The following is a 288,358-nucleotide window of genomic DNA, read 5'->3' on the forward strand; positions in this document are numbered from 1 at the left end:
GTCAGCCTTATTCTTCCTCTGAGGTGGAGAAGGAGTGCCAATAAGGCAAGATTCTAAACATCCATGGGGTCCTGGCCATATATTGATACTACTACTACAAGATCTCCTTTCAGCTAAGTTTGGCCACATGACTTCAAGCCCCAGAAATTCGTAACTGAATATATCCAAATGAATGTGAGTAACATCTTAATACATGTAGTTTGTTAGAATCAATGAATATTTAAATTGATATACTATGCCAGTTATATTGATATCAATTCTCCTTTATTGATCTCAGAATAATTTAAAAGATAATGAAAAAGACTAGAAATAAGTAATAATCATGAACCAACCACACAAGACGTATATATACAACTAAATAATAAATAGTATTTTTCAAACTTAAGTAATGTACAGATTCCTGTCTAAAGGAAAATAAACTTCTCATGGACCACCTAGTGCTTACATAAATTATTTTTATTATAATGTTTGGTAAAAATATATCAACGTAATCTTGGTATAAATGCCTTACGCTTAAGCTATAAAACCAAAACATGTTTACAAATTCAATATAAATAAAGTCAAATAAGCTTCACCTGAACATTTGATGTGACACTTGATGTCATTTTGCTGAAATTAAGATCCTACCCAAAATGTGAATATGGTATGATATAGATTCTTTGGAGTTCAGTGATCCATCTCATAACTCTTGACTGTGCATTGGGGAAGATGCCTGACCTCTGTCCATGTGGATTCCCTTAAGACTCCTATAAACTCCAAGGGTGGGGACAGAGAGTTGTGCCTGGAAACCTGACTTCCCCAAATTTGTGCTTAGAGGGGTTGAACTGAACAAGCAAGCACAATTACCCTGGGCTGGGATAATGATTACTGCATTATAAAAAAAAACTTTTTGGGGGGGTGGTGAGAACATTTAAGTTCTTCTCTTTTAGTAAATTTTAATTATAAATATGGTTTAATTTTTTTCATGAAAATGAGCATATTATTCATATTGTCATGGTGTTTCATATTAGTACTATAAATTTAGATACGTTTTCCATTGTGAAGCTGTATCATTATTTAGCCAGCCATTCTTGATATGTACTGTAAAAATAATACATCTAATCCTGCTTGTTTTCATTCCAGGTTCACAAAGTAGCCTTCTGATTATCTATAAATGTGGCTTCATGCACACACCAGCTACAAGAAGAGAAATTAATAGCCAGAGAATGAAAACTCTTGTCTTGTTGAAATAATTAACAAAAGGGCATTTTTGTTAGAACATTACATAGAAGTTTGGATAATGAGTGTTTTCTTTACTCCCTGATCACCTTTGGGGGTCCTAAAACTCTAATCAGTTTTGTGTTTGCCCCAGAATAGGAAATAAGGTGACTTCACCTACATACCACCTGGAGAGATATCTTTACGTTAACCAGACCAGCCTTCCTTAGGGGATGCTTCCTTCTTGCATTGCATTTCAAGTTTTAACACTACCTTCATTGTCAGAGTTGGTGAGTTTCTGCAGCAAGAGTCTGGGACATGATCTGGAAAGTCTTAATCAAAGGAATAGAGATTTGAATTGGGCCTTAAAAGACAGATATGATTTAGATGGGTGACCCAGATGGGGCATGGTGATTAATAAATGAGGGTCGCATCACACAAGCAAATTCAGCTGTCAACTTCTGAATGACAGTATATAAGGTGATTGGCATGGACTGAAAACAAACATGGTGGGAAAATACATGTGGTGGGGAAAAAACACATGAGGAAGGGAATCTTCAGTATCATCATTCTCTTCAAAACATAATGAGATAAGAAAAGGGATAAAAGGAGTATATATTGAAAAGGAAGTAAGACAAATATTATTATTTGCAGATTATATGGTTGTTCTCCACCCAAAAAAAGGAAAAGGAATCCAAGAGAATCAACAAGAGAGTTTTGTAAGATAACAAGTCAAAAGCTATATATATGTATATATATGTGTGTGTGTGTATATATATATATATATATATGCATACACATACACACGTATACATATATAATATAGCACTGTCCTATACAGCACTTATAAACAATTGGAAAATATAATTTAAAAAGCCTTATTCTCAATAGTAGAAAAACCTATGGACTACCTAGATATAAACCTAATAAGTAATGTGAAAGAGTTATAAGAAGAAAACCATGAAATTTTACTGAAACATAAAGGAAGACTTGAGAAAATGGAGAGATATGTTCCTGGTTGAGAAGAATAAATATTAGAAAATGTTCATTTCTAAATTAGTCTATAAATGTAATGCATTATATCAAAATCTCAATGGGATTTTGTTTGTAAAGTTTACAGATGGTTTTGATTCCCTGTTCCTGTCGTAGGGCCCATCTCCAAATACCGTCACATTGGGGGACACATACGAGTTTGAGGGGTGCACAATTTAGTCCATAGCACTGGGTTATTGGAAGTGTTGGGAAATGGGCTCTTCTTCCATTTTTATCTCTGCAGGAATAAAAACAGAGCCATAATTTCAGAGTAAAATACAATAATCTACATACAAACCATCATCTGAAGGGATCAAGGAAGTACCTATATGCTAGGAGTTAGACCACTTTTCAGCAAAGACACCACACTTTCTTTTGCAGAAGTCAAGTGGGAGCCCCCGACCTCTGTCTCTTAGCAAGACTAAAGTGACATTCTTTCAACTCTCATAGCTCTAGGACCTCCAGCACTGATTACCCCTATCCTTTGCTCAACCAGTGGATGCCATGGTGTGCTGCCAACATCTTCCCCACTCCCCATTAGAACTGAAGAACTCATTTTCCCCAGCTGCTGGGAATGTTGGACGTTGACAGCGGTGAGTTGAGTTCCCCTCCAGAGTTTGCCCTTGGCTGAAGGAAGCCACCTCGTTCAAGCTCCTGCCCGCTTCCCCAGGCCACCCAGTATCTACATCCAATGACTGATTGATGTAGGGGTATAAAAGCCTGGCCTCCCTGCCTCAATTCAGGGCAACTCTGAAAGGCTTTCCCAGTTCTAGAGCTACCCATCCTACCAGTAGAGGCCTTTGTTGTGACAGCAACACAGTCCAACTTCTCCTTCTCCCCAGCCCTGCTTCCTTTACTTCCCTTAGGTATTAAACCTCTTGCACACAAATCTCCATCTCAGAGTCTATTTCCTGAAGACTCCAATAAGGAACAATCTCTTGTTCCTATTTGGCTTTGCCCATGGCCTTTATGTATCCTTCCTTCACCCCTCTGCATTCTTTGAAATTCTTTCTGAGTGCCTTCTGGAATTCCTGATCAATCAGCAAAAATCTTTATACGAAGGTTTGAAACAGACAATTTTCTTTCAGTCCCTTGGATGTTAGAAGAGTTATATCTAGTTTACTCTTTTGGGGAGGGGTCTGTAATAGGCACCCAACCTTGATAGTTCCTGGGCTTTGTCTCCTGCCCCACCTTGCCCTTCAAGGCCATGAAAACCTAAGTTCATATTTGCCCAGTGTGACAAATACTGTGCTGCTGGAAATGAAAATTCCAAAACTCACCTTTGTAATTATGCTCTGTACCCCCACCCTGATTAAGTACAGTACTCTCTGCAAGCAAAGTTTTACAAGAGGAACTGGGGGTGGAAGCATGCTGCCTGCTTCCACCTGGTGACAGAACTGTATATTTAACGAAGACAGGCAGCGAGTCTGAAGACTTGGGTCCTTTGAGAAATATTCATCAACTAGGAAAAATCACTTGCAATCTTTATGACTCTGTTTGCTCCTTTAAAAAAAAGGACTATTACCATATTACTTAAATTATAATGTTGTTGATACAAGCAATTAGAACTTTTGAAGACAAGTAGTATAAAATAGCAAGTATTCTTATAGCACAGCAAATGTTCTGCCATTTAGTAGTGAGGGCCAAAATTATTTTTCCAGGGTTATTCTTTTTTTCTCTTGATTACGATTGTGAACATGTGGTAGCTGATCAGAAATTGGAAACATGGTCAATGAAAGAGGTCTCTGCCATCCTCCATTTCATCTATTCCATTTTCCCAAATCTCTAGGGTTAGGCTATCTCTTTGGATCAGGACAGGCTATTGGGAAGGTGTCAGATGGCTGTGGCTTTTGCAAAAGATAGATCTCACCAGTAGCTAGAGAATCTGGTTATCTACATGGTGAGAATTGAAAGGTTCTATAAAGGTCTGCTTTCTTCTCAATATCTTCTCCAGCACTCTGAAGTGTGGGTGGAGTAGGGGTGTCCTAGCTGAGTTGATCTGGTGCCACTTCCCTGTTAAAAAAGAAATGGCAGGCCCAAAATGGAGTCACCTGTGCTAAAAGGAAGACTTAATACCTGACCTTACTGCAGTTACAACCTTCTCCAAGAATGTAATCCTAACTGGTCAGTGTGGAACTTTCCGGTCAGCACCAATGAGGTAATCCTTTCCATCCTCCAAAAGGAAGATGAGGTAATCCTTTCCATCCTCCAAAAGGAAGATGAGGTAATCCTTTCCATCCTCCAAAAGGAAGATGAGGTAATCCTTTCCATCCTCCAAAAGGAAGATGAGGTAACCTGGCACATAGATCCCCTTCATCCCATATAGATAGATTATCTAAGCCTGAAATAATCTTTATGTTTTGTTTTGTTTTTGACTTCCTTGTCTTACCTTTAAAAACCTCTCCCTTTCTATAGCCTTTCAGAGCTCCCCTCTACTTGCTAAGTGGGATGCTGCCCAATTCATGAATCGTTCAATAAAGCTAATTAGTCTTTAATATTTACTCAGAGTTTTGTTATTTAACATCCCTTAGATTCTCTTTCATCTCTGTGTTGGTTTCATTATCAAGCCTGGTAGCAAGAAGGCTCCAACAGTTTCAGGCCTCACAAGAAATTCAGAAGATAAGTAAACTGCTTCAGTCCTAGTATTCCAAGCAATTCACCCTGATTAAACTATCCAATGCTTAGACTAGGACTTTGGCTTGGGGAATGGGACTTACTATTTAAATGAAGACAATCCTTGGAGATGGAAGTGAAGTCAGCTTCTTTCGAGACATATAGAATGAAGGGGTCTAAATGGATATAAATAATCATATGAATAAAATCCTGGTTGTGTTCTATTAAGAAGGTGAGAGGGGAAATGGATGCTGAGTAGGCAATCAACAACATTCACTTAGTATCAGGGATTGACTTAGCACAATACAACACACAGGTGATAATGTTCAAATGAAATTCAACTAGTGTCAGGGAATTGATAATGAATAGTGGTGATCACGGCAAACAGGAATAAAAGAACAACCCAATTCTAGGCAATGTGGCCATGCAAGAATATAAACCCAGTGTTACTAGATCTTCAACATTTTCAAGAGAAGTTGGTAATCTGGATTTTTATGTAAAATATCTTATTTTAAATGTTGGCAACGAAGTCAGTTTTTGTTTTTAACCATAAAAGGCAGCCGATACCGTCCAAGATAAACAAAGCATACCTGTTGGCCACATACAGCCTGTGAACCTCAAGTTTACAAACGTTGGGCTAGAATCATTGCTTGCCATTCAGTGGCTCTGTGGATGCAAGGCTTGCCGAGAGCAGAGCCGAGTAGCCAAAGGAGGGAAGTCAGAGAGTGTCATTATTTCATACAATGCTTTTCCGTGGTGGGTCCCCAAACACGGTTCTCAGGCTTCTGCTTCACCTAACAAAACGTGAAGTCCATTTGGAGCCAGTTACTTCTTTCTAGGTTAGGCAAAGTGTGATAGTACCAGGAACAGTGAACACTTGTATCCCACTGTTCACGTTCTGACGTTATTAGGTAGTTTTTCATAGCTCTGCGAGGCATACAGCTTTTTATCGATACATTACATTGATTACCTTATCATTAAAACACAGACATTTAGTTTAATTGAGCGGGAAATAGCAGTTTGTTATTAACTATAAAAATCAATGCTTAATTAGCTTAAAATAGGCTAGTGTTGAGATCAGAAACTACTTATTGATTTACGTTTATCTTTTCCCTGCTCAATTTCTGCTTCAAAAGAAGCACAAAAGCAATTGTCAATCCCGTTTGCACATTAGAATCTCGTGCGGGTGCGGGAGGGTTGGGGAAATGCTTTTTTAAATAGTGTGGATGCTCAGGCCCTACCCTAGAGGGAAGAGAACTACCCGAGTGACTCTAATGTGTAGACAGAGCTTTTACACATTTCCCTGTAAGAAAAGTCTACAAGCTCCGAAACCTACCTAATCTCTTGGGTTTTCTCCAGAACCCTTCATTTCAGCAAGAAGGGGCTAGAAGTAATACTTTCCCCAAGTGTCTGAAAACTAGTTCTTTCCCCTGGAGATTGACGGGGCCATCAGCCAATCGGCAGTCTAAGGAGAACCAATTGAGTCTCGGTAGAACCTATAATAGGCAACAAAAAAACAGGCACTTTAAATAAACAGGCACTTCGTCTCAGTAGAAAAAGCAGGTCGCAGTAGCAATGGCCAACAAGAGGGAAAAAGCAGAGGCACCCCCTCCGGCGTCAGCGAGGCCTCGGGACACCCAGAGATCTGAGCTGCCGCCGGATCCCCAAGCGTTGCTAGAGAGACGGCGCTTACTTCTGTGCCGGGGCGCCCTGGAAGCGCGTCACTTCCGCCCGGTTGGGTCTTGTGGCCCACTGCGCCAGGTTGAAGCGACTTCCTCTTTTCTTTCCCTTCTTCCTCTCCCTGGCCCCGCCTCCCGGAAGCCTCGCTTGGTCTTCGCTCGCGGGTAAGGGGTGAGAGGTGGGAGTGCTACGCGGACGTTGGTGAATAACTGCCCAGAATTCCGCTCCCGGGCGGCGCAGGTTGGAAGAACTCAGGTTAGATGTCTGACAAGGGTGGGACGGGACTCTGCAGGCAACGGAATCTCCACCCTCTCCCGCTCCCAGGCCTCCCTCTCCGGGGCCTGCAGTTGGCCCATCCGGAGGCTGGGGTCCTTGGCCCCTCTCGAGTAGGATTGAGGCCCTTGTCCTGCTCCTCTCTCTCCAGGCGAGGTCCCACTCAGGTTGCTGCTACCGATACCCTTCTCCTGGAGCTTGAATTGGAAGCAGAGTAGTGTATAGTCTCGTTGATGGCAGGGCTATTTCCTAAAGTAGTAAAATGCTTTAGCATCTATTCCGCCTCCTATGAGCTCCGAAACCTTGGGAGGCAAGTAGGGCAGACAGAATATCTGTTCTCTTGAATTGTGTGTATGGAGAACTCACTCTTCCAAGGCAGCATGGCTCCCTAAAAGTTAGAACTGGGATTCACACCCAGGTCTAGCTTCCACAGGGTTGCACAAATTCGTGGGGAGAGCGTTTGGAAATAGAGAAGAAACTGCAAATATATAAAGGAAAGCCAGCATTTCTGAGTGCATACTTCATGCTAGGCATTATGCTGAGTTCTTTCTGTACTTATTTATTCCTTATAAGGAGCATAGGAAGCTTATATTGTTGTTATTTCTGGTTTAGGAACTTGAGGCTCGGAGATGATAAATGACTTGTCCAGTGTTAATAATTTAGTAGACATCTCCCAGGTCTCTTTCAGCTCTCTAATTCTCCCAACGCTATAGAATTAACTTCTTTTCTAATCAAACTGAACTTTTCAGATGTTGACATTTCAGGAAATGAGATTCCTGAAATTTTTCTTGGTCTCTTCACCCTTTGCCCATTGTCTTATTTCTTAGCAGCATCCTATTTAGAAATATGTAGTTCCGTAAATTCAGCTGTGACTCTTACTCCACAGTTTTTCTCTTTCCAAGAGGAACTTAAGGATCATGTTGCTGAGTGTGGAATTAATGGATCCAGGTTAAAGGATTGGCCAGAAAAACTGCTAGTTTGTACATCATAGGTAGACCCTCTTTACTTCTCTTTGCAAAACGTACCTAAGTTTCTGTCTTTTTTCTCTCTCCAGGAAAACAGCTATCATCTTGTGCCAAGATGTCAGGAATTGGAAATAAAAGAGCAGCTGGAGAGCCTGGCACATCTGTGCCTCCAGAGAAGAAGACAGCTGTTGAAGACTCAGGGACCACGGTGGAAACAATTAAGCTCGGGGGAGTCTCTTCAACGGTAAGTGGAAATAATGCTGTGAGAGTGTGTTTTTCTTCTGCCAGTGGCAACCTGAAAGTAATAATTTATGGAAGCCTTCTGGAGTAAGGGAAATTGATTTGAAAAGAAGAGGGAAATAAAACAGCCAGAAGTAGATGAAATGATGCATTGCTCATTTCTGAAGAAGAAATATATTGACATTTGATCTTTATTTTTAAAGGTATGTTTATATTCTCTGAAGAGTCTGGTCCCTGATACAGCATTGAGGTATTTAGCATGATAGGTATTTAGCAGTGAGGGAGCTATACACTGATTTTTCATTCACTGAAAACTTAGGTGCCAGGTACTAAGAAGCAATGTAGCAAAATCACTGAGAGAGTGTCTTCTTATTTCCTTGTCTGTAAAATGTAATTATAGTACCTAACTCACTGGGTTTTTTTTTTTTTTTTGCGGTACACGGGCCTCTCACTGTTGTGGCCTCTCCCGTTGCGGAGCACAGGCTCCGGACGCACAGGCTCAGCGGCCATGGCTCACGGGCCCAGCCGCTCCGCGGCATGTGGGATCTTCCCGGACTGGGGCATGAACCCGTGTCCCCTACATCGGCAGGCGGACTCTCAACCACTGCGCCACCAGGGAAGCCCACTCACTGGGTTTTTGAGAGGTTGAAATGAAAGAGTTCCTGTTAAGGAATATTACCTTTAACATGGTAATGTACTATTAATAGTTTTTATTGGGCTAGACATTGTGGCTATAATGGTGAATAAATAGATATTGTCCTTGCTGTTACGGAGTTGACAGTTTTATTAGACTGTTATACACCAACAGCTTATAGTAATGTTATATGTCCATTAGACATCAGAAGCTCACTATAATAGGTCAGGAGTCTGTATTTTGGAACTCAGCCATGGTGATATGGTGTAAAAATGCTTCACATTTGTATAGCCTACAAAACCACATCTACTCTTGGAATTGAGGATCAGAGAGAATAATAGGAACATTCAGAGTAAATTGTTGATCAGTATCATTTCTGAAGTCGTCTGGGGTTCATCAGCCTCCTGTTGCCAGGATTTTTGTCTTGGCACTGTCTCACGTCATGCATCCCAAGGACATTTATTCATTCAATAATAAATATTTGTTGAGAATCTGTTATTTGCCAAACACTGTGCTTTATCCTAAGGACAGCCCCTGGACTTCAGTTTGTAGGTTGGCACTGAGAAGGGAACAGACTGTCATAATAGAGTGGGAAACGTGCTCTTCACAGGGATAACCACATGTGCTAAGGGAAGCACCGAACACACGTCCCATTTTGGACTTTATCCAGAAGGCCGTGAGGAGCTACTGGAAGGTTTTAAGCAGGGGAGTAACATGCTCTGACTTAGGTTTGGAGAATAGACTCTAGGGGAGCAAGGGTTGTAAGCAGGAGTTCAGTTAGCAAAATTGTTCCCTCATTCCTTCTCCCTCTCCTCCCTCCCACTCTCCCTCTTTAAGGGTGGGGAGCTGGGGCATGTATCCACTGATCCCTGCCCCAGTTGGTTGAAGGTTGCCCTTGAAGGCAATAACTCCTCCTTTGCACTTTGAGGTTGCTGTAATAAATAAACTGAGATTTTGGAGCAAAAAAAATTGAGACTGCAAGGTATGCTTGAAGTGGGACACTGGTAGGGTGACTGGAGCTGTCCACCGGAGGTGTGCTGAAGTCTGGAAGGCTGACAGATCGTGGCATGGGGCGCAAAAGTGTCTGCTACATGTAGGAGGCTGTTGCCGTAATCTTGAGGGATCACGGTGGCTTGGGCCACTGTGGAGGTAGTGTCGACAAGATTTGCTCATGGATTGGGTGAAGTATATGAGAGGAAGGAGGCACGATGACCCCAGGATTTTGGAAGTATGCAGTTTTCACTAACTGAGCTAGGGAGGGGTATGAGAGGAGCAGATTTCTGGGTGCTTTGGGGGATAAATCATGAGTTTGAAACTGGACATATAAGTTTGAGGTATTTATTAGACCTGTGAGTGGATAGGTAGTTGGATGAGGTGATCTGAAGTCTGTGAAGAGATCTGGGCTAAAGCTGTACATTTGATAATCATTATTTTTTAGATGGTATTTAAATCCATGAGACTGTAGGCTCTCCCATAAGGAATGAGCATAGGTAAAGAAGTCTGAGAACAGGGCCCTGGAGCACTGCAACCCTTCACGTCAAGGAGATGAGAAGAGACTAATTTAAGAGGGGCCATTGAAGTAGGAGGAGAATAAGAGAGAGTGGGGTCCCAGAAGTCAAAAGAAGAAAGTGTTTCAAGAAGGAGTTGATCAGGTGCTCCTGACGGATTGAGCAAGGGGAGGACTGAGACTTAGATTTAGCCATAGAAATTTCACTGGAGACTTGACAAGAGCTGTGTTCATGGACTGGCAGCAATGGCAGCCTGACTGCAGTGAACTTAAGAGAATATGAGAGGAGGGGAATTAGGGAAAAGAGGGCAGAGATGTTGCTTTGGAGGAGTATTGATGTAAAGTAAAACAAAGAAAATGGGGCCTTAGCCAGAGGGAAATGTGAGGTTGAGGGAAGGTTTTCTTAATTTGTTTTTTAAAGTAGTAGATATTACAGCATTTTTATTTATTGATGAAATGATTTGCTAGAGAGGATAAAGTTGATGATGTAGCAGAAAAAGAAGACAGTTACTGGTGTGATGTCCTTGAATAGAAGAAAGAATGTAATATGCACAAGTGGAAGAATGGGCCTTAACTAGGAGAGGGATGTTTTATCGACAAGAAGGAAGGCAAGGGATGTGGGTTCAGACGTAAGCAGGGCAGTAGTGAGGGTTGTGGGAGATGGATGTGGACATGCTCTTCTGATTGCTTCTGTTTTTTTTCAGCGAAATCAGAAGCAGGACTCATCTGAGAGTGAGGATGGGGGAGGAAGTTTTGGAGGTGCAAAGAGACAGGAGAAGGTAGGAAGTAGTCGTCTTGAAGAGAGAATGGACTAGAGAGAGGGAGTAGGGCTGCTGGGCAGCACTGAGGACCTACCTGAGTCTGTGAGCGTGAGTTTAAAGTGAGGCCAGGACTTCCCTGGTGGCGCAGTGGTTGAGAGTCCGCCTGCCACTGCAGGGGACACGGGTTCGTGCCCCGGTCCGGGAAGATCCCATATGCCGCGGAGTGGCTAGGCCCATGAGCCATGGCTGCTGAGCCTGCGCGTTCGGAGCCTGTGCTCCACAGCGGGAGAGGCCACAACAGTGAGAAGCCTGCGTACCACAAAAAAAAAAAAACCAGAAATAAAAAAAAAAATAAAGTGAGGCCAGTCAGTATGGTGCTTTTTTTTTCCTAGTCACATTTAGCTTCATGGATGTAGGTGGAGAGTTGGATGTTACCAGGATTGGGGTTTTTAGCAGGCAAATATGAAGCAAGGGAGGACAAGCTTAGAAAATAGTGTGATTGGTCATGGAATTTAAGTTTGATAAGGAAGTGAGGAAGTGAGAGGAGTGAAAGACATAGGCACAGGACGAAGGTGTAGGACCAGTGGATCGTATAATAGATCCTGGAGGAGTTGAAGAATTGTTGGAGTTGATAAACTAGAGAGAGTGAGCTGGAAAAACAGGTGGTAATTGTAGAGAATGGGTTGTTTGAAATTGAGTTTATAGAGAACATCCAGGTACAGCTAAGACCAAGAATAGGAATAACTGGGAGTTTGGTGACTGAGGGAGGTAAAGGACAAGATCCTTGGAGGAGAGGAGGTCAGGATACAGGATCTGAGATACAGGAACGATCATCTATATGGGAATTGAAATCAGTAAGAAGTACACCATGAGTAGTATTGGAGAGAGTGATGACAAGCCAGGTGCTCCATCTTCAGGAAATGTGGGGAAGTGACCTGGGCATTTATAGGTGAGTGCAGCAAGGCAGGGTGGCAGGTGGTCCAGACCAATGGCATGAGCTGCAAAGCTAGGAGGTTTTAGGGAGCAAAGTGGATAATGGCTTAGTGGCCGTGGAGGGCAAGGAGGACACCCACCTGCCTCCAGGCACAGGGCTTCAAAGCGTGTGGGAAGAGAAACAGCCATCACTGGAGAAGCCTGCAGGGAAACTGTTCTTATCCAGGTTTCAGGTGGAGCAAATTAGGGGAAGGTGATGCTCAGAAAAGAGGTTAAAGGTATAGTTTATTAATAGTATTCATAAACTGGTACAGTTGGGAAGCTGTTGACTGTTTTGGTGTATCAAGACTGTTTAACCAAATGGAAGAGAGAAAGTAAAAGTAAAACAAGAAATTGGTGCTCTAATAAATGGTTCTTACTTTAAAATATTCATTAATTTCTCAGTAAAGTAAAAATGCAATCCTTTCAATATGCTGTTTCTTTGTCTGAGGTTCTCCCTCCCTCCCCCCCACCCCCCATCCCCCCATCCCCCCATCCCCCCATCCCCCACCAGCTTTTCTTAGAGAGAGGTTAAAGATACTGAGAGGGGTACACAATTACTGATGGAGTGACGTTTTTGCAGAAACAGAAGAGAATGGGATCCTCAGCACAAGTTGAGGTTTTAAGAATATGGGCATAAGTTGGTAAGTTGTGTGGATGGGTTTAGGAGATGGGAAATTGAACAACTTTCCATCTGATGGTTTCTGTTTTCTCTTTAAAATGGAGGCCAAGTCACCCGCTTAGTGTGATGTGAGAGGAGACAGGGTTTGGTAGTTTGACGTTGCCTCAGTGAAGAATAGGAGCTAGATCACTGGATCCAGAAAGAAACATTTCCGGACAAATGATAAGATCTGCTCAGGTTAGAATTCATTTTATTTTATTTTATTTATTTATTTTTAATTAACTTAATTTTTTTTTTTTTTGCAGTACGCAGGCCTCTCACTGTTGTGGCCTCTCCCGTTGCGGAGCACAGGCTCGGGACACGCAGGCTCAGCGGCCATGGCTCACGGGCCTAGCTGCTCTGCGGCATGTGGGATCTTCCCGCACCGGGGCACGAACCCGTGTCCCCTGCATCAGCAGGCAGACTCTTAACCACTGCGCCACCAGGGAAGCCCTAGAATTCATTTTATAAAGGCACCAGTCTCCCTGGTTTAATGACCTTATCTAGAAGTCTCAGCATACTGGGTATAGGACTGGAATAGTCTAATACGTGGATTAATTCAGATTGGGGTTTGTTCGCAGAGGTAGAATAAAAAGATTAAAGGCAGAGAACTTGAGGAGCCTGATAGGCAGGAGTTTGAAGGAATGTATTATAGGGTATAGTCAAGGTATGGAAGATAGTGGAGACAGAGGAGAAAGGAGAAAATTCAAAATTTTGGAGATCCAGATGAAGACTGGTATATTGAGATAAGAGCATGAGCTATCTGGAAAGATGGATTTATTCAGAGAATGGAAAGTTGGAATTTAAGATTTCAGATGTGACACAGTTCCACATAATGACAAAAGTCTAGGATGTGGCTTTTGAAATGTCTGGCTGAAGAACAGTGAAGGAAGTAATCATTGGAGTTAAGGAATTCAAAATGCCGACAGCGTAGATGCTAGAGGATTTGATGGTTTGTCCACACATGTACATGTCCACATGTATATTGAAGTCACCAGATGTGTTGACGGGGACTGGGATACAGAAGGACCTGGTTGTCAAAGTCTTGAATAAATGACGGGCAGTGGTCAGGAAATAGCTGGTTGATTGGGGTAGAGGGTGATCTAGCTGGATGGTGGAGCCTCACAGTAGCAGTATTTTGTGGATGTACGTGTGACTAGAACAGTGAGCTGGGTGAAGTCTAGGTTCTAGTGTATTTGTGTGTGTCATTCTTTCCTCCCATCATCACAGACCTTTACCTTTATTTATTTCCTCTGCTTCTACTTCTTATCCCATTATTTGCTGTAAGATTTTGTTAATAAATAGCTTTTTTCATAGGAACTAAGTAATGCACATATTAGCCCCTGTTGAGTTTAACCACCAATTTGTCTAATTTCTTTATGGAGATTAATAAGACTGGTTTCCTGGGGCAGGAGGAGTTAGACATTCGAACACTGCAAGCCAAAAATCGCAAACTGGCAGAAATGCTGGATCAACGGCAAGCCATTGAAGATGAACTCCGTGAGCACATTGAAAAACTGGAACGAAGACAGGCCACCGATGATGCCTCACTATTGATCGTCAACCGGTACTGGAGTCAGGTAGCTAGCTTGTTAATGTACTCAGGTTTTTATCTGAGCATTGTAGTTCTCCTTAGCAGACTCTTTATTTCCAAAGTTGTTTCCTTTTGTATTTTCGTAACTGTACCTTCCCTCCTCCAGTTTGATGAAAACATCCGTATCATCCTTAAACGTTATGATCTGGAGCAGGGTTTGGGAGACCTACTCACAGAAAGAAAAGCCCTTGTGGTGCCTGAGCCAGAACCAGACTCTGATAGCAATCAGGAACGGAAAGATGACCGAGAGAGAGGTGAGTGTTGGTGGCGGATTTGCCACTTCACGCTTTCTGGGTGTTTGAAGTAGAGCTTTGCTTTGAGGCTCTCCATTTGAGGGGAAAAAATAGATTTTGATATTTCCAGTTTTATAATTTTAGGGGCTTCTTTTTTCCCCTTGTGTCCTCAGGGGAAGGGCAAGAGCCAGCTTTCTCTTTCCTTGCTACTTTGGCCAGCAGTTCCAGTGAAGAGATGGAATCTCAGCTGCAGGAGCGCGTGGAGTCTTCCCGCCGAGCTGTGTCCCAGATCGTGACTGTCTATGATAAACTGCAAGAAAAAGTGGAGCTCTTATCACGGAAGCTGAACAGTGGAGGTGAGGCAAAAACCAGCAGACTGGAAGCAGAGGGGGAGAAATAGGAACTCACCTTTGAATGCTAGTTTGTAGTTTTCAGACTTACATATTTATTTTTAATTAAATTTCTTGGAGTCAATTTTAATATGTCCTTGTTTTTTGTTTTTCTGTTATCTCTAATATTTTCAAAAAAAGTTGACTCAGGCTTTAGAATTGTTAGATTTCAGTGTTTAAAAAGATAAAACAAAATATTATAGGGATGGAAAAGTGTCTATTTGAAATAAAAGTATTATTTTATGTTACTAATTAGATTTAATGCAAAAACTTACATTTGTTCAGTGTAGTTAAGTATTTGTGTAGTTAGGTTGCATCTTCTTTTTTTTTTTTTTTTTGAATTTATTTATTTTTGGCTGTGTTGGGTCTTCGTTGCTGCACGCGCGCTTTCTCTGGTTGCGGCGAGCGGGGGCTACTCTTCATTGTGGTACGCGGGCTTCTCGTTGCGGTGGCTTCTCTTGTTGCGGAGCACAAGCTCTGGATGCGCGGGCTTTAGTAGTTGTGGCACGCAGGCTCAGTAGTTGTGACGCATGGGCTCTAGAGTGCAGGCTCAGTTGTTGTGGTGCACGGGCTTAGTTGCTCCGCGGCATGTGGGATTTTCCCGGACCAGGGCTCAAACCCACGTCCCCTGCATTGACAGGCAGATTCTTAACCACTGCGCCACCAGGGAAGTCCAGGTTGCATCTTCTTAAGTGCCTTGATTTCATGCTTTAAATAATAATCCTGGTCTAGTTGTAATATATTAATTTCTCTGATTGTCATTAAGATGTATAACCTTTCATTTCTGAAAGAAATATGTCAAATGCAATGGAGGTTGAACCATTGGCTGTAAAAATAAGAATTTTCTTACTCTGTAATTTTGTTTTTTAAGATACTTGGGCTAAATTATCAATAGAATTAAAAGAAGAGGCATATTAAAGACCTGGGAATATTTTGTGGGCAGAGGTTTCCTTTGCTTTTCCAATAGGGTGTTTGTGTATTTCTGTATTTTATTATTTGGATAACAGATACTTGTTTTAAGATACACAAATCAGAAATCACATAAAGTACACTACACAAGTCCTTCCATCTTACTTTCCAAAGACAGCCATTGTAAACAATATTATTTGTGTCCTCCCAGACTTTTGTGTTCATATATTACATCTACTTGTGTGTTCCCAGCTAAGCTATGTCTCTTGGCGCAGTGCCTTGCCTCACTCTTCTTTGTTTCTCCATTTTCTAGCACTGTTTCTGGTGTCTAGTGGGTGCTTACATAATGGTGAATGAATGGCTATAAATCTTCCCTGTCACCTAATGTAAACCGAGCTGTATGTTACTTCTTTCTCCCTTGGCTCCACTTGAATAGTTAGAAGGTATTATTAAACATTAGTAATATGCCACATGGATACACCATATGCATTATGGTTTATACCATATGCATTATGGTTTATACAATATGCATGGTATACCAGATAATATGCTATATGCAGAGGCTATGTCATTATGAAACTTGATTTCATAAATGAATATCAAGTAAAGGAATTGCTGTATTTAAAAAGTAACTAAAATGAGTAGCGCATTAAACAGTACTTTAAAATTATTCTTTTTGATGGCATGCGTTTTAAGGTAGGATTTAAGTTAAAAAATAAAAACATTCATTACAAGTTACGAACTGCTAAGCTATTATTTATAACATAAAAGGCAATTGCCACTGATAAGCTGAACGTTCTAAGAGATAAAGGTGTATAAAGTATGAATTGTAGCATCAACTGTAACTTTTGACGGTTCATTTCTTTCCTCATGTTTATTTGGTCCTTGATTCAAAAGAGTTACATTTATCAGCTTGTTTATTAATTCACTAAATACTTATTGAGCTCTTATTGTATTCTGGGCCTATTCTCAATGTTTCAAGATATTAAGAGGACTAAAATTCAGCCCTTAGTTCTTAGCTTGGGTTATGAATCAGAATCACTTTGAGAGTTTTCGGAGCACACTCTTTTTTGGCCCTGCCCATGTTTATTCTTATTTAGTAGGTATAGGATGGGTCCTAGGTATCTAATGTTAGAGGTTCCACAAGTGATTCTGATGGGTAATCTTGGTTGAAAACCATGAAAGCCACCGCATGACCAACCTGTATTATGTTTCTAAGAGTGGTGCCAATTTTACTTCCTGATAACTGTCTCTAGGGGCAGTATATAACCCGAGAGTATGTGGTTTCATTTACTAACATTTGGATTTCAGCTATAGTATTTGTGACTCTGATTTTAAACATACTAATTTGGTATGGTAAGTTCTGTAGATTTACTACCTTCTTTGTAAATAATACTGCACACTTTGGTTTTTTTTTGTTTGTTTGTTTGTTTTAACATCTTTATTGGAGTATAATTGCTTTACAGTGGTGTGTTAGTTTCTGCTGTATAACAAAGTGAATCGGTTATACATATACATATGTCCCCATATCTCTTCCATCTTGCGTCTCCCTCCCTCCCACCCTCCCTGTCCCACCCCTCTAGGTGGTCACAAAGCACTGAGCTGATCTCCCTGTGCTATGCAGCTGCTTCCTACTAGCTATCTATTTTACGTTTGGTAGTGTATATATGTCCATGCCACTCTCTCACTTTGTCACAGCTTACCCTTCCCCCTCCCCATATCCTCAAGTCCATTCTCTAGTCGGTCTGTGTCTTTATTCCCGTCTTGCCCCTAGGTTCTTCATGACCATTTTTTTTTTTTTTCACACTTTGGTTTTTGAGCCTCAGGAGTGCCTCTGGCATAGTATACCAGAATATGATAAGTAATTCTATGCTCTTGTCTTTATTCTTCATGATTTTATAGGTGCTCATTTGAACAAGGAAATTACTGCTCCCTGCCCTGCCCTTCCCTTCTCTCCCAACAGAGAGATGCTTCATGTTGGTGTTAGTGAATAATAGGAATTTGTGACAGCCTTAGAAAATAGAATTTTATTGCTATTAAGTCTGACATTGATTAGAGATACTTCTGTCTTGTCTACAATTCTAAAATGCAGTTTTTTTGGGTGATTGTGCCTTATCTGAATAAAGTTATAGGACCTCTCCTTTTCTTTTCTCAAGGCATTTTAACTTTATAGAAAGGGATGGGTGTTAGGTGACCTTGCCTCTGTGTCTACCTCTACAGAAGCACAAAGTTGACTTATTTCCTTAAGCAAGTGCTTTAACGAAGGACTGAGTCCTCTAAGGAAGCCTGGGTTCTTAATCTGTCATGTGAAGATAATAAAAACCAGCCTACTTCTTGAAGTCTTCAGGAAAATAAAGTGAGATAGCACGTTAATGCTTTGGTGGGATACACAGTTGTAAAATCTGACACTATAGATGCTAAACTAAAGTACAGTTCTTCTCCCTCAGATAATCTGATAGTGGAGGAAGCAGTGCAGGAGCTGAATTCCTTCCTTGCACAAGAGGACATGAGGCTACAAGAATTGACAGACCTCCTTCAGGAGAAGCATTGCACCATGTCTCAGGAGGTACTTGACCAGAAAGGAGATGGCAGTTTCCAGTGGCCTGTGGCAGACATTGACTCAGAACACTAAGTGCTTCAAAGATGATCTTACTCTAGAAAGCCTGTTTTTATACTGAAGAGCATGCAGGGCAGGTTAAAGCAACCAGCTCTGAGAAATCAAAATCCGAGTAAAGGTTAAGGGAAGGAAATAATTGAACGTTTCTCCTTGACTCTGCCTCTGTTTAAGTGGACATTTTAGTACCTTAGTTTTTAGGAAGAATTACCATCATGGAGATTTGCAAAACAACACACCAGACCCCCAAATATTAAATTACTCCAAATATAAAAGACCATGTACAATGTTACTGAGGAATAGGTTGGTAGAAATTTATCTGAGAATGGAGCAGTAGGAAATACTGCATTTATGATGACCTATGAACTTGAGGAATGTGGGTTTTCAATCCCAACTTGGACACACGTAGTGCCACGACCAAACCATGTCAAGATTTGGGTGTTTGTTTATTGTATAAAATGATTGAGACAATGTGGTGATAAGCCTTCTGCTGAAATTTGACCTACCTTAGTTTGGCCACCCAACTCTTATGCTTATTGGTAAGTTAATAGTTAACCGTTTACTTAGTGCCTAGCACTTAAGTACTTTACGAATATTATCTCTCATGGTGAAATAACTCTCATCTTACTGCTAAGGAAACAAATTCAAAGAAATTGGTGGCTGGTCTGAGGGCACGCAGCCAGAAAGTGATTGAACTGTGATTTGGATGTAGGTCTGTTTAACTTCAAAGCCTATGTTCTTCATTATGCCCTCTTCCTAAACTCCAGTGCCAAGGTGCATGCTGGGCTGGTTGCCTGGGAATCATCTGGGAAGTTTATTAATACTTCTCATCAACCTTCAAAGGGGTTAGAGTATAGTGATGCTTATAAAGAAATTGGAGTGTAGTAAAAAAATCAGTATAACTTTCTGTCATGTTTTATGGCATAAGCTAGGTGCTACCAAGATGAAAAGGTCTTCCTTAACCAGCCCTTTCCCAAATCTCATTTAGCATTACTGAGCTGGAGAGACATATTGCTCTGCTCAGCTGAGCTGATATCCAAGATGGCTCTCATGGCTGGTTGTTTTTTTGTTTTGTTTTCTCTTGTTTTTTGGGTTTTTTTGGCCATGGCACATGGCTTGTGGGATCTCAGTTCCTTGACCAGGGATTGAACCTGGGCCACGGCAGTGAAAGCACTGAATCCTAACCACTGGGCCACTAGGGAACTCCTGACTCATGGGTGGCTGTTGATGCTGCCTGTCAGCTAGGGGCTCATCTTAGTTGTCCACTGGAGTGTTGCCTCTCCAACATGGAAGTTTCAGGGTAGTTGGACTTCTTACATGGCGGCTGACTTCTTCCAGAGATGAGTGTTTCAAGACTATCAGGCAGAACCTGCATGGCCTTTCAGACATAGCCTTGAAGTTATGTAGCATCATTTCCACTGGGTCACCAAAGTTGACCCAGATTTAAGAGGAGGGGACAGTGACCTCACCTTTTGTTGGGAGGACTGTCAAAGAATTTTGGGGCCATATTTTAAAACCAACACAAAAGATACGTGTAGATTAATGTGAACATGTAACAGTTTTATAATTAAAGTATTAAATAGCATTAGCTGTGTATATCTCCTAAATAAGCAGAGAACAACATAGATTTTTGTATCTTTATAGCATCTGATTCTAGATTGCTCTGGACTCAGCTTGAAAAAGAGAATGGAAGTTTTCCGTCCATTCTCTTTGGATTATCATTTGTTGGAATATGGGAAGGGAAAGTAGAGGGTAAAGATAAGCTGTCTTTTCTAAATAAATATTTAAATTTTTATCTCCTAAAATATTTGTCTGGTAAAATCAAGGATGTTATCTTTTGTCTCTTAACATATTTTCTGATGAGTTTTTGGTCTATATAGGGAAATGGTGCTTCTCAGAGGTAGAAAAATTATTGAATCTTAAGTAGTCTTTTCTTTGTGAGAGTTCTTATACTTGTACAGTTTTCATGATTGTGACTTACCCAGAACTGTTAAACCTGTGATTTCAGTTTTATACTCATGTGTTGAGAAGAGGGTGAAGTAGCTTTTACTTAAATCTTTTCTTTAATGACACTTAAGCAAGGGTTAATTTTGTGGGATTTGGGATATAAGGCATTCCTTTTCTAACTTGGTCTTTTTTTTGCTGTATTTTTCTGAACACCTGTGTTTGGAATGTAGTTCTCCAAGTTGCAGAGTAAAGTGGAGACAGCTGAGTCACGAGTATCTGTCCTGGAGTCCATGATTGATGACCTGCAGTGGGATATTGACAAAATTCGAAAGAGGGAACAGCGACTCAATCGACACTTAGTAGAAGTCCTAGAACGGGCAAGTGCTGTTTTATTCATAGTTTGAAGACTAGAATCATTTTAAGGAGTCTACTCAGAAAAGATGGACTTGGGTAGTAGTACTTGGAGAAAAAATGGACTTCTTTGAAAGTACTTTGGTTATCAGACTAAAATTTTAGGGCCTCTCACTAAAGAATCTTTGTCTTGTCCATAGGTGAATTCAAAAGGTTATAAAGTATACGGTGCAGGGAGCAGTCTCTATGGCGGCACAATCACTATCAATGCCCGGAAGGTAAAATCGCGACTCCCTGAGGGTGTGTTTTTTTGACCTGGTGTCAGGTATTGTGTTAGGTACTTAGGATTGTGTTCACAAGTTCACAAGTGACAATGTGGGGTTTTGCTAGAAGAGTGGATCAGTGGAGCTGGAAGTTTAGGAATGGGAATGATTTAGAAATTCCTTTTCTTTACTCTCATTTTGCTATTTCCTCCTTTTCTCCAGTTTGAGGAGATGAACGCGGAGCTTGAGGAGAACAAAGAGTTGGCTCAGAACCGTCACTGTGAGCTGGAGAAACTTCGGCAAGACTTTGAGGAGGTCACTACACAAAATGAAAAGCTGAAGGTAGGAGACACAACGCTGAGAGGCAGTAAAATGAAACTTTTTGCTGATCAACTCACATATGTGTTGTGAACCGTCATAATTTATTACGGAAAAGAAAAATGTAAGTTTTGTTGCTATATCCATTTATCTAGTTACATATATACTCAATATTGGTACCCTGCCTTTTCTGAAAAGGATTTAAAGCAACCTACAAAAATACATTGGCTGAATCAAAGTGCACTAACTTAAGAATTGTTGAGAAAACATGAGGAGTAGGGTGAACTAGGGTGAGGATCCAAAGTGGGTTTTAAAAATGGGGCTTGTTGGGCTTCCCTGGTGGTGCAGTGGTTGAGAGTCCGCCTGCCGATGCAGGGGACACGGGTTCATGCCCCGGTCCGGGAAGATCCCACATGCCGCGGAGCGGCTGAGCCTGTGAGCCATGGCTGCTGAGCCTGCGCGTCCGGAGCCTGTGCTCCGCAACAGGAGAGGCCACAACAGTGAGAGGCCCACGTACCGCAAAAAAAATAAATAAATAATAAATAAAAAATAAAAAAATAAAAATGGGGCTTGTATACAAGATACATGCAAGAAGCATGTAGCTACAGTACGTAGGCCACTCCCACGTCAGTAATTGCCAAATGTGGGCCACAGAATTTGCCTCTGCAGCTTCTATCTGCCAAAACAGAGAAAGAAACATGGTCAGTGATCCTGTTGGTTTTCAAACCTGCCCATTGGAATTTTCTCTCCCTGGTTCTTGCGGGGAAGAAAGTAGATTCTGAAAGTCTTCCCACCCCTCTTTCGGTCACAACCACCCATCTTTTATAATTTGATTTGTTTCTAGGTAAATATATGAATAAAGATGTTTGAACTGGAAAAAAAAAAAGAAAAGAACAAAAACAACTTGAGTTGAATCAGTTGAAGTGTTTGGGTAATTAAAGTAAACAGTTACTTAGGAGAAGCATAAGTATTTTTGATACAATAACAAAAATATTTTTCTCTGTGACTGTCAATAAAGAGAACAAGTTAGTGGCTAGGGTCCTCAACTATGTTCTTAAAATAAGTATCCTGACAAATTTCATAGTGCTCTTCTCTGTCCCTAGATCTGACAGATATCATAGGGCTCTTCTAGTGTCCTTGGATCTAAGTTGACACATAATGTAAGACATGTATCAATTAAAACAATCCTTGGGTGGAAGAATACAGGTACCAGGTACCACCTCTTGAAGGGTCTAATTTAAGTTAGGATAGATTTTATGTAACTAGAGGAATAGGTAGATAGATTTCATAAAGTTTGTCTCAGTTGCACAAGATGTCAGAGAGTTTAAGATTTTATTTCCAGGCTAGCATCCTAGATTCTGCTTCTGACTTTTCGTTACTTTGGGCCCTCCTAAGGTGGAATTGCGGAGTGCTGTGGAGGAAGTGGTCAAGGAGACTCCAGAATATCGCTGCATGCAGTCACAGTTCTCTGTCCTGTACAACGAGAGCCTGCAGTTGAAAGCCCACTTGGATGAGGCTCGGACCCTGCTTCATGGCACCAGGGGGACCCACCAACGCCAAGTTGAGCTCATTGAGGTAACAGCCTAGCTTTGTCTTCTGTATATAAGCTTTCTCCCTCATAAATTTTATAATTTTACTCTCTTATGCTCAATCTTTTATTCATTCAGCAAACATTTATAGAGTGGCTGTAGGTCTTTACTCTGCTAGATGGTGGGCATCCTGCCATCAGAGATCTTAGAGCCTAGTGGGGAGAACAGTATCCAGTAGAATGCAGTGTGTTGCAATAGAGCATATCCAAAAGATGCAGTGATAAAGAAGACAGAACATCTGATTTGACTGTGGAGCCGTCCTGATTCCACTTGCCAAAATGCAGTATGACTCTTAAGGATAAATACAAGTTTACTGGTAGATAAAAATAGGAGAAGGGCATTCCCAGCAGTGAGAACAGCAGATGTAAAAAAAATAGTTTAGTATGGCTGGAGTCTTATGTGCACTGGGGAGAATAGTGTCTAGAAGCTGTATCACTGCTTACAAGCCATTATATAATGGCATATGTAAATAATTTTTTTAAGGCAGAAACTTTCATTCATGTGTTTACTTCTGTATTTTCCATTGCCTTTAAGGTTATGTTAATAGTAGTTTGTCTTTTACTGTATGTCTGCCAAAGAGTTGAGTATATCTTACTTTACTGTTTATATACTGTTTTATTCTTTAGTTCTCCAACCAGATTGTAATATTCTCAGAGTTAGGAGCCATTTCCTATATTTCTTGAGTCTCCTGCTAGTTCTCAGATCAGTGTTTTGTAGCTGTCTGGTGCTCATTATGTATTGATTGAATTGGAACTTTTCAGAGTAATCCCTCTTTTCTTGATATTTTCTCTTTTTCTTCTTAGATCCTTATAGGTTAAGGATCTATATACATAGATAAGGATCTTGATCCTTATAGATCAAATTTAGGAAACAGTAATAGAATATGATGACATGTCCACATTTTGATAAGAATTTTTGATTGGTTCCTTTTTCTGTGTGTAGCGAGATGAGGTTAGTCTTCATAAGAAGCTGAGGACCGAAGTGATCCAGCTGGAAGATACACTGGCCCAGGTCCGCAAGGAGTATGAAATGCTGAGGATAGAATTTGAGCAGACCCTTGCTGCCAATGAACAAGCAGGTACAATTAACTCTGGCTCCACCCTGTAGTTTTTCTGCTGCACATGCCTTCCTTGAAAGACACAGCGTGGTCACCAGGGTTTGTTATAGAGCTCAGAAGTCCTAAAGAACCTTAATTCAAATCCTGTCATTCATTTTGGTTTACAGCCTGGGTGCTTGTTTTTTAACTCAGATTGCCCAGTTTTGTTTTCATCTTCTGAGAAGGAATCTTCCTTTTGTCAATTCTCCCTGTTTCTCAGAGGTCCCTCATGTGTTCTACACTTTCTCTCCTTGTGCCTTTGCCCTTGTCACAGTTCTTCCTGACATTGCTATTGCTGTATTTAAGGCCCCATAAACCGGGAGATGCGCCACCTCATCAGTAGCCTCCAGAATCACAATCACCAGCTGAAAGGGGAGGTCCTAAGGTATAAGCGGAAACTGAGAGAAGCCCAGTCTGACCTGAACAAGGTAACCAGGAGGAAGAGAATAAGTATTATTTTCTGTTAAGTTTGCAAAGCTGTCTTGGGGTGAGGAGAGTGATGTGGTTACCATAAGTGTGGGTGCTGCCTTCCTTTCTCTGCCCTTCCAGACACGGCTGCGCAGTGGGAGTGCCCTCCTGCAGTCTCAGTCCAGTACTGAGGACCCTAAGGACGAGCCTGCAGAGCTAAAACAAGATCCTGAGGACTTGTCTGCCCAGTCCACCGCATCGAAGGCATCTCAGGAGGAAGTCAACGAAATTAAGTCCAAACGCGATGAGGAAGAGCGAGAACGAGAAAGGAGGGAGAAAGAGAGGGAGCGAGAAAGAGAGCGGGAGAAGGAAAAGGAGAGAGAACGAGAGAAACAGAAACTAAAAGAGTCAGAAAAAGAGAGAGATTCTGCCAAGGATAAAGAGAAAGGGAAACATGATGATGGAAGGAAAAAGGAAGCAGAAATTATCAAACAATTGAAGATTGAACTCAAGTAAGAGCAATGTTTAGAGTAACTGTTTCTGACTCAAAAGCTAAGGTTAGGACATCGTGCATGAAATGTTTGAATGATGGTGTGGCTTATTCAATAATTGTAATGTATCAGGTGTAACTAAATGTACAATTAATGCGGTCTCAAGTCTTGATCAAGTGTACAACTTCAGTGGCCTGTGTGGCTATTGTATAGTCTGGTTCAGTGATCAGGTCTCAGTAAACCCCATTGTTGTAGCCTTATTTTTCATGAATCCAAATTAAGGAAAAGGATGTCATGATTGAGGTAATACTCATGAGAATTATTGGAAATAAATACTGCTGTTTACTAGATTTGGGCAAATTGTTGGCATTAATTATAATTTAAATTATAGTAGGTAGAATATGTATTGCTAAAACTTGAACAATATTGATCTCTTTGCCTGACAATTAAGTAGTCTGTGTATATATCAGATCATTTTAAGAGATTTCTGGGAGGTTTACTGCTACAGGCATTGAAACGGTAAGACCTTTAAGTCAAGAAACACTGCCATAATCTCACATATCGCTGCTTCTCATCCTGCTCAGCCGTGCCTTTTCTGATAGAACTGGTTCCTTCTTGCTCCCCATTGGTCATGGTTGAGCCTTTATTGGTGTTTGGATTTAAGGGACTACTGTGCTCAAAACATTTGAACTTCTTTGGTATATAAAAGGATAGTTAAGAGGTTCGAAAATTTAGTAAGATAAAGTTTTAGCCTTTAGCTGATGGTTAATCACTCAATTGTCAAATTGAGTGATTAGCAGTATATTTTAAACTTTGAATTTTCTCCCTTTTTTTCTCGCTTCCTCTTGCTCTCTTTAAGGCAATTTTTTTTCCTCCAAGTGTGGTATCAGAATCTTTTGGGTGACTTACTTAAAAAACATTCCTGGACTCCATCCCAGACCTACAGAGTCTCAGTTTCTAAGAGTGGTGCCCCAGAACTTTGCCTATTTAACAAGTGCCATAAGTGTTTATTTTATAACTATGTTGGAGAACTTGGTCTGACGGGAGAAATGAGTCGTTTATACAACTTACTTTTCTATACTTTCTGAGTGTATCCAGAAATCTCTTGATAGTCTGTGCAAAAGTTTTGTCTTTTAGATGTGTTATATAAAGTGTAAAATAGGACTGTTGTAAAATATTTTGCATAATTCAAAATTCCCTTGCTCTGATGCCCTTTGTTTTCTCATTACACCATTCCCCTCTACCACCCTCATCATAGGAAGGCACAGGAGAGCCAAAAGGAGATGAAACTATTGCTAGATATGTACCGCTCTGCCCCAAAGGAACAGAGAGACAAGGTTCAGCTCATGGCAGCTGAGAAGAAGTCTAAGGGAGAGGTAATCTAATCTGCCATTACCTGTTTTTCTGGTCAAAATCTTCCATTTGTGGGATTTTCCTTCACACTTCTGAAGGCTGTAGTTTCTTTAAAGTTAGCATTTAAGACTTAGCAACATTTTCTTCCCTTTCAAAGACCATCTAATATAGAGTCTTCCAGATTTTCCACTAGGTGGTAAGGTATATCAATTACGGGGAATAGGAGTAACCTTTTCAAACTTTTTGTTCCCCTTTGTGCCATATAAATCATTGTCATACTGATTTTCTGGTTACTTTTGGGAAGAATGCCTTATTCTTTTAAAATTGGGAGCCTAGGAAAAAAAAGGGTGAGAACTATTCTAAAGAAAAGTACATTTGCACTCCTCAAAAATGCCACTTGCAGAAGCGTGTGATGTTGGAATGGAGTGATGTTAAAGCAGGGTTGTGATGTGGTGCACTAGTGTATCATTTGTCTCCTTCCATAATCCTGTAAAGGTTCTTTTGGTGTTGTGGGCCCTTCATCTGTGCACAGTATTAACTTTTGAAATTGTATTATAGCTTTTTTGTTTTTCTTTTTGTGTGATTTCTTTCCTCCTATAGTTGGAAGATTTAAGGCAAAGACTCAAAGATCTGGAGGATAAGGAGAAAAAAGAGAACAAGAAGATGGCTGATGAAGATGCCCTGAGGAAGATCCGGGCAGTAGAGGAGCAGATAGAATACCTGCAGAAGAAGCTGGCCATGGCCAAGCAGGTGGGCATACTTTCTTTATTTAATGAGCTTTTTTTTTTTTTTTTTTTTTTTTTTGCGGTACGCGGGCCTCTCACTGTTGTGGCCTCTGCCGTTGCGGAGCACAGGCTCCGGACGCGCAGGCTCAGCGGCCATGGCTCACGGGCCTAGCCGCTCCGCGGCATGTGGGATCTTCCCAGACCAGGGCACGAACCCATGTCCCCTGCATCGGCAGGCGGACTCTCAACCACTGCGCCACCAGGGAAGCCCTGAGCTTTTTTTTTTTTGTTCTTTTTTTCTGCGGTACGCAGGCCTCTCACTGCTGTGGCCTCTCCCGTTGCGGAGCACAGGCTCCAGACACGCAGGCCCAGCGGCCGTGGCCCACGGGCCCAGCCGCTCCATGGCATGTGGGATCCTTCCGGACCGGGGCACGAACCTGTGTCCCCTGCATTGGCAGGCGGACTCTCAACCACTGCGCCACCAGGGAAGCCCTAATGAGCTTTTTAAGTAAATTTTACTTGATAAGTAAGTTACTGACAGTGAAATTTGCCCTGTCATTCCAGTCTTTTTTTTTGGTTAATATTTTTTTCTCCTATATGTTTGTTTTTACATTGAAGTCTCTCATCCTTCAGTTACTTTGTTTTGTGTATTTGTGAGGAAGGAAATTTACTTCTGTTTTCAAATGGATAGCCAGTTATTCAAAAACTGTTTCTTGAGGGATGTATCGTTTCTCTGCTGATCTGCAATCAGGGGATGTAATGAATATAAAATTTTATAAAAAGATATAAAATTTTATACACATTATGATTATAAATACATGAAACCAAGAAAAACATGTTCCCCAAATAGGTTACAAATAAATAACCAATATGTCAACTGTAGTGGTTTCTGTATCATAGAACTATAGAGACTTGTCCCCTTCTCATAAGGAACATATATTTCTTTATTTTTAAGTCCCAATGAATTTTATTAACTTTCGATAATAAAGATACCAAAAATGGTTGGAAAAACCATATAGGTACATAAATAAACCAAAGTACACATGGGTATTTAATATGTGCAAAAGATATAGTTTTAAATCAGCAAGAAAAAGGAAGACGATTAAATGTGGGCAAAAACAAAATAATTTTGGAAAAAAGTTGGAGATATATTTGAACACTCTACACTAAGATAATTTCCAAATGGAACATATATAATGTTAAAGAAATCCATAGAAGAACCAGAAGAAAACAGATAAATTTCTTTTTAAATTTGAAGTGGAGAAGACCTTTCTAACTATTAGTAAAAGTCTAAAAAATATGAAAGATAAGATTGATAATTTTGACTTATGAAAAAAACCACACAAAACTTCTACATGGCAGCAAAGCCAAAGGGTAAATGAGAAAGCTGGAAAAAATATTTCTAACTCTTATCATGAAAGGGCTTATCTTTCTAATATATATTTAAAAATCCCCCAAAAATGATAGGGAAGAAAACTCAAAAGCCCAATAGAAGAACAGACAAAAGATATTAATAATTCATAGAAAAACAAATGGCTCTTAAACGTATGAAAAGATGCTCAGTGTAATTTATAATAAGACAAATGTAAATTAAAACTATTTTTACATTCAGTTTTTCACCTATCAGATTGTTATGAAACAGATGTTTTCAGAGTTGAAAAGTCTGTAGATTCAAGTCAGTATTATAATTGTGGAAAAGTATGAGAAAATGTGAGGTTTTATGACAGAAATTTTCTTAACCAACTCCTGCTTGATCAGTTTGCTAGATCACGGTGTGTATAATTTTAGTCTGCTTCAGCTGACCTCAAATACGGATCAATTAATGAGCATCAGACCAACAATCAATGCCAATGGCTTCAGATTCCTAGGGCTAACCTAGTGACAAAACTAAGCTTCTTAAAACTGTGTTCTCTGTCACTAGGTTATTTCCATAACAACAGTAGGAAAGTTTAGTTTCCTGTGTGCATTCCTTTGGAGTTAGAAGATTCTATTAAAATGAAGGTTCTTCTTTCTTATTTTAGGAGGAAGAAGCTCTCCTCTCTGAGATGGACGTCACAGGCCAGGCCTTTGAAGACATGCAGGAGCAAAATATCCGTTTGATGCAGCAGTTGAGGGAGAAGGATGATGCAAATTTCAAGCTCATGTCAGAACGTATCAAGTCCAATCAGATCCATAAGCTGCTAAAAGAAGAGAAGGAGGAGCTGGCAGACCAGGTTTTGACTCTGAAGACTCAGGTAACTAGAATGAAAAAAGCTTTCCAGAATCCTGTTGAAATAGGGTGCTTTCTACACGAAGATACAAGTAAAAAAATGATTATTGTGGCATTTTTTGTAATAGGAAAAACTCCCCAAAACTAATGTACATGATTAGGGTACTGGTAAATAAATTATACATCCCTACAGAGGACTACAGTGCAGCTGTTTAAACAAAAGTGGATCTGCTAATAAGGAAAAATGTTTAAATATATCATTAAGGGATTCATCTATTTATCCCTTTTGTGTTAAAAATGTGTATGTCTTTGTGTGCACGTGCTGTGTATCTTCAAAATTTCTGGAAGGCTGCATGAGAAGCTGTAACAGTGGTTACCTGATTACGCCTGAACATTGGGATGAGAGAATTACCGTAGTCTTGCATGTAATTTGAAGGGTTCGTGGATAAAATCAGCAATAGTTGGAGTTTTCTAACAGATTCTCATTTATGGGCCTGTGGATTAACAGAGCCTAGTCAGTTTTTTGTTTTTTTCCTTCCTGTTTGTGTTAAAATGTGATTTTCTTTTTCTAAGGTTGATGCCCAGTTACAGGTAGTGAGGAAGCTGGAAGAGAAGGAGCATCTGTTACAAAGCAACATTGGCACAGGGGAGAAGGAGCTGGGTCTTAGGACCCAAGCCTTAGAGATGAATAAACGCAAGGTATGATCGATTACTCTGTGGTCTAAAGTGACAGTTAGTCTTCAGAGGAACAAATAAGTTTAACACTGATGAAATCACAGGTTCACTTTATTCCTTGGGCTTGGTAACATTTTGTCTCACTGGAAATAAGTGGTGATAAGATAACGTTGTTCATATATCCCTCATAGGCAATGGAGGCAGCCCAGCTTGCAGATGACCTCAAAGCACAGTTGGAGTTGGCTCAGAAGAAGCTACATGATTTTCAGGATGAGATTGTGGAGAACAGTGTCACCAGAGAAAAAGATATGTTCAATTTCAAACGGGCCCAGGTCAGTTGTTTTTTCTTCACTTTTTGCCTTTTAGGTATTTTCTGAGCTCTAAGATGACCTATGTTACGAAGAGTCATTGGTCTATTGTATCAATATGTCATTTCCTATTTAACTGTAAGTTCCTTGAGTGAAGAGATGGAGTCTGTTTTCTTCACTGAAAACTATCCCCAAAGCCTATCATGGTGACTGCCACCTAATGGGCATGAAATAAATACTTATTTATTTAAATGAATAGGTTAGTGAAATCATAAAGAAGTAGCAGCCAAAAAAAAAACAGTAGCGAATTTTAAAGTTCTTCTTTAAATTCTTCTACAATTTTTCTATTTTTTGCATGCCAACTGTTTCTCATGATGCCTTTCTATACTTACCTATAAATCTGTAAATTTTGATCCAATCTGTCTTCAGCCTAAAAACTAATTGCCTTAAAATAAGGTGGCCTATCAAGTTTTCATCTTCTTTTTCTTTTTTTAAAATTTAATCCCTCTAAACCTAGACTGGAGTTTCGCAGAACTGGACTGACAGTAGTTAGGTGCAACTGCACTTTGGTGATACGACTATGGGTGCCTGTTCCGAAAAAAAAGAAAACAGCTTGTCGTTTGCAATTCTCTACATTCCTAAAATATAGTTAGGCATGAAAGGACAGAAAGTCCTTTCTTTCTGCAACAGAAAGTTCAGGTTGGAGCAATTAATTTTTCTCAAAAATGACAGATCTTGGGGAGTGTGTAATGGGTATGCTGTCCCACCACAGGAGGACATCTCTAGACTTCGAAGGAAGCTGGAGACCACAAAGAAACCAGACAATGTACCCAAATGCGATGAGATTCTGATGGAGGAGATTAAGGATTACAAGGTTAGAAAAACTGCCTCAGTGATTTGTGTGTTTTTTTGTTTTGGCCTACAGTGGCCTACTAACAGATTAGTATAATAAATACTGAACCTCTTTACTTGAAGGTAACAGAGAATGCTTTATTATGTGTGTGGGTGTGTGTGTGTGGTGCTATTGCTGTCTTAGTGCTTAGTGGATTTTTTGCTTATATATAAGAGCCATGTGGGTCATAAACCTTTATGGTTGCTCTGACTATGATTTCGTTTTTTTCTAGGCACGCCTGACCTGCCCGTGTTGCAACATGCGTAAAAAGGATGCTGTACTTACCAAGTGTTTTCATGTTTTCTGCTTTGAGTGTGTGAAGACCCGCTATGACACCCGCCAGCGCAAATGTCCCAAGTGTAATGCTGCTTTTGGTGCCAATGATTTCCATCGCATCTACATTGGTTGACCTAAGCCAAGAGAAGAAGAGGGGCACGCTGGACAGGCACTTAGTCATTAACCACCAAACCTGTACGTCTTCTCTCCTTGACTGTCACCCACAGGGCAGTTTGTCCGTCAACTCCCTTTCCTTCACAGACTTTACGTCCAGGTTCTCCTCACTAATACCTAGGTGACTTCGGGAGGAAAGGACTGGTAATGCAAGTCTTGGGTTTTAGAAAGAATTAGAAAAAACTTTTATTTGTCTTCCCTACCAGCTTTGTGTATTTCCTGCTTTTAGACTTTTCAACATCTTCAGGCTTACTGTATAATCTTGGATTGTCCATTCCTCCTGAAGAAGTCAAATTGGTATTTTTGACACAGAGAAAGAAACAAGAGTAGAGACACATGACTACTTGCAGTGGGCGGTGATCTTTTAGAAATAAGCTGTCTGCAGGCATAAACAGTACTTGATTTGGGCAGTAAACTTTTTGTAAACTTGGATTATAAAATGGTATCATCCTGCTACTTATTCCTGGATAGTTTGAAGCCTTAATAAAATTTATGTCCAGGATGATTCAATCCATTTCCTATTCACTAGCTAAGTAATTTGTTAAGGTCAGCTGGCCTCCTCGTTACAGTTACTTAAGTTTTGAATGTTCTACTCATTGATGCCTTTAAGTTTCTCGAGGCCAGAATAATTTCAGATACTATAGCCCCTTTTATCTTATAATGAAATCAAGATTGGAGAGGATGGGGCACAGGACTGAGATGGTGAAGAGATCTTCTAGGTACTCTGGGATCTCGATACAGGGAGGCCTTGGTGAGTTATGAATTAGTCTCATCTGCCTCTCCACAGGGGTTGTCGTCACTCCTGTTTTCCAGGAGATTCTCTGTAACGTTTCTGTAGGACTTTATACTCCACAAGCTTCAATTAAAGCAGGATTCAGTTTGCTTTTGTGTTCATGTTTTCCTTTGAAATTTTTCTATTTGTCAGTATTAGTTGATTTTATACCTGCTGTTTTAGAATTGAATTCTCTTGAGCAGAAATAATCAGTTTTAGATTAAGGGGCTAGCTCTGTTTAACATGTTTATTTCTCTGATTAATTGAAGCACTTTTCTCCCAGTTGTTTTATTGAATCTGTTCTGGGGAGAGATTATGCCTAAAATATAATGGTTTATTTGACTATTTAGTTCTCTCTCATAGTTCGCTATGGGGGTAAGAGATGGTGATTTGTTTTCCAGAGGGTATCAGACTGCCTGGCACTTTAGTTTGAGAGTTCTTGAAGTACAAGATTTATAGTAACCAGAAAACCAGAGGTTTTCTATATCTCTGGTAAGGGGTTGTGTAAAATGGATCCCTTCTTGATCATTACCTGTCCTAGAAGATGGGTAAGGACACATTGCGTGTCCTTTTGTGGTCACTACCTGTAATTAGAAGGACTTGCGATGGGTTCTGCAGAGTCATGTGGAAATGGGTCAATAAACGAGTCTAACTGAGAAACCTTACAGTGTCAGCAAAGAGGTCACGGGCCTCTCGATCCCCCCTACCCAACACACACACACAGAGCCATAAGGGGGTCTGGCCCTGCTTCAGGATACACGGTGCCTTTGCATTCATTAATAGGGCACTTTCCCCTTACTGTTCTCTTCTTATAAGGCAAGCATGAGCATAAGTTTGTTGTGAGGGCAAACAGACTATTTGGGCAGCTAGTGGTTTGGGTTTGCATATTAATTGTTTATGACACTTGGCTAGGAAAGCCAGCTTGCCCAGCATCAGGGGACCCTGGAGCCTGTGGAATGTTGTGGAAGAAACCAGGAGTCCAATGGGAAGCTGGATTTAGGGGAAGTTCCTCTAGCTGGAGAGAGCAGGGAGCCCCTAGTCCCAACTAGCTTCAGGTCCAGGCAATACAGGAGGAGCTCTTAAAGTCATTTTTAGATAAGGACCAAAAACAATGGTGACTTGGTGCACTCCGGCTTCTCATTAGAGAAGAGGTCAATGAATGGGCTTCAGGAATACCCACAAATAGTATACGAAATTTTGTTTGTGTGTGTGTACATTAGTCATAGCTTTTTTCAGATCCTTAAAGAATCAAAATTTCTTAAAGGAATTTTGAAACTTAACAAATACCGAAAAAGTTAAGAATCACTGCCCTAGATCCATAAGAGATTTTTTTGAAGATTCCTTTCAAGTAATGCCTATAAATGCCAGTTTCAAAGATTATTGTAGAAGTACTAGAGTCTCTGTTTCTCTCTTTTTTTTTAAAACATTTCAGGTCTTGTAGAGATGGTCTCTTATTCTTTTTTCTTTAGTTCTTACCTTGGAAATTATCTTGGCAATTTGGACCAAAATCAGGGTTGGTGTGCTCTAAGGCATATATCTTAACTGCATGGCTTGGCTCTTACCTTCTTACCTACTCTACAGATCTTTTTCAAAGGTCTTTGGCTGTTTCTGCTAGTGATTGCATTCTCATATGAATTTACAGTGGGATTTCTTGGTTCTTTTTTTTTTTAAAATTAATTAATTTATTTATTTGGCTGTGTCGGGTCTTAGTTGTGGCATGAGGGTTCTTGGTTGCAGCATGCATGTGGGATCTAGTTCCCTGACCAGGAATCAAACCCGGGTCCCCTGCATTGGGAGCGTGGAGTCTTATCCACTGCACCACCAGGGAAGTCCCTAGGACTACATTTTATTCCCTTGTTTAATGAGAGTTCCCATAGCATTTTGTTCTAGCATAGAATTGAACCAAAAGGATCTTAGGTTTCTCCTTGCTCACTCAACCCGTTTATGCATTTGTGGAGTGCTTATTGAGATTCCAGGCACTATGCTAAACGTATTTCTCATGAAGTCAGACTTGGGTGAGTATGGCCCAGCTGCTTAGCAAGTTACTTCAGCTCTCTCTGTTTCAGATTCTTCATCTATAAAATAATAACTACTTTGTAGGATTGTTTTGAGGATGAAATGAGACAATATATACAAAACATTTAGCCCAGTGCTTGCACCTAGTAAATGCTCAAGACAGCATTTTGCAAATAAAGAAATTGAGAGGTCAATTTTTCTTTCTTCTACATTTTCTTTCTGTTTCTAGGAAAAACAAGACTGACATTTTCTTTGGAATCTAGGCCATGTGTGTTTATCTGTGTCTGTCTGTCTCTAAGTCCACCTGTCCCTGTTAAATGATGCCATGGCCAAGTCATTCCAGAACATCAAAAGGTTAACTTCATTTGCTCACTGCCCTACAAACAAATGCATGTGAATGACAGCCAGGTCCACCTAGTGGTGAGGATCCTGATCTTTTCACAAATCCGTTTTCAGCTTAAAGTCCTTGAATGGTTCCTGTAGTCTTTGGGATACAAATCCAATTTAGCACAGTGATCTTGCCTCTGCTTTTCTCTTTCCGGGCCTGATAGCTTGCTACCCACTGTGTGTTTTATGTTTCTGTCATATTGAACTATTTGATGTTCCTAAGTGCCTTGATTGCCATAGTTTCCCAACTCCAGAACTGCACGTGCTGTTTTGTTTTTTTTTAACCTGGGATGCCTATTACCCTCCACTCAATTTCTCCACTGCACACTGCACACACACACACACACAGGAAAAAGGGAAAAAGTGTCTTCTTTGCTCCCATAGTACCCGATGTGCATTTCTTTATCAGAGTACACGCCACATTGTTTTCCCAGTTTGTGTCTCCCCACTAGACTGAGCTCCATGGGATCAGAATCTGCTTTATGTCTTTCTATCTCCAGCAACCAGCCCAATGCCTGGCTCAGAATAAGCATCTAAAAAATGAATGACTGAATGATGCACAACAGACTTGGGTAAGTTGGTGGTTGAACTAGGTTATATAGTAGGTCTATATTTTTGTAGGATTTGATTTGGGTATATGCCAAAAGATTGTGTGGGAAGAATGCATCCATCCAGCTAGCAGATTGATGACAGCAAGTTTGCCAGCAGCTAATCGTAAAATGCCTGAGACTGCAGGACTGCTGAGTGATTTGCAGCTGTGTTTGCACCAGTTCTTGGTTGGACTAGAAAGCAAAAAGAGATGCCTGAAACAGTATTTCTGTGCTACTCAAGGGCTACAGTGTGGAGTTCAGTGGACCATGGCAGGTGCAGTTACCACGTGAGCTTTCTGTGGAGCTGGGGACCAGGCTGAGGCATGGGCAGGAGGCAGTATGGCAGAAAGACTAGAGGGGGAGGGTTAGAGGAAGAAGGGGAAGTTGTAAGGAAATAATCAGTATGCTGACAACATAGTATGGTTGTTCTGGAATTGCACTGCTTGCGTATGAATCTCTGCCACTACTCATATTAGCTGTGGGACTGTGGGCAGCTCACATAATTCCCCGACCCTTAGTCTTTCCATCTATAAACTAGAGGTCCAGCTTGTCTACTCTAGACTAGGTCTAGAGTATCAATCTCACGGAATTTTAATGGAGATTAAATGAGATCACAGTTACTAAAACAGGTGCTCAGTAAATGTCAGCTATTATATATAGTATTATCAGTTTACAGGTTGTGAGAAGGACAGATGAGAAGGTCCCTGAGGTTAAAGACCATGCCCATCTTATGATGGTCTCCAGCACTTGGCACATAAATATAAATTCTTTAACAAATGTTTGTTGAATTGCTAAATGAGGGTGGTTGGAGCAGAGTTTTTCAGAGATCTCTTAATAGTGTGGCTTTTCCTAGAATGTCTCAGACGAAGCTATTTCAGTTTAACTGCATGATGCCAGGGCTCTGAGTTTGCTCAGCATGTTTTGTGTCGCTTTGGACTATACCAAAGAAATAAGCATAAGTCACAGCATCACTGGGTCTCCTGTTAGGAAGGGGCTGGTATCATGTCAACATTTGAGTCCCCAAAGACAATGCCAGCAGTACATCTGGAAGTGAAGTTTTTATCTCAACATTTATTCCACAGTCATAGAAACTGAAAATGGAAAAGGCCTGAGGACATCTAGTCCATCCACGTGGTTGTACAAGAAAAGTGGCTGGAGCAAAACAGCCTGTTCACCTCATGCTCACAAGACAGCATTTCAGTTCTTCCTGGAAGGGAGCGATTGCAAACACATTAAAGTGAAGACACAACGCAAACACTCTTTACAAACCTTAAGAAAATACTTATAGGTACATTATTTTCATAAAACGATTAGGAACTAAACTTAAGAATGAGGGAATCCTGGATTAGATGGGTGTGGGTGGGTGAAGAAAGGAATAAGTAAACAGTGCAGAGTGAAGTGGTTTTGATGACTAGAAAGCAGTTCCTTCTGAAGACTGGGTGGATTTTCTGGTTTGCCCATCAAATCTATGAGTTGGGAGGAAGAGAGGCTAGTAGTTTCTTTCCCCTTAAGTCTTTATCCATACCGAGGAAGTGGTCACTAGCTCCGAGGCTCTAACAGACCCAGCACCATCACTGAGAAGTCTGTTGCCCAGATGACATAGCTCTGTCCTGCTCAGCAGCTGCTCCACTTACTGCATATCTGGTTGGCACAGAAGCAGCAGCTCCCATATAAGGTTTGTGCAACAGCAAGATCCGTGGATAATGGAGAGTTACCTCCAGGCACCTTAAAGACCTCGAATGATTGGGTCCCTGTGGCTGCCTCACTTGTCTGTCGCACTCATTCTTCCAACTTGTCTTCAATTGTTGGAAGGATCCCCCTGCTCCTCCACCGTGGGCATCCACACTCTGGGGCCCTTATTTTCACTATTTACATGAACCAATAGCCTTATCTGTTCCAACTTGCCCAGTCCTACTTTATTATATGCTTCCTGTGCCAGGAATTCCCCCTTGGAAAACAGGGTTGGGGGGTGTGATAGTGGACTTGTCGTGCACATGATTTCCTAGCATCAGAGCTTGGAAAAAAATGGAGGTCTTGGGCTTCCCTGGTGTCTCAGTGGTTAAGAGTCCGCCTGCCAATGCAGGGGACATGGGTTCGAGCCCTGGTCCGGGAAGATCCCACATGCCACGGAGCAACTAAGCCCGTGTGCCACAACTACTGAGCCTGCTCTCCAGAGCCCGTGAGCCACAAATACTGAGCCCATGAGCCACAGCTACTGAGGTCTGTGTGCCTAGAGCCCATGCTCCACAACAAGAGAAGCCACCACAATGACAAACTGGTGCACCGAAACGAAGAGTAGCCCCTGCTCACCTCAACTAGAGAAAGCCCATGCACAGCAAGGAAGACCCAACACAGCCAAAAATTAAAATGAAAAAAAAAAAAGGAGGTCTTCCTGATCTCATGGAAGAGAAGCCCACAATAGGAGGCAAGGTAGCATCCCTTATCTCCTTCTTTACCAGAAAACCACCCTCCACCTGAAGACTTCTGATCCTTGTGTTTCTTGAGCCTGAGGGGAGTTGAGAGAACAGAGGTGGAGCAGAACAGGAAGGAAGGTTTTCAAAGGACCCACCATTTCATGAAATCTTATTACAAAACACAACACACTGTTTCACAAATTGCAAAACACTGTTCAATTACCATTCCTACTTAACATGAAGACTGCATCATTTCAACACAAGCGATTATGCTCTGTTTTTCTTTGTCCAGAACATGGAGGCATTTCAAGCAATGCTGACGGCAGTAAGCCTGCTTTCAGCTCCTGCTGCTTCTGGCCACATCCTGGCCGCAGTTTTGGCCAAGTAGTTCCTCAGAAGATATTCGAGGAGCCATGCCCTGGTCATCTACGTTTTTGTGGTTAGGCAGGGTGATCTGGAATATTATCACCACTGCTCAGAATGCCTCAGTAGAGAAGCTTAAGGTAAACCTGATATACAAAAATCCAAACTTACAAAACAAATACATTAAGGGATAATTAATTGCATTAAAAAAGGATTCTTTACAAAAGAATTCACCTCTGGGTTCCTTTAAATATCCCACTTCTCAAGTACAGTCAGAATCTGAGCTGAGTTATAAAAAATGTCCAGGTACACCTTTAGGAGCATGGCTGTTACGTGAGTTGAGGTACACCTATATACATCAGCCTTCCAGGCTGCGCAGAGGTTAGGGCTGCAGAGCATGATGGCAGAGTCTCTAGAGCATCCTTAGCTGTTGCAGATGGGCGGGGATGGCTAAGGGGCATAATCTTCCAAAGGCAGTTGCAAACCTCCTTTTGTGTCTGGGGTGAGAACATGGGAGGATGGGCATTTCAAAGCAGAGCTGTCCTTTCTGTTTCCAGGGATCACTGTTCCCTCATTGTTGAACTGTTTCATCTGTGAGGTTGATGAAGTCTAACTTTAGAACCCGTCCACCTCCCTCATCAGAATCTCTAAGCCTATATCCACCCCCAGGGTTTTCTCAGACAGCTAATTGCTAGAGTCTTATCTAATTGCAGCTTAAAGTGTTATCTTTCCTTGGGGGACTGGGCAGCTCTTGGTGGAAATGCAGGGGCTGCATCCAAAAGTAGGGGAAGAAATTTTGTGATTGAGGAGCCTTCCCAATGATCTGCAGCTTACAGAGCACGGTGCTTGGCACAGTGCTGAGAACTCTTTGTAGGTCTTCAAACTGATTGGGGCGGAGCAAAGATGATAAGCAACTGAGAAGATAAAGCAATTAATTGATAGACAAGGAAGTCTAGTCCTACGTGGTGTCCTGGGGTGGGCGTGGCTGTGTGGACAGTGAATCATCAGGTGTGTGATGAAGCCTTTTGAGAAACTCTCAAAAAGGCTCTTCTCAATTCTCCCCATGCCTGGAGCAGCCAAATTTCTAGAGCAATGTTTCTTGAAGAGTAATTTTTAGACCACATGTCAGTCACCTGGGAGTGTTGGTAACAGGTTTCTGAGCCCACATTCACGCCTTTCCCATGTCATCCTTTGGGAGAAGAGCCCTAGCAGTCAGCATCCTAATGAGTTCCTAGGTGACTGAGAACTGAAGTTCTATAGTTCACGTATTCCTTTCCCTTTCTGTGTGTCCAAGCCTTTGCACACTGGAAAAGGGATGCCTAGGCAGAGGGGAAACAGCTTACTCATATCAATCTCTTGGGGGCATTAGATGGGGTTTGGGGGAGAATCAGAGGGACCAGTGCCTGTTCACAGTTTCTCACAGATGAGGGGGTGTGAGGCTGCAAGACTGACTTGCTAGTGATCCATATAGATATGAAAAGCACAGGGCACATTCCTGAATGTTTAAGCTTGTGGTGTTCACAGGCTTGAAGTTCACTTCTGGGATTCCTATAGCTAAGACCCAGGTGACTGCTGATCTGGAAATAGCCAAATATATGGCTTGCAGAACATCTTCCCTTAACTCACAGTGCCAGCTCACATGTCCTGTGCAGGCAATTAGCAGGAATATTCCAGTTTCATCCTAAGGCCACATCCTTGCCTTGCCTTTCTCACTTTCCTTTCTGAAAGGCACACACTATAGTGGAGATGCTTAATTAGATTAGAAGTATGGGCTTATTCATTCCTTAGCCAAATTGCTTTTCTGGCCCAGAGCTTTTGTTTGAAGAACATGGTATACATTTTAATGCCTCTTCTGCCTGTGCTCTTTCCGCTCACTATATCCCTGTTCCCTTTCATAGTGGCATGTAAACATGTTCCTACTAAATGTTAGGATGATGTTGGAGATCCAGGACCCTTTCAAAAACATGGTTCTTGCCTGATCCAATTAATCCTTGGCCTGCTATGATGTGAATGAATTCAGTTAATTTTTCTAAGTACCCACCTTCCTGTCTTAAGTTTCTCTAGCTCTTCCCTGGCTCCCCATTCAGACTGTAGGAACAAATCTACACTGGGGAGTTATAGCAAAAGTCACAACCCTGAATAATCCCGCTCTATACTAAGATTAAAACCAACAACCCAGTAAGACACAGGTATGAGTAACAATTTTCTCTCGTTGATAGTGCAGAGAAAGGGCTAAAAACCAGAAATGTTACTGTGGCACCAGGTGAAAAGATTAACAGGAGCTGGAGTTGTCTGGTTATTCACAGATCCCTCACAGGGTGTTTACTTCTGACTAATGTAAGATTCCTGCTCTGAAAAATCCTCCTACCCTGGAGACCTAGGAATGAGCTTGAGGAGCCTGCTGCTTTGCAGGCTAGGGAGAGCAGACTTGACCTCTAAGAAGACCCAGACCTCAACTTCCCCCCACCTTGGTCAGTAATTACAAAAGAGCATTACAAAGTGTCTTAAGGGCTCAGAAGAAGGCCAGGAACTGAGAAAAGAGAGCAGCGTGGCCACTTAGGGCTCACAAATCCGATTTGTCCTTTGGTACTCTTCCAGCTCCGTTTTCCTGCTCACAGCCAGCTGCAGCTCTTGCTGGATCACCTGAATCTGCTTCTCCAGCTCTGAGAGCTCCTGCATCACTGAGTTCCGAGCCCCATTTAGGGAGTCTGCTTTCCCATTGGTGGTCAGTGAGGCAGGAAGCTCTCTTCTTCTTGGTGGGAGAGGGATGTCTTGGTGGGTCCGGAGGCTCAGCTGGTTTTTTCCCCCCTCATCACTGAAGATGTATTTTCGTCGATTGTCATGACTCCGATTGGACGTATTCCACACAGTGAGCTGACAGGGTCCCACATTGGACCTAGGAAACCAAGAGACACTTTAGATTGACTTTCTACTCTGCAGCTCTCCCCATCTTTTAGCACTTCCTTGTGAGTAATATGGAACTGGGTACGCAGATAGAGATGGAGTCACAAAACCATGGACAGACTGCCTGCTGGAGTGTCAGGGGAATAAAAGGAGCCAATGCAGTTATTTTCAACTGAAGTTCAATGTTTCATCAAGTCTCATGCTGTCCTGAAACTGGAATGGGTGTTTCACCTGGAGGGCTGATGGACCAAGGTATGGCACATTCTTTTATGAAGAACCTTAGATGCTTTTCTATTCTCTTCCTGCCAGTGAGGCTCAGAAAGCCGCACTGACTTGAAACAGTCTATGGCTATGAAGATGATGCTTTGGTAGAAATGAGATTCTGTTTATTCAGCTGTTGGACTCTAAGCATGGTCCTGCTGGTAGATACTCTAATATGACTCATTCTTGGCCCTGCAGGACAACCCTGATGTTTAATAGTTGAGTTTGAGGAGAATAAAAGCATTCAAGCTGCAGGTTTCAGCCCAAAGTGTCCCATTATAAGGATGACTTTGTGAGTTGAGAATGACAGCTGAGGTCTGAAGCTTAAAAAAAAAAAGACCCAAGAAAGCCTCAAGTTCTTGCTGGAATAATGAAAGTCAAATTGAAATAGATTCATAATCCTCTTTCAGGCTCATGTCAAGCCACCTACCACCATCCTTGAGATGGCTGTAGACAGCAAAAGAGTTATTGCTGACCAGGCACAGGAAGAGGGGGTCTGGTTTCTGACATACACTTTGACAGATGCAATGAGAAGAGCTTCTTGCTATAAGAACAGATTAGAGCCCTGAGCACGTGGCTGCTAATTTCTTCTAGCCTTGTTGAAGGAGAAGGAGGAAGAGGAGGCGGAGGAGGATTATGACCACTTTTGCAATCTACCACAGGGCAAAACAAAATAGAAACACTCTATTAAGTCCTTGTGTCTTTGTTCCCATCCATGTAACTGAATCAAGACTTTATTCCTGGACTCTTACTAACCAGGAGGAGAAGGGAAGGACCTGCAGGCGAGGGGAAAAGGGAGAGATAATTAAGTGTTGATTCAGTTACATGGATAAGAACAAAAACACAAGGACTTAACTAAGGTGATCTTGTTTCATTTTGCCCTGTGGTAGATTGCAAAAGTGATCATAATCCTTCGTTCTTCCTTTCATCCATATCCCTCTGCAGTGTGACTTAGCAACTCACCCTTATCAAGGGGGATTCCAGGGGAAAGTCTTCTTTCCCTCCCCCTTGAATTTGGCCTGGTCACGTGACTTGTTCTGGCCAATAGAAAGTGGCAAAAGTGGCAGGTGGTGGTTCCAAGTCTTGCACACTTCCACTGCCTCTCTCAGAACCCTGCTGCTACAGTGGAACCAGTCCAGACTAGTCTATTGGTTGATAACAGACCATTGGAGAGAGTCCCCAGTCTTCCCAGTTGACCAGCTGAGGCCATCCTAGACCAACCAGCCCTCTGCTTCTCCCTCCTTTCCCCAAGCTGGCTGTAGACACAGGAGCAAATGTGACCACGATCAGCCAAATTTGGCCCAAATCAGTAGCCTGCACAGCTGACACATAGATTCATAAGCAACTCGCTGTTGTTTAAAACATTATGAACTGAGATGATTTCTCACACAGCGAAAACTGATTGATACGTGCTCCGAGCCATTAAAACACACAAACACATTCCAAACCACTCTGCAGTTCTTTAACATTTCTCATGATTTAAATCCCATATAAATGAGCAGGGAGCACCACAGCCCAGCTTTCCTGTGTTCTGGGCTGGGTAAAAGTTCTATAAGGAGCTCACTTACAGCTCCATTGTCTTTACACTGGGTCAAAGGTGTGGTTATAATTTTCCTTCTAGCCTTACAGTTCCCTTTAATTCTTCCTTCAAATCTTTTACTATTGAGTTTGAATAATTTCAAAACAATCTTGTTTGTGGCATGTGTTATTTGTATATATATGGTTTACAAGTTTTGTAAATCTTGAGGTGAGAGGAAAGAGAAAAGAGGAGGTGTATTGGAAACCCGGTGGAGTGAAGGACAGACGAAAATTTACATGAAATCTCATGTTGAATAAACTAAGGACTATATATATAGTCTTTTGCAATATATACTTTTTTCCTCTGCTTTAAATAGAAAAAGAGCAAAATGTTTTCATACCATGGCCCATAATTTCCTCAGGCCTTTCCTCAAACCCGTATGTTAGTAATTCACTCACTTATCTATTATTTTATTCACTCAATAAATATGAAACATAGGGGAGGGATGTCAAGTTGCAGTGGATAAAGGTATTTGCATAGATATTCTTCCAAAGAAAAAAGAGGGAGAGAGCTTTTGAGCCAACGGACCTAACTCTAGGATCATGGAATGATTCATAGTGGGGGAAATCCCGGGAGTTAGGCATCAACACATTTTCCTGGAATGTCCAGGCAGCCTCAGAAATCAGGCCAATAGAGCCAATCTGGTTTTTTCCAGAGCTTTGTACATATATCTGGGAGTATAATGTAGAAGAATAAGCAAACGCTGGCTTCCATGACATACTCTAGGTGGTAGCATCACAAGTGCTCTGACGATTGACAGGCGGCTCTGAGCCACCTATGAATGCAAGGTAATAGGTGCTGAATGCCAGATATGGTGTCTAACTGGAAGAAATGAACGTGTTATATTGTTGGCCTCTACAGTGTTTTGATTGTGGTTTGCAAGCTTCCTCAGCCTTAGAGTGTAAGGCGACCAGTGAGTTAACTGAATTTGACACTAAAAAGCTTTCACCGGACGATTTTGTAATGCTGAGGTTCAATACTCCACTAGACCATTCAGAAGAGATGTGACAGCTGTGAGCCCTCAAACACTCACTGCGTTTGAAAGGTTATAGGTGGGTGTCGGGTTGTAGGCAGGTACCACAGGAAACATGGGCCCAATAAGCCATGAGGATGTATTGCCTTAGCTCCTTCTCAAAATAAGGGATTTCAGAAGGGAATCTGTCAACAAAAATGGATAAGCTGAGTGAAAGATGCATTTGGTTCTGAATTTAGGTGAGAGAAATGCAAATAGGAGTCATCTCACAGTTGGAAATGGGATCACTGGCAGCTCCCTGTTTCTATTATGGCTGGAAAACAAATGCTTTGTTATCATGAGATGGTGTCTTTGCTGCTATGTCTTCTTGTGTTCCTCTCTCGTTAAAAATTTATGTTAAAAATAATTATAGAAAAAAGAATGTGTAACACGACATAGAACAGCTGTGACCTGATTAGCCTGCAGCTTGTTGCTGAGGGGGCCGCAGTGTGATACAGGAACACCACAGACCCTGAGGGAGAGGGGTGTGTGCTCGCTGCCTGGAAAGAGAGGCTTTAAGAGATAACGGAAATGATTCTGACAAGCTCGATGCAAACTGCAGAGAAGGGGACTGCAGCAGTCCCCAAGGAGGTAAAAACAATGAAAAAGAATCATGTTTTCCACCCCCTTTTCCTTGTCCTCTATTGTGAATAAGAAGTGTGCGTGTCAGGTTTTAAAATTACCCAGAAAGCCAAGCTTGGAGCTGAGGATCTGACATAGATGACAGAGTTGCTTGGAGGAAATGCTGTAAACCGAGGCCTCTGGACATAAGAAAGAACCAGGACGCTGTCTTAGGCAGCATGAAACAGAGGCCAGCCAGGTACTAGACCCAGATACTTCTAACATCTTTAGCCACCATGAATGAGGCAACAGTCTTCCACAGGCTGGATGTGGGGAAGATGCAGAGTTTCAATTTTCAAATGTCAACTATGCATTTAATGCTTGTTACTTCCTATTAATGACATGCTCTTTTCTGGGGAGTTTGTAGTAACAGTGCCGGAAAATAGGTTAAACAGAACACGTCTGTTGCATATTTCAAATATTCCTAGGAGTGCTGGAAAGGAGTGGGGAGTGGAAACATGCCAAAAGGGCAATATTGCATGAAATTGCCTGTGGTACTTATGAATTAAGTCTAACTTGTATTTTGTACACAATAATAGCTAAAATAGCTTTGTTTTCAGGGCTTTAGATGTGTTTTATCATTGAATTCTTATAGCATCTCTAGAAAGTAGGTACTCTATTTATCTAATTTTCACGAGTGAGGAAATTGGGGCATAGAGAGGTTAAATAAAGGACTTGCCCAAGACCACACATATTGTAAATGTCAGTCAGTATTTGGATCCAGATGCTTGACCTTAGAGATCACACCAGCACTTAAACCACAACATATATTGCCTCTACTGCATTTCAGTGTCCATCTATGTACAGATATGTTTTTAATTTTGTCTGTTCTACTTCTATTTGAGACCACGTATTTTTACTGATGGTGTTTATCAACAACTTGGTCCTGATTTGATTCATTATACATAATTTCCCTTTTGAGCATGAAGTCTCAGTTACATCTCTAAACTTCTAACAAACATAAATGACACCTGGAACCGGCCTCTTACCTCTTTTCCACACGCTTAGTCTTGAAACGCTGCCGCTTCTCCTCTACGAATGAGGTGTTTAGTGCTCTATGTAATCTCTGGCAGAAAGAACAGATTCACACACAGAGACTGTTAGAAACACACAACCAGGGGACAAAGTACCCCCTGAGATTTAATCTCTTCACTACAAACCTAGGCCTCTTTAAACAACTTAACAACGATGCCGGAAAAAAGATCAATATTCAGTCCCAAATCTCAAGAGAGCAAAAATTCTAATTATAAGTTATTATTCTACCTGGAGGAAAGAAAAGTAATTTGATGGGAAGCTCAGAAATACTCTGAGTCGTAAAAAGGTAAGCGATATAAAGAAGAGTTATAACCAACACGTGGCAAAGGGCCTGGTACAATCGCTAAAGGTGAGTCAAAAACTTAAGCCTGACTTCTTAACAGCCAAAACAAAGAAGGTAAGAACTCCTGATTAATTAAATTAATCATGCTAGCATACAACGGAGAGGATCAGTTGTCTGCAGCGTCCTCCTTAGGAGACCAAATAGGTCCTAGGATGAAAGTAGGAACAACAGGGTTCACAGGTAACCAAACCAATGATAGTGACCTATTTGGAAAAATGTATTGCGTTAACAAAGCAGCGAGTCAGCATAACAATGCAGGGGCAAAGGTGGCAGAACTGGCAGCCTCACTACTGAGAGGCTGCGATGATAGTGCACTGGGAAGTAGGAGGGAGTCCGTCGGGAGGTCAGGATGGCTCCTCCGGCCTCGCTCGACACCGCGCTCAGGGGGGAACTGCTGCCTTTGCTAGAGCTCCTTCATCAGTAAGAAGCCTTCGGAGTACATTTTGGCTCTCAGTGCCAGTTTCCATCAGGGTGAGATGTGCAAAGGGATACGCTTGCATGGTGGTCTGCCTGACATTTTCAGTTCTCTCTGTAAGTGAGTGTGTAGGTGTCTGGATTACATGAAGGAACTTTGATCCTGTGAGCTCGGCCTTGGCACCAGTGGACTTCAAAGCTCTGGACCATTGAAATGCAGTGAGAACAGGGGCTGGTAGGTTCATCTAAAGGGAAATGGACTTCAAGCTCATGTAATGGGTTTCAATTTTTTTTTTTTTTTTTTTGCGATACGCGGGCCTCTCACTGTTGTGGCCTCTCCCGTTGCGGAGCACAGGCTCCGGACGCGCAGGCTCAGCGGCCATGGCTCACAGGCCCAGCTGCTCCACGGCATGTGGGATCCTCCCGGACCGGGGGCACGAACCCGTGTCCCCTGCATCGGCAGGCGGACTCTCAACCACTGAGCCACCAGGGAAGCCCTAATGTGTTTCAATTTTGGCAAGAAAAGAGTCTATAGGAAACAAATCTTTCACACCATCTCTTCAGACTGTCACTAAGAGAAGCCAGGTTAAAAGCGATGCTATTGCTTCCGCTGTGAGCAACAGTGGAGGGTTATATGTAAAGGCACGAGCATTATGGGATAGCTTAATTTAAGGGGCAAGTGAATTAATGGGATAGAGGGAACTCCATCTTGTACATTGAGAGTGTCTACACAGCCCTGGTTCTCTTGGTAACCTGTCATTTGTCAGTCTGACTTGGGGTCCTGGATTCTCCCATTACTGGGAATTCTGACGTTTAGGAAAATTGGAGGAAGATGCCTGTGGCACTCACCTGACTGGTGTGGAGCCAGTATTGCAGCCTAGATTTGTTCTTGATGCGTGGGAGCAGCAGCCTGTACACTATGTGCTCACCAATGGTGGTCAAGATGGAGAGACCAAATCCAATGCACAGCAGCACGAAGAGTCCAGAGAAGTGTTTGATGCCCATTTGCAAAGTCTGTGGCAGAACAGGAAAGGAAAGGCAATGAATGTGATGCTCCATCTGGTCCCACGATTGTTCACTCTTAGATGCAGATTCTTTTTTGCTGGACCCAAGGAAAGCTGGAGACTGTTCCTCTGCATGCTCCGCAGACATCACTAAACTACACTGTGAAGGGACTCCATCCAGGACTGAGGGTTGCTGCAGGGCACAATTCCTGGGGTGCTACTCACATACAGTCCTACTGTATGAATGGTTTCTGGAGTTGTGCAGAGGCCCTGCATCTGGACTACCCTATGGTCTCAAGAGAGACACAGAGAGATAGACATCGAGAGAGACTGAAAATTGAAACAATTTAATATATCAAAACATTAGTTATCAAGGAAAGAACCTCTCTCAGGGACGGAGAATGAGTAGATTTAAGGGGAAAAAATGATGAGTTCAATAATTTTGACATTTAGATCTGCCAGGGAACATGGAGATCATCTAGTTAAATGTCCTCATTTTAAAGATGAGGAACCTGGGCCAGAGAAGTGAAGGAAATTGAGCCAGGTCACAAAATTAGACAGCCACAGAGGAGAAAGAGAAGGGACCTATTTGTTGATTGCTTACTTTTTTTTTTTTGCACCGAGATAGGTATGATAACTGCAATTTATAGTTGAGGAAACTGAAGTTCCTGCAGCATTTAAGTGACAAAGCTGGTCTATAAGTCAATGTTTGTTTAGCTCCAAAGCCTGGGCTCTTTCTACTCTACAACAAAAGAGCAACAACAGCCATAAATATAATAACTTTAACACTTGTGACAGGCACTTTGCTAAATGATTTACACGAAGTCCTTATGAAATACGTATCATCCAGTCACCGACATCGATGACCAGTCAGTCCTTCAAAAAGAAAGACATTTGATACCTTGAGTGCCTACTATGTACCAGGCACTCTCCCAAGTACTGGGGGGTGAAGATAGGAGGGTTATGTCCCTGCCTTCAATCAGCTTGAATCTAGGGAGGAAGCAAACATTTATACCCCATGGTAAATTGATCCATGCCTCCTGGGTTTTGCAGAGAAGCTGGCTTATGAGATAAGACTTAAAGTAAGGGAGATAGAATGTGGAGGCTGGGGTGGGAAAGTAGCACGCTAAGCTGAGGGAAGCAGAAACAAAGAATGTAACAAAGACATGAACTTCCAGCACAGTGATCTGGGGGCTTGTGAAATAGAGAGCTGTGTTCAGGGGTAGGGTGCAGAAGGTCTGTGTCCTGAGGGAGAAACAGGCCCGCACTAGGCAAGCCTAGATTAAGCACCTCACCCAAGATCATACAAACCAATGCTAAGGAACCTAGGTGTCATTCCTTTGCTGGAGGCTTTTGGTCACCATCATCATCGACAATTATTTAGCACTTAATATGTGGAAGACACAGTTCTGAGCTCTTTATCAATGTAGCAACTTGCTTAATCTTCCTAAGCACCTATGAGAGAGGTACTGTTACTACCTCCATTTTACAGGTGAGGAAACTTAGGAACAAAAGAATTAAGTGACTTGTCCAAGGTCACATAACTAGTAAAGGTCAGAGCTGGAGTTCACACCCAGGTAGTCTGGCTCCAGAGCCTACACTCTTAACCACATAATTTGACTGACATGAGTGATCCTCCCGTCCTCTTGATGGGTCTTCCTTTCTTTCATTCTCTCCACCTCTACCTCCAGTCCTGGAGAAGCAGCCATTCGGGATGGCTCAGACATGGCTAGACCTCCGTGGTATGCCAGGAAGTCTATCTGGGGACCCAGACTCAGAGGCAGAGTTTGGAGATTTCAGTCTTTGAGGGAGCCTGGGTCATGGAATCTCTTTTCCTCCATGACACTACTTCTGGCAGTGGCTCTGGACCAAAGATGGGTGCTAGGATCCCTGAAGAAGAAAAGACGAGGTGAGCAGGGGCATAGAGTGTGCACCAGGTTTAGGAGACTGGGACACAGGCAGGAAAACTAGCACACACCTGAGAATGAAGGAGGAAGCCCAGCCTTAGGGAACAAGAAATGCTGGTCTAGGAAATGTGAGAGGTGTATCAGACCCTGAAGGCTACTCGGGTACGAGGGCTTTTCCTGGGACATCTCTGTACAAGTGGTGACCAACCTGACCTCCAGAAAGTATACACAAATGTGTTTGAAAACCTCCCTTGGCCTGGGCCTGTTGTAATGTGTAAAGGATACGGCTATTACAGAAGGATTCAATTACTACTGCTGTGGATGAAGAACGCCCTGGGGGAATTAATTTTGGACTTTAACACTAACAGCATCAAACACTCAGCAAAACGCTAAACAGACTGGTGTTGCTTTCTTATAAGGTGCTGCCAAGATGAAGAAGAAAAATGTAACTTACAGTGAATCATCCTGCTTTTAAAAGCATGATGTTCCCTCTGTTTTTTTCTGCATAACAGTAATTAGTCTCATTTTCCTCTTATTATCCCAATAACAAAGAGGCTGTATTCAGTTTATTTTATACATTTCTTTCTTTAAATTTCTGTTGTTTACATCCACATGCTAATAGACTAATAGAAGTAGTTGCTGTGTTTTTTTTTAATTGGACATCTGTGTGCCAGACACCATATATGCATATTATGATCTTATAATAACATTGTAAGTTAAGTATTATTATCCCTATTTTACATTTGAGGAAACTGAGGCTCATTAAATACCATACCCAAGATCATATAAGCTAATAAATGGGGAAGCCAGGCTATGGATCCAGGATTGTCTGATGCCAAAGCCCGCACTGCCTTCGAGCGAACACCATTCACAGCTACCCCTTGCTATCTGAACTCTTACTATTCCCTGCTACAACTTGCAAAAAATTTTATTCAGAACTCACCATCTGAATAGAAAATCCACTATAATCTGCCTTTGGGCACCAATGAAAATGTTTATACTGTGTCTGGGTCTCAGTGATAAGATGTACCGCTGCAGTTGTAATTCAGCTGTCCTTCCCCTAGGACCACCCTACTTCAATGTGCTATGCATTACATATGTGCATCGGCCCCACATTATCAAGTGAAAACTTTTTGTCTGATAGAGTGGAACTTGCTCAACTTGACATTTATCACTGGTCAGAGGAAGAAGAAGAGGAGCAATGAATATTCAATGTCAATCTTGAAAATAAATTTAAGTGATGCAGACAAAATAATGACTGCAGGTGCAAGTGACAGGAGTAGAAACATCACATTCAGAAATGCAATCACAGCCCAGTCTCATGTTGTCAAGAGCTGTCTTAATGAAAGCAAAGAAATGCAAACAGACATAAGTTTTTTATTTTCTTCATCCCATTACTTTATCCCATTTGATAGCTCACAGCCACACACTTCTGGAGTCTCAAGAGCCAAGGAGAGAAGACTGTCCCAGAATTTAGCCACAGGCAAATCTCAGTTATTTATGGCTCACTTAGTCCTTCACAGGCTTACTCTAGCCCATCCAATCTCACTCCGTTAACTCTTTAATCAATACGTAACCACCCAAAAAATTGTCTTGCTTGCATATCAGCCTATAGGTAACCATGCTGAAACTGGCACAACAAAGCCATGGAATACCTTACCATTAGATCTACACAGTTTAAAAGAAAAGGAAAGGTTTAGAGGCTAAAATATTTGATGACTGAATTATTAGCCTGACTGAATTAACTAGATCTTAAAGAAGCATGGAAGGGTGGAAAGAATTTAGAATAGTATAATAGGGGCGGGGCGGCGGCTGTTAGCGCGAGACCGAGATGGTTAGCGCGAGACCGAGATGGTTAGCGCGAGACCGAGATGGTTAGCGCGAGACCGAGATGGTTAGCGCGAGACCTCGAGACCTCGAGACCTCGAGACCTCGAGACCAGTAGTTTTTGGCGGCTAGAGGCCTCGCTCTGCAGACAGTCAAGCGGGCTGTGGTCCCCATGGTAGAGAGTGCGGTGAGAGGCGGATCGCGGTCTTCTCTCAGGGGCCCTCCCTTCCAGGCCCTCTGGCCTCGGGCTGGTGGTTGAGCCGGGTTGGGGGCGGGGGGGGGGCCGCACACAGGCTGAGGGCTGTGTCCTGCAGAGCTCCAGAGCCCTCGCCATGGCCCCCTACTGGCCGAGCCCAGGCCTTGAGGCAGCAGCGAACCTCTGCCCCATCCCCACCTCCGCCACCTAGTGGCGGCGGCAGTCACCGTGGGTCACCGTCCGTGGGACCCGGCCCTCGTCTGGGGGGTCTGAGGAGCCTGAGGGCCGGCTGGGTCCTGGGCGCCTGGCTCCCTCAGTGATGACGGCTGCGCAGGATCTGGGGACCTAGCCCTGAGGGTGCTGCCAGCTGAGCTCTGCCTCTTCAGTCGGGCTGGGCACTGGCAGGAGGACCCAGACTGAGTGCTGGACTAACGCTTCCGGGCAGGGTAACCGGCCCCCAGCAGGGACCCCTTCCTCTTAGCCAGGGCCTGGGCCTCAGAGGGCGAAAGTCGAGCCTTGGGACCTTGAACAAGTAAAATGAGGGGTAATGATGTCGCTTTGCTTACAGAATTTGTTAAGTGTTAAAAGCCGCAAGGAGGCATGGAGACAGAACTAAATGCCTCCCCTTCCCTTTCTTGTCAGAACAAAGAATAACATTTGTTTTGGTGAGGTTTACAGGAACATCATGACCTCAAGAACAAAGGATCTGACGCCAAGAAGTCTGCATCAACTAACCACGCCCCTCCCTCACCTTTCCTATAAAAGGGCTTTGCTGAAAGCTTTCTGGGAGTTCGGCGTTTTCAAGGTATGAGCCACCCGTCTCCTTGCATGGCCCTGTAATCAACCTTTCTCTATTCCAAACTCCGATGTTTTGGGATTGTTTGGCCTCACTGCGCATGGGGCACACGGACTTGCATTCTGTAACAATAGGGCGATCAAATCTTAAACTGTCTACTTAATAGCAGTAAACAACTTGGAGAATTTGCTTAATGTCAGTTTTCCCCATCTGTAAAATGGGGCTAATAATATATTTTTAACAGTTGTATGAGGATTAAAGCTGTTACTAGCCAATATGATAAATCATTATTATTGTTATTATTACTAATTTTATTACTATTTACCCTGCTGGTGGAGATGAAGGCTTAAAGAAAGAATACTTGGCAGCCTGGGCACTTAAGTGTATGTGCATTCATTTAATGAACACTCCTTGTGTACCGTGTACAATATGCCAATCGCTGCTCTAAGCCCTTTGCCAGCATTAACTTCAGCTCCTCCAGAGCACTGTTCTTTGGGGGCTGATGGCAGATTTTCCATCGCAGGCTTGAGGAATGCAGTGACGGACCTCACTCGTACTCTTATGGAGTCCTCATGGTTTTCTCCTGAGTAATGCCTTGATGGTTGTCCTTTAGGAAGGAGTCATCAGTGTGGAAACTCTTAAGTAAGTGTCTTCCTCTATACGGTGTGTTATTAGGAGGTAGCGAGGGGCAGTGGTGAGAGCATAGGAATTAAATAGACCAGGTTCCAGTCCCTGCTGTGCCCCATGAGCTGTGAGCTCTTAGAGGAGCTGTTACTGTCCCAGCCTCGGTGTTCTCATCTGTAAAGTGGTGATAATAATCACTTGCTTTATATATTCTAAGAGTGAGATGAGGGATTGCATATAGAAATATTATGTAGAAGGAGAAGTATCATCCCAAGCGTTAACTAATTTAATGGTGAAACAGACATTACCAGGAAGATGGTACCACTTCTTTGAAATAAAACGGTGCACAATCAGAATTGCTTTACTCCTGCCTTGTAGAGGAGGTAATGTGATGCTGGATCTGAAATTTTAGTCAATGTGAAGTCGAGTTCCCCATTGTTCCACATATTATAAACTTTGTAGTTCAGCATTATTATGGGACTCAATGCCACTGTTTCAGTTTTCTCCAGCCATTATTCTTAGTCATTTCCATGGAAAACACTATTTGTCACTCTTTCCATTTATCACTGTGGGGGGATTTGGATTGCTGGACATTCACTGCAGGAAGCACATTAAAAGGACTGGCTGATTGTTTTGGAAGAAATCAGGATCCTGACACCACTTCCATTTCAGTAAGCCATTTTTTTTTCCTCAAGAGTTTTCAGGAAAAGGACTGTGAGGGGTTACATAAATACAACTGACACTGGAAAATAAAATAGAAACAGAAGTAATGAGAATTGAGGCTCATATAAAGCTTCATCTTCCAAGTTATTCAGCAGAACAAGTTTCTGAGTAATTCACACAGTCACTCTGGGAGCTTTACAGTTGGAAGCCCTCACCTTTCTGTGATTTTGCTGGGCACCATCTTTAACATCTATTTGTATTGAGGTAGCCACTGTGTAGACTGTGGGACCACATCGCCGTGAGTTTAAAAGCATTCATGAGCATCAGAGTTCTCAACTGCAACTCAGAAATACTATAATGGTGTCATATAATGTTATTACAGGTTTAAGTGGGAAAACATCTAAAAATTAAAAAAAAAAAAACAACACAACACAACTAAAAGAGCACACCAGCGCACATTAGGGGCTCAAGAAATTTTATACCTTGTCTCCTTACTTTTCCCTTTCCTACTCCTTTATTTGCTTTCTCCAAAGCAGAAATTTGACTCTGGCTCTGTGTTTTATCTTTCTTGGATGTGACAAACCTTGTTTGAAGTTTAAATCCATTTAGCAAATATTTCAACAACATGGATGGACCTAGAGGGTATTATGCTAAGCAAAATAAGTCAGAGCGAGAAAGACAAATACAGTTTTCACTTATATATGGAATCTAAAAAATAAAACGAATGAATATTATAATACAGAAACCAACTCACAGATACAGAGAACAAACTAGTTGGCTCCCATTGAGGAGAGGGGTGGGGGGAGGGTCAAGGGAAGATAAGGGGATTTAGAGGTACTACTAGGTATAAAATGACTAAGATTTAAGTATGTAATGTACAGCACAGGGAAAATATGGGCAATATTTTATAATATCTTTTTACGGAGTATGATCCATAAAAATAGTGAATCCCTATATTGTACACCTGAAACTAATATTGTAAGTCAACTCTACTTCAATAATAAAACAATCCATTTAACACATATATATTGAGCACCTACTATGTGCCAGGCCCTGTGCCAGGTAATGGAATTTTCTGTGGTGAATAAGACACAGTCCCTTGAGAAATCTACAGTTTAGTAAGAGGTATGGCTTTAAGGATGTATCACTATTTGCTCAGTCTTTTATGTTTATCATGTATATTCAAAAGGATCAAGAGTAATATGCTTGATTTTCTTTTGTAATTCTGGGATGGTGTTTAATATGAGCTTTGGAATATATGGTTTTTCAATCATAGTTTTGCTATTTAACAACTCTGTGATCTTGGGCAGAGTTACTTATCTGAGCCACTGTTTGCTCATGTGTAAAACAAGGATACAATTGCTAACTTATAGCATCATTTTCAGAATTAAATGAGATAAAATGCATAGAGTATTAGACTCAGTGCCTAGCACATAGCAGGTACAAATATGGTAGATATTACAATTATTGCCTACTGGAGACTTGTCTAGAAAATTCTAATTCTAGTAGATTGTTTGTATATATACACATGCAAATATACTCAAGTACTCATTTGTTTTCTACACAAATATCTATTGAGCATCTGCAATATGAGAGGCATATGGTAGTGACCTAAGGCAGATACTTTCCCAGCTGTCTCTGTCCTCATGGAGTTTACCGTTTGTAGGGAAGATGCACATAAACCAAATTATCATGCCCATAAATGTACAGGGGCACCTGTGGTGAGTGTCACAGATGAGAAGTAACATAATAGGAATTTAATCATAATCTAGTCAGAAAGATTAACAGAACTTTAATTGGGGAAGTGATGGTTGAGCTGAAATCTCAGGGAGAAGTTAACTGGATGTTTAGGCAGGGATGTGTGTTCCAGGAAGAAGGACTTCCATGTACAGAGGCACTGGGGCAGTAAGAGCATATCAAGTAGGACAAACTTAAAGGCCAGTGTGGCCAGAACAGGGAGGTCAAGGGAGAGCATGGTATTAGATGAAGTGAAGAGATGATCTGACCATGCCTTAGACACTGAAGAAAGGGCAGCATTTATTCAATCATTCCTTTACAGGGCATCATTTATCCAATTATGTTTTGACATATAAAGCATTGAGGGCATTCAGAGATGGTCCCTACTCAGAAAGCTTACCTACTGCTGAGTGAACTGAGGCATTAGAGATTGTGATTAATTACAGCACAAGATGGAAAAAGAAAGATGTCATCAGAGAGGTAAGGGCAAAGAGCTATAAGAATTCAGAGAACTGAGAAATTGTTGAGAACTTCCTAGAATTCTTGCTGGGGACAAGTGGAGGAGGATTTTTCCCCCGAATACAAACAATACAAAGAAGTATTGTTTGATCCTGATGAAGACAAGGGTGACAAATACCATAATCATAGAAGTAGGAAAGGGAGTAGGCATAGATACCAGCAACTAGTTTAATGCGGCTGAAATACTTGAGCAAAATATGAGAAGGTTAGCTGGAAGGAAACAGATCAAGGGGAGTTTTGAATGTTTGGCTGAAGACACTTGGTTTCCATATGACAGGGAAAGCACAGATGAGTGACCAAATCAGAACTTTATTCTAAAAAGATAAATCTGGCATTGTTAAGGGTGAGCTGAACAGGGGGAGTGCCTGACAGTTGGGAGAGCGCCTGACAGTTGGGAGAGCGGCCAGCAAACAATGACAACTATGCATGTTTGTCTGGAATATGAGAGCCTGAGCTAGGATGAAAGAGGCACTAGAGGTGAAAGGTGAGGTGTATTCATTTGCTAGGGCTGCCATGACAAGTACCAGAAACTGGATGGTGCTTTCAACAGAAATTTATTGTCTCCCAGTTCTGGAAACTAGAAATTTGAAATCAGGATGTTGGCAGGGCCATGTTCCCTCTGAAACCTTTAGAGGAATCCTTCCTTGCTTATTCCTAGTTTCTGATAGTTTGCCAGCAATCTTTGGTATTCCTTGGCTTGAAGCTGCATAAATCCACCCTCTGCCTTTGTGGTCACATGGTGTTCCCCCTGTGTGTCTGTCTTTGCATGCTAGTTGTCTTCCTATAGGGACACCAGTCATGTTAGATTAGAGACTCTCTCTACTACAGTGTGACTGTTTAATCTCATCTTTGATGACCCTATTTTCAAACCAGGCCCTATTCTGAGGTACCAAGGGGTTAGCTCCTTAGAACTTAAACCTATCTTTTTGGGGGGTACAATTAGACCCATAACACTAGGCCAGTGTCTTACTGGACAGAAGGACGGAGGGAGGAAGCAAAGGTGAGACTCCAAATGTGACTGCACTGGCTTCCCTGGCTGACCAGCCCTGTGCTTGGATGTTGCAGGAAGCCACCTCTGCTGTGTGATGAAGGGCTCACACGGTGTGTGTAAGGGCTCCAGGGCTCCCTGCCCCGCACCCCCTGACGATACTGGCTTCTTATCCAACTCCCACAGCCACATGGGAGGAAGTGTCTTCAGAGGAAATGTCGGGGCAATTTCTTACATTCTTAGATGGTTAATACCATCTGTGAGATATAAAAAAGATGGTTTTCTGATATTTTGTGACACTTCACATTATAGCCACTAGGTGATGATCTTCACACATTTCCTTCCCCCTTTTTTTTTTTCAAGCTGGAATCTTCAGAGCCTGGAGAGTTAACTGTTTAGCACTGGGAATAATTAGGGAGGAGTCCTGTTTCATGTGATTCCCCCACAGATTTCAGTGTATGGAAATCTAACGTGGAAGGAAGACTGTCTCTCACAATAGTCCTAATCAGTCTGAGCACTGTTCACACCTTTTAGTTGCATAGTAAATAACATTTCGTAAATATTCACGAGTTCATTGAATTCAACCAGGGGAAAAACAAGGACTATTAACAGTATGCGATCATGGGTATAATGGATGCTCAAGCATCTCTGGTGTATAAAAGAGGAGACCCTTATTCCATGTTATCTGTTTAATTGCTCATTAGCATGGGTAAAGCGGGACACTTGCTGGAATTAGTTTTCACTGTATCAGAATTAAAACTTCTGTCATTTATAGTAACCAGAGAGCAACAGAGAAGCAGCCCTAGCTTTGTGATGATATGGGGTGACGAGAAAACAAGACTAGAGAATTGTAGGTTTCCAGCTTGTGCACCCAGCAACCGGACTTTGAAATACCATTGACCACATTTAAAGAAAGTAGTTACTGTTGTTTCTTTAAATATCTGTTTTAAGTTCAGGCTAATGGTTTGTATAAGCCACCTTCATGTTTTCCCACTCAACCTAGAAGCTGAGTTGGACAAAAGGAATAACATGATACTGTAAATGCTGGTTTATCCAGCACATTGCAAAACAGAAAATTCCAGAATCATGTATTTCACAAGTCCTCCCCCCAAAAGTCTTCAGTTCTAGAACATGTAAGTAATATAATATAAAAGAACATTTATGTTGGAATTATAAGGTGCTTCTGCTTTTTTGGAGATGGGTCCAGGAGTAATTTTTTGCATGTGTTTATTATTTATCAAATATTTTTTCTTCTATATGCATAGCTCTATACTCAGGGAAGGAGGGGGGAACATTTGCTAAGCTAGGTGTTCTCCATAAACCGTCTCATTAAATACATTATATTACTTACAAGCAGACTCTATTATTATTCCCAGTTTTGGGGTGAGGATGTGAAGTTTTAGAAGTTTCACGGCTTGCACAGACACAATGATGGAGCCAGGAGTCAAACCCTAGGATGTCCACTTCCAGAACTGAAATTCTTTCCATTATTCCAGACGGCCTTCAATACTAGAGAGGATGTCCCCTGCCCTCGTGGAGATAATGGTGGGCTCCAAGGCAGAACACAGGAAAAGTCAAAGACCTATAATTTATTCCTGGGTCTAGCTGTGGCTGCATAACAAGTGGGCCAGGGAAGGTGGCCACCTGTAATTTTAGAATCCCTGAGGAGGGCACCACTAAAAGGATGTGGAGTCCTGTGCATCCAGCGTGGTTTGGTGCGGTGTCTCTGGAGGGTGGGGCCAAATTGCATTGCTTTTAATTTCGTGCCTTGGTGTCTTGCTCACGCTCTGACCAGAGGGCTCTTCACTCTACAGGGGCTTCCCTCCTCCAGAAAGCCTTCTCTGATTCCTTCTTGCTCTTCTGTGAGTGAACCATGGGCTTGCCTGTGTCACTGTTCCACCTTGCATCTTCTTCTACTGCTGCCCCTGTGGGGTGTGGTCTAGGGCAGGGGTCCCCAACCCCTAGGCCACAGACTGGTACCGGTACCGGTCCATGGCCTGTTAGGAACCGGGGTGCACAGCAGGTGGTGAGCGGCAGGCGAGCCAGCGAAGCTTCTTCTGCTGCTCCCCATCACTTCCCACTGCTTACGTTATCGCCAGAACCATCTCCACCACCCAAGTCTGTGGAAAAACTGTCTTCCACGGAACCAGTCCCTGGTGACAAAAAGGTTGGGGACTGCTGATCCAGGGGGTTTCTTCACAAGTCTGTCTCTACCTGCCTGTGAGCTCTGTATTCATCTTTGCATCAGCTGCACCTGGCTTGGAGCTGGCACACAGGGATTCAAGACATGTTTGCTGAAAGATGAATGAATGAATGAGTGAATGAATGAATAAGTGAATTTGTCCTGGTAGCAGAGTAAGGGAAGGTGAGGCCTTTCTGAGACTGGGCTCCCTTTCTTCATGCACAATTTCACTCCACATCATAAAAGGACATAGGTACAACTTTGTGTTTCTTCAGGTTTCCAGAAAGCGCTACCTGGATAGGTTCCATCTGACCTTATGCTTGGCTTAAATACTAAACTTAATTACTTAGGCTAGTCCAAGGGAAGCACTCAGCTGTCAGGGTGGTTCTTGACTTACACATGTTTTCAATTTAAAGCAATCTGCAGTCATTAACTCTCCCTGCCTCGCCATCAGGTTGAAGAGCAGACAGAGACATTTTAAATTGAAAAAGGAAGGAGTAGGGATGAGAGAGGTGCAGGAGGCTGTTGAGATGTGACCTAGTTGTCAAGAGCAAAAAAGGACTGCATTAAGACTCCCCCTCCCCCACTCCCATACCATTCCGTTTGGGTCTTTAAAAATAAACTGCAGGGCTTCCCTGGTGGCGCAGTGGTTGAGAGTCCGCCTGCCGATGCAGGGGACACGGGTTCGTGCCCCGGTCTGGGAAGATCCCACATGCCGCAGAGCGGCTAGGCCCGTGAGCCATGGCTGCTGAGCCTGCGCATCCGGAGCCTGTGCTCTGCAAGGGGAGAGGCCACAACAGTGAGAGGCCCGCCTACCGCAAAAAAAAAAAATAAATAAATAAATAAATAAATAAACTGCAAAGAAAATTGACAGGCATTGAAGCTTCTTGATGGGACTGTGTGATCTCTTCAGATTTCAGTGTATAGTTGACTAACCCATTACTCCTCCCCACAAAAAATTAACAGAGGGAAGAATGGGTCTGCCGTGAGAAAGCTCCATTTTCTCAGTGAACAGATATTAATAGGTTTCACACTAGATGCACGTTTTGGTGGTCTGGGGCAGTGGTCGGGGATGGAGAGCCTACACTGGAGGCCAGTCAGTTCATTGTCTTCCTCTGTGTCCCAGGATCCAGATCTTCAGCTAGTTAGGTTGGGATCCCTCTAAACGCACCTGCTTGAGAACCACAGCATTCTCTTAAGCTGGACATGCTGCTCGACTCAATCTTAAGGGCCGGAAACAGGTATCAGAGAACTTAAGGTTTGCTGAAGGTGACTCAGTTGGTTCATGGCAGAGTCAGGACAAATATGGTAACTACCATTCATTCAGCACCTACCACATGTCAGACACTTTTATGTACATTATCTCTGTTCCTTACCCCAAGGCGAATCATCAAATATTATTCTCTCCATTTTGCATAGGAGGAAACTCAGAGATGTTAAGTAATTTGTGTTCATGATGTTTTGATGTACCTTTTACATGTGGATATTTTGACACCGTGGTTGTTTTTGCATTTGCACCTCTACCGTGGTCCTAAAGACAGACCATTTACACTTCAGCTTATAAAAATGACTTAATAATGAGCTTCACAAACATCTTCACTCCACCCCTGTTCCAAGGCCTCATCCCTTACTGGATGAAGTTCAGGAATGGGGGCTGCCAAGGATGCGTAAGATTAAGAATGAATTAAAGGTCAGGTTGGGGTTGGGTGCCAGGAATGGGGTGAGGGTCAAGTTGAAGGTGAGGTCATGGGTAGAATGGGGCAGAGTTTCTTAATGTGCACTTTCCTTAGTAATAAAAAAACACTGAAAAGATTAGTGATTTATTTTTAGACTATTTCAACATTTCCTTTTCCTTTTCCCTACCCTATGTAATCGAGGTCTCTGGATTCCTGAAATAGAGCTCTCTCCAGTGCAGTGTTCCACTTCTTGCTTAGTACGTATTTGTTTCCCTAAATACGCAGTGACAACACAAGGAGACCCATGGACTCAGAGGCAGAAAACCTTGTAAAAACCCAGGAAGATATGGATTCAACTGAGGCTCACAGAGATTCAGTAACTTTCCCGAGGACATAAAACTGCCTCCTCACAATAATGATGGAGCAAGGGTGACTCCCAAGACCAAGGTCATTCCAGTGGCCTGGTTGTCCTTCTCCCTTCTTCCTGATCAGTGCAAGGCATGATCTCTCTCCCTGCAGGTTGGACCTCTGCAGTTACAGAAGCTGCACATTCATAGATGGTCAGGCTGCCAGCGCTTTCCTTCAGCTGGCCCCATCCCCACCTTCATTTGCCATGAGGGGCTGTTCTGGACATTCTTTTGCCCTTCCAGATCCACTTTCCACCTCTTCCCATCCTGCTTTGTGCCCTGGGGAGGTCCTATATGGACCACATTGACAGGCTTCCTTGGCTTAAGGCAGTGGTGGAATATTGGAGGGCCAGAGGAGACTAAGGTCAGGTATTTACTTCCTGGCTCTCAGCCAGGTCACTGTGGCATGGCTATGTCCCTAACCAAAGGCTGCAGCTCCTATTAGAATGCCCTCACCTGTGCCTCTCTGGGTTCTAGGAGTGGCTCTCTCCATTTTTCCCTTTGAGCTAAGGTGCGGTAATGGCTCCTTCACTTTACCTGCCCTGAGAGATTGCACTATTTCTGTTGGTTTACTTAAACCAAACCATATCTCTGCCAAGAGTTTCTTGAAAACTCTCCTTAGACTGTTAGAGTATGCTATCCATTCCCTGCCCAAACCGTTTCCTCTTCCTTCTTGACTATTCCAAGTTGGTTAAAAGGCACATTATTCAACCCAGTATTTAAAGGAGACTTTCAAAAAGAGGTATCATCATATATCTTAATAATTCCTTGAAGAATTTTGGGAGTTTCCTAAGCTGTGATCTGCTGCCTTCCTTTTCCTGGCTTGTAAATAACAGATTTCACAAAACTGTTGCCCTGGAACTCTTAAATTCAGTCAGTGACTCAAAAAAAAAAAATACATTTTTTTGCTGAGTCAGAGGGAAATGAAGGTAATTTAAAGCCTGCTATACGTGTTCCCCTGTGGAATCGATCCACGAGTCCACTGTGGGCAGAGGCACAGCTATGCTAGGAGGATCGTGAAGAAACATCTGAGGTCAGTTTAAAATTCCTCTCTGAAAATTGCTGGAGTCTGGCCTGCAGAATTGGACCTGCAATTTCCTAGGTGACTCTGGGAGCAGATAAAGCCCTAAAATTAAAAAAAATGAGTTTATCCTCCAGAGAGATTGCAGCTAGACAGCTCTGGTGTTGCCAAGAGATGGGAGGTGAATAGATCAAGGTTCTGACAGGAGACCAAGTATTAATGTTCAACTGTGAGAAACAGGTGGAAAAAAAGCATCTTTCATGTCATGTTACTAGGTGACCATATATTATTCATTAGGCAAATGAGGATTTTTTTTCAGAGTGAAATTGTTTAATTACTTTGTGACAACATACATGGACTAGGACTGTACCTGGAAAATGGGAAGTCAGAGGAATGTCTTTCTCAAGAGCACCTGTTGGGAGAGGTACCCTCCAGAACATACCTGCTTCTGCTGTGCTGTGCTCTGCACCCCTCCCCCTGGGGAGAACGAAGGAGGAGGGATGAGTTCATTAAACTACCATTTTATTAACTCTTCACAAGAAGTTACTGAAGAGATGAAGAAGCTGAGACTGAGGTAGGTTAGTGATTTTTCCCAAGTCAAGTGGATGGTAGAGGCAGGCTTCAAATATGTCTTCTCTGATTTCAAATCCAGTCCTACTTTCTTCACACTAATAGCCCAGCAATGTATGACATTTGAGGCAAAAGGGATGGCAAGCAAAGTACTGACAAGCATGCTTCCTTCTTCTGACCTTTTCTGGGAGAAAGCTAAACCCCCCACCCAAACAGCAGGTAGAGACTCAGGAACTGAGTGATAGAAAATCCAGCAGGCACAGGGCCTTCACAGAGGAGACTAAGCTCAGCCAATGAACTGAAGATGGGTTTCATTTGATTACATTGTACCTTTAGGTTCTGTGAGGGTGACATCCTGAAATTCTGTCTTAGGTTGTTCAAGACAAACATGCCAGTCAGTGCGCAAGGATATGCACTTGGTTTAAATGCACACAGGTGAGCAACATTGCAAAGCAGATTGTTACTGCACAGACCAGAATATGCAGTAGTGCAGGCCACCATCACTGAGAAGTGCTCCATACATGTTCTTAACATTCCCTGAAGCTGGGGGTGGCACCCCCATCTCTACACACACATGGATGTTATCATAATCTTTATTTGTGTCTCTGAAGTTCCAGTTAAGGGTACACCTCTCTTCCATTCTCCTCATTCCTACCTCTCGCCCCCTTCCAAATTCAGCTGACCTGGAAAATGGGCCCAGGGTTGTCTTAACAACCATAACTTGATCCTGATATCAGCCTCTTATCCAGTTGCTTCCAGCTCACTACCTCCAGAATTTCCCTAATGCCTCTCCCCTGAATTTGTCCCGTTAAAAACCATGGTTGAAAAAATATGTGGTGTGTTTTGCACATACCATCTGAACAGTTTATGGCTTTTGCTGATTATTTGTTTTTCAAAATCTGCCTTCTTTTTTGTCCACACTTAATTTGGTTTTGTTTGAAATTACTGATAAATCCATACAGCCCTGGAACAGTTGAAACCTCATCATCCTTAAGGATATAAGTTACTTTGTGGTTATCATATTTGGGTATAGGCTCAGTATTTTATAAGCATTAATTATCTGCCTTAATTTTCACCACAATCCTATAAAGTAGACATTATCACCCCAATTTGCAGAAACTGAGGCTCAGAATGGACAAGTAACATGTCTTGTATCACACAGGTGGTGACGTTCAAACCTAGAACTGTTTCCAAAGCCCATGCTTTCAACCATTATGCTATACTGTAAATATATTAAATATTCTTATCTCAGGATGATGTAAAGGAAAGACCGTAATTGCTGTATCAAAGGTGGGAGGGCTCTTGCATATGATTAAATCCAAATACCTCATTGTAATGATGACTAGAAGTGGGTAGGATGGGAGATAGTGTAGAAGAGGTGGTTGGTTGCCTATTTAGCATTCATTCTCCTGTCTCCTCCTTCCTAAGGGAGCCCTGCTTTCGTTTCATTTCATTTAGAGAACCCCATTCTCTATGGGGCCATGTATTTCAAGGGAAGCTGCCCCTGGAGCAGCTAATAAGTCCTGGAGGATGAGTCATGACTGGCTAATCTATCATGGTGATCTCATTCCCCTCACCACTGATTGGCTTTAGACATGGACAGATGATGTAATTTTGGCCAATGAATATGAGGAAATCTACTGGAGAATTTCTGGGAAGGTTTCCTTACTTCTAAATAAAGCTGCAGAAAGATACCTGAAGATATCTGTGAACCCCAGGAAGTTCTCCTGATGGAAGGAGAGGAAGTATTAATATTTCTATTATTTACTATGCCAGGTTTTTTACTCGGTCTCTCCATAAATGATCTCTTATTCTCAGAACAATATGACAAGGCAGGTTTTGTCATATCCATTCATGGATGAAGAAATTCAGACTTAAGAGCAGTTAAGTCACTCAGTTGTTAATTGGTAGAGCCAGGATGCAAGTCCAGAAATGTATGGCTTCAAATTTATCATGCTTTGTGTTAGATATTTTCACACTAGAATCAGTAGATTTATGTTAGTGCTTGTTAGTCTCCAAAAGTATGTTCCCCTGTATGTGCCCAGGTGGAGTTAGGTTCTGAGCCTGAAGAGCCCTGCACCCTCAGAGGCTTGCCCTGGGAGTCAGTCCATCCAGCTGATGTCTTGGTCTGATGGTCCTCTGAAATGGCACAGCCTTGAGGTATGCTTGTGATCAGGGAGGTGCCAGTCATTCTATATTGCTGGCTTTGGGGGCATGACGGGGAGGCTCCCTTTGTCTTGTCTAATGTCTTGCTGTCAACTTTGAATTACTTGGAGATTTTGGCTTGAGTTAACCATGGTCACAACAAATGGTAGGACACACGAAATGATTGTTGCTTTTTTTGCACAGCTTAAGCAATTGGTTTGTTTATTTTCTTGGCTGAATTAATTCAGCTGACCAGTGTAAGCCCAATTTTATTTCTTTTAGGAAAAGCCATGCAAATACCTCCAAAGAATATAAAAATGCTTGCCTTACAGGGTTGTAGTGAGAACCAATGAGTTAATGTCCCTAATACAGTTTTTGTCATGTGATAAGAAACAGAGCATGCTAGTTCCCTAATTCCTTATTTTCCTCTTTGCTTCCTTTAAATCTTTTCTCAGTGACAATCTTCTAAATAAGATATAATATGAGATTATAAAGGGAGATATGATTCAGATTGCATCAGGGACTATGGGCAGGCTCTGAAGAAGGGAGATTTCAGCTGGGAGTTTATAATGAGAAGGCATTAGCTAGGTAAATGTTGGGGGGGTGGGGAGAGGAGGAGTATCTGGGAAGGAGGATGCAACAGCATGTGCCAAGACCTCAAGGCAGGAAAGCCACTGGTGTATCTCCATCTGGAATGACCATTGTGGTGGGGTGTAATGAACCAGGAGGAAAGTTGCATGAGATGAGGCTGAAGAAATAGGCAAGGTCAAGTCCCGCAGGGCATTGCAGGCCATGTTCAGCATTTCAGATTGTTCCCTAATTAACATGGGAAGCCATCACAGGCTTCTAAGTAGGAGAGTGATCTACCATGTGGAAAACAAATTGGAGAACGGCAGGCATGAAAACAGAGAGACCAGTTAGGAGACTTTTGCAGTGGTCCAGGTGAGGGATGATGGCTTGGACTAGAGTGTTGACAGTGGAGATGACAATAAATGGGCATATTTGAGACATATTTTATAGAGGAAAAGATATGGCTTGTTGATGGATGCAGAAGGTGAGATGTGGGAGGCATTAAGGATCCCTGCCAGTTTCTGGAATGAGATACTCGATGGACAGAGGTGCCATTATCCAAGATGTGATGCACAGGGAGAAAAGCAGATTTAGGAGAGAAGAGCAGGGTTCAGTTCTGACAAGTTAAATGTCAGATGCCTGTAAGATACTCAAGTGGAAATGTCAAATAGGAAGGTAGATGTATGGTTCTGGAGCCCAGAAGAAGAGTTGGTGTTGAAATACAAATGTGAAAGTTGTTGGCGAAGAGAGGCTATTTGGAGTCATTGTTGGCTTTAGATTTTTTTTTCAAATGTCAGGCAGACCTCATACTGCTTTATTTGGCTTCTCTTTTAAATACTGAAGCCTATGGCTCTTGTTACACCTTTTAGTCTCCTATCTTAATCATCCAATTTCTGGCTCACTTTGCAGGTTTCCTTCTAATTACATCATAAAGGCAGAGCATTGCAATAAAAAGATGTAGATTCTGACTATTTGTGTGCCTTGGGCAAATCACTTAGGATCTCTGGATATTAGTTTTCCATCACTAAAAGAAGGGAATTGGTTGTTTTCAGTTTAAAAAATCTAGGATTATCTAAGAATTACCAGTTATAAGTTCATATCTATTTCTCTAAGCAGGATTCATCACTGGACCACTGGGAAGTTAGCTCTTGAGAATATTTTGAAGTCCACATTGTGACCAGCAATTAACAGTTAAACCAAACACTGTTAATGTCAATCTCAGATACTATTGCTGTAACGCAGAACAGCATTTCTTCTGCACTTGTGGATATAACATATAGGCAAAAAATAGAAATTCAGACATTTACTCATCAAAATAGCATCACAGTTAAATCCAAGACAAACTTGTCTTACGGAAAATTCCTATTGAATAGGCATCCTTCAAGTGAAATTAGGAGTAATCTAAATACCATGGTGAGTCTTAGGAGATGTAATAGCCTGGATTATTGGCCACATATGACACCATTTCCTCATATTTTTCAAGGTAAAGCTGTACAAAGCATCAACATTATCAGCAGTTTTTCCCTTACCTCAGTGACAGCGAAACTTCTCTTGCCACAGGGAACCACCTTGTACCACTTGTCATGTAGCACATCCATAAACCCATGTGACTTGTATTGACTGATTAGCTCGGACATATTGGAGGTCAAAGGAGAGTTGGGAGGGAGACCAATGCCGTATCCTAGGAGAAAATATAATCTCAGGTGAGTGTTTCACCTGAGAGGTTCCTGAGATGTTGCCACCACGCTTGCATGATATTGCTGTCAGGCCTGGTGACAAGGGCATAGTGAGCTTTCACCATCTTTCCTTCAAAGGACTCAAAAATGTCCAAGGTATATGGGAAAGGGGAAGAGTAAGCTGGGACAAAGTGAGAGGGTGGTATGGACATATATACACTACCAAACGTAAAATAGATAGCTAGTGGGAAGCAGCCGCATAGCACAGGGAGATCAGCTCGGTGCTTTGTGACCGCCTAGAGGGGTGGGATAGGGAGGGTGGGAGGGAGACGCAAGAGGGAGGAGATATGGGGATATATGTATACGTATAGCTGATTCACTTTGTTATACAGCAGAAACTAACACACCATTGTAAAGCAATTATACTCCAATAAAGATGTTAAAAAAATGTCCAAGCTATGATTACCTTGGATCTGCTACCCCTCTGAGTAAAAGAGATGAGTCTGGAAAGGAGAGGAATGAGCTGTGTACTGTGTACTGGGGCACGTTGTATTCCAAGGCTTTCTGCCCTTCCCTTCAAGATATTCTTTAGAAGCCATCTTCGAGGTCTTTACCAGGGCTAGGATTCCCTATCTACTTCTCCCAGAACACCTCCCCTGGACCTTAAATACACAAAATTAGATGAATTACAATCCCTGGTTTATGAAATACTCTTATCATTGGTCATGCATGACCCTCTTTTACTTTTATTTTTTAATAACAGAATGAGACCATTTGAATGTACAATATAGCATAAGTACTAAAACATCAATAAAAACTTGTCAAAAAAAAGGGAGTCTGATAAAACCAAGTGTTGGTACAAATGTAGATCAATAAGATCACTTATTTGTTGCTTGTGGGAATGCAAATTGATGTACCCACTTTGGAAAACCATTTGCTATTACTTTGTATAGTTGAAGATTTATAAGCTCTAAAACAAGCAACTTTAAGTACATTCCTAAAGAACTCCTCCATAACCACACCAGGAGCTATGTACAAGAATGTTCTTAGAGGCGTTGTTCATAATAGCAAAAATTGGAAACAACCCAAATGTTGACAAGAGAATGGGTAAATAAATCGTGGAATGTTTACACAATGGAATATTGTATAGTGTGAAACATATGAACTAGAATGACATGGAATAATATGGATGACTCTTAGCAACACTGAATGAAAAAGATCAATCCCAGAAGATTATAGCCTGAATCCATTGTGTAAATGTAAAAACATTCAAAACAAAACACTGTATTTTTAAGAATTCATATGTATGTGATAAGAGTATATTCAGAAAAAAATCAAGGAATTGATAAACCAAATATCTGTGACAGTGGTTATTCAAGGCAAGAGAGGAAGGGAGAAGGATGAAGGAGGAGCGTAAAGAAGATGTAATTGTCAGAGTTTTATTAATTAGCTTGGACTCTGTATCCTCACTTAGTATGGGGCTTTACTTGTTTTCCAAACTGTTAATCTCTTTGAAGAGCCATGTGAAAGAGCTAATTACCTACATTTTGTCTGTAGCTATTGGATAGCATAGTCGAAAAAAGATGTATTGCCCTCAAGATGACTGAGGAAGACAAACTGAAACTATAGCTAGCTCCTTTTTTCACATATAAAGACCAAAAAGCTGTCAAGAATCCAAAGATACTTCATGGAAACAAATACTTGCTATAATGATTCCATCTTACAATTTATTTCCAAGGACATTAGTTTTTGTTCTTTTTTTAAATTACAGATACACAAATCCTTTTTCAAAAAATACAGGGCTTGAGATTTGTGTATAACTAATAAAAGAGAGGAAATAAGTAATACAGAAAAAAATTTATGTGTTTTAAAGAGCTATATATTTTTTCCCCCCTGGTAATTTTGTTTGTTCCTTAACAATGGCGAGTCAAGGAAATGATGACAATGTCAAGAGCATTATTAGAATTTTCCATTCAGAGAGCTATTCTGAGTGCCTATTTTGTGCCTAGTAGTTTTGGTTTGAAAGGCAAGACTGACAATAAAAGACTTTACACAGGCAGTCTGTTCTTCTGCTGATTCTACCATGAAATAACATTTATTTAAAGTAATGGGTAACTATAAGGAAGTAACCAATTTTCTTTAGAAACTTTTATTATAATGAATGCTATTGACAAATTCAGTTGCACAGATTTTCATTCAGTACCTATTTACATGTCAGGCACAATACTAGTCATGTGAATGATAATTTTCTCTGACTAATTCACACATTTATTCATTCACTCATTCATCCATTCAACAAATATTTATGAGTGAATAGGCACTGTGTTAAGTGGTTGGGATTTAGCAGTGAGCAAGGTAAATATGGTCCGTGCTGTCATGGAGTGTACAATCTCTTAGGGAGACAGATATTAAACAATGCACTACATAATGATTATTTCATTACAACTGAGACATCCCAGCTTGTACCAGCTTGAGGGAGAAGAACTGGGACTTATACAAATAGTAGAAGATCTTGGAACTATCTGGTGGGTATGGGATTATGGTCAGGATCATTAGGCCAGGTTTGCTGAATATTTTATATTTTTTCCCCTGGAGGCAATAATTTTCAACAACAACAATTTCTAATACTTATAGAGTGCTTACTATACACCAAGTACTGCTCTATAATAAACTTTTTACATGTCTTACCCCACTTTGTAGATCATGCACTAGTCTAAGATTGCATACTGGAGTGTGGCATACAGGTCAGTTAAATCACTCTGGGATTCTAATAATGAGAACTAGAACATACTGAGCCCTGCTGTGTGCCAGATACCATTCCACATGTGACTAACCCCTATGTGAACCCATGCAGAATAGAAACTTAAAGATTGAATAAATATACAGCCCAAGTTCACACAGCTCATAGATGGCAAAGCTAGCATTTGAAATTAGGTTTGTTTGAGTCTAAAACCAATGCTCCCTCCACTGTATCCATTATAGCATGTGACCAAGGCAAAGGAATACTTGACCTATTCCTCCCCTTCAAACAGGCCCTATCACTACAATCATATTGATACAATCTCCCTAAACCAGGCAATGCAGTAAAAAACTACAATCATCTAAACTGGTGGTTTGAATTCAGCAGACACAAATATATATTATTCACGGGCAAATTTTGTCATAAACTTTTCAATAAGTTGTGTAAATATAGTGTAAGTACAGCCCCAATTGGTATATGATTGTACATAAATGAGGAAATTAACTAGCAAGGACCCTCCCTGACTATATTGTTTCTCCTAAAAATCCCCTTAAAGCCAGTAATTCCAGCACAGGTTACTGTAATCATGGCAGAATTGTTTTCATTTTTCATTTGATAAGCATTTATTGCATTCATCTATTCATTAATTCCACAAATAGGGGTTGAATTCTGTTCTGTCCCAGACACTCTGCCAAGTGCTATGGAATTTACCAAGTTAAATTAGACACCAAGTCTATCCATATGAAGCTCATGGTGGCACGGGGGAGATGAGGCATACGTAAATAACTACACAGCATGGTAGGATGTTATAGGACTTTTCTTGAGAAAAAAAGAGAGGTGAGTCATAAATTCAATAAACATAAAATATAATGACATTCCTTAAAAAACTACAAATAAAACTACCATATGACCCAGCAATCCCACTACTGGGCATATACCCTGAGAAAACCATAATTCAAAAAGAGACATGTACCAAAATGTTCATAGCAGCCCTATTTACAATAGCCCGGAGATGGAAACAACCTAAGTGTCCATCATCGGATGAATGGGTAAAGAAGATGTGGCACGTATATACAATGGAATATTACTCAGCCATAAAAAGAAATGAAATTGAGCTATTTGTAATGAGGTGGATGGACCTAGAGTCTGTCATACAGAGTGAAGTAAGTCAGAAAGAGAAAGATAAATACTGTATGCTGACACATATATATGGAATTTAAGAAAAAAAAATGTCATGAAGAACATAGGGGTAAGACAGGAATAAAGACACAGACCTACTAGAGAATGGACTTGAGGATATGGGGAGGGGGAAGGGTAAGCTGTGACAAAGTGAAAGAGCAGCATGGACATATATACACTACCAAACGTAGGGTAGATAGCTAGTGGGAAGCAGCCGCATAGCACAGGGAGATCAGCTCGGTGCTTTGTGACCGCCTGGAGGGGTGGGATAGGGAGGGTGGGAGGGAGACGCAAAAGGGAGGGGATATGGGAACATATGTATATGTATAACTGATTAAATTTGTTATAAAGCAAAAAATATATATATATATAATGACAAAGATGCAACGAAGAGGATGAAGAAAACTGTTGTTAGGAGGAGAGAGATTGCTACCAGATGAAAGGATGAGAGAAGGCATCTTGGAGTGATTCTTGATAGTGGTATTTTGGATAGATGAGACCAAAATGCATGATAAGAAAGTTTAGAAATTGGAAATTAATATTTACGATAAATTTACATATTCTAAGAATAGAATTTTGGCACTACAACAAATGTATAAAAATTGCCTTAGGGAAAAAGCTATGTTGAAGTTGCAGAGACATTTATAAAAAATTGATACATAGGAGATAATAAATATTAAATCACTCCATTCCATCATGTCAAGGTTAATTTGTAATTGACCACTAAAAATAGATTCCTGTTCTTTAAAATTTTCTATGTTAATGCATATATTAAATATTGATATTTTAATAATTATTGGCATAAATTATTATTATCTAGTTAAAACAAACTATGCATATGGAACAAGGGGAGAAACAGAAAAACAAAGTTACGTGGCAATTAGAAGAGGTATGTGTTAAAAGACATAAAAATCAGTTTTATTCAGAGACAAAATAGTAAAACCATTTTTGTCCTCTTTATCAGCTGCTTTTCAAATTTGATTGTTTTCATTGGTCAAAGAATTCTTATTTTTAAATTGCTGACTCAACTTAGCAGCCTGAGTTGCTTTCATTATCATTAGAAACGTGGCTTTGCAATAAAGATGAGGTTAACTATTTTGTGGTTGATAGATGAAGCAAAATGGAATCCTTCAACCCTAGAGATGAAGGCTTCAGGCACCCTTGAAATTGGATACAGCTTAATAGCCCAAGAGAACAATTTTCAGAATAGAATTCTGATCTTTTCCCCATGGATAAATCAGCTTTACTCAGCTAAGAGTGGTGGAAATATATTTTGGCTAGCAAATGTATAGTTAGAAATTCATAGACTTCAAAAATCTTCCTGAAATGTGGTTGGAAAATAGATATTTTGAAAATAAGATCTTAGATAGGGTTAAAAAGACTTCAGGAAGAAAAATTAATTTCGTTTTACGGTCTGGCCTTGGAATACCATATTTAGCTACTGCAGGGCAATGATTGAGAACATATTGGAATAGTCCTAACCTTAAAGGAGACTTTAAAAATGGGTTTCCCTTACCCCCAGCACATCATAGTGGAGAGAGAAGTATGTGTGAGAAGCTGAGATATATTAACGCTATCTATCCTAGGATAATTTATAATGAATTGGTCTCAATCTATTAATTCAATATAATGAATAATAATAATAATGGGCACTTACTGTGTGTTTGTACGTGCTTAACATATATTATTTTACTTACTCTTCACGACAACTCTGTCATAGATGTACTATTCACAAACCCATTATGCAGATGAGGAAGCTAAAGAACAGATTAAGTGACTTGCCCAATGTAGCACAGTTAGTAACAGAAACTCTATTCTAACCCAAGTACTCAGACTCCAGAGCTAGTGCTCCAAGCACTGTATTAAATAATTAGTGGAAAGCAAGTAACAGAACAAACTCAAAAACGCGCAGTCTTCAGCAGAAAGGTCACAAATCAGTACTGTGCAGTTCCATTACTCTTCTCATTTGACCTTTACTGTCAGCTAACTCCAGTGCATAAATTTGGGACATGTATTCATTTATCTCAACACTTTCTTTTTTTCCAGAGCATACAATATGTCTTTTTGTCCCTGGTGTATGATTTTTAATATGACCAGAGACTTTCCACATGCTCTTGAATTCTTAATAGTTTTGGTTTGCTGCACTGAAGACTTACGAAAAGGTTTCAAACTCAATGTGGACTATTATCTTTCATTTGTCCCACTTGACCTTTAAGCCTTAAATAAATGCAGGATGGTGAAGTTGGGAGGGGTTTTCAGTAGTCACACCGAGTTGGTATAATGTCGTTACTACAGAGAGAGAATGTACATTCAGCATGAAGGAATCAATTGACTCTGTTTTCTTTCCTCAGTTCCCAAAGTCATTTAAGCACTTTGGAAAGTGTATGCAGACCTTCAGGGTGCTTTTGATTACCTACAATAATAAGTGAATTAGGTACTTATTTCAAATACAACCTAATGAGTTATATAATACGTAATACATCATTTATGACATAACTGTTATATGCTTTGCATTATACTAGGTCCTATGACAGGATACAGATAGACATATGAAACATTCCTGTAAGCTAAATGGGTAAAAATTATTCATAAATTGCTTTTATGATATATTTATGCCTATGAAGTCTAATTAATTAATAATAAAGTCCAGATTTTCATAAGTTCACAAATCCTAAATGTTGCTAAAGGAAAGCATATAATAGTTTAAAAATTTTTCATGAAGAGAGAAATATTCCATAAAAATCTATGAGATTAACATTTTTGTTAAAAGCATCAATCAAGACTTACTAGTATGTCTATCAAGTTGTTTTTAACTTATGTGTCCTCCCTTTGTATTTTACAAAGTTCTGCTTTTAGGTTGTGAACTTGTTCACAGAGGCAGTATTGAATTAAAATTTCTGATTTGAACCTCACCCAGAATAAACCTGCAATGGTTTTTTTAGAATAAGCCAATAATGATGAGACTGTTCTCTGTATTCAAATCTGTAGTCTCTCTGCTCTCTTGCAGAGAGAGCACTTCCTTGCTCCATTTTGTATTTATCCCCTTTGAAAACAACGTGGTATCTGGAGATGATGGGAACTGCAAGACACCAAGTCTCAGGAGCACAGATGGAAATGTAAACAGGAAACCAGTGGGGAGTTCATTGTGTGGCATCTGGCACTGGGGTCTAGCAGAGGCCAACAAGCCATCTCACCACTGCCTTTTGACAAGATAGTGTTGGCCCCTAAGACAAAGGTGGAAACTAGAGTCCTTCATTCTTTTGCCCACTACAAATAATTCATTGTTAACAGCTGCTAATGGCAAAAGGGACCTCAATTACCCAGTGCATCTAGGACAGGAAAAAAAAAAGTAACATCTCTTCCATATCCCTAGATGCCACGAAAAATGGGAATTTTCCCGTTGTTACATCAAAATGAGGTTATATAATGAATGTTCTTTGGTTTTCTAGTTTTTCTTTGGCTTTTCTTTTCTTTTTGTGCCCTGCTACATCAGAATGTCATCTTTTTTTTTTAAAACATCTTTATTGGAGTATAATTGCTTTACAATGGTGTGTTAGTTTCTGCTTTATAACAAAGTGAATCAGTTATACATATACATATGTCCCCATATCTCTTCCCTCTTGTGTCTCCCTCCCCACCACCCTCCCTATCCCACCCCTCTAGGTGGTCACAAAGCACTGAGCTGATCTCCCTGTGCTATGTGGCTGCTTCCCACTAGCTATGTATTTTACATTTGGTAGTGTGTATATGTCCATGCCACTCTCTCACTTTGTCAAAGCTTACCCTTCCCCCTCCTCATATCCTCAAGTCCATTCTCTAGTAGGTCTGTGTCTTTATTCCCGTCTTACCCCTAGGTTCTTCATGACTTTTTTTTTTTTTTTTTTTTAGATTCCATATATATATGTGTTAGCATACGGTATTTGTTTTTCTCTTTCTGACTTACTTCGCTCTGTATGACAGACTCTAGGTCCATCCACTTCACTACAAATAACTCAATTTCGTTTCTTTTTATGGCTGAGTAATATTCCATTGTAGATATGTGCCACATCTTCTCTATCCATTCATCTGTTGATAGACACTTAGGTTGCTTCCATGTCCTGGCTATTGTAAATAGAGCTGCAGTGAACATTGTGGTACATGACTCTTTTTGAATTATGGTTTTCTCAGGGTATATGCCCAGTAGTGGGATTGCTGGGTCATATGGTAATGTTTTTTTAAACATCTTTATTGGAGTATAATTGCTTTACAATGGTGTATTAGTTTCTGCTTTATAACATAGTGAATCAGCTATACATATACATATATCTCCATATCTCCTCTCTCTTGTGTCAGACTGTCATCTTAATAGAAGATCCCTACCACTAAATCTCTCTCTTCCTGAGTTCTATTCCTGGTTCAGGTGGAGGTAGCATTGCCCGGAGAGGGGATTGATTTCTCTTAGGAGAAGGCTCGAAGAAACCGCATCAGCTTTTACATTCTCATTCATCACAAAAACGAAGACTGAAGTAAAAAATTTGCTGATGTGTTTAGGGGAGACAGGGACCAACTGTGGGTGGGGAATTGGAATCTGAATAGTCTCGATATACTAATTTACATACAGGAAAGTATAGTTTTCTGGAAATAGGACTTGGGCACCCCCGTGGGACTGTTTCAAGTCAAAGTGCTTTCTGACAAGTGAGTATGGCTTGTTTTGGGAACCAGCATGTACTGTCAGAGGAAGGAAGCTGGGAACTGGGAGATGTGAAATTTGCTGGTTCAAACTACCAGCTCCGTATATCAGCTGTTGTCCAGAATGCAAGGAGCTACTGACAAAGCAATCTTTCTTTGGTCCCGAAGTTTGATTGATTGGTTGACCAAATTGAAAGCAAAAATTTGCTGCCAGTGGGAAGAAAGACAAACTCAAGGTCCCAAACAAGGTTTTGTTTAGGACTCTTAGAGGTTACTAAACCACAAAAGTTGATTTTTTTCTACTTATTTTTCAACTAGTGGAAACATTTATTTAAGGACCATGAGATTTGGATTCTAATTCCAGTATTATCATCTAATTGTGTGATTATGAGAAAGTGATAAAATGTCTCTGGGTTTTCTTGTGGATAAAACTGAGTAGACTGGATTAAATCAACACTGGGGCCCTTCCAGTTGTAATGCAATCATTCTAGTTTTAGCATCAGATTCATTACAGGATTTGGACATTAGAAAATACAGATTAAGTTAAAACTGGACTCCCTATTTATTACACTGTCACGATTCCCAGATATCTAAAGCAACATTGTTGGGATAACAATGGCGTTTTGGTTGTTGTTTTTCTAACAATTGGATAACAATATGTTTGTGGAGTAGGTAGAAAATAAATACCTAACTTCAGCCACTTAATAGCTGAGTGCTTAAGAGCTGAAAATGAAAGCAAGGGAAGATGAATAGCTCTTTGCCTCTGACATTGGCATTTGTGACTTGCTAGGTTGGCAAACTGAGCACATTCCGAGTAAAAGTGAATCAAGAATGACTGATTAATACCTTCCATGGCAAATGGCTTCCCCACAGTTAGAAGTTTGCAGTCAGCATCTACTGACACTTCATAATCCAGAAGGGCTTTGTCCATGATGAAGGCATCTAGTTTCTCTGGATCATTCCTATGTTTAAGACGAAGAGAAGAAAAGTGAAAAATGATTCATTAATAGACAGGAAACACTAAGGCTGACAGCTGGCTTTTGTTTAGGGAATGGACAATAAGGGCAGTACAAGCTGGGCAGCTGCTGGCTCTGCCTTGCTGACATCTCACTGACCTGCAGAGAATAGACCAGGGGAAACAGACACTCTTATAAGAGAGCATGACATCTTTCCAGTGGATTCATCTACCAGTTTCTTTCATTCTAAATCCAACAACAAAACCAGAGCGACTATGAATTGAATGGGAAGGTAAATAGTCAAGGTTCATTTCTCTTACAATCACTGAATGACTTCTTTGTGTAAGCATTGTATTTATTGTTTTCCATACATTTTACCCTTTATAATAACCTTGAAGGGGGTGGTAGTATCCCATTTTAACAGATGGAAAAATTCAGGCTCAAAGAGTCAAAGTAACTTAATCCAGTCTACATAGCCAGTAAATGTTGGAGCTGGGGGTCTCATTAATCAGTGTGTGAAAATTCTTAATTCTTTCTGTCATGATCACTATCATATTCTTCAGAGATCAGACATTATTTCATATTTGGGAGTACATATTAAGGAAGGGCAAATAAGAGATCCAGCACTCTTGGTGAAAAGGGAGTTCAGGTCTCTCTAAAGTCCATAGGCTGGTGTTCAATAAATGGAATGGGAAGCGTATGTAATAGATCTTTGTAATCTGATTTATTAATATATCTCCAGAGATTCATGTTTCATTCCCATCCCAGGAGGCAGTTCAGGCAAAAATCATTTAAAGGCAGTTGTTTCTGTACTATATCAGTGAGTCGGCTGTGGGCTGGGCTCAAGGTGCCAGCAGACATCCTTGTGCATCCTCCATGTGTTCTCCCCAGTCTTTGGACATAGACACAGAGATGGTCCCAAGGAAGGCAGTCAGCACTGGCTGAGCTCCACTCACAAAGGTGGCAAGGGAGGATGAGTTTCAAAGGGAAATGTTTAAGGTGTATGCAATGACTCTGTTTTCAGCTACCTCAAACTTTTTTTTGAAAGATACAGGACATATATCCATTTAATAAAGGCTTTCTGACCCTCAGTGCTGTCCAAACAGCTTGGCAAAGAGAACAGCTCTTCTCTATTCCATCTGGGTCCAGTCATTCCTCTCTTAGAGCCAAAAATGAGGCTGTTGGAATTCAATACATAGGAGTAGCTTCTAAACTCAGAGGAGAACATGGCTAGGGCCCATCAAAAATCTAAAAGAGAAAGACACCCTTAGACATCTCTAAGATTCATCATGGAGCAGCAAGTACCTTTTTGATGGCTTTGTCTGAGCCACACATGGACACACATTAAGTAGGTCAACATCCCTTCTTGGTGCCAATGACCATTGCTTCCTTTCTCTACTCTTTTAGGAGGTAAAATAGGCACTTCAAAATAAATCCCTTTTCCAGGGTTATTGAATTTAAGTTACAGTGAGGCCTATGTTTAACTTTAGCCAAAATGAAAAACATATCCCAGGTCCAGAGCTGTAGGAAGCTTCTAAAAGGGCTGGGGATAAGAATTGTCTCCTGGAAGCTGAAGATGAGGAACCTTAATGGAATCCTGGCAGTAAGATAAAAATCAAGCTGAAAGATGCTTCTCCAGTCAAATCTTGACGCTCACAGTACCAGAATGTACCTTGTGAGCTACACAGGAACAAGTTACCATTTACCAATACTCTGCAAATATTTGTGGCAGCAATAACAATACAAAAAATTAGGGCTCAGTTTTTCTAACCAGTATTTCCAGAGGTCCATCTCAGTGGTATCCCTAAATAACTCCTCATGATTTTGAATTGCAAAGTGAAGTTATCTATGGCAGGTTTCTATTGCATAGCAAGGCAAGAAGCAATTAGCTCACAGACTCCCATGGGGCCCTGAGTCACTGGTGAGGAAGTGGCAGTGTTTGATCCAGGTATAAGGACCTTACAGACTGGTTGAATCATCCTAATAGTTGGCATGGCCATGGCCTACAGTTGTTTCTCCCATTATAAAATCATGCTGTCTTTTTGAGCATTCACTTAATAACACATATACCACAAAAACCAGTCAGATATAAACATACTAAAAGTAATTAATACTTTACTGGGGATTAATTTATTGGAATACTGTCACCTCAGAAAGCAGGGCCCTAAGTGAGTAGGATGAAGCCCAGGGGAATTCTGATGGGAGAGGGGAGGGACAGGTTTAACACAGGAACCTGTCTTTATGGGCGACTCCAAGGGTTGTGCTTGCAGGTCAGCGCACTGGGATGTCAGGGGGTAACTTGAAGACTGGTTGTTTGGAGTGGTGGCTAAGAACATAGGCTTTATCTGGGCCAAAAGTAGAGAGAGAAGCCCAGAGAGAAGAAGGCAGAGGACATTGATGGTAAGCTCTGTTCCAATTTCACCTCCATCTATGAGTCACCTGGGGAGCTTTTTAAAATGCAGATTCTGGGACAGGGCCTGAGAGTTTGCATTTCTCACATGCACCCAAATGCTATCTGGTACACGGATGCTGCTGAAACATGGACTGTTTTTTGAACACCAAGGACCTACTTTCCGGTTTTGGTTTCCAGACTAGCCTGCAGCAGTGGTTGGATTCTAGAGACCTGGTTCTAGTTCTGACACTGCCACTTGCTAGCTGTATTTCCATGGACAAGTTGCTTCTTTTGGAACTCAGCTCCTTCATCTGTGCCTGTTTTCCTACCTAACAATTTCTTCTCCTCAGGCTAGAGGAGGGCCAACTCTGAGCACTTGGGCCTTCTAGATGAAGCCTCCAGAATAAATGAATACCCCGAGTGGAATGGAACTGGAGACTGCAGCAGTGGCTTATCTCACCCTTTCACACTGCCATAAGGGCCCAGTTTGTCAGCCATTACTATCTAGCGGGGAGCCATCGCTGTCTCCCTGACATCTTATTCTTTTTCTCAGCCATGCATTTCCCTAAAGGAGAGGTTAAAGAGGAGGAACTGGGAGGCAAAGGAACACTAAACTCTGTGTCAGAGAGGGACTCTAATGTTTTAATGTTCTTGAAAAATTGAAAGTGCCATTTCATAGTGCTTCAACACTATATATAACTCTGCAAATCTGAGAACACAAGGCTTCCTTTCTAGACTCTAGCTTAGTCCATAAAATTGTTTTAGGGGCTGATTACTAGAACTTGAGAAACACAGAGCCCCTATGTCCCATAAAGTTATTTATTTCCCTTTCTTAAAAAAGATTTGAGGTGCCAAGTCTTGTTGTCCTTTGGGGAGATTATTGTGTTTGACAATAGAGAAACCAGTTTCCTGGTGCTGCACAATTCTAGGGACTGGAGTTTGAATGTATGTCATTGTCCTGAGACCATCAGGCAGGAGGGAGAGGACTGCTTGCCTGCATGCTGTGGTGCTTATCAGGAGCCATTCATCCCCTTCTCCCAGGCAGACTAGATGAGCAGACCCATAACTGCACCAACCTCTTTTGCATTCAGCTTCACTGAATTACAGGCTCTGATAATCTGCCATGGTAATGTGATTGCTCTTGATTGCTTCTCATAAATGCCGATGAGAAGGATGCAGGCATGGGAATCATTGCCTTTTATCTTATTTTCTTTCTACAGGAAAGCTCTAAGATAAAGTCCACTTCCTTGTGATAAGAGGAGACAGTCCACATGCTTAGAGATTCACTGTGAAGGAAAGGGTTGCTTTGGGGCACTTTATCCTCTGGCCACGTTCCCTGAGTGTTTGATCATTTCAGCACCATTGTTTTCCCAAGTGATGTCGAACCAACATTTACTTCCCCCACCATCTGCTACACTAATGACTGCACTGGCACTTTGATCAAAGCTACGGCCAACTTGGGACTGTGCAGGAACTAGTAAACTAGGTCACATAATTAAATGCACACATTCCACATTGCCTCCTGGATCTCACATGGTGTGAGATATTACTGAACACACAATGGATATATTTAGCTATCATTTTAAAAAACCGACAAACACTACATCAATAGCAAGACTTCTTTTTCATTGAGGACTTTTTGGATGCAAGAGGTTGACACTCACTTCAGATACTCCACTCCATTGGGTGTGGCTGGTACATTGTATCTTCTCATATACTCATGCATCTCTGGGAAGCTTTGCCTCACATAATCTTCAGCACTGCTTTCCCGGACAGTTCCAAAGCGGAAACCTTGAGAGGGATGATGTAGCTATGAGGCAGAAAAAGAAGTGTCTTTAATATAAATTATTCTTAGAGTTGTTTTCAAAATGTTCTTTTCCATCATTCTTTGGAATCTAATGATGACTTAGGATTTTTCAAATGCACACAGTCATAAACAAATTTCCGTGTGCCATGTGTACATGCTCTTTCATACAAGCTTTCACATTAGTAACTGTTGTATCTTCACATAAATAATTGTTCTGTCTTAAGAAGCAAACAGATGAAAACAACAAACACAAAGTACAAAACAGCCTTCTCCTTTATATTGAGAACCTGTCAGAATTCTTTCGAAACTATAAAACGGTGTGTAGAATCAAACTTGGTATTAAAAATTGCTTGTCAGACAAAGCATAAAGTTAAGATAATAAAAGATTGTGCCTTTCCTTGGTTAGAACTACACAAAGGCTAAGTTAAAACCTTGCATCCTGAGATTGAAATATACATGACCCCAAAGAGTGAATACATCTCTTTTATGTTTATTGGTCTTTATGCTGCAGTATATTTTAAGTTTGTTGAGTTTGTTTTTGGTGTAATTACAAAATGATCTCTTTCCTTTAATAACTGTATTACCAGTCATGCTGTATATTTGCTCAAATGGAATGGTATGTAAGACAATTAGGAGCAACAGAGCAGGAGGGTAGCAGGAATAGATCCAGTAATGGCACAGTTCTCCAGAATGTAAGACCTCACAGTGAGGAGAGGCAGTGTACTGGGAGTCCTGTAGAAGCTTTCTGTCACTAAGGATGATAAGGATACAGCACATGAGGCAGTGTAGTTCATGGAAGTTGTACAGAAGTGTTAATATAGAATCTAGACTTACTTAAAATATAAGAATGAACTGGGATTGGGCTGTATTATGAAAATAGTTGAATGTACTGTAGTAAGCAGTATATTAGAGATTATACTTCTCCACAATTATGTTACAGTTCTTTAACTTTTTTGTTCTGCTTCGTGTTAACATATTTGATATCATTGGTTCTGACTGAGGCCCTGGGGATAGGAATTCACTGATGGGCTTCATGGAGTTTATACGTCTCCTGAAATTCTAGGCAACATTTTATGTAAATATGTGTTTGTAATTTTCTTCTATAAGGAAGATAGTACAGAGTTTCATATTTTTTTTAAATAATTAGGTTTTCAAGTTGTTTATAGCCCCTACAGGTTAAGAAATCACTGAATTTGGTAACAAATAACTTATATTTGAAGATTAATTAGTTTTGACACACACCAAAGGTCTAACAATATGGCAATAGTTAAATAAATTATATGCCACATCCTTATAGAATGTTATCTAATGTGTAAATCATGTTTGTGAAGCATATTTAATAAAACAAAGCTTTCATTTAAAAAAAATAAAAAATAAAACAAAGCAAATGCTCATATGACAAATTGAGAAAAAGCTTTTGTATGGTCTGATCAAAATTAAATATGTATATAATTATTTTAAATGCTATGACCCCCCCCACAGATATCATATATGTACACGTACACACACACACACACACACACACACACACACACACGTCTTGGAAAAAATATATCAAGATATTAACGATGGTTGTTCCATTGATGGTGAAACTACAGGTGTATTTATTTATTTATAGATTGTTTATAGAAACATGCCTCATGTTTGTAAGTAAAAAAACCTTTATTTTACAATCAGTGAAATAAATCTCTCGTTAATTTATTCAATATTTGGGGGGGGGAGCTTTGTATAATTTTCAAAGTTACTGGGCCCACAAAGGTAAATACCTGCAATCATTGCCACAAAGGGACTCACCACCTGGTTTGTGGTATTTCTTTGGATATCCCACTGTTGAGCAGGTGATATGGCAAACCCTTGTGTTCCATACACTGAACAAATTTTAATGTTTTATGCCAGCATAACGTTAATGAGGCATCAATAATAATAATAGCTAACATTTATTAAATATTATATGCCAAATGTGATGTTTACCTGCATTATCTTGATTAATCCTCATAAAAATTATATGAAGAGGGCTCTATTAATACTTCCTTTTTAAAGATTAATCAACTGAAGCTCAGAGAAATATAGTAAGTAATAAGTAAGAGTAAGTAATAAAAGTAATAAGATCACACAGCTATAAGTAGAAGGGACTGGATTAGAACCCATGTCTGTTTGACTTCAAAGCCCACGCTGTTACTGACTACATCACCCTGCCTTCCAGCTCATGGCAGCAAATGGAGAGAAGATGTTTATTAGAATGAACTCACTAGTCTTTTAAAATATTCTCCTTAAGCCTTAGGCCTAGGCTGCTCTCACAATAGCAAACTGCAGCTCTACGGCTTGAGCAAGGCAAATTTATCAGCATTCTGTTTGTCCAACACCTATTCATTTTTTAAGGCCTAGAACAAGACTCTCTGTATGAAGTCTTTGGCCTTATCTAGCTTCACCCTCCTATCCAGGAAGAACAAAAACAAAAATAATTTACTGCTTATTTATTTGTGCTGATACAGCACCTTGAACATACAGAATATGTAGGCTAGGTACTTATTTAGCCATCTTTCACATTTTTCATGCCTATCTCCTTTGAGCCTCCCAAGAAACTTATGAGGTATTTCTCTTATCTTCCTTTTATAGATAAAGAAACTAAAGACTAGAAAGTTTGTTATTTGCCCAAGGTCATAGTGCTAGTAAACATTGGATCTGGAATTTGAACCCAGATAGTCTGATGGAAAATAGTGAGCTCTGAACACCATGAACAGAGCTTCTGACACTATGTCATACTGACTCTGGGTCTGGTCATTACAGAACTTGCTACTTATGTGACAGGCAGTGAGCTAAGGGCTTTGCACATTTTGAATTCTCACAATAATCCTGCAAGATAGATGTTATTTTCTTATTTTACATATTAAGATGCTGAGGTTCGGGCAAATTAATAATCAAATTCTCATAGCTAGCCATTAGCAAGATTCAGCTTATTCTTTTCCCTAACATGCAGACCAGGTTTCATTCATTTGTGGACCACAGTTACCTATTCTGACACTTGGCACCTGATAAGGGCTCTATACAGGTTTGTCAAATCAATTAATTTTACCACTATTCTTCTATCCTCTCTTCACCCATTTAACTTCTATTCATCCTTCTATTCTCAGCTCAGTAATCACGTCCCTAACTTGCTGTCTAGGCCAGATGCTCCTTTCCTAAGCCCTCATAGCACGCATACCTTTCTTTTGTAGAACTTATTACAGTTGCACTTTTAAAATTTAATTGTGTAATAATGTCTAGACTTTCAGCTTCTTCACTGGACTGGAAGTCTATGTAAAACATTAACTGTTGTATTCCAATGCCTTTCACCATGTAGTTGCTCAATAATATGCTTGATGAATGACTGACAGATTCTTTGAACCACAGGGAGATAAGAGCTTTGTCATCCCACTAAGCACAAAAGGGACTAATGATATAGCTTACAACTCAAGCTTTTGAAACGAACCCTCCTTTTAAGGTAAAAGGGTCCTGGTCAGTAATTAGAATACTTTTGTCTTACACATGAAAATAATCCTTTTTAGAAGTCCATTTTCTCACATTATGCTGTGACACTATCTTTATGGCCCATGAACTATTTCTAGGCAAACTCTGGACCTCTTTTCTTTGCTGAGTGCATCAATACAGCACTCCCTCCCAAGACACTGGAGGGAGTTGTGAACCAGCAGATCAAAGCTCGGAATTCCAGAGGAGGACTAGCTAGCCCTTTGTGTTATCTCCTTTTCATGTTTTCCCGCTGCCTTTTGCCCATGGGCTCCCACATCTCCCTGACATGGCTCTCATGCCTGTGAAGGAGCAGTTTTGAGAATGGAAATTTCCTTCAACATTAACATAAATAACTAGGTTCTATGGGAGGAAGAATTTTGTTAGTCCGACAGGAACCCCACTCTAACCTGGAGATGTATTACAAACACTGCCACTTCTCCAGTCCAAGCCACCTGCACATTCCCTCTCTTCCCCTCCAATCCAGTCAGGGTAATCTTCTTAGAGCGCAAAACTGATCATGTCACTCACTTGCTTAATACCTATCAATGGCTCCCCATAGCCCTTGGGATGGAGTCGTAATTCCTCACGTGGCCTCAGCATGATCCTTCTCCTGCCTTCTTCTCTCCAGCCTCTTCTCCCCACTCTCCCCCTGGCCTCTAAGCTTTAGCCAGTTCTCTCAGTTCTTCCAACATATACTTTTTGCTTGATCAGAGCTCTTGCCCATAGCCTTCATTCTGCCTGGGATGCTCTATCTCCTCAACCCTAACTTCCCTTTGTGTAGCTAACTCTAAAATGTCACTTCCTGGAGAAGGGTAGAGGGAAGGGATAGTTAAGGAGTTTGGGATTGACATGTGCACACTGCTATACTTAATAAGGATAACCAACAAGGACCTACTGTATAGCACAGGGAACTCAGCTTAATGTTATATGGCAGCCTGGATGGGAGGGGAGTTTGGGGGAGAATGGATACATGTATATGTATAACTGAGTCACTTTGCTGTGCACCTGAAACTATCACAACATTGTTAATCGGCTATACTCCAATATAAAATAAAAAGTTAAAAAAAATAAAATGTCACTTCCTCAGAGAAGACTTCACTGACCCCTAAACTAGATTAGGCCACCTGTAGCACCCTCCCATTGTACCCTGCAATTTCGTATTGCATTAATAACATTTGGGATTATTTGTTCAATGTCTGTTTTTCCTGCTAGCTTATAAGCTTCCATGAGGGTTGGGCCTATGCCTGTCTCATTCGTGTAGTCATAAGTTCTCAACAAATGTTAGCTGCTATTACTCTCACCATCATCATCATCATTATGCAGCAAACACGGTGCTTGGTACAGAGCAGATGTTTGATAAGTATTGGTGTAATAAGTCTTCATTATTAACACAAATTCTCTTAGGTTAGATACATTACAAATTAGATACTTTTGACACACTTCATGTTGTCTTTCTTTCCTTTTAAACATTAAAAATTTTCCTTTAATTCTTATCTTAATTCTTTCAAAACAGTATGTTCTTTTTTATTTCTACGTGTGAGTTCCAATAAAAAAAAAAGCATGAGCTACTGAGCAGTCACAGAATAATAGAATCAGAAAAGGGATCTAAGAAGCTATTGATGCAATTGGATGGACTAGCATAGTCTGCCCTTTATGTCCATGTGGTGTGTAATTCAAAGAGCCAAGGATGTCAGAAAGCCTGCATCCAGGAGGGAGGATAAAAGTATACAAAGAGCTAAAGCAGTTGAGCTGCATTACAAGCATCACCAGGAAGTTCCAGAGAGAGAAAAATTTCTTTAAAGTTTCAGCTAAATATTTCACCAGCTCTTCCAATTCTGTTTATATTTGTGTCAGCCTCTTCAGGCCTTGCAGAAATATCTAAGGTTAAACCACGTATTTATATGTGAATTGTTCAGTATTAATGGAATACTGAACTCTACCCAGAGCACCTGTGTGGAGAATAATCAGACATTTTACAGAAAGCAGAGAAGTGGCTCAAAACAAGATGGAAGCAAACTCAAGAAATAATCAAACTGCTCTGTCCATGGTAGATATGATGATTTAGATTCAAAAACAATCTCAATGTTGAGTATTTTCACTTAAGCTCTACATTTGTGTTTATCTGAGATTGTTACTTAAGTATGAGTGGAATGTAGTCACTAGATCTGGTAAAATGTCCTTTGGAGGTGGGTGGAAAAGGCCATTCTTAATTTCATCAATGGAATGGGATATACTAGGTATTGGGACCATAGTTCCTCCCTGTGCCAATATAATGTCCAGTTAAAACCTATGGACTGTATAATAGAGAGTGGTCTCAGAGTTCAGAGGGGCTTTAAAAGTCATCTACTCTGTTCACTGATGCTTGAATCTTTGATAGCAAAGCTAAATATATTACTTGGAATTTCTTCAAAATGTAGATTCTGACTCATTAGGTCTAGGTTGGAGCATGAGAATCTGCATTTGTAACAAGCTCCCAGGTGATGCTGATACCTTGGTTCATGGACCAGATGTTAAGTAGCAAGGCTTTACTTATAATGTCACTATTATTTGCCTGTTAAGTCTCTGCTTGAATGTCTCCAGTGACAAGGAAATCATTTCTCTTGAAGCATATCTTCTGTATAGGAAGGATGCCTTTGTGTTCCACCCAACAAATCTATCTATTTGAATGTGTAATAATAATGATAATAATAAAAAAAACAGCTAATATCATTTTTTGTTATTGTGGGTGTTCTGTTCATAAAAGGTTAAAACAAGCTTGATGGATCGGCCAAGCTCGCTAAAACGAGCACGTTGATCCTTGAATCCCTGGGGGTCCAATACTTGTGTTCAGTACCTAGCTGTCTTGGGAGTGGCCGTAGGAGAACTGAGCCCTCCCTGCTCCTTCCTCCCCTTGCTGGCATCACCACATCTTCACCCACATCTCTGCTGCCACACTGGCCATCTTAATGCTTCTTTTTTCCACTCCGCTTGGGTTACAGGTGGGGGCTAGGGACTGAACTTGAAGAGAGGTATCAAAGTCAGGGAGGCTGTAAAAATAAGGAGTCCAGACTACAGGGAAGATGAGTAGCTGCAGGAGATGCTAGAGATCATTTAGTCCATTCATTTATATATATATCTTGCATTTATTAAGAACTTTCTATGTGTCAAGCGTTGTGCTAAAACTTTAACATGGATTGTATATTTTAAGCCTCACAGCAACCCTATGAGCTATTTATTATCATCTCCAACTTTCACATAAGAAGTAAGGTATGTGTTTAAATAACTTGCCCAAGATTGCTCAGCCAATATAGGAAGGTTCTGAACTTAGTCGGACTGTAGAGACTTTGTATGTAAAATTCCACTGTACTACTTCCTGATCTATACGATAAGGAGACTTATGCTCTGATGAAAAAGGTGAACAAGAGACTTGCTCCAGGTCACACAAATAATGCAGAGGTGAGCTTGAAAAACCTGAACTCAGGCCCAAGTAGAATCCTGTTGAATGTATAATCCCCTCCCCAAATGAGTATGGCTGATAAGAAAAATTGTTCTTTGTTTCTTCTTTATAGTAAGCTATGTTCAACAACACTTTCCCATCTACTATTTATGAAACCACAAGTTTCCAGTCTTCGTGTCCTCCTCTAAAAAATAATTTCCTGAGTTAAATTTGCTCAGCAATATCCATAAATGGCACTATGGTACTCATTTACTAGGCCTTTGGAAGTCCTTGGTATTTCTCTGTCTCATGTATAGTCATGCAAGGGTAGGGTCTATTATCATGGTCTTTGTAGTGTCTAAAAGCTAGATATTATAGGATTTCTAGAGGGGAATTATTGCTATTCTGCTACAAATGTTCAATCTTTGTCTTTGTTGACTGTTCCCTTTCTTTGATGAAATTCACTTTGTTTTGCTTCTTCTCTGACCCTGGTCTAATGTGTCATTCTATTCATCTGGAGCAGGCTCCCCTTTTCAGTTCACTGAGACCATTCCAATTTATTCAAAATCCCCTTCAAATCCCATTTTATGCTGTGTGCTCTTTTGGAGCTATGTCCATTTCTCCCTTATATGTCAGATTAATTATTTCACTATGGGTACTGTAACGCTCCTGGTGTTTCCAAATACAGAGACATAGAATAATAATAATTGCATTGGTGGTGATGATGATGATGATGTAGCTCACCCTGTGCCAGGCATTGTTTAAATACTTTGGACATATTAACTTTTATAATCCTTACAACAATCATATGAGGTTGATTCTATCATTATATCCATTTTATAGGTGAGCAGCCTGAGGCGCAGAGCAACTAACTAACTTGTCTAAGCTATGGAGCCAGTAAATGACAGAACTGGGCAGTCTGTGTGACTCCATTACTTATGCTCTTGACTACCATTATACATAGCACAAAAGTTTTTGGCTTTACCAGCTATTCTCTTAATTGCTGTGAGACTCAGTTCCCTTATATGTAAAGCGGCTAACTGAAAGAGTTCAGCCATTGTACATGTAGCCCAACAGCCAATGGGAGAGCTTAATTAGTCCCTAACAACTTCTTAATACTAGTAGCTATCTGTTGTGTTGATTACATGCATGACCCTCCATACTTATAATCTCATTTCAGCCTTCCTGTATCCCTATGAGATAGGTTCTGTTAATAGCTCTAGTTCATGGTTGTGGGCAAATTCAGAAAGTTGAAATAACTTTCCCCAGGCTCTTCAGCCCATGCTGTTGTTATACCCACTTATCAGCTGACTCTAGAACCCAGCTACAGGTAAAATTATTGTCTTAATGGGATTTTCAAAGGTAATTATGATCACAGTGCAATTACTTTAGGACCATAATTGCTCTAAAGATGTAATTCCACTGTGACAGAATTGAAGTTTGAACCAGGTCAGCTGAGGCCAGAACCGACACGTCTTACAGAAAATGGGAGGATTCCATTCAGCTCATGGCATCAGAACAGCCCTGTCTTTTTGTTTATATAATTGACTTGCTATCCAGCCAAACTTCAAGGTGAAAAATGACCTGTGGACTGTGGAACTCAAACTTCTCACTTGAGTCATTGCGCATCACCAGCAGTACTGTACCCTGCAGACTGAGCAGGCAGTAAGGTGCTTGCTGAACCTAGACTCAGCAATTCTGGGCTGATTAAATGCAAATGAATGAAAACAGCTATAAATTTACCTGCAGTCTAGTGATGTAAGCTTTTTGGCACAACTCTACCCAAATCCTTATGGCACAGGGACTTGTTTTAATGCCAGTTTTTATTATATAACAGAATAATTAAATATTAAAGTATGTCCAATTGGGCCTTCATTCAGGGTGGGCTGGATGCAAAGGTACAGTAGGAGGTTTAGCCTAAAGGTCAGTGATCCCACAGCATCGACCCCAGGAAACCAGCCTCTTAGAGATCCGCTAAAGCAAAGCATCCAACAAGCAGAAAGACTACTGAATAACAGAAAGAAGAGAAATGCTTTCCTCTTGCTTTAATTTTCCCTTAGGCTAACCCTTGGTGGTGACTTGGGCTGTATTTAATAATTTTGTTTGCCATGGCTGAAGAGTCAATCTGTCTTTGCTCTAGAGTGCTCAGGGAATCAGTGATTGAGCCATTATGATGGAGGGGCCCACAAAGATTCAAGCATCTATCCTTAATATATGCATCCAGGAGAAGATATCTCCTCACTCCCCCTCCTCCAGGGCAGCCTGCCTGTAGCCTTGCTGCCAGCTTTTCCATTTCAGACCATCTCCCATTTTATGAGTGAGCTGGTGTTTGCTTATCTTTCTCTTCTGTTCAGCACACTTGCTCCTGTTAAATGAATCACAAGAGCAGCACAACTAAAGTAGCGTTTTTGCTTTGTGAGCCAAGCACCAGCGGGTAGCAGTCAGCTGAGTTAAAGAGGCATTTTCTTTCTCCTCCTTTTGCAAATTTCAGAAAATTTTCATGCAGCAATAAAAATGACATGCAATGATTCATTTAGTTTGCAGTTGAGAAAAATGAGGATCAGCAAGATTAAGCAGTTTGACCAAGATTAGATAGCTAAGTGGAACTATGTCATATACACATTTAACAGATTGAACTTGTGTGCTGCCTCTAGAATTTAACCTGAATGCAAGTTCTAAATTCCACTATCTTGAGTATTCTCACAAACAAACTAGGAGCGTGAATTGAGGAGTTTATAATTCATATGCAGAAACTGGCTTGATGCAAACTGAAAAAGCAGGTCCAGGAACTTTTTCTAGTGTCTAGATAGTAGCAGTAAATGCTTTTAAGTGTTTGATGAATGAATATGCCCAGAGTGGAAAGAAAAAACAGTTTGCTCAGAACCAAAAATTCATGGTGTTAATTAATCTACACTGAGTTTAAAAAGATAATTTAAATGTATCTCATCAGTTTAGACGTAATTGTAAGTGGAAGCTATTTGATTGTTTTAAGATCATCTGTTAACATCAGTGTACATTAAAAAGTAGTAAAATATTTTTAACTACAAATATTGAATTATAAAATTTGGTCACTTATTGAACTCTGAATTAACTCTTCCTCTTTTCTTGGGTTCATATTCTGAAGGATAATTTTCAGATAAGTGGGATTATCTGAAAAAATAGACCATTTCTTCTGAGAACTATAGAATGTTAGACCCAAGGTGATCTTAGAACCATTTAATTCATAATCCTTAATTTGCAGATGAAGAAATAGAGTTGATCAGGGTTAAATGACTTGCCCAAGGTCAAAGACTTGATTATGGCAAAGTTGGGACAAGAACCTAGTTTCCTGAACTTCTGAGATAACATGAGTCATATTAATAAAAATAAAGCATGACTAAATAGGTAATATTTGAGGATGAAAATTGAACAGAAACAACCTTGAATATCCAGATCAATGTTTAAGTTGTTGAAATGGAAATTATGGAAAAACTTCACTAGTTTCACTTTATGAAAAAAACATTCATTTACCTAATGCCACAACAGAACATGAATCTATTCTCACTGTAAAATGCAAACAGAAGTTTTATAGCATAGAACATTATAGTAGCTCTTTTTCCTTCCTGATTCTACAGCCTCCTCCAGAAGTAGCCATTGCTAATATTTTAGTCGTCATCATGCATATTCTTGAGCTTACCTCACTCTCTAAGGCGCAGAATTTGGTATTCAGATGTCCTTTTCTGATTACAGCCTGGAAAATGTTCTAACTTGTTTGAGACTACTGTTTTAATGAACATGAAATAGGAGTTTAAGCCTAAATGTGGAGTTAGCTGGCATGCAAGCCTCAAACAGAGTGACCCCAACCTCTTAGGTTTCTATAGTAAGTCTTTTTTTGTATTTGTCTATTTTCAGCTAAAGAACTTCAAAAAAGCCTTCCATACATTTTCTCCCAACAATCCTGGGTGTCAGGAGGAAGGAATTGTTGTGTTCTCCATTATAGAATAGGAAACCAAACTCTGGAGAGATTAAGTGGGTGCAGTCTATTGATTGTATTAATGGCTCCAATTCTTCTCCCCTCTTTGATTCACTTCCTTTGCCATTTCACCATGAGTGCCCTCCCTCTTGGACTCTGGTCCCGAGCAGGTGACTGACTTTGGTCATTGGAATGTTAGCAGACATGATGTTAGAACAGTCTCAGAAAAGTGCTTGTACCTTTCTGCTTGTGCTATAACCCTCTGCTGTCACCACGAGAAGGACATGCCTGGTTTGCCTGCTGGATGATGAGACATGTGGAGTAGAGCCAGGTCACCCCAGCAAATATTAAAGCCACCCCAGATCAGTCAACAGCTACCTGCCCCCAGATACATAAGTAAGCCTGTACTAGGTCAGCCAAACCTTGCAAACTTGTGAGCTATATAAATTTTTTTGTTGTATGACACTGATGTTTATGGCTGCTTGTTATGTGGTATTACTGTAGTAATAGGAAATTGATACAGTGGTAATAACTATAAATGAGAATCCAGAAATTTAATTAAGACTCTGCCTCTAAGCCTGGTGCTCATGTCATTTGGCCCAGTTTTGCCTTTTTGCATTTACACATGCTATTACCTTTGTGTGGAATTCCTATTTCTGCTCCTCCTGTTCTTCCTTTAAAATCCAGATTAGGTACCATCTCTTTTCAGAAGCCTTCTCTGATCTTCCCAAGAAAGAGTTAACTATCCTTGTGGGTGCCACCTCTCCCTTTTGCATATTTTTATTATTTCATTAATCACATTGCAGAGCAATTAGTTGTTTATTTGCATGTATTTCTGAAGGGAATATGATTTTCTTTGAACTCTTTTAGAAATCATCATATTGTCCTCATTAATATTTTTTAGAATTATAGTAATTGGTAGAAGAACATGATAGAAGAAAGGAATAATTTCTTGCTGAATGATTTTAAGCATATTTCTGATTTGGTTTTGCCTGCTATCTAAGTTAGGATCCCTAGGTCAGGTGAAGGTTCAAGAACAAAGAACCCATTAATTCAGCACATATATAGTATATATACTGTGTACCATTACCATGAGTAACATAGGACAGGTCTGTACTCCAATGGAAAAAAACGATTAACAAAAGGCAAACTAGGTAATTACACATAGTGACACATTAAAGAAAGAAAGAAAAAAAAATGGTATGATGAGATAGAAATTCAGGTGAGGTAGTCGGGGATATTGACATCCTCACTTGGTACTTAATGGTGAACACGCCTCCTTTCCTGGTTTTACTGCAGGGTTTAATCTTAACTTGATTATACATTTTCTGAGAACAAAAATTGGGTGTAATGTTCTTTACATCTTACATAGACTCTAGGCACAGAGAATAGCTTGCTGGCTGATTTATTAAATTCATTGTGTGTGTGTGTGTGTGTGTGTATGTGTGTGTGTGTTTGTGTGGTGTCTTCCCTTCAGATTTTGAAATTTATGCTACTTGCTTGGAGGGTTATTATAAGTCTGTAAATTCTACAAATAAATTTCATATTCCTTGGTAATACTTCTGGGCTTCTTCTGAGATTTCCCATTTGGAAATGGTCATAGGCTTTATTTTGAAGATGTATGTCAGAGCATAAATCCTGAATGCCATGACTGTTGGCTGTAATTCTTCCTGGAGAAGTCAAGGATGCAGTTGTTCTTGCCCTAATGTTAGAGGTATGAGAAAAATAGAGTGAATCCTCAGCCCTTATATTAGATATAATCTGTTCTTCTTCATTCATCTGGTCATCTGGGATTATGGTCATCTACAACTCTGGAGAATTTAGATTTAACAGTTAATTACAGAGCACTGATACTGGCCAGCCACTGTGTTCAGAAATTTTATACACATTATCTCATAATTGCATAAAGACAGGGCTATGAGTAGGTATTATTTTCAGTTCTATTTCTTAGGTGAGGAATCTGAGGCTTGGAGTTTAAGTAACTTGCCCAGGATCACAAAGCCCAGTTATTTCCCAGAGACAATATTCAAATACAAGTTTTCTGACTTGAAACAGGATTTAGAGGTCTTTCATTTTTGTCAGGAAATGTTTATCAAGTACCAGGCTCTGTATACAAAAATGAGCAAAATGGCATGGGGCAATTCCCATGAGATGATTTTTTGTCACCCCATAAACCTCCGAATAAGAGAGGGAGAAGAGAAAAAGAAAGAGTGGGTTTGAGGGGTTCTGTGTAGCAGTTTGTCAATTTAGAAGAGCAATTTTTGCATTGAATTCCCTGGAGAGCCAGAAGTTCCCAATATTCTGTTCCCACTGAAGACACAGTCCCCTAGGGATGACTGACCGCCAGTGGGTTGATCAGGGATCCCAGGCAGTAAGCCTTGCATCATGCCCCGTGACTGTGGTTTACGTGCTTTTTACAACCTCCTTGGACCAGGGGACACCTGGGACAAACTGGCTTTCATATTTTCCTTCAAAGCAAACTGGTCAAGTAAACTTTTCTTTTATGAGGCTTGGTTTTCTATCAGCATTTAGTTTTTATGTATTCAGACTTTCCTCTAATATGCATAATTGCTGAAAGAAAAAGGCTGTAGAGCAGCCATGAATTATGGCTTTTAGGGGAATGAATATTGCAGTTAATGTTGCAAGACAGCTTCCATTATAATCCTGTTTTCACATCCTTATGATTTTTTAGGGGGGATTAAGGGGAGGTAGAACTTTCCTTTGAGCTAAAATTTTCCATGGTTTGACTCAGCCCAAGGTGATTTTCAAAAAATGAAACATTTGCACAAATGCCTCCATTTATTTCTTGAGTTGTTATATTTGGAAAATGCTGTTCATTTTTACTCCAAGTATTAATGCATAAAATATTACAAGTATGAATGGCTATTAAAACTTCAGTCATCACATGCCACTTGTCTCAGGAATGACATCTGAGTACAACTGTAAAAGAATTATAATTCCCAAAGGCTAGATTCTCTGTATAACCATATTATAGCATTTAGTGCAAAAATGGTTAAAATATTTCATTATTTTCAGAGTTTCACTGTAGTGCTTGGTTAGCACACAGCTTTTCACAGTGGAAATAAATATTTAGGTTACTTTTACTACTTTCAAATTTATAATGAACTCTAAAGTGACAAAATACATTTAAAAATAATTTCTATACTTTTTGAACTATATTAATCGTGGTTTTAATTCTTCAGTTTAGATCTGTTTTAAGTGTGTCTCTTGTAAATGACACAGTATTGAGACAAAAAAAATGAAACCAACTTTTGGGGATCAGAATTACTAATAATTATCATAAAACCAAAACCAATTCTTCCCATATCTGAGAATATCTATTTAGAACTTGGGGCACGTATGTAGTAAGTGTTTTGTTCTATTGGTTTGTGTCTCTAACTTGTTTTTCCCTTCCACCTATTATTGGTATAGTTTGATATTCTGAAACATAATCTTTTTTTTTTTTTTTTTTTTGGTGGTACGCGGCCCTCTCACTGTTGTGGCCTCTCCCGTTGCGGGGCACAGGCTCCGGACGCGCAGGCTCAGCGGCCATGGCTCATGGGCCTAGCCGCTCCACGGCATGTGGGATCTTCCCGGACCACGGCACGAATCCGTGTCCCCTGCATCGGCAGGCAGACTCTCTACCACTGTGCCACCAGGGAAGCCCCCATAATCTTTTTTGTGGCTATTTTTTGTTTTATGTGTATGACTTTAGATAATTGATTTATGTTTTACCTATGCTAAAATACTGCCAATGTACCTAGTCACTAAGCTGAGAAAATATTAGGTATATTGTAAAGTTTGATACAAATGAAAATTGTATTATCACTTAAAATAATAATACAATTAATTGTTTGCAATGATATTGAAATATTGTTGAGAACTGTCTTGTATGGTCAGTAGCTCTTTCTTGGCTTTTCCACTTGGTGACGATCTTTACATTCTTGTCCAAAATGAATGACATCTTCATTAGGTAAATATTTCACACTGAATAACCTCTTGGTCTCTTTTAGAATTTTGTACCTTTATTCTATTCAATACAATATTTTATGAGCTTATCATCCTGATTAGTTACCCTTTGAATATTATCTCTATAGTCTTTAAATCCTTATTCTTTTCTTTTGTGACTGGAGATCAGGCATTTTATAGAAAATGGCTAGGTGTTTTCTCATTGCAAATTCTGTTCTGATACATACACACGCACATATATGCATCCATACGCACATATATAAAATATACATATATCATAGACTGTACTATATATACTATGTTTCTCATGATATACACATATATAATATGCAAATATACACAATATATTATGACATATACGTATACAATATATAAGCATATAACATGTATTATAAATGTATATATAACAAGACATATATATCATATATTAGCATATGGAATATACATATACATAAGAAATATGTACTCACATATATATATTATATATCATTATGTTATATATGTGTATACATATTTCTTATGTATATTATATATATAATATAATATGCATATTTCTTGCTAATGTCTAGGCTACATTATTTTCTGATTCTTTCCCCCTTTTTCCTGTAGCATATCCACACAGCCGTTCTCATCATCTGGGAGGAGGTTAGCTTTCTGTGTTCTCCTTTCAAGGTCTCTTTTTTCTCTCTCACTCTCATTATCTGCTTAAGAATGAGCTTTCCTCTCCTCTTATCCTTCATAGTTCTGTTTCATCATTCAGAGTTCATTTAGCTCTATGTTTACTTCATCAAGGAGGCCTTCTCTGATTGTGTCTCCTGCTCCCCCCACCCCCAAGTTGGTAAGCTTCCTGTAATATACTGGCATAGCACTCTGTTCATCATCATAACGCTTGTCTCATAATTATGGTCATTTAATGTCTGATTCCCCTGCTAGAATGAAAGTTCTCCAAGGGGAGGCTTTGGGATTTGACTTGTCTGCTGTTGTAACCCCAGGCCTTATCTTAGTGGCAGACATAGGGTGACATACATATTTATGGAATGGATGGATGAATGAATCGCCTGTCTGCCTGCCATTCTCATTTTAAAAAATAATTTCTATATTTAAAGTCATTAGTCAGTATGACTAGGCATTTAATATAGTTTTTCCTATAATTACTATAGAGGACAGGCTAGTTATGGTACTCAATGGCTGAAAGCATTTCAACAACTTTTGCCCATGGGGAGCTATAATTTCACCTTATGATATCATAAACCACTCAAGGATTTCATGTAGTTACCAGAACCTTGGGGTAAAATTATAACCCTGAAAGCCCTTGCTGCCTATTAGTCATTTGGTACATGACACAAAGCAAAATATATTCTGCATTCTCAGACTTCAGTTTGGCTCTTAGTATATTGGCTGCTCGATTTTATATTTGACCTGCAAAATATTCAGCTCCCTGAAAGCATAATCCATCTAAAAATCTAAGGTAATTAGCAAGTACTAGGTGTACCTCAAGCGGTAATTAACTGAACATATTATGAATTTCTTATTTGTTCTGATAATTATTTTTCTCAAATTACATTCCTGAAATGCTAAGCAGAGCTTTGGGAGCTGTGAGCATTCCTACCCTTGCATGCTTAAGAAGTTTTTTTGTAAAAATTAATTAATTTTTGTCTGCGTTGGGTCTTCATTGCTGCGCGTGGGCTTCCTCTAGCTGTGGCGAGTGCGGGTTACTTTTCGTTGCGGTGCGCAGGCTTCTCACTGTGGTGGCTTCTCTTGTTGCGGAGCATGGGCTCTAGGCTCGTGAGCTTCAGTAGCTGTGGAGCACGGGCTTAGTTACTCTGTGGCATGTGGGATCTTCCCAGACCAGGGCTCGAATCTGTGTCCCCTGCACTGGCAGGCGGATTCTCAACCACTACGCCACCAGGGAAGCCCTTAAGAAGTTTTTGAACATAGCTTAATAGGAGGCAGAACGTTGTGCTGAAAATTGTGATGGATCTGAAATGAGGAAACTTTGGTTCAGGTAGCAGCTTGAACTTTCAAAAAATCACTTAACTTCTCCGAGCCTCAGTCTTCTCTGTTATTAAATGTCTTTTCTGCCTCCCAAAGACATAAGGGATAAATTGAGGTGCTGGAGTGAAAGCGTTTGGGAAGCAATGGAGAGCTTTAAAAATCATTTGTATCATTATTATTTGTCATAGTAGTGAAGCAAAATAGTCATTTTCTAAAACCATGTAAAAATGAAAAGAAAATCACTGGATCAGGCTAAAAGCTTGTATTTCCTATATGTAATACTTTCTCTTCTTTTAGCGCTCAATTGTAGATAAGAACTAGTGCAGGCCTGTGCCCATGGCAACCTTATGTGAGTACACGGGCATCTCCTTTCATTCCTCCAGGCTAGCTGGAAACAATGATTTGTCCAGTGATTTATAAGATGTGAAGAGCAGGGTGAGAAATGGGTTAATAATGGTTCAAAGAAGAAGCTGATAAGCCGGTTGCTATCTCCACAGAGGAAAGAAGAAGCGTGAAAAGGCTCACAAAGCAACACAAGGAAGAGCTTCTTGGCAGTGAGGATCAACCAGTGACAGAGGCGAGGGGTTCTTTTCCAAAACTCGTTAGAAGATGGACTTTTTGTGCTACTGGTTTGGCTGGAAGGCGCAGAAGCAGCATAGGTCAGTTTGACAGTGGGGAAGGGAGAATTCTGGGTGGACCATGAAGAACTAAACTGTTCTAGGTCCATTATCCAAGATGTCTACCAGCTGGGCTAAAATTAAGGCTGGGGCTCTGAGTCAAAGCATTGCCCCAATGCTGGGAGAGGACCAGAGCTAAACAGGATCGCAGTATGAAAGTGACTGGAGCCTTAAACTTGTTAATAGGCAAGGCACCACTTATTAAGATGGAGGTAAGGTTTAGTCCTGGAACATGTCATGATTCAAGGGTAAAGGGCCAGGAGCAAAGTGACCTGATGCTCGCTCATGTGAGAACTGACCAACAGAGATGCTTCTTCAATCTTTTTAAAGAAATTTATCTATTTATCCAATTTTTTCTTCCAGTTTTATTAAGATATAATTGACAGACAGTACTGTATAAGTTTAAGGTGTATAGCATGATGATTTGACTTACATATATCATGAAATGATTACCACAATAAGTTTAGTGAACATCCATCATCTCATGGAGGTACAACATTAAATCCTTCTCCAATTTTATTGTACAAATGAAACACCTAGGGATCTTGTTAAAAATACAGATTTTGATTTAGTAGGTATGGAGTAGGGCTGAGATTCTGCATTTCTAACAACAAGCTCCCGGAGATGCCAAAAATATTGGTACTTGGACCACACTTCTGAGGAGAAATGATTTAGATAGCACAACTTAAATTCTCCCTGAATGAAATTGGGATTAGTTCCTGAACCTGGTTGGGGGAAAGATAAGAAAGAGGGCTGTGCCTGAACGTGAGGGAGAAGTGACCTCAGCTATAAGAAGTAGAGATAGAGGGAACTGATCTTGGCAGGAAGCTATGCTGGCTGCCTTTTCCTTTGATCTGTTCCACAAACCTGATGGTTGGTGTCTTCTCCCTAAAATTCATCTAACTGTGCAGTGGTACATATGTTCCTTGCTCTATGTAAGCAGAATTATCTAGTCTATAAATTAACCCATATAAGAAACCAAGAGAAGTCTCTCCCCTCCTTCAGGGAACAGGTCTTTTCTCAAAATATATGCAGAGTATATAGGGGGGCCTTTTGGAGGAAATTTTCTTAATACAAAGAAATGGCTGATGGGAATTTCAGGACCTGTGGCAGGAAGAAAGATTTGAGGTGCCTCTGATATCATTATTTCTAGGGGTGAGCAAACCTTTTACATGAGTGCCAATTCAGTAAAACTAAAAATGTTAGTAGAATGTTTTTACTGTCTTATTTTATATACATATTTTGTATAATCTACTTTTTTTACTTGATGATATATAATATATCTAGCTCATTTTTTTGTTAACGGCATCATTATGTATCAGCCTCCTCTTAATGACTATGAATTATGTCTAGCCTTTAATAGTATAAACAATAGCTTGATGAATAGAGACTGATTTAGTCTCTTTGAACAAAATTTATGTGACCTGAGCAGTGCTGAAGGTGGAGTGGAGTACCAGTTTGAGGGATTTAACAGGGGGAAGATTAATTAGCACCAGAGTTCATAATCAGACACTACAGCTTCATTTGGAGCTTTCCAACAGCAGGCTAAGAGGAGAACTTAAGTGACCATTTCACAGGAAGCGGAGACAGGGGAGCAGGGCAGCATCTGAGACTGTGACCGTATGCCACAGTGGTGGTAGATGGAAGACACTCTGCAGATAAAAAGCTGCTTCTTCTTAGTGTATGAAGTACCCAGGAGGGCATAGTCTTGCTGCAACACTTCCCTGGGTAGGGTTGTAATGATGCTGATTGTGAGGGTGGGATGGGAGTTAATCCTTCCTGGATCTGTGTCTCTCTCACTTCGTCATCACATACTGAGTCACATACTATACTGTGTGTGCACAAATTCAAATGTCACAGCCTCAGCAGCTGTCTCTGCCCTTGAATCATCTTTGTACATGAACAGCTTTCCCAGACTAAGTCCAGGGGTGGGGAAAGGGCTGGTTGGAGTAAATCAGGTTGGGGAGGACATTCTTACTGCATGTATAAATGAAGCACTGAGTGGAAATAATTTACAGTCAGATATTGGTGGAAATGAATCCTGCCTCTACCAATTATTAGCTATATGACCTTGGATAACTTACCTAATTTCTTTTAGCCCTGTTTCCTCATTTGTATGGATGCAGTAAAGTTTAAATGAGAAAAATCCATGTAAAGCAATTAGCATAGTCCCTGGAACATAGCGGGAGTCCAATAAATATTATATTATTTATTGATGATATTTTCAGTTCCTATTCCTGATGTTATGTCTGTGGTCTTATTATGAAGCTAAGTAGTTCATATATGACCCTCAGGATGCTGATTGATCATCATTTTAAACACATAAACCACAGGAAATGCACATATTTATATACCTACTTTCACTTACATTCTTATTTGCAGTAAGATTCACTTCCATTAATTCTACGTCTTTAGATCATGCATGAGAAAAAAGCCTAGTTCAAATATAACTTAAATAAACATTGATAGGTTCTGTTTTGGTTGGCACTGTTAAAGTTTTACTGTCTTTTGGCATTTTTTAGGCAGCAGCTTTTTGATAAAATGTGATGGTAAGTGCACTTCCAAGTTTGAAAAATATGAATGGATTCTGACAAGATGTCTGTCTGAACTTCAGCTATGCATAACATCATCTATATTATATGTATATATATATATATGATATATATAGTGCAACTGAATCTATATTATATATTATATAATAATATATTATTATATAATATTACATATATAGTGCAATTGAATCTATATTATATATATATATATACACACACACACACACACAATGCAATCAAATTGGCTGGAGCAGGCTTATATGCAGTTGCAACTGGGAAAAATGAGCCCCAACTGGCTGAATATCCCAGACTGAGTTCATAATAGAAGTGAACTCACAGTTAAGCCTCCTGACTTGCCACTGGATACACTGGTGGTTAGATCACATAGCTTCTGATTTGATAAAGAACCAAAATGTCAAGTTGAGACTAAATCATAAAAATCCAACATTCACCTTAATTCACATTATTAATGGAACTAAAATACGTATTTTAGACATAAAAGGAGTCCCTTTGGGGGTTGCCACATAGATATTTATTGAGGATGAAAATGAGATTTTTCAGAGGGCAAACCATCAAACTTAGCATCAAACATCTATCTATTCAATATCAGGACTTTGCCTTTTGTATCACAGTACCTCACCCCCTACCAGGGCTCTCCATCTATCCATTCCATAACATTGAGTATGGAATGGTCTGAATGCTTTGAATGATTGTGAGACCAAGCAGTGAGGTGTGGTCAAGATGAGTCCAGTAGGATGGAGACAGAGGGTGGGAGCACCTCTTACCTGCAGTTGAAGGGTGTAGCCAGGTGATTTCCACATTATGTCCAGCAGTGACGTGGAGTAATTGTTCTTTCTAATTACAAATGTGTGTGCCCATTTAAACTGTTTTAATTTTTATATAATATAAATGTATGTGTGTGAACATACATACAGTCCATAGACATGTATACAGATAATTGTTTATAACTACAAAATATATATGTGAATATTTACAGATATCCTAGGACATATTCATTGATTTAGAAAGTATCTATGTATAAAGACAGTGCTTGCTAAGTAGATTAATAATGTAAACAAAGTTATAGGCCAATTTTCCCCTAATTTAAGGGAAGGGTTTGCAAAAATTTGACATGTTTTCTGTTTGTATTCAAATGAAGGAAGTGATGTTTGACATTCGTTAAAGAAAACCCAGCAGGGTGTCTAATTGAAAACATTTTGCTGCAGTTAGTATGAATTACTGTATCTGAAAGTAATAAAGCTGCAGTTATTTAAAAAATTCTATAAAGATGCCGTCTCAAAATTATTTTGGTAGTAGGTAAGGAAATAAACAGATTGCATGCTCATTTGTTCAGTTTTCCATTTATCAGCCTGAATTAGCAAAGTCTTATTTTTTTTTTAAAGTTCCTTCAATTAAAGAATATTCAGGAAGGGAAGAGAAATATCCATTTTTCAAAACTCCTACTAAGTGTCATGTACTGTGTATCTGATCCTTACTGGACCATTAAATATTTCTGACCGAACTCCACAATCTGCTGCCAGGGACCCAGAACCACCTAGGCTGTGGCAGCATTAATCTGTCTCATGTTCCCATTCAAGGATCGTATATCTCTGACCCCCGGCTCCACTATGGGCATCATGGTCTTAGGTTTTCTTTGCTTTGATAATCTGCTTATATCAATCTCATGGCTCAAACACTATGGGTCACTCTTGGATTTGAAACTCATTTGGGTATACTCTCCAGCTGCAAGTGAGAGGTGCTCCTGCCCTCTGCCTCTTTCCTGCTGGACACATGCTGGTCACCTCTGCTTGGGCTCTTGGCCAAGTCCATTATCTGAATGAGTGGTTGACATATGCTTAGGCTCTAGGAATACAGGTGCGTAGGATAGATCTGATTTCTACTGTCATGGAGTTTATAATCTAGTGGTGGATGGAATAAGAACTTCAGACAGATATTTTACATCCATTATCTCCTGTAATCCTCTCAAATGAGGATACAGAGGCCATGGCAAGTAACCTGCCAAACTCCACACAAACATACATCAAATTTAGATTTGCCCAACACCAGGATTTTGCTCTTTGTATCACAGTACATTGTCCCTTACTGGGGGGCTTTATTCATTCCATAGCATCTAGTATGAGAACGTTTTTGTATGGTCTTATCAAAAGCATTTGATTGATTGATTGATCGATTACAAAGTAATCCCTGCATAATGCTATAGCCCTATTCCTATGATGCTGCCATTTTTCATTCATTTATTAATTGAAGAACATTTGTAAAATATTTACTGTTTCCCCAACACTGTGAGGATCCAGTGATGAGCAAGACACAGTGGGACGGTTAACAACTAAACAAATAGATAACATGACAATTTCAGTTTGTGTTAAGTCCTATGAAGGGAATAAACTGGATGGGAATGAAAATATGCTTCCTCAAGTCTCTGTGAAAGCATAGCACCTTAAGGATGTAAACATTTTACTGTGGAAGTGCTACTCAGTGAGGAACTCATTCTACCTGGACTTGAAATGCTGCAGACAGCAGGAGTGCATGTATAGCAAATATTGCTGTTGTGACTATTGTTATGTCTGAATTATTCTCATTCTTACTTGGCTTATTATGCACTTTCTCATAACATAAATAATACATGAACATTGTAGAAAATATGAAGTGGAAATAATAAAATAAATATTTTCTGTAATTACACTGCTCAGATACCAGTGCTGTTAACATTGTGTTATATTTCCTTCTATGCATGTTATATATCCTGTACATATGCATGTTATAAAATTGGAAATATATGGTTTTGTATCCCAACTTCTCACTTAACATTATATTTTGATTTTTTGACATTTTAAAAGCGCTTCAAAATCGTCTCTAGTGGATGCATTTTTATAGCACATAGGAACATTGTAATGCATTAACTGTGCTGTTGCTGGACATTTACGTGGTTTCCAAGTTTTTGCTATTTTGAGAAAGGCTGCAGTGAATCTTTGCAATAACTTGTTATCTATCAAGTTATTTTCTTTGGACAGATTCCTAGAAGTGGAAGTCAAGGGTGAAAGGGCATGAACCCTTTTAAGGCTCTTGATATAAATGGCCAAATTGATTTATGAACATATTGTAACAACTTACAATAGCAGTGTATGCTGGTGCTAGTCTTAATGTGCTTCCATCAAGATTTAGAACTATCAATAGAAGATGCCTATTTTGATAGGTAAAAACATCATTTCATTACTGTTTCAATTAGCATTTCTTTGATTACATGTAAGATTTAATATTTTAAAAAATTATTGGTCAATTTTGTTTCTTTTCTGAATTGCTGTTAATATTCTTTATTTATTACTTTATTTTAACATTACTTATTGTATACATTCCTCTCTTCCTGGAAAGATTTAAGGCAGCTTAATGGTCACATAAAATACAAGATAGCATAAATTAAAATAGGGTGAAGTAGAAAAAGAAACTATATGAAGCCAGGAATGATGTTTAAAATGCATACCACAATGATAATAAATCTGCTATTAGTGCACAAGAATTTTGCCTCCAAGCTCTGTAGAACTGAGCTCAAAAAGAGAATCTTGCCATTTATCCAGTTCACACTGGCAATGAAAGAGAGAGAGAGAGAGAGAACTAATTGTTCAAGATAAATATAATTAATATTGGTATTAAAATCTGACAAGACTTTTAACTATTTTTATTATTATTTTGTGCCCCCTAGTTGTCAGACACTATGCAAGTTGCTTTACTTGGATTATCTTAATTTCTATGACTATTTAATGGGGGCAGGTACTTTATTAATGTCATTTATAACAGTGCTTGGCATATAGGAATGGTCAGTGAGTATTAGCTTTTTCTCTTATTATTACTAATATTTCAATATTTAGAACAAAAAATCCCTTGAATCTTCTTTTAAAATTATATATATATATGTATAAATTTTTTAGAAGATTCTGCAACAATCAAACGGACAAAAAAATCCTTTGGGATTTTGATTGGAATTGCTTTACACCTATAAACTAATCAAGGAAAAATTCGACATCTTTTTTTTTTTTTTTTTTTTGCTGTACGCGGGCCTCTCACTGTTGTGGCCTCTCCCGTTGTGGAGCACAGGCTCCAGACGGGCAGGCTCAGTGGCTATGGCTCACGGGCCCAGCCACTCTGCGGCATGTGGGATCTTCCCAGACCAGGGCACGAACCCGTGTCCCCTGCATCGGCAGGCGGACTCTCAACCACTGCGCCACCAGGGAAGCCCTGACATCTTTAAATATAATACTTAGTCTTTCAGTTTGGTAATATGGCAGTTTAGAATTTATTAAAATAGCTTTATTAAGATATAATTCACATGCCATACAATCCACCCATTTATGATTCAGTGGTTTTATTATATTCACAAGATATGTGCAACAATCAGCACATTCAATTTTTTATCCAAACCATCTTTTATGTTTTGTACATTAAAGTTGTTTTCTTTTAATGCAATTCTTATAGAGGACACTTCCCTGATCTATCATGAATTTTTGTTGCTAGAGTGATTGGGATGTTTCTCCTGTTACGTTTTCTATCTAGAAGTACATGGAGCCCATGAGAAGTGCCACTCCACTCAAACTACAGCATTTCTTACATTTTTCTTCTTTTGAGAAATTTTCTCTCTAGAATGTCTGGTAATAAAACCCTTCTAGTTTATTGCTTGACGTATTCTTGTTCCCCTTTTTTTGGCTTTCCAATCTTGTAGCACATGATGGAGGGTCACGACTACACCCTCTCCCTCCAGTCTTGGGGCTTCTGCACGGGCTACCATGTCACCCTGAGATGCTCTTATCCTGACATGCTCTAACACCCCACCCAACTCCTGTTTTCTCATTTCCCTCATTCAGGTCTTATCCTTCAGATCTCAGCCAGACTTTCTCTCCTCAGGGTGGTGGTCGGGGAGGGGCTTCTCTGATTCTCCATTCAGATCAGGTCTCCTGCGAGGCTTTCAGATTCTGATGTATTTTCCTTCACAGTAACTAACCACGGTTTAAATCATTACCTGATTTATGTGTTCCCTTGATTAATATCTTTCTTCCTCACTAAACTCCATGTTGCAAGGACAGTGTCTGTTTTGCTGACTATTAAGTTCCCAGCCACCTAGCCTGGTGCCTGGAACAAAAGTTGCTGTTATTGGATGAATTAAAGGGAGAACAAATAAATGGTATGGTGTAGTTTAGTTTTCTTCCCTCCCACCTCAAACTCCATTTTCAATGTCTTGTTTGACCTAGAGTTCTGGCACCCGTCCCTTCTTTAAGGCCAGCTTTTATTATATGAATTCATATGTTTTATTGGGCAGCCACATGCTGTTATATGAAGATCAGTGAAGGTGGTTTTTATTATTTGGGGAAATGCTTATCATTTCATACTAGGGCTGTGTGAGTGTCCTTTAATATTTCTTATTAAAGTTTCTCTTGCCTTCATAGGCAGGACTGTTTAATTTTTAATATTTACTTGAATGTTCACCAGGACTCTTTCTAAAGCAGCACCATCATTTGCCTGTACAAAAAATGACATTAGTCTCCTAATCCCTCTAAGGAGGTGACTTTTTTTTATATGTTAGAGACACGGGGCTAAAAGGAGCATTTTATATGAGAAGCTGGAAAAAAAAACAACTAGAAAGTGCATTAAAATCAGCAAATAGTTCATTTTAACTGCTCATGTATCCTTTCAACTGGGTCAATTCAACTCTATGAGGGGAGGCAGGGCTTTATTTTTCAGTGTACCTTATGATTTATGAAGTGATTTTCTTATCTCTTGTACCTCAGCAGATTGTATGTCAATGGCTAGAATGTTCTAAAAATGCCCAGGTCTACTCCTTAGACCATAGACCCAGATGAAGAGCTCACTGGATAAAAATAATGCTGTAGGTTTTATCCACCTGTCAATCATCCCAAAAGGCTAAGAGTAAATGACTCTGGATGATGAGGCAATGGGTGCTTGCTTCCATCTGTCTACATTACTCTATTTTCTGCATTGCCTATAGTGAGTAGTACTAGTTTTATGCCAGAGACATATCCATATAAGCTCTATTAAATATATTACTCACAAATTCTTGCTTTCATGGTCTGATGCTTCAAGAGCCCACCCTCTTTGAAACACGGAGCTTGCTTCCCAGAATTGTTGGTGGGAGGCTGTGAGAAGCTACATATATTACTTTTAGTGTAAAGTAAATTATTCTGGCAAAATAGTTAAGTGAGGATAGAACTATCCTCTTGAATTTCATTTGTACAGCAGGCCATTCCCTCTCCCTTGGGGTTATCTGTAGGAGCAGCCAGCAACAAGATTATTTCTTCCCTCCGACACCCTGTCAGAAAAAAAAAAGCATTCCAACTTGCCTTGGCTGCTTTAACATATAGTGAATCATAAATTGGTCTATCCTGCACAGCCTTTTGCCTTTAATTTTATTTCTGATTCAAAGTGGTTGGTTGAAGCCAGTGAATCTCAACTCTGAAAGGGTGATAAAATGTTCACACTCTTAACAGTTTTATTAATTGTGTTAAATGTATAGCCAGCATGCGAAACGATTATGTCCAAGAAGAAAAATGGAGCTATTATAGTCATCGTAAGTTATCTAATATCATGGTTACAGATGCGTTTAAGCCAGGACTCAATTTTCTGATGGGTTGGGTATAAATACAGATCATAAATCTTACTTTTTAAGTCAATAGGTTTTCATCCAAACACATTTCCCTTAGGAATATTTTATAAGTATTTTTTATAGATTCCAAGACTGATATCAAAAAACTATAGCCAAATTTTTGGGCTAGAAATAGATACTATTTACACGAAAATAAGAAAACACTATTTCTATAATTTAAAACATTTTATGTAACAGACAAGTAGTTTTAAGGAAACAGTAGATGGAACTCTTGGAAATTTCTTTTTTAGGTTGGGGCTGCTTAGATGGCCTCTAAGAGCTGAAGACATCAATTCCTAGGAGCACATTTCTTTTTTTTTTCGTTTATTAACATATTTATTGGAGTATAATTGTTTACATTGTTGTGTTAGTTTCTGCTGTATAACAAAGTGAATCAGCTATACGTATACATATATCCCCATATCTCCTCCCTCTTGTGTTTCCCTCCCACCCTCTATATCCCACCACTCCAGGTGGTCACAAAGCACTGAGCTGATCTCCCTGTGCTATGCAGCTGCTTCCCACTAGTTATTTTACATTTGGTAGTGTATGTATGTCCATGCCACTCTCTCACTTCATCCCAGCTTACCCTTCCCCCTCCCTGTGTTGTCAAGTCCATTCTCTGTGTCTGTGTCTTTATTCCTGTCCTGCCCCTAGTTTCTTCAGAACTGTTGTTGTTGTTTTTTTAGATTCCATATATATGTGTTAGCATACGGTATTTGTTTTTCTCTTTCTGACTTACTTCACTCTGTATGACAGACTCTAGGTCCATCCACGTCACTACAAATAACTCAATTTCTTTTCTTTTTATGGCTGAGTAATATTCCACTCTATATGTGTGCCACATCTTTATCCATTCATCTATTGATGGACACTTAGGTTGCTTCCATGTCCTGGCTATTGTAAATAGAGCTGCAGTGAACATTGTGGTACATGACTCTTTTTGAATTATGGTTATCTCAGGGTATATGCACAGTAGTGGGATTGCGGGTCATATGGTAGTTCTATTTTCAGTTTTTTACGGAACCTCCATATTGTTCTCCAGAGTGGCTGTATCAATTTACATTCCCACGAACAGTGCAACAGGGTTCCCTTTTCTCCACACCCTCTCCAGCATTTATTGTTTGTAGATTTTTTGGTGATGGCCATTCTGACTGGAGTGAGGTGATACCTCATTGTAGGTTTTTTTTTTTTTTTGCAGTACGCGGGCCTCTCACTGCTGTGGCCTCTCCCGTTGCAGAGCACAGGCTCCAGACGCGCAGGTCAGCGGCCATGGCTCAGGGGCCCAGCCGCTCCATGGCATGTGGGATCTTCCCAGACCGGGGCACGAACCTGTGTCCCCTGAATCAGCAGGCGGACTCTCAACCACTGCGCCACCAGGGAGGCCCCACTCATTGTAGTTTTGATGTGCATTTCTCTAATGATTACTGATGTTGAGCATTCTTTCATGTGTCTGTTGGCAATCTGTATATCTTCTTTAGAGAAATGTCTGTTTAGGTCTTCTGCCCATTTTTGGATTGGGTTGTTTGTTTTTTGGATATTGAGCTGCATGAGCTGCTTGTAAATTTTCTAGATGAATCCCTTGTCAGTTGCTTCATTTGCAAATATTTTCTCCCATTCTAAAGGTTTTTTCATCTTGTTTATGGTTTCCTTTGCTGTGCAAAAGCTTTGAAGTTTCATTAGGTCCTCTTTGTTTATTTTTTATTTTATTTCCATTTCTCTAGGAGGTGGGTCAAAAAGGATCTTGCTGTGATTTATGACACAGCATGTTCTGCCTATTTTTTCTTCTAAGAGTTTTATAGTGTCTGGCCTTGCATTTAGGTCTTTAATGCATTTTGAGTTTATTTTTGTGTGTGGTGTTAGGGAGTGTTCTAATTTCATTCTTTTACATATAGCTGTCCAGTTTTCCCAGCACCACTTATTGAAGAGGCTGCCTTTTCTCCATTGTATATTCTTGCCTCCTTTATTAAAGATAAGGTGACCATATGTGTGTGGGTTTATCTCTGGGCTTTCTATTCTGTTCCATTGATCCATATTTCTGTTTTTGTGCCGGTACCATACTGTCTTGATTACTGTAGCTTTGTAGTATAGTCTGAACTCAGGGAGCCTGATTCCTCCAGCTCCGTTTTTCTTTCTCAAGATTGCTTTCACTATTTGGGGTCTTTTGTGTTTCCATACAAATTGTGAAATTTTTTGTTCTAGTTCTGTGAAAAATGTCAGTGGTGGTTTGATAGGGATTGCATTGAATCTGTAGATTGCTTTATGTAATAGAGTCATTTTCACAATGTTGATTCTTCCAATCCAAGAACATGGTATATCTCTCCATCTGTTTGTATCGTATTTAATTTCTTTCATCAGTGTCTTATACTTTTCTGCATACAGGTCTTTTGTCTCCTTAGGTAGGTTTAATCCTAGGTATTTTATTCTTTTTGTTGCAATGGCAAATGAGATTGTTTCCTTAATTTCTCTTTCAGATTTTTCATCATTAGTGTATAGGAATGCAAGAGATTTCTAAGCATTAATTTTGTATCCTGCTACTTTACCAAATTTATTGATTAGCTCTAGTAGTTTTCTGGTAGCCTCTTTAGGATTTTCTATGTATAATATCATGTCATCTGCAAACAGTGACAGTTTTACTTCTTTTCCAATTTGGATTCCTTTTATTCCTTTTTCTTCTCTGATTGCTGTGTTAAACTTCCAAAACTATGTTGAATAATAGTGGTGAGAGTGGACAATCTTGTGTTATTCCTGATCTTAGTGGAAATGGTTTCAGTTTTTCACCACTGAGGACGATGTTGGCTGTGGGTTTGTCATATATGGCCTTTATTATGTTGAGGTAAGTTCCGTCTATGCCTACTTTCTGGAGGGTTTTTTTTTTATCATAAATGGGTGTTGGATTTTGTTGAAAGCTTTTTCTGCATCTCTTGAGATGATCATATGGTTTTTATCCTTCAGTTTGTTTATATGGTGTATCACATTGATTGATTTGCGTATATTGAAGAATCCTTGTGTTCCTGCGATAAACCCCACTTGATCATGGTGTGTGATCCTTTTAATGTGTTGTTGGATTCTGTTTGCTAGTATTTTGTTGAGGATTTTCACATCTATATTCATCAGTGATATTGGCTTGTAGTTTTCTTTTTTTGTGACATGTTTGTCTGGTTTTGGTATCAGGGTGATGGTGGCCTGGCAGAATGAGTTTGGGAGTGTTCCTCCCTCTGCTATAGTTTGGAAGAGTTTGAGAAGGATGGGTGTTAGCTCTTGTCTAAATGTTTGATAGAATTCGCCTGTGAAGCCATCTGGTCCTGGGCTTTTGTTTGTTGGAAGATTTTTAATCACAGTTTCAATTTCAGTGCTTGTGATTGGTCTGTTTATAATTTCTATTTCATCCTGGTTCAGTCTCGGAAGGTTGTGCTTTTCTAAGAATTTGTCCATTTCTTCCAGGTTGTCCATTTTATTGGCATATAGTTGCTTGTAGTAATCTCTCATGATCCTTTGTATTTCTGCAGTGTCAGTTGTTACTTCTTTTTCATTTCTAATTCTGTTGATTTGAGTTTTCTCCCTTTTTTTCTTGCTGATTCTGGCTAATGGATTATCAATTTTGTTTATCTTCTCAAAGAACCAGCTTTTAGTTTTATTGATCTTTGCTATTGTTGTCCTTTATTTCTTTTTCATTTATTTCTGATCTGGTCTTTATGATTTCTTTCCTTCTGCTAACTTTGGGGTTTTTTATTTTTTGTTCTTCTATCTCTAATTGCTTTAGATGTAAGGTTAGGTTGATTATTTGAGATTTTTCTTGTTTCCTGAGGCAGGATTGTATTGCTATAAACTTGCCTCTTAGAACTGCTTTTGCTGCATCCCATAGGTTTTGGGCCATCACATTTTTATTGTCGTTTGTTTTAGGTATTTTTTGATTTCCCCTTTGATTTCTTCAGTGATCTCTTGGTTATTTAGTTGTGTATTGTTTAGCCTCCATGTGTTTGTATTTTTTACAGATTTTTTCCTGTAATTGATATCTAGTCTCATAGCATTGTGGTCGGAAAAGGTACTTGATATGATTTCAATTTTCTTAAATTTACTGAGGCTTGATTTGTGACCCAAGATATGATCTATCCTGGAGAGTGTTCCATGAGCACTTGAGAAGGAAGTGTATTCTGTTGTTTTTGGATGGAATGTCCTATAAATATCAATTAAGTCCATCTTGTTTAATGTGTCATTTAAAGCTTGTGTTTCCTTATTTATTTTCATTTTGGGTGATCTGTCCGTTGGTGAAAGTGGGGTGTTAACGTCTCCTACTATGATTGTGTTACTGTTGATTTCCCCTTTTATGGCTGTTAGCATTTGCGTTAATTATTGAGGTGCTCCTATGTTGGGTGCATAAATATTTACCATTGTTATATCTTCTTCTTGGATTGATCATTTGATCATTATGTAGTGTCCTTCTTTGTCTCTTGTAATAGTCTTTACTTTAAAGTCTATTTTGTCTGATATGAGAATTGCTACTCCAGCTTTCTTTTGATTTCCATTTTCATGGAATATCTTTTTCCATCTCCTCACTTTCAGTCTGTGTGTTTCCCTAGGCCTGAAGTGGGTCTCCTGTAGACAGCATATATGTGCGTCTTGCTTTTGTATCCATTCAGCCAGTCTATGTCTTTTGGTTGGAGCATTTAATCCATTTACATTTAAGGTAATTATCAATATGTATGTTCCTATTACCATTTTCTTAATTTCTTTGGGTTTGTTATTGTAGGTCTTTTCCTCCCCTTGTGTTTCCTGCTTAGAGAAGTTCCTTTAGCATTTGTTGTAAAACTGGTTTGGTGTTGCTGAATTCTCTTAGCTTTTGCTTGTCTTTAAAGGTTTTAATTCCTCCATGGAATCTGAATGACATCCTTGCTGGGTAGACTAATCTTGGTATAGGTTTTTCCCTTTCATCACTTTAAATATGTCCTGCCACTCCCTCTGGCTTGCAGAGTTTCTGCTGAAAAATCAGCTGTTAACCTTATGGGAATTCTCTTGTATGTTATTTGTTGCTTTTCCCTTGCAGCTTTCAATATTTTTTTCTTTGTATTTAATTTTTGATAGTTTGATTAATATGTGTCTTGGCATGTTTCTCCTTGGATTTATCCTGTATGGGACTCGCTGTTTCCTGCACTTGATTGCCTATTTCCTTTCTCACATTAGGGAATTTTTCAACTATAATCTCTTCAAATATTTTCTCAGTCCCTTTCTTTTTCTCTTCCTCTTCTGGGACCCATATAATTCGAATGTTGGTGCGTTTAATGTTGTCCCAGAGGTCTCTGAGACTGTCCTCAATTCTTTTCATTCTTTTTTCTTTATTCTGCTCTGCAGTAGTTATTTCCAATATTTTATCTTCCAGGTCACTTATCCATTCTTCTGCCTCAGTTATTCTGTTGGTTACTTCTAGAGAATTTTTAATTTCATTTATTGTGTCGTTCATCATTGTTTGTTTGCTCTTTAGTTCTTATAGTTCCTTGTTAAACGTTTCTTGTGTTTTCTCCATTCTATTTCCAAGATTTTGGATCATCTTTACTGTCATTACTCTGAATTCTTTTTCAGGTAGACTGCCTATTTCCTCTTCATTTATTTGGTTTGGTGGTTTTTACCTTGCTCCTTCAAGTGCTCCATATTTCTCTGTCATCTCATTTTGCTTAACTTACCGTGTTTGGGGTCTCCTTTTTGCAGGCTGCAGGTTCATAGTACCTGTTGTTTTGGGTGTCTGCCCCCAATGGGTAAGGTTGGTTCAGTGGGTTGTGTAGGCATCCTGGTGGAGGGGACTGGTGCCTGTGTTCTGCTGGGTGGGGCTGGATCTTGTCTTTCTGGTGGGCAGGACCATGTCTGGTGGTGTGTTTTGGAGTGTCTGTGAACTTATGATTTTAGGCAGACTCTCTGCTAATGGGTGGGGTTGTGTTGCTGTCTTGCTAGTTGTTTCACATGGGGTGTCCAGCACTGGAGCTTGCTGGTCGTTGAGTGGAGCTGGGTCTTAGTGTTGAGATGGAGATCTCTGGGAGAGCTCTCACCATTTGATATTACATGGGCCCGGGAGGTCTCTGGTGGTCCAATATCCTGAACTTGGCTCTCCCACCTCCGAGGCTTAGGCCTGACACCCGGCAGGAGTACCAAGACCCTGTTAGCCACACGGCTCAGAAGAAAAGTGAGAAAAATAAAATAAAATGAAATAAAATAAAATAAGGTTATTAAAATAAAAAATTATTAAACTAAAAAATAAAATAAGTAATTAAAAAAAAAAGAGAGCAACATAACCAAGAAAAAAATCCACCAATGATAACAAGCCCTAAAAACTAAACTAAGAGAAACATATAAATTAGAAACTAGTCAGTCGCATACAGCAAACCCAAAGTCTACAGTTGCTCCCAAAGTCCACTGCCTCAATTTTGGGATGATTCGTTATCTATTCAGGAATTCCACAGATGCAGGGTACATCAAGTTGACTGTGGAGGTTTAATCTGCTGCTCCTGAGGCTGCATGGAGGAATTTCCCTTTCTCTTCTTTGTTCACACAGCTCCTGGAGTTCAGCTTTGGATTTGGCCCCGCCTCTGCATGTAAGTTGCCCTGTGGCGCATGTTCTTCACCAAGACAGGAGGGGGTTAAAGGAGAGGCTGATTAGGGGGATCTGGCTCACTAAGGCTGGCGGTTGGGGGAGGGAGGGTTATGGAATGTGGGGCAAGCCTGTGGCGGCAGAGTCTGGTGTGATGTTGACAACAGCCTGAGGCGTGCTGTGTGTTCTCCCGGGGAAGTTGTCCCTGGATCACGGGACCCTGGCAGTGGCGGGCTGCACAGGATCCCAGGAGGGGAGGTGTGGATAATGACCTGTGCTTGCACACAGGCTTCTTGGTGGCTGCAGCAGCAGCCTTAGCATTTTCATGCCTGTCTCTGGTGTCCACGCTGATAGCCGCGACTCGTGCCCATTTCGCGGTGTTCTGCCTTCTGTGTATAGACTAGGAAGGAATCCCCTCTCCTCATGCACCCCGAAACAATGGTCTCTTGACTCTTAGGCAGTTTCAGACTTTTTCCTGGACTCCCTCCCGGCTAGCTGTGGCACACTAGCCCCCTTCAGGCTGTGTTCATGCAGCCAACCCCAGTCCTCTTCCTGGGATCTGACCTCTGAAGCCCGAGCCTCAGCTCCCAGCCCCCACCTGCCCCAGGGGGTGAGCAGAGAAGCGTCTCAGGCTGGTGAGTGCTGGTCGGCACCGATCCTCTGTGCAGGAATCTCTCTGCTTTGCCCTCTGCACCCCTGTTGCTGCACTCTCCTCTCTGGCTCCAAAGCTGCCCCCCCACCCCCCGTCTCCACCAGTGAAGGGGCTTCCTAGTGTGTGGAAACTTTTCCTCCTTCACAGCTCCCTCCCACTGGTGCAGGTCCCGTCCCTATTCTTTTGTCTCTGTTTTTTTTGTTTTTTCTTTAGCCCTACCCAGGTACTTGGGGAGTTTCTTGCCTTTTGGGAAGTCTGAGGTCTTCTGCCAGCATTCAGTAGGTGTTCTGTAGGAGTCGTTCCACATGTAGATGTATTTTTGATGTATTTGTGGGGAGGAAGGTGATCTCCACGTCTTACTCCTCTGCCATCTTGAAGGTCCTCCAGGAGCATGTTTCTTAATAAAATTCTTCTAGGGAAGTCTGGGAGTTGTTGTTATTAAAGTTTTCAGGCACACAATTATAACAGGAAGACATGGGGAGATTATCCCAAGATAACTAAAGAAGAGTTAGAGAAGGGAAAGATGCCAGTGTTCAAGAGCATTAATGTGGAGGCACGGGGAAATTTGCCTGGGGTGAATTAAATGAGCTGTGGGAAAATGGAATGAAAATGGCAGCATAGTACAGTGGGACCTGTCTTGATACCCAGTAGGTCAGGGGGATGAAAACATATGAAAATAAATGAGACAGACTGTGAGTAAGGGGCAGAAGAATTTTCAGAGTGTGACCAACACTCCATATAAATCACCTCTCATTCAGATGTAGGAGATTTTTACCTTACATGGAAAAACAAATATCCCAAGAGATCCACAGGAGATCTGTGACTTCTATGTAAATGACACCTTTTCACTCCTCAGCTAAAATGCTATGAAAATGGAATCTTGAAAAATACCGGAAAAAAGCAAACCACATAAACCCAGTTTCATCAGACATTCAAAGACACACACACACTAATTCTCATGGTTTGGACTGGGCACTGATCAGCCTGTGTCCTATTTGATAACTGCCTTGGCAGATGGGATAATATCACTCTTCATCTCAAAAAGTTAAAATTTAATCTACAGAGAGGCATTCAAGGGCCTGCATGACTTTGCTTCAAGGTACTTTTATCTCCTCACCTTCTACACCTCATCTCTCCACAAACCCACATTCCAACTTTATGCCTGCTGCTTCTCCTCAGACAGTAATTTTTCTCCCTACTGCCTTCTCCCTTGGGGATCTTATACTCCCCCAGTGCTTTAATACACAGTGTCACCTCTCTGCCCAAGATTCCCACCAGCTTCAATGTCACTCCTGAACTCTGGCTCCATGTTTCCCAGTGCCTGGTGGATTTCACCTGGATGTCCAATACAGCTTTTAAAATGCCCAGTATGAAACTGACCTGATCATTATATTTTCTAGCTCTTAAACTGCCTTTTCTGCTTCCTTGAATGGTACCATCCCCTCAGACACTTGGGCCTGCAACTTTGAAGGTGTGACTCTATGTTGCCTCTCATATCCAATTAATTGCCAAGTCCTACTGACCTGGTCACCGCAATGTTTCTTGACTCTTTCTTCTTTTTATCAGTGACAGTAGCTATAACTTCAATCTGTCCAGTGTCTTTCTCTTCTAATCGTGTTTACATGCTGCTGCCAAAAAAAACCATCCTAAATGGATTCTGCTCCTCTGTGCTATTCCACTGTTCAAAAATGTCAGTGGATCTCTAGTGTCAAGTATTCGCTTTCCTTAGCCTGATGTCAAAGATCCTGTGATATCTCAACCGAACTTACTTTTCAGACTTGGATCTTCTCTTTCCTTTCATGCTGTGGCTAAAGTGAACTCCTCAAGATATCCTGACTGTGCCTTATACTTTCCATCTCCAAGTAGTTCATCCTGTTCTTTTGCTTGGAATGTCCATTCTTCTTTCCTTGACGCACATGTCCAAATTCCAAGTCTTCTTCAAGAATACGCACACATTTTATCTTATTAATTAAGCCTTCCCTTGAAGGTGATCACACTTTCCTTGAACTTTTACATATTTGTTTCTTAACTTTGGCATACTTATAACTTTATCTTTTGTAGTTCTACTTTTAGTTTTTTGAGGATCTCCAGACTGTTTTCATAGCGGCTGTACCAATTTTCAATCCTACCAACACTTATAACTTTCTAAGTTATTTCTCCTTGTGTTTTTATCTTTTTTATCTTTTCTCCCCTAATTGACTTATTTACTTCTGAATTTCTCCACATCAGTTAGTGTGAAAAAAGGATAGAGTCACTCAAAGAATTGAGCATTGGTAGGAGAGAAAAGAGCTCATGTGAGTGAATGGAATATACTTAAGAATGAATGTGACTGAAAGGGTATGGAAATTATTTTGATCATACCTCTCCATGGGAAGGTGAGGACATTATGTCATCTGCATAATACCATACATCTGGATGAAAACTGAACAATTCTGTCACCAACATTATTTGCCAAAAGCCCAGATGTAGAGTATTGCTTAATCAAGTAATCTGGGTGTCTTTATATGAAAAAAAAAATGAGAGACTTTAATATAGAAACAACATTAGGAAAGAGAAATACATTTTTGGGAACCTTAGTGGATCTTCATTTATTATCTAAAGTTGAAAATGTTTTAGATTTAGGCTTGTCCCACTTCTTTAAGACCTTACTAGATGTAACACAAAGTTTACATTGTCCATTTCCTCTCACTCTGTCTTGTGGGCTGGGTTAGATTATAAAAATGTCACCTTTTTATCCTGGTGGAGTTGGGGTTGGAATGATTGTTTCTTTTTGCTTAAAAAAACTTTTACTGCTGTGTATGGTTTATCTTTATGCTTTCTTTCTAATTCCTAAAATAATCATTACTTCAGGTTTGTCATGCATAACATCCATAACAATTTTGGTAATCTTTGGTTCTGATTAATGAAACTCTAGTCAGTATTGTGTTCACCTTTTTACATACGATAATGGTCTGGAATCTTCACAACAACAGGCATATATATTAGATTGTTTCTTATACTAGATTGGATTGAATGGTTTCCAAGTCGAGTTTGTAATTTAAGCATCACATTGCAAAATTCTTGCAAGAAAATTCGAGTAAGCTTCTATTAAGATGGTGAACCTTTGGGAGATTTATAGGCCTCTTGGGGCAAAGAATAAATAGAGGCCGCTAATACCAGTGCAGTGTGAATGCTGAAGCATCACCAAAATCTCTCTTCAGGGTAACACATGTATTTATACTACAGAACTTATTTATATTCACTAAACTCCAGCTGATAACCTAAAGTCCTGAGTGCACAATAAGAAGTGATGCAATTCATTGCCTAGTCAATGACCCATTGTTTGTTGAATCTTTTCATGAGGTTCACGTCTCTTACGAGGAGGTTTTCAGTGTATGGGTCAAATTTCTCATGTTCATTTGTTTGCAAAACAGACCATATCCTAATCCAAACCATTTATGAGAATTCTCCAAAGCTGCCACCAGCCTTCTGGGCCACTCCATCATTTAGCAAAGACAGTTGTAAATGTCCTATTTGTTCATGCTCCGTGTAATTAATTTTAAATGTTTGATAAAAATATGTAGTAAATGGTTCAATGCCATGAGATTTGATGTGAAAAGGGATATTTGAAAAGGCATGGTGAATGTTTCACAGTTTGAAACGCTCAGCTTAACTCAAGTTGCTTTAAACACAGTGTGTCCTGGGGATGCCCACTGAATTGCAGCTTTCTCCAGTCTCTCCTAGATGGGTCTTACACATTGGTATACACTTCTTCTCTGGATCTGCATTCTGTTCCCCATTGGGACTGTAGTACTCCCTGGAGTCCTATTCTAATTGCTTTGAGCCCTGACAACCCCCTCCTCTCTACTCCCACCAGGTTGGACCAAGTTCTCCATACTCCCAGTCACGAAAGAGGTCTTGTTTCAATCCAGAGAGAACATAGACATGGCTGTCCTTACTCAAGTATCACCACTGCTTTACCTGCTTACCTGAACTTCACCCCCCCTCCCTTCTACCCTTACAGTCAGATGTCTAGGATATCAAATGTGGCCTAGAATAGATACAATTTTCTTGAATGTTCTTGGATGTTGTAATGTGACTGCTGGCACACTCCTCCAACCCCAAGGCGATCAGTTTTCCTTACTCTATAAGGACACCCTGTTCCTAGCTAACCTTGCCACCTCAGTTAGCTCAGTACTCCTTGTCTATACCCATTGAGTTTTCTAGCATCCGACTTTGGGTGCTTATGATAAAATGTTAGTTCTTTCCATTTTACAATTTTTCATGGTGAAAAAAAGTTTCTTTACAATTTAAAATATGGACCTTACTATTTATTTCCATTAATTCCCAAGAGAAGTAATTAATCAATTTTGAAGTTTACTTTAGGTGAAAATACTTTGTAAGACTATTCCCTGGGCTTCCCTGGTGGCGCAGTGGTTGAGAGTCCGCCTGCCGATGCAGGGGATACGGGTTCATGCCCCGGTCCGGGAGGATCCCACATGCCGCGGAGCGGCTGGGCCCATGAGCCATGGCCACTGAGCCTGGGCGTCCGGAGCCTGTGCTCCGCAACGGGAGAGGCCACAGCAGATAGAGGCCCGCGTACCTCAAAAAAAGACTATTCCCTGATAGCTATTCTGCCAGATGGTTAACTAACAAAGGAGAAACTGCACAAATAGATGTTTCTACCAGAAGGACTTTCTCTGGAACAAACATCTCCTAAAAACATCCCTCGCTCTTTTTGTTTCATTTAATAAAACAATGAAATATTTAGTGCAACCAGGCAATAGGCTTTTTTGGACTAGTCTCTATGGATGGTTCAGAGAATATTCTTTTGTTAGATGAAAGAATATAGACATACTACAGCATAAAATACAATATATGGAGTTAAAATTGACAATAAGGAAATCTAGAGTTAAAAGAAGTATTACCTTAGGGTCATGTATTCCAGAAAGCTCTTCATAGATCTTCTCACCTACCATGACAGCAGCCAAATTCGCCGTGTATGTAGAAAGGCAAAACATACAGAAAATGGCCCAAAGGTTCATCAGAAACCTTCCAGTCCAGCATTTTGGGGGTTTGATGGCTGCTGTTCTACCAAACAAGAGGGCATAACACACATTCAAGGCTGAAGAGAAGGAGAAAACTTTACTTCTGTTCCGCCCCTTGGGAGTCATACCAAAGGGGCTCTTCCATTCATAGAGAGTGAGGAAGATGGCAGTGATGTGCAGAGCCACAAAAATCCCCAGCCACATTGTCCAATGGAGTGGCCACATGAAGGCTCCAATGGGAGCTGCTGTGTCTCGGGTCCTCACTAAGATGCCCAAGCTGGTGGAGAAGAAAGGACTGGTGAAATCTATCACCTGGCTTCGTGCAGTATTGATGCTGAAGGAAGTGACTGCCATGTGGGCTGACCCACTGAGAAGTTCACCCACCAGCCCAGTCCAGTGCCCATTTTTCCAGGCTCCATATTTGCCATCCCCAACAATATAGAGATCAAAGTCAAAGTTCATGTCTTCTGCTAGCTTTTCCAGCAGATCAATGCAATATCCATAGCAGCACTTCTTGAATTTGATGGGCACTGTATCATTACGGCTATGAAGGCTGCTAAAAAGGCTGTCCAATACGGAAGAATCATTAGTCATGGGGTCTAGACAGAGTTGGCCAGCAGGGCACAAGCCTTCATCATCTACCTCCCGTGTGAAGACAAATGGATGCTCGATCAAAGTAACCACTCGCAAGTGTAGCTTACTTGGGTGTTGGAAGTGGGTTTTGTGCCTCTGGGCTTGCTCTGGCCATATTCCATAGTCCATGATAATCTTCCCCTGCTGCCAGCTGCCCAAGCGTGCCCACATTGGCTTTCCCAGGGGGTCATGTTGCAGATTCCAGATGAAAAAGTTGTTTTCTGAGCTGATGATAGTGGAACCTTTTACTTTGATGGAACCACTGAGGCCTCTGAAAGTGGTGTTGGCTAGAAACCTGGCAAAGAGGAGCAAAGGCAAAAAATGAGGAAGAGAGGTGAGGCCAAAGTCTGGAAGCAGTGCTCATCTTTTCTTCTCTGTCTTAATAAGAAGAAACTCTAATTTTTTTCAAAAGGCACTGCCTGTAATTACTTTAGGAATTAATAAGCTGGACTCTTTCTAGGACAAGAGTCCTATTTCATTGAGCAAAGGCGATCTCACCCTCAGGTTCTAACACCTGGGCTGGGTGCTTGACTTGTGGTCTTACTCCAAATCTTTATTCCTAGTTAAGGAATGTCTTAATTGTTTTCTGTTGTAAATGGTTAATTATATATTCTCACAAATTTCCAAGCTATGAAGGTTCTCAGCATCTTTAACATGTCTCATTTCTACTGCTCACCACATTCAATTGCAAATAAGTCAGCTCAATAAATATATTATCTTTGGTGCAAGGAATAAGTTATAATACATATGTATATACTTTTATAATTGCTTAAAATTATATTCATAATTCTAGAAAATAGCCAAATCTTGTTATCAGTGTTTCTCCTTTTAGCATGTAAACAGTCAACATGTCTGTCCCCATGAGGCCAGTCTAAGCTGCATGTTGGATACCATCCATGGAATAAAGAAAAAGATGATAAATAGACTTGCAGTTCCCAGGACAGCCTCAGGCTAACCTCCCTCTAAGTCATTAGAGAAAAACAATTGGCTCTGGCTCTAGAGAGAGCTTCTGCCAGAAGTCAAAGAAAGGAAAATTACCAACTGAATGATATACTGTTTCCTAACCCTGGGAACCAGGGCACTGTCAGTATATGTTCTGCTATGGACAAGGCAGGGAAATGCTTGGTTAGTCTCTGTCTTTCTTGAGTTTGGGAAGATAAGACAATAAGAGGTAATATATGAGCTCGAGGTACCTCTGTACTCTTAATTATGGTCTTGTGTCAGAATAAAAGGCCACACTTTGACATCAAACACACCTGTGTTAGAATATTGGTCCACCCACCTTCTAGTATTGTCCTTGGACACACATTTACTGAACTCTAAGCTTCAGTTTTGTCATCAGCAAAACGGGGGAGGTAATTACATTTTTATTTTTAAATTATTTCTACTGCAAGGGTTAGAAATAATGCATATGAAGTATATACCACACCTTTTGACATAGAACAGATGTTCCAGATACGGTAACTAATATTTAATGTCGTTCAAATTTTTTCAATCAAGGCTGTCCCAGGTCACTTTTCCTAGTCTTTTAATAGAACTTTTCTAGTTGGAGGCACAAAGTACTGCATTATGATAAACTCATTGAGGCTACCCAAGACTTATTTCAAACTAAAAGAAATTAAACTGAAATATGGACCGTAACATAGAAGATTTTTATGAGGAGTTGGATGATACAGAATGTGTTTCTTCGTGAAACACATTCATCCATTGCTTGCCACAACATTACTCTGTAATTTATAAATGCAAATACCAGTAGTAAGAAGTGGTGCTGCCACAGAAGAAACATAGAAAAGTCAGAAAGTATGAAGAATATACTAATTTTCATTAGAGATATAAATGTAAGTCACATTTGAAGATGCTACTGTCACTAAATGCAATGAAACTGCTCATTTTGGTAGATTGTGTATAATAGTAATTATTCATGTTAGCTCTCCCCAGTGGGACTCTACCACTTAAAATGAATTCTATTTAGCAACAAGTAATGAAGTCTCAGTTATCTTAGACTTTCAAACAGTTTTCTGCTTCTTTAGGGAAGTAGGGAACCAAATCATTAAAATATACAGATTAATCAACTGATAATTACCTAGGTACTATAATAGAAGGGTAACTACAACTGTGTCTCTGATGAGCAATTTACTGTTAGATTTGTTAAGACACACACACACACACACACACACACACACTGACATAGTCTAGGGAATAAAACAGTTATTAGTAAATAGTTTAATTTTATTTGGTCAATTTAGTGATCAGGAAAGTAAAGTTAAAGTTGTAGAAAGAGAAGCCCTTCATTATTTTAAGAATAGTTGGGGCTTAATGATTATAGACTTTTAACTGGATGGACCTATGAAGGACTACCACTGAGTAAATATATACTTAAATCATCTCAGAAAAGCGGTCTTCAGGAATCTTTTAGAGATTATATAACTCCATTCCAGTAAAACCTATTCCTCATTATCGATGTTAAATAGCATTCAACATGGCCATGACTAAAGAACAATGCTCAGTTGTCTCTGAGGCACTCATCTATCACAGAAAGACATATCAATCAGGATCTAGATGTCTTTCATTTTCCCAGATTGGAAAATCCAGTGTTTGTTTCACTATGCAGTTGGCACCAAGAAATTGGGTCTCAGAGAATCCCCATTAATGATGGATTATTTCTATTTTATTTTCAGTTTTACAGAGAGGATAAATTAAAATAATCTCATTAATAGCTTTAGTTATTGTCACCTTCACTATGTATTCTTTGTAATGGAATGACAATGCATAGCCAAGTTTGAATATTCACTATGTTAGTTAAAAGATTACAGTGTTGAAATCTTGCTTTTGCTTGAAGTGATTTCTACCATGTTCCTTTTTATCTTGCCCTGGACTCTTCTTGGATGAACAAGAAAAAGGAAAATTAGGAATAATTTTATTGGCAAGATAAACTGATATGAATACCAGGCACTGTTCTTAGTATGAGGTATAGAGATGAAAGACACGCTCATTGTTCTCAAGGAGCTCAAAGTCTAGTGATGGGGAGAAAGAAAAGCGAACAGGCAATTCTAAACCAGTGTAATAAGCATCCTGATGGAGGTAGAATTGGGTGCCATTGGAACAGAAAGCAAGGGCACCCACAATCTAGGGGTGACAAGGAAAGCTTCTGAGAGGAGCAGGTGCAAGAGCTGTCTTGAAGAAGGAATTACAGTTAACCAGGAAGAGAAGCTGGGGCTTGATGCTGTCAACACAGGGAGATGCATGTGCAAAAGCCAGAGACAGAGCAAGCTACATGATGGTAAGTGGTGAGAAATAAGGCTGGAGATGAGGGTGGGAAATGAGTTACAAAAGTACTGAGGCCATGATGAAGCTAATGGAGAGCCATCGAGAGAATTTTTCTGGGGAGGGACAGGATCATCAGATTTGATTTTAGAAAGATTTTGTTTTCCTGCTAGCTATATAGGAAATGGTTTGGAAGGAGAAGGTGGCTGAGCACAGTTCAGCTGTGAGGAATAATGCTCCTTTCTGCCTCTTGCTTCCTCTCTTCCTCTCTCTCTGCCTGTTTCACAAGGGCCTTAAGGTGACAAGCGCTAAGGTAATAACAGAAGTGGAGAAGATGGCAAAATCAAGAGATACATAGTTTCAGAAAGAAAAGTAGTGATTTTGAGAGGGTCAGATGCACATGATTGCATTTAATTCACAAACTGTATTAAGAATGTGTAAAACTCGGCTTGATGGAAGGTCATATAAATAAGACCTGGAGTATTTAAGTTGATTATCAGCTAAATGTAAGCCCACAGAGCACTCTGGGGAAAAAAAGAGAGAAAAGTAATCTTAAATTCTTTTAATAGTAATTTAGAGCCTGGGTCACAGGGACCAATAATAATACCACTACATTCTGTGCTGTGCTGATCATACTACCGCTCCAGCCTAGCTATGAATTCTCAATAAATCTTCCAGTTCAAATATGATGAGGAAAGGTAGGAGGTGGAAAATTTAACAAGGGGTGGTAAGTATAACAATCTGATTGGACAGCAGAGTAGAAACATATTCATGTTGCAACTGGACTCTAGAGGCTTTGCATGTCCATTTGATGAGACTGGATTTTATTTAACAGGAAAAGGGGAGCAATGAAGATTTCGAAGTAGCGTAATGATGTAACCATAAGTCTGCATTGGTAATACTGCTCTGGCAACAGGTATAATGTGTCCATAGGAAGGAAAAGATAGTGACCAGGAGACCACTTAGAAGACTAGTACAATAGCTCTGTCATAGTATGATAAGGGCCTGAATCGCACTCCATGAGTGAGAATCTGGTTTAGCACTGTGCCTTGTGCATAGTGAGTGTTTAACAAAGCAGTTCAGGTATACATCTTTCTTATCAGCAGATCTCCCAAGATACCACTCTGCTTGAAAGAATAAAGGTCATTGGTTAATCTGCATGGAGGTAACTTATTACTTCAGTAAAATTCCCAATTATGTCACTAATTAAGAATATGTGTTGATTTGAATAGGAGCTGAGATAAAATCTGAACTTTTCAAATTATGTAAAAAAGTTTTTGAGACAGTTCACAAATATAAGCAAGATCAATGTTTAATGTATTTAATATATTTTAGAAGTCACATTTGCACATTAAACGACTTACTAATTAAAAGATTTTCTTATGCATTAAAATAAATGAACAAAGATGTTAACAAAACATCACCCAATCAATCATTTATTCATTCCATAATACTCACTTTTGCCAGGCACTATTCCAGATTCTGGGGGATATAGTAGTGAACAAAAGACAAAAATCTATGTAGCTTTTAGTCTATCGAGGGAACAGAATAAATATGATAACTAGGGAATATGAATGGGATGTTAGTGCTAAGTGCAAAGGAGAAAAAATAAAGCAGAGTAAGGAGATAAGATGTGTCAGGGTTGGTGGCAGTAGGGTGGAATTTTAGATTAGAGAGGCCAGGAGAAGGTGATATTTGAGTAAAGGGCTGAAGAAAGGGAAGGAGCTGACCAAGAGATATCTGGGTAAAGAGCATTCCCTGTATAGGGAGCAAGGAGTCCAATGTCCTTGAGTGTGACTGTACCGGGTATGTCTGTAAGGACTTTGTTTCTTCTCTATGTGAGATGCAGAGCCACTGGTAGGTTTTGAGTAGAGAAGTGATAAGATATGACCTACATTTTATTTGTTTATTAATTTAATTTTTTTTGCGGTACGCGGGCCTCTCACTGCTGTGGCCTCTCCCGCTGAGGAGCACAGGCTCCGGACGCGCAGGCTCAGTGGCCATGGCTCACGGGCCCAGCCGCTCCGCGGCATGTGGGATCTTCCCGGACCAGGGCACAAACCCGTGTCCCCTGCATCGGCAGGTGGACTCTCAACCAATGCACCACCAGGGAAGCCCATGACCTACATTTTAACGGGCTCATCTCAGTGTTGTGTTGAGAATGGACTACAGAGAGACAAGATCAGAAGCAGGAAGACCAGTTAGGAGGCTGTTTCAAATACCAGACAAAAGTTGATGATGGTTTAGACTGACGTAGTAGCAGTGGAGGTGAGAAGAATTAGTTGGATCTTGATAAATTTTGAAGCTTCAACTGATAGGATTTTCTGATGGCTCATATAGTTGCTAGGAAAAGGAAACATAAGGATGACACCAAAGTTTTTGCCCTGAGCAACTGGAAGGATGGAGTTGCCATTAATTAAGATAAAGAAAACTGTAGAAGAATCAGGTTGTGAGGTGGGTGAGAACCACCAGGAATTCAATTTTGCTAATGTTAAGTTTGAGATAATTCATAGATATCCAAATGGAGTTGTCAAGTAGGTAGGTGGTGATCTTCCAGAGTTCACGAAGTAGGTGTGGACTGGAGGTACAATTTGGGAGCCCAAAGTCTACATATGGTATTTAAGGAGATCACAATGGTAATTGTAGATGAGAAGAAGTTCAAGGAATGAGTCCAGGACACTTCAACATTTGGAGGTGGTGCAGGTGAGGAAGAACTAGCAAAGGAAACTGAGAAGTAACCAAAGACATAAAGCAGGCTGTGTTGTGTTCTAGAAGCCAAGTAAAAAAGATTTTTCAAGGAGGGGACACTGATCAGCTGTGTCAGTGCTTCTAACAGCACAAATGCAATGAGGACTGAGAACTAACCGTTCGCTTTAGAAACATGTAGGCCACTGGTGACTTCATGAGAGTAATTTCAGTGAAGTATTGGAGCCTGATGTTTCAAGGGAAAATGGAAAGAGAGAAACTGGAGATAACTCTTCAGAGAGTTATGCTATAAAGAGGAGAAAAATGGAATAGTGGTGGAGAGGAAAAATTAAGTACATATATAAATATAAGTATATATATATGTGCAGGCTTTTATGATGATGGGAATGATCTAGTAAAAATAGAAAAATTGTTGATGTAGGATAGAAGAGAGAGAATTCCTGGGACAGTTCCCTTGAGGGGCAAAAGGGATTGTGCTCTAAGGTGCAAGAGGGGGTGATGCTCTTTGCTGTGACAAAAGAGGAGCATGGACATGAGAGAAGGCAGAGAGAATACAGGGTCCAGAGGCAAGTAGGTGGGTGGATATGGACAAGAGAGCTTGTGGAAGTTCTCTCTTGATTGCTTTAACTCATTTAGGGCATTTAAAAAGTAGATTATAGAGCTCATTATACTCTCCCCCTTATAATTCATTTGAGAGAAGGTTTATTGTATTACTCTCAAAATGAGACCAAAGGCACTCTTAAAAATGCAGAAAGCAAATAACTTTCATAAGAAATGTATTAGATCAATTCCAACTAAAATGTTTAGTGTTTTGTTTTCCCATTTGAGTTTGCAAGAGTAAGTTGTAAAACTACCTGGGCCTACCACTTTCTAAAAAATTGTAATTTTTCAATCACTTTTTCAATCTCTTCTATTAAACTTTCTATTTCTCTGGGTCCATCTTGGCGAATGATATCCTCCTAAGAATTTGTTGCTATGGAACTGTATAATATCATTTATACTAATCTTAGGATTTCTTCTAATTAATTAACTTGGGTTTTGTTAATTCCTTCTTTCTAGATCTCCTCCCACCTCTCTCTTTTCTGGGGTTTTGGAAGATGAAATATTTGTGTTCATATATTCTTTAATAATAGAATGTTAACTGTAGTATTTATCTTAATTTATTGGCTTAATTACATATTCATGTATTATTTTTACTTTTTAAAAACTTGCTTTAAAATTTACTAAAGTTAAATAAAAATCTCCTACTGTAAATAATGTTGCCATGTTCTTAAAGATTTTAAGACCTGTTGCCCCTGATTTTTCTTCTTATTCAGCATATAAAGCTTTACTAATCTTATGTTTTTATATTCATTATAAATTTGTTATCTTTTCTTGTCTTGAACTAGTTCTATCATAATCCCGTTTTTTCCAGTCTTCATTTTGGAGACGTATGAATCTACTTTTGTGTTGTCCGAATGCATCATCATCCTTATGTCTTCTTCCATGCCCAGTTGTTTATAAGTCATATATTTATTTCTACTTTGATCTTTTCTTCACGCATCAGCTTGTCTCTTTGCATGTCTGTTCTCTCATTTGTTTTTCATTTCTTTTAAAATTGCCCTCTTATCTTTGCTTTTTCCCCCTGTTATAGTTGCCTTCCATTAACCGTATCTGTATCTGGGAATATCTGTTTTGCTCTATAAGTCCTTAAAATTTATTTTTTCCTTTGGGGAAAATTGTGTCTCCAGTCCAGACCTCCTCCTGAACTCTGGAAGATCACCACCTACCTACTTGACAACTCCATTTGGATATCTATGAATTATCTCAAACTTAACATTAGCAAAATTGAATTCCTGGTGGTTCTCACCCACCTCACAACCTGATTCTTCCACAGTTTTCTTTATCTTAATTAATGGCAACTCCATCCTTCCAGTTGCTCAGGGCAAAAACTTTGGTGTCACCCTTATGTTTCCTTTTCCTAGCAACCACCTAATTGCAGCCAATTAACTCCATCTTTGACTTTTTAGACTGTAAGATCCTCAACGGCATGGATTTCTACATTCTCCACATTCTGAGAGCAGTCTCTTCTGTACAGTTGCTGTGAGGAATGAACAAATCCTCACTTTCCCACTGCTCTGCTTCATAACACTGCAGGCTGTCCAGCTGAGACTTCAGCGTTCATCTAAGCATCTATCACACTGAGTCATCTCTGGATCTTAGGCACAACACGGTACCTGGACAGGATAACTGCTCAGTGATGTTTTTGGGATAAATGCAATTAAACACATGTTTTCTGCGCAAATCAGACATGGGTCTCTTCAAGAGCACTTCCTCACATTGCCAGAAGAATGGAACTCGATCAGCCAGGAAGTATTGATATTGTATTTGCAATTTATAGATTATTCAGAGCATTAAAATTCTAATACATTTCTCCCTGAACAATGGAGAGTATCAAAAATAGAAATTAGTTCTATTGGAAACCTCTCTAACAATAAGGAATTTAATAGGAATTGGAAATTGCTAAATTTCAGTCTTTAAAGCAGAGGGCCCCACATTGTAACCAATGACTATATCCTCTTTTAAAACAACTTACAAAGCTCATCTTTTAAAATAGATTTCCATCAGCTAATCAGCAAACAGCAATTTAATAACATATTAAATGTACATACGTACACCCATGGACCATTGGGGTCTATTTTGCCAATAAGTGAAACTATAGAGTGGAAGGAGAGCTCTTGTCCTTGACTTTTTTCCCAAGAGGAGAAAAATATCAATACTAATCTTTGTGATTGAGTCATGTTTGAATATACTTCTTGGGCTGTGTGTGTGATGTGATGGGATCACTAAGTCAAAAAATCAGACACATAGACATAGTGCTCTATTTTTCTGCTTTCATGTGGCACAACTGGCAAGCTGGTACTTCTTTTCTTTCTGTGTTTTTCTCCCACAGTAGTTAGATTTGTTCCATATTCTTAGGTTGTTTTCCTTTCCTTTCATTTTTTGATATAAACCTTGACTTCTCTCCACAATTATGGCCTGTGCCCATCCCTTGGATGGCTCCTCTTGCTTTGTGTAATATCCAACCTTAATTCCTTCTAGCTCTCTAGATCTGGCTCCAGCACTAGTCCAGGTGCTGATATCCCTTCCCTTAGCATAGCCCTGTCAATGGGACACTATGTAGTATTTGCCACTGGAGGTTGAAGTTGGCCTGGAATAGATCTAGAATTCAGAGTACCTCTTTTTTTGACATATTTCCAAATTTTATAGTAGATGCATACAAAGTAAAATTATTCAACAAAGAATATAATCACAATTTCCACTCAGGCAAATAGAAGCTTGGAAGTTCTCGTAATGTGGGAAACTTCCACAGTTTAAAACCTGCTGGAAGCTAGATTAAGCAAATTTAAGCTGTATTCTTCAAAACAGGGTCCTGAGGGAATACACATCTTTTACTGTTCCTTGTTTGAGGCCCCCATGACTTAGAGAAGATTTTCGACACAGCTCTTGGCATGACTTATGTGACATAGAGGGATGGGCAAATTCAAAGGATTTAGCCAAATTAGTCCAGTGACAGGAGTTCTTACTGGAAACATCTGGAAACACAGACCTTAACTGTTGTCCTTAAGATTCATGACACCAAAGCATGTGTTTTCTAGAAGTACTGACTCCATGGTAGCCTTGCAGAGAAAGTTAACTTAGGAGTAACAGCTGGACACACTAGGTCACCCCACAGCAATGGGTTCTCCTTGGGGACCCAAGGAACCAGTGTTAACATCATCCAACCCCTGGCTTTCAGGTTCAGTGCAACTGCATTTCTTTTGATTACATGTTGAAACACACAGGCTAACTAGTTTGGCTCAGTAGAGGTCTTTAGGACAAGAACACTTATACATGGGTAATCGCACCTCCTGATTTATATAGCTTTTGGCTAAAAGAATATGAATGACAAAGTAATGGGATCCCAATTAAGGAAAGCTTATATTAATTCTGAAAGAGCCTGGAACTTGGATTTAGACAGTTTAAACCTTCCCCTATAAAGTACTAACTGAATGACCTTAGGCATACCACTTAACTTTTCAACTTTTCAAGGTAGGAATCCTTATAATTAAGGAAATTAAATTTTCTAGAGATTAAATAACTTTGGCAGGGTCACAGTGCCAGTAAATTATTGTAAAGGTGAATGGGAATACCCCAGATTAGAATTATATCATGCCACCTCGAGTTCTCCTGGAACTCTTCTAGTATCCAGCAATGAGACCAGGAACATCATCAATTTATACCTTGGGACTTTTGAATGGGTATTTGTTTTAGTCTTTTTTTTTTCTGAAGCTTCCCAGCGCCTCATAATACATGGCACATATATGTTCTGGATAATACATGCAGAATCAATAAATCAACATTTACTATTAATGAAAGGCCAGTGAATCTTGGTATTGCTTGACCATGTAAGCATAAAGATGAACATAGCCTGGAGGGGAAATAGTCTCTCTAGCACATTGAACCATTTTTCAGGGACAACTGAGGAGCAGGCCTAACAGTGCCAGCTAATGCCAGAGGATAATCACTAGTAGAATGGGTGTTGTCTCAGTGAGGAATGATAACCAAACTGCTCGGTCAAAAAAAATGGATAAAAATTATGGATGAGTGGAGGAGCATATTGTCTCTCGCTGAAAGAACAAAAGAAGGGGGTTGTAAGCTTCCTGGGAGCAGGGCCCCTGTTTTCGATTCTTTGTGTCTCCAGCATTAGCCAAGGTCCTAGCCTAATATTAGTAAGCTTCAACATATGTTTGTAGATGAATAAATGAATTAATCACTGCCCACTTGATACAGAACTGAATTGCAGAAGCTATTCCAAGAAGAAAGGCAAGATTCCATAGCCTGCTGAGAAGCTAGAATAACTATTAGGACTATGATTAATTAGCTAAAGGGTCAGAGACTTCTTAGGCCAAGGGGAACAAGGTGTCTTTCGATGTCTAGGGTCTTGGAATTATTAAAGGAAGGATAACTGCCTTTGACCAGGCTATGAATAACTCAAGGGTCTCTTTCTCCAGAAACAAGAGATTCATTACCACCCAGGGCCTTCAGATGAGCATGGGCAAATCCTAACCCTAAGAACAGCAGGGAAGTCCTCAAACTCCTATTCATTTTCAACAGAGTCTGGTGTTTAGAATGAGGTAAGGGAGTAAATATGGGCAAAGCTAAAACAGATTTGGAGAAATAAAAACAATTTTTTATATCTTAATGGTTTTTAAAAAATTAGTCACAAGGATTTTATGCTGTATTACTTTATTTGGTTAATTTGTTACAGGATTATGATTTTATAAATATGTCATGCCTAATGTTCTGCCATTCAAGTGACATTCAGAATGCATATAAAATGCATACTCCTTAGCTTGGCAAAAAAGCTCTGTGTGGCATGCTATCAAATTAACAACTTTTCCAGAATCATGTCAGATTCTCTTCATATGCAATGTACACGCCAACTCTACTAAATTTCTTTCAGATCTTGGTAAATTTGCATATGCCATTTCCTGTGCCTGTGGGGAAATGTTTGCTCCAAACCAGAGAACTCCTATTCATTTATCAAGATCCAATTCCAGTATTTCTTCCTCATCATCAACTCTCTAAGAAGAGTTAATTATTTCCTCCTCTGTGTATTTGAATTTTTAAGAATAACGTATCCCTTTGTTTTATAACCATTTACTTACTTTTCAACCTCATGCACTAGGCTGTCAGCTCCAAAATGGCAGGATGCAACTCTTCATTTTGTCTGCCTCACCCTAGTTCAACAAATAGTCACTGACTGCACAGAAACACCTTTGCACATGTATTTGTGAAGTTATTGCCAAATGATATATCAGATATCATTGCTTCAAAGTAATTAACATTTAATAAAACAACTTGCAAATAAATTGTTAAAGATCACAGTATGAACTTGGTCCCCAAGTGGTTTTGTCTACATTTAGTTATGATGGATGTTTGCTCTGGCATGTGGGGACCCAGGAGGAATTAAATCCTTTTTACCTGTTATTACGTCTATGTAGTTTGCCATGAGAAATGATTTTTTTCTAGTCTAAAGGCCTATGCTGAAAAAGCCACGTTTTTGGTGATTTCATTAACATTTAAAAATGTTAACAATTCTGTCAGCCTAAACTGAAAATGACTGTGTGAGAAATGAAAGCTTGCATAACTCTGACACTCGATATTCATGGCTCATTATCCTCATGACTTTCATTATGCAGTGAGGAAGTAGGGTCAGCCTCACAAAATTTAGGAATAATTAAGAAAATTACTATATGGAGATGTGACTTACGGACTGAGAATAACGAACTTTCTAAAAAGACTGTATTCAACAAAATAAATAAGGATGATGAAAAATCCACAGATGTTTTATAGCTTAAGACAGCTTTTCAGTTATTCATTATAAAGACTCCTTGAAGGCTTTTGCTCACTTCCCTTGACCCTTTCCTGAACACTTTGAAACTTTCTCTTTGACTGTATTCCTCAGGGAGTTTAAGAAGTCCTAGGCATATTTCCTGAAGTTCTTTAAGTTCATTCTCAAACACATCCACAGAGATGAAGATATTGTTGCTGACCTGTATACACGATGAATTGCTTCCAGGCTCCAAATCTCACACTCTTCTTTCACAACTTTCAAAGATTGTGGAATAATCATGTGGAAATAGCCACAAGGGCAGAGGTTATCTGCTAACCTAACATTCTATCAAAAAAAAAAAAAAAAAAAAGAAAAGAAAACTGGATGGTATCTAGGTAAGTTAATAAAACTCTGTTTTTAATTTAGACAAAATTTTATTTATCTATTAACCACCCATTATTCTTCTAGAGCAACAGATGGTGTAGGATGTAAATATAATATAAAATTTCCTTTTCTTTCTTTGTTAATTTCAATAAATGTCTATTAAGTAGCTGCTATATGCCAGGCATTAAACTAAGTTCAATAGTATCTCCACTTAATAGAATTTATATTTTAGTTCAGAAGTCAGACACATAGACAAATAATGATGATGGAATAGACTAAGTACCATCATACAATTTCATGTACAAAGTGCCATGGGATCTTTATAGAAGGAGGCACATAACTTTAATATAAATTAAATTTTGAGGAGCCAGAGAGATCAGTTTGATCTTGATAAAATGAACCCCTAAAGTATATACAACCCAAGTCAACAAATATTTCTCTCTGTAGCTTCTAAACATTTTTAGGATCCAAACAGAATTATTTTTCTTGTGCTCTCCATTTTATATGAGACAGAAAAACATAAAAAAATTTAATATAGTTTTCACAAGTGGTTTTTCCTGTTTATTGTTTAAGATTGTCCTTCCAAACTAATGACTATTTGAAATTATAACAAAAGGCTTTGCTTATATTTTTGTTATGAAGGAGGATGTTTCTTATCCCAGATAAAATCCTGAGCCTCAGTGAAGTGCTAGTTGAAAAACAGTAGATTAGGACTTCCCTGGTGGCGCAGTGGTTAAGAATCTGCCTGCCAGTGCAGGGGACACAGGTTCGAGCCCTGGTCTGGGAAGATCCCACATGCCACGGAGCAACTGAGCCTGTGTGCCACAACTACTGAGCCCGCCTGCCACAACTATGAAGCCGGCACACCCTAGAACCTGTGCTCCGCAACAAGAGAAGCCATCACAATCAGAAGCCTGCACACCACAGCAAAGAGCAGCCCCCGCTCGCCACAACTAGAGAAAGCCCGTGCACAGCAACGAAGACCCAATGCAGCCAAAAAAAAAAGATTAAAAAAAAAACCAGATTAGTTCTGGATAGTGGCTATAAAATAAAACATGCATAGACCTTATTTTTTTTTCACAGACTTTAATCTTGAGGAAATTCAAATACATTATGGAAAAAATGGAAAGTTCAGTTGATGATAGGACATCTAATTTTATCATTTATAGATTCCTAATAAGTGAATTTTTGAGATATTTTATTTTATTAACAACATTCTTTAAGGAGTATGTAGGCTGTGCTTAAATTCTGCCATATATATGGCTTTTAGTATGTTGCCTTGTGCATAGTAGGTGCTCAATCCATACATGTGAAATTAAATGTAAAATGCTTGGCACCTTCTGATCTTTCCTCACACGTTCATGTCTTTTAAAAGGCAAGACACCATGAGGTTACCTTGTGCTCCTCAACACAGTCAGATGTCCCTGTTCCAAGAGGACTTCCTAAAATGGGGCCAGACTATAGCTAAGCTTTCATCTCTGAAACAGCAATAATTCTCTGATTTGGCCTCTCTGACCATAGGTGGTCCTTTTCAGGAAAAAATCTAGGCCCCTGTAAAATATCCTTTAAGGATTTCTCCTTTTTCCAGGGATCATGAAAACCATGTCTATAGGATGAATTATTCTTTAACTTAAACAGGCTTTTTCATTCTAGATTCTGAACCAGATTGAGGAACTAGAAAAGAAAGGTAGCTAATTTTAAAAAGTATATATATATATATAAAACATAAAAAAATATGTATACATTTTACTCTTGTGGAACTCTTAGTTCTATCTATCTATCTACTTCCTATCATCTACTATCTACCTATCACAACTCCTCCATGGATAGTAGGATTTACTGTTATATCTTTTTTACATAAGTGGGTATAGGACATAGGAAACTTAAGGCTCAGAGAAGTTAAATCACTTGACCAAGTCATACAAAGCTAAAATTCAAGCATAGGGAGTCTGGCTCCAGGGTCTATGTCTTTAGTCACTTCTCTATTCTGCCTTATTCATCATAGCCTGGAAGTAGAGAGAAAAGTCTATCTCCAGCGTGACTGATTTTTTTCTCTGTATAGATTTAGAGAGATTTGTCCAAGTCTGTTGATATAGGAAAAAGTGAGCAGGGATGGAAACATTTGTTGTGCATCTACTATGAGCTGAGCAGTGTTAGGTACTTTTCATATAGAATTTTGTGGTGTCTTTATTATAATATATCAAGCTATTATCTTAGTTTGCTAATGAGAAAACTGAGGCTCAGAGTTTTTAAATAGCTTGCCAAGAACACATAGCTAGTATGGGACTAAGCCAGGATTTAAAAGTGGGACTGAGGATTCCCCACTATATGCCATGTGCTTTCTGCAAATGGGATAGATAGGGAGATTTTACTTCCTAGCACAGTCCTATGACGGGGGATGTAAACCAGGTCTTGCATCCTACCTTGATAAATATTGTCCTGAAGTGAGATTTGCAGTTTCCACATCCATGCAGTTCATCGTGCTGGGAATGAGAGCAAGTTCTGGCTGGATCATGGTGGCTGTGGCTACAGCTCTTGCAACCAGTTCCATGGCATCTTGTACATAGTACTCAAAGACAGACTGTGTTGTTTTTCCATGAGCAATGAGCCCTAAGGGCAGACCTTCTGTCCTCAGTTGCTCAACATTCTGGGAATCCCCCAGCACCCAATGAAGCTCAGGGGGTGCTACCCCAAACTGGGTAGTAATTTCAAAAATCCGCCGGATACTTTCCATGTCGCAGCCAAACATCACCATTGTGGGCGTACTGTTCTTAACGCTCTCAAGCTGGACCTGCAGGAAGCTCAAGAGGTCCTCAGTGGAGGAGAGGTTGATGGTGATGTTGATGATAGAGCCCAGGTGGAACTTGGAATTATTCTGGGTAAGGACGAGGAAGTCGGTGATGTTCCAGTCTTCCTGGCACAGCAACAAGCTAAAATTGTACCAGTTGTTCATGGTCAGGATTGAGACAGTGACATCAGCATCAGAACTTAATGAATTTTCTAAACTCAGTTGGAGGTGAAGGGGATTCTGTATTTAAAGATATGAAAAAGAAGAATTAGAAAGTAATGGCCAAAGATTATAATATAGGGTATTTTTGCTTTCTTATGAGGCTTCATCTTTTATTTTTCCCTATGATATTCAAGTGCCTCTGGGATAAAATTCCCATAATTTTGAAAGCTATGTTTCCTGTCTAATGGAATTGATTCCTTACAACTGATTTCCTTATAATTTTTGCTCAGAGTACCAGAGGGCAGATGATTCTTGGTGTAAATGTCAGGGATGACACAACTATACATTTAGTCTTAAGTTTTTATCAGGCTTGTCTATTTCCTACAGACAGTCTCTTTAGGCATCCCATTTCTAACTATCCCTCTTCTTAACTCATTTGTTCAATTTTCCTGTCAGGTGAAATAATTTAAAGAAATTACTTTTGCTTTCCTTTAAAACTACTAGTAGAAAAATCTTAAAACAGTGTAGGTGCTTGTATTAAGGATGGTGTGGAAAAAGGATGCATCATGGTTTCCCAAAGTTCTAGCCCCTGAGGAAGGCACATTTAATATATGTGGTGCTATATTTGAATGTTTATGTTCCCCAAAATTCATATGTTGAAATCCTAATCCCCAATGTGATGGTATGAGGTGATGGGGCCTTTGGGAAGTAATTAGGTCATGAGGGCAGAACCCTCATGAATGAGATTAATGTCCAAGAGGCTCAAAAGAATTCCCTTACCCCTTCCACAATATGAGGACACAGTGAGAAGCTGGCAGTCTGCCACCATGCTGGGACCCTGATTTCAAACTTCTAGCCTCCAGAACTGTGAGAAATGAAATTCTGTTGTTTACAAGCTACCCAGTCTGTGTTACAGCAGCCTAAATACACTAATACATATGGAATAATTAACAATATACTTATAAAAATTAAATACATAGTCTAATATTGAAGGTTTGATTGCATTTCTGTATCTACTGAGACTGGATTCTTGCTGTGAATGGTGAAATGTGTGCCATTTGAACACATTTATGTAACTTCTGCCACAATTACATCTACTTATAGAACTCACCAACTCAATGAAAGAAAAGTATCTTATTTGAAAAATCACAAACTATTAATCATATAGATGAAGTGGAAATAGTCCTCTAATGAATGAATCTGTTAATTGTTCTAAGAGTAGACATTTGACATATTTATCCTTTAACACTGACATCCTGAGGATGGTTAGCACAATGCTTTACACAAGGTAGTGTACAATAGACACAGTCCAAATTGACTAAATATGGTCCCATTTTGGAGCTATTAGACTATTGAACTATTTTTGAGAACTTGCCAAACATTCAGGTCAATAACATGAGGAGGGCTTTCGCAGTAAAATTTCATGCCCTTGTACAAAAGGAAAGAAGTGTGGCCTTCCTTTATCTACCAAAAAGTGTATAACAAGAAATAGAGTTTGAGCTGAACTTTGAATTCTTTGAAAGGTTAAAAGCATTCTGATATGTGTAGAATAAGGAGTGAGGATTCCAAAGGAATTTATGGGAGAAAAACTATTACCAAAGGCAGTAAATGAGAGTAATCATAATGGTAAGGAGGAGGGAGTCTTAAAATTTATTTATTTATTTTTATTTTTTATTTATTTATTTTTTTTATGGTACGCGGGCCTCCCACTGTTGTGGCCCCTCCCGTCGCGGAGCACAGGCTCCGGACGCGCAGGCTCAGCGGCCATGGCTCACGGGCCCAGCCGCTCCGCGGCATGTGGGATCCTCCCAGACCGGGGCACGAACCCGTATCCCCTGCATCGGCAGGCGGACTCTCAACCACTGCACCACCAGGGAAGCCCTTAAAATTTATTTTGATAACTTGACTTTTGTCCTTCTAAATTAAGCTTTTGAGCAGGACTTGTAATGATAAAACCAGAGCTTTTGAAGGATCATCTATGGGTAGCATTCAAAAGGGAGAGGGAAAATAAGCCTTCTAGGATTTCGATTAGGTGCTAAGGGTTTAAACTGGAAGCCAGTGTTGGTAATGATAGGAAGAGTGATTAAAAAAAAAGGTTTTTTAAAAATTAAAATTTAGTGACAAGGTCAGATGTAAGAAGCAAAAGGAGAAAGGTGTCAAAAATCCAGGAGGTAGGTAGTTCCTGTTTCTAGGCCTGGGATGCCATATAAGATAAAGGACCAGAAGCTTCATTTCCTCACTCTTACTACTGATGAATATAAATTGCTCCAGAGAGTTCTTTCTTTCCTCCTCTTTTAACTTTCTTCCTTTCCTTCTTCCTTTTTATATCCTCCTGTGCCTTAACCCTCTTCCAGAATCAATGAGCAATGGAAGGCAAGCTATACATTTAGTAAGTGGCAGGAACAAATTATTCCCAACTGTTTTCTTGGCCTCAGTTCCCTATTCTGTTGCCAGTTTTCTTTCTAAAACATAAATATGACCGTATCATTCTTCTGCACCATAACCTCTGAACCACCCATAGGACAAATTTCAAACTTCACCTGTAACACTCCAAACACGTACCCCAAGACAGGTCATAGTGGACAATTTATTTTTCTTGTGTCAGAGTGAGCATTTTCACATCTACACAAATTTGATACGCTGAATTCTCCACGTGTGAATGTACTTGCCTATACTCACATTCATCCTTCAGAACTCAACTCTTGCATGCAGATTTCCAGAAATTAGCTTACATTCCACTTACTACTGTTTCTGCTGCTGAGCTTTTTTTTCTCGCAGTATTTTTGCCCTTTTGATTTCCTGCAATGGTGAACTGGGTTTTTGTTTGACTGCCCCTCTGACTGTTGCCCAAGCAGAATTAATCATCTCATGTCTGTGTCAGGATGTCATTTTGTTCATCCCTCTATTACAGCACCCTTCATACCGTAAGTTAGTTATTTGGTTAAGTGTTTATCTCTCACACTAGACTGGAGGTTCCTTTAGGATAAGGACCATATCTCAATCATCTCTTCTAACACAGTTATTAGTTAACCAGAGATAGTATTTATCAACTGGAATTTTCTTTTGTCCATCCTGGGCTATGATCATAATCTTGTCACTGAAAGACTGAGAAGAAAACCATTTCCAGCAGAGCTGCACAACCCAATATTTTGCCCCCAGTGGGGACAAAGGCCCATCTATCCACTTCCTACAGAGAGATTTATTAAATCAGTATGTGAGGATCATGTTCTAATGGAGGCAGAGATGAAAATGTTCTCCTCTTGCTAAATAGGGAAGTAAAATTAGCTAATCACATTGAGCATTCAGCACCAGAGAGACAAATGCATTTGGCATGAGAGAGTGACAGAGGAGTAAAATGAAAGCCCCTCCCCGTGGATTATGTGATCCGTATAATCACACTCATCCCTACAAACAATTCTAGTAAGAAAGTCTAGATGTGGAAGTTAATCCTTACACGAATTTAAGGAACACAATTCTTCAAATAAATATTTATTAAGTAATAGTTTAGAAACATCTAGTGATATTGTATTTATCTGGCAGCCTCAGAAGCAAAATCTCCTAATTTCTCTCCATATAATAAGGGAAAGGTGTGTGTGCCTGTGTGTGCATGACACACACACACAGATATGAAAACTTATAACAAAGAATTCAAGCCTAATAGTAAAACTTTCATCAAAATCTGGGACAAAAATTAAACAAGACCTATCAAATGAAACTGAGAATCAAAATCTATGTCTGACAGATAGTTTGCTGTTTGCAGAAGAACAACCCATAGCCTGAAGGAAGGTATAATTTAAAAAAAATTTCTACATTGTTTATCTCCTAAATCAGAGATCCAATAACAAAACAACTTGAGTCAAGAAGCCTCTCTCAACCATGCTGACAGTAAAAACTGCTTCATAAGTGCATTCAATTTATATAAATTAAAATATACAGGCGCAGGAAGAGGTAAGGGGAGAGAAAAATGAAGTAGTACTGATAATTCTAATTATTCTAAGTGAGTGTATTCTTTATTACCTATGACTATTATATATAGGTATTATGTATTGTAATAAATACATGTTATTGCACACAGTTATATACACAAAATCATATATGCCAAATTAGGTAATTTTTAAAAACTGAAGTATAGTTAATGCACAACATTATGTCAATTTCAGGTGTGCAACAGTGATTTGACATTCAAATATATTATGAAATGATCACCATAATAAGTCTGGTAACCATCTGTCACCATTCAAAATTATTACAGTATTATTGACTACTATATTCCTTAAGCTGTCTAATACTTCTTCATAAGTTATTTATTTTATAACTGGTAGTTGTATCTCTTAGTCTCTTTCACCTATTTCGTCCAACCTTCGCCCCAACCTCTGGCAACCACCAGTTTGTTCTCTTTATCTACATCTGTTTCTGCTTTGTTTTTGTTTGTTGATTCGTTTTGTTTTTTAGATTCCACATATAAGTGAAACCATATGGTACTTGTCTTTCTCTGTCTGACTTACTTCACTTAGCATAATACCCTCTAGATCCATCCATGTTGTCACAAGTGGCAAGATTTCATCCTTTTTATGGCTGAGTAATATCCCATTGTGTGTGTGTGTGTGTGTGTGTGTGTATCACACATCTGCTTTATTCACTCATCTTTTGATGGACACTTAGGTTGTTTCTATGTTTTCGCTAACTTAAGGAATTTTCTAATGTAATTTTCCTATACTTTGAATTGAGTCTTTATTTCTAAGCAAGATAACACGCCTCTCCACTCCATTGAATTTTAGGTTTTTATTCCCATCATAATCTGCTTCTACATTATTTGGGGGCTGACATTCCCAAAAGTATGGGCCAGAAGTGTGGATGGGAAATGGCCATGTTGAAATGCACTCATGGAATGAAATCTCAGCAAGTCAAGTGCAGAGCTGGAAGGAGAGAGGAGTTGCCAAGACAGCAGTGCAGTTGCCAGTGTCAGAGAATTGCAGAAGTGTCAGAGATTTATTCAGTTGTGTAAGGGAAGATTGCTTTAGCTGTTATGGAGCACAGTGGATTTACAACTAGTAAAAGATTAAAATTCCACAGAAACAAAAACCAGGCAAGAAGGGTAAGAAAATGTGGAAAAATAAAAAGATAGAGGGGCCGTGCCTAAAGAGATATTAGGACACAACAGAAAATGCAATTTTTATATAACCGTAATAATTAAAACAGGTAAGTATTAACAAAAGGATTAACAGGTAAATAAATAGAACAGACGTTAATGTACATTAAGAAGTACATTGATTTAATATACTATATTAATATATTGAATACTATACACTGAAAGTTATAAAGGAATATAGAAGAAACATGAAGTTAGGAGTTGAGAAAATAGATTATTTGGGAAAATAAATATCATTTAAAGTCCTAGTTCTACCATATATTAAAAATAAATTCCAGGCCATTTAAGAGTTAAAAGTATAATGTCAAATCATTAAAAGTTAGAACAAATAGGTAAATGTGTCAGAAATCACAATGATAAAGAGAAATACATTAAACTAAATATTACAATATGCTTTATTTCCAGCATTAAACACCTCTCATAAACAAACAAACAAAAAAATAAAGGAACATGAGAAACAAAAGACTATTTGCAACATATTTGACAGAGTTAGAGTTAATGGTCACAAAATGTAAAGAACATTTACTAATCAATCAGGAAATAGAACCCTTGACTGAGCATTCATTCAATCAAGAAAATTAATTTTAAGCTCCTACTGTGAGCCATACTCTCTGTAAAAATTTCCTGTTGTCTATACAGTGGGTGAGAGATAGACAATTTACAGATAAGTAGACAAATAAACACTTAATATAATTATAAATTATGGAAATTACTGTAAATGAAACTAATAGGGTGTAGCAAGACTAGGAAAGGGGAAAGAGTATCCCAGGAAAAGTGTAATAATTATGATTAGTAGGGTAGGTGGATGCACATATTTGCACTGTATAAGCACTCTCTAACTGGGACTTCAGAAAAAATAAGGGATGTGTATAAAAATGATTAATCACTATATATAGGTAAACACAAATACTGATTTTTTAAAAAATACACATTTAACTAAAAATGTAGTTTCATTTTGACCATCCATTCCTCTTTGACTAGGTACAATCTTCCTAGTCCCAGATAAATAGTTGGAGCCACTACCTGCTTCTACATTCCCTCTGCTTGATTCTTTTTTTTTTAAATTTTATTTATTTATTTATTTATTTATTCTTGGCTGTGTTGGGTCTTTGTTGCTGCTCACGGGCTTGCTCTAGTTGCGGTGAGCGGGGGCTACTCTTCGTTACGGTGCGCAGGCTTTTTATTGCAGTGGCTTCTCTTGTTGCGGAGCACAGGCTCTAGGTGCACAGGCTTCAGTAGTTGCAGCATGCAGGCTCAGTAGTTGTGGCTTGTGGGCACTAGAGCGCAGGCTCAGTAGCTGTGGCAGAGGGGCTTAGTTGCTCTGCGCCATGTAAGATCTTCCCGGACCAGGGCTCGAACCCGTGTCCCCTGCATTGGCAGGTGGGTTCTTAACCACTGCGCCAGCAGGGAAGTCCCCTCTGCTTGATTCTTTACCCTCCCCTTTTGCAGAGTCTTCAATGTCCTTGCTCAAATCCTAAACTGTCCCTTCTGGCTGGATCACTGTCTTCAGTCAGCTGAGCTTTTCTCTCCTTTTGTGGGACAGTAAGTATTGTGCTTAGGACTTAGTAGTCCTAGCAACCTATCCTTAGCTTCTGGCTCCATCATTTACAAGCCATGTGGCTTTCAACAAGTCACTCAGTGTCTCTGAGTCATAAATTTCTCATCTCTAAAACGAGGAAAATACTACCTCCTACCTTACAGGTTCATTTAGAGAATGAAATGTGAGAATGTGATAATGCATGGAAAGTAACTGGCCCAGAGTGAAGGCCCAGTAAGTAATAGTTATTACAGTTTTCTTAGAGTTAATTCATTGTGTTGGACATGCCTGCTAAAGTGACTGCAATACAGTTGTTTTTCTTTGCTATTATTGCTTTTTCCTTTCTCTTTTCTATTTTCATTCAATGGTCCCTGCAATAAATATCTTTCACAAATACCAATTATACCAACTCCTTAGCAGGAAAAGAGCAACTCCATCTCAGATGGGAGCCGCTATTTATTTGGAAGACATCATATTCACAGCAGAGCACACCCCCCCATAAAAAAACCCCCAAAGCAAAAAACTTCTTTCTTTGGTAACTAGCTCCAGTGTGACATCACGAGTTAAGGAATTTTGGGTGCCAGTTGCTGGAGATCCCTCATCAATCTTTGTTCTTCCCAAGAGCACAGATTCAGCTATTTTGGGGATCAGTAAAAGTTTCAAAAACAGGATTCATTGCAGCAACGAGCTTGTCAGATGCTTTGAGATATTCCCTGGCAGAAGAAAAGAGGTAATGAGGTTGGGTTTGCTTCAAGAGAGGAGAAAAGATGAAATTCTCTCAGCTCTTTCCTGGGCAAGCACACCCATTTAGTTTTGACTTCTAGGCCAAAGCTCAGAAAGCTCAAGTGAGCATAATATTTCCACTACTTTTAATGGAGATGAAATGCCCTTCTATTCCTAAGTCTGCTGATTGCTAAAGGTGTTCAAGGGGCTCAGAACCGCTTCCTACACTGCTTTCGCTTCTCCTCAGCCAAGGAGGCTGCAGGAAGTTTGCTGTTTCTCATTACCGCACAGCTCATTTGACCTATATTATATAGAAGTCTTTTTCTTTCTGAAAATGAAAGCTTATTCCTTTAGAAGCCCAGGCTTTTAAATAAATTAACTGTTTTTGCGGTTGCATTAGGGATTCAGGCAAACATAAGGCATAGTCCCTGCCCAGAAATTGTAATCTAATAATAATAATAATACAAATGAAAAGCTAATACCTACCAATGGCCCTAGTGCTTTTTGCGTATTGTCTTATTTTATCCTCACAATGACCTCATGAGGTGATTACGATGATTAGCCTCCTTTAACAGATGACAAAAATGGGGCTCAGAAAGAGTGAGTAATTTCCCCAAGGTTGCACAGCTACTGAGAAATAGAGCCTGGGTCCAAAATCCAAGTTTGTAAGTCTTGAAAGCCTGTGCCTTGGGCCAGTACTCTATACTGCTCCCTCCACTTGGTAAGAATAAAATGTGCATTAGAGTCTTGACATTTGTAGATTTAAAATTTATAGCTCCAGTTATTTGCAAGTAATCCTAAAAGCCCATGGAATCAAGTCCCTTTTAAGATGTGTCATGGTATGGGTTAGAATGACATGCCCTGTGCGGCTGGCACACGGGAGCCAGTGAGGGAGGCCAAGCCTGCTGCTCAGCATGCACACGGCTTCTCAGCCGTTTTCTTCCCTCATCCTCCCATTTGTAGCAACTCTTGTGAAACAAGACTTGTGTTTCTTCAATAATGACAATTTAACAAAGAAAGCCAGTGGTATAATTAATGACATCAGTTTTGTGTTTGGTAAAATAAGAAAGTTTGGAGAAGGTCACTTAAGTTTTTCATTTAGATTCTACTGAACTTCATGGACGAAACTATAATCTACAGTGGTGTTTGACTGTTATGTATGGGAGTGTCAACAAAGATCTTAGGATATATCCCTCAGGATTTTTGAGTGATATATGAAGCAATATATAAGAGAGCAGTAGAATACAATGAATGCTTCAGAAGGCAGGATTATGGATACATGGTACAGTTGGCATAATCCTGCCAATCATGCTGGGTGTGGTCTATTTCACTGCAGCAGTTTGAGGAAAGCTAGTCTTCCCTCCTGGAAGTAGAGCAGACACCGGTAGACTGGCTCAGTTTTAGGAGGAAGTGTTGGTACAGATACACTGTCTTCAACAACTGGCTGATGGATTCATCCAACAAAGCAAGTGTTGAAAGGCTATTATATGTCAGGCCATGGGTACAGAGATATGTGTCTTCAGGCAGAGGAATGAGCAGACACATGCATGCAGTAGGTACTATTTGAACCAACTCAATCCTTTTTCACCTTAGGCCAATTTCCAGAAAGAGAAGTCAGGGGCATAGCAGGTCAGCTTGTGGCAATCACTCAAGCTTCCTGTGCTGGGCTTTCGATCACGTATTTTTTTCCCATTCTAGATCCATCTAATTATCGATACTCAACTCTTTCATCTGTGTTCCACCCACTTCTACTTTTTGTTGTGGATGGTTATACTTTGTTTCTCTCACCCGACCTTTGGTAATCTTGAAAGCCTTTAGCTGCCACTCACTCTCTGAGTTCTGTCCTCTCAGGCCATGCATACAAGATATACCCTGCCCAGGTACAAATTCTGGGGCTTAAAAAAAACTGTCACCAGTATACTTGGGGAGGGGGAGGACTTTGTTTAAAAGGATGTTGGCTACAGAAGATATGTAGTCATATGGTGCTCAAGAGAGCAGTCAGTACAGGCAAAATGGCCCAGTGTAGGAAAAGGTGAACCAGGGACAGGGAGTCACTGAAAATGTGGCCCTTTGACATCAGGAAAGACTAGTAGCAGGCAGCAAGGTCCAAAACCTTGGTTTGGGGTTCAGTAGGTCACTGCAACTCCCAAGGGAGCCCAGAGGAGAGAACACTTCGGCTCTTTTTGGAGTAACTCAGATCTTTGTTTGAATTGTGGCTCTGCCATTTACCAGTTCTGTGTGATAGACTTTATGAAAATCATTTAGCCTCGTGGAGCTTCATTTTACTTTTCTGCGCATTGAAAATGATACCACCTACCTTGCAAAGTTTGTGAGTACTAAATAACATAATATATATAAAGCATCAGCACACAGTAAACAGTAAGCGGTAGCTTATAATAATGATGCTGTTGCTGATGAGGTTAGGAATATTATACTAAGAGAACTGAAGTATAAGGGCTAGACTGGTGGTACATTCAGCTTATTTAATGAATAGTTGAGTATCTGTTTTGTGCCAGTCATTGGGTACTGACTGGGACTACAGTAGCAAATAAGGCCAAAGTTGTCTTTTCTTTTATGGACTTTAATGTCTAGAGGATACTATTATCAGCACCAAGACACAAACTGAGGATTAATTTAGACATAAAGCAGCAGACCAGTGACAAGAAATAGGGCCCAAAGTTTGAGCCAGGCTAAAAGGAATGGTGATTTAGTTTTTCAGTTTTAGATTATGAGGCAAATATCTTCACACCCTTCTTTCCTGAATTTCAGACAAGCCCTGGGTACGGGGGCAAGACCAAGTTTACAGGTGAAGGTCATGGATGACATGGAAGGGAGGAGGAGGCTAGAAGAAGGCAGGATCTGACAATTAAGGAGGTGTCCTCACATGCCCAACATGTAGTAAGTATCTAGTAAATGTTAGCCTTATTATTATCATTGGTGTTGTTAACAAAATTAGCCCACTTACTTGGGCTGGAACAATTGATCCTTCCCTCATGACTCAGAGCATTCTGATGTCAGCACCAGTTACTGTGCCTGACTGCGGGACCATGATGTGCTCAGGGGCCATGGAGCCAGCTGCTTTCCGTGTTGACTGAACTAAGTAGGGCTGAGCTTATGGAAATGCTGGAGCTCTTGAGCCTCTCTCGAAAGTATATTTTTTCTATTTCCTGCCACGGCGTAGGGTTACCTACTATCCCCTTTTGTTTTGTCAGTTTGACAACTTTCATCAACTCCTTGCAGCCTCTTTTTAGTATACTTTGAGCTAGAAAGAATATAACTCTCATGTCACTATTTTGTCTCAAATAAGAGTAAAATACATCAAGACCATCTTATAAGCAAATATTAAGGAGGCTGTGGCCTGGATTTGATATCAGGACTGTTCTGGGGAACTTGACTTCCACTTCTTTAACTGTGGCAAGAGAATAATAATAGTCAACCAACTACCTCAGGACATTGTGGAGACCACATGATGATATGCATGTGAAAGTGATTTATGAAGTAGAAAGCACTGTTACAATAGGGGACGCGATGCATTTGCATGTCTGTTTTCTGGACAGTAGGGGGTTGGCAGGATCAATAAGCTGGATAGAGGTAAAAGAGGCATTTCTAGAGTAGAATATTCAAATTAGATATAATTTTCAAATTCTATGCCAACTTTTTCATCTTCATATTACAGAGGATAACATTATTTGTTACACTTCAAAAACTTTTGGAATAAAGATGTTGGTTTAAGACTGATTTTAGTTCCTATTTCCACGCTCAGGTTTTCGTCAAATTAAGTAGTATTTGAACGAACCTCCACATTTACAGGTATCAGCAGGGCAGATGATTTATAAGATAATTAAAATTTATTGACGTATTCAAACTATTATAGACACTCTCTCGGTGACAAACTGCAGCATATTTTCTTATAATGGGAACTGTTGAAATGTGCACCAGATAAACTGTCTAGCATGCAAGTTAAATTTCCTATGGAAATTTGATTATTTTATGTCAATTCAGCTTGAAACTATTATTAAGAGATGGCTTATGTCACATACTAATTTGCTTTATTATACTAAGAATGAAAAGTCAGCTAAATATTGATTATTTCTATTAACTGACACCACAGTTGACATAAACTTTTTTCTCGATTCCGTAAGCCATTTTTAAAATTGATACAAGTACATGTTTTGTACATTTAAACCATGGTTCAACTAACTGTGATGTAACATGACTTTCGTATATTCTGGTTTAGCATTCCAGATTAATTTTTATAATATCATAAAATTTATAAAATCAATTTAGTCGCATAATGGCTTCTTATTTCATTTGAAAATTTTGAAAAATTAGATGGACTCACATTCATTGCTTGCTACCTGACATTGAGCAGTTTAATACTAGAAATAGTATTAGCATGACCTTAAATAGTATCTAAGTAAATTTCCATCTTACCACCTTATTTCAAAACTTGTGATCTATTCATTATGATTAAGCTTTGCTGCAATACATTTTATTTCACTTGCATTAATAGGCACACATTAGCGTAGTTAATTCTTTGTACCTTTCAAATCCTGGTTCAAAGTAAGAAGGCATTAGAAGTATTGAATTTAGTTTCAAAGTCTCTGGTCACAGAGGCAGTACTTTCTCATGAATTAGAGAAAGTAGAATTAGAGCCTTCAAACTCTTAAAGCCTCTATAAGCAGTTCTGGTGCCTTCAGGTCTAGAATGATGAATCCTGAATGAACAGACCTATGTTCATTCAGGATGGTCTATGTGAGCATTGTCACTTATTATGAAATGAAAAATGAACTATTTGGTTAATTTTCAAACTTAAGATTTGGATTGCATCTGGCCCTGTTGTGAACTCACTTGTCACATCATTGCCTGTATCCATTCAAGCCCAGTGATAATCAGATAAGGCAGAAATATTAATTTTAAGGTCCACCAAAAGCTAATTAGTGCACTTATGATTTTATCATTTGGTTTATAAGGGACCTTAAAAGCTCACTTAATTCAAATTCCTGTACAGTTTACAGAATGCCATGTATTAAGGTGCAAGAGTGAGTTAAAGTTTCTTGTTCTATTTGGAAAGTTGATAATTTGTTTAATTGAGGTGGTCTGTCTTCCTTACAGTCCTTTGTGAATATGACTAAATTTTTAATATTTATGAATATATCTACTTGTGTTTAATTTTATTTTAAAGGAAAGATTCAGGCTCAGCCCAAACTTGCACACTCTAATATCTCTCTGCAGTCCTTAAACCACAAATAATTGCTCTTTATAAAAGAGGTATAAAGAGTGTACTGATTTATGAATTCACTAATTTTTCTTCTCCACTGTGACAAACATAGACAATCACATCATGTCTTGAAAGGGAAACATTAATCACTAACATATCTAGTGCTAAAAAGAATTAAATCAAATAAAATGGATTTTCTGGGTTTCCATCCAACTTACTATATGAACTCTGGAATGATCTCTTTCTGGAATTACTTTCCATATATATTCATTCTGTTAGCATTATTTAGCCTCTATTGGCATTTTTTTAAAAAATTCTTGCATATCACACCAAAGGCCTTTAGGCTTTAAAATGAGAAGAACTACCAAAGATCATCATTATGTTTTCTAAGTCAGTCCAGGGAACATAGACCCACAAAGAGATCAGGGGCCTTGAGAGGTCTTTACTGTTTCCAGAATAAAAGAGAATTGATAACCTAGCCTTTGTAACCCAGTCCAGCATCTCAAAGTGCTAAATTCACAATGTTGATGATTTTCTCTCTCCCTCTGCCTGTGTCCTGGGTGATCCTGGAGAGTCCTGATATCTTATTTCTTGCCTCCCTTTCCAGATTATGCAAGATCCATCAGAGCTGACTGTTACATCTCTGTTTTCTAGCCCTCATCCTTATCTCCTTTGAAGCACAACAGGGGTGGTACTGTTTATTCAATTGTCTAAATATATCTTAGTTTCCTTTGATCTTGGAAGCCACTTCAAAAACCTTGGAATTCCCAGCTCTCTTGCCTCTACATCCATGGATCATTTTCTCTGCCCAGAACACTCTTTACCTCTCTTTTTGCATCACTAACTCCCAGTCATCTTTCAAGGCTGTGCTCAGGTTTCTTTTCTCTGGTTAAACATTGTTACTTCCTTCACCCTCAAGTTGTATTACTTGCTTGTCTTTTATCTGCAGCCCCACCATATTTTGTACATTTGCCTCTCATTTATTACATGGCATAATCATTAGTTTACTCATCTCTCTCCTTCCCTGGAATATTTGGGGGCTAGAGATCTTCCATTATATAGTGAAATCCTGAGTTACATTGCCCAGAAAATAAGAGACTCACAGAGAAGTGTTGGTTGAATGAATAAATGGTGATATGTAAGTTTAGATTTAGAGGAGAAGTCTGACCTTTAGCTGAGATGTGTGTCTATTTTTTATGTCATTTTCCTTCCTGTTTGACTAATATGGTGTCTCTCTAGAGCCAAGAATGATTATCTGCTTTCCCATAAAATCCTGTCCTTCCAGATGACACAAATCTTTGATGTCAATCAGAAAAGTGGCATCTGAATGCCAAGAGGATTGACAGAATTGCTCAAATGCATATTTGCCCCAGGCACTGTTTAGAAATACAAGTGAATCATGATATGCTCAAACTCAGTGTGTGTCAGTCATTTTCTTTACACTATAGACGGTTGTGGAGAAATATTTATTGTGCTTTATAAATTATTTGTAATTGAATTTGTTTAAATGCTCAACAGTGATGCATTTAAAACATGATTCAATATACAAAAGTATCAATACTGAGGCAACCTTTCAGTTACCTGTTATCTAGAGTGAGGTACCATTACAGAACTGGAGAAATGACTTTGAAATCTCTGTGACCAACCTACAGTGGGATTCTAACAAAGTAACTGGAAATGACAATAAATAAAAACTATGTTAAGGGAAAGAAGAGGACAAAGGAAGATGACAGAAGTCTTATCAGTATTTTAAACCTTAAAATAACACACCTGTTATTACTATGAATAACAAAGTATCTTGGAGTTTGCATAAAAGAGAAAGTAATTAAGCTTCTACTTGAGTTCAGAGACACAACTTGGCTTGGAGAATGGGAGAGGGGAACATGGACACCTGAACTACAGTATGAACTCTCCCCTCTCCTCGCCCTGTGTTAGTCTACTTTGCCACTTGCTGTAGATGGTGGAAGTATGAAGATGCTTACTCTTCCTCAAGAAAATAAAGTGCAGATTGTTATGAGTAAGGTGGGTCCAGAACTGGTACCTGTAGTGTCTGGCAATTTTCTTTTTTTTTTTTTAATTTATTTTTGGCTGTGTGGGGTCTTCGTTGCTGCACGCAGGCTTTCCCTAGTTGCGGCAAGTGGGGGCTACTCTTCGTTGTAGTGCGCGGGCTTCTCATTGTGGTGGCTTCTCTTGCAGCAGAGCACGGGCTCTAGGCACGTGGGCTTCAGTAGTTGTGGCGCACAGGCTTAGTTTCTCCACGGCACATGGGATCTTCCCAGACCAGGGCTCGAACCCATGTCCCCTGCATTGGCAGGCGGATTCTCAACCACTGCGCCACCAGGGAAGTCCTGGCAATTTTCAATTAGAGAAATGATGGGGAATTTTTCTTTCTTCTCTCTCACCTCCCTAATGACCTTGTTCTGGAATTTGCTTCAGCAGTTTCTCTCTCTCCCCTGGGATCTCCCATAAGCTTACAAATATCCTCAATATCATCCACTTTCCTACTCCAGCTTCTATTCTAGCTATTACTCCTTTTCTGCAGCACAAGTCTGAAGATGTATCAATACTTAAAATTACTTATTCCTCATTTTTCATTTTTCTCACCTAATCAGGCTTTTAAATTCACCACCACAACTTTTATTGAAGCAGACAATGACCAAATACTACTGAAGTGAAAGGATGATTTTCATTGTATAGGTGACTCACCTCTAAATACCATACAACACAGTTTTTCACTCCCTCTTGAGACACTTCATCCTCTAGGCTTCTCAATTCCATAGATGGGCCTTGTTTTCTTCTTACCTCACCAGTTTATCAGTCTATCATTTTTCTAAATTTGATGCCCCTGGCTCTGTCCTTGCCTCCTGTTTTCTCATCTGCGCTACAGCCTACTAAGTTTAAGTACCACGTATACCCTTTATTCTCTAACCTGGGCCTTGTGTATTTGACTGCCTTCTTGATATCTCTTTTTGGATTCCTGTTAGGCACCTGAAACCTAACAAGTCCAAAGAGATTCATTGTGTTCTTTCCTCTTACCCCCACTCCACCCCTGCCAAATCCACTTCCTTGAAAGCCCTCCCCAAGTACTATCATCCACACTGACTGCTCCGACCAAAAACTAACAAGTCTTCATATCCCTCATTAATCCATCAGTAAGTCTCATTCACTCCAAAATATATCTCAAATTCAATCACCTTCATCGTCTCACTGTTTCTTTTTTTTAAGATATCTGCGCTCCCATTTTTTAAAAAATACATTTATTTATTTCTTTATTTTTGGCTGTGTTGGGTCTTTGTTGCTATGTGCGGGCTTTCTCTAGTTGAGGAGAGTGGGGGCTACTCTTCATTGTGGTGTGTGGGCTACTCTTCATTGTGGTGCATGGGCTTCTCATTGCAGTAGCTTCTCTTGTTGCGGAGCACGGGCTCTAGGGTGGGCGGGCTTCAGTAGTTGTGGCATACAGGCTCACGGGCTCTAGAGCACAGGCTCAATAGTTGTGGTGCACGGGCTTAGTTGCTCCACAGCACGTGGGATCCTCCCGGACCAGGGCTCGAACCCGTGTCCCCTGCATTGGCAGGCAGATTCTTAACCACTGCGCCACCAGGGAAGTCCCCATCTCACGGTTTCTAGAGCACACCTCCCTCCCCTCTGTCACCTACTCTAATGTGACAGCCTCCTCATTTAGTCTCCCTGCCTCTACCACTGCTGGTCCAGCAATCAGTTCTATACATAGCAGGCAAAGTGATCTTTTAAAAAAATCTAAAATCTAAAATCATTCCTTTGCTTAAAACACTTGAATAATTTCCCACTGCAACTAAAGCAAAATGTAAGCTCTTTACCCAGTGCCCTAAATGATCTGGCTCTGCCTATTTCTCTAAATTCCCCACTCTACCTGTGTGGTCTCAAAGCCCTTATACTCAAACCTGTATCTGGTGTTCCTTCTTATTTTATGCAAAGTGGGAATACTGTTCCCCCATGTGGCTGATTCTTTCTCAACATTGAGGCCTCAGCTCAAATTTCTGGTCTTTCTATCTAACATGAGCAGCCTCCCCACTGCATCACCATCCTATCATTTTCTTCACAGAACATGATTTTATCTTCTTCAATAACAGAAATTATTGGAACTTCCCTGGTGGCACAGTGGTTAAGAATCAGCTTGCCAGTGCAGGGGATACAGGTTCGATCTCTGGTCTGGGAAGATCCCACATGCTGTGGAGTAACTAAGCCCATGTGCCACAACTACTGAGCCCGCCTGCCGCAACTACTGAAGGCCGCGTGCCTAGAGCCTGTGCTCCGCATCAAGAGAAGCCATTGCAATGAGAAGCATGCACACCACAACGAAGAGCAGACCCCGCTGGAGGCAAGTGGAGAAAGCCTGAATGCAGCAACGTAGACCCAATGCAGCCAAAAATAAATAAATAAATAAATTTATTAAAAAAACAATTATCTTATTCATTTGTTGATGAATTTGTTGAATATTTTCTCACGACTAAAACGAAAGTTTCTAGAGGGCCCAGACACTAGATCCCTACTATCTCCTCAGGGCCTAGAGTATTGTTGAATGGTGTTTGACTCAAGATATCTCTCTATCACATATTAAAACTGAACTTTCTACCAAAAACTTCAAAAGCTCAGTTTTTGAGCAATAAGGTGTATCCTAGAAGTTGTCCCAGTAGAATAATTTTGGGGCGGTTAATCTGTAGAAATCTGTCTTCTTTGCTACCTGTCTTTATCCATGCCTCCATGGTGCTCCCTTTGCCTTTATTTCTCCCTCTGTCTCTGTCTTGATCTTAATCTCTATCTTGGTCTCTAAATTTCTTTGTCTAAACATTTGTCTCCTTTGTGGCCCTATCTCTAGCTTTCCCTCTTCTTTAAACACAAGCAAAAGGCTTCCTTTAAAAGGAACATAATAATGGCAAGTGACTGTATTTACTGAACATTAGAAACCATTATCGTATTCAAACAGCCTGCTGTTTTGGCTATTGTCTTGGAAAGATGAGATATTTTAGCTATTATTTAAAAACCTCATTATGGCATAGCTCTTTACTGCAAAATTGGCAATCTGTGGATCAAATCATGTTTCCTAAAATATTCTCATACGGTATTTCTCGACAGAATAGGGCTAGTCCATTCAATAAATTAATGTAATGTTACAGAGAGTCTCAATTTAATTCTTTGGTGTCTGAAGTCGTATTCACTTTCAGAGTAACTCATGTTTTTAGGCAATATACTTTAAGTATATTTTTATTTGTTGAAAATATTTGTTGAATTGCTACGATATGGCAGGCACTGTAATACGTATTGGAACTGTGATGGGAATGAACAAAACAGACATGTCATCTGTCTCTATGGAGCTCAGAGTCTTAAGGGGGAGGTGGATATTAATAAAATAATCCATTAATAAAATAAAAAATAATAGTAGGTAACAGTTATTGGATGAATGTTTACTATGTGCCAGTCAGTGTTTTAAGTGTCTTACAACTATTAACTCATTTAATCCATACAACAATTCTATGATGTAGGAACTACTAACATGCCCATTTTATAGAGGATGAAACTAAGATCACATATCTGGTAAGAAACCAAGATGGAATTCAAAATCAGTCTCTAGAAGCCATACTTTTAATCACTACATTTTCCTGCCTGAAGAGACTTGCTGAAAAAAAAAATGAAAGGCAAGAATCATTCCAAGTAAATTCATAATTATAATGATAAGTTCTATGAACCTAAAGTGAACAGTAAAAAGAGAGTACAGTCCAGAGTGACCTAGTCTGGGAAATCAGGGAAGATTTTCTTAGGGAAGAGAGGGGGAGGCTTTAATTAATTTACATTTCATTCCCTCCAGCCCTATTCTGCCCTACCTGATACTACAAGAACCTTCTTTTCAAAGGAATTAAGAAGTTCCTCACTGACAATTTGGTAGTTAATTCATTCTCTGACCTTTCCACTTCCTGCAATATAATCAATCTTGGCTGTTGCTTAACATAGTGCAAAGTCAGAACAAATGAATATAGGTCAGATACACGTAAAAGCACCCTGAGTGGCAATGGGGTCTGTCTTAGGATGAATGTGGCACCTTCAATAATAAACCTAACAAGTGAACAATATTAACTCCAATTCTTTGGTGACCCATTCTAGCCACTTGTAGATAAAGCTATAATCTGGAGAGGAATTATTTAAGAGCATCATAATCAGATTATGCAATTAAGGTCCTGGAAGGACTGACACTATTGCATTTAATTTATGACACTATAGTAAATCATTTCAGGGAAATGGCGCCTCTCCTTTTAACACAGGTCATTAGGAAAACAGTCCTCACCGTCCATGTGACAGAGCACTAGAATGTGCTGCCAGAGGATGTCATCATAGGTTCTTTTTAAGCAACAGCTCATTTAATTCCCACATAGGCCAGGATGCTTCAATTTGTTCCTTGGGTACAGATTTCATTCTTCACCCCAGCACTTATCTAAAAATGTAGAACGTTGCACACAAGGGAGACCAAGAGAAAGAATGAAGATGAATGTGTTGCCAAATGACAAAGTTTTATAGTCTTTCAAATCCAAGAGGATTGATCTCTTTATTTTTTTCACTTGCAGATGAAACTTACAGATTTCAGAAAAGAAGTCACAGACGTGTAATGAGGTGGTGAGACTAAATCAGCAAATGAGAAGCAGGAAACATCCCAACAGCAATTCAACAGCCGCTGAAATTTGCAAAATATGCCAGTATCTCCCAGGAGAGTAAACAGGAGTAAACAATCATGTTGAAATGTCAACTGTGGAAATAGTATATTAAAAATGCAGTGCAGGGCCTCCCTGGTGGCGCAGTGGTTGAGAGTCCGCCTGCCGATGCAGGGGATATGGGTTCGTGCCCCGGTCTGGGAGGATCCCATATGCCGCGGAGCGGCTGGGCCCGTGAGCCATGGCCTCTGGGCCTGCGCGTCCAGAGCCTGTGCTCCGCAACGGGAGAGGCCACAACAGTGAGAGGCCCGCATACCGCAAAAAGAAAAAAAAAAAAATGCAGTGCAAAATTTCCCAGCAGTATATTTTGTCTTATGAAGTGTAGCTTTATGCACAATAGTCCATAAGTAGCCCCAGAGTTGTAGCTACATCAGCAGAAATCTCTTTACTTCTCTGTCCATGGTAATCACTAGTGAATGCAGCTGGGGACACACTGGCTAGCTTAATTTATTATCACCAGTTAATTGTCTATGTCTAATAAGGTTAAACGATGAAATTCAAACCCGAATCCTATATCACCCATTTGACTCCTCTTCTTGAAGGCTAGTTTATTGTCTGATCCTGCATATCTTTGGCACAGTCAAGAAAGGCCTCCCTTTTGGTTGCCCTGGTGATGCTTTCCTCATATGTCTTTTAAAATATCCCAGATGGGCAGCTCCTCAGAAATAAGAAATGGATATAGATGGGAGTCATATCACTTAAAAAGTAAACAAATTGGGGCCTCCCTGGTGGCGCAGTGGTTGAGAGTCCGCCTGCCGATGCAGGGGACACGGGTTCGTGCCCCGGTCTGGGAGGATCCCATATGCCGCGGAGCGGCTGGGCCCGTGAGCCATGGCCGCTGGGCCTGCGCGTCCGGAGCCTGTGCTCCGCGACGGGAGAGGCCACAACAGTGAGAGGCCCGCATACCGCAAAAAAAAGAAAAAAAAAAAAAAAAAAGTAAACAAATTATTAACGCACTTAACCTTTCTAGTTTAAGCAAACACTACTTTTGTTTTGATTTAACTTTTTACAATTGCTCCCAGTACTAATAGAGACATTTCTAACACTATACAATACGCCTACAGTTTTCAGGTAATATCAAGGCAGTTGTTTTCATTCTTAACTGTGGCATCCTAAGAATTTGGGATTAGCGGACAGTGAATTTTGACTCCCTTCTTGGAATGTTAGGGTAATGTTCTACTCTTTTATATGCTTAATATTTCTGCCAAAGAGGAGAGTGAAAAGGAGCACGAAGTCAGAAGTTACTCACTATGCTTTTGATAGTTCTTTGGCAAGGCTTTCCCTTTAATATTAACCAATTAATTGCCTCTCCCCAATCATTAGGTGAAGAAAAGATGGAGTCCCTCAATGAAAAAGACTGGGGAAGGGGGCGGTGTTCAGAGGTGCTGCATGTGTAATAGACAGGAAGAGAATGAGAACAATCCTACCGTTTGGAGGAAAAGCCTAAAATGAGTTTGCTGATGAGAGTAAAATATTTGTCATTCTCAAGGGTCCTGAGGCCATGTCAGTGATTGAGTGCTAATAGTAGTCGAAAGGTCACTAAGTGACTAATGCAATCCCATTTTAGGACTTGAATAGCTAATTGGATTTTATGATTTTCGGGGATTTAACATTATTTATTATGGGCAATGGGTTGTCCAGTGGTGGGAAGACCAGCATCATATGCCTTTTAAATACCTCTTCAAACAAGATAGTGTTTTTTTTTTTTTTATAGGTAGAGCCAATTAAAGCATATTTTGCTCCAGCGGCCCTAGAGGACTACATGATAGTATTGCTAAGCCAAAGTGGGAGTAGAATGCTCTGTACGAAAGGAAGAGATGGGGTACTGTGGTTTAGCCCACAGTGAGCTGAAGGTCATAGATATTAATGTGGCCTGGGAATTATCTGTATGATACCTACCATGACAGGGTTCTATTTATATAATTATAATTAATAATGAATAAGTCATTTTGGTTTAGAGACCCAGAATTAAATTTATCATCTGTTCAAGACATAAATCTTCAGAAAGAATGGGATAATGATTTGTCTCATGCATTTCTATGGCTAGCCTGACATTTTTATACCAGATGAGTGAGCATGTAGCTCCAAAGTTATAAGGTCTACACTAATGTCTCCCAGATGTTTATAAAAAGTCCTCAAAGTAACTATACAGACTCTCACATAAAATTTCGCAGTAAATTCCCCAACATATGCATATGTCTTAGGACGCATTTTATGAATCTCACAGAATAGCAGAAAGCTCAGGATTAAATTTTTGACTGTTATAAATGTTTTCAAAAAGCTTTGAAAAGGATTCAAAATGATCATAACACACAGGCAATTTCAAAATTCTCCCGTGACCCTTGGTAATGGACTTACTCTTTTTTTTTTTTTTTTGCGGTACACGGACCTCTCACTGTTGTGGTCTCTCCCGTTGTGGAGCACAGGCTCCGGACGTGCAGGCCCAGCGGCCGTGGCTCACAGGCCCAGCCGCTCTGCGACATGTGGGGTCCTCCCGGACCGGGGCACGAACCTGTGTCCCCTGCATCGGCAGGTGGACTCTCAACCACTGCACCACCAGGGAAGCCCTGGGCTTACTCTTTTAATGGTATGTTCATATTTTCCCAGCCATAACCTGTATCCTGATTCTTTTTTTTTTCTCTTTTGAAATTGATTTTTCCTAGGAAGATGGGTTGCTTAACATTTCTAGAGGTTGGACATGAGTAAGGGAAGTTAATGGTAGGTATGTTAATATGTATTCAAGGTCAGATAGGTCTCAGAAAATTCAAATAATCTTTTCCAGAAAGAAACGAGCCATTATTTGTCCATCTCAGGAGCTTCCAATGATAATAACATTTTAAGATGCCAAAACGGTCATCTAAAGGCAGTTTTAAACAACATACCATTTATTGAAACAGAGTACAGCTACCTGCTTATAGAATCTTTCGTAGAATATCCCTGGTGTTTTGAGGCAGCAGAACCTGGTGATTAAAGTCTCGAGAGAAACCAGGACCTTTGGATTCTGAAGTTGGTGCCAGAGCAGCTCACACACTCACTATCTAAGTTCTCAGAAGGAGAATCTCTGAATCTGTAGTGATTTAGAAAACAGAGGACTGAACTTAAGATCAGAAAAATTCATTTTAATACTTGCTTGGTAAATAGTACACCTGAGGCTCAGTTTCTTTAAAACTTCATTTGTAATTTGATGGATTAATATCTTCCTCCTAGAGTTGTAGGGTGTTGTGTGAGGTTATGTGAACTAAAATTATTTTGTAAAGGGCTTCCCTGGTGGCGCAGTGGTTGAGAGTCCGCCTGCCGATGCAGGGGACGTGGGTTCGTGCCCCGCTCCGGGAAGATCCCACATGCCGCGGAGCGGCTGGGCCCGTGAGCCATGGCCGCTGGGCCTGCGCATCTGGAGCCTGTGCTCCGCAGCAGGAGAGGCCGCAACAGTGAGAGGCCCACGTACCGCGAAAAAAATAAATTTTGTAAATTGTAAAAGACTCATCAAATGAGAGTGATTGTTTTTATTATACAGATACAAAAAAAAAAAAAAAAAAGGCTCATGCCTTGTCCCCAAGACCTAAAGGGAATGAGACACTCTGTCATAACCTTACACTGTACTTATTCCTTCTTCAGTTATAAAAGTCTGTTGGAGAATGTAGGAATGGTGTTTTTATGCTATCAATATGATGGTGTAAAAGGCCTTTCAAAAAGTGTTGTTTGGATATGCCAAACAAATTTATTGTATATACAACCTGTCTCTTTTAGTTACTATTATTCTTCTAAATTCTTTTTCATGGAAATCTTTTGTTTTAGAGAACTCTTGATTTTACCTCAGTAATTTGGAATGCTGGAAGAAGGAACTAAAGTGCTGGCAGTAACAGTCCAGTCTTTAAAAACCGGAGAATTATTTATAGATAAATGATAATTGAGAGTCTGGGCAGAGTAGGGGTGGGTGAGTGGAAACTAGGGAGCTAAGATTATTAAGGATCTAAGTCTCAATTATGAAAAAATCTCAAATGACGGATAATAGCAATTTTGTATTGAATCAAATTCTCTATGTCAGAGAATTCTTATTATTTTTTTGAGCATCAAGCATAAATATAAATTAAGACAAAAGTTCATTTATTGTTGCATGGAGAATGCCCAAATATGTGCAAATGCTAATAATCTTTTGCAGTTATCAGTGGATATATTAAGTCTTGACAGATGACCAATGTCCCAAGTCTATTCTCAACAGTAATAATTTATTACCTAAAAAGAGAGCTCAACTAGTGTAGAGGTCTGTAGTAGGCTGATACTTGCCAATTTCTACCCTGGTCCACAGATCCATATTGTAACTCAGAGATTTATATTTATGGCAAAATTGTATAGTCAGTTTAATCAAGTTGCTTTCTTAATGGAGAGGCTACTGAAGAGAGTCAACCTCTGGTGATGAGGTACCCGAGGGAGGAATTTTGCCAAACAATTACAGTGACCTTTCGTGGCATAAAGTCAACTGGCACCTAGGCATTGTCCCAGGCAATCTGAAAGACAAAGTAGATAGCCAAAGCAAATAATTCACATGAATGTATTTTTCTTTAAACTCTGTACTGTCTGATTCAACTATCTGTTTAGTTCAGATGAATTGGAAAATTGCCCACTCCACAGTTCTCAGCACTCAGGTACACATGCCTAACATACTATGGTTAATGTTGTGAAATAATAATTTTATTGAGAATAAAACAGTATCAAACAATGTTGAACAAGGAGACATTAATCACTCACAAATACGTCTCAGAGTTAGAAGATATCATAGCATCAATGGCATCCACTGTAGGCCTAGTCAGAGCTGTGTAGAGGCTTTGGAGCTACAAAGAATGAATATGATTCCTGACTGTGCCTCTTACTAGATGAGTGACCTTAAGCAAGTAAGGTCCTTAAGTAAGTGACCTTAAGTAAGTACTCCCTAATCTCTTTGCCAATAATGTAAGAAGAAAAATATTAGCTATGTGAGAAGATCTGGTGAGAATTAAATATGATAATGCATGAGGCCTAGCACATAGTAATGGTGCATTGAATGTTACCAATCATTACTACTATTTCTTTGAAATCTGAGTGACACACTGTGTCTATTGTCTCTCAGCTCCAAACCCACCTTCCTCTTCTTTGCTTTGGGATGCTGGAGCTAGTGTACTACAAATCACATTTCTGTTTTGCCAGGGGATTCTGGTAGGCTCTGCCAATAGAGGCCACTAGAGGGAGACTGCAGGGCTGGAGAAGAGAAGGGACTTGCTTCTTGTGGGTTTTCTGCCTGCTCCAGTTTCCATTAAGTATTGCTTCAATTGAAGCAATGCTTCTTCATTCTTTCAGCAGTTTCTTTCCAGGGCAGAAGCCAAATCCAGTGCAGCTTTTCCGGCACTTGCAGAACCACTTTATCCTGCACACTCAGAGATACCATTACCAACCAGCCAGTTAGAGCTCTGTATCTGAGCCCTGATGGGCCCTCCTTAGAGCTCAGAGGCACTATCACTAGTTGAGCAGCACCCCCTTTTCTCAGATGTCCAAGTTTTAGCTTCACAGGGCTCTTCCTCTAAGCTTTGAAGTATTAGTATTTCTAGTCTCTTCCTATTGTTTCCTCAGCTGCAGGGATGGTAACCCCTTTCAGGATTTGCTGTCTTCACACCACAGAGTTCTCTTATTATCCTTCCAGTTACCACACTGACAACTTTGTACCTAGTTAATTATTTATTGTATTAAATTTCCTCTCTTCAAATAAGTGGTATGGTTTCTACTTCCTGAGTAGCCCTCACTAACACACTCAATATCTGACAGTTTAATCATTTGGACAGCTTAGAAAGATCTCGGTTTTGAGAGGGGGGCCTTTTTAACCACACAGAACAACTTTCTGAATTTCACCAGCTTATCCAGTATCAACATGTTTCAAATAAGGTTACTGCTCCAAAGTCACATAACTAGGTGGAAGTTATGAGGTAGACAAAGCAGCCAGTAGGAAATGGCATGAAGGCATGAATAGAAATGAAATGATCGATTGCTTGTTCAAAGCAAAACTACAGTGATGAATCACCATGCTAGAACTTATCCATAAAATTCCAATAAAATTCAGGAACTGGTCTGATGCAACATTCCTCAACTTCCTATTAAAATATCAAATAAGACATAAAAATATGAAAGCTCACAATTCTACAAGCTTCTATTAACAACCAACTTTTTGCTAGAATGGAAAGATGTTGCACAAACTGCAAGCTAGTGGAACCAGAAGAAAAAATATGAAATTAATATTGTATCTGAAAATAATAGCTAATATTTCTTGAATACTTAATATATACCAGGCAGTTCTTAATACTTTTTTATAACTTATTTAATCTTCCTTAAAACTCAAAATAGGATAGAGATCCTCCTATCTCTATCTTATAAATGAAGAAATTAAGGCATAGAGAGGTTAAGTGATTTACCTGGTTACCTTTAGCTAGTCAATGGCAGGGATGGGATTAAAACTCAGGTAATCTGGGCCCTCTGGTTTTTAACTCCTATAATGATTATCACCTCTTTCCTTCTATCACTTAGCTCAATTAGAAGAGTCACCAAGTCCCCTCCATTGCATGAGTTTTGATCTTGAGGTAGTCAGAATGACATTCAATTACTTTCCTTCTCTGATTAGTATTTTAATTCCTGAATCTAGATAAAAGAGAAATTGCATATCCAAGAGGAGTGTGTATAGGAGAGGTTTAATGCCCACAAGCAAAGCATCATAGAAGGTAGCAAGATCAGAAATTACTCTAGAAACATGCAAAACCAACTGCTATGGTGGTTTTTTTTTGTTTGTTTTTTTTTTTTTTTTTGCGGTATGCGGACCTCTCACTGTTGTGGCCTCTCCCGCTGCGGAGCACAGGCTCCGGACGCGCAGGCCCAGCGGCCACGGCTCACGGGCCCAGCCGCTCCGCGGCATATGGGATCCTCCCAGACCGGGGCACGAACCCGTATCCCCTGCATCGGCAGGCGGACTCCCAACCACTGCGCCACCAGGGAGGCCCTATGGTGGTTTTTTGTTTTTGTTTTTTTCATGTAATTCATTGGTTCAGATCAATGATTCTCAACAAAGAGGGCACATTGGAAACACCTGGGAACTTTTTTACATACACAACCCTATGTCTCTCAAGATTTTGAGCCAAGAGGTCTAGAATGGAGCCTAGGTGTATATTTTGAAAAGGTTGCCTAGGTTGAGGAACTAATTAAGAGTCACTTATTCATATTATCCGAAAATGACTCAGCAAATTTGCTGATTCAGAGAAGCAGATTCCAGCTTGGTTCAGCAGAGTCACACCACATTCTTGATGACTGCTAAAGACTGAGGTTTGGTTTAGGCAATAGGCACAGTAATGTCCTGTCTAGCTTTATTTATTAGAAGGGGATTTAGTCAGAAGAAAAGTGATTTCAACGTAAGGCAATTAGCAATCTAAGCTGTCTGTTTCATGGCAGACAGGGTATAGATAGATTTCTTATTGTTCTAGGATAAGAACTCCTTCCACCCAATTTAAAAACAAACAAACAAAAAACTTCACAAAGGCTAGGCACCCTTCAGTTACCTAAAATTTTTACTACTCCCTACTGAATTACTTGGGACTGTTTTTCACATTTCCATTACCATCCTGGCTCCTGTATGGCATCTGAGTTTGAGACCTCTGCCCCAGGTCATAGATTCTCAAACTGTACTATGCATATATAGAAATGACCTGGGGGAGTTTCTTTAAAAAAAAAAAAAAAGCAGATATCAGGCCACGACATATAACTTAGTGGAATTCAGTGAGTCTAGAATCTAGACTTTAAAGAAATTACCTACTTGTGATTTTGTTTCAGGTGGTACCCAGTCACAGTCTGAACATTAGGGGAGACTCTTAGGATAATGTGGTTCACAAAATATACTCGGAATCACCCCGTGGACACAATCACCAGCGAAGCTGTTTGGTTTTTGGATAGATTTCTACACTCCAACCCCAGGGATTCTGATTTGATAAGTCTGAGAATCCATATTTTGAAAAGTTATCTGGGTGTTGCTGACACACAGATGGCCACCACTCCAGGGGCTGAAAGCCTAAGAAATTACACTTATTGACAGAAAAACAGTGAGTACAATGGGAAGCTAGGAATAGAACTGGCTAACCTTAGCCAGATCTGAATTCTTGTCTGATTCCCTGATACTTTGTCTGGTAAGAGATGACAGGATAAAATACAATTCCAGGCTTTTTCTCTTTTTCACTAATGATTATTTCCAGTAACTTTACTTTTCATCAACTCTGACTTTCTCTAATTTTACATGTCAAGAATTTTTGGCCACGCAATATAGTGACATTGGCTGGGGGACGTGGGCAAGAATTTGGGAAAGCAGTGACTCAAAGCCAGGAGAACGACATCACTTTTATCTGGGGACAATGAAAATTTTAATAGGGTAGTAGAAACACTTTTTCTACTTCTTACAAAATCAATTTCCTCAAGGCCTTACTCTTCCAGCTTTGTTCTACATAACACAGTAAGTTCTGGGTGGTCGTGAACTCTATCCACCCAGTGAATGAGAATATTTTTTCATAAAGTGGGACATTTCTTAGGTTCACATCACCCCCATCTTGAAAGATGAGGACTTTTCTACAGGTGTTACTTAGTTCCACTACACTGGAAAGGATGGAAACGGACCATTGATTCAGTTTGATCAATAGTCACTGAACATCTCTTATGAGCCACCCACTGTACTAGAAGCTTAGGGTTCAGTTTAGTGGAGGAAAGAGACACATATGTCAACAAATAATTACATGGCTGTGCAACAGATCTAGAGAAGAAGAATGCTCATGGTAGAAATGACACAGAAGTTAAAGTGATAAATTGGGGTAGGGATAGGGTGGGCAGCGGACTGCACAGGTGATATGTAAGCAAAGTTTTGAATGTTGAATAGGAGTTTCATGCAGACACCAGGAAAAGGGCATTCCAGGCAGTGTGAGCAGCATGAGCACATGGGCATTGCTGAGCAGAGTGCACGGGGTGAGGGTTAGTATCTAGAAGATACAAGAAGAATTAAGCCAGGCTCAGGTGATGAAAGGTCTTAGAAAGCTGCTTAGAATTCATCCTATAGGTTAGAGCTTTGCAGAGTGTCAGGGGTTCCTGAGAGGATTTTAGGTTGCTTGGGGGGCTTGACGTTAAAAAACTCTGAATTGCATAGTGAGAAAGTTAATCCCTTTTCAATTAAATGTTTAATCCTTCTGCTAAATCAAGGAGAAAGCCTCAGTTTGGTGTCAGTATGTCTTTAACACTTCTCTAACACCTGGAAAATTTCCCTTTTAAAAAATAACTCAGGCAATTCTACCTAGCCAGAATTATTTTGTTTTCATTGTGTACTTATTTTCACAGTTAACTTCTATTTATGGCAAGGGGTACTGGTTTTTCATTAGTGTCATGATGAAAAGATCTTTAAAAATAAATTTAAATAAAACAGTTAATTTTAAAAATAGCAATAGGTGATCAGAGATACAGCAGAAATTATGAGGGAAGTACATGAAAGCCTAAAGTTTGGGAAACAATGCTGTTGTTTTTAGGAAGTAGGGAAAGGGTTCAAGCAGCTAGCGAATTACTCTTCTGACAGCAGCTTGGAGAATATAATGGAGGATCCAAGAATGGAGGCAGAGAAGTCAAGAATGGAGGTGACTGAACTACTGGCAGACGTGGCGTGGCCAAGGTTAGCCTGTTGGTTTATTCCCGATCTTTCCTAGGGTTACATCATCACATGAGGGGGATCCTAAACATTCTCCTGGCCTGAGCTGCGGCTGTTGCTTGATGAAGATGCAAAGATCTTTAAGTGGCTGCTGCCCAGCATGTGTTAAAGGCAGACTTGAAATAAAGGTCAGAATGAGATTTAATTATTTTCCAGTATTTTAACGTATGATGGACTATTATTTAGAAATTGATACAATCTCAAAACTCTTAACTAATGGATTTTTATGAATATAAGCCAGCAATCTTAGCTGTAGTTTTTTTTTTTTTTTTTAATTTGACAAATGGTAGGTTTTTTTTGGCTGTGTTGGGTCTTCGTTTCTGTGCGAGGGCTTTCTGTAGTTGCGGCAAGCGGGGGCCACCCTTCATTGCGGTGCACGGGCTTCTCACTATCGTGGCCTCTCTTGTTGCGGAGCACAGGCTCCAGACGCGCAGGCTCAGTAGCTGTGGCGCACGGGCCCAGTTGCTCCAAGGCATGTGGGATCTTCCCAGACCAGGGCTCGAACCCGTGTCCCCTGCATTGGCAGGCAGATTCTCAACCACTGCGCCACCAGGGAAGCCCCTTAGCTTTAGTATTTGATTTCCAAAGTGTCTCATTCTAATCTGTGTCCTGGCTGGGGGTCTCCTATCCTGTTAGTTCCTCAAGCTCCCTCAGCGCCCCTCAGGTCGAGGACAGGTGGCAGACTATGCAGACGGTTAGGGGGAGCACTTTTTTAGCCTGTTTGGGAAGTGGGAAACCCTGTTCCTCTTTCCTCCCCCTCCAGCTGCCGCTGACCATTTAGGAGTTACAGTAGGACCACTCCAGTTCAATGCAGAGCGATAGAACATGGGTGGGCTGCTCCTACTGCCAAATGAGTGCCCAGGAAGATGTGCCCTGGCCTTCTCAAACTGAAATTAGAATCATTTTCCCAAAGAAAAAGGTGTTTCAATAAAAAGGCTTCTCATCTGTTTTTAAAATTTGAAGGTACAAAGTGTTTTTATGTATATTAACTCACTGAAACCCTTATCAATTCTTTAAAATAGCATGGTAGGTGCTCAATAAATACCTGTTTAATGAGTACTATTTATAATTTATAATGGAAGAAATTGAGGCTCAGAGAGGTTTCCAAAGCCATACAGATGGTTGTTGAAGACAGGTCTTCTGGTTCCCCTCCTCACTCCACATCCCCTTGATCTCAAACAAGAAGAGCCTTGTTACAGATAGTGTTTGGTGTCTACAGAACTATAAAAATCAGAGTTCTGCTATATTATGATCAAACAGGCTCTTGTGTCCTGGCCTGAGGTCTTAACAGCCACAGATAACATTGTTTTAATGGAAAAATCAATTCTGTATTAGAGATTAATTCATCTGCAAATCACGACAACTTGGTGCATATCTTTCTATATAGATATATAACAGAGAAATGCTTTTTAATATAATGATTTACATTTATTGATTTTTTAAAAAGAAATCACACACACATTTTAATTCCTAGAGATTTTATGCTTTCTGGGCACCTGTATCTCAACAGAATGTCACGAACTGGAAAGAATTATCTGCACATGTTTGTGGAAGGCCTTGAGGACCAGGTTCTGTAAGATTGATAGTTATTGACCTGTATTTCTCTGGCTTTAGGGGAGGCATGTCAGAATCTTGGGATTTGGGGATGGAATGCTTTTTTGAACTATATTCAAAAAAGCTAGAGATTCTGATATATTCCTTTAAGGCTGGTGGATCCTGCTCCAATTTTGTGAATTACTCTTGTAGTGATTGTTATTAAGGTATGGGTTTCATCCATCAGGAGTGTTGATGAGTGGAAAAATGATAATATTGCCATAGTAAAGTGTGTTTTGAGCAATGGGGAGGCATTAGACTCAGTGCAGTATACTTTATGTTTGCTGAATGAAAGAATGAATAAATGAATGAAAGTTGCTTTGCTTTAAGAAGATTTATCTAGCAGTGGTGTGCAGAATGATTTGGAGGAAAGGAACTAGAGATATTAGGGGCTATTCAAGAGTATGGGTGGGAGGAGCTAATGTCCTGTGAAAATAAGAAGGAAGAATAAGGACATGCAAAACATACTGAGGAAGGCAACAGAACCAGATGCCAAGAAAAGGGAGAAGTCAAAGATGCTATGAGAAATCTTGTTATAGGTGGGAGGGGACACCATCTCAGGATGTCTTTAAATATTTTGAGTTTAAGGTGAGAATGAGAGATATAACTGGAGATTCCAGTTAGAAATTCCTGGTGTTGCCATATGCAAAGAGACAAAATCAAGAGTCTCAACCTTGGGAAATGCCCAGATGTAGGAGTGTACTAAAGCTCGTTATTACCTCATTATTTATACCTCCTTCTTTGAAATTGTTTGAACTTGTTAGCAAATAGTGTTATGGATTCAACAAATATTTATTGCTATGCTCATTCCTACCTCAGGGTCTTTGCACTTTTGTTCTCTTTGCTTGTTATGCTTTTCCCTCAGAAATTTGCATGGCTCACTCCTTACTTCAATCTCTGGTCAAATGTCACCTCTTCAGACAGGACTTTGTGACTAACCGTCATCATTCTTTAATCCTTTACCCTGATTTATTTTCTCCATTGTACTTGCCTTTACTTAATAATACCATATTATATATTTATTTGTTTGTATGTCTTATTGTCTGCCTCCCTGACTAGAATATAAGTTCTTTAAGAGCAAGGGCTTTGCTATTTTATTTCTTGCTGTATTCTAAGCTTTATATTGAGCAGTTAACTTGGGAGGCTGGTCACTGCTGTTTGGAGTAAGGGAGGACATATAACTTGGCATGGAGGGGAAACCATTCTATGTGGGTTGAGCCAATCAGGTGTCTGGCGAATGTGGGCTATGAGATTTAAGGAACACAGTCAGATGATTTGATTAGAGTTATAAAGTCATACAGAGTTCAGGCTAAGTCCTGTCATGGTACATTAGAACCACGTCCATGCAGAAGTTATAGCAGGGCAGAGGAAGAAGCTGCTGTCCAGACAGGAGGATGGAGCAGATGAGAAGTGAGAGCCAAGAGAAGAGCTTTTGGGCCCCAGAGGAAGGGAAGAAGAGAGTAGCTGCCCAACACTCCCCAGTGGTGCAGTCCAGCTTCTCCTCAAGCAGTTCCACTCCTTGTCATTTTCCTGTAGTTTTTCAGCACAAATCCCTTGTTTTTGAGCTCCATGGAGTGAGGTTTCTGTTCCTTCAAACTCCAAGGCCCAGACGGCAGTAAAACTGTCCAACAGAATTTGTGTGAAGATGGAAAATGTATATCTGTGCTGTCAAACATAGGAACTACTACCCGCATGTAGCCACTGAGCACTTGAAATGGGTTTAGAGTGCCAAAGAAACTGACTTTTAAATTTTATAAGATTTTCAAAAACTTAAAATTAAGTATTCATATAGGGCTAGTAGCTATCAATATTGGACAGCCCAGCACTATGGTTATTACTACAAGAGGTCGAATACAAGAAGCGCAATCAGTAAAAGACAATGAAATGGCCAAAAAAAAAAAAAAAAAAAAGAAAAGAAAAGAAAAAAGGAAACCATAATGGTGTCACAGAACTCAAGTAGAGGGTGTTCCACAGCACCAAAAACTAAGGAGGATGAGTCTGGTAAAGTCCCATTAGTAGCAGTGTTATTTATCCTTTCACAGTAAATACCTGGTCCAAACAACAGGGGTTGGTTCAACAAATCATGAAACAACTCATTCAAACTATCTAGCCATTAAAAAAAATAGAAAAATCATTAATGATATGGGAAGATGTTTGTAATACATAAGTTAAACAATTTCATAAAATATCATGATCCCAATTTTATAACACATACATGTGTCTAGATCTCTGGGCTGTGGGTTTATGGGTGATTTTAATTTCATTCTTTGGCATGTTATTAACTTTAAAAATTATCTACAAAGAACATAATTTTTAATAATCAGAAATAAAGGAACAAATGATATGCTTAACACAATAAAATGGCTACATCTTTTCAAGCTGCATCATAAACCAGAGTGATAGTAAATACAGCTGCTAAAAATAATTATCTATCCTACATTTCTTTTTTTTTTTTTTTTTTTTTTTTTTTTTTTTTTCTTTTTGTGGTATGCGGGCCTCTCACTGTTGTGGCCTCTCCCGTTGCGGAGCACAGGCTCCGGATGCGCAGGCCCAGCGGCCATGGCTCACGGGCCCAGCCGCTCCGCGGCATATGGGATCCTCCCAGACCGGGGCACGAACCCGTATCCCCTGCATCGGCAGGCGGACTCTCAACCACTGCGCCACCAGGGAGGCCCTATCCTACATTTCTAAAGTTAGTCATTCACATTTTCCTCCCAACCTCTCTAGACACACACTCTGAGATATCTTACTTTAAGGTTTATAACTGCAATTATGGTGACAGAACAGCAGAGATTGTTGGATCTTCTTAGAAGGCAGAAGAAGATCTTTTCTTAGATGGACTAACCTAGATTTCCCATAGTCAAAAGACCAAGAAATGGACTAAGCGCTGCTTGGAGTCCTTTCCTGCCTTTAGAGGTTGGATTCTTAGGATGCTCTAACTTAAAGCTATATTTTAGAGACCACTAGATGGCGCCCTGTGCCTGCAACCAGGTGAAGGCACATTGGATTCATTCAGGTTTGCATTTATCATTCATTTTCAGGTATACACCGAAGCATTTCCTTATGTGTATAACACACTGTGTGACGTGACTCAAATTAACTCCTTGTATAGCATTAAAACAATAACTGTGCTCTATATGAACCTATAAAATTCACAACACATAGAAGCAAATTCTTTGTTTAATGGAATCCATGTTTAAGTACATCTGGTTGGGACTGAACAAATAGAATTCCACAACTGAGCCAGATTGTAATTCTATTAGATAAAGACATGCTGAGCATCTAACTTCGTTTATGGAAATAAAAATTTTTATTTTTAAACTGGAGAGTATTCACCCAACTTTTGTTTGGCTTTGAGTTGAGGCTTTCAATAGAAAAATACACCAATTGATTGTATGCAGGTTGTGCAGCCATCAAAGTGCTTGATACTGAAAGTTCAGTTAATGACCACCCCTAACTGAGAAGAAAGTAGTGACAACCCATGTCTAAGTCATTCCTAAGAATGCTACTGAAATATCCAGACAGAGCCATTGTCTGGAACTGTACAGGCTTAGCACTTGCAGAGCAATGAAAATATAAAGCTAGACTCAAATACAAAGGAAATACCACCTTTTAATACAGAAACACCATCAACTCAGAATGTCCATGCTTCAAAAGCCATGTCAACTCTGACTTTTCAGGAAAAAAAAAAAAGATGAATTCCTTTCTCCTGTTCTTTGATGCCATCATCCAATTGGAGTGACAATAAGGCTTTTTTTACTTGGACCCAAGTGTTTCTAAAAATTTTAAACCATTATCCTTGAGAGAATAAAATATATCAAAATGTTACTCAAGGTTATATGAGGACACCCATGGGGTAGTAGCACATATGCATTACTTTTATAATCAGAAAAGCGGTACACATTTTAAAAGTCCCTGAAAATTGTACGCATCAAACAATTTTGTTATAGTCAGGATTCAACCAGTCTTCCTTATGGATATCCTTTTTTATAATCCTTAGTATATAACAGTGCTACTGTCTAAACTTTGATCTAATAAATGCCACAAGTCAGTTCCATTAGTATGGATAAAGCCTCCATGAAAAAAAGGGAAACTTCTGAACATTCAATCCATGTCAGGTGAGACTCTCCCCTTTCTAACAACCCCTTTCTCCCCTTCTCCCCCAAGAAGTCTAGACCATCAACTGGGTCATGTTTCTACTGTTCCTTAAGTTTAGTTCCTAGAAGCCTCCTACGAGAAATCAGGGTAGTAGATTAGACTTGTGAATTCCTCACTAATACCGACAGATAGAAACAGAACACTACTTTTTACCTCTGACGTAACTGGTCCAAAGATCCAATCATTTAGAATCCATACAAAAAAAGCAACTAGTTGAAACTGGACCTCAAAGTTCACTTCATTGCTGACCAAATTTATACATACCTAACCTGAGGTGCACCTCAGTGAGTTGGAATTCTAAGTGGGGTTTCAAAACAGAAGAATTTTTTTTTTCTTTTTCTTAGGCTTGGTCCACTGGAACCAGATATCTTAAGCCTAAATATCATATACATACTGAAAATGCATGTAGAAGTACTCTGGAGAGAGCAAGCTAGAATATTTGAGTTCTTATTCTGATTATTTTAGTTTTTTTAATAAGCTACATCAACACTATGTGCTAAAAGAATGATCATTGGAATAAGAATACACAGTGCTCTGGGCTTCCCTGGTGGCGCAGTGGTTGAGAGTTCGCCTGCCCATGCAGGGAACGTGGGTTCGTGCCCCAGTCCGGGAAGATCCCACATGCCGCGGAGCGGCTGGGCCTGTGAGCCATGGCCGCTGAGCTTGCGCGTCCGGAGCCTGTGCTCCACAACGGGAGAGGCCACAACAGTGAGAGGCCAGCGTACCGCAAAAAAAAAAAAAAAAAAATTGAGGCATAGAGACATCAGGCATGTTTTCTCAAGGAAAGATGTCTAGAAAGTTGTAGAGCTAAGATTCAAACATAGGTCTGTGCTTCTCAAAAACCTATTCTCTTAACCTCTACTTTGTATTTCTTCCATCTATGTTATTATTGTCTGTAAAATAAATACTGTCTTGCTCACTTCACAAAATAATTGTGAGGATAAAATTGAAATACAGATGTGAAAGGATAAATTTAAACATATACTACAATTAATTTGTTCCTGAAGTCTATACTTTCATATGAAGTATTAAAAGCACTGGTGAGGAAATGTGAAGGTAACTTGTCTTTTTTTCTCTTATTATTTTTAATTGTGTAGGTAATACATACTTATTTTTAGAAAAATATCAATAGAAGCATGCACAGGGGAAAATGTGGACTTCTACCATTCAGTTACAATCACATTTAACATTTTTATAAATAAAATTCTAGACTTTATATTTTACAGAAGGTTACACTTTACATACAATGTACACTTTTTATCTCTCTGTGTCAACAAATATTTTCATTTTGAATGGGTATGCAGTATTCCATTGTAAAGATATTGATATATCATGATTCATTTAATTAAACTTTTTTTTTATATTTGGTAACAACTTTTTATTCTGAAATAAACACACTTGGTATCAATACTTTATTAAAAAGTATTTGTTAAGTAATAAATTAAGAAATAGATCTCTGTTTCTCAGGAAAGTTGACAATGAATGTGTCTTGTACAGCTTATCAAAATTTGGTGTTCATCATGGAGGACTTTGAACTATCACTTACGACATGTAAGCCAGAAAACGAAAATTTGTTTAAGAAGTATTGACCTCTACTTCATAATTTAAAAGTCATTGTCAGCAGACTGTGCACTAATATAATGGTTTAATTGGTACAGCAGCAGGTGCTACATTTAGATATCATGCTGTAAAGAATGATTTTTCATTTAGATCAAGTGGTTAGTCTTCCAAGTTAATCTTGCACTTTTTTTATTCCACTATTTTTTGTGCATATAAGAAAAATGAAGACAAAGTTAATATGTAATAAACTTCTATTATTGGATATTTAGTGTGAAATATGCTTTAAACCATGGAACCTAGAAGTAGATCTCTCTTTTATCTTTCTTTTTTCTGCAATAATTCAAAAGCAGTGATGGATCCAGTCTGTTCTCGGATTGTAGGCTGACAAATACACTAAATTCAGAAGGAGCTTTTAGTCTGTTTTCCTCTTGGTGACGTCTCACTTCCTACAATGCATAACTTTTTTTTTTTTTTTAAGAAAATTTTCGTGGTTTTATTGTATCATGAGGCATTGAAACATCTGAACAAATCAATATCTCGGTAGTGAGGCAGCTGCTTTCTCCTTCACTTCTTTGGGTTACTAGAGCAACTTGTCAGTAGATTAAAAAAAAAAAAAATACAACCTTTCGCATTACTTAAGTCTTTCCAAGGCATGCGCTGGTACAACACAAACTTCTCCCGTCAGATGCAACTAGTCTAGCGTCCAAACATCATGCACAATACCTCGGCAGCAGTAGCGCACTGCGCCCACTCCCACCGCGGCCCTGCTCATTTGTGTATGATATTTGGAGCATCTGGAGGAGCATGAATAATATCGGGAAGAGGAGGGAGGAGGAAACAGCATGAGTGCCTGGCTGGGAGGAGGTCAGCCGAAGTTGTGCAGGGCAAGCCTGAACATGTCATTGGTGCAAACCCAAGCATCATTGATGTTCTTTAATAGGAACATCTGGTGGAACCCCATGATGGGGTCTTCATCGGCCTTGAGCTGGCCCACAACCATGCTGATGATGCAGCTATCGGGCGTGGGCTGATGGTCCTGCGCCGTGATGCTATGCTGGATTTTCTGGAACGGAAGGCTAGACAATTTCTCCACAATGGCAGCTTTCCCCTGGAATTGCTGTCCTTCCCACGTAAGGCATGACGCATCAATATAAATTGCGCCTAGTTGGGTTCTGTCGTTATCAAATAACTGGTAGTAATGTTGAATGAAGCTGGATCCAATCTGCTCCCAAATTGGCTTGTCTCCCATTCTGGAGCGTCACCCGGCCTCGTTGAGACCCGAGGGGCTGGCACGATGGCGGCAGCAGCGGCGGCAACCCAGCGCGGTCTGCCCATAACTCTTTTAGTCCTTTTATGTTGTCTATACATTGTTATTTACCTCACAGGACTGTTAAAAGGATGCTTGCTCTAAGCGCATTTGTGAAGGAGCCTTGAAAAGCATACATTCTACAAAAATATATATGGCTGGGTTTTTTCCTAAATCTGTCTCAAATGAAAAGCAATGAGGCATAAATCAGCCTCACTAAAAGAGAAGTCATCCTGCTTAATTCTTTACCACTTGAACCCTTGAAGGCTCATCTCTACAGACAGACCATCCCTGTCCAAGCAGATATTAGCTTTTCAGGGTCAGAGTTTACTCCAGCTGACATTATACCAGCCCAGGTAAGTAGGATCAACTGACTCCCTCAGTACAGGAGAAACACAGTCTCCCCTGAAAGTGTCTGACTCCTTCACAGTCAGGAGATCTGAAAGTCTAGCTGAGGTGTTAGGTTGAGGGAAGGTGGCTGGCTTACTCCTTGTTTACCTTTTCCCCATTGCTCTCTTCTCCCACCATCCCATACAGGAAAGATCTGAGAAAGAAATGAGTGGCTTAAAGATTGCCATTAGTTTGTTATTCATGCATTTACTCAGAAAGCAATGTGGCAGATGCTGAGATGTTCTTTCTTCCTTCTTGCCTAGTTTTAGAGATTCTGCATCCCATTTCTAGTGCTGTACTGTTTCTCTTTTGTGTATGTGAATGGCAGTAGCTAGAGTAGGCAGGAGAAAAGACAATGAGATTCTCATCTCTGCATTTCGTGGTGCCACTAAAGTGTACAATACCTTGCTATGAGAGCTCCACATATTTGCCTAGGGCAATGATACTCAAAGTAGCTGGTTTGCAAACTGTTGTCTATCCAAGATGAGATAAGGAGCTTGTGCCAGTATGAACCAAATATGAACCAACACACTGCCTTCTTTATTAAGAAAGACTTGCCAAGAAAATAATGTCAGATGAGCCAAACAGTGGGCTTAGTGGTGTGGTAGGCAGAGTTGGGGTAGAGAGGTTAGACTGTGTGTCCGTAGTCTCATGAGGAATTTACTACAATTTCTCCTATAGGAGAAATGAGAGAGACCAACATTTCTGAAAAACCTTGGGCATCTTATTGAAGCTTCTATGGCAATACCTAAGGCTCTAGAAACTGCATTGATGATGTGCATTTATAAAGATTTGCCATTGGTATAGAAACAGTACCTATGGCATGTCTTCTAATCCTAGGCAAGGGTGCAAGCTAGTTAGGAACATAGTTCTTTTCGGGGGTGGGTGCTAAACCCACTTACTTTTTTTTTTTAAGAAAAATAAAATGAGGGAGTGGGTAGAGAGTAAGGTGGAAGATGAAGACATGTTACACTGTGAATCACATTCTATTTTGATTAGTAGCAACTAATGGAGAATTAGTGGTGAATTAGGACTAGAATGATTCTTATCAGATCAAAACCAACACCTCTCTACTGGTTATTTAGCTAACACTATAAATTTTTCCAAAGTACTTCACTTTCTTATTTGATTCACACAACAACTCTGTCAGATTGGTAAAGTAACCTTCTTTTGATTGACAAGCCTAGATGCTCACAGATAGAGTCACTAAGATTCCATGGCCAGTAAGAGGCAGAGATACACTGAGTCTTTTTTTGGGTACTATTTAATATACCTTCCATTATGTCATGCTCATTTAACCAACATGACTGGAATTTGACTGGAGGTATTCATGAAATAAAATCTAGTGGCACAAAATCCAAGGTGATTTCTGCCACACCAGAAGATAAAACATTAAGGAATTAGACACCAAAATTGGTTTTCAGTTGATTCAATCATAAGTTAACTCCAAGATGTAATAGCCAAGGGGATCAAGACCCAAGATTCTCTATGACTATTCTATGGCAGGCGCAAAGAAAAGGGGTGAGACAGATTAATTGCCCAATGAATGGTGTGTGCTAGTCTCTTCTGCTCTATTTATCTAGAAAAATAAGTAAGTGTTGTAAACAAAATTCCCAGAATGGAAATTAAAACTTCCAAATTAATCCCAGGTCTCTGTTTTTCAAGAGGAACCTGTAAAAGATCACTGCTAAGAAAAGTTTTGCATCACTTGACATTTAATTTGAAATCATTTATCTTCAAGTCAGCAACAATTAGGTGCTACTATCAGCCATTCATCATGAATTGCAGAATACATTTCCCCCAGAGGAGAGAGAACAGTACCTTGAATAGAGAAAGTCAAGGAAAACCATCACAGTTGAGAGCAGATGTTTTAAAAATAAATGTCCTTTACTTGTCCCCTCATGAGGCACGTAAGTTATATTGTGATATCATTGCTTTGTCCCTTGTACCATACAAAAGTGGCACCATGCTAGCGAAATTCTAATAAACAGAATTCAGTACTTTGCCCTGTATTATAAAAATGGACCATCCAAAACACTTACATTTCCATGGGAATAAACATATGCTAATTAGTTAGCATATATGGCTCTCGAGACAGGCACATGGTACATTCAACAAGAGAAGAAAATAGTAGTGTGGTCACCTTTTAATTGCATGGGTTTGAATCTAAGCCAATTATATTACTCCATTAACCCTGCCTAATGAAACCAATATGGAATTAACATGAGATACACATTTTAGAAAGAAATGTGTATCTGTCACTACCTCAGAAGGTAAATTTGAGGCATTAACTTTGGAGAAACAATACAAACTCTCAGAAGAAAAAGTAGTGGGGGGAGTGAAGAGAAAGAACTGGAGGAGCTGAATGTTACTTAAATGTAAATGTTAACTGCATCCGTGTGTAGAATCATTATTTGAAGGTCATGGGAACAGAATTTAGTTGGCCTCAAGTGGAGGTTTGGGTGTGATAAAGTCAGAATTTTTGGGGTAGAAGCATGCTTTGACTCTATCCTATATGTAATGTTGTATTAAGCTTTTATTATGTAGTGATAATACACATACGGTTTCCAAAAGTGGGTAGCTAACTATCTTATTTTAATGGATTTCCCTGATTGAAGGAAGTTGGTTCCTTCCAAGCTGATGAACCTATGTGTTTATGTTTCGAATAAATAGTATACTGAAATAAAACGACGATGCTGCTCTCAGGGGTTTGATCATATCAGTGGTATCTCTTTCCATTCAGGAGTTGTGGCAGGATGCTATCAAAACCATTATTTACTAATTAAAGGTTTCATATGAAAGAAATCAGTAGCCCAAAAGAAAGTGGGAGAAAACATTGTTGCTGCTCCTGCTCTAAAAGCAATTTTGATTTGTCTGATTGTGTGGACAAGTCCACTCTCTTCTAGAATCCTTTAATCATGCACTGGCACAGTCAACAAATTAGGTCACTGGGCATAGATTCTAATAAGGACAATGGCTAAATTAAGTCAATTTGATTTAATGTGTAAAATGACTTCATCATTCTTTTATATTTAGAAAGTTTAAAAAAAAATCACATCATTGTATTAGAGAAAGGTCCACTTTTCAGAAGCCGGGGAAGATCAGTTATTATTTTTGCTGAAAGCAGATGGTGGTCATATCCTAAAGTTACATGTTACAGTGACTTGACATTGAGCTGGACATTTTAAATATAGGACATTATAGAATGACATTTAAATTATATACTAAAAGTAAGACAGGTTAGATATGTTTGAGTTTAAAATACAAAGATAAATGAAAGAAAATGTCCTCAGTTGGCCAAACTAGATCTGAGTTAATAAAATAATCCCTCCCTTTCAAGATGTGTGCCATGAAAGTAACAATGACAACAGTGATTTAAAATACAAGGGTTGCAAGAGTTGTCCCTGGAGGACTCTTCATCCTTCAGTGGTCCTAAAGCTTTGAAATTTACTTATTCTAGATGCTTCTTCACAGTTTCTCTGGTCTCCAAGTTGTAGTGTGCTGTATACTATAAAAATTCATCATGGAGCACAGACAATTTCACTGCTAACTAAGGAACACTACTTTTGGGGAAAATTCTAGCTCTTTAAGACTCTTGCCAAACAATCTACAAATGGAAAGGAGTCTGGAGAATGTGAACACTATTGGCATGTATGAAGTATTAGGTAATAAAGAAGCAATGATAAGAAGCAAGTGATGCTGACTCTTGCATTTGTTAGATCTTATTCTGCATATCTATTAATAATGATACACCTTATGGATGCAATTTCATGTTTATAACACTCTGGGCATTGGCAGCATTGTGCACCTGTGTTTTCCATGCCTTCTCATCTGCTGCCTACAGCCATTCAGATTCAGGTGACAGAAATATTTCAGATAAAAGTTAATTAGCCTGCACTCTGCAGATCAAATCTCTACAGTTCAGCATTAAATATAAATCTTCTGGGCAACTGCTGAAAGTAGCCTGAGGCTGCCCTTCCTAAAATTAAAAATGCAAGATTCATTTTTCTAGGAAAAGAAACCTTTAGTACTCTCTTTATATTTTACACGTAGATTTGATCAAACTTTTCACATATATTTGCTCTTACTCATTTTATTTTTTTATCTCTGTATATATATCAAAAGTGGAAGAGAGATTAGAAAATTTTTTTCCAGCTACAGTGATAGAATGAAAATGATATAGAGTTAGAAATTTTCCCGAGTCTGGACTCTATTATTAGTACACCAACCAATGTTGATCAAGCCCCAGAACTTTCCTCAGTTTCTCAGTTTTTAAAATGGGACCAACACCAACTACCTATTTGTTTCATAAATACTTTGTGCAAGACTCAATAATGCTTGATATTTTATTAAAAACTAATGCACAAAATGCAGAAAACTCCCTTTGCTAAAAGGACCCCACCTTCTCCGTAAATATTTATCTTATTGTCAACAGTTAAGTTCTCAAATAGCTTCCTTTATTGAAACTATATATATATATATATATATATATTTTAACCCATAGGAAACTAAATCATTATAGTCTTCTTTACTTCTAGATAATTGGAGCAGAAATGGGCTGAACACAACTAAATATAGCCAGTCTTTGAACCCACATCACATAGAGAGAGAGTAGGGACAAAGAAACAATCCCAAATGAGTCCTCCCATCCATTTTTATGGTATCAGATAATACTTCTAATGCCTTTCAATACCCAAGACTAATTAACCACTCTACCTATTGCTTCTGTACTAATTGCAGATTTCCTGTTTATTCAAAGGAATTCAGAGGGAGGTGTTTTCTTCTTTACACCGTCGCCTTAAAGCTCAGGGACATCGTCTAAAGAAGTCAGAAGGGGCAGGTGCTCTTTCCGACAGGTGCTTTTAGAGTTCCTCAGGGGAGTGAAAGACTGGAAGTCTGGGATCTTCTGTGCCCATTCCCCGCGCTAGTCATTAGAACCTCGACTGCTCTCCACGCTCCTGAACTTCGACTTCTATTCAATACTTCCATAGGGTATCCACTAGGTATCTCCCAACTGGTCAAAACGTGAAGATTTTTTCGCATATTCTCCCACTTCCTTACTTCCATCTGCTACTCTACCTCTCATTTTATTTCCATCTGCGCTTTAAAATGTTTTATTTTACTTCTACTGAGATCCTTCTGCCTATAACCTACGGATATGATCCGATCCTTAAACAATATCAAAGTTGCAAAGCCCCACGACCCTCAGGTCTTCATCCGCGTTCTCTTCCTCCGCCCTCCCTCCGCCCCCGCTACCATCCCGGCCCCCAGCGGTGCCCATCTCCACTCCACGCGCCAGACTCCTCTCACCTGACTCTCCCGCGGAAACTCGTGGCGCACGATGCTGATAACTGGAATGTGCAGGACGGAGCTGACCAAGTCGAGCTCCATCATCTCGCCCAGGCCCTGGGGGAAGGCGAGCAGCGCCGATACCCCTTGCACCACCACGGTGTGACACACGCTCTGCAGAAAGGAGAAAGGGTCACTGCTCCACGGCGAGCTAGGGGAGGAGAAGGGCAAGAGCGGCAGATCGCCCAGGCCTGCCTCGATGGCCATCACTACTTCCAAAGACAGGTTGTAGGGCAGCAGCCCTTCCACTCGGTTCAGGTTGTCCACGGCGAAGAGGAGGGCATCCCGAGGCCACAGGGTCTCGGCCCGGTCGCCCTCCCCGGGCTTCCGTGCGCCCGGCGGCCCCCGGCCATACAGGGCGCTCCCCAACCAGCGTGCGCCCGGCGAGGGCGCCGGGGGCCGCCAAGTCCCTGGCTCAGGTTCATCTCGCTGGGCGCCTGTCCGGCTGCCGTCTGGGGCGCGGCTGGCCGTGCGGGGGGCCGTGGTCCAGGGCTGCAAGTGCACCGCGCCCACCCTCACCGCGTGTCCGATGCGCTTGAGGATCTGGCAGGGTTGCGGGTGCGAGGAGGAGCCGGGCACCCTGGCCAGCACCAGTGCGCAGGGCGGCGGCAGCAGCAGACAGACCCTGCTCAGCAGCCACCACAAACTCAGTCTCCTCATTACTGAGACCCGCAGGGAGAAAGCGCGCCCCCTCCTGACCCCGGCTCTCTCCCGGGCAGCCTCCGCCTAAGGTCTCCGCCCCCAGGTTCCGCTGGCAGCTCACTCCGCGCTGCGAAGCTGTCCCAGGAGCTGAAGCGGACTCCGGGCCATCCAAGTTGGAGCCTAGCACGCCCTAGGCAGTCTCGGGACCTGCTCCCAAGTCCCTCCGCCTCGCATCCTCTGCCCGCCCGGTCCCTGCGCTGAGCGGGGCGGGCGGCGCTGGTCACCCGCGGCTTGGGCGCTTGGTCCCCGTCCGCCCCATCCGCAGGGCGGCTTGGGCACTGCGTCCGGCCCCGCGGGGAAGCAGGACTGAGAAGCGGCTGGGATTCCTAGGGGGCAACGGTGACCGAGGAGGCAAGGTTCTCACTTGGATTCTTGTCTCGCCCAGGCGAGACCCACTTATTTCCTTGGGGTCGCGCAGGAGAAGGCGTTCACGCCCGGGGTGCGGAAAAGCAGCCAAATCCTCCTTGCTCCACCGTCGGCCACCCTCTCGCGGGCTCTCCCAGCGCTCGCTTCATTTTTCTTCTTCCTTCGCTACTTCCTCTCTTCCTTTCTTTCGTCCTTTTTTTCGCCCAGTCGCCGCTGCCGCTGGCTTCCTCAGAGGAGCGACGCGACTGGCCAGCAAAGGGTGGTTCTGCTGGGAGCGCAAAGTTCTCCCCGCCTCAGCCGGCGCCTCTCTGCTGCTGAGCCCTGGCGCCAGCCTGTCGCTTGGCTGTGCTAGACGCCCACTGTTCGTGAGATTCCCGGGTGGCGCTTCCCGCGCCCCTGGCAAGTTCTCTCCCCTTCAAGGCTAGGGGTCATAATTTGCGAAATTTCTTGCGACCTAAGAGGGAGAGTTCTGGATTCGGAGTTGCGCCTGAGGATCTGAAATCCAGTAGGTTGAAAGAGGCCGTGATTTTAAGAAGCTTCTCTTCGATGTCTTTCTTTAACGGTTTTTCTAGCTGAGGGTATTAAAGCAAGAATCATATACACGTTGAATCTCGGCTTCCTGCTCTCTGGCGCATGGACCTTTGCCAATTTTTAAGGATCCCAATGTTTTGGGGTTCTCAAAATTATAATAGTGAATTCGAAGCAATTATTTGATCAAGAAATTAAAGAGATTTAAAATACTTTGAAAGTATACTTTCAAGCACAGTCAACAGCAGTTTGTAGTTTAGACCAAGGGTCCTCCAAATCACTGTTACTAATAAGTGCTTTCATTTGTGTGGTAATACAATGAGGTCAGTGAGTTATCATTTGATCTTTACCTCCATGATCTGAAAGATCTGGAGTTAGAAGGAAGGAGAGGGTTAAGTGTAGGCCTGTGGTTTCCACACATACAGTACATTTATTTTATTTTATGCCACAGTTTCATTTAGAAGGAGAGTCGGAGAGATATCCATGGGGCAGAGCAAGCGCCCGGGATCAGGAGTTCTGAATTTCAATAACACTTCCAGAGAACCATGACCTTGGCGATTTATTTTACCTGACCTTGCCCTGCTGTTTGGATCTGGTAAATTGTTATGCAAATACAGCTAGCTTTTAGCTCTGGAGAGTTGTTTTGATTCATGAGCTACAGTTTCCATCTTGCTTTAAACCCTTGGGATGAAGAGGCTCTAGGTAAATAAAATTCCCCAGAAGCTTGCAAAGTGAATGTTGTTTTCCTCAGCACAGATCTTGAAAGTCATCTCAGAGCTAACCTTACCTGACATTCTAATTAGCTCTTGCAAGACTGGGATGCCGGAGAAAAGACTCCCATGAGGCAAAAGTGGAAATCACAGGAGAGTCTGAACCAGAAGGGAAGGATTCTTCCTGAGGCCATAGAGAGGCTCTCATGCATGGACGCTGGAACTTTCCTCTTGCTCCAGATGATTCCACTGATTGGGATCTGAATAAGAAAACTATAGAATTTTGTGGTCCTTGCCTTACAGGAAGACTGGGACTCAATTAATTGTGTAGTAAGGAGGTGTGTTTGTCTGTGTATGAGTATGTGTGCATGGAGGAATATGACATTCCACATTATGACCGTGCCCTCGAGTGATTATCTGAGTACTTGGCATTACATGTATATTCAAACCAGATTCCCAAGAAAGTAGTCGGTGATGAAGAACAGTTGGATCTCATCTGTTAATGGCATTCGAGAGCCGCTGTGTTACTAACCATTTCCAGTCAGGCCCTAACAAGGGTCCTACTGCCCCGTGTCCTTGGAGCCAATAGAACAGACCAAGTTCAGTTTAGAAGCAAAGTAAAGTTTTTTTCTTTGGTCAGAGAACAGAGAGGTACAGGCTCGCACCCCAGAGAACGTGCTTTCCCTGACAGGCTACAGGTGGGGCTACTTTATAGGGATCTCGTCAGTGGGGCGGGGCAGAGTCCTCACCGGGCAGGCACAGCTGTGCTGCTTACGCCCAAGAGCACGCAGGGTCTGTGGGCGTGGCCCGCTGCCGCCATCTTGAATTGAGTAGCCCGCGCGGTTTCTGCACACCGCTCCCGAGCTGAGGCGTCAATGCAGCATTTCTCGCAGGGAGCTCTGGTCTGAAGTGCTGAGTGTGAGGCCTTTGCCCCGGCACCCCATGAGTAAGTGAAACTGGACTAAGCGCCGAGGAAACAAAGGTTAGACTTTATTTTATTACCCGGGTTCCGTTTTTACTTGCCGGGAATTGTTAATGGGTTCTGCTGGTGCCCGTTGTGTGTTCTTTCGGCCTCTCACGAGTCCTGGACTCCTTGGGGGGAATGCCTCCACTGGTTGTTCATAGAACAGAGGATGATTCCCACAGTTCTGAGGACAGTGCCGCCCTGGCTCATGATAAAACTATAGCTAAATCTTTCAAATACTGTTTGAATGGTAAAGAGCAGCCCTTCCTTCTTGGGCTTCCTCTTGTTTCTTTGTGGGTTTTTCAATTATGCTACCCTGATTTCCTTCCCATTTCCTCATGCTGCTTGGTTCTCTTTTTCCATATCACTGTAATCTGAACATCTCTGACATGATTCTTTTCTCTCCTTTCCCCACATCTTCCTTTTTCTTTCCCCTTTTTCACACTTCAGTGGTCATAATTTTGAAAGCTTTTTAAAGATTCAGTCATGAGTTCAGTGACCATTTATGAAACTCCTACCATGTGCAGGCATTGCTGTAGAACTGTCCAGGGGAGTAGACGAATAAACTCTAGTTCAGAGAAGTTGAGGATATATTTTTCCTCCACAAAGTCACATAGTTAATGAGTGAACAAAATGCTAACATCGAGCTTATATTTTAGTGGGAGAGACAGACAATAAAACATACAAGTAAGTAAATGTAGGATGTGTTAGTTGATACTAAGGGGAAAAATAAAGCAGCAAAAAAGAAGTATTATGGAGGAGACTGGGTAGTAATTTTAGATAGGGGAGCCAGGGTAAACCCCTCTGAGAAGATTACTTTTGAATAAAGACCTAAAGGTAGGTGAGAAAGTGATTCATATGAATACTTAAAGCAAGAATTTCCGAGCAGAGGAAACAGCAAGTGCAAAGGCCCTGAGGCGGGAGTGTTTCCAGTATGTTTGAAGAGTAGTGACGGGTCCAGAGTTGCTGGAGCAACATGACCCAGTGCAAGAGTGATGGCTGGTGAGGTCAGACAGGCAATGAGGAGGCGGCAAAGTAAGCCAGTCATTAACTTTGACTTCTACTCTGAAAGGGATGAGAAGGCACTGGGAAGGAGAGAGTTAAGAAGAACTTATGGACTTATGTTTTACCAGGACCACTCTAGCTGCTCTGGTGATAAGTAGAGGAAAGATGGGCTAGGATGGAAGTCAGGAGACCAGGTATGACGCGGTTGCAGTTATCCACGAGAGATAATATTACTGTCAAATCGTAAAATAACTTTATTGCATATAGAATAGAAAATCATATCTGAGGAAAGTTGAGTTATTTGCACAAAGTCATCACATAGTGAGTGGCAGTGTGGATTAGAAATTTTAAGTTCATTCCAGCTGCATTGTTGGTAGTAAGAATCAGATTTTGAAATTGGCTCACTCAGAGAAGATGAAGCTCTTTTTTATTACCAGATTTGAAGTGAGAACTACTAATCTAAGAACCCACGTTGGAGAGTCAAATAAACAAAAACAAATCCAAATGTTCACAATTTAAAATGTGCTTTTGTGCACATCTGTGTTTTCTGGTACCCATCACGGGTAGACTGAAAGTTGAGATATTCGGAGGTAGCCCAGGAAAGGCTGCAGTGAAGGATGCTGTGTGAGTCAAGAACTTGGATGCTGTTCTCATCTCTGTTTCCGTATGGATGTGACATTTAACCTCCTGGAGCTCAAGCTTTCACCTGTGTCCTGGGGTTGTGGCGACAGCTCTTGGTAGTTGTCTGCATGGCAGCGCGTGGACTCCTGTGAACCCTTTCAAGTTCCACGGGAAGAGGAAGCTTCTTGTAGGGCTATCAGTTCTGTCACATTTATAAAGGTTTGGAAAACTATCTTTTTTTTTTTTTTCCCTATACCCTGACATATTTCAAGTTCTACCCATATCTAGCTTTGTTTTTGTAGCTGGCAACAGTATTAAATGGCATGTTTCTATCTGGGTCTGTCTTTTATGCAATAGTAACCGTGTAGGTTTTTAAAATCAATATTCAGATGAAAAGTGTTCTCACCTTTAACTAATAACACGCATGAGCCCAATTATGCCCTCTCCCACATCAACTTCTCTGTCTCTATTGCGAGAGACCTCATGGTTATAAGAAGCTTTCTGGGTAGAAACAAACAAACCAAAAAATATGTGGAGTTGGTAGAGGAACCATGGTAGCAGAATTTGAGGAGGGAATGTATCTAGAGAATCTAGAAAAAAAACAAGTCAGTTTAGAGGAGCAGACCCTGAGGGCTCATCTATATAAAGCTTAATTATTTTTTTCTTGTTCCCCTAGTTAAAAAAAAAGGCTATGTCGACTTGAAACCTTGTAACATTATCCTATATTCTACTAATTAGGCATTAATTTTGGCAGTAGTCATCCTCTTCTAAAAATGAAAATAACTCTCATGATTATGGGACTGTCCATCACACATTAGTGTAAATTATTTTACCCCAGTTGTTGAAAAATTAATATCGTGTTGGGAATTTTGGTTGGGGGGGGAAAGGAATTCATTTTGTATTATAAGGGAATTTGGGGATATAGAAAAGAACCAGTGGGATTTCACTAAAGAAGTTTTGGGCAATCTGAGGGACTGGAAACAGGAGAAAAAGAGTATTAGGAACTAAGAAAATGGGGTGATGAAAAGGAAGCAAAAAATTATTAGTCCATCTTGACTATTTCAAATAGTGCTTAAGCTTTGCCCTTATACTGGAAAAATAAAGAGAAATGGCTTCTCTTTTGTACCACATGATCACCTACACCTGGGAAACCAAATTCAGTGCAAAGTTATTACCAACATATAAATTAGGAACTGCCAATAGTTGTCTTTCAGCTGTGAATAAGAACACAGCTGTGGTGTCTTCAGACTAGTTGTTGTCAGGGCAGTAAGTTATCAGCTGTGACAAGAGCATGGCCTTTTCAACATCCACCAGGATTATTAGCTGAGTGTTTGGATCTCCTGATTCTTGTCCTAAACAACCCACCATAGGGAACTCAAATAGGACTCTGGAGAGGCCAATATGGCAGTCTCCCTCCATCTTTCTCTCTCTCTCTTATTCTAATCATTCCAATTTAGTGTTTATCCAAATGAGCTATAGAATAAAGCTTGGCCCATTACAGATTGTGACATTTTTAAAGGACTTTTTCTTGCCCAGTTTGTAGCATGAATTTTATAACTGTAGCCAAAAGAATTTGGGAATTTTCTAAAGGCTATTTGCCTTTCTAGATCTCATGCCTTACATCTGTGAAAAGTATTTTGTTTTTAAAAAATAGTTTTTGTTTCTTTAGAAAGAGATTTTAAGGGAGGTTTTCAGAACATGCACAAGAATTGGTAAATCTTCATTATTTTAGAGCTTATTATCTTGAGTGTCTTTTTCATGTCAGGCACTTTGTACACATGATATGCTAACGTTTTATAGATGATGAAACTGATGCTTCGTGAAATTGAGTCATTTACAAAGGACTGGGAGGCAAACCTAGATTTGATTCTCTGACTCCAAAGTCCATGCTCTTTTAATTTCCACTTCAGCCCTGGCTGACTCTTGAACCATTATCTAACTAATATATAGGGATGGACATAATCACAGAGCTACTTGATTATCACTTGTCAGAGTATATAAATGAAAACTCTAAAAGTTTTAATATTGAAGGAGGTCTTAGGGAATGGTTTTCTCACTGTTTAATAATGCACATAAATAGGCATGAATCATAATTTTCTATTCTCATATTGGGCCACAAAATATCCAGGAGATATATTATCTATTTCAGTTGTGAAATGACACCTACCATGGCTGCAGTTGGAATGTCATTGGAAATATTATCTCATAACTCATTATCCTCCTTAGGATCTCTGTTCAGCAACGACATAGTCAGGATATCAAGAAATATTTCAATATGTAAAAGTTGAAGTGATTTGGGATGGTGCTTCTGGAACGTTCTTGGGAAAAGTTTAGTTCAAGGGCAACCTTTATTCTCCATAAGGAAGACCAGAGTCTTTTCTTCATAGACCGTAATTGACAAGAATTCTATCCTGATCAAAAGATTGAAGAGTTGGCTTGGTATAAGCTAGCTCACTCAAAAATGAGTTTGGATATACTTTATATTGTGATGTGTGAGTTTTGGCTAAACAGAGTTATCCTCTGTGCCATTTCCAAGGGCTACAATTGATGCAGACAGAAAAGAAAAAGATCTCATGATTTTGCTGAAGGATAACCACCTGGGAATTGAACCTCTCTGAAATGAGAGCTAGTCATCTAGAAATTGTTAGTGAAAGAGGAATTACCTCTTCCTGAATTTGAAATCCCCTCAAAAAACACTGTACCTTTTTCTTCTGGGGGTGCCATAATTGGGTTAAAAAATCGATTGCTCCCCTCCCCAACAGTTCTATCACTGCAGTATACACTATGGAGGGCAGACTGAGAAAGACTGAGACAGTAGCAGCAGCGATTAGCTTACGATCACATGGAATTCTACCAAGAGCTCAATGGGAAAGCATTCCGTCCATTACAGATGCTGGTATAATGAGACCGATTAGGTTGAAAATAATAACTACTGTATTCTGGAATGGGATGACACCTCTTTTTTTTTGAAGAGCTTAATGCATTTTTGCAAAATTAAAAAAATTTCCAAAGTAAGAAGAGGGTAGACATATTAATATATTTATGTAGTTTTAAATCAATTATAAATAGCTGATGCCTGCAGCAGAGACTCCATAAGTGAATAGCCCAAGGTTCCACAGCAGAATTAAAATCCCATTTCTTTTATAGCAGTAAAAATGGGAGGCAGAATTTACTACTGTGACCACAGATGGGGGAGCTGGTGCTGTGTAGTCTGGTGTTTCTCCTCTGATCTACTCTCAAGCAAAGAGACCCCTATTTGGTTCTGATATTTGAAGCCATTAAGGTGAGGGCTGAGCTTTTCTGGTAATGAAAACACTTGCAGCCCATTTGTTTATAATGGCCATATCTGCCTTAATCTTCACTTGTAGTTTTTAGCTGAGAGGTTTGCAGTTTCCTCCAGCCTTAGTATGACTTCTTCCTGAAGTCCTTCATCTGGTTGGTGGCTCAGTCATGTTTCTGTGGAGTTTTGAAAATGGTCTTCAGCAAAAGCAATCTTCCTTTGCTATTGTACCAGCTATTCAATCTTCCTTTTTAAGACTCCCTGCTGCTTTCTAAATCAAGCTGTGATGTTCCTGGTTTATCAGCCTCAACATCTTGGGGTTTAAATTTGCTATTAGAGACTTTTTTTTTTTCCCCACTGGTATGTTCTCCAGTGCTGAAATATATTATCTTCATTCCAGAAGTGGGTGGCCTGGCAGCATCCACAGTTAGTGGTGCAGGCATCTGTGTGTGCATGGGATACAATCTGTATGTATATGGGATATAACCTCCCATTGTCTATAGCTTTTTTGCTTTTGCATCCATAATTTTCAAGTGACTACAGTATCTGTAGGTTGCCTGTATATTATTTTGTTCTGATTCTGTAATGCCAGCAAGTCTTTGTCTACATAGTCAGGAGCTGTGGTGTAAAGAAATGAAACTAGCTAATGCAGTCTTTGGCTATATTTTTCACAAGGTCAGAAAATATGATGTTAATGAAATTACACTGAATCCTATGAGTATATTAGGAAAGCCTTTAGTAATGTATTCATATATAATGTATTATGAAATAGATGTGTGTATAATAGAAATATAATTTAGCAGTAGGTACAAGTTGAATTATTAATCTCAATTCTCTATTCCCCTGTATTAGTAACATGGCCTCATGCTAGGTGGAATATCTATCTCTAGTCCTTGAATTGGGGCTTGGCTAACCCATTGCTTTGACCAATGGAATTTTAGTGGATATGATGCAAACAAAGGCTTGATATGTGCTTGCACAGTTGGACTTGTTTTCTTGAGCTCCCACTTTTCACCCAAAGAAAAATATTCTTTGGATAGCTGCTGGTCCAAAGACCATGAGAGGTTTGTAAAACAGACCTGGACCCAACTGCAGCTTGAAACCAAGTCCAAATGACTTCAGCCTGGATCAGCTGAATTCCTGTGAACAACTGTCTGGTGAGTGAGAAATAAGTGCTATGCTTTATGCTGAGATTGTTTTGTTATCTGTTATGCAGCAAAGTGACTGATACACATGTATAAATCTGTGGGAAAAATTACTTAGATGCATTGTGTTCACTTTCAGGAGAAACATGCCAAAGATAAACCAGAGATTTATAGGTTAAGAAAAAACTCTCAAACATCTCCGTAGTATATCCTGGGGTTAGCCCACATTCAGTCCAAGCTCTTACATTTATTGGGTTGGCCAAAAACTTCGTTTGGATTTTTCCCTAAGATGTTACAGAAAAAAAAGAATGAAATTTTTGGCCAATTCAGTGCTTCTGTAACCTCACACCGTGAATATTCACACTCTTTTCATGACCCAACACAATGAAGATATTGTACCGTCATGAAATTGAACATATTCAGCAAGTACTTATGAAAAACAATTACATAAATTCATATAGTGCCTAGAATAAGCATTATCAAGGTTAAAATGAATACATCTAGTCACAAAATAATCTTAAAATAACATATACTTTATTTGCACTTTTCAAATAGCATGAAGAGAGATACATACAGTGTAGTAATATTAAAAATTTTTTTATCTTTCTCATTCATTTCCTTTATTCATTGCAACTTTTCCACATTTCTTTCATTTTAAATTGTCCTTAAAATCTCCTTTTCCCTGTTTGAAGATTTTCTCAGCCATAGACTGTTTTCTCCGCTTCTAGCATTCTTCCTGGTCCTGCATAACAAACCCTGAGAGAACTGAGCCCAATCCAGCTGTCAGGAGACTGAGGACTTCAAGCCAGAATCTTCTTTAGTGCCCAGAGTTAGGATAAAGGCTGGGAACCCTCATACTTTAATAACTGTTGACACATCCCTTGTGGAAACGAAATCAGCTCTGTGTTAGGGATATGATAAATGTTTGGTGTAGAATGCAGACACAAGTGAAAAGGTCCCTGCTTTGGTGTTAGAGAATTTTGTTGTTCTAACAAAACATTAAAAAGATATGAGAAATAAAGCTTGAAATGGAAGATACTTCCTGAATTGCTAGTGAGTTCTTTGTAAGAATATCAAACATAAAAGAATCAACAGAAAAATGTTAGACAACAGAAAATACAATATATGCCAGAAATCAGAAAGTGGGCCTAATAGGATAAAATAAAGCCTAAATATATTATTAATACGCATGTATACATATAATATTGGTGTTTTTTTTTTTCGGCACGCGGGCCTCTTACTGTTGTGGCCTCTCCCGTTGCGGAGCACAGGCTCCGGATGCGCAGGCTCAGCGGCCATGGCTCACGGGCCCAGCTGCTCTGTGGCATGTGGGATCTTCCTGGACCAGGGCACGAACCCGTGTCCCCTGCATCGGCAGGCAGACTCTCAACCACTGCGCCACCAGGGAAGCCCTAAATATTGTTTTTAATTTGATATAGTAAATATAGGGGTTCCCAAATTTTATGGTCTCCAAGTCAGTGGCATTTTGGATTGTAAAAGTGCCACTTTACTTTCTATAGTTAAAATTTAATATACCTTTCCAATTTCCATTCCTACTAATGGTGAAAAATAAAATAGGCCAATTTAAGGATATTCAATCTGTTTGATTTAACACAATCCCTTAGGGTTCTTTCTCTCCCATATTCCCTTCTTCCCTTTCCTGGGGTGGAAGTGGACTTATGAATTGTCCTCGTGTTCAGTGAGGGGAGTTAGCTTTGTGGGCACCTCCCTCTCTGTTCTGGCTTACACTGGCATCTCCTGATGTGGGCTGCATCTTCTTTTGAAACCTTAAGCAACATGCCTTCTGTGTCCTCCTTGTTCTAACTCCAGGATTCTTTGAGCCATTGGCTTTTCAGCCACTTCTACACATCTCTTAAGCAGCTATGAGAATTTTCTGATGCTTGTCCATATAACACTTGACAGTGTGGAATATGGGGAGGCTGCCCTCAGGCGTCTCTCTAGGTGCTGCCCTCAGCTACTGTTCAAATGCTTAAGGGCTTCTCTACAAGGCTTCCAAACCCATAAGTTATGCTCCAAGTTCCTAGGGGATAGTTCTTCCTTCTGTGGGATCCTCTTAACCTATTTGGGGTTCATATAATCAATCTTTCTCCCCCTTAAGGATTTCAACCCCATATTGGTTTTCTCTTGGTGGTAATAACAAATCACCACATATTTAGCTGCTTAAATTAACACACATATTATCTCACAGTTTCTGTGGGTCTGGAGTCCAGGCATGGCTTACCTGGGTCCTGTTCTTAGGGTCTCACCAGGCTGCAAGCCAGGTGTTGGCCAGGCTGTGTTCTTCTCTGAAGGCTCAACTGGGAAAGACTCTACTTTCAACTCATTCAGGCTGTTGTCAGAATTCAGTTCCTTGGTGCTGTAGGACTGAGAGCCCTGGTATTTGACTGGCTATCAGCTGTTGGCTGCCCTCAGATCCTAGAGACCACCAGTAATTCCTAGAAGCTGCTCGCTGTTCCCTTCCATTTGGGCTTCTCCAAACTGGCAGTTTATTTTCTCAAGGCCTCAAGGAGAGAGACTCAGCTAAGATAATCTTATGTAAACATAATCAAAGGAATGACATCCCATTACCTTTACCATAAAACATAACCTAATCATGGGATTGACATCCTGTTAACTTTCCATATTCTATTGGTTAGAATCAAGTCACAGGTCTTTCCTTTACTCAACGGTAGGGATTATTTAAGGGAGTGGACACAAGGAGGTGGGGATTATGGGGACCACCCTGAGGTTTGTTCATCACAGACCCTAAAATGAGGTAGAGAGCTGGGTACCTTCAGAGGCCCACTGCAGAAAAGTCGTAATCACATCCCCTCTACTTCTCCTTCTCCTGTCAGCTGGTAATGTTTGTATTTCTTCAACTAACTTACATCATCATGTACACTTTTCTAATCTATCTATGGATAAAATTTATGACCTAAGGGTTGGTCTCTAGATCTTTCAAGTTTTTAGAATTCCAAAACAAAAACTTTCTCTCTCAAGCCTGGCTCTTGAAAATATGGGCTTTAAGAATGATCCACTGTGCTATAATTTTGCAAAAATCTACTCAGGAGCTAAAAAGCCAAAATATGATTCTATCTTTTCTCTTTCTGCCTTAAATTATGCAATAAACCTTTTTTCTTTGTCTAGCTTTAATGATGGGATAGATGCAAAATTAAAAACATTAATTATCAAGAAGGAAAAATAGATCAGGTGATATTTCAAAATATAATTCTTGTCCATAGGCCTGAAAACAGTGCAGAATGCTATTATTAAATGACTACTTGAAAGCTTGCATATCAACATTAGAAAGCTCACTTTTTACCTAATATAATTCAGTTGGATTAAAGAGCTGAGTATAATTACATAGGAAAGTTAAAATATATAGATCAGAGTACTTAAGGCTACATTGTTGATGCTTTGAAGAAATAAGAATATTCCTATGATGATTATAAAATCAAGCTATCAACATATATGGAGGGCTGCACACATTTTTGATAAAATGATCTGGTATATGGAAATTAATACCAAAAAACAAGAAAAATAAGGAAGAAAGGAAGAAAAACTAAAAGTTGTAAACAGAAAGATATTTTGCAGTACAATTGAAACACTGTAGAAACCTGGAAAGCAAAATAACTATTTAACAAGAGAGGAATGATTAAGTTATTTATGGCATATTAATTCTATGTTATCTCATTCAGTCAGTAAAAATGATGAACCTGAAAATTTTAGCTTTTGGTAAATCACCTACAAATATGAAAAAAAAAAACTGAGTATGTATTGCATATATTTTGCTTACAAATCTGTATACGGACTCTACATGTTACCGAACAAAAGTTCCTTTGCCTGATGTGCAGTGAGGCCAAACAAACCAAAAAGTCGGAGTTTGGAGCAGAGAAAGGTTTATTGCAGGGCCAAGCAAGGAGAATGGGTGACTCATGCTCAAAAAAACCTAAACTCCCCAATAGTTTTTTGGGGAGAAGTTTTTATAGGGAAAATTTGGGGTGAGGGCCGCAGGGCATGTGACTTTCTTCTGATTGGCTTGGGGATGAGGTAACAGGGCAGTGCTCCCGGCATCTTGTGCTCAGCCTGAAGTTGCCATCCTCCACCTGGCTGGGGGCCTTAGTTCTGCAGAAGAACTCAAGATACTGTTATGTATATTCCTTGAGGAGGAAACAGGACCCTGCCCCAAGGCTGCACTACTGTTTCTTGATTGCTCCTCCCTTGTCTCTATTCCCTCCCTTCCCTGATTAGGAACTGTTTGAATCTGCCCTTTGGAACTCAGGGAAGGTTAAGGAGGCTGAATGAAGCCTATTTCCTACAAACAAGAAATGGGGGACACTGAAAGGATTTGTACCAGGGAGGACCCCACAGGGTTCTGCTCCATTTCATACACATTGATAGAAATTGGAGAATGTCAGAAAAATACTAATAAAACTTAAGGGTTGTTATTTCTTTTAAATTAGTAGTGCCTCCAAAAATAAACTCAAAATGGATTAAAGACCTAAATATAAGGCCAGGCACTATAAAACTCTTAGAGGAAAACATAGGAAGAACACTCTTTGACATAAATCACAGCAAGTTCCTTTTTGACCAACCTCCTAGAGAAATGGAAATAAAAACAAAAATAAACAAATGGGACCTAATGAAACTTCAAAGCTTTTGCACAGCAAAGGAAACCATAAACAAGATGAAAAGACAACCCTCAGAATGGGAGAAAATATTTGCAAATGAAGCAACCGACAAAGGATTCATCTCCAAAATTTACAAGCAGCTCATGCAGCTCAATAACAAAAAAACAAACAACCCAATCCAAAAATGGGCAGAAATCTAAATAGACATTTCTCCAAAGAAGATATACAGATTGCCAACAAACACATGAAAGGATGCTCAACATCACTAATCATTAGAGAAATGTAAATCAAAACTACAATGAGGTATCACCTCACAGTCAGAACGGCCATCATCAAAAAGTCTACAAATGATAAATGCTGGAGAGGGTGTGGAGAAAAGGGAACCCTCTTGCACTGTTGGTGGGAATGTCAATTGATACAGCCACTATGGAGAACAGTATGGAGGTTCCTTAAAAAACGAAAAGTAGAGCTACCATATGACCCTGCAATCCCACCACTGGGTATATACCCTGAGAAAACCATAATTCAAAAAGAGTCATGTACCACAGTGTTCATTGCAGCTCTATTTACAATAGCCAGGACGTGGAAGCAACCTAAGTGTCCATCAACAGATGAATGCATAAAGAAGATGTGGCACATATATACAATGGAATATTAGCCATAAAAAGGAAAGAAATTGAGTTATTTGTAGTGAGGTGGATGGACCTAGAGTCTGTCATACAGATTGAAGTAAGTCAGAAAAAGAAAAACAAATACTGTATGCTAACACACATATATGGAATCTAAAAAAAAAAAAAAAAAGGTTCTGATGAACCTGGGGCAGGACAGGAATAAAGACGCAGACATAGAGAATGGACTTGAGGACACGAGGAGGGGGAAGGGTAAGCTGGGACAAAGTGAGAGAGTAGCACTGACATATATGCACTACCAAATGTAAAATAGATAGCTAGTGGGAAGCAGCCACATCACGGGGAGATCAGCTCCGTGCTTTGTGACCACCTAGAGGGGTGGGATAGGGAGGGAAGGAGGGAGACGCAAGAGGGAGGGGATATGGGGATATATGTATACATATAGCTGATTCACTTTGTTATACAGCAGAAACTAACACAACATTGTAAAGCAATTATACTCCAATAAGGATGTTAAAAAAACCTAGTAGTGCCTCATTTACATATTTTAAAGTGAAAAAGTAATATGCAAATTAAAGTTATAACTAATCTAGGGAGTGATTACCCAGTTACCTCTCATATTTGAAACGTTTAGGAACCATAAAATAAGCAAAAACATACCCCAGGAGCCAAAAAAGAAAAAAAAAATTGGGAATGCTAATGCTCCGAAGTTCACACATTTTATTTATAGAAAAACACTTCCAACTGTTACTCAGAGCATTCAAACCAGCCTTATTCCTCTATCACAGCAGATTTGAAGAGATGGTCAGAAGACAGGGAACAAACCTCAGAAAACTAATGATAATAATAAAATCCATACAGTATCTTGTACTGTTTATAAAATGCATCCACATACTTTGCTTCATTTGATTCATGCAAAACTTCTGAGATACTATTTTTAGAGTGTGTCCAATTTACAGATGAGGACATTGAGACTTAAGTAGTTAAGTGTGTTTGCCCAAGATGGTAAAACGTGACATCTGACTGTCTTGCAGCTTTTCAGCATAGTGGGTTCTGGATCAGTCAGACTTGTTTTGCCTCCTGGCTTACCAGCTTTGTGACAATTCTTAGCCTCAGTTGCTTTGTTTATAAAATGGGGAAAACATTTATTGGGCTGTTGTGCTAATTAAATGAGAAAATGCAGGTAGAGTGCTTGGCCTAGTGTCTAGCTAGTAATATGGAAAGTTTTAAATGCCTACACTAAACATGTACTTCAAATTAAAACAAGTTGGAATAAATTGAAGAGACAGATTACGGTCTATTCACTTTGGAATTTGACATTATTTTAAGGCAAAATGGCTTCATTGGCCACATTTGTATGGATGTTGGTTCTTTTAGAATATCCTTGTTACTCTGAATCTTCATCGTTCTCTTAGCTTCCATGGTTTTAATTCTAATCACGAAATTAAAAAGTTAGGAACACTGTGTTTTTTCAAATGCAGGTAACAATTTTCCTTCCAGAAAATCTTAATGACTGGAAATACGTAGAATTCTACCTGATGTTACTTTATATCGTGGATTTTTAGAAGGAATACAAGGCCCTGAAAAAATGGACATCAAAAGCTTCCATCCGGGCTTCCCTGGTGGCGCAGTGGTTGAGAGTCCGCCTGCCGATGCAGGGGACACGGGTTCGCGCCCCGGTTTGGGAAGATCCCACATGCCGCGGAGTGGCTGGGTCCGTGCGCCATGGCTGCTGAGCCTGTGCGTCCGGAGCCTGTGCTCCGCAACGGGAGAGGCCACAACAGTGAGAGGCCCATGTAACGCAAAAAAAAAAAAAAAAAAAAAAGCTTCCATCCTAGGAAAAGATTTCTGACCTGTAGAAACTTGAGTCAAGGGGTACTCCTTTGAAATGAGCTTGAGGCATCATGTTATTCTTTCTCATGCTGTCTTTTGACTTCATGAAGTACTTAATATATTTTTTAAAGTCCTTCTGGCCAGATTAATAGGTATTTTCTAGATTATCTTGCACCCATAAAAGGGCCAATCAAGGAAATAGTTTTGGTGCTGCTAATTTTTTCACACACACACACACACAGGCACACACACACGCATACCACACATCCTTGGCCTCGACTGTCTTGACTGCCCTGTATCGAATTTCTGTCCTGTCTTTGTTTGTTTGTTTTTTTTTTGCGGTACGCGGGCCTCTCACTGTTGTGGCCTCTCCCATTGCAGAGCATAGGCTCTGGACGCGCAGGCTCAGCGGCCATGGCTCATGGGCCCAGCCGCTCTGCGGCATGTGGTATCTTCCCGGACCGGGGCATGAACCCACGTCCCCAGCGTCGGCAGGCGGACTCTCAACCACTGTGCCACCAGGGAAGCCCCATGTCTTTGTTTTAATAGGTAAACCTTTGAACCCAGGGAAATAGGCCTGATTGTGTGTGTAAAAAGATAATGGGATCTGCTCTTTCTTGGGTCATATATGTGCACTTAACTCTTTGCTACCTCTCCAAAATTGCTTATGGTACCAAATAGGTGTGCAATAAGTAGTGGCAAATTCAGACTTTCCTACTTCCAGCAGACCAGGTACTAGCTGAATTAACCATATTTTACTTGCCTTCTAGCAGTCAGAAGAATAGATGTATCACATACTGGGATGAATGAATAAATGGCAGGGGCCACTGAAGGTTTCAGCTCTGGTCCTCCTTCCCGCCCTCCACGACTTGTCCGCAAAAATACAAAAGTGATTCATAAACACTTCTGAAAAACAAAACAATAGAACAACAACAAAACAAAAATCCTCATTCACAAACAAACAAGACAGAGAAGCACCTGGTAGAAGCTACTGGGGTTAGGACCTACAGATGGAGACAGTCTTTCTAACATGCCAGGCTGTGTCCTCCCTTTTGTGATACATTTGAGCTTATGACTGTGGCCAACTAGACTAAGCCACAGCTGGGATCAAATCTTAGATTAAAATGTTCTAATACATGTTTCTTTGTGTTAAGGTGACAACTGATGGGGAATATTACTGGTGATTTTAGAAAATTCATATAGAGAAAGTTAACCAAGTGGTGTGTAGAGGGAAAGGAATGGATTGAATATCAACAAGAGGACCTAGCATCTGAGTAGGAAAGAAGGCTCAGATTTTTAATGGAGAAACCTTTCTGAACTTCTGAATTGTCACTCTGGCACATACTGTGCGCTCAGTATTAACTGTAATTATTACTGACTGAAAACAAACTCTATATACCATAAAAAAAACTAGAAAAACAACTTTGAAAAGCATAGGGTTTTAGTATATAGGCAAGTTGTATTAGTCTTCGAAAGCATCTCTCCATTTCAATAGAGTACAGTAGACAGCTGTTTATTCTCTTTCAATTAGATTGAATCATCACAAACCTGTACAGTTGGATTGCATTAGTTTATTCCTTTGAAGAACTGCATATAATGAATTTTATTTAGTATTATGCACTTGTCTTTTTTAAAAAAAACTTCAGAATTTATTTTTATTCATTTATTTTTGGCTGCATTGGGCCTTTGTTGTTGTGCACGGGCTTTCTCTAGTTGTGGCGAGCCGGGGCTACTCTTGGTTGCGGTGCACGGGCTCTAGATGCATAGGCTTCAGTAGTTGTGGCTCGTGGGCTCAGTAGTTGTGGCTTACGGGCTCTAGAGTGCAGGCTCAGTAGTTGTGGTGCGTGGGCTTAGTTGCTCCGCGGCATGTGGGATGTTCCTGGACCAGGGCTCAAACCCTTGTCCCCTGCATTGACAGGAGGATTCTTAACCACTGCGCCACCAGCGAAGTCCCTCACTTGTCTTTTATTTTAATTGCTATGACAAGATTTGCTAAGCATTTTCTGGAAATAAGGTTGAAAATTTTCTCTACTACCTAACTTAGTTGTACTTATATAAAATTCTCTGAGTGATTCTTTTAGAAATAATTTATAGAAAAATCTTGGTTTCCCTTTAAGAACTGTGATACCCCTTCCTTTCTAGAAATGAGAAATATGATGTGTTCTAATACCTCTTTCACTGTCTTTACCAGGAAGCTCAGTAGTACCAACTTAGAAATTTAGCTAAAGCAAGCATATTGACATTTTTTTAGCCTTTTCAAATACCAGTTCCTTGATTTTTGTGTTTTATGTAATTTATATTCCACTATTACACTTCATGCTTTTTTTTTTTTTTGGTGGCCTGTTGTCTCAAATCCTTTGTGGAAAATAATCACAATTATTTGTGATCAAAATTTAACCATGCAATCAATCAATTCCACCAAGTTCTGTGTATTTTGTTTGAATTAAGAGAGAAGTGTGCAAATGATGCATTTAAAATGGACACATGCATTTATCTAAACTTATTAAATTTGACAAGGGAAATACTCAGCCAAAATGCAAACAGAGAACTTCTAGATGTTAGACCCTTAGGATTGAAAGGACTTTGGAGGTCACCTAGTTACACCTTTAATCTCTTAGCTTTTGCATTCCTATTGACATGATTTTCTGAAGATTTTGTAAAACTCAGTGTACAATTCTTCCATTCTTAAATCTTGTGATAAATAAGCATTTAAAAAATACACTCGGGCTTCCCTGGTGGCGCAGTGGTTGAGAGTCCGCCTGCCGATGCAGGGGACACGGGTTCGTGCCCCGGACAGGGAAGATCCCACATGCTGCAGAGCGGCTGGGCCCGTGAGCCATGGCCGCTGAGCCTGCGCGTCCGGAGCCTGTGCGCCGCAACGGGAGAGGCCACAACAGTGAGAGGCCCGCGTACCGCAAAAAAAAAAAAAAAAAAAAAATACACTCAAATTAAGGTAGGATTGTTCAATAATGATAATGTACATCACAGCATGTCAAATAATTTTAACTAAAAGTGAAGTATTTTGATCTCTTATTTTCCTCATAATTTATACATTTATAAATATCCTAAGGCTCATTCAAACCACTTGTTTCTGAATTATTTATATTCATCTAAATGCTAGTAAGAGTTATCTTCTATCTAAAAATAACATCTAATTTGTGCCTTTGTAAACTTTTCTAAGCTTGAAAAAAAAGAGAAAGCAATTTATTTCATTATTATTTAAATTTGGGTGTGAGCTGAAAATGTAGTAAGTTTTAAAAATGTAGAAACTTAGTAAATAGTTAATCTCAAACACAGGGATCTGTATACCCTTAGCTGTAAAGAGTAACAAAAGTGAGTTGTAGTTTCAGTCAGTAACCTACATCCCACCTCACCTAACACTCTGTCAAGTTGCAGACAATATGGAAAGATTGTTTAGGAGCCCTGGAAAATCTAACTGAGGAACTGGGGACATCTGAATCATAAAAGTAGCTGCCAAAAAAAAAAAAAAAACCCTGCTAGCTATGGTTGGTTTTGTGTAGGAATGGGCAGTCATCACAGCTGGGGTTGCTGGACTGTGTTGAGAGAAGAGGTTTCCACTAGTTGTTGTGGTAGTATCCTGCCCATAGAATCATCCACTTTCCTGATTCAGTGAGCCTCTTCCAATGCTTTATCTTGTGGAAACATTTCCTACTAAAAAAAACTTGAGTCACGTGCAAATGGTTGTGACGTTCCCTTTCCCTGAAAAGGAAAAGGAGAAAAGCTTCACTCATTTACTTTGGGTAGACTTAAAGTACTCCTTTGGGTGCCTAGAGAAGACTTCTTTAGAGGTGAGAACCCCGTCTTTGTGTGTTTGGACTGCTTATGACAAAATACCACAGGCTCAGCAGCTTGTGAATGACAGAAACTTATTTCTCATAGTTCTAGACTGGAAGTGTGATTTCAGGGTGCCAGCATGGTCTTCTGGGTTGCATACTTCTCCTGTATCCTCACATGGCAGAAGGGGCTAGGGAACTCTGTGGGGTCTCTTTTATAAAAGCACTAATCCTGTTTCTGAGGGCTTCACCTTCATGACCTAATCACTTCCCAAAAGCCCCTCCTACTGATACCATCACATTTAGGGCTTCGGATTTCAGCGTATGAATTTGGGGGTGGGGACACATTCAGACCATAGCAAACCTTTTACAAAATATCCCTTGTTTCCTCCAATTTAAATTTATACCAGTACCAAAAATAGGCTGAGAGCTTTCCAAATGGAAGACCATGGGCATTTCTTCATGGGCAAATGCTGCATTTCCTTTGAGGATTGCAGTCTTGGGATGACAGCTTGTGTTTGCTCTTCTCTTCCTCTGTTGTTTGTGCTTTGTTAGTATCACTTCAGCACATCACATGCTCAATTAGCCAATTAGTGTAAAATTATTGTCATATGTGGAAGTGTTTGGATATAGATAAAAACACACAGGCTTTTTATTTTCAAAATAATGTCCATACAAGGTCGCTCAAATATTAATATTCCAACCAGACTTGATCAACTGTCGGGTGAGACAGTATCACTTGCCAGAGCATTGCAAGTGACCCACACAGTTCTTCTGCTAGAATTGAGTGTGGGTCATGATGTTTTTATACTCAGGCAATGAAAAATCATGAACATCTTTTTCCTTATTTTTTTTTCCTGATTAATTCTATTAACCTATACATAATTTGCATGGAGAAGCTCTAGTCAGAAAAGCTCAATTCAGGCAACGCAGCGTATATAAAAGTGCAGCCTCACTTGGGTTCCATCATGGAATAATCTGAGATGGAGATTTTGTTTTTACAGTAAAATTTAGGGAAGCTGTAAGATTATTACCACTTTTCTGTTAATGACTTGAATTTTTAAGTTACAAACATGACAGCTGATCTTTGTGCATAAGTCATATCGAGATTATGTTGAGGATGACGCCCCAATTTAGGCACCAAATTTAAGAAACAAATATAAGGCCATTTAAAATTGGATACAATTTTAGATGTCCTGGGAAACTCTAATTTTGGCATGTTTTAATGTTTTTATTTATTTTCATTATGCTTGATTAATTGACCCCATACTTGTTAAGTACTTTTATATATATATATATATATTTTTTTTTTTTTTTTTTTTTTTTTTTTGCTGTACGCGGGCCTCTCACTGCTGTGGCCTCTCCCGTTGCGGAGCACAGGTTCCGGACACACAGGCTCCGCGGCCATGGCTCGCGGGCCCAGCCGCTGCGCGGCATGTGGGATCTTCCGGGATAGGGGCACGAACCCGTGTCCCCTGCATCGGCAGGCGGACTCTCAACCACTGCGCCACCAGGGAAGCCCTATATATTTTTATCATTGGTTTTTCAATGAAAAAGATTATGACAGATTCAATATGGAAACAGGAGGGTAGAGAAAGCTATGTATCAAGAAAGGTGTTTGGGCAGGAATGTAACAGTCAAGGAAAGATGATGCCAGAAACAGAGTGGGCCCATCATGGGTAAGTCCCACTCTTCATGGTCTGTAAGAGATCTAGGATACATTTCTCTGTGAAAAACCAAACACTTGTAGAGCATCTTGTGGCTTCAGGTAGCTGTGAGGCATTGTGGAGTCTTCTCTTGAAGTCCTAGGCCAGGTTCTCCAGAAACATGAAGAGTTGAATATAGGAAATTTACTGGAGAATGTGCTTGGGAACAGCACCTGTTGGGGGTGAGGAATTGGGCAGAGAGAGAAGGTGATGTAGTTGCAGCAGAGTCCTCAATAGACCCACCGGGAGCCCTGGAGCAGGGCTGGCCTCACAGAGCTGTCCCAAATTGAGGCAAGGGGACAGGGCCTTTGCTTTGTCTCCTCCGACCTCCTCCAACCTTCCCTTATCAACCAGGCATTGGAAGAGGGCTGCCTCAAGAGGGTGTGAATCTTGGGTGGGGTTGCTCCCTTTATTACTGGGCATTTGCCAAAGACTGTCTTGGTCATGAGCTATCAGTACTCCTGGTAGCTGGGATAATGAGGTCTCTGTTCTGACGGGGGATTATGGTGGCCTGACCACAGCATTCTTTGTGATTACCAGGCCCTGTTGAATGTAGAGCATGCAATGATTATATTACTATTGTTATTATTAGTGATCAAAGCTAACATTTATTGAGACCTCTTCATGCATTGGATACTGTGCCTAATGCTTTGTGAGGCTGGTCACTTTAAGCATGACCTCATTGTGAGGCAATATAGAGCAATGGTTACAAACACAAGTTTTGGAATCAAAGCGTTTGGGTAAAATGCCAGCTTGGCGTTCTGCTTTTTTACCTGTGCAACCCAGAACAAGATACTTAAACTTATAGATGCTATCTCCCAGAGCACCTTGAAATATTAAAATAATGAGCTTAATTGTATAAAGCATTTAGAACAGTGCCGTCATATAATTTATACTTAAAAAATGTTAGTTGTAAGTGTTGTTTTTCCCACTTTACAGATGAGGAAACTGAGGCTTGGAGAGGTTAGGTAAATGCTAAGGCACGTGAACTCAGATAATTTGACTACTGAGTCCATTCTCTTACTTTTATTGAGCACTTTCTGTAATAAAGTGCTAAGTATATGTGATAGGTAGAGGTCCAGGAAATCTAATAAATTGTGTTTTCCATGCCTTTTGGATAAGAGGGTCCAACTGTGTGAAGATTAACTCCATAAAATAATGAGAAAATAATCATTTATTTATTCATTCATTATACAACAAAACTGTTTTTGAGTTGGGCCATAGTGTTTCAGCTGTTCTGCTGGACTCTGGGATTAAAGTGGTTAGCAAGACTCATTGTTCCTCCCTTGAGGACTTATGATCAAGTCAGAATAGCATGCTAAATTTTATAAAATATAAGTATAAGTTATGTGGATATGAGAGGAAGAGCGAGTTTCAGATTTAGTTAATACTGAAGAACCTTCTACATTTATGGCAAAAACTGCCACTCTCATACTCATAACCTACAAGAATCACTAATGATCACCCTATTTCCGCCTGACCCTTGATGTGGCCTCACAGCATGTAGTAGAAGCACATTACATGTGCTCAAAAGGAAAATAAAAAAGTGAAATTTTCGTAGTACCGGTGAGCCATTTTATTCAACGGCTGTATGCCCTGGAGAGAGCGTGAAATGGGAAACATTAGTTTGCTATTCAGTCAGTTGACTTCAGTTTCCATTTATTTTCTATGATATGAACACTGTCGAGCTGGGCATGATTCTCATGTTAAAGACACTTACTTTTCAAAAATATAGCCTCTAAACATAAACTAACTGTTTAATCTGTGCTGAATTGAAGAAACAGCAATCTGTTCCAGTCCTGAAGGAAAAATTTCTGGTGTTGAACTTATTGGTCTCCAGTGTATTATAAAATATGCCCATGTATGGTAGGCATGATCTGTGATGACAGGGATTTCTAGTGGTAGTTTTGATTATATGCAATTTTTGCCTTGTATATTGACTTTAGAACTTAACCCTTGAATATGATGTGACTTCATATAGTATTGTCCTTAAGTAAATGGATCCTGCAACCAGGTAAACTTGGGTTCAAATCACAGTTCCCACATGACATTTGTGATATTGGGGAATTCAATTAACTTCTCATGCTTCATTTTCCTCCTCTGTAAAATGGGGATAATCTTACAGCATAGGATTGTTAGGAGAATTAAATGAGAATATATGTAAAACCCTCAGCACAGTTTATTGAGCAATAAGTGGCATTATTAAAAAAATCCTTGTGAAAGGTAGAACTCTAGAGAGTCAGAGTTGGCACAATAGCTAAAAGTTATTTTTGTGCTGATATGCATATTAGGAGCCAATAAAACATGGAAGAAAGTAGTGTATAAAACAGTGATTAAGTTTAATTTTGGAGTTAGTGCTGGGCTTGAAACTCCACTTACTACACTTACAAGCTTTGTAACTTTGGGCAAGTTATTTGACTTCTCTAAGCTGCTCATCTGTAAAATGATGCAACTAAGAATTCCAAACTCATAGGGTTGTTGTGAGAATTAAATGAAATGATCCAAATGAGGCACTTAGCTGAGTTCTGGCACATAGTATGCCCTCAAAGCTGTTAGCTCTTATTATGGGAAATTTTCATACATGGTAGCTTTTTTTTTTCTTTTTTTTTTGACGCACAAGCTCAGCGGCCATGACTCATGGGCCCAGCCGCTCTGCGGCATGTGGGATCTTCCCGGACTGGGCACGAACCCATATCCCCTGCATCGGCAGGCGGACTCTCAACCACTGCGCCACCAGGGAAGCCCCACAGTAGCTTTTTTTTTTTTTTTTTTTTTTTTTTGCTGTACACGGGCCTCTCGCTGTTGTGGCCTCTCCTGTTGCGGACGGAGCACAGGCTCCAGACGCGCAGACTCAGCGGCCATGGCTCACGGGCCCAGCCGCTCTGCGGCATGTGGGATCTTCCCGGACCTGGGCACGAACCCACGTCCCCTGCATCGGCAAGCGGACTCTCAACCACTGCGCCACCAGGGAAGCCCACAGTAGCTTTTTAACTCTCACAGTTTTTTATTTTACAAATGCAATGAGGGAAGTTCAATGATTTGTCTAGCTAGTAAGTGGTGACGCTGTCTCAGTCATGGATCTTTTGACTCCCAAGTTCAGGGCCTTTCCCACAACCTGCTTCTGGTCCCTCCTCATACTCCCTTTCCCCTCACCCCAAGCCCCACATCTTGTCCTAACCTCCCCAACAAAACATGGGTAAGTTGCTGTTACAGTTTATGCTTCTGATGTAATTGTAATATAATTGCACAGACCTGATACTCAGAATGAATCCTAAAACTAAAATTAAACTCATGGAAAATCCCAGCAAGGTTTCAATAACATACAACTATGTCAAACTGTGGAAGGCCACAATACCTGAATGAATCTCCAGAAATAATTCAGAGGATATGTCAAGTTTAAATATTCAGACAGAATTTTAAGAGGAAAACTAAAGATAACTTTCTGTAAATACAAAGCACAGATTAGAAGTGGCAGAAGAGCATGAAAGTAAACTTTTCATTGTGGTTGTTTTAGTTTAGGAAGGATTCATGATAATTGCACTTCATGGTTTAGAAAATCAAATACAGTCTCTTGTTGCCTCCATTTTTTTTTTGTAGTTACAGAAGCCTTTTAATATATACATCTTTTTTTTTTTTTTTGCGGTACGCGGGCCTCTCACTGTTGTGGTCTCTCCCGTTGCGGAGCACAGGCTCCAGACGTGCAGGCTCAGCGGCTATGGCTCATGGGCCTAGCTGCTCCGTGGCATGTGGGATCTTCCCAGACCGGGGCACGAACCCGTGTCCCCTGCATCGGCAGGCGGATTCTCAACCACTGCGCCACCAGGGAAGCCCCTAATATATACATCTTTAAAATCCATTTTAGTGTTCACATTTATCAACTGGGAGTGCAGCGTTTTATTCAGTGGAAGAAACAAGTTAATGCTGGATGTCCACTGCTTCAATACCTAATAAAATTGACCCATGTCTTTGAACCCTGGAATCTAGTGTGATGAAGAGGTCCTTAGCATCATATTCAGAGACATTAGGGTGCCTGCTGCATATCGTGTTTGTGGCATAAAGGAACATGACACAAATTCAAGGCCATGGTGGTTTTAGTCTAGTCAATCTGGATCACAGTGATTCTCCACTTTGTTTAGGTGTTGAATCCTTCTGTCTTTTGCATTTAAGCCTGCCTAACATCCACCAACTCAAAAGTGAGGCGTGTAGTTTCAACAAGATTGACACAGTTGTCCCACTTCCTCTTCTGTTTTTCTATTGCTGCCTGTTTTCATTCTGACTCAACTGTTCAGTTCCTGGCACCGGACTGAGTCTCTCCACCTCTTTACATTGTGTCTGAGGAGCTCCTGACTTTCATGTCACCCTCAGAGATTTTGACTTCTACATTTTACTGCTTTGAATGTCCTCTGTTAGGATACCCTGCCCTACTTTGCTTTCCTGCTCCTAACTTACTTACCTACCTACACTCTAGGAAGATAATACAACCCAAACAGCTGGTTGGTGGCATCAGGCAGACTTCTTCAGATACTTGCCCCACTCTTGGGGGATTTCACAATTATCACCACCCCATCCCCCAACTCACATGATAAATCCATATATATTATATACAATTCTTGAATTGCTTTGTGCACCACCATTTCTTGCATAAACTCTGCTCAACTGCACACATGTGGTATTATTTTCACACATATTATTATAATAATAACTAATGTTTATATAGCACTTACTGTATGCCAGGTACTATTCCAAGCACTTTATACGCATCAAACGTATGTAATCCTCAAATAACTCTGTTGGGTAGGTAATATTATCTCCATTTTACATATGAGATAACTGAACTGCAGAGAAGTTAAGTAATTCATCAAAGGTTACCTGAAATATTACTAAATGAAACTTATACAGTGTTCTGACTATGTTAGTACATTAAGTCTACTCAATCACTGACAGTATTGATTCTTTATCCCCAAGTGGGATACAATAAAAAAAAAAGTGGGTTCTGGGTTACAATATTCAGTTACAATGTAAGATACATTTGTCTATTGAGTTTCTCATTTCCCCATTGAAGTACCATCCTTCCCCTCAAAGCCCAGTTCTTTTAATTGTCTTACTAGGAGAAAATCCTAATAGAGCAGTGGTCCCCAACCTTTTTAGCAGCAGTGACCGGTTTCGTGGAAGACAATTTTTCCACGGATGGCGGAGGTGGGGGGTGATTCAGGTGGTAATGCGAGTGATGGGGAGTGATGGGGAGTGGCAGAAGATCACTTGTGTGCCGCTCACCTCCTGCTGTGCAGCCCAGTTCCTAACAGGAACTGTACTGGTCTGTGGTCGAGGAGCTGGGGACCCTTGTAATAGAGGATGTATAGTAAAAAGTAATGTGACTCAGAAGAAGAAATGTAAATGCTCCATAAACATATGAAAAGATGCTGAACCTTACTAATAATCAGGAAAATGCTAATAAAAACAATAAAATATTTTCATCTAACACATTGGCGAAATTTTAATCGTGATACAAAGTTGTGGGAAGTCCCATTTATGCTCTGCTGCTGGATGTACACATTGGTATAGCCTTTTTTGGATGGCAATTTGGCAGCATTTTATAGACTTAAATATGTATAATCTTCAAGACAGCAATTCCACTTTTAGGTATCTGTCTTAGAGAACTATTCAGATATGGACATAGTAAGTAGAAGGATGTATACCATAGCATTATTAGTAAAAGCAAAATCCACAAATTGATAATAAGTTAAATAAATTGTGGTACTTGTATTCATAGAACATCATGTATGTAGCAGTTCCAAAAAATCAGGTAAATATTGGGTTGACCAAAAGGTTTGTTTGTTTGTTTCTGTAAGATGGCTCTAGTAGCACTTAGTTGTCTTTAACTGCATTCAAAACAATTTTGTTAGATTGTGTGTGACAGATGTCATATCAGCGTGCATTTTAAAAAAGACATCAAAATTGGTGATCTTTGTGTAGCCATTTTAATATTGGTGATGGAAGAAAAACAACATTTTTTGTATATTATGCTTTATTATTTCAAGAAAGGTAAAAATGCAACCAAAATGCAAAAAAAAAATTTTATTCAGTGTATGGAGAAGGCGCTGTGACTGATCGAACGTGTCAAAAGTGGTTTCTGAAGTTTCGTGCTGGAGATTTCTCACTGGACGATGCTCCACGGTTGGGTAGACCAGTTGAAGTTGATAACGATCAAGTCAAGACATTCATTGAGAACATTAACGTTATACCATGCAGGTGATAGCCGACATACTCAAAATATCCACATCAAGTGCTGAAAATCATTTGCACCAGTTTGGTTATGTTAATCACTTTGATGTTTGGGTTCCACATAAGTTAAGCGAAAAAAACCTTGACCTTATTTCTGCATGGGACTCTCAACTTAAATGTAATGAAAATGTTCCGTTTTTAAAACAAATTGTGACGGGCGATTAAAAGTGGATGCTGTACAACAATGTGGAATGGAAGAGATTGTGGGGCCGATGAAATGAACCACCACAACCACACCAAAGGCTGGTCTTCATCCAAAGAAGGTGATGTTGTGTATATGGTGGGATTGGAAGGGAGTTCTCTATTATGAGCTCCTTCCGGAAAGCCAAACGATTAATTCCAACAAGTAGTGCTCCCAGTTAGACCAACTGAAAGCAGCACTCTGTGAAAAGAGTTCAGAATTAGTCAACAGAAAACGCATAATCTTCCATTATGATAATACAAGACCGCATGTTTCTTTGATGACCAGGCAAAAACTGTCACAGCTTAGCTGGGAAGTTCTGATTCATCCACCGTATTCACCAGACATTGCACCTTCGGATTTTTATTTATTTAGGTCTTTACAAAATTCTCTTAATAGAAAAAATTTCAATTCCCTGGAAGACTGTAAAAGGCACCTGGAACAGTTCTTTGCTCAAAACGATAAAAAGTTTTGGGAAGATGGAATTAGGAATCTGCCTGAAAAATGGTAGAAGGTAGTAGAACAAAAGGGTGAATACGTTGTTCAATGAAGTTCTTGGTGGAAATGAAAAATGTGTCTTTTATTTTTACTTAAAAACTGAAGCACTTTTTGACCAACCCAATATATATGTACTGACATCTGAAAAGCTCCAAAATACATTACTACGCAAAAAGGGAATTTTTATTTTTATTTTTATTTATTTATTTATTTAGGCTGTGTTGGGTCTTCCTTGCTGCGCGCAGGCTTTCTTTATTTGCGGCAAGTGGGGGCTACTCTTCATTGCGGTGCACGGGCTTCTCATTGCAGTGGCTTTTCTAGAGCCTCACAGAGCAAGGGCTCTAGACACAAGGGCTTCAGTAGTTGCAGCATGTGGGCTCAGTAGTTGGGGCACGCAGGCTCTAGAGCACACGGGCTTCAGTAGTTGTGGCACGTGGGCTCAGTAGTTGCTGTGCGTGGGCTCTAGGGAACTTGGGCTTTAGTAGTTGTGGCTCCTGGACTCTAGAGCGCAGGCTCAGTAGTTGTGGTGTATGGGCTTATTTGCTCCGTGGCACGTGGGATCTTCCTGGACCAGGGATTGGACCCGTGTCCCCTGCATTGGCAGGCGGATTCTTAACCACTGTGCCACCAGGGAAGTCCCCAAAAGGCAATTTTTAGAAAAATAAAGGTACCTGTTAATCTAAGAAAGACAAAATTACACACCTCTATATGAACATGTATACCATATGCATGTATACCAAATAGAGTAGCAGCTATATTGGGGAAAGCTATCTGGAAAGTGGACATACTATTGTTTGAAGTTTTTATATATATACACACAAATACATTCATGGCTTTCTTTTTGTGTGTACGTTTAAAGAAAACAAATAAATGTATGTCTTTTTACAAAGAGTTTGTGTCTACCATACTATTCCTCCCTGTTTTATTTACTTTTTTGAAGAGGACTGCAGAAGAGGACTATTCTTTGATCATTTTCTATCTACTCATAAGAGGCTATCCTATGATCAAGGCAAGTTAACATCAGAAGTTTCCTAGTGTTTGTATATCACCTCCAAGGCAAAGTGGACTTAAATGACAGGGGGATAGCAACAATCATTTAGCACAATTCATTAGAATTTCCCAAGGTCCAAACCCCACTGTTCTTATCTATATTACTCAGTTGCCCAATATTGCAGCCTAACTTGACCCTCTAAATATTGGGTTTACTCTTTTCCCTTTATGTGACTAGCTTATCTGGATGCCAAATAGGCTTAACCCTTGGATTTCAGATGTTCCAATGATATCTTTGTTTTTTGAATTGAAAAAAATTTTTATTTTATTTTTTTCTTTTCCATTGTGATTTATTACAGGATATCAAATACAGTTCCCTGTGCTATAGTAGGACCTTATTGTTTACATTATATACAGTAGTTTGTATCTAATCCCAAACTCCTAAGTTATCCCTCCCCCAACACCTCTCCCCTTTGGTAACCATAAATTAGTTTTCTATGTCTGTGAGTCTGTTTCTGTTTCATAAATAAGTTCATGTATGTCATATTTTAGATTCCACATATAAGTGATATCATATGATATTTGTCTTTGTCTGTCTGACTTTCTTCACTTAGTGTGATAATCTCTAGGTCCATCCATGTTGCTGCAAATGGCATTATTTCATTCTTTTTTATGGCTGAGTAGTATTCCATTGTGTGTATATACCACATCTTCTTTATCCATTCATCTGTCAATGGACATTTAGGTTGTTTCCATGTCTTGGCTATTGTAAATAGTGCTGCTATGAACATTGGGGTGCATGTATCATTTTGAATTATCGTTTTCTACGGATATATGCCCAGGAGTGGGATTGCAGGATCATATGGTAACTCTATTTTTAGTTTTTTAATGAACCTCCATACTGTTTTCCATAGGGGCTGTACCAATTTACATTCACACCAGCAGTGTAGGAGGGTTCCCTTTTCTCCACACCCTCTCCAGCATTTGTTAATGATGGCCATTCTGACTGGTAAAGGTGGTACCGCATTGTAGTTTTGATTTGCATTTCTCTAATAATTAGCGTTGTTGAGCATTTTTTCATGTGCTTATTGGACATCTGTATGTCTTCTTTGGAAAAATGTCTATTGAGGTCTTCCACCATTTTTTGATTGGGTTGTTTTTTTGTTATTGAGTTGTATGAGCTGTTTGAAAATTAAGCTCTTGTTGATCACATTGTTTGCAAATGTTTTCTCCTAGTCTTAGATTGTCTTTTTGTTTTGTTTATGGTTTCCTTTGCTGTGCAAATGCTTATAAGTTTGATTAGGTCGCATTTGTTTATTTTTGCTTTAATTTCTATTGCCTTGGGAGACTGACCTAAGAAAACATTGGTATAATTTATGTCAGAATGTTTTGCCTATGTTCTCTTCCAGGAGTTTTATGGTGTCATATGTTGTATTTAAGTCTTTAAGCCATTTTGAGTTTATTTTTGTATATGATGTGATGGTGTTGTTCTAACTTCATTAATTTACATGCAGCTGTCCAGCTTTCTCATCCCTGCTTGCTGAGGAGACTGTCTTTTCTCCATTGTATATTCTTGCCTCCTTTATTGAAGATTAATTGACCATAGGTGTGTGGGTTTATTTCTGGGCTCTCTATTCTGTTCTGTTGATCCATATGTCTGTTTTTGTGCCAGTACCTCACTGTTTTGATTACTGTAGCTTTGTAGTATTGTGTGAAGTCTGGGAGGGTTATGCCTCCAGTTTTGTTCTCTTTCCTCAGGATTGCTTTGGGAATTCTGGGTCTTTTATGTTTCCATATACATTTTAGGATTTTTTTTTCTAGTTCTGTGAAAAATGTCATGGGTAATTTGATAAGGATTCCATTAAATCTGTAGATTGCTTTGGGTAGTATGGCCATTTTAATAATATCAATTCTTCCAATCAAAGTGCATGGGGTATCTTGCCATTTTTTTGAATCACCTTCAATTTCCTTTATCAGTGTTTTACAGTTCTGAGCATATAAGTCTTTCTCCTCCTTGGTTAGGTTTCTTCCTAAGTATTTTATTTTATTTTATTTTATTTGGATGTGATTTTAAAAGGGATTTTTTTTTTACTTTCTGATATTTCATTGTTAGTGTAAAGAAATGCAACAGATTTCTGTATGTTAATCTTGTATCCTGGTACCTTGCTGAATTTGTTTATCAGTTGTGGTGGTTTTTGTGTGGAGTGTCTAGGGTTTTCTATATAGAGTCTCATGTCACCTGCATATAATGACAATTTTACCTCTTCTCTTCCTATTTAGATACCTTTTATTTCTTGTCTGATTGCTGTGGCTAGGACTTCCAATACTATGTTGAATAGAAGTGGTGAGAGTGGGCATCCTTGTTTTGTTCTGGATTTTAGTGGGAAGGCTTTCAGCTTTTCACCATTGAGTATTATGTTGGCTGTGGGTTTGTCATAAGTAGCTTTTAGGTTGAGATAAATTCCCTCTGTACCCACTTTTGTAAGAGTTTTTATCATGAACGGATGTTGAATTTTATCAAATGCCCACCCCAGCCACAGGAGCACCAGTGTTCCATTCAGATGTACCTCAGGCACTGAGTTTACAAACGAGCTGTGGTGAGTAAATCCATGGATCTCACAGTTGCTGGGACACTCAGATTTCAGCCGTGCTCCCAAAGTTGCTTGGTCCCTGAAGATCCGCTCAGGTTTTAGCCCCACCTCTGCGTGCGGGCAACCTGCCAGTGCTTGCGTGCTGCCAGAACTTGTAGAGGCAGATCTATACTCACTGGGAGTGCACCTAGAATGAGGCTGCTATGGCAGACTCTGCCCCTCCCTTCAAGCGCACAGGTTAACACTGGGACTTCAATGGCATACCCAGGCTCCTTCCTGCGCACAACCCTGGTTGTGGCCTGGAGCACACTCCAGCCCCTTCAGGCTGTCTCTACGCAGCCAATCCCAGTCCTCTCCCTGGTCTGTCCTCTGAAGCCCAAGTTTCAGCACCCAGCCCTGAAGCTACCAGCAGATGTATGTCTTGGGCTGAAGAGTGCAAGGAAGTGGCTAGGACCCTCTGTGCTATTCTCTCTCTGTTCTGCCTGCTGCAAGCCAGCTGCTGCGCTTTCCTCTGAGCCATTGATGCTCCCTTTCTATCCTGGCTGATCTCCCTGCCAGTGCAGCAGCTTCCCAGTGTGAGGGAACTTTTCCTCTTTCACAGCTCCCTCCCAGGGGTACAGATACTGTCCAGATTTCTTTTTTTTTCTTTCATCCTACCTGGTTACATGGTGATCTTTCTTGTAATTTTAGCTTTATGAGATCTGCCAGCATCCAGCAGGTATTCTGTGAGAATTGTTCTACGTGTAGATGTATTTTTGATGTATTTGTGGGAGGAGGTGAGCTCCACATCCTTCTGTTCCACCATCTTGACCTGCCCCTTCCCCCATTGATATCTTTGATAGCTCTCAATACTTTTTCTAATGAACCCACTGATAGTCTCTCTGACTGCCCATAATCTTGTGCTTCCAACCTCCGGCAAAACCATGATCCTAAAATGGACTAGGCAGGCTTCTGAACATTGTGGACCGCTAAAGGCTACTATGAAGGACTTCAGCTCCTTGAAACTGGGAGACATGGGAGGTCAATATGTAAGGAGCAACCATTGTACTTTGGTCCCCTGTCCAAGAGGCAAAGTAGGGATAATGTGAGTTGTGCTTCCCAGGCCACAGGCCAGAAGTTTCCTGGGAAAAAACTATGAATACAGTGAGAGTGATGCCAGAGACTGGATGAGGGAACCACAAGAAACATGTGTGGTAATTAAAAATAAGGACATGGGATATAGTTGCTAAAGTGACCTTGTTCTGCTAAAGGATGCACGTTTTTCTCAGACTCGGTGTGGTCATGGCACACTACTTACAGACATTGCTTAGACTGCTTCATTCATGCTCCATTAAGCTCTTCATTATGGTCTCCTCTTTCTCCCACACCGCCCCCTACCTGCTGCCTGTCTTTTCTCAATATGATGGACAGTGTTTGTCTTTGGTGATAGCAGGGTTGTTGTGCTGAAGGCATCTTAGGCCCATAATCCTGCTTTTTATTTCTATAGGCAACCAACAATCTGCCCAGGTGCTCCTGGGGATCTAGTATAATGGAAGCAAAAGGACAAGGTGATGGCAACATGTTGTTAGGCTTGGTGTAAAAGGAGAAGGAAGAGCACTGGCTATAATAGGAGCCAGACTGCAGCCTTTGTAGACTCTGTGCTTTCTCTTTACACTCAGGAGTATTTTGAAATCTCTCAGCCTGCTTAACTATCCTAAAGAAATAGAAGAGAAGAGTTATCATCTATTCCTGAACCAGGGCCTTAGTGAGAGAATAGTACAATCTCCAAAGACTGGTGTAATGGTGGCTGCAGGAATCCAAGGGTGAAATTCAAGAGGGAAAGGCAGAACCTAAGGAGAACCTAGCTGTAATCTCTTGGTCCTATTTGGAGGTATATTCTAAGGTTCTGGGCCTAGTTTAGGAGAGGGTTTCAGTTATCTTTAGTAATAGTAATTTCCTTGCCATTGGGGGTGTTCAGACGGAGGCAGGATGACTGCTCCTCAGGCTTGACATTGAGAAGATTAAGGAAGCAGGTAAAATAGAAACTGTAGATGATACCACAGGAAACTGGCAATCTTAGGATTTAGAGTTATTGAATTCTTGGTATTAGTCAAACATCATATGGAGTCATGAAATATAGCATAGTTTATTTTGAACTTTTGGCAAAAGAAATGCAATAGTCTATCTTTAATTTGGGTAATTGATCCTAGGATAATCACTTAAGTGATTAAACTGATACCCTAAAAGCTCACGAACGAATTCAGTAGAGGCAAGCATTTATTTATATGGTATTCTACCTAATTGTGAAGATCTTATTCTTATAAAAGTTTTTTTTTAAATCAACGTACATGCATATATCCAATGAAGACATTCTTTGTACTTCTCAGAATCAGTAATTTAAGAACAAATATGTGGAAAATGTCTTCACGTTATTGTCTATATGATCTTTAAAATAACTAAAAGTGTTTAAACCAAGGCATTCACCATACTTGTTTTTCTGTCTACAGTCACTGAACTTTTTTTTTCCCTCATTTTGATTTGTAAGATTTGGCCCAACACCCAAGTCTCTGAGTACACATGTTAACATGATTTGGAGGCAATTGAGTGCTTAGAAACCGTAGTGATTTGTGTTGTTAAAACGGATTTTTAAAGTAATAACAACTCTTGAACTTAAGCTCCACTCTGGCAAAGGCTTGATTAAAAAGAAAGCATTTGCAGTTTTCAGATCAACTTATTATTTGTGCTCTAAGGACAATGAAAAGAAGCACTCAGCATAACCAGCCATCTTCCAAACTTAATGAAATGCAATGAGAGTGAAGCACAGTTATGCAACGTATCCCATTCCTAGAAATTTAAACACAACGAACAATCATTGTTCTCACAAAATATAACTCTTTTGATCATTCCCTCTTTGTCCTTATTGTTCCTATCATACATTTACAGGGTCATTTTTCAAAGACAATGAGAGGAATTAAAAATGATTTTTTAGCCTCCACTAGGAGACACCTCATTTTAGCCCTGATTCAATTGCAATGCGAGTCAAATAATTTGCTCTTTGGACATAATTTACATGCAGCTTTTTAATATGATGTGTAAAGTGTCTGAATGCTTGGCTTGGCTCTTCACTGTAATGGAATATTTGCAGTTCAGAGACAGTAGTAGTAATAGTAATAACAATAGTAATAGCAGCTAACATTTATTGAATGCTTCCTATACGCCTATTACTTCCATTTATAGAATATATATGTGTGTGTATATATACACGTATATATTTATTTTAGCAACTGACTCTTTGGTACTGGCCTCTCTAAGTTGGCAAAGGCTTTCTTTCTGAGAATTGCTCCTCTTATTTCCAGACTGGGTCCCATAAGGTTGAACTTATTAAACGTGTACTCACCCTCTGGTAGGTGATAGGCACTTGCATTATCTACTGAGAGGCATGAGAGTAACAGTTGCACATTGTGATTTATAAGAAATATATATTTAATCTTCATCCCCTTTTCTGTCACAAAGTTCCTAAAACCTTTGGAATTTCCTAAGTGGAGAGAGTAAAAAGGTGTGTTTTGTTATGCTATGAGGCAACTTTTGGAACCTATGGAGGGATGGAAGCTGGTTGCGAGGAGAACCAATTATGTGATTGGAGGGTTAAAACGTTTGTTCCCACACTCCTGATCTCTAGAGAGGAGAGGACTGTAGATTGAGTCAACTGTCAATGTCCAGTGATTTAGTCAGTCATGTCTATGTAATGAAGCCTCCATCAAAACACAAAAGGAATGGGTTCAGAGTTCTTCCAGATTGGTGGGCACATAGAGATCTTGGGGAGAATGGTGCCCTTTCCCCATACCTTGCCCTGTGCTTCTCTTCCATCTAGCTGTTCCTGAGTTATATCCTTTTATAATAAACGAGTGATCTGGGCTTGTAACTGGCCTCTGAAGTCGGTAGTGGGGGTAGGGGGATGGGTGGGTGGAGGGAGTCTTGTGGAACTGAACCCTTAACTGTGGAATTTGATGCTATCTTCCAGTAGATAATGTCAGAATTGAATTGAATTATTGGAAAACCAATTGGTGTTCAGAAACTGGCTTTTTGGTATGTAGAACTACCACCCGCAAAGTGGAACTGGGTCCCAGAACCTAAAGACATATGGTCACTGCCTGCCATGAATACCTACTTAGGTGCTGTATATTAAGGAAGACATACAAGCTGTTATATGCTTAATACTGTTTAGAGGTATAGCTTTTTAGTTGACTGTCTTTCTGTTTAAACAATAAGCTCCTTGAGTTTAGAGACCATTCTAAGCTGTCTAGTGTTGCATATCCAATTCCTAGCATAGTGCCTGGCTCAAAAATTGTTTGCTGAGTTAATGGTCTAGTGGAGGAGATAGAGATATACACAGATAATATGATAAATGATATAGCAATAAGAAGTGAGATCATGATGAAAGTGGAGATTGAGATCACAAGTATTATCCTTCTCCTTTAATATATTATAGCAATATGGTGGAATTCTATTGTTATATCTTTAATTTGATAATGACATTAATAGTATATTAGGTATAATAATACCTGAACCGCAGTATATGGCTTTTAACTTTTTTAGGTAATTTCACAACTTGAGAAAATATATATTCTCTCATTCTGTAGGTATGCCTTTTCATTTTTTGGTTGTTTCTTTTGCTGTGCAAAGTGTTTTAGTTTGACGTAGTCTCACTTATTCATTATAATCACGCCATATTTTTGGAGTAGGTAAAAGTGTCATTGCCCTCATTTTGCAAATGAGGAAATTGAGGTAAAAAGGGTTTTAACAGATGCTGTGTTTTCTAAGCAGCGTTGCTATAGATACAATCTATGCTGAATAGACAGCCCATTGGCTAGTCATATTTTAAAACATTTATTTTTCCAGCTTTTTGAGATATAATTGACATGTAACATTGTGCAGATTCAAGGTGTACAGTGTGTTGATTTTATATACTTATGTATTGTGAAGTGATTACCACAGTATGGTTAGTTAACACCTCCATCACCTCACATATTAACTTTCTTTTTTATTATGAGAACACAAAATTTATTCCCTTAGCAACTTTCAAATATATAATACAGTATTGTTAACTATAGCCACCATGTTCTACATTAGATCTCAAGAACTTATTCATCTTATATCCAGAAGTTTATACACCTGTGACCAACACCTCCCCATTTCTCCCACCCCTCAGCCTCTGGAAACTACCGTTCTATTCTCTGTTTCTATGAGTTTGGCTTTTTTAGCTTCCACATATAAGTGAGATCATATAGTATTTGTATTTATCTGACTTATTTCACTAGCATAATGCCCTCAAGGTCCATCTATATTGTTGCAAATGGCAGAATTTCCTTCTTTCTTGTGGCTAATACTCCATTCCATTGTATACACACACACACACACACATACACATACACACACACACACCCCACATTTTCTTTATCCATTCATCCATGGATGGATATTTGGGTGTTTCCATATCTTGGCTATTGTAAATAATGCTGCAATAAACATGGGAGTGCAGATATCTTTTTGATATAGTGATTTCATTTCCTTCAGTAAATACTCAGAAGTGGTATTGCTGAATCATATGGTAGTTCTATTTTTAAGTTTTTTTTTTTTTTTTTTTGCGGTACGCGGGCCTCTCACTGTTGTGGCCTCTCCCGTTGCGGAGCACAGGCTCCGGACGCGCAGGCCCAGCGGCCATGGCTCACGGGCCCAGCCGCTCCGCGGCATGTGGGATCTTCCCAGACCGGGGCACGAACCCGTGTCCCCTGCATCGGCAGGCGGACTCTCAACCACTGCGCCACCAGGGAAACCCTATTTTTAAGTTTTTGAGGAACCTCTATACTGTTTTCCAAAGTAGCTGTATCAATATAGATTCCTACCAACAGTGCACAGGGATTCCCTTTTCTCCACATCCTCACTAACACTTATTTCTTATCTTTTTGATGAAAGTCATTCTAACAGGTATGAATTGATATCTCATTGTGGTTTTGGTTTGCATTTCCCTGATGATTAGTGATATTGAACATTTTCTTTCATGTACCTGTTGGACATTTGCATGTCTTTTTTAGAAAACTGTCTATTCAGTTCTTCGCATTTTTAATTGGATTTTTTTTTTAACTATTCAGTTGTATGAGTTCCTTGTAGTTTTTGGATATTAACCCCTTATTAGATATATGATTTACAAATATTTTCTCCTATTCTGTAGATTGCCTTTTCATTTTATTGATGGTTTCTTCTGCTGTACAGAGCTTTTTAGTTTGATGCAGTCCCAGTTACTAATTTTTCCTTTTATTTCTTGTGCTTTTGGTGTCATATCCAGAAAAATGTTGCAAAGACTGATGTCAAGGAGTTTTTCCCTATGTTTTCTTCTAAGAGTTTTATGGTTTCAGGTCTTATTTTTAAGTCTTTAATCCATTTCAAGTTAATTTATGTGAGTGGTGTAATATAGGGGTCCAATTTCATTCTTTATCTCTAAAGTATTCCCTTATCCACAGCTTCATTTTCCACGTTTTAAATTACCTGCACTCAACTGCAGTCAAAAAACATTAAATGAAAATTTCCAGAAACAAACAATTCATAAGTTTTAAAATGAATGTTGCTCTGAGTAGTGTGATTAAATCTCATTCCATCCCACTCCATCCTGCCTGGGCCGTGAATTATTCCTTAGTCCAGCCTCTCTTGCCTGTTAGTCACTAGTAGCCATCATCTCAGTTATCAGATCAACTATCCAGTATCACAGTTCTTGTGTTCAAAGTAACCCTTATTTTACTTGATAACTGACTCAAGAGTAGTTAAGCTGGCAATTCAAATATTCTCTTACTGTGCCTAATTTATAAATTAAACTTTATCATAGGTAATTATGTGTAAGAAAAAACATAGTATATATAGGGTTTGGTACTATCTGCGGTTTCAGGCATCCACTGGGGGTCGTGGAACGTGTATGTCATGGATAAGGGGGAACTACTGTATTTTTATGCCAGTACCATACAGTTTTAGTTACTATATAGCTTTGTGATATAGTTTGAAATCTGGAAGGACAGCATTGTTTTTTGATATCAGGTGCTATGCCCTTTGGACATAGCTGTTGGAATTAAGGGATAGCCTTGATCCAAGGTCAACCAATTTATAAGCTGGTGTGATGGAAAAAAGATAAATTGAGCCAATCTGATTCTATCTCTGGAGAATACTGAGAGAAAATGGCAGAATCATGGAAAGCTAAAGCTATGAGGGAACAGAAGTAATAGACACAGGATATAGATACAGGGTAATGGACACAAGATGGGTGACAAGGCTGGTAGAGAAGCAGGGAGACACAGGTAGGGAGAGAGTCGCTGAGTCATGTAAATGGATGAGCGTTTGAGGAAATAGATGTGAGGTCCCTTGAGCTGCAGTGGACTCAAATTAAGTCTCCAGTTTATGCTGTTCTTGAGGCCAGATGTTCAGGTTTTCATATGCCCCTCTTGTAGTTTCCAGGAACTTGAATGAATTGTTGTTTTTGTAACCCTACAGCATAGGAGAATATTGTTTAACTATAGTGCCAAGGTTTGACGATCAGCTCAAAAGTATTGCCAGTGCCAGGCTGACCCCAGGCCCAGCAGAACTGGCTACCTTGATGGGAGTCCAGTATAAGACTTAGCCAAGGAGTAAAATGGCAGTGACCCATTATTCACACCGGGATATAAGGTTGGAGTTGTGACCATGGGGATGTGAGCAGAGTGAGTATAGCAGAAAAGTCATGCTACCAGTCGGTGAATCTTTGCTTTGAGGCCTCCTCGTTCTTCCAGGCTGAGAACAACAATGGCTTCTAACCCTAGGGCAAGACTGAGATAGTTGCTAGGATCTACTTGGATCCAGTTGTAACTCTGCAGTCTCATCTCATCCGTCTTTGCCCTTACTCGTTAAATTTTCTAGCCACATTGGCCTTTTTCAGTTTCTTAAGTGTTCTGATTTTTTCCGCTGACGCCCTTACTTTCTCCTCATTAGTAATGTCTACCCATTCCTTCAGTTTTGGGTTAACTGTCCCTTCCTCTTAATGCCATCCTTGACTAATAATTTTAAATACTCTAAAGTAATTCTGTACCATCCCTCTACCTTATCTCAGAACAATTTGTAGTTTTTCCTCAGGGCACTTAACAAAATTTATAATTTTATATTTACTTGCGTGTTTATATGTTAAATGTATGTTCTCCCCACTAGACTTATACCTCACAAGGGCAGGGCCTATGTTTGCGTTAGTAACTTCTATATCCCTAACACCTGGTACAGAATTAGACTTTAATAACATCTGATAAATGAATAAGTAAATACATGAGAGTTAAAGCAGTGTATGGGTAGGGAGTTGGGCAGTCTATTTTTGAACCAAGTGTTTGCTTTCCTTCAATACAAGATCATTATTGTTGCCTAATGATAATTTTCTTCTTACTATAAAACTGCTTTGTGTTTTTAGTGATTTTTAGTCTCTCTGAATGCTTTTTTTAAAAAAAGCACCTAATCAAGGAAATTTCTTTTCTCAGGTGAATTTCTTGGTGTTATGTGACTGACATATATTGAGTGATACTACTAATGACAGTCTTAAATAGTTGCCTTTTAGATAATTTTTCAAAAAGCTTTCCAAAAGAAAGTCACAGAACACACAATGTCATTTGTAAATGATGTCACCCTTTCCTTAAAAAATTCTGCATTTTTAATTTCAGTTGGAAATCTGAGTATCATGACATTTTTCTTCTTTTAGAATGAGTTTAATCCTGATAGCCTAGTTTTAGCTGGCCTTGTAGAATTTAGCATGTCAAAAGCAATCTTATCTGTTTTTCATATCAGATTCTAAAGCAAATTCACAGTTGGATCTAGCAGAAGGGAAGGCAGGGATGTCAAAGAAACAGATGTTGGCATTGTAAAAGCAGATGCTCTGTGCTTAATTTTACATGCCCCAAATTTCTATTATTAAAATTCAACATCTGTCTTTTTAGAGGAATTACTCTCAGCCAGGTTGAAAGTAAGCCCTAGTATTCAATTATAGGTATTCTGTGACTCTGAACATTATACTTTTGAAAATCAAGCCAATAAACCAGATGAAAACCTCTTCCAATATTAGAAGGCCTTCCAGTGATGTATGCAAGTAGCTTCTGACATGAAAAGTTTTTTATATGATTTGCATCTAATTTCTGCCCTCTGAACACTCCCTTGTCCCTTGAAGAACCTGGCAATGACAGGGATACTGGTGTAAGACTACCCATTAGAAGGAAGACGAAAAGGAACTGAAGTCTGAGCCCAGGAGTGTTCCTGGAGAGACTTTTGATCAGTAATGAAGGGAGGCTTATCTAAGCCTGGGCTTTGAAATCCTGCATCCTTGATAAGGTCAAAGATACAGAGCTGGCTGCCCTAGAAACCTAATTAAAGCCCTGCCTCTCTGAGAGAAATTAAGCATCGGCAGGAAGGAAGGCACCAGCAGCTGTCAGGAGGTCATTTCTTCAAGGACAACCACACCTTGACAGTATTTTAAAAGTGTTTCCCTCATCTGCTCTGTGAACTCCTAAAACTCAGTCCTTTCTTTCATCTCTGATTTGACAGCTGGCCTTGAACAACTTAGTGAGTCTGTGCTGCTTTTCCCATGCAGGAAACTGCATTCATGCACAGGCCTTCTCATTTGTGGCAACTCAATTAGTTGCAATGATTGGACAGCGAGTCTATGGATGGCCCATTCATTAGGAGGGAGGTGAAGGGGAAGCATCATATTAAACAAGGAACCTGAGTTTCCAGGGTCATGCATTTCTAAATTAGACAGTTGGAGTTTCAGTGCAGCTTTTCACTTGGCTTTTTAAAAATTTTTATTTATTTATTTATTTATTGCGGTACGCGGGCCTCTCACTGTTGTGGCCTCTCCCGTTGCGGAGCACAGGCTCCAGATGCGCAGGCTCAGCAGCCATGGCTCACGGGCCCAGCCGCTCCGCGGCATGTGGGATCTTCCCGGACCGGGGCACGAACCCGTGTCCGCTGCATCAGCAGGCGGACTCTCAACCACTGCGCCACCAGGGAAGCCCTCACTTGGCTTTTAAGGAAGAGGGTTGGAAAATCCATTTAACCCCACAGAAACTGGATGGCAGAAGGGCACTTAGGCACTCAACATGTGTTGATCTGTTTTCAGACATTCTGAAGTCTTGGAGGAAAGTGTGTAACATCTTGTAGGTTTCCATAATACTTCCCACCGTGGGTTCTGTAAGTCCACTGCAATTCTCATCAAGAAATGCCAGGAGGAAATTTCTTTTCACCTGTGGATTTGGCATCTAGATATTGATGCCTGTAAGAAGGAGTTGGATTTGACAATGACTAGAGGATGAGAAAATCCACAAGGGAGTTTTCTGAGCACGAAGGAGAGAAATCAAAAACTTGTTAGGAAAGGCAGAGAAAAAATATATTTCTACTACAAGAAACCATCAAATACATACTTCACTTCTGGTTGAAGACTGAATTTGAAACTTGGGAAGCACGAAATTGATAAATATGCAAGATTCTGAGGTACTTGAAAGAAATTCACTTGGTAATGACAGTAGTGGGGAAGCATGTCTCTCAGGACCATTGAGAGGGTCTAATAAGAAATCTGTAGCTCTCCAGGATAGTGTCTGTTACATAATGCTGAGATCAGCATTAAAAACAATAAATAAAAACAAACAAAATATTGTACAGCCATTTCTTTTAGCACTTGATATTTTAAAGCTCCCCTTTTGACTCATATATGCTGAGTGTTAGGATAGGTTTGCTCTAGCATGCTGGCTTTTGACTTTGACCTCTTTGTGTGTGCAACTGATTCTTTCATCCAGCTTCAACTTGAGGAGCTGGAGTAAATTGAGACAGAGTGACAGTACCAGTATTTTCTCTAGTATACAAAGAAACATAACACAGACACCAGAAGTGTGTGTTGTTTTCTGATCCTTCCAAAGGATTGTGGACTCTGACAGCTTGCTCTGATTCCCTCTGATGCAAGAAGGAGTACTCAGATCTTCCTGGGTGAATGAGAGAAAGCTTCACACAGCTCCTGTTTTGGCTGAGATCTAAAGTAAAAGTTTGAGATCTGAGTAAAAGTTTGCTGAAGGTGTAAAATAGAGAGGCATAGGCAAGCATGGTATGACCCGATACCTATAAATTCTGCTCCTATATTTGGTTACTGTAATTCTCTTTTTATCCAGTGGCTGAAGTATTCTTTTTGAAACATAAAAATCCGGTTACCTCACTCCCCTGCCTGGTACCCTCTCTTGGCTTCACAGTGCCAAACCTCTTATTTCTCCTGATTCATTCTCCCCCTGCCCATGACTTTTCAGACACACTGGACTTCTGTTTCTTGAACCTGTCAGCCTTTCTCCTCAGTCTTTACCCTTTTTCCCTCTGCTACAAAGTTCTCCCTCCAGATTTTCAAAAGTTGGTTTCTTATTATTCAAGCCTTTCCTGAACACCTTCCCAATCTAGCTACTCCTATAATATTTTTCTGTTATATTGTATTCATAGCATTTATCCCTTTCTGAATTTATTAATTTTGCTACTTACTGTTTCAGTAAAGAGAACATAGTACCATGAGACTAGGGACATATCATCTAGCTTCAGTAAATTTGTTAAGACAGAATTGTCACAGGTGGTAGGTGCTCCACAAATGCTTATTGAATGGATGAATGAAGAATGAATGAATATTTTTGTAAAGTTGAAAAGCAGTGAGTGTCAGAAAATAAAGCTTAAGAGGTAGATAGACACCTGACAATTAAGGCTGAGTGCTGTGTTAGGAACTTTAAACTTTATTCTGGAAGAGTATAAAAGGCATTGAATAATTTTGAGAAGGGGGTTAGTATCAGAATGGATTTGAAGGATGTGAAAGGATGGATTGATGAAGAAGGCTGGAAATAAGGAGATGACTTAGACATGTGTTCCAATACCCTTCGAAGGAAGGGTGGTAGAGGGAGGAAGTGTGTCATGGTGATCAGTTGTGTAAGCTGTGAGGTCACACTGCATGGGTTTGAATAATGGCTGCCTATTTTTTCTTCTGTGAAATCATGGCAGATTACCCATAGCCTCTGAACCATTTATGAAAATGTGCCTTTCAGATCTTTGACTGCAGGGAGAGAAACAGCCTCAGCTGCTGCACTCTGAAATCGATTACTGCATTCCCACCGAGGCCTTATTTCCCTGGGCTGCTGCTGGCTAGTGCCTGAGCGTGCTGGGGACACTAAGGCAGGTCCTTTCCTGGGAGCTGTGGGGCTCCTCTGAACAGTGAATTTACTTTGAGGGCTCCCCGTCTGCCTTTCAAAACTTTTTTAGGACTGCACTGTGGTCTAAGCAGTTCCGACTCAACCTTTCTTCCCTCCCTCCTTCATTCACATAAGTTAGATCTGCATCTTGGTTAGATTCCTCTCGCAGCCTCCTCTGGCTTCCATCTACTTTCCCCTCACATGTGTATTCCCCAATAAGTATCTTGCTAATCCTGCCTTGATGCCTGCTTCTTGAAGACCTGAACTGACACACTTTTAGTCTTAATTCCCTGCTGTTGTTGTTTTTGTTAATTGAAAGGCAATTTTAGAGAGAATAGATGGAGCTTGGTGATTGCCTGGATGTTTGTAATAAAGCAGAAGGAAGAGTGTACTTCCAGGTTTTTGATCACATGATCTTAAGTAACTGAGGCGAAGGTGTTTACTTGCACAGATAAGGAATACAGGAACTATGTTTGAGGAAAAAGGGAAGAAAAATGGGTTTTGTTTGGACATATTACTCTTGAGACCCCTCTAAGACATCTTGAATAAATGCCTGGTTGGTCATTTGGTCCATGGATCTGGAGCTCAGAGAAAATTTGGGCTAGAGATTATGAGGTGTAGGTGTCATCAAGGTATGAGTACAAGTCATGGGAATGGACGAGACTGCACAGGAAGAGCAGGAGAGCTGAGAGAGCTTCCGGGAACAGCAATTCTTAGTGTGTAACGGAGGAGGAATCAGCAAAGGACAGAGAACAGACAGTTGATTATAAAGCTGTAATTAAGTTCAAGAATAGAAATACAAATTAATGCAATAACAGAAAACTCAGGAAATGGCCTTGATTTACATAGTATTTTTTTATGTGACAATACAGTGGAATTGGAAAGATTGTAGGAATCTGGGAAAATATAATTCAAATTCATACCTAACATCATAAACCTAAGTATATGTGTAAGTAGATAGATTAAATAAGTATAAGTCAAACAAAACAAATTTAGATTATCATATACCCAATTTTGATTAGAGTTGATAGAATTACTGAATTTTGGAGAGTTGACACTTTTCTATATATTACATGAAAAACTATCAGATTCAACTAAATAAACATTTAAAATATTTGTAAAATTAAAATAAATGTAACCAAAGCAAAAATGGAAATCAACAAATTTAGAAATATTTAGAAAATTTACAAATCTTTAAAAAATTTACATTTTAAAAAATATTAGAACATTTAGAAATATTAGTAAAATGAGAGACAAAGGATTCATACCAACAATATTCTATAAAATATGAAAAGTTCAATAAATTGGCAAAAGACATAAAAGATATAACTATAAGCAAGCATATGGAAGATTTCTACCTCATTAGTGATGAAACATATGGATGAGTGTTCAACCTCTTTATTTATCCAGGTATAAAAATTAAAAATGTTTGGAGGTACAGTTTTACACCTATGAAAGTAACAAAATGAAAAATAACTTGCCAATTGTTATATTGAATAGATTCCTTTATTTCATTCCTCATATTTTATCAGTCATTAAATTTATTTACTAATTTAGCAAATATTAAATAGCACCAAGTGCTAGATACTGCTCTAGGGACTAAGGATAAATGGTGGTTAAGATAAGGTCTTCCTTAATATCACTCATTAGAACATCCTCTCCTTTTTCTCTCATTAGTATTGCCTTATGCATTTATTAATCCTTTTTTTCTTGCTTATGGTGGTAATATTCTGAATCTACTGGGTCCACACTTTTTTCAATCAGTTTTTTACCTTGCTACCAGAGTGATATTTTTAAAATATATTTTTGTGAACTTCATTATACATGTCAAAGAGTATATAAAATATGAAGCTTAGGTTTCATTTTAATTTGCATTTTATTATTACTAGTGAAGAAGAACATCTTTTCATCTGATTAGGGGCCACTTGTGTTTTCTTTTCTATGAAATGCTTATTCAAGTCTTTTCTCCCCTTCTTGTGGCCAATTTAATTGTCTTTTTCATAATGACTTGAAGGTTTTTATGATTTATACCTACTAATCCTTTGATACTTGTGTGTGTGTGTAAACCCCCCCCCCAAATACATACATAAGTACGTTTCTTTCTCCCTGATTAGCAGTCCTTAATTTTAATTTTCATGTGGTCAAATTTACCAATCTTTTCCTTAATGGTTGTTTGTGCTTTTTGAGTCTTTTTATGAGATATTTCCTAGTATACATTTTTGTTTCATTTATTTATTTATTTATTTTTGCGGTACGCTAGCCTCTCACTGTTGTGGCCTCTCCCGTTGTGGAGCACAGGCTCCGGACGTGCAGGCTCAGCGACCATGGCTCATGGGTCTAGCCGCTCCGTGGCATGTGGGATCTTCCTGGACCGGGGCACGAACCCGTGTCCCCCGCATCGGCAGGCGGACTCTCAACCACTGCGCCACCAGGGAAGCCTCCTAGTATACATTTATAAACATATTTTCCTAGATTGTTTCAAAATATTTTATGAGTTTATTTTTCACCTTTATTTTTAATTCTCTGGGAATTGATTTTCATCTATGGTGTGTGGTAGAGATCCATTTTCATTTTTTTCCACATGGATAAGCAGTTGTCCTAACACCATTTATTAAATAGTCTAGCCTTTTCCTACTGCTCTATAATACTATCTTTGTGATAAATCAGTTTCAATACACATGTGGGTCTGTTTTGGTGCTCCGTATTCCCTTGGTCTATTTCATTAGCCCTTACAATGCACCAAACTGGCTTAATACCCATAGCTTTAAAATAAAGTATTGATAGTAAGTAGGGCAAATCCTCCAACCTTGCTTTCTTCTATAGGAATATTTTGTATAATTTGGCTCTTTGTTCTTTCACATGAATTTTAGAATAGCTTGCCAAGTTCCATGAGAAAAAAATATCCTGTTGAGATTCTGACTGGAATTGCATTGAATCTATAGATTAAGTTGAGAGAATCGACAGTTTTATGATTTTGAATCTATCTAAGAACATGGTTTATCACTCTATTTGGGTTGTATTTAATAGCTTTTAATAGTTCTATCTATAAAGGTCCTGCACATCTTTTGTTAGATTTATTCCTAGCAACCTTATATTTTAGCTGCTGTAATAAGTGGTTATATTTTTAAAGCTACATTTTAAACAGTTGCCAATGTCTAGAAATGCAATTGTTTTTTGTGTATTGATTTTATATTCAGCAACATTGTTAAAATCTTTTAGAATTTCCAAACATCTGTCTGTAGTTACTTTTTAGGGTTTCTACAGAGCCAATTATAGCATTTCCAAATATTAGCACATTGGTTTTATTCATTTGTTATCCTTATAACTTTCATTTATTTCCCCTTAAGCCCTGCATTAAAGAACTTCTAATACAATGCTGCATAGAATTAATGATAGTAGATTTTTTAAAAATTTTACAGTATAGGGAATGCTTTCAGTATTTCACCATTGTGTTTGAAGTTTAAAGTAGGTTTTGGTAGTTACCCTTGATCAGGTTAAGGAATATTATTTCTAGCCTTGTCTTCTATGTTTTTTAATGTCATGAAAGGATAATACATTTTATCAAAAATGATTTCTCATCTACTGAGATTATCATATCATTTTTCTGCTTTAATCTATTTATGGTGCATTACATTTTTTGATTTCTAATTTAAAACTAACTCGCAGTGTTGAATATAATAAACCAATTTGGTCACAATTTAATCCTTTTAAAGCGTCATTGGATTTGGTTTAGTAAAGTTTAAAATTATTTTTTGTCTATATTCATGCATGAAATTGACTATTATTTAATCTTCTGGTTCTGTCTTTGTTAGGTTATAATAGCCTCATAAAGTGAATTGGGAGAATTTCCTCTTTCTTGTTTTTACTTCTTTTTTTAAAATAGATCTTTATTGGAGTATAATTGCTTCACAATGTTGTGTTAGTTTCTGTGGTACACCAAAGTGAATCAGACATATGCATACATATGTCCCCATATCCCCTCCATCTTTTTTTTTATTCAAACAGAAAGTCACAGAAATTATAATCATCCTCATCAGTTCACTCAGTCCCATGTAATTAATTTTTTTTCATCTTGGTCTTTTGTTAGCACTTTTATGAATTCATTAGTTTTCCATTAGAGTTCTGAAAATGCTTCTTCATTCAATTCAGCAGTATAGTGAGTTACCAGAAACCTGTACTTGTCAGAGTCTTTTCCATGAATTCCTTGAAGATGAAACCCTTTTATAGGAACATTTTTGCAACAGCATCAGAGTACGCCCAGAACTGTCATTAAATGACAAAAGACTTAAAAATGACCATGGTTAAAGATTTGATGAAAGTTTATAATAATGCAGTTGACAAGGAAATTTAGTCATTTCTGAGATATTCGTTTTAAAGTAATAATTAGAATTATGACTTATAACATTATAACAGAACATATAAGACTTTCAGGAATTTCATGTAATGTCTGAAATATTTATATTAACATATTTCCATACAAATAACCCAAAGTTTAGTATTCGTTTTTTAAAAAATTTTTAATTTAATATTATTTATTTTTTTTATACAGCAGGTTCTTATTAGTAATCAGTTTTATGCACATCAGTGTACACATGTCAATCCCAATTGGCCAGTTCAGCACACCACCATTTCCACCCCCCAGTGGCTTTCCCCCCTTGGTGAGCATACGTTTGTCCTCTACATTTGTGTCTCAACTTCTGCCCTGCAAACCGGTTCATCTGTACTGTTTTTCTAGGTTTCACATACATGCGTTAATATGCGATATTTGTTTTTCTCTTTCTGACTTACCTCACTCTGTATCACAGTCTCTAGATCCATCCACGTCTCAACAAATGACCCAATTTCATTCCTTTATATGGCTGAGTAATATTCCATTGTATATATGTACCACATCTTCTTTACCCAGTCATCTGTTGATGGGCATTTAGCTTGCTTCCATGACCTGGCTATTGTAAATAGTGCTGCAATGAATATTGTGGTGCATGTGTCTTTTTGAATTATGGTTTTCTCTGGGTATATGCCCAGTAGTGGGATTGCTGGGTCATATGGTAATTCTATTTTTAGTTTTTTACAGAACATCCATACTGTTCTCCATAGTGGCTGTATCAATTTACATTCCAATCAACAGTCCAAGAGGGTTCCCTTTTCTCCACACCCTCTCCAGCATTTGTTGTTTGTAGATTTTCTGATGATACCCATTCTAACTGGTGTGAGGTGATACCTCACTGTAGTTTTGATTTGCATTTCCCTAATAATTAGTGATGTTGAGCAGCTTTCATGTTCCTTTTGGCAATCTGTATGTCTTCTTTGGAGAAATGTCTATTTAGGTCTTCTGCCCATTTTTGGATTGGGTTGTTTGTTTCTTTAATATTGCGCTGTGTGAGCTGTTTATATATTTTGGAGATTAATCCTTTGTCCATTGATTAATTTGCAAATATTTTCTCCCATTCTGAGGGTTGTCTTTTCACCTTGTTTATGGTTTCCTTTGCTGTGCAAAAGCTTTTAAGTTTCATTAGGTCCCATTTGTTTATTTTTGTTTTTATTTCCATTTCTCTAAGAGGTGGGTCAAAAAGGATCTTGCTGTGATTTATGTCACAGAGTGTTCTGCCTATGTTTTCCTCTAAGAGTTTGATAGTGTCTGGCCTTACATTTAGGTCTTTAATCCATTTTGAATTTATTTTTGTGTATGGTGTTTAGGGATTGTTTTAATTTCATTCTTTTCCATGTACCTGTCCAGTTTTCCCAGCACCACTTATTGAAGAGGCTGTCTTTTCTCCATTGTATATCCTTGCCTCCTTTGTCATAGATTAGTTGACCATTGGTGTGTGGGTTTATCTCTGGGCTTTCTATCTTGTTCCATTGATCTATGTTTCTGTCTTTGTGCCAGTACCATATTGTCTTGATTACTGTAGCTTTGTAGTATAGTCTGAAGTCAGGGAGTCTGATTCCTCCAGCTCCGTTTTCTTCCCTCAAGACTGCTTTGGCTCTTTGGGGTCTTTCGTGTCTCCAAACAAATTTTAAGATTTTTTGTACTAGTTCTGTAAAAAATGCCATTGGTAATTTGATAGGGATTGCATTGAATCTGTAGATTGCTTTGGGTAGTAGAGTCATTTTCACAATATTGATTCTTCCGATCCAAGAACTTGGTATATCTCTCGATCTGTTGGTATCATCTTTAATTTCTTTCATCAGTGTCTTATAGTTTTCAGCATACAGGTCTTTTGTCTCCCTAGGTAGGTTTATTCCTAGGTATTTTATTCTTTTTGTTGCAATGGTAAACGGGTGTGTTTCCTTAATTTCTCTTTTAGATTTTTCATCATTCGTGTATAGAAATGCAAGAGATTTCTGTGCATTAATTTTGTATCCTGAAACTTTACGAAATTCATTGATTAGCTCTAGTAGTTTTCTGGTGGCATTTTTAGGATTCTCTATGTATAGTATCATGTCATCTACAAACAGTGACAGTTTTACTTCTTCTTTTCCAATTCGTATTCCTTTTATTTCTTTTTCTTCTCTGATCGCCGAGGCTAGGACTTCCAAAACTATGTTGAATAATAGTGGTGAGAGTGGACATCCTTGTCTTATTCCTGATCCTAGAGGAAATGCTTTCAGTTTTTCACCATTGAGAATGTTTGCTGTGGGTTTGTCATATATAGCCTTTACTATGTTGAAGTAGGTTCCCTCTATGCCCACTTTCTGGAGAGTTTTTTAATCATAAATGGGGGTTGAATTTTGTCAAAAGCTTTTTCTGCATCTACTGAGATGATCATATGGTTTTTATTCTTCAGTTTGTTACTATGGTGTATCACACTGATTGATTTGTGTATATTGAAGAATCTTTGCATCCCTGGGATAAATCCCAGTTGTTCATGGTGTATGATCCTTTTAATGTGCTGTTGGATTCTGTTTGCTAGTATTTTGTTGAGGATTTTTGCATCTATATTCATCAGTGATATTGGTCTGTAATTTTCTTTTTTTGTAGTATCTTTGTCTGGTTTTGGCATCAGGGTGATGGTGGCCTCATAGAATGAGTTTGGGTGTGTTCCTCACTCTGCTATAGTTTGGAAGAGTTTGAGAAGGGTGGGTGTTAGCTCTTCTCTAAATGTTTGATAGAATTCACCTGTGAAGCCATCTGGTCCTGGAGTTTTGTTTGTTGGAAGATTTTTAAGCATGGTTTCAATTTCATTACTTGTGATTGGTCTGTTCATATTTTCTATTTCTCCCTGAATCAGTCTCGGAAGTTTATACCTTACTAAGAATTTGTGCATTTCTTCCAGGTTGTCCATTTTATTGGCATAGAGTTGCTTGTAGTAGTCTGTTAGGATGCTTTGTATTTCTGCAGTGTCTTTTGTAACTTCTCCTTTTTCATTTCTAACTTTATTGATTTGAGTCCTCTCCCTCTTCTTCTTGATGAGTCTGGCTAATGGTTTATCAATTTTGTTTATCTTCTCAAAGAACCAGCTTTTAGTTTTATTGATCTTTGCTATTGTTTTCTTTGGTTCTATTTCATTTATTTCTGCTCTTATCTTTATGATTTCTTTCCTTATGCTAACTTTGGGTTTTGTTTGTTCTTCTTTCTCTAGTTCCTTTAGGTGTAAGTTTTGATTGTTTATTTGAGATTTTTCTTGTTTCTTGAGGTAGGCTTGTATAGCTATAAACTTCCCTCTTAGAACTGCTTTTGCTGCATCCCATAGGTTTTGGATCGTCGTGTTTTCATTGTCATTTTTCTGTATGTGTTTTTTGATTTGCTCTTTGATTTCTTCAGTGATATCTTGGTTATTTAGTAATGTATTGTTTAGCCTCCAAGTGTTTGTGTTTTTTACGTTTTTTCCCCCTGTAATTGATTTCTAATCTCATAGCGTTGTGGTCAGAAAAGATGCTTGATATGATTTCAGTTTTCTTAAATTTACTGAGGCTTGATTTGTGACCCAAGATGTGATCTGCCCTGGAGTATGTTCCATGCGCACTTGAGAAGCAAGTGTAATCTGCTGTTTTTGGATGGAATGGCCTATAGAAAACTATAGTATAGATCATCCAATGGATGATCTGTCTATTGGTGTAAGTGAGGTGTTAAAGTCCCCCACTATTATTGTGTTACTGTTGATTTCCTCTTTTATAGCTGTTAGCAGTTGTCTTAGGTATTGAGGTGCTCATATGTTGGGTGCATATATATTTACAATTGTTATATCTTCTTCTTCAGTTGATTTTTGATCATTATGTAGTGTCCTTCCTTGTCTCTTGTAACATTCTTTATCTTAAAGTCTATTTTATCTGATATGAGTATTGCTATTCCAGCTTTCTTTTGATTTCCATTTGCATGGGATATCTTTTTCCATCCCCTCACTTTCAGTCTGTATGTGTCCCTAGGTCTGAAGTGGGTCTTTTGTAGACAGCGTATATATGGGTCTTGTTTTTGTACCATTCAGCAAGCCTGTGTCTTTTGGTTGGAGCATTTAATCCATTCGTATTTAAGGTAATTATCGATATATATGTTCCTATGACCATTTTCTTAATTGTTTTGGGTTTGTTTTTGTAGGTCCTTTTCTTCTCTTGTGTTTCCCACTTAGAGAAGTTCCTTTAGCATTTGTTGTAGAGCTGGTTTGGTGGTGCTGAATTCTCTTAGCTTTTGCTTGTCTGTAAAGCTTTTCATTTCTCCATTGAATCTGAATGAGATCCTTGCTGGGTAGAATAATCTTGGTTGTAGGTTCTTCCCTTTCATCACTTTAAGTATATCATGTAACTCCCTTCTGGCTTGTTGAGTCTCTGCTGAGAAATCAGCTGTTAACCTTATGGGAGTTCCTTTGTATATTATTTGTCATTTTTCCCTTGCTGCTTCCAATAATTTTTCTTTGTTTCTTTGTCTTTAATTTTTGCCGATTTGATTACTATGTGTCTCGGCGTGTTTCTCCTTGGGTTTTTCCTGTATGGGACTCACTGCGCTTCCTGGACTTGGGTGGCTATTCCTTTCCCATGTTAGGGAAGTTTTTTTACTATAATCTCTTCAAATATTTTCTCTGGTCCTTTCTCTCTCTCTTCTCCTTCTGGGACCCCTATAATGCGAATGTTGTTGTGTTTAATGTTGTCCCAGAGGTCTCTTGGGCTGGCTTCATTTCTTTTCATTCTTTTTTCTTTATTCTGTTCCACAGCAGTGAATTCCACCATTCTGTCTTCCAGGTCACTTATCCACTCTTCTGCTTCAGTTATTCTGCTCTTGATTCCTTTTAGTGTGGTTTTCATTTCAGTTATTGTATTGTTCATCTCTGTTTGTTTGTTCTTTAATTCTTCTAGGTCTTTGTTAAACATTTCTTGCATCTTCTCGATCTTTGCCTGCATTCTTTTTCCGAGGTCCTGGGTCATCTTCACTATCATTATTCTGAATTCTTTTTCTGGAAGGTTGCCTATCTCCACTTCATTTAGTTGTTTTTCTGGGGTTTTATCTTGTTCCTTCACCTGGTACATAGCCCTCTTCCTTTTCTTCTTGTCTGTCTTTCTGTGAATGTTGTTTTTGTTTTACAGGCTGCAGGGTTATAGTTCTTCTTGCTTCTGCTGTCTGCACTATGGTGGATGAGGCTATCTAAGAGGCTTGTGCAAGCTTCCTGATGGGAGGGACTGGTGGTGGGTAGAGCTGACTGTTGCTCTGGTGGGCCGAGCTCAGTAAAACTTTAATCTGCTTGACTGCTGATGAGTGGGGCTGGGTGCCCTCCCTGTTGGTTGTTTGGCCTGTGGCAACCCAACACTGGAGCCTACCTGGGCTCTTTGGTGGGGCTAATGACAGACTCTGGGAGGGCTCATGCCAAGTAGTACTTCCCAGAACTTGTGGTGCCAGTGTCCTTGTCCCCACGGTGAGCCGCAGCCACCCCCTGCCCCTGCAGGAGACCCTCCAACACTAGCAGGTAGGTCTGGTTCAGTCTCCCCTGGGGTCACTGCTCCTTCCCCTGGGTCCCGATGCACACACTACTTTGTGTGTGCCCTCCAGTAGTGGAGTCTCTGTTTCCCCCAGTTCTGTCAAAGTCGTGCAATCAAATCCCACTAGCCTTCAAAGTCTGATTCTTTAGGAATTCCTCCTTCCATTGCTGGACCCGCAGGTTGGGAATCCTGACGTGGAGCTCAGAACCTTCACTCCAGGGGGTGGACTTCTGTGGTATAAGTGTTCTCCAGTCTGTGAGTCACCCACCCAGCAGTTACGGGATTTGATTGTACTGTGATTGCACCCCTCCTACCATCTCATTGTGGCTTCTCCTTTGTCTTTGGATGTGGGGTATCTTTTTTGGTGAGTTCCAGTGTCTTCCTGTCGATGATTGTCCAGCAGTAGTTGTGATTCTGGTGCTCTCACAAGAGGGAGTGAGAGCATGTCCTTCTACTCCGCCATCTTGGTTCTACCCCTCTTTTTTTTTTTTTTTTTTTTTGCGGTACCTGGGCCTCTCACTGTTGTGGCCTCTCCCGTTGTGGAGCACAGGCTCCAGATGCACAGGCTCAGCGGCCATGGTTCACGGGCCCAGCCGCTCCGCGGCATGTGGGATCTTCCCGGACTGGGGCACGAACCCGTGTCCCCTGCATCGGCAGGCGGACTCTCAACCACTGCGCCACCAGGGAAGCCCTACCCCTCTTTCTTTTTATTCTCTGGATGAATTTGTATAAGATTGGAATACCTGTCTTTGAATGTTTGGTAGAAGTTACCTAAATTTCTATCTGAACTTCCTATTTTCTTGATAAGAAGATTTAAGCAGGTTCAGCTTCTTTAATTGATATAAGTGTATTGGGATGTTCTATTTCTTCTGGATAAACAGTCTTGATATGTTATATTTTTTAGGAATTTGTTCATTTCATATGTTTTAAAAACACTTGTTCATAATGCCTAATCTGTTTATTCTCTGCTACATCTGTGGTTTATTTCCTTTTTCATTACTAGTATTTTCACTGTGTTTTCTCCTACATGCTCTAATTTTCTCTTCATTAATCTTGCTTTTCTCTTTCTATTTATCTTTATTAAAAAACCCATCATTTTGCTCTGTTGATCTCTTTATTTCATGTTTGGTTTCCGTTTCATTATTTTCTGATCTAACTTTTATTTCTTTTCTATGCCAGCTTTGGCTTTATTTTGATGATCTTTTCCTAATGTGTTACTCTGTATGCTTAGATCATTGATTTTGAAGTTTTTTTCCTAATGAAAGCAATTAAGTCTTCATATTTCTAAGTACTACCTAGCTGCATTCAACATTACTCCTTTATTTTGCAGCTGGAAGTTTGTAACTCCTAGTCTCCCTAATCTATTTCTTTCCTCTCCCCATCCCCCTCTCCTTTGGCAGCCACTTATTTGTTCTCCTTATCTTTAACTCTGCTTCTGTTTTGTTATGTTTGTTCATTTGTTTTGTTTTTTACATTCCAGATATAAATGAAATCAAGCAGTGTTTGTCTTTCTCTGACTCATTTCACTTAGCATAATGCCCCCTAGATCCATAAAGAGCATGTTGTCTTTTTTATGGCTGAGTAACATCCCATTATATCTATGTATGTAGATATAGATATATATCTCACATCGTCTTTATTCATTCATCTATTGATAGGCACTTAAGTGGCTTCCATATCTTGGATGTCTGTTTCCTGCCTCAGGTTAGACAAATTTTCAGCTGTTAACGTCTTCAAATATGTTCTCTAGCCCTTTCTCTCTCTTCTCCTTCTGAGACCCCTATATTGCAAATATTAGTATGCTTGATGTTGTCCTAGAAGTCTCTAAACTGTCCTCATTTCCTTTTATTCTTTTTTTCTGTAAAGCTTCAGTGATTTCCACTACTCTGTCTTCCAGCTCACTTATCTCTTCCTCTGTATCATCTACTCTACTTTTGATTCCTTCTAGTATATTTTTAATTTTAGTTATTGTATTCTTCAGCTCTGGTTTTTCTTTATGTCTTCTAACTCTTTGTTAAATACGTCTCATGGTGTTCATCCATTCTTTTCCTCTGTTCTTTGATCATTTCCTTTAACTCTTTATCAGATAACTTGCCTATCTCCACTTCACTTAGTTCTTCTGCAGTATTATATTGTTCCTTTGTTTGGAATATATTCCTCTGTTGCCTTATTTTGCCCAATTTGCTCTTTTTATGTCTATGTATTTGATAGGTTGGTTACGTTTTCTGACTTTGGAAAAGTGATCTTTTATAGGGGATGTCCTATGCATCAGTGTACTCCTCTCTTATCACCAGAGCTATATGCTCTAGGGTACACTCTGTTTGGGCTGTGTGAGTCCTGTTACGGCAGGCTGACTACTGTGGGCTATCTGGTGGGCATGGCTGGCCCCCAGTCCCATTAGATGGTTGGCAGGCCCTGCCTTGTGTGTAGGCTGCCAGCTGCTGGTGAGTGGGGCCAGATCACAAGGTTGCTGGCTGTGGGCCCCCAGGGGCCCCAGGGCTAGTGCTGGCCAACTGGTGACCAGAGCCACGTTCTGGAGTGGGTGGCTGTTGGCCTGGGGTCCCAGATCCCCCAGATGTCAGACAGCTGGTGGGTGGGGCAAGTTCCTAACATGGCTGGCTGCAGGGTTTGGGGTGTCCCAGAGTTGGTGTTGGCCAGCTTGTGAGTGGGGCTGGATCCTGGGGCAGCTGGCTGAGGGGTCCACAATGTCTCAAAGTGGTGTAGACCTGCTGATGGTTGGGTCCAGGCCCCAGGGCATCCTGGGGCTAGTGCTGGCTCACTGGTGGGCTGAGCCAGGTTCCCGGGTCTTTGGCTACAGGTTCCTTGGGAGCCCTGGAGCTGGTGTTGGCCCTCTGGTGGCTGGGACCAGTTTCTAACATGGCTGGCTGTGCCATCCAGCATGTCCCAAACCTGGTGTTGGCCTGCTGGTGGGTGGGGCTGAATCCGAGATGGCTGCCTGAGGGGCTCTGGTCATCCTGAGGCTGTTTTCTGCCTGCCTGATGGGTGGGATTGGGACCTAGGGGATCCTGGGGCTGGTGCCTACCCACTGGTATGTGAGGTCAGTTCCTGGGGCTGGTGCCTACCACTGGTGGGTGAGGCTGGTACTGTGGCTAGTACCAGCCCACTGGTCATTGGAACTGGGTCCTGGGCCCCTGGCTGCAGTGTCCTGGATGTCTTGGTGTTAGTGCCAGCACACTGATATGCAGGGCTGTGTCCTGGGGCATCTGCGGGCTCAGGAGTTCTTAGGCAGCAGGCCTCCTGGTGGGTGGGGCTGTGTCTCTGCTTGGCTATCTGCTTGGCCTGAAGTGTCCCATTACTGGTGCTGATAGGCTGGTGCGGGACTGGATTCCTGTGCTGATAAGCTAGAGGGAGGATTCCAAAATGGTGCTTGTCAGCCCCAGTGTCCACATAATAGAAGGAGCTCTACCAAATGGCTGTCATTAGTGTCTATATCCCCAGGCCCAGACCCAGTTGCCTTCTGCCTCTCTGGGACATTCTTCAAGATCAGCAGGTGGGCCTGACCTAGGTGCCTTTCAAACGACTACTTCTGCCCTGGACCCCAGAGTGTGTAACATTTTGTGTGTACCACTTAAGAGCAGAGTTTCTATTTCCCACAGCCCTCTGGGCCTCCTAAAAGTAAGCCATGCTGGCCTTGGAAGCCAAACATTCTGGGCTCCTCTTCCCAGTGCATGACCCTGGGCTGGGGAGCCCAATATGGGGCTCAGACCACTGGCTCCTGGGGGAGAGCCTCTTGTGATTGTAATTACCCTCCCCTTTGTGGGTCACCTACCCAGGGTTTGTGTCTTGACTATACCACTTCTCCACCCCTCCTACCCATCTCATGGTGGTCCCTTCTTTACATCTTTAGTTGTAGATCTTTTCTGCTAGTCTTCCAGTTTTTCTCATCAATAGTTTTCTCTATAAATAGTTGTAATTTTGGTATACCCATGGGAGGCAGTGAGCTCAGGGTCTTCCTACTCCACCATCTTGGCTACTCCCCACCCATCACAAAGTTATTTTAAGGGTGGCTTAAATCAACATAAATTTATTCTGTCATAGTTATGGAGGTTGGAAGTCTGAAATATAGGTGTCGGTAGGTTGATTCCTTCTGGGGTTTCTGAGGGAGAGTTTGTTTCACGTCTCTCTCCTAGCTTCTGGTGGTTGCTGGCAATTCTTGGCATTCCTTAGTTTGGAGATGCATGGCTCCAACCTTTGTCTTCATGGCATTCTCTCTCCACCATCCCTTACCCCTTGTGTGTCCATGTCTTTGTTTTCTTTTTCTCTTCTTATAAGGATATCAGTCATTGATTAGGGCCCACCCTAATGCAGTAAGATCTCATCTTAACTAATTACATCTGCAAAGACTCTATTTCCAAGTAGGTCAGAGTCTCAGGTTCTAAATGGACATGATTGGAGGGAGAATACTATACAACCCACCCTAAGAAATAACACGGGCTGAAATCGTTTAGGTCTCTATAGACTGTAGTAACATGTTTGGCTTTTACTCTGAGGGAGATGGGAAGCTGTATGAGGGTTTTGAGCCCAGAAGTGACATGACCTGTTTTAAAGGGTTATTCTGGCTGCTGCATTTAAAACAGACAGTAAGGGGCAGGGTGAGGTGAGGGGAGACTAGCTGGGAAGCTGTTGCCTCCTATTCTTACTAAAATAATTGAGATGCCAAAAGATCGTGTTTTGGATTAGAGTGAGACCAAGGAAATGGAAAGTGGTTATATTCTGGATGTTTTGAAAGTAGAGCCAACAGGATATTCTGATGGATTGGAGGTGGCACGGGAGAAAAAGAGAGGAGTAAAGATTACTCAAGATGTTTTACCTCAGCCACTGGAAGAAAGTAGTTGCCACTGAATGGAGATAAGAAAGGCTGTGGGGCGGGACAAGTTTAGGGGAAATATTGCATGATTCATTTCTGATATAATTTCAGAAGCCAATTAGATATGGAAATGAATATGTCAATTAGGTAACAGACTATATAAGTCTCAGTGAGTGCAGTGAAGAAGACTTGGAAAGAGACATAAAACTGAGTCATCAATATATAAATGGTATTTAAATCTGTGAGATTGAATGAACTCACCAAAAGAGTGAAGATAGAAAAGAGATGAGGCCCAAAGACTGAATCTTAGGCCACTTCAACAAGATCAGAGATCAGAAATAATAGAAGAAGGAGCTGCTGGTGAGGGAATACAGAAATCAAGAGAGTGGGGTGTCTTGTTATCCAAGTGAAGAAAGTGTTTCAAGGAGGAGGGAATTATTAACTCTGACAAATGCTGGGAGGAACATGAGGGAGACCAAACACTAAACATTGGATTAGCAATGGGGAGGCCATTAGTGACCTTAATAAAAGCACATTTAGTAGACTGGTGGTCATGGATGCCAGCTAGGAAAGCCACGAGAAAACAGGAGAAGAGGAATTGAATCGAGTGGAGAACTTGGTGTGAAATTTTGCTATAGAGCATTGGTTACCAACTGGGGCAGTTATTCTCAGGGGAAATTTGGTCATGTCTGGAGACATATTTTAGCTGTCACAACTGGGGCCAGGGGTGCTACTGGCAACTAAGTGACAGGGGACAAGAATGCTGCTAAACATCTTATAGTGCATAGGATATCCTTCACTGATGCATCCAGACCTTTCTCCATTCTTCCTCACAAAAACTTAGCTTTGAAACTATCGTCACCTCTCTTTCATACCCACTCCCTTTATGCTATAGTTATCTAACATCCTCTAGGTAATTACCCTTCATTTTTAGAAAATTTAAACTCTTGAATCACTCTCACCCCTTGAACAATTCCCATTTTAATTATTATTGATTTCAACATCCACATGGAAAATCCAGCAGTTTCCCAGTTCCTTGAATTTCCCCCCTTTTGGTGAGCTCGTTCTCCAGTTCCACTTCCACGTCTTCTCAGCCAGGGTCTTTGTTGTTGCCAGTCACTACAAGCCCTCCATAAACTGTTTCGAGCAGGCTACTTTCTGACCACTGCCTCCTATCTTTCCAGGCTATTCACTGTTCTGGTTCCATTCATGTGATTTCATGAGGTCCTAAAATTTATTTTCTATCACATTTTAATTGTTTTTCATGCACTTTATGTTCTCACTTTTCTCTTTACCTTGCTGAATCATTATCATTACTCCATTCCATACAACTTTTTCTTCCTTATTTTTATCACTTTGCTAAAACCTGGTCTTCTCTTCCTACTACTTTCCTGTACTTCTGAAGCTGAATTGTCTCACTTAAATTTCGTGACCACAACCTCAAGAAGATTATTAGTGTTTCTAGCAATCATTCTATCTTTTCCTACTTTATTTACTCTTCTGACAATTATTCCATAATTTCTCAAACCCCCAGATTTCCCCACCAACCTCCACCTTACTCTCCATTGATGACTTGTTCCCTATTTCATGGAGAGTTAGTTCTCAGAATAGAACTTCTGGGACTTCCCTGGTGGTCCAGTGGTTAAGACTCCATGCTCCCAATGCAAGGGGCCCGGGTTTGATCCCTGGTCAGGGAACTAGATCCCGCATGCCACAGCTAAGAGCCCGCATGCTGCCACTAAAAAAGATCCCACGTGTCACAACTAATACCTGGCACAGCCAAATAAATAAATAAATAAATATTAAAAAAAAAAGAATAGACCTTCTTCAAGCTTCCTCTGCCACGTCTACCCACCCACCAACATTTATACTCATATCCTTGGCTTTCCCCTCTGGTACTAAAACTGAATTTTCTGAACCCCTCAGTTTAAGGCCAACCATTTGGACACTTGATCCCATTTATCTTCAGTTTCTAATTGCTTTATAGTTTCTCTTTTAGAGGAGTTTTCATTTTGTGTCTATTTGTAGATTTAAAAAACATCTTCAGATTTATTATGCTTATATTGGATCTGTGGATGGTATCTTTCAGTACTTCTGGAAAAAAATTTCTGTTATCTCTTGGATCCATAGAAACTATGGGTAATATCCATTATGCAGACATACTGGAATTTTTTTTGGATAATTATTAGAATTTATCCCTTTGTCCTCCACCGTCACTTAATGGCACTTTAATACTTTTTTCTCTTTTTCTCTATGTACAACATTCTAGACAATTTCTTAAAATCTGCCTTACTGTTCACTAATTTACTCCTTGCCTGTTTTCTAATCTTCTGCATAATTCTTCACTTAGTTTTAAATATCAGTTTGTTAATATGTTTATTTCTTTTAGAGAAGCACAGTGGCCAGCCTCCTGCGTATTTTAAAGTTCTAGACACCCAAAAGTCTGTATTTTTCTCCAGGGTATCCTATTGACTTGGTGCTTGCTTTTCCTTCATACGTGTTCACACTGATCCTAACTTTACCAGATTCCCTTACTTTCTTGTTGGCTCATTCAATTATTTAAAACATTTCTTCCCCCCACCCCACCAGCTTTCAAATTTTAGCAAGCGTTTTCACATGTTAGTTTCTGAATGTTTTCAGCATCTCTGTTCTACCCTAGTGACAGAAATGGAAGTCCCATAAATTCCTTCCAACAATTAATTTTTAACAGACCCCTCCTGTGCCCCCAATTCAATGACAGAAAAGAAATACTAATACAGTGAGGCATGGTGTTGCAGGCTAGGGCCAAGGGGCCAAATCAGGTCCACTGCCTCTTTTTGTATGGCCTGTGAACTAAGAATAATTTTAACATTTTACAAGAGTGAAAAAATCAAGAATAGTATTTTGTGACATGTGAAAATTACATGATTCGAATTTCAGTATTCATAAAGTTTTACTGTAGTACATTTAAGCCCATTTGCTTATGTGTTGTCTATTGCTGATTTAACACTACAGTGGCAGAGTTGTGACAGATAGAGCATGGCCCTGAAAGCCTAAAATATTTACTATTTAGCCTTTTACAGAAAAATTTTTATAGACCTCTGCTGTAAAGCAACGCCTTTCATGTTTACCTAATACAGGGAGTTGAGAGAGAGAATTGCTAAGAAAGGGAGAGTTCCTTTGTGATCTATGAGTGTAGGTGTTTATTTACTCCAAGTTTTTTCTCGTTCAAATGCTCCTCAGATTCTCTTTGACACTTTGACACTGATGTTCAGTATTTTCATGATACAAATCACATTATTTTTAATGCTCTACTCTCCTTGATATATGTTACTGCGATTACTTTTACCATATGGTAACAAATAGAGCTCGGGAGTTTCTAACTAGGTTGCTTCTCCCATTTACACTTGCCATTTTTAAAAACAGAAAATGTGCAAGTTCCATATAGTGTAGGAGTTTTCCATTTACTCTGCAGAAGCATGTTACATGAGGAGGAAATACAATCTACAGATGATATGCATTAAAGCAGCTTCCTTTATTTCTGGGAGTTAAAAACATTTTGTCAAATAACTTAAAATGACCTTGCTCTTTTGGTAGAAATTGCACTTCCAGCAGCCGATAGTAAAGCTGTTATCTGGAGGAGGGAATGATCTGTACAGTTATTGTGAAACATTCCCAGTCATCAGCCCTGTTACAAATGTGCCCGAGATCATCTTCCATAGTATATTTTAAAATCTTTCACTCAGCCTAATGAGATTTCTAAGTTAATCCGTGTGGAGAAACTTAAATTAGGGAAATTAAATAACCTCTTTCTTTCCCACACATTTTGAGTTTCCATTCAACAATAGCAGTAGTAATTTAATAAGATATTTCTAGTATAGAGAAGAGACCCTGGAGGAATTCTGAACCACGACTATTGAATGGGAATGCCACATTCTTCTGTACTTAGGGTCACATGAGAAAATTTAGCTGGAAGAGGGTTGTTTCTGGACAAGTCGGAGGTAATTAAGCAGTGGGCCAAAGAGAGCCTCGGAAGAAGGAGTCAAGGACAGGATGAATTTGCAGGAAGATCTGCAACAACATTGCAGATCCAAGTTCAGAGAGGTTATCAAAGACATTTCAGAGGTGAAGAAAAAAAAAGAACCATGTGACTGTTCACAGCAAGGATTGCAGGTAAAAGCCATACATGCAGTGCTGTTAGTAGGGAATATTTTTTACGGGCCAAGATCCAGTTGTCTGCTTTTGCTTTTTGAGTCTGGCTAATTTAAATGAGATTTATTCCTATTAGTAAACAGGCTGTTTGAGAAAATGCCACAACAAAAAGTGAATTCTAATAAGGTCTCTGGTAAAAGTTAGGACTATCCTGGCACAACTGGAGAGGGTGGAGACAGAGCAGGAATCCTGGCAAAATCCCAGTAAGAATTTCCTCTCATTATAACTATCTCTTCCATTTCTTTACTAAAATAGTTAGTCTCATCTAGACCAGAGGTTCATAATTCTGGTTGTTAGAATCACCTGTGGAACTGGCGCACGCGCGTGTGCGCACACACACACGTCTACCTCAGACCACTAAGGTCTGATTTCTGGGTGTGGGGGAGATCCAAGCAGCATTGACAGTTCTAAAAGCTCCTTAGGAAATCCTAATGTTCAGCAAGGGTTGAGAACTGTTGATCTAGACAAGAGTTTGTCCACCTCAGTACTTTTGACATTTTGGGGTAGGTAATATTTTGTTGTGGGACTGTCCTGTGCATCATAGGATGTTTAGTAGCACCCCCAGTCTCTCCACTAGACGCCAGTAGCACTCTCCTCCCCATTAAGTTGTGGCAATTAAAAATTTCTCTAGGCGTTGTCAAATTGCCCCCAGTTGAGAATCACTGATGGAGACCAAATGAAACCAGGAATAATCAGATAGGTGCTCTGAGATGCATTCCAGTTCCTTTGAGGAGGAGAAGATACCTTACATAAAACATTGTAATAAATTCAGTAACATTGAAAATTAGTATAGCCACTATGAAAAACAGCATGGAGGTTCTTCAAAAACTTAAAAATAGAATTACCGTACAATCCAGCAATCCCACTTCTGGATACTTATCTGAAGGAAATGAAATCAGGATCTTGAAGAGGTATCTGCACTCCTGTGTTCGCTGCAGCATTAGTCACAGGAGCAAAGATATGGAAACAACATAAGTGTCCATCAGTGGATAAATGGATAAAGGAAATGTGGTATACATACAATGGAAAATTATTCAGCCACGAGAAAGAAGAAAATTCTGCCATTTGTAGCAACGTAGATGGACCTTGAGGACAATATGCTAAGTGAATAAGTGAGACAGAGAAAGATAAATACTGTATCATCTTACTTACTTACATGTAGATCTGAAAAAGCCAAACTCGTAAAACCAGAGCATAAAATGGTGGTTTCCATGGGCTGGAGGGTGGTGGAAATGGGGAGATGATGGTCAAATTGTACAAACTTCTAGTTATAGAATGAATAAGTTCTGGGGGTTTAATATGCAGCTTGGGACTATAATTAACAATACTATATTATATACTTGAAAGTTGCTAAGGCAGTAGATCTTAAATGTTCTCACCACACACACACACACACACACACACACACACACACACACACACACACAAATGGAAATTATGTCAGGTAACAGATGTGTTAACTAGCCTCATTGTGGTAACCATTTCACAGTATATTATATGTATCAAATCATCACATTGCACCCCTTAAGCTACACAATATTATATGTCAATGCTACCTCAATAAAGCTGGAAAAAAATTCAGATACACTGAATAATATGGATAATATAGACTCTATATTTTTTTCTCATACTTTTATATTAATCTGTATTAATCTGCAAAGATAGCTCCTTCACTTGAAGATATTCCCTTAGACTTGGCTCATTTGAAGTAACAGGGTAAGCTGGGGTATGTATGTATTTGGGAAAAATTAATGTTAAAATTTACATCATGCATTCTATTTTACTTATAGTGTTATATTTGTGTGTGGTATTAATATAGAACAAGGATTCCTCGTTATCTAACCCATGAGTCAAGTGATCAACTGATATACTTTAAAAAGAAAGCTCGTCAGAAACTGACCAATAGGGGGATGGAGGACCGAATCCCATACTCCGCAAGGGTTTTAGGAAGCAAAGTGGGACATGGTGATAATGATGAAGAGTATGTGTCAAGTACTGGCTTAAACCCTTTACATGTTTTGTCTTTTTAAAACATTCACAAATAACCCTATGAAGATTAATGCCATCTCCTGGTAAGAACTACATCCATATTTACAATGAGTTTGCCCTGCTTGGGAGACACTAGTATAGTGGGAAGAAAACTTTTAAAATTAGAAACACCTGAATTTGAATCCTAATTACATCAATTGTTAGATGTTTGTTCTTAGGTCAGTTATCCATTTTGAGCTTCTCTTTCCTAATATTTGAGATGAAAACATCTTGGCTATTATGTGTGATAATTAGAAATCATGCATATAAGAAACATAAATAATATCTGGCAATAGTTGGCATAAAATAAACATTAGATTCCTTTCTTTGTCTCTTTCCTTTTTTACAAAGTACTGACTGCTCTAGGTGCATTTTTCTCCTTTAATCCTCACTACAGTTATGTCAGTTAAATATTATTACTTTATTTTACACTTGAGGAAACCAAAACTTAGAGAAATTAAGTAAGTTGTCTGAAGACAGGTGCTAAGTCACAGGATCAGACTCTGAACCCAGGCAACCACCTGGGTGAGAACACTGAGATAGAACACTATTTACCTGTTAGGTAGTATCCTTAATTCCCTTTAAACAGGCACATGGATACTTTTTATTTGGATGTTCTACTGCTGATCACTACAGGATACTATACAGAGAAAAATGGAAATAAGTATGGGAATTAAAGACATTTCAGAATTATATCCTTAATCATTATAGACTCCAAATAGTACCAGGACTGAGTTTTTCTTAGTCTCTTTCTTGACTTATTTTTTTAGATTATTCAGCAGAAATCCTCTACATCCCCATTCTTGCAGTTTTATTCTTAAGAAGGGTGGAGAGAACTCTTCAGTTTTTCCCCATGTTTTCCTTTCTCTCCACAAAATCTCTTGTTGGTTCTCAAAGGAGAAAATAAGTATGAAATTATGGCAATTAAGAATAAAATCCATGACCAAAGTCCCACTTTTTCTTAATTTTTGCAAAAGATAGAATTAGTTCAGGTAGGTCCATAAATTTCAGATCAGTGGTCAAGTTAATCTAAGTCTTGAGAATAAGTCAAGATGTCTAAAGGAAGAGTGATTCCCAAATAGTTAACCATATCTCATTATGATTAGAGTTTGTTAATTGGCTATCACAAAACAAAAGACAAGAATCTCACAAAATCCCCAAAGCCCAAATGAATGCAACTTGCTAGAAACAACAGAGAAACAAGCTGATAAAAAGAATAAAGGGAAAAAGATAAAGGATGCCAGGTTTTCATAGATTTCTTTTTACTGTTTTATCGACTATAATCAGGAAACCTGATAAGATGGAAATGTGGTATACATACAATGGAAAATTATTCAGAAACGAGAAAGAATTTCCTTCAGTGCTTTTTTTCAGTGACTTGGACAGTTCACACAGTTACCACAGAACTTCCCTGTGCCTCCTTCAACAGGTCCAAACTGTAGTGATTACCACTGAAGCATGTGCACCCTCAGTTTTCTCACTTTTACCAGCAATTTAAATTTCAGTATAAGCTCAGATATTTGTGTTTGGTTTCCAGAGCTGATACATTTTGCCTGCACATTTTGGAAATATTACCATGGAAAATAACTGATAAAGATTAAATTAGTGGTAGAAATTATAATGTTATGTGGTGATATAATCTCTTCAAAAATGTCTTAAAAATAATGAAAGTAATTTTAACAGATTTTAAGAAGTAAATTTCACTCTATATATTTTAGAAAGTGAACACAACAAAAATTAATTATAGTTACCTTTGGGAGAAGAACTGAAGGGACAGAGGTTTTGGATGAGAGGATTAGAGAAGGAATGCTTAAATTTTTTTAACCTTTATTGCTCAATTTTTTAATCCACATATATGGATCAATTTTTTTTAAGTCAAAAGTACAGTAGAATTCTGGGGACCTCTTTTTCTTTAAAAATTTCTTTACTAAGAAGTAACTAATAAGTAAGATTGATATTATTTAAGGATTAAGCATAGGCTTTAGAAATCTTATATTTTCATGTGACAAAATTTGTCTGAAATTTACTTAAATTCATAGAATGTATTAAGTTTAATTTTTTGTATGGCATATTTATGGAAACAATGGAATATTTTACAGTAGCTACCATATCAACTGGTAGATACATCCAGTGAGTTATTCGGTATAATAGTTGCATACATGGTCCTTGCCCCTTAATCCTAATCTTGTTCTGTTGTAGTTAACTGACCACTTCATTAAATCATTCTTATTACCTTTGGGTTTTGCACTGCTGAAGCTGGAACTCATGTTCTCCATTGATGTATTAACAGTCTTATCAGCAAATCTGCTTTGCTCTGAGAAGAGTAAACATCACCATTAAATTTGTTATTCGACCCATGTGTGAGGACTTCAAACTCAAGAATGTCATGCTGAAACCTTACCATTATAGCATAAGGAATTCCACAGGAAATGACTTCCTGATATTAATAGTTAGAAAAACCCATGATAACACTAAAATACAGTTTTATTCAATTCTTTTCCAAAGTCTTTGAGTCTATGAAGCAAGAATGTTTTCACAGTTGCTTAGAAGTGATCTGGCAGTGATATATGAAGGTTAAGAGATTGGGTTTTGGGGTTAGACAGACCTTGGCTCTGTTCTCTGTTTACCACTTGGTAGCTGCTTAACCTTGAACAATTTATTTAACCTCTGTGAACCTCAGATTCTTCATCTATAAAATGCAGATAATATTACCTTACTTTATTTATAGTGTTGAACTGAAATTAAATGGACAATTAATTTAAGGCACTTAGCATTCAATTATTATTGCTATTAATATTTTCATTGCTCCATACTTTCCTCATATTTGTGAAAACTTAGTTTGTACAATGAGGAAGTTTGCCTAAAAGTATAATCAAAATAGCTTAAAACTCTGATAATGATAATGATAATAGCTAACATTCATTGTACTCTTTCCAAGCACTCTTCTTTCATTATCTTATTAGATTTTTCACAACATTGGACTTATTCTGGCCAAGATAGACTAGCAAAGATGAGATTTACCCTTCTACGTAAAGTAAGTAAATCAAGACATTGTACATAAGGAGGAGAGATATCTCTGAGAGATAGGAAACAATTGCAGTGAGCCCTACAATTTCCCTAGCTTACTGACTTGATAGCATTTCCATGCCATGGTACAGAGAGAGGGAAGTCCATGTCTACCCCAGGAGACTTCCTGAGCTGAGAAGACAAAGGTGAGAGTCTGGTGAGATCAAGGTAGCTAGAGTTTACAGAGCAGAGTATCAAAGAGGAGGGAGATGTACAGAGAACTCTGGAAATCTTCAGAGATACCCTCTTCAGTATTCAAGAGAGTACTGATTAGCACATGCATATGAAGAAACTACTGAGGCATAGGAAAAAGAACAACCTGAAAGGATTGCAGGGAAGGGTAGCTGGCACTCATATAGGGCCAGCAATAGTGCCTGTTCCCACTAGCCAGACCTTATAATTCATGAGACATTGGATAGAGCACTCAGAAAGTCTTGCCCCAGTAGTGAGAAAGCATTAACCCTAGTCTAAGTGTTGCTCTGGTTCTGCCTGACAAATGTGAAAAGCAAGGTCCAAAAGGGTCTAATTGTTTCCAAGGTCACTCTGGACAAAGTACAAGAATAGTTATTGACATAAAAAAATCTAGCACCAGACAAGATAACATTCACAAAGTCTGACATCCAGTAAAAAATTATAAGGCTTTGGGCTTCTCTGGTGACACAGCGGTTAAGAATCCACCTGCCAATGCAGGGGACATGGGTTCAAGCTCTGGTCTGGGAAGATCCCACATGCTGTGGAGCAATAAAGCCTGTGCGCCACAACTATTGAGCCTGCGCTCTAGAGCCCGCGAGCCACAACTACTGAGCCTGCGTGCCACAACTACTGAAGCCCACATGCCTAGAGCCTGTGTTCCACAACCAGAGAAGCCACTGCAATGAGAGGCCTGCGCACTGCAATGAAGAGTAGCTCCCGCTTTCTGCAACTAAAAAGAAAGCCCACGTGCAGCAACGAAGACCCATTGCAGCCAAAAATAAATAAATAAATAAATTTTTAAAAAAAGTGTTTAAAAACTTATAAGGCAGGTAGCAGGAAAGTACAATTTGTAATGAGAGAAATCCCTATATTAAAACTAACCAAGAACTAACCCGGATGTTAGAATTAGCAGAGGTTGACATTAGAACAGTTATAACTGCATTCTGTATGTTCAGAAAGCTAGAGCAAAGATTAAACATGTTAAATATAGACATGAAAGATATTTTTAAATATCCAAATTGAACTTCAATCGATGAAAACTACAGTATCTGAGATGAAAAGTACACTGGATGGAATTAATGACAGACTGGACATTGCAGATGAAAAGACTAGTGAATTTCAAGACATAGAAGTAGAAAATATCCAAAATGAAGCACAGAGGGCTAAAAGGGAATAATAATATTATTATTATTTAAGAGTACATTAGTGAGCTGTGTGACTACTTTAAGTATGTGTAATTGGAGTTTCTGAAAAGGGAGGGCCAGAAAAATATTTGAAGAAATAATGAAAAATTTCCAGTTGTGTAAACCCACAAATACAAGAAGCTCAGTGTGAAGAAAATGAGAAAATCTTAAAAGCTGCCAGACTAAAAATATATTACATATAGAGGAACACAGATAAGGATTACAGTAGATTTCTCAGTGGAAGCAATGCAAGTGAGAAGATAGTGGCGTGACATCTTTACTATATTGAAACAAAAAAAAATCTGCCAACCTAGAATTCTATACCCAGCGCAAATATCTTTCGAGAATAAAGATGGTGAAAAAAAGACTACTATACTACAAGAATATGAAAGAAATTCCTTCAGGTAGAAGAAAAATGATACCATATGTAAATGTAGAGCTAAACAAAGAAATACTTTAAACACCCCAGTTAAGAGCAGAAATTGTTAGACTGAATAAAAAGACAAGACTCAGCTATATGTTAACTACATAAAATGTACTTTAAATATAAAGACACAAATGGATTAAAAGTAAAAGGGTGGAAAACAAGAAACCTGATAACGATAGTCAAAAGAAAGCTGAAGTGGCTATATTAATATCAGTCAAAATAGGTATCAGAGTAAAGAGTTTTACAACACTGCTGGAGAGAGAGAGAGAGAGAGAGAGAGAGGGACAGAGAGGAAGAGAAAGAGAGATCTTAAGGAATTGGGGGCTGGCAATTCCACAATGTACAGAGCAGGCTGGCAGACTAGAGACCCAGGAGAGAGTTGGTATAGTTTTGAATCTGAAGGGAGGCTGGAGGCAAAATTCCTTCTTTCTTGGGGGGATCTGTCTTTTCTCTTATGGCTTTCAACTGAATGGATGAAGTTTGCCCCCATTATCATTATAAAGTTTAAATGTTAGTCACGTCTAAAAAACTACCTGACTGGACAACTGGGTACCATAGCCTAGTCAAGTTGATATATGAAATTAACCATCACAGGTGGTTAATATTTTTAGCCTCCTTTTTTAGATGAAATAAACTAAGGCTCAGAAAGATTAGATAACTTGCTCAGGGACACATGTCTAGTAGGTAGCAGAACTGAGATTCAGACTCAGGGAAGCTGCCTCTGGAAAATATCCTATTAATCAGTATGTTACACTGCTGAATTTAAATGTTGCAATATAGAATTATCTCCTCCTTTGATACAGATTCTATTTGACTAAAATCATCTTTTAGGTGATATATAGACACCTTCGTTGAATCTCTGTATAGTATACATTTGAGAGCTAACTTCTATCCCTTAGATTAAATTTGTTAAGTGAGATCAGATTATTCTACTATGAGGCTTACTAGAATATGAGTATTTGCTTAGCCCATGGATGAGTGCAGCATAAATGTGAACTCATTGTGATAAAAATATCTTACATTTGGGCTTCCCTGGTGGTGCAGTGGTTAAGAATCCTCCTGCCAATGCGGGGGACACGGGTTCGAGCCCTGGCCCGGGAAGATCCCACATGCCACAGAGCAGTTAAGCCCATACGCCACAACTACTTAGCCTACGCTCTAGAGCCTGTGAGCCAAAACTACTGAGCCCGCGCGCCACAACTACTGAAGCCCACGCGCCTAGAGCCCATGCTCCTCAATAAGAGAAGCCACCGCAGTGAGAAGCCCGTGCATGGCAGCAAAGAGTAGCCTCCATTCGCCACAATTAGAGAAAGCCCGTGCACAGCAATGAAGACACATCACAGCCAAAAAAAAAAAAAAAACCCAAAAAAGAAATCCCCCCCCAAATCTTACATTCATTATGCGTCTATTATGAACAGACACATTTTGCATGTATTATATTATTTAATCTTAGAACATTGCAGGTTATCTATAAACTTTATTTCCATCATAACATTATAGACCAAATGTTATGAATAAATGGTCACATTATTTAGGAAAAGTATTCCTTTTGACTTTGTATTGAAAGATTTCTCTTGTGTATTTATTTTATTTTATTAATAAAAATTGTATATACTTAAGGTATACAACATGGTGATTTGATACACACACACACACAGTTAAATGAATACTATAGCCAAGCTAATTAACATCTTTTCCTTACATAGTTACCATTTTTCCAGGGCTTTTGTGTGTTTTTTTTTTTTTTTGGTAATTAGAGTACCTGAAATCTACTCTCTTAACAATTTCGAATATTCAGTAAATATAGTGTTGCTAACTGTAGTCATGCTGTAAATTAGAGCTCTAGATTACATTAGATCATATTCATCCTCCATAACTGTAACTTTGTACCCTTTGACCAACATGTCCTTATTTCTCCCATGTCTGAGCCACTGGTAACCACTGTACTACTCTCTGCTTTCATGTATTTGACTATTTTAGATTTCACATGTAAGTGAGATGATTAAGTTTTTTTTCTTTCTGTGTCTGGCTCATTTTGCTTAGCACAGTGTTCTCTAGGTTCATCCATCCTGTTGCAAATGACAGTCTTCTTTTTTAAGGATAAATAATATTTCATTGTATGTGTATATATATTTATCTCACAATTTCTTATTTGTCTGTTGATGGACCCTTCCCTTGTGTGTTTTGTTTTTCTTCATATTTATGTGAACAATAAGTAAATACTAAAAGATTTTCAAACGTACTTCATAAAAATCTGCATCCAAGACTGTAATTTTGTTTTTCTCTCAACCATAGTTGCTCAGGTTTTCATATGTGTTGTGGAATTCATGGAGCTTAATCAGTATAATGTGTCTTTATATCTTTTATGGCATTGGGCCCCAAATAGCTAAACAGTAAAATTCCTGAGCTAATTTATGCAAAGAAAATGTTTAATAGTGAGTTACACAGGAAAAATAGTAGTGACCTTATTTCTTCTCAATGTGTTACCCATCTTCAGCTCAAAGCCAAACTTGAAGATCCTCTTCCTGCCAGAAAGAAGTGGGATAACCTCTGTTCATCACACCACAGAGCAGAATACTGTTTCTGTAGAACACAGGCAGCTAGCCAGAGAATAAAGAAACAGGGAAAAAAAGGCCTGTTCAGCCTTACAAGAGAAAAAAATAATTCCTGTGGAAAGAGAAATCAGATGCAGACATTTATTAGGTGGTACTGGAAGGTTTATAAGGACTCATACATGAAGTTATCAGGTAGAGAATGAGGCTGAAGACTTTCTGCAATTAGTAATGGGTATCTGATGCAAGGACACAATCATCCGATTACAGACTAGGATGAGTATGTAATGGGGTAGGACACAAAAATCAGAATCAGCTGAAAGTGAATGAAGGGGCAAAATCCAAAGTAGACAGAATCGAAAATGTTGTCTTAACCAAACCAGGTAAGAGTTTTTCTAGTTCATTAGGTGAAATGTACAAGTTAATCATTCACCAAATATTTTCTGAGCACCTAGTCTGTGCCAGTCCCAGGATTAGATGCTGGAGAGAAAATAGAGCAAAGCAGATATGGTTCTTCCCTTTTTGGAGATTACAGTCTAAAGAAGGAGGCAGATTAATAAAATAATCAAAATGTAAGTGTGAAATCACAACTGTGAAAAGTCATCCCATCCTAGGGCTTTCGGTCATGCTGTCTGTCCTCTGCCTGGGAAAGTGTTTCCCTCAGCTGATCGTTTGATTAATTCCCTTACCTCTTTTCAAGTGGCTGCTTAAATGTCTTCCAAAAGAAGACTACCCTGATCATCCTATTAATTACATCTTCTACCCACCTCCCTTCACTGGCCCTTTGGCCTACAGTTTTTTCCCCTGTAGGATTTATCATCTTGTAACACTATGTGATTTACTAATTTACATGTTTATTGATACTGTGTCTCCACTGCTCATATATAAGCTTCTCGAAGGCTGGGACCTCTGTTTTGATAATTGGGTTCATATCCCAAGTACCTAGTACAGTACCTGCACATCAGAGGTGCTCAGTATTTGTTAAAGGAGTGAATAAATGAGGCTATGAGAGTCTATCAAAACATCTTACAGTGGTCAAAGTTGTTATAAATTACTATACCTGACTTAACTCCATTATAAAATGTATACTGTTTTCTTTTAATATAATTCACTCAGGTTTTTCACTTTTCTCAACTGATTTCTTCATGAAATCCCAAGAATTAGTAAAAAAAAAAAAAAAAAAAAAGAGAAAGTCAAGCCCTCTCACTCTTCAATTCTGATACTCAGCTTGTGCCAACCAGAAAAGTAGCTTCTCTGCAGAATGTTGCTTTAATGTCATTTATTGTTATCTGATTTACTTTTATACAATTTAACATTACATACCTAGACATGTGTGATGTGAGTTAGTATGCATTGTGTTCATAGTATATCACAAAACTTCCTTGGCCTCTGATTTCTCAAATCTTTTCTATTCTTAGTCTTTTAATGTGTGTCATTTTATTGCAGTGTTTACTTTTACTTACTTCATCTTCTCCATGACTATTTTGATAAAAACTGTAATTCATTTGTATAACATTTCTATGGTTTAGAGAGAATGTTTGACATCATATTTGTCCTGGAGAATTTAGGTTACCTGGGCTTAACCCCAGTGAGGGATCTTCAGCCTATAGTTAAGCATTGATTATGTGCCAGAATCTGGGGATTTAAAAATGAGAGGACATAGAAGATCAAGGAGTTGCTTGGTTCTATTATACTTGGAATTGAGCTATTAGAGATGGTTCACTGCAGCCTAAATTCTGGGCCAATCATGGTAAGCATTGTCATAATTTAAAGAGCCTGGTGGAGTTAAATTTTTCTTGTTAATGTTTTTTTTTTCTTTCTCTCTAGTGGCCCCCTCAGGTCTTATCAGAAGTCTCTGTAGAAATCAAACCTATGTGTAACTGGCTATCTTTATGCACAAATCTAGGGTTCACTGACAGGATTTCATTAGAAACCTGTATCCTCCACCTTCAGGCACTTAATAAGGGCATCTTCTAGTCTTAGATGCAAGTAGAATTGTACTTGTTCTAAGAAACTTGTTAATGTTGTCTCATCCTGAAGTACGCCACCCATGTTGCTCAACGTGGTAAGAAGAACAAAACCACAGGTGAGAGGAATGAAAGATGAGTCTGGAGAATTAATGAGCCAGCTCAGAAGAGAATATTATTCTGTACTGGGGAGTTTTAACTCCATCCTGAGGCAGAAGGCTTCTATTTAAGTGTTTTATTTTTTTAAGTCAGAGGAATGGTATAATCAGATTTGCATATTTGGAAGATCACTAAGGATGCAGTTTGAAGCGTGAATTGGCGTGGCAGGATGAGATTCAGGATAATCTACTTGAGGGATCATGGTGACCTGAATTAGAAAAATGGCAATGGAAAAGGAAGAAGTATAGAGATGGTCTTGAGGTTGGTGTGCAGAGGAACCGGAGAGGGAAGAAAAGATGAAACCCATATTTCTGGCTTTAGTATATAGGTGTCACTTTCAGGACAAGCAACTCTTTTGGATAAAAGATGATGAATTTATCTATGGACTTACTGAGTTTAGCTATCTGTGGGCCATCAAAAATGTCATCTGTTTAAACAGGTATGTGTCTCTGGTGCTCAAGAGAGATACTTGGATGGAGGTCAAGATTTGGTATTTATTAGCACATAGATGTTACTTGACGCTGTAGTTGTAAATCAGGTTTACCAGGGAGAGGGTGTGGAAAGAGGAGAAAAGAGAGCCAGTACTGTGATTTACTATTATAGGGATATATGGAGAATGGAATTTGGTAAATGATACTGAGATGGAGTTGTCAGAGAGTAAGAAGAAGATTATGTTCATAAGCAATGGACCCATTATAGCTTCCATCATCTAAATGGATCTTGTAAGTTCCCAAGGACAAGAGCAGAGTGGAGAGGAAGACAGTTATTGCCAAGGTCTTTAATGAAGAAGGAGAATGACCAGGTGGTAGTAGATAACGGTGACTGATGGTGACTAGGTCGGGAGAGTGTGGCTGAATGACTAGATGCCTCACAGCAATAAGAACAAAGAGTTTGGAGTGTGAGAGAATGAGAAACCTTCCTTTGAGAAGTTTGCAGGAAAAACAAGATTTTGAGAGGAGTGCTATAGACTGAATGTTTGTGTCCCCCCAAATTTATTAGGTCAGGAGGGTGAATCTCTTATGAATGGGGTTAACATCCTTATAAAAGAGACACTGGAGGGCTCTCTCATCTCTTCTGCTATGTGAGAAGAAGGCTGTCTGTGAACAAGGAAGAGGGTCCTCACAGTACACTGAATTGGCTGACACCTTGATCTTGGACTTCCCAGCCTCCAGAACTGTGATAAATAAATTTCTGTTGTTTATAAGCCACCCCATTTATGATACTCTATTATAGCAGCTTGAAATGGCTAAGGCCAGTTTAAGTTAAGGCATGAGAGGGATGAAGGAAACAGTTAAAAGACTGTGGATATAGAGGAATTTAGTATAACTCAGGACTCAGGATTCTAGAGGGAACAGTGGGAAGGTTTGGTACTGGGGAACAATAGGTGGTATGTTAAGGGGAAAACAGCACAGAGTATTATGGGGTGGTGATATGGTAAATGATAGCAAGTAAGAAGGCTTTCCTTGGGTGTTGCCTATAGATAGCAGGAATTTGAGGTGGATGGGTTTAACTGTTAGCAAAGTTAATAATCAGTCTTGACTCTACCTGTATGTGGCTGGAGTTCTTAGGTTTCTTAGGAGTCATTCTTGGCCATCAGAATCCTAGTTTTATTTTTTTTAATTAATTAATTAATTTTTGGCTGTGTTGGGTCTTCGTTGCTGTGTGCAGGCTTTCTCTAGTTGCGGTGAGCAGGGGCTACTCTTCATTGCCGTGTGTGGGATTCTCATTGTAGTGGCTTCTCTTGTTGCAGAGCATGGGCTCTAGGCGCGCGGACTTCAGTAGTTGTGGCACACAGGCTCAGTAGTTGTGGCGCACGGGCTTAGTTGCTCCGTGGCATGTGCGATCTTCCCGGACCAGGGATCAAACCCATGTCCCCTGCATTGGCAGGCGGATTCTTAACCACTGTGCCACCAGGAAGTCCCAGAATCCTAGTTTTTGATAGATGAGATCTTGAGGCAGAATGAGTGACCCAAGGTCTGGACTGATGGCAAGTGCTATGTGAGTGACCCAGGTTTCTGCAAAGTGGCCAACCACGTTGAGTTCTATGTGCCAACCTTTGTAGTACGTGGAACACCCCCACTCTCATTTTCAGGTCACAATTGAGATCTGAAGACATCTTTGTCCCTTGGGTCATAGTTATGAGCGCCTTTTAAATGCTTCTATAGCATTATATAACTTCCTGATCATAACACTGGCCAAAACACATTATTGCCAGTTTATATAGCTATATCACCCATTAAACCCTACTTTTTAAAGGACAAGACATTTCTGATCTACTGATCTATTTCCAGAAACTGGCATAGTGAGGGAAATATTTCCCTACACACACAGACACAGACACACACACATGTACTGTACATATATAGTATCTGAGTGGGGCTAATATATCTTGTGGGTATTGTACCTCTCTCTGAGGAACTGGTATGTGCCTGTGCTCAGGGGAGGTGTTCTATATTAAGGTGGAGTTTTTCTGCCCTCAGTGTCTAGGGGAATGTGTTGAGTAGAGAGGCTGAGTTGCTTGTCATCCGCTCACATTGATCATGGCCAGAAGAGGGCAGCAGAGAGGCACAGATCGGAGGTGATTTGCCGTGGTGCAGAGACTGGGTGTAAGAGAATACAAAATCAAGAGGGAGAGTTTTGGATGCCAGAAACAGGGTGGTTCTCTTTACAGAGCTAGTACGAGGAAGGGGTAGGTTTAGCAAGGAGAGAGTTAGGAAATTTCCAGGTCTAAAGAGGATATTTAAAAGAAAATTAAAACCTCAAAACCAAGGAATGAAGCAGGAAGTAGTAAGGTATTTACTTCTTGGTTAGGAGGTAATTTGTGATCATTGTGTTTTTACCGACAAGAACGTCCTTTGAAGACCAGGTCAAGCCTCCACTCTGTTTCTTATGTGACAGATAGAGGAGTATGACCCTGAAAGTGTGGCCTGTCAGTCATAGGAAGGAAGGGTGGAGGGCTGAGGAAGCTTAGCCAAGTGAAGGGAAGCCACGGATTTGCAAGAGAGACTCTTCAAGTAGATGCTGGGAGGCCTGCCTCTTAGAGACAAGGCAGGTCCATGTGTTCTGAGTGACCCAATGGGAGAAAAACTGGGACTAATGAATGGGACTAACTAAAAACTGGGACTAACTCCCTGGGAATGACAGGGAGAGGGATCTCAAATTCAAAAGTAGAACTGCCTTCTCTCTAGCCTCATCTCATGCCACTCTCCCTCTGGTCTGCCACGCTAGAGCCACCCTGGCTTCCTTTCAGTTCCTCACACATACCGAGGAGTTTCCTGCTGCTTCACTACTAGCACGGTTGGACTTCAAATCCATCATCCCTCAAGGCTCTATTGAACTGCCATTTCCTAAGGGTCCTTTTCTGACTATCCTCTGCTATTCTCTATCACATTCACTTCCTTTTGAACACCTGTAACTATTCATCCTTATGCATTCCTTTATTTTGCTCATTTATTGTCTACCTTACCCTGAGGGGCAAGGACCGAGTGTGTTTTACTCCCCATTGTATACCCAGCATGTAGTATAGTACTCAACTTGTGGTAAGTGGTTTAATACACATTTGCTGGACAAATATACTGAACAGGTTGCCTTTGGAGGGAGTTGTCCATGATGGAAAGTATTTAATATAGACTGGACATACTGTTGGCCAAGGCATTGTATAAATGATTCAGGAATCAGATGGATTTTTACATAAAGTGGCACTTGAAGTTCCTTTCTGTCATTTGATTCTACTATTCCAAGAAACGAAGTATGTAAAATTAATGACTCTAAAATGGAGGCACTGATGAGTTCGTTGCTTATCAATGAAAAGGAAAGAAAAATAAATATGGCCGATTAAAGAGTAATGAAGATCTTGTCAAGCTATTAATAAAAGTAGAAAATGTAATTTGTAGGAGATGTAGCCCTTAAATCAGTCAGTAGACTGGGGTAGGTTCCTAGGAAAATATTTAGGGACTGATACAGAAACAGATCTGCAAATAACTACTTATTCTCTTTGTATCTTTAATAACTAGCACAGTATTTTGCACATAGTAAATAAACAATAAATATTTACTGAATAAATAAATAAGGGAACTGTTAAGAACCACACCACCATACTTTTTCATAAAGCTATCCAGCTATAGATTCTGCATTAGCTCATCTCCTTTGCTTGATATTATTTGCCCATTTACAGCTTAACACCTTCCTACACATGATATACTTACAACATGTCATTAAAGTGGAGATAAAGTAATGGCTCCATGAAGATAGTCATGCTCCTCATTGTTGAGTGTTGATGTAGAACAAAATCGTTGCTGAAAACATTTTCAGTTTTCTGAAATTGCCTGTGAGCTGCTGGTATGTTTTTGTCAAAATTGATCTTTAAGTAAATATAATAATAATTAATGCTCATTAAGATGGTAGACATGCAGAAAGAGAAAGACAAATACCGTATGCTAACACATATATACGGAATTAAAAAAAAAAATGTCATGAAGAACCTAGGGGTAAAACGGGAATAAAGACACAGACCTACTTGAGAATGGACTTGAGGATATGGGGAGGGGGAAGGGTAAGCTGTGACAAAGCGAGAGAGAGGCATGGACATATATACAGTACCAAACGTAAGGTAGATAGATAGTGGGAAGCAGCCGCATAGCACAGGGAGATGGTGCTTTGTGACCGCCTGGAGGGGTGGGATGGGGAGGGTGGGAGTGAGGGAGATGCATGAGGGAAGGGATGTGGGAACAGATGTATATGTATGACTGATTCACTTTGTTATAAAGCAGAAACTAATAAAAAACAAAAAAAAGATGGTAGACATGATTTAGGTAATTAGTTTTTAAGTTTTTTTCACCATGCTTATATCACTGATTGTCAAATATTAATACTAATTAAATATATATTTATTTTAATATTAGTTATTGTGGTGAACAGACTTTAAGGTGGCCTCCATGACCCCCAACTCTTGGTTCGTATACTTTAGTAAACTCTGCGCCTTGAGTGTGGGTGGGATCTGCGTCTTGTTTATAACCAATAGAATATGGAAAAGGTGATGAGATGTCATTCCTGTGATTGCTAAATTATATAAGATGCTGTCTTGCTAGTATACTTGCTCTAGGGCCTGTAAGCACCAAATGACTTAATAAACAGAACTGTTTCTTTTGAAACAGTTGTTTCTTCTGGCCTGTTTTTTCACAAGACACTAAGGGTGTTGTGAATGGAGAAAATTTGGAAACTTTGCATGGAGTGCTTAGATAGTGCTTTAGGATTTGTATTTCTACTAACATACTTCATAAACAAACAAACCAATATTCCAGTCATTTGAAGATTATAATGCTTGTTATTGACTAAATATCTAGGTGTACTATTAAAAATGTCATCACTGGCAGTAAAAGCAAAAATAGACAAACGGGGGCTACATTGAGCTTAAAAAATTTTGTAAGTCAAAGGACACATCAGCAGATTAAAAAGGCAACCCACAAAACGGGAGGAAATGTTTGCAAATTATATATATGATAAGGAATTAAAATCCAAATATATAAAGAATTCTTACAACTGAAAACCAAAAAATCAAATAACTGGATTAAGAAATGGGCAAAGCACTTGAATAAACATTTCTCCAAAGATGATATACAGATGGCATACAAGCAGATGAAAAGATGTTCAACATCACTAATCATCATAGAAATGCAAATCAAAACCACAGTGAGATATCATCTCATGTCCATTAGGATGGCTATTATTATTCAACATAGTTTTGGAAGTTTTAGCCATGGCAATCAGAGAAGGAAAAGAAATAAAAGGAATCCAAATCGGAAAAGAAGAAGTAAAGCTGTCACTGTTTGCAGATGACATGATACTATACATAGAGACTCCTAAAGATGCTACCAGAAAACTACTAGAGCTAATCAATGAATTTGGTAAAGTTGCAGGATACAAAATTAATGCACAGTAATCTCTTGCATTCCTATACACTAATGATGAAAAATCTGAAAGAGAAATTAAGGAAACACTCCCAATCTCCATGTATTCACCAACAGAGAAGCTCCCCAAACCCTGTCCTTTTGGGTTTTTATGAAAGCTTTGTTACATAAGCATGATTAATTACATAATTGGCCATTGTCAATTAATCCAGCCTCCAGCCCCCATCTCCTTTCCCCAGTCAGAGGGATAGTACTGAAAGCCCAACCCTCTATTCACAGCGTTGGCTCTTCTGGCAAACAGCTCCTATGCTTAGGTGCTTTCCAAAAGTCACTTCGTTAGCATAACAAAAGACACATTTACAACTCTCAACATTAGGATATTCCAAGGGTTTTAGAGCTCTGCCAAGAAAGGAGAGGAAGACCAAATAAGTACTTTTTTATTATAAGTCACAATATCACAATAGGCATTTTTTTGGGGGGGGTTGGGATATTAGAGTTTTAATATTGCACTAATTGCAGAAAATGCCTGGTCTTAGCTATGATTTCTTAACTATAAGATTTTAAGTGATGTCCTCATCAATTCTTTATTTAACTCCTTAGCTTTTTAAATTAGAATTGAGAAGATCAATTTTCCTGTGATACAAACTTTGAAAAGTTCTTGCTGAAGCGACCTTTAATCCAGAATGGTTTCTGTCTCTTCTACCATAATATAACAGGACTTTGTAGACTGCACTAGCTTTTGATTAAATGAGAACGACTTCTAGTTGAGTACTGGAAAATGTTTTGCATCTGATGCAAAAGGTATTGGCTCCATATTCCTTTCTATTTTATGTTATTAAATATCACCCTCAACCTTAGAAATACTTGGAATTTAACTTAAATTATGCATGCCTATTAATTACTCTTACTTAAATTTTTCACTATGTATAAACTACGTATGTCCCCTGATTGCTAATGGGGTGAGCATCTTTTACTAAATATATCAAATGAAAATATTAAGAAAACAAACAAATGAAATTCATATGAAATTCAGAGAATAAGGTATGTTGATTTTCTAGGTTTACAACGTTGCTATATACACTAGGGATCCTGGCTGTTGTTTAGGAGAGCCATCCAGTGGTTGATTTATCACATTCCAGGGTTTAGTCTTCAGTTTTACAAGGCCAGAAATTTGGTCTTGTCAGAACTCTGAGATAATTAGACCCTAGGAAATTGCTTCATTTCAATAAAAAGAGGGAGATGTATAAACTAGAATATCAATTTACTCACTTGTAATGAGAAATATAACTAGCTAGGACTGAATCACTCTTGTTAGCAGATGAGCATATTCTTTACCTGTGGGCAATAGACAAAGGCTACAACATTTAATCAGAAGGCTCATTTGATGAAAATAGATTTGTTTAATTTTAAGGAGTGCCTCTCCTAAATTAAGGGTAGACTAAGATTATAAGGATAGTCTTACCCTCTAGAGGATAGACACCTATAGAATCTTTTGGCCTACAATTTCCATCCCTTGAATATGCACTTGCTGTGTTTTAGAGCTTGTCTCTCTCTTAGCCAATTGCTTTCTCTAGGCTGTTATGTCTACCTTCAATATTCCATATCATATTTTTAACCTTTTAAAACATTTCTAATGTTATTTTAATGTTGCATACTCTAGCACTGAATATACTTGTGTAATCTCATTTCTTAACTGGTCACAGTTGTATAAGTTTTTGCCTAAGTAGATGTTTTGAACTCAATCTTCTGAAGTATTTCACTATATGCTTTATATGGACTTGCTACAAAAGCATAAATTATGTTTTCTAGATCAAATCAGTCTAGGGGTCAAACTAGGTTCCTCAATATGGTCATATCTACATTTTTTTAGTTTACTTGCACTCACTATGTGAGTTTTCCATTCTTCCCTTAAGTCTCCTTGCAACTACTTCCTGAAGTCCCTGGAGGGCACTGCACTTTTAAGCAGCCTGATGCCCACGAAGGAAGTGCTGCACTCCTGGAGATGCCCATCAATTCAGACAGTGCAGCTGCCCCTGTTTGATGTCACTGGCCCTGGTTCCTGCCCTGAGAATGCAGTCTTCTGCTTGCTGCATGTGATACCTGTCATCAAAGCCAAGTCTGTGTCCCACTGCTGCAAGAGCTGTGGCTCATAAACCATGCTGCCACAGAAGCAGAGGCAAAATAATGGGGTTAAGATAAATCATGATAATGGCCAACACCAAAATAAGACACTTCTGGGTAAAGTCAAACCCTGAGGCAATGGAGTCAGCAGGGGTCAAGAAAATATGTGACAACCAAGAGAGTTTGCCTTAGAAGAGAAGAGGATTTTGGAGGTGACTAGAGAAAGAAAATGAATGGAAGTTAAGCTATCATTGTAGGAGGGTGGAAGAGACCTGATGTTTGCCCATAGGACGCCTATAAGTGAATGTAAAGAAAAGTGCCCCCTCTTCCTGGTAGAGGCAGCCACTCATCAGGGAGCATGACTTGAAGAGATCAAGGGCTGGATTTTTCTGTTTTCATACCCTCTTGGCCAAGTGCATTTATGCAGGGGACATATCATACAACTGCTTAAAGAATTGATGACATTTAACAAGAATATTGAAAAATGACATAATTAAGGGAAACTGGATATTTTTAAGAATACAAACATTTTTGGTGTTTATCACTAAGATATTTATCTTATAGCAAGAGTTCTTAGTTGTCAGTAAAAGGAAGGGAAGTAGGTTTAAATTACTAAATGTAGATTAGGTTAGTGTTGGTTATCCAGTTTATGTTGTATTAACCTCATGATTCTCACTCCCAAGTGCTTTGCAGATTCAAATTGTGAGCATGTTCATTTGAGGTTAAATCTGGAATTGACTTTCAGCAGTGTGTGTTGGAGGTGTGATACAATGGAAGAGTCCCTGGTGGGAATATGGCAATGGAAGAATATTAATATGGATGTGTGCAAATAATAGAGTCATAAACCTTGGCAGAAAAACAACTACTTCACTTTTCTAGCAAACTGATTTTCTGGACTCATCTCAAATCAATTTCTAAAATCACTGGCCGTTTTTAGCTTCCCAAACTCCTCTGCATCTCCCCTTCCCCCAACTTTTCTCCAGCTAAATCCTCCTACTTTTCAGATTCGATTATCCCCATTTCTTCTTTGCAGTTGGCCTGTCATCCATTCTACCTCTTGGGTATCTGCCTCCCCAGGACTGGCCATGAAGTGAAACTGTCTCCCTAACCTTCCCAGTAGGCCTCTCCACTCAACTTATTTTCTTGTCATGTACCAAGATGGCAACTAGAAACTGCTGGCTTTAATATGTCAGCTGCTTGCTGATCATACTGAAAAAGGGAAAATAAAAAAATAACACATGGGGCTTCCCTGGTGGCGCAGTGGTTGAGAGTCCGCCTGCCGATGCAGGGGACGCAGGTTCGTACCCTGATCCGGGAAGATCCCACATGCCGCGGAGCGGCTAGGCCCATGAGCCACGGCCGCTGAGCCTGCGCGTCCGGAGCCTGTGGTCCACAATGGGAGAGACCACAACAGTGAGAGGCCCGCATACCAGAAAAAAAAAAAAACACATGAAGAAGACATACATGTCTGAAATCTTAAAAAGTTCCTATAGGCATAGCCCTTTATCCTGAGATGGCATCTGGTGGACTAGGTAAACACCTGTTATCTTATTCCTGGACATGAGACTACTAACAGCACCCCATTTTCCAGCTGCCAGCTATAATTTTTGGTGAACTCTTCCCTTAGCATCATAATCATCAGCAACAACAACAACAAAATAAGCATGGAAACCATTATTCTTTGGTATAATCAAATGAATTTTATTGCTGATAAATTGATATCTTATTTCTTCAGACTTAGACAATAATAGATATCCTTTTCCACATATTGATTTATTCTTGTTCCTTCCTTTTCTTTTTTGGAACTGGACTTCAGGTGTAGTGACTTGTTTTGAATAGAACCGTTTAAACAATCTTGAGCTCCTGGATCTGAAACCCTGGGAAACATCTTTTAAGATCCATGAGCCAAAGTGCTGAGTTTGCGATTTTACCCTTGATCCCATTTTCTGTCTTCTCAACACATTTAAAGATTATGATACAATAATACAGATTTGAGCTCTAAGTTGCTTATATCTGTAGGACCGAACTGCTCGAACTCTATAGCCCATATTGAAATAAAATATTGAACATTTTCCTGACTGTTGGTCAGATTATCAAATTTCATCCTGCTAGGCTTGTATTAATCTATATCATCTACCAACAGTTTATGATAAAGTACTACTTTTGTTACATAATCTTTAGCAATAAAATATCATTTGAAAAGTGTTTTAATATTTCATTAAAAGGGTAATTTGTCTTTGTAAGAATATTAATATTTCATTACAAAGGGTAATTTGTTTTTGTAAGAATTGTGATTTTGTAAAAAAAAAAAAAACAACACAATCCTTATATAATATCATTTGAAGTGTGAAATGTCCTTTTTCTATTGCTCTCCTCCAAGGAATTAAAATGAATGCTCGAGACTTAAAAACCACATCATCATATTGAATCAAATAGGAGGTAATATTCCCTGGTATTAAATAACTTATGAAAACTAGCATAAAGAATATAGCATGATGAAAATTAGACAAGGCAATAATGAGGTTCACTGTATGGTTTCCCAAAATCCATAGAGAGGAAGTTCAATGAGTCCTAGTGGCAGAAGGGACTTAGGGATCATATAATCCAACCACCCACTGTGCTGGAGAGAAAAACCACAACAAAATAGTATACATGAGTTTCCTAAGGCTTATTGTTGGCATGTAGGGATGAAGCACGCAATTCTTCTAACTTCCAGTCTTAAGAGTTTATTAAACCATGCTGGTTGTAATCATTATGCCACCAAATTTTTGGCATCTTTTTCAGCCTCATCATTATTACCATGAAATATATCTGGTGACAATGAACTTCAGTCACTTAAAATATCCTTCGTTGTTATACATAAAAAAATTCTTAGAGGAAATCTTACTTCCTTTAAGCCTTGCCTAATTTTCACATACACAAATGCTTGTTAGTACAATTTGTCCTGAAGGAAAACATCTTAGGGCTGTGCCGTTGCCCGTGTTATTCCATAGTGAAGCTGCTCCTGCATTTCGTGTGAGTGTCGTTATTATTGTAAAGAGGGAGGAGTCTTTTACTGTCAGTCTGCGTGTCGGAAAAGACTCTTCTTTGTGGTTGTATTAGGGTTCTCCCGAGAAACAGAACCAACAGGATGCATATAGATATTTTAAAAAACGGATTTATTATGGAAATTGGTTCACATGGTTATTGAGGGGAAGAAGTCCCACAATTTGCCATCTGTAATCTGGAGAACTAGGAAAGCTGGTGATATAATTCAATCCTGGCGTCCAAAGGCTGAGAATAAGGAGCTCTGATGTCCAAGAGCAAGAGGAGATGGACATCCCAGTTCAAGAAAAGAGAGAGGATTTGCTCTTTCTCTGCCTTTTTGTTCTATTTGGGCACTCAGTGGATTGGATGATGCTAGCCCACCCTGGTGAGGACAGATCTCCTTTACTCAGTCTACTGATTCAAATGCTAATTAATCTTTTCCAGAAACGTTGTCACAGACAACACCCAGAAACAATGTCTTATCACCTACCTGGGAATCCCTTAGCCCAGTCAAGTTGAAACATAAAATGACCATCAGAGAGGTTATGCTTTTTATTTTCAGAAACTGACATTGATTGAGTATAACTCTGAACTCAAAATTCTAGTGTCTACATTGTCCTATAGTTGAAAAATAATCTACCAATGAATCTACCCTTATCTCAAATTTTGTGTAGCAGTTTGGTTTGCCTGTTACACTATCAAGCAACATTTTCATATCTGCAACGATTCGGCCAGTGTCATTCTAAGTCAGAAGGAAATAGTATTACCCGCAGGCATTATTGCAATATGTTTCAAAAAGTATAAATCTATTTACAGGTGATGTGAAACATACTTCACATTTATAGCCACTTAATTGTTACTTCAATAATGAAGTTAGCCTTGACTATGAACTGGATCCTTTTGAGAGGCTTATTTATGAAGAAGACAAGTTCCTCTTTTCAAGAATTCTGAGGTGCCAATATACTTTGATTTGGCTTTAAGTTGCTCCTAACTGAAAACCTAAAACCCAACATTAAAGAAAGAATTTTAGTTTTTAATGAAATGTGGAAATTGATGACCATATATTTCAGCACCGTAGAGTTTTCCATTACCTTTCTCTAGAGAGTCTTGCCAATGGAAACTAAACAACATGCATCATCTGGTGTTTTCCTCTAAAACTTACACTGCTAACAGAAAATGGCATGTTCAGAGTTTTCACAAAAAATTATTACGTTCCCTTCTTCCATTTCTGAGGGTAACTCAACATGGGAAAAGGGGCACCCTAACTTACCCATAAGCAAAAATATTTGCCAAAACCTCACATTTCTTTAAACAGTTACCTTTCCCAGGTCTGATAAAGTAACTGAATTGAAGAGCTATAGAGCATAGGGAATGACATTAATCCAGTTATCTCTCAGAGTGCAGTAAAGAAAATCTGGATTCGATTTTTGTAATGGAAAAATGAGTACCTCATTGAACCCAATATTTGTGATGACTATTACACTGAATAAAAGAATTAGCTCACTAATTAGCTCTTGGCAGTTCACCTCAATTGATTTTCAACTTTGAGGCAGAGCAAGTAAATATGTTAACTGGAATGAAAGATTTGAAAATAAAACATAAATATATTCCTTTTTTCTTTTCTTATGTAAGCTTAGTTGTAAATCATCTCTTACCTTTGGTCAATCCCAAATCAATTTTGATTTCTCTTTTTTATTTTAAAATTTATTTATTTATTTTTGGCTGCACCTGGTCCCCGTCACTGTGCGTGGGCCTCCTCCAGCCGCGTCGAGAGGGAACCACTCCTCATCGCGGCATTCAGGCCTCTCACCGTAGCAGCCTCCCCTGCTGCGGAGCACAGGTTCCAGGCAAACGGGCCTCAGCAGTTGAGGCACGCGGGCTCAGCAGTTGGGGCTCACGGGCCCCAGAGCGCAGGCCCAGCAGCTGCAGCACTTGGGCCCAGCCACTCTGTGGCATGTGGGATCCTCCTGGACCAGGGCTCAGACCCATGTCCCCTGCATTGGCAGGCGGACTCCCAGCCACTGTGCCACCAGGGAAATCCCTGGTTTCTCCTTTTAATTTTAATTTCTGTAACAGAGAACTCAATCAAGCTGACATCATGTTCTTCTAGCTTTATGAATCAAGTGATATACCTACTATCTGTATCAGCACTGTGTCAGGCACTGGGAGAAATACAAAGACGTACAACATGTGTAACATGGAATTTCTGTCTGGAAGGAGGTAGCAATTTAGCTGGAGGGACAAGCAATGCACACCCAAAGTTTCAATAACAATTTGGTAATTAAAAACAATAGAGACTAGTGTGAACTAATGGAATTTGCATTTATCCAGTTTACAAAAAGAGTAAGTAATCTGATTGACATCCTAACTTTTGTTTTTGGAATACCTGAGACATCATAGTAATTTGAAATGGTTCTATCTTTCCACAGGCAATAAATTCAGCTTCTATGAGTGTATATGTATAGGCCAGACATGGTTAGAGGAAAGAACATATTTGGAATCTGAAGACCTGAGCTTCTGGCTCATCCACGTGGCTGATTTACCTTGGGTGAATTATCTAACCCCCTCAAGTGTAAAATAACAAAAATAATAGCACATGCTTGTAGTTAGCTGATCTCATTAATGACCATAATTAATGGCATCGCTGTAATATCTTTTCCCTCATACTATAACACCAGGGTCAACCATGTGACTTTCTTTGCCCAATGGGACAGTAGCAAAGGAAACAATATGACAACATATTTTCTCTTTCTTTTCTCTTGCTCCTCTCCCTTTATCATGAGAACATGCCCAAAACTAGGGGATGAGTCATGTAGAGCAGAGTTAAGACAGCTCACTTTGTCCATCTAAGGCCCAAGGCTTGTGAGAGAATCAAGGTAAGGTAATCATAGTTGTTTAGGTGACCTGCCACTGATTGCAGATGCATGAATGAGCCGCGCTGAACTCAGGTGAACTGTGCAACCAGTGCCATCAGCTCTTAAGCAAAGATAAGTGATTATTATTTTATGTCACTGAGGTTTGCTGTTGGATTGTTACACAGCAGTAGCTAACTGATAAAATACTTCATTGTTACTGTGGGAATTGAATAGGACAGTGTATGTGAATGAGTTTTGCAAACTGTGAAGCAATATACAAATAAGAGTTAAAACTTTTTTTAAGATCAATGGTTTATTGAAGATGAGGACATAGAGAGTGATGAGATGTAGATGTTAGTTATTTCTAGTATCCATCCAAGTGTTCAAGTCATTCTGTCAATTTTTGTTGTTCAAACTGATATAAATTTATTGTGGTCACCTATTTATTTGTCCGATGGCTCAGAAGTTCCTATCACTTATAAATAATTATTTTAAAAGGATACAATAGGGGACTTCCCTGGTTGTCCAGTGGTTAAGACTCTGTTCTCCCAATGCAGGGGTTCTAAGTTTGATCCCTGGTCAGGGAGCTAGATACCGCATGCCCCAAGTAAGAGCCCACATGCTTCAACTAAAAGATCCCACATGCTGCAACTAAGACCTGGTGCAGCCAGATAGATAGATAGATAGGTAGATGGATAGATATGGTAGAGAAAAGCCCAATTCTAAAACGTAGATATGGGAAAAAGTCACATGATTATGTTCACTTAAATCATTTAACTACATAAAATTTTCATTAGCAAGCAGCCAAGATTTTTTTCCTTAGCAAATTATTAATAGTTTGGCTTGACCAAAGTCAGGGCAGAGAAAAATCCAGGAAGAAAATTATGTATTTGAAATTATTTAACTAATAATTTAAATTTAAATAAATAATAATAAAAATTTAAAATAAAATTTAAAATAAAAAAATTTAATTTAAATAAATAATAATAACTAATTTATGGAATAGTTTTACACTGCTGACTTTTTAAAAATTAGATGCTGCAAATATAAATAGAAAATGAATCTACTATTTCTAAGTAGAGTGTTCTCTGAAAGCTAAATTTTAAAAGTAGGCCCTTGGATTTTTGAGCACATTTTTCCAATATCAACAATGATATGTTCTGAGGGTAATCTATTTAAGCGCATTTAACAGTAATCATTTAACAAATTTTATTGGGAAACTTACATAGGCCTGGCTCTATTCTAAGGGATAGAGATATATTAGTGACTAAAACAGACAACTATTCCTGTTCTCATGGAACTTGCATTTTATTAGGGGGTCAGAAATAAGCAAGTCACATAGGTAAGTAAGCAGTATGTTATCTGTCAATAAGTGCTTTGTAGGAAAACAAATCAGGAAGGGGGTTATGGAGTGTGTCTGTAGGGTTGCAACTTTTACTTAAATGGTTTTCACTACAGTAGCTGAAGAAGTGGGCCAGGAGCTGTGAACACAGACAAAGAGAACAATGCTTTGTGTCTGATGAAGGATTATTTCTGGTGGTTTGGCCTTCCTTTTCCTGCTCTGTCCTCCCTCTGCGAGGCCGTAGTTTTCATTCTGTATTTGTTGGGATAAAATATAGAGATGAGGTGGGAAAGCGTGAGAAGGGCACAATGGCTGAGGGAGAAGAGGAAGAAAGAAGAGAAGAAACATAAGGCAATGGCTGCCAGGCCCCCTTCCAGAGATAGCTGCTCACATGGGGGTAAATCATCAGACGTGGAACTTAGAATTTTCTATCTTATAAGGTACTTCTGTATATCAACGTCTTTTCCCTATTTAAGAATATATGGGGCTTCCCTGGTGGTGCAGTGGTTGAGAGTCCGCCTGCCGATGCAGGGGACACGGGTTCGTGCCCCGGTCCGGGAAGATCCCACATGCCACAGAGCGGCTGGGCCCGTGAGCCATGGCCACTGAGCCTGCACGTCTGGAGCCTGTGCTCTGCAGTGGGAGAGGCCACAAGAGTGAGAGGCCCGCGTACCGCAAAAAAAAAAAAAAAAAGAATATATGTTACTCAAAGGGGGGAATATGTGTGCAGTGGGGCAAAAAGTAAAGGGGGTTATTAGTGTGCTGGACTAAGAACCTCAGTCGTGAGAACCTCAGAATATTTCATGTGAGACAGTAGAACCCGTTACAGTGGGTGCCTACTGACTGTTAACCTATCCCAAAATATACTCTCTCAAAACAGAAATTTTATTTTGCTCATGATTTTGTAGGTCAAGAATCAAGTTCCCCTGGGGCCAGAAGATCCACTTATAAGATAGCCCACTCATGACTGGGAAGTTGGTGCCAACTATTATCTGGGAACTCAGCAGGACTTCAGTCTGGGACCTCAGTTCTTCTTTTTCTTTACTGAAGTATAATTGATTTACAACATTGTATTAGTTTCTGGTATACAGTAATGTGATTCAGATATATTATATATAGTTTCAGATTCTTTTCCATTATAGGTTATTACAAGATATCAAATGTAGTTCCCTTACTGTACAGTAGGTCCTTGTTGGTTATCTAGTTTACATATAGTAGTTTGTATCTGTTAATCCCAAATTCCTAATTTATCCCTCCCCCCCCTTTCCACTTTGGTAACTATAGTTTGTTTTCTATGGCTGTGAGTCTATTTCTGTTTTGTAAACAAGTTCATTTGTATCATTTTTTAGAGTCCACATATAAGTGATATCATATATTTGTCTTATCTGTCTGATTTCCTTCACTTAGTATGATAATTTCTAGGTCCATCCATGTTGCTGCAAATGGCATTATTTCATTCTTTTTTATGGCTGAGTAGTATTCCATTGTGTATATACATATACCACATCTTCTTTATCCATTCACCTGTCAATGGACATTTACGTTGCTTCCATGTCTTGGCTATTGTAAATATTGCTACTACGAACATGGGATGCATGTATCTTTTCGAGTTATAGTTTTCTCTGAATATACACCCAGGAGTGGGATTGCAGGGTCATATGGAAACTCTATTTTTAGTTTTTTAAGGAACCTCCATACTGTTTTCCGTAGTGACTGTACCAATTTACATTCCCACCAACAGATTAGGAAGGTTCCCTTTTCTCCACACCCTCTCCAGAACTTGTTATTTGTAGACTTTTTTTTTTTTTTTTTTTTTTTGCGGTACGCGGGCCTCTCACCGCTGTGGCCTCTCCCGTTGTGGAGCACAGGCTCCGGACACGCAGGCCCAGCGGCCATGGCTCATGGGCCCAGCCGCTCTGCAGCATGTGGGATCTTCCTGGACCGGGGCACGGACCCGTGTCCCCTGCATTGGCAGGCGGACTCTCAACCACTGTACTACCAGGGAAGCCCTATTTGTAGACTTTTTGATGATGGCCATTCTGACTGGTGGTATGTGGTACCTCATTGTAGTTTTGATTTGCATTTCTCTAATAATTAGCGATGTTGAGCATTTTTTCATAGGTCTATTGGCCACCTATATGTCTTTTTTGGAGAAATGTCTATTTAGGCCTTCTGCCTATTTTTTGATTGGGTTTTTTGTTTTTGTGTAATTGAGTTTTATGAGCTGTTTGTATATTTTGGAAATTAAGCCCTTGTCAGTAGCATTGCTTGTGAATATTTTCTCCCAGTCTGTAGGTTGTCTTTTCGGGCTTTTGTTTTTTTTGGTTTCCTTTGCTGTGCAAATGCTTGTAAGTTTGATTAGGTCTGGTCTGTTTATTTTTGCTTTTATTTCTGTTGCGTGGAGAGACTGAGCTAAGATAACATTGCTACAATTTATGTCAGAGAATGTTTTGCCTATGTTCTCTTCTAGGAATTTTATGGTGTCATGTTTTGTATTTAAGTCTTTAAGCCATTTTGAGTTTATTTTTGTGTATGATATGAGGGTGTTGTTCTAATTTCATTGATTTACATGCAGCTGTCCAGCTTTCCCAACACTGCTTGCTGAAGAGACTGCCTTTTCTCCATTGTACATTCTTGCCTCATTTGTCGAAGATTAATTGACCATAGGTGTGTGGGTTTATTTCTGGGCTTCTCTGTTCTGTTCCATTGATCCACATGTCTGTTTTTGTGCCAGTACCACACTGTTTTGATTACTGTCGCTTTGTAGTATTGTTTGACATCTGGGAGGGTTATGCCTCCAGCTTTGTTCTTTTTCCTCAGGATTGCTTTGGGAATTCTGGGTCTTTTGTGTTTCCATATAAATTTTTGGATTATCAGTTTCTCTTTGTGGGCTTCTACATGGGGTCACTTGAGCTTCCTCACAGCATGGTATCTAGTTTTTAAGAGTGAGGATTTCAGTATTATATATTCTCATTTATATGTGAAATCTAAAAAAGTTGAACTCATAGAAACAGAGAGTAGAATGGTGGTTACCAGGGACTGGGGGTGAGGGGAATTGGGAAGATCTTGTTAAAGGGTACAAATTGGCAACTAGAGGATGAATAAGTTCTGGAGCACAGCATTGTGACTGTAGTCTACAATACTGTATTACATACTTCAAAATTGCTAACAGACTAGATCTTAAAAGTTCTCACTACAAAAAAGAAATGATAATTATATGATGTAATAGAGGTGTTAGCTAATGCTAAGGTGGTAGTCATACTGCAATATATAAATATATCAAATCAACACAACTCATGTGCCTGCAACTTACACAATGTTTTATGTAAATTATATCTCAATAAAAAGGAGTGAGTGTTCCAAGAGAGAGAGAGTAGATCTGTCAGTTTCATAACGTCTGGGCTGAGAAACAGGTACAATGTCAATTCTGCAGTATTTTGTTCATTAAAGCAATCACAGAGCACTTACAAAATTAAGGGGAAGGGTTATAGACATTTATCTCTCCTAGGTTAAATTAAAATGTTGAATGAGAAAGAAAAAGTGTTATTCCTACTTGATTGTCAGAAGTCTTTGAATTTTAAGACTATTTATTTTACTGTGTCTAACACGGTGCCTAAGGTTGTCATTGTAAAAGTTAATTTTATATTGTTCAATTTTTGAGGGGAAGTGTGAAAGATGTTTTCCAAAAATTGAGAGAGAATAAGCTATATAGGATCTTTCTTATGTTGATTGTTTCACTCTAAGCAGTCCATGTCACTTCCCCAAAGCAATTTTCCTTTCATTGCAGATATGACTGACCAACTGGACGTGAGCTATAAAGATCAGAGGAGGAGAAATTGCTTTAGTATATTCAAAGGCAGGAAAGAATGTTTCCTCCATCATGAGCCACTAAGCTGCAGGTACTAGGGGCTGCTGCTTGTTGGAGATCCCTGAACAAACCTGATAGCCCATAAAGACAAGACAGGCTTAAGGCCAATCTACAGGGTAGAACTGTCAGAAGAGTTTTAAAAGTGAGTCATGCAGTATTGATTTTAACTCAGCGTTGTGCTTAGGTGTGTAAAAAACCATTCATCATTATTTCACTTGGTACTCAGCTGGAGTGCAGCGTTATGAGGCTCTTGGAAAACTTACCTTTCATTTTTGTCTGTATTGGTTAACGCTGCTTAGAAAGGGTACACAGAGATGAAAAAAAAACTTTTTAAGAATAAAGGTTGATAAATGTATCTGAAAGCTAATTGTGACTGATGGCTCATGGTTGCCTAGAGATGGGACTCATTATTCCCTGTATAGTGTGTTAATTTTTTATCTAGAAGGTCAGACATTTTTCAGAGTGGAATGGGTCCCTACATTTCCAGACAAGATCAAGGAAGCCCTGTTCCTGAGAATTAAAGGGAAATTGACATTTAAAAAAAAGTTTTTCTAATTGGATCAGAAGTTAGGGTGATAAAAGAAGCAAAAAATTAGTCACTTTCTATGAATTTTTTTTTAATCAGCAAGGCAACAGAAAATGAACAAGTTGACAGTTTAGAAGCAACTTAGAGGCCATCCTCTGATGGATGGACAAGTTGGTTCATGTCAGAGGTCTGATAAAAAAGTATAACTGTAAGGATCATGACAGTATGATCCTCAGTTAGAAGTCTTGAAAACCTTAAGAGAGTCTAAAATCTAAAAAGGGACAGAAAGGAGAGGAATTGACACCTAACTTTACCTGGAGATTCCTTTCCTGCCCACTGCCTTCCCTACTGATTGCCAAGTGCTTATCTCCCAGCTTTGGCTTTGTAATACTGTGGTTGGGACCCTGTAAACTACAGTCTCTTTTGGATGCTGACTCCTATTAGGCACTACAAAGATGGGGAACTAGAGAGAAATTGGAAGGCTGAAGGAGGAAATGGGGCTTGTTCTTTCTTTTTTTGTTTCCTGATCCCATCAGAGTCATCCTAGCGATGGTACTTCATTTAGAATGTGGCATTTGGTTCCAGTAGCAGCAGGTGGTTCCGAGTTCCATTTTCTTTTTCATACTCCCTGTACCAGCATCATTGGATCTTTCCAGATTACCAGCACTAGCCAGCTGGTGTCCCTCCTGTAAGTCTGAGTCCTAGCTCTGCCAGGTCCTCCTCTGTATTCCTGAGGTACCAGTGCCATGTGGCAGTGGCTCCTTTTTGGAGATGTACATCCAGTTTTTCAGGATCTTTCTTCTAAGCTTCTAATTTCTTAGAACCGTAGGGCAGTAGCTACTTCTTTTAGTTGCCATTTCTGTGATACCTCTCTGTTTACTTTTTGCCTTTTTACCTCTTTTATCCTATTTATTAGTTCTTTTTATTAAATCTCTGTTAAAATCACTGATGAGTGTGACTGTGACTGATATATCTATTTTGCAGGAATGTTTACTGTAGGCCCCAGTGTTACTCTGTTACCATAGAAGTGCAGAGCCTGAATCTTTTCCTATTTATTCCGCACTGAGATACCATAATAATGTTAATTCACAAGTCTTGCCAAGTGCGGTTGATAATCAGCTAAGCTTGCTAAAGAAGGGAAATGTTGGATTCTGCTGAGGAGTCATTATTTAACTTGTTCAGAACTTCTGGGTCCTGCCGAGTCTCCAAAGGTCAATATTTTCTCATCAAATTCTTTTTATAATTCTTTTATTCACCCCCCACTCCCCAAATGTAAATGTCATTCCATGGTTTTCTGGTTTACATGTATGTCCCTGAGAATTTCATTTTGTCCTTGACCCCCGTTGGTACTCTTCCTCCTTTTCAAAGGGTAGGTGAAGTGAAGTGAGGTAGGGGAGCAGGGGTGGGAATAAATTTCCTGAGTGATTAGGGTATGGTGCCATTAAGACCACATGCAACAGGATGTTCAGAACACAGATTAAGCATCTGTGGAGTGTGTATAAGGAAATGCTTCCTACAGGAGGTACATCTGAGTTGAATTTTGAAGGATGAACTGGAGTTAACAACAGGAAAAGGGAGGAGCATATAGGTTGCTAGAACTAGATAAGATATATCTAAATATCTGGGTAAAAGGAGCAAATTTGTAACATTTGGGCATATTACATAACAGATGGGAAGGACAAAATTGGCTTTCCTGCCATATCTATTTTCTAGGCCCAAGAACACTTGTTGAGAATTGAATATTAAGTAAGCATCAGGATATATAGAATTTTTTAATTTTGGTCTTCAGTTTTTTTATTTATTGAAGTATGTTTCCGGTGTACAAAGTGATTCAAATATATATATAGTAGATTCTTTTCCATTGTAAATTATAAGATACTGAATATAGTTCCCTGGGCTATACAGTAGAACCTTGTTATTTAAGGATATATAGAATTTTAACTGACTTTCATCAAAGTATATTATTTACATTATCTTATTTACTAATTGTTTTGGGTAGATATATGTTAGTTTCCCAATTAGACTAAGTAGAGACAGTGCTAAATACTATTTTGTGACCACCCACCGTCACCTTACACAGTGACACATAAATAACTTAATAGATGCCTGTGGAATAAATAATTAATGAAACTTTAAAAACACAATTAGGTGTCAAAAAATGGTCCACTTAAACCAGTATTCTCTCGTGGAGAAGAACTTTTTTTTTTTCCATTTATGATATTAGTCTCAAAAGCCAAGGAAAGTACCACTTCATCTACAATTCCCAAGATTTCCCTATAATGACCCTCTTAACAGAATGTGCATATAAATTTGGTTAATGACTGGATCATACATGGTTTTCCAAACATAATTGGAAGACAGTTTTTTTTTAAAGCTGCCATGGAGGGGTTTGATTTGTGGTAAAATAGTTTAGCCACCTTTGGGATGTTCACCTTCTAGGCAAGCTTCTTAGTTGTACTCATATTAATTTGGAGACCTTTTGCTTGAAGGCAGTACTTATATTCTACTGTATGAACTAAAGGAGATATGTCTCCTTTCTCTTTTCATACCAGTAAAATCAGATGGTAAAGCTAAGACACAGGCTTGGCCAACAGGTATTATCTTGTAGGGCTTTGAATCTTTTGCAAGTGATAGCACAATACAATGATTATTAGCATGATGTGACCTTCCCTGGTTATCTTCTGCGTAGCCCTCCAGAACTCACTTGGTACCTGTCAAGTTTTCAAGCCTGGTCCTCCAATCTTCTAATATCATTCCAATAAATTCTCTTTTTGCTTCAGATTATTATGTAATTTTCTATGGTTTGCAACCACATGCAACAGATGATATAGATAGTGTTGTTAAAGATGTAAGAAAACATGTTACTCTTTATCCTCATTCAAAACTGATTGTTTTAAAGAAGTACAAATATTACTATGAAGTGGAATTTTGACCCAAAAAGAGCATTTCTGTCTTTAATATCAGCCATCTGTGAACAAGTTTCCCAGTGGATACAAGGGTTTTTGACAAGTATTGTAAATGTCTTCAAGTGACACACATTTTTGGATGGAGATTTCAGTGTTTCCCCAGTGAATGTGATGAGCTGTCCAGATGGTACCCTGATAGCCACTCAGCAGAGTCCTTTAGCGATAACAATTAACAACTAATTACATTTAATGCCTTGAAAGGAGTCCAGTAGCATTCATTTGATCAGAAATCCATCCCTGGGTAGTTCCAGAAGAGAGAAAAGACTTCCAGCGTAGCCATCTGGATGCTCTTTTTTCCCCCTGCTCTTGCCACTGAAGAGGGTTTAGTGATGTCTATGACGCCTTTTGGAGTACATATTCTGCTCTGGAAGCTGCTTAAAGAGTGGGCCTTGCTGAATTAAATTGGCTTTTGTCCCATTAAAGGCAGGAGTCAAGTCAGATGAAAATCCTCTGTCTGGATGGAGAGGACAAGAGAGGAAGCTTGGAAAACCTGCGCCGGACATTTGTAGTGGTTGTAGGAGTTACGACATACAACAGTGCCAAAACAAAGTTGGGACAATATGACCTACCTGATTAATTCAAAGAATTGCAGGTTGCTTCTCCTCATACTTATCTCCACCAACACAATTTCTCTTCCCATAGAATGTACACAGGAAATTAGCATTATAAAAAAGCTTGATCAGTTTATAGACTCTTAGTTTAGAATTCATGACAATTCTGGGAGAAACTGGCATAGAACGTACACTTTTCCATGTATGTTATTTACTTTCCTATTCAACTGATAGCCCTGTCCTGTATAACTAATGCCAAGTACTTTCTCATGGAAGACAACTGAACATCATGTAGTAATCTTCCATCTAGCAACTTTGTCTTGGTGCCACTGTTCGCTGAGTCTAGAATCTAGACAGTTGAGTCATTGTAGGCAGCAGGTAGTCAAGTGGTAAAATGTAATAAAATAACTTTTCCCCTCCGGAAATGGCCTAAAAACACAATGGAGGGCTTTAAAAGCTTAAAAGGCCATGCCTGTGTTATTTAATCCCAAGCTGGGCCAATAGGATTTTAATTCCTGGACATGTGAATTTTGGAAGAGGAAGGGATACTTCGAGTTTTGAAACTGGGTCATATTAATGGCAACAGTCTAGAAGAAAGGCTCTTCTTGAACATTTTTATGTGTACTTAAAGCATAACTTTTAACAAAGTGTATTTTCTTAGCTTTTGATATACAACGTTTTTGTTATTTTTTTCTGCATATATTCTATAATTTCAGTTTGACTTTTTAGTTTCATTCAAGTGTTTGTTTCAGTCAATTCAGAATAGATTAGCACTAACTTCATGGTCATTAGGGTCAGTCAAGGGCTGTGCTCCATTAATGCTTACTCAGAACCATCTGAAATGTTGCCAGTCACTGCAGCACAAGTTGGAGAGAAATAGAGAATAGCACCTTAAATACTTCTGCTCACATTTTATTGGCTAATTCAAGTCACAACAAGGGTATAGAGAAATACAGTCCTATTGCATCATGGAATGACAAAAAGTAGAAATACTAGAAATATTGATGAGAAGCACTAGTGTAGCATGCCAGTTGGAGGAATTTTTGTTCTTGGTTTTGTCATGATCAGAGAATGTTACCTGTACTCTTTCTAAATTTTGGAATTTATTGAAGTTTTTTGGTTGTTGAATATATAATCAATTTTTGTGACTTTCATGAACACTTGAAGAAGGTATATTACTTATATCTAAGGTATAGAATTTTATATATATATCAATTACATATACTTTTCATTTATGACATTTAATTTTAAACAATGCATTTTGTCTAGTTAAGCTACCATGAGCTGAGACGCATTATTTTAAATACTTCTGTTGATCTTTTTATCTTCTGTAATTTTTGCTTTTTAATGTTATTTGGTGTAAATATTAATAACTTAATCCTTCACTATAAATTGAGCATTAAAAATTTTTAAAGCACTCTGTTTTCCTAATTTTATACATTTCCCCTGAATTCAACAATATCTGGCATTAATATCATGATTTCTGATATCTTTTAAACATGTACTAATCAAGTCTTTTCCTCCATCATTTTGTAGGTTACCAATGATCTCCACTTTGCCTACATTGATCAATCTGTCTTCCTTGAAAGACTGTTTTCACTTGTCTTCTAGAGTATCACATCGTCTGTTTTCCTTCTACTTCCCTAGTTGCTAATGTTTTCCTGTCTTTTTTTTTTTTTTTTTGCTGTTTTTTCTTCTCATTTCCTGAAACCTGTCAGTTAGTTGGAGTGCTCCAAAGCTCACTCTTTGGAACTCTTGGCTTCTTTATCTATATACTCTTTTAGTGATGCCACCTAGCCTCATGGCTTAAATACCATCTGTACTCTATCAGTCAGGGTCCAATCAGGAGACAAATCACACCAGTCATTTCAACAGAAATTAAATACAAATAATTATTAACTAGAAATAAATTTGTTGACTATATTTCCAATAATTATCGTTCTGAGATACTCTATTGGGGAACATTTTCAGCAAGGGCTAAGGGTTGAACACTTTCAGCTGTCATTTCTCAGTATAATTTTTCTTTTTCCTACATGTGAGCTACATTTCTGCCTGTGAAAGCACTGAGTATGTCTGAGTGTGTATACTATACCTGCTATACTCAAGGCACTGGCAGTAATTCTCTAGCTTCTTTATTTTCACTTGGTCATGTGCTATTTATTGGCCTTTACTTGCATTGGAGAGGTAAGAAGGTAAGAATATAGAGATTTCGTTGACCATGGATATAGAAATAAGCAAAGCCTTTCAGCTACCTTTGGTTCCAAGCCTCTCAGAATCATTTGGATAGGCAGATATCTGAGGTTCTTCTCAAGGCTCACACTAGTTCAGTAGAGTCCTCAGTTGGACTGTGGAATAGAGGTCTAGGCAGGAGTGATATGGTTCTTTGCCTTGTTTTACTTCTGTATCCATATGTTCCTTGGGAATTGGCTTATCAAAAGCAGAACTGACCCTGTACTTAGATACAGGGTCAGTTATCAATCGGTATCAAATTTAACACTACTTATAATTTCTCTAATGTTTTTGTGCAACTGGAAAGAAGAAAATACATATTACAAAAAGATTTGCATTTCTCTAATGATTAATGATGTTGAGCATTCTTTCATGTGTTTGTTGGCAATCTGTATATCTTCTTTGGAGAAATTTTGACTGTATTTTCTCCAGTCCTGGTTCTTATTTACTCTTTTTAAAAACTACATAACTGTTAAAATTTTGTCCATTTTTATGAATGTTTTTGCTCTCTGTGTCATCAAAATATGAGTATTTGGAATTAGATACTCATGGAATTAGATACTCATTTAATTAAAAGAAAATACTGGCCAAATACTGGGCAGTGCTATCCTCTTGATTTTGCAGTGGAGGACACTGAGGCCTAGAGATATTCAAAGACTTATGCAAGGTCACAGTTTAGTTTTTGTTTTTTAGCCTACATTGTTGTGAGGGCTGAGAAGTCCATGCCTCCCACTAACAACTTCCATTTTCTTATTCAAGTGGATGCTTAGAACCTTTTACTGGTTAGACTATTTTAATTTCAACAACAGAGTTTGACCTAGTGAATTGAGCTTTATGAAAGCTAATGAGGAATTAAGCTGCCTAAAAAACTTGAGCTGAAAGATTTCCCCAGGTCTTTTATATATTATAAACATACAGGAGGCAGGGGCCAGAACTTGCATTTGTACATTGTGAGGTACAGGGAAGGAATTAATAAACACGGTAGAATGAATTGCCTGCTGGGCACTTTTAATGTTTAAGAGTGACCAGGAACTGTCACACTTCTGCTCTTACTTCAGTCAGGTACATATTTACCTTTCAAGTCTCCAAACATCCTCTGTCAGTGATTATACACCTGTGGTCTCAGTGCCACGTGTATCCAACAGGAGGTAGAGAACCATATGAGCAGAGAAAATCACTCACTGCCTTAGGCTCAGAGCTTCTTTTCTGGTTCTACTCAGGAATGCCACTGCTTCAAATTCTCTAAGCTGTTGGATTCTGTATTTGTTTTGACCTTCAAGATTCTGCTGATCTCTCCAGCCTTGCCTAAAACCATGGACTTAACCCTTTCCTGCTTTCTGCTGACCTTAGACTTCTGTTTTAAGACCCACTTTGCAGGACTTGTCGAATTCATGACCCGTTGCCTCCTCTGACCTCAGATTCACATCTGATTGCTCAAATCTGGTTGGAATTCAGAACTCTTGCTTTTGCTTCTGTCTGATGATCACCAGCCTCATCAATGCTTGGGCATGATACTTCATGCTTTAATTTGGTTATTCTACAGTTTTCCTAATAGTTTTTCATTGTCCTGTCCCTGAGTTATCTAAGTTAGTTACCTGAGAATGAATGTGAAATATACAGTAAAAACCGAAGTGATTGCAATCACAGGAGGTATGATGATGTTTCTGAGGAAGAAACATAATAAAAATTTCTGCATTTTAGGGACTGAACTTTTTCACATTGAGTTGATACCATGTTTAAATCTAAAAAATACATCTATTTATCAAAATTCAGAGTGAGGTTTTGAGCCCTTTCCCATTCCCCACCCGATAGTTGTAGTAACAGGAATATCCCAAAGAACTTAGGAGAGGCAAAAAAGAGCAGTGTTCAGCCTCACCAGGTAGCAAGGGCAACCTTTCTCTAATCAGTTTCCCAAATCTGGCTGCGCTTTTGATTTTGAGTCTGGACATCTTACTAAACTACTGTTTCCTAGGTCCCACCTAGAACATTTTATGAGAGTTTGGTCTGGAAATCTGAATTTTAAACAAATTCTCTAGTGATTCTGATGCAGTAGGCCAGTATTTGAGAACCACTACTCCCAGTAACTGGGGGTAACAATTATGCAGATCATAACTGAGAGAAAGAAAAATCTTAAAAGACACAATTGACAAAGACTCTGTATTTAGCTAAGTTTTGACAAAAGAGCAATTGAGAGGAGACAGAATTCTCTGCAATTATTATTAAGTCCTTGATACAAGAAGTTGAACAACCTCCAAAATTAATTATTAGAGTTTAAAATGTGGAAGAAGATCGGTGAATCATTATGGTGAAATCAAAATAGTAGACAGAATAAAAGAGACATACTTCTTGTACCAACAGATAGCTAATGTAATGATTTCACCAGTTTCCTGCTAAAGATGGATTATGAGTTAATGTTGATCACAGTGTTTTATAGTTTGTTTATTTTGACATCTTTATAGTTCTTTCCTCATTGCATGTTTAATCATTCTTAGTTAATGGTGTTATTTCCCCATGAGTGTCTTCTTTTAAAAAATATGAAGTCCCAAAGTTAAATATCCCTCAACTATTTTTATAGATAGGTAAATCATCACTGGGTAGATACTAAGTGGTAATCACAGTCAAGAATTTGGTGTCCAGAGTGTGAAAAGTAGAAAAGCAGTTCCTTTTACAAAATTCTAACTTAATAGGATTTGCTTCTATCTGAGAATGATCAGGGGTAATATTCAAAATATGTTACAGCTAATATGGCACTATACATTAATAAAAGAAATACATTTAAAATTCCTTTTATTTTTTTAAACATCTTTATTGGTGTATAACTGCTTTACAATGTTGTGTTAGTTTCTGCTATATAACAAAGTGAATCAGCTATATGTATACATATATCCCCATATCCCCTCCCTCTTGCGTCTCCCTCCCACACTCCCTATCCAACCCCTCTAGGTGGTCACAAAGCACCGAGCTGATCTCCCTGTGTGATGCAGCTGCTTTCCACAAGCTATCTGTTTTACATTTGGTAGTGTATATATGTCCATGCCACTTTCTCACTTCGTCCCAGCTTATCCTTCCCCCTCCCCGTGTCCTCAACTCCACTCTCTACATCTGCGTCTTTATTCCTAGACTTTGTATGACAGACTCTAGGTCCATCCATCTCACTACAAATAACTCAACTTCGTTTCTTTTTATGGATGAGTAATATTCCATTGTATATATGTGCCACATCTTCTTTATCCATTCATCTGTCAGTGGACACTTAGGTTGATTCCATGTCCTGACTATTGTAAATAGTGCTGCAATGAACATTGTGGTACATGACTCTTTGAATTATGGTTTTCTCAGGGTATATGCCCAGGTAGTGGGATTGCTGGGTCATATGGTAGTTCTATTTTTAGTTCTTTAAGGAACCTCCATACTGTTCTCCATATTGGCTGTATCAATTGACATTCCCACCAACAGTACAAGAGGGTTCCCTTTTCCCCACACTGTCTCCAGCATTTGTAGATTTTTTGACGTTGGCCATTCTGACGGCTGTGAGGTGATACCTCATTGTAGTTTTGATTTGCATTTCTCTAATGATAAGTGGTATTTAGCATCCTTTCATGTGTTTGTTGACAATCTGTATATCTTCTTTGGAGAAATGTCTTTTTAGATCTTCTGCCCATTATTGGATAGGGTTGTTTGTTTTTTTGTTATTGAGTTGCGTGAACTGCCTGTATATTTTAGAGATTAATCCTTTGTCAGTTGCTTCGTTTGCAAGTATTTTCTCCTATTCTAAGGGTTGTCTTTTCATCTTGCTTATGTTTGCCTTTGCTGTGCAAAAGCTTTTAAGTTTCATTGGTCCCAATTGTTTATTTTTGTTTTTATTTCCTTTTCTAGGAGGTGGGTCAAAAAGGATCTTGTTGTGATTTATGTCATAGAGTGTTCTGCTGATGTTTTCCTGTAAGAGTTTTATAGTGTCTGGTCTTACATTTAGGTCTTTAATCCATTTTGAGTTTATTTTTGTATATGGTGTTAGGGAGTGTTCTAATTTCATTCTTTTACATGTAGCTGTCCAGTTTTCCCAGCACCACTTATTGAAGAGGCTGTCTTTTCTCCATTGTATATCCTTGCCTCCTTTGTCATAGATTAGTTGACCATAGGTGTGTGGGTTTATCTCTGGGCTTTCTATCCTGTTCCATTGATCTGTATTTCTGTTTTTGTGCCAGTACCATATTGTCTTGATGACTGGAACTTTGTAGTATAGTCTGAAGTCAGGGAGTCTGATTCCTCCAGCTCTATTGTTTTCCTTCAAGACTGCTTTGACTATTTGGTGTCTTTTGTGTCTCCATACAAATTTTAGATTTTTTGTTCTAGTGAGGTAAAAAATGCCATTGGTATTTTGATAGGGATTGCATTGAATCTGTAGATTGCTTTGGGTAGTATAGTCATTTTCATGATGTTGATTCTTCCAATCCAAGAACATGGTATATCTCTTGATCTGTTGGTATCATCTTTAATTTCTTTCATCAGTGTCTTATAGTTTTCTGCATACAGGTGTTTTGTCTCCCTAGGTAGGTTCATTCCTAGGTATTTTATTCTTTTTGTTGCAATGGTAAGTTGGAGTGTTTCCTTAATTTCTCTTTCAGATTTTTCATCATTAGTGTATAGGAATGCAGGAGATTTCTGTGTATTAATTTTGTATCCTGCAACTTTACCAAATTCGTTGATTCGCTCTAGTAGTTTTCTGGAGCATCTTTAGGATTCTCTATGTATAGTATCATGCCATCTGCGAACAGTGACAGTTTTACTTCTTCTTTTCCAATTTATATTCCTTTTATTTCTTTTTCTTCTCTGATTGCCATGGCTAGGACTTCCAAAACTATGTTGAATAATAGTGGTGAGAGTGGACATCCTTTTCTTGTTCCTGATCTTAGAGGAAATGCTTTCAGTTTTTCACCATTGAGAATGATGTTTGCTGTGGGTTTGTCGTACATGGCCTTTATTATGTTGAGGTAGGTTCCCTCTATGCCCACTTTCTGCAGAGTTTTTATCATAACTGGGTGTTGAATTTTGTCAAAAGCTTTTTCTGCATCTATTGAGATGATCATATGGTTTTTATTCTTCAATTTGTTAATATGGTGTATCACATTGATTGATTTGCATATATTGAAGAATCCTTGCATCCCTGGGATAAATCCCACTTGATCATGGTGTAGGATCCTTTTAATGGGTTGTTGGATTCTGTTTGCTAGTATTTTGTTGAGGATTTTTCATCTATATTCATCGGTGATATTGGTCTGTAATTTTCTTTTTTTGTAGTATCTTTGTCTGGTTTTGGTATCAGGGTGATGGTGGACTCATAGAGTGAGTTTGGGAGTGTTCCTTCCTCTGCAGTTTTTTGGAAGAATTTGAGAAGGATGGGTGTTAGCTCTTCTCTAAATGTTTGATAGAATTCACCTGTGAAGCCATCTGGTCCTGGACTTTTGTTTGTTGCAAGATTTTTAATCATAGTTTCAATTTCATTACTTGTGATTGGTCTGTTCATATTTTCTGTTTCTTCCTGGCTCAGTCTTGGGAGGTTATACCTTTCTATGAATTTGTGCGTTTCTTCCAGGTTGTCCATTTTATTGGCATAGAGTTGCTTGTAGTAGTTTCTTAGGATGCTTTGTGTTTCTGCAGTGTGTGTTTTAACTTCTCCTTTTTCATTTCTAATTTTATTGATTTGAGTCCTCTCCCTCTTTTTCTTGATGAGTCTGGCTAATGGTTTACCAATTTTGTTTATCTTCTCAAAGAACCAGCTTTTAGTTTTATTGATCTTTGCTATTGTTTTCTTTGTTTCTGTTTCATTTATTTCTGCTCTGATCTTTATGATTTCTTTACTTCCGCTAACTTTGGGTTTTGTTTGTTCTTCTTTCTCTAGTTCCTTTTGGTGTAAGGTTAGGTTGTTTATTTGAGATTTTTCTTGTTTCTTGAGGTAGGCTTGCATAGCTATAAAATTCTCTCTTAGAACTGCTTTTGCTGCATCCCATAGGTTTTGGATCATCGTGTTTTCATTGTCATTTGTCTCTAGGTATTTTTTGATTTCCTCTTTGATTTTTTCAGTGATGGCTTGGTTATTTAGTATCGTATTGTTTAGCCTCCATGTGTTTGTGTTTTTTACGTTTTTTTCCCTGTAAGTGATTTCTAATCTCATAGCGTTGTGGTCAGAAAAGATGCTTGATATGACTTCAATTTTCTTAAATTTACTGAGGCTTGATTTGTGACCCAAGATGTGATCTATCCTGGAGAATGTTCCATGCACACTTGACAAGAAAGTGTAATCTGCTGTTTTTGGATGGAATGTCCTATAAATATCAATTAAATCTATCTGGTCTATTGTGTCATTTAAAGCTTCTGTTTCCTTATTAATTTTCTGTTTGGATGGTCTGTCCATTGGTGTAAGTGAGGTGTTAAAGTCTCCCACTATTATTGTGTCACTGTCGATTTCCTCTTTTATAGCTGTTAGCAGTTGCCTTATGTATTGAGGTACTCCGATGTTGGGTGCATATATATTTACAATTGTTATATCTTCTTCTTCAGTTGATCTTTGATCATTATGTAGTGTCCTTCCTTGTCTCTTGTAACATTCTTTATTTTAAAGTCTATTTTATCTGATATGAGTATTGCTACTCCAGCTTTCTTTTGATTTCAATTTTCATGGAATATCTTTTACCATCCCCTCACTTTCAGTCTGTATGTGTCCCTAGGTCTGAAATGGGTCTCTTGTAGACAGCATATATATGGGTGTTGTTTTTGTATCCATTCAGCAAGACTGTGTCTTTTGGTTGGAGCATTTAAGCCATTCACGTTTAAGGTAATTGTCAATATGTTATGTTCCTATTACCATTTTCTTAATCGTTTTGGGTTTGTTTTTGTAGGTCCTTTTCTTCTCTTGTGTTTCCCACTTAGAGTAGTTCCTTTAGCATTTGTTGTAGAGCAGGTTTGGTGGTGCTGAATTCTCTTAGCTTTGCTTGTCTGTAAATCTTTTGATTTCTCCATCAAATCTGAATGAGATCCTTGCTGGGTAGAGTAATCTTGGTTGTAGGTTTTTCACTTTGGTCACTTTAAGTATGTCATGCCACTCCCTTCTGGCTTGTAGAGTTTCTTCTTAGAAATCAGCTGTTAACCTTATGGGAGTTCCCTTGTATGTTATTTGTCATTTTTCCCTTGCTGCTTTCAGTAATTTTTCATTGTCTTTAATTTTTGCCAGTTTGATTACTATGTGTCTCGGTGTGTTTCTCCTTGGGTTTATCCTATATGGGACTTTCTGTGCTTCCTGGACTTGGGTGGGTATTTCCTTTCCCATGTTAGGGAAGTTTTCAACTATAATCTCTTGAAATATTTTCTCTGGTCCTTTCTCTCTCTCTTCTCCTTCTGGAACCCCTATAATGTGAACGTTTGTTGCATTTAATGTTGTCCCAGAGGGCTCTTAGGCTGTCTTCATTTCTTTTCATTCTTTTTTCTTTATTCTGTTCTGCAGCAGTGAATTCCACCATTCTGTCTTGTTGGTCACTTATCCATTCTTCTGCCCTAGTTATTCTGCTATTCGTTCTAGTATATTTTTCATTTCAGTTATTGTATTGTTCCTCTGTTTGTTCTTTAATTCTTCTAGGTCTTTGTTAAACATTTCTTGCATCTTCTCCATCTTTGCCTCCATTCTTTTTCCAAGGTCCTGGTTCATCTTCACTATCATTATCCTGAATTCTTTTTCTGGAAGGTTGCCTATCTCCACTTCATTTAGTTGTTTTTCTGGGGTTTTATATTGTTCCTTCACCTGGTACATAGCCCTCTGCCTCTTCATCTTGTCTGTCTTTCTATGAATGTGGTTTTTGTTCCACAGGCTGCAGGACTGTTGTTCTTCTTGCTTCTGCTGTCTGCCCTGTGGTGGATCCATGTGTTTGTATTTTTTACATATTTTTTCCTGTAACTGATATCAAGTCTCATAGCATTGTGGTCGGAAAAGATACTTGATATGATTTCAATTTTCTTAAATTTTCCAAGGCTTGATTTGTGACCCAAGATATGATCTATCCTGGCGAGTGTTCCATGAGCACTTGAGAAGTGTAGTCTGTTGTTGTTGTTGTTTTGTGGTACGTGGGCCTCTCATTGTTGTGGCCTCTCCCGTTGCGGAGCACAGGCTCCAGACGCGCAGGCTCAGCGGCCATGGCTCACGGCCCCAGCCACTCTGCGGCATGTGGGATCTTCCCGGACCGGGGCACGAACCTGTGTCCCCTGCATCGGCAGGCAGACTCTTAACCACTGCGCCACCAGGGAAGCCCTATTCTGTTGTTTTTGAATGGAATGTCCTATAAATATCAATTAAGCCCATCTTGTTTTATGTGTCATTTAAAGGTTGTGTTTCCTTATTTATTTTCATTTTGGATGATTTGTCCATTGGTGACAGTGGGGTGTTAAAGTCCCCTACTATTTTTGTGTTACTGTTTTCCCCTTTTATGCCTATTAGCATTTCCCTTAAGTATTGAAGTGCTCCTATTTTGGGTGCTTAAATATTTACAATTGTTATATCTTCTTCTTGGATTGATCCCTTGATCATTACATAGTGTCCTTCTTTGTCTCTTGTAATAGTCTTTATTTTAAAGTCTATTTTGTCTGATATGAGAATTGCTACTCCAGCTTTCTTTTGATTTTCATTTGCATAGAATATCTTTTGTCATCCCCTCACTTTTAGTCTGTATGTCTCCCTAGGTC

At 39.5% G+C, this 288,358-nt stretch overlaps 3 protein-coding genes and 1 long non-coding RNA gene across 6 annotated transcripts; 1 reads left to right on the forward strand and 3 right to left on the reverse strand.

Moving 5' to 3' along the window:
- Positions 1–5,583: 5,583 nt before the first annotated feature.
- On the reverse strand, positions 5,584–6,505 carry LOC308618683. Its single transcript, XR_014016059.1, has 3 exons — positions 6,449–6,505; positions 6,179–6,338; positions 5,584–5,636 (listed from the first exon to the last, which is right to left on the reverse strand). It is a non-coding gene; the product is annotated as an uncharacterized lncRNA (long non-coding RNA).
- Positions 6,506–6,652: 147 nt separating this feature from the next.
- Positions 6,653–33,501, forward strand: RNF20 (ring finger protein 20). 3 transcript variants are annotated; one of them, XM_081237803.1, is made up of 20 exons: positions 6,653–6,777; positions 7,850–8,004; positions 13,921–14,115; positions 14,236–14,383; positions 14,536–14,718; positions 18,108–18,226; positions 20,452–20,598; positions 20,773–20,850; positions 21,058–21,177; positions 22,549–22,728; positions 23,685–23,820; positions 24,145–24,266; positions 24,388–24,758; positions 25,996–26,113; positions 26,691–26,840; positions 28,837–29,049; positions 29,598–29,723; positions 29,891–30,031; positions 30,780–30,881; positions 31,132–33,501. In XM_081237803.1, the coding sequence occupies exons 2-20, from the start codon at positions 7,876–7,878 to the stop codon at positions 31,306–31,308; spliced, it is 2,955 nt and encodes a 984-aa protein (XP_081093929.1). In that variant the 5' UTR covers positions 6,653–6,777; positions 7,850–7,875; the 3' UTR covers positions 31,309–33,501. The 3 variants fall into 3 exon arrangements, with proteins under 3 accessions (XP_081093929.1, XP_081093931.1, XP_081093930.1); XM_081237805.1 differs by having other exon boundaries at positions 13,948–14,115; XM_081237804.1 differs by having other exon boundaries at positions 6,669–6,762.
- A 6,946-nt stretch (positions 33,502–40,447) lies between these two features.
- Positions 40,448–179,726, reverse strand: GRIN3A (glutamate ionotropic receptor NMDA type subunit 3A; the record flags this gene model as incomplete). The annotated part of the gene is made up of 9 exons (XM_081237270.1): positions 179,016–179,726; positions 135,069–135,673; positions 119,181–120,228; positions 80,168–80,313; positions 76,002–76,117; positions 66,422–66,573; positions 46,910–47,074; positions 45,258–45,334; positions 40,448–40,787 (listed from the first exon to the last, which is right to left on the reverse strand). Exons 1-9 carry the CDS (start codon positions 179,712–179,714, stop codon positions 40,448–40,450), a joined length of 3,348 nt encoding a protein of 1,115 aa, XP_081093396.1. The 5' UTR covers positions 179,715–179,726.
- On the reverse strand, positions 172,500–173,334 carry LOC308618815 (nuclear transport factor 2). Its single transcript, XM_081237086.1, has one exon. It carries the CDS (start codon positions 173,256–173,258, stop codon positions 172,875–172,877), a length of 384 nt encoding a protein of 127 aa, XP_081093212.1. The 5' UTR covers positions 173,259–173,334; the 3' UTR covers positions 172,500–172,874.
- Positions 179,727–288,358: the final 108,632 nt, after the last annotated feature.

The sequence above is a fragment of the Mesoplodon bidens genome, assembly GCF_964165515.1.
Source record: "Mesoplodon bidens genome assembly, chromosome: 6".
Taxonomy (NCBI): Eukaryota; Metazoa; Chordata; class Mammalia; order Artiodactyla; family Ziphiidae; genus Mesoplodon; species Mesoplodon bidens.

Coding starts and splice junctions, on each gene's coding strand:
- LOC308618815 (XM_081237086.1), bottom strand. CDS start 173,258: ATGGGAGACAAGCCAATTTGGGAGCAGATTGGATCCAGCTTCATTCAA.
- RNF20 (XM_081237803.1), top strand. CDS start 7,876: ATGTCAGGAATTGGAAATAAAAGAGCAGCTGGAGAGCCTGGCACATCT. Junction 21,178..22,548: donor CACAAAATGAAAAGCTGAAG/GTAGGAGACACA, acceptor GGCCCTCCTAAG/GTGGAATTGCGGAGTGCTGT. Junction 22,729..23,684: donor GCCAAGTTGAGCTCATTGAG/GTAACAGCCTAG, acceptor TTCTGTGTGTAG/CGAGATGAGGTTAGTCTTCA.